At 45.6% G+C, this 288,358-nt stretch overlaps 1 protein-coding gene and 1 pseudogene across 1 annotated transcript; one reads left to right on the plus strand and one right to left on the minus strand.

Annotated features, from left to right (window-relative positions):
* The first annotated feature begins 88,802 nt into the window (after positions 1-88,802).
* On the plus strand, positions 88,803-232,235 carry LOC143766020 (alpha-N-acetylgalactosaminide alpha-2,6-sialyltransferase 2-like). The gene is made up of 9 exons (XM_077253350.1): positions 88,803-89,191; positions 133,150-133,540; positions 135,422-135,587; positions 135,869-136,034; positions 136,123-136,261; positions 148,172-148,275; positions 152,385-152,468; positions 220,608-220,707; positions 231,454-232,235. The coding sequence occupies exons 1-9, from the start codon at positions 89,046-89,048 to the stop codon at positions 231,622-231,624; spliced, it is 1,467 nt and encodes a 488-aa protein (XP_077109465.1). The 5' UTR covers positions 88,803-89,045; the 3' UTR covers positions 231,625-232,235.
* On the minus strand, positions 143,417-148,163 carry LOC143766022 (ATP-dependent (S)-NAD(P)H-hydrate dehydratase pseudogene; annotated as a pseudogene).
* Positions 232,236-288,358: the final 56,123 nt, after the last annotated feature.

The following is a 288,358-nucleotide window of genomic DNA, read 5'->3' on the forward strand; positions in this document are numbered from 1 at the left end:
CCTGGTCATCAGGGATGATTATGTATGATACTGTACATTGCACTTGTTACCTATGTAAGAGGTCACCTTGTACTTATCATTCCTTTATGATTTTCTGGATCTGTGGAGTAAGCAGGGGTAGACGTAGTAAATTCTGCCCCTGCTGGTGGGATTGAACTACCTCTATGACATACAGATGGTGTAACTATAGTGAGTGCAAAAGTATTTGTCCCACTTGGACTCCTGAGGTGTAATGTGGGCCACAGATGACTCTATACTGAAGAATACACCAGTGTTAAGAAGAAGCCATGGAACAGATTTTACCTTGGAGCCACAAATTACCTATTTCTGAAGTTTCAAAAATAATAAAATTTGACATGTCTCAGCCAGAAAAGGAGTAGGGTTTAGGTAAACTGTGCCCAAAAGTCTCTCGTCTAAGGGTGGGAATTATATGGCACCATTTTAGTATGTCCATGGTGAAACCGATCAGTATTAGTTCAAAATCCAATTTTCAATGTGGAAGCAATCTATGTCCGCAGTAGTTTGTGCTTCAGAGCTGCCATTCACAAATGTACACAAAGTGCTATCATCTATAGAAAGCTGTATTTCTCCAGTCACCTTCCACGACAGCATCATCGAAGATGTCTCCCCACCCTAATGGGGGACAGGAAACAGAAGAGGTTAAATACCATCCCCTTCCTGCAACCAGCAGTGTTTTTCCTGTGCCCCATGGGACATGAAGCGGTTTTCGATGGTGCTGCCATTGCTGACGATCTGGAGCACCCCACATTACCTTTCAATGCCGGGCAGCTGAGGGATCAGGGGCTCCGCTCTCCTCCTCCGGTGGCTGCTCCCATCTTCACGCATGTATGTGACTCAAGACCTTTCCCACCCCTCCTGCGCTCCCTCGGGGGGTAAAGTGGGGTGGTGATGTGTGGCCGGAGTCCTCCTGTAGGTCCCCTGCATCCTCCTCCTCCATGCTGCTGATTTCATGAAGCGCGTGCACCAGAAGTGAAGCTGGCCCAACTTCCAGTTTACTTCAGGTGCACTCCACGTTGAAACGCATGCACACTGGCAGACGTCGGGCCTTGGGAATCAGCAGCCTCGTGGGGCATACTCATTGCGCGCCCCCAATTGGACCTTGGGGGGAGGAGCACAGAACAACACTGAGGCCTTGGTTTTCTTTAAAATCCTGGTCGAGGATGCAGCCAGGTAATGCAGCGCCCCAGAGTACTGGTCGTTGCAGTAATGTCATTCTTCCACCAGGGGGAGTGATATTACGTCTGAAGGCAATAAAGGAGATCTCTTTACCAGGTATCACAAACCACAGGAACCCGGTAGCCAGAACACCGAGGGAGTAAGGATCTCTACGCTTTACTTCAGAGACTGGCAGGACAGTTAATTCCACGTTAGCTGCCCGACCGTATACCCAGGAGGCACGGTGGCAACTTGTGGGGGCTGGGGCGTGCTAGAGTCCCTGTAAAAAGCCTCAGGCCATCAGTCATATGGGTTTGTCCTATCCTATCCATCAGGGGGACAGAGAGAAAGAGACATAACATCTACAAAAGTTGTGAGGACATAACCGAGAAGCTCAGCAGGGAGCTACTACATCACCCAGGCGCTAGAGGAAGGCTACTGATTTCTATCTGGATAAGGGGACTCTGGATTTGCCTTCAGACCGGCCGGACTCTGCCTACTCTGTGGTCTGTACCCTGGACTGCAGACGCTGAAGCCTTCAGTAAAGGTAAAGAGACTGCAACCTTGTGTCCTCGTTCTTCACTGCGCCTCACACCATTCATCATCTACACTCTGGGAAGCCCTGGGGATACACTTCACCTGTGGGAAGGTATACCATCTAGCTGCCATCACATCACCCCAGTGGACCTCTAAGCAGCGTCGGTCACCCTGACCGAATACCACAGGTGGCGTCACAAACATTATCCCTTTAAAGACCTTTCCCCCATTTATAAATGGACGCCCTAGAGGGCCATGGACCGGGTCAGCCACCGCGACATCCCCACCGAGAACCGAAGGGCCCTACTGAGGGCGCTGCAACTTTGGCGTCACGAACAGGATCTACTTAAGCCTGAAAATCGGGTCATGTGCACCTAAGAACTGTGCCAGAAACTGTCATTTGCTGAAAGACTGTGTATTGCCATTTACCGCCAAAATTCCCGCCAAAACTGCCGCCATTAGCGCAGAAGAAGGGAGTGCCAATATGGGAGGAGACTACCAAAATGGTGCCAAAAGTGACGACCGCCCCCTCCGACTACTGCTACGAGATGATGACGTGCCCAGCACCCAGGGAGCTCGGCCCCTAGAAAATGGAGGAGCAGCGTGCATGTGCGGCCGCAGAGAACCAGTAGTCAAGATGGTAGAGGGAGGTGAGCAGACCCCGGAGCGTGGGATGGAGCATGAGGACTCTCCCGGCTTGCAAGAACTGCACCCTTCACCGACGATGAATCCGGACCTTCCGCGGCAAGAAGAGGAAGAACGCACCTGTCAGCTCGTACACCAGGAGCTGGAAGCTGTGGCTGGGTGGAAGAAGACCTTCATTGGGAGCCTCACCAGACGTCCGTCAGCAGCCTCGTCTGGTCTGGAGCAAGAAAGAAGTTCTGGCGCTCCGAAGCCAGAAGGCAAGGCCCCGCCGAAACGCGAGATGCTGCAAACAGAGATGACAACGCCGCAGCACAAGGCCCTGCAACCAGCGTTCCAGACCCTAGCGGAGATGGAGCAGACCGGCACTGGAGGGACCGCATCTGAAGCAGGTATGAGGAACAACCCTGTCCCGGTGACTGACCCCGCTCCCGCAACTGCTCCTGCCACAGCTGCTGACTCCGTCCCAGTGACTGATCTTGCAGTAGCCGCTACCTCTAGTACAGCAAATGCCCACACCCAAGCTACACAGACTCCCATCGCTGCTCATGACCTAACGATCCACGAAAGACAGACCAATGGTGTTTATCCAGCACTGGGTGTAACCCTGGACCCTACCCTTCCCAGGTCAAGAAGGGTTATGTGCCAGTTAAAGCCCGGGAAACCATTCAAGTAGTGTTGAGCATTCCGATACCGCAAGTATCGGGTATCGGCCGATACTTAGCGGTATCGGAATTCCGATACCGAGATCCGATACTTGCCGCGTATCGGATACCGGAATCGGAAGTTCCCAGGATTCAAACTGCACAAATTTGCACGAATTCAGCCAATGAGAATGATTCCAAGTGTGGGCACATCCTGTTCAGCATGGAGGGCATGAAACTACTGGCAAGGCTGTGATTGGCTGCTGAAATGATGTCATGCTGCAGTTTAAAAGTCGCTGGCGCCATTTTGCGCTCACTCTGCTGTGAATTCAGTTAGTGACAGGACGCTGTTTGCTGACTGAGGGCCAGTTTAGAGATAGCGATTCGCTTCATTGTTCTTTTCCAAGGCTAATTTAGCAACCGCTGTGTTCACCTACTAATCACCTTGCTTTTGCCTTGCAGCGCTGTTTTCACAGCGATCTGCAAGGTCTGTGTGTGTGTGTGTGAGTGCAGCCCACTCTCTAGTCTGTGTGCAGCCATAGGCCATAGCTGGTTGTATTCAGTTCAGGGAGGGTGGTTCATTGCCTCATACTGTTCTATTTTTTTTTTTTTTTTCAAGTAGTGTAGTCTGCTGCTCATTTTTTCTAATAATTCCTATTAGTGACTTTCCACCCGTATCCAGCTAACTTGTGGAAAAACACTACATAGGATAAAGTAGAGGAGGGTTTTTGGGCCTTGCAGCGCCGTTTACGGCTGTCTGCACGGTCTCCGTGTGACTGAAGCTCGCCCTGTAGTCTGTGAGCAGCCATAGCCTGGATGTATCCAGCTCAGGGTTCTTCACTGCGTCATACCGTCAAATCAATTTTCCTTTTGTTTTAAGTAGTGTAGTCTGCTGCTCATTTTTTCTAATAATTCCTAATAGTGACTTTCCACCCGTATCCAGCTAACTTGTGGAAAAACACTACATAGGATAACGTAGAGGAGGGTTTTTGGGCCTTGCAGCGCCGTTTACGGCTGTCTGCACGGTCTCCGTGTGACTGCAGCTTGCCCTGTAGTCTGTGAGCAGCCATAGACTGGTTGTATCCAGCTCAGGGTTCTTCACTGCGTCATACCGTCAAATCAATTTTCCTTTTGTTTTAAGTAGTGCAGGCTGCTGCACATTTTTTCAAAAAATTCCTATTAGTGTCTTTCCACCCGTATCCAGCTAACTTGTGGAAAAACACTACATAGGATAACGTAGAGGAGGGTTTTTGGGCCTTGCAGCGCCGTTTACGGCTGTCTCCGTGTGACTGCAGCTCTCTCTGTTGTCAGTTCAGCCCCCAAAAAATAAATAATAAAGTTCACCAAACACACCACTTTACATTTGTGTAGGCCACATTAGCTCATATTAAAGTCTAGTCCACACTTTAGAAAATTAGTGTTTCTTATACCTGTTAGGAGCTGTTCAGGAATAAGCACACAAAGCCGTTACCTGTTACTTTTCTGCTTATCTTTATCAGTCAACCAAGATGAAGAAGGCAGGGAGTAAGGCACGTGGGCGTGGGCGCGGAGCAGGGAGAGGACGTGGGGATTCTGTGCCTGCTGCGGGCACCGGTGACTCCTCAGCACCCAGTTTCACCAGGGAACAGTCCTTCATGCGCAGCTTTGTCGCAGAGCGCCGTACACCGCTGCTGCGTGAAGAACAAATTGAAGCCGTTGTCGGATGGATGGCAGCTAACGCATCGACTTCAATTAGTGCCACATCCTCTCAGACACAGAGCACTGGAGAGCAGCCATCTGTCTCTTCACCACCTGCCAAATTGCCCAGGCAGACAGAGAGCCCAGGACAGGAGCCGTCTCTACTTCTGTTCTCTGAATCTCTTGGCTTGGAAACAGGGGGCCAGCCAAGCAGAAATGGAAGAAGAGGCAGGGTGCAGTGATGCCCAACCGCTTTTTCTCTCTTCCTCTGAAGAGGCGGGTGGGCCAGTGCCTCCGGTCACCACATCGCAGGACGCATCCGCTGATGACACTCAGGTGCCACTTTCTGGTGCGTGCTCTGCTGCTGAGACTACTCAGGAGAAGCAGTTGGTGGCAGAGGGTAGTGTAGATGATGAGGTCCTTGACCCATCTTGGCGTGAGGGACAGGAAGGTGGTGGGAGCAGCTCTGAGGAAGAGATTCCCCGAACGGGCCAAAGAGGCAGAGGGAGGGGGAAGACTGCGGATCCTGCAGCCTCCGCTTTGGCACCCGTTCGGAGCATGTCTCTTCCAAAAGCCAAAAAGGGCGCTCCCAAGACTTGCAGTGCCTGGTCCCTTTTTGACACAGTTGCAGATGACATTTGCTATGTCAAATGCAAGGTGTGTCATCACAAAGTTAAAAGAGGTCGAAATGTCAGCAACCTCAATACCTCCAACATGTGGAAACATGTGCGCACCAGGCACGCGGCGGAGTTAGAAAAACACACTGAAGAGCTAGGCCAACCAACAGCGGCAGCTACCACCCCTTCAGCTCGTGTTGCCTCTTCCTCCAGCTCACACGCAGCTGGTTCGGCTTCCTCCCAGGATCGCCGTGGAAGAACCTCTGGCCCTGTTGTCTAGAGACCCACTGTAATTCCACCCGCAGCACCACGTTCCCAGTCATCCACACACTCCCAGCCCAGTCTACAGCCATCGGTAGTACAGGCATGGGAGAAAAGGCGGCCTTTCTCGGCAAACCACCCACGAGCACAGGCTCTGACTGCAGGCATTGCCAAACTTCTGTCACTGGAAATGCTGTCATTCAGGCTGGTGGAGACTGACAGCTTCTGTGACTTGATGTCATTGGCAGTCCCACAGTACAATGTGCCCAGCCGCTTTTACTTCAGCAGGAAAGCTGTCCCTGCCCTGCACAAGCATGTGGAGGGACACATAAAACACGCGCTACTGAACGCCGTCAGTAGCAAGGTCCACCTCACCACCGATGCGTGGACCAGTCAACATGGACAGGGGCGATACCTTTCCCTCACTGGCCATTGGGTTAATGTTGTTGAGCCGGGTACAGATCGTGCGAGTGGCGCAGGACGTGTCCTGCCCACTCCAAGGATTGCAGGAATCCATTCTGTACGCATTGACTCCTCCTCTTACACCAGTTCCTCAGAATCATCGCTGCAGGAGCCGTCACAGTCCACCTCCACATGGACCCGTGATGAACGTTTACCTGTTATGACCGACATGAGCACAGCCGTGGCCAAACATCAACAGGCCATCTTGAAATTAATTTCTTTGGGGAATCGAAGCCACACAGCGCAGGAGCTCTGGAATGCCATCAAGCAGGAGAGCGATGTGTGGTTTGTGGCAGCGAATCTCCAGCCAGGCATGGTAGTGTGTGATAATGGCCGAAATCTGGTGGCAGCTCTGGGCCTCGGCAACCTCACTCACATCCCATGTCTGGCACATGTGCTCAATTTGGTTGTGCAGAGTTTTTTGAGGGACTATCCGGATCTTGATGCACTGCTGCACAAGGTCCGCCTAGAGTGTGCTCACTTGCGGCGTTCCAGCATGGCAAAATCGCGCATTGCAGCTCTGCAGCGCCGACACCGCCTGCCGGAACATCGCATCATATGTGACCTACCTACCAGGTGGAGTTCCACGTTACATATGTTGGAGCGGTTGTGTGAGCAGCAGCAAGCTGTAATGGAGTACCAGCTGCATCAGGCGCAAAGAAGTCGCACTCCGCGCCGTTCAGACTTCACAACCACAGAGTGGGCCACTATGAAGGACATCTGCCAGGTTTTGCGTCCCTTCGATTATTCCACGCGGATGGCGAGTGCAGATGATGCACTAGTCAGCATGACTGTCCCCCTTATCTGCCTGCTTGAAAAATCACTGCAAGCGCTAAGGGATGATGTTGTGGAAGAGGTGGAGGATGAGGATTCACCATTTCCATCATCTTCTGGACAGTCAGCGCCACGTGGTTCCTCACAAACACGTAGGCATGGGACACTTTGTGAGGAGGATGAGGAGGAGTCAATGGAGGAGGAAGACATCCGTCCAGAGGAGGGAGTTACACAATTGTCCAGTACTCAGTGTGTACAGCGAGGTTGGGGTGATGACGAGCGGGCAGAGATCACGCCTCCAGCAGGGGACAGCGTTTCTTGGCCAGTTGGCAGTCTGCAGCACATGGTGGATTACATGCTGCAGTGCCTGAGAAACGACCGCCGCATTGCCCACATTCTCAACATGTCTGATTATTGGGTGTTCACCCTCCTCGATCCTCGCTACCGGGACAACGTAGAAAGCCTCATCACACTGTTGAACCGGGAGCGAAAAATGCGGGAGTACCAAGACACGCTGGTGAATTCCATCATCTTCTCCAGTCCAACTGAGAGAAGTGCTGCTAGTGCATTACAAAGCAGCTCAGTGCGTCCAGGCAGTGGAGGAGGCTCTGCACAAAGAGGGAGCAGAAGCAGTGCCTCTGCCCAAGGCAAGACCAGTATGGCCCAACTGTGGAACAGTTTTGTGTGCCCGCCACAAAAGTCTACACCATCACAGACGGCTCCAGTCAGCAGGAGGCAACGGTTCCGTCAGATGGTGACAGACTACATGTCTTGCCCTCTTGCTGTACTCCCAGACGGCTCTTCCCCTTTCAAGTTTTGGGTCTCAAAGCTGGATACATGGCCAGAGCTAAGCCAGTATGCATTGGAGGTGCTGGCTTGCCCTGCGGCTAGTGTATTATCGGAACGCGTCTTTAGTGCTGCAGGTGGTGTACTAACTGACCGTCGCATGCATTACTTTCCTGAAAATGAACAAGGCCTGGATCTCGCAGGAATTTGCCACTCCTCTTCCTGATTAAATAATTAGGTGACTGTCTACAGTATCCAGGTCTCCTGTTGTGTTCATCTTTCTACCACCTGAACTTAAAATCCTGGCCTCCAACACTGCCAGTTGAGGCTCAGAAGTGCCGTCTGCACAGTCAAAACATACGACCCAGTGTTATTGGGTTTCAGTAACGTCAGCTGATCCCCAGCTGTGTAGCCGGCAATGTGTCCTGCGACCGCCACGCTGACACAACAACTTGAATGTAAGGGAACCTTTTCCCCCCCCCCTCCCCAAGGCGTTTGTTACTGAAAGAGCCACCTTGTGCAGCAGTAATGCTGCACAAGGAAAAGGTAGCTATTTTTGTTTAGCTCCTTGCACACGCAGAACTTAACACTTATAAAATGTGTCCACTGATACCGTAAAACCGTCCCGGAGGTGGGACTTTCCTTCGTAATGTGACGCAGCACAGCCGTCATTCTTACCCCCCCGGCGACGTGCGCCGGCTCCTCAGCGTTGTTTGATTCTGTCTCGAAGCCTGCGCTGTTATGTTATCCCTTGGCCAGGCACACTTAGCGCTGCCCCTCTTCTGACATCATTTGGTGTCAGGCTGACTGCGCCTGTGCGGCCGCGCTGGCCGAGATCCCGCCTCGCAGTGTCTTCTGATTTAATCACACTGCGGGCCTGGGATCCATGGGCATGCGCATTGCATATCTTCACCTCCGCCTCTCACTCATCTCCCTTCGCCTTCTTCAGACTGTGCGCCGTCAGCTGACCCCTAATAGCATGCCACGGCTGTGACACCGCACAGTCTGAAGAAGCCGGAGGGAGGGGAGTGAGAGGCGAGGATATGCACTGCGCATGGCCATGGATCCCAGGCCCGCGGTGGGATTACATTAGATGACACTGCGAGGCGGGCTCTCGGCCAGCGCGTCCGCACAGGCGCAACCAGCCTGACACCAAATAATGTCAGAAGACGGGCAGCGCTAAGTGTGCATGTCCAAGGGCTAACATAACAGCGCAGGCTCCGGGACAGTAGAAGCGCAGGCACAGCGCGAAACGGCCGTCGTCTGCTGTCTCCCCTGCTCCCACGAGCTTCGGCTCCATCGACTCCGGCCATGAATTCGTGTGTTATATTTTAACAATAAAGGATTTGATCTAGTGAAGACCGGTGAGTGCCCTCTATTTTTCCTTACACACAGACATTACATATATATATATATTGTAGGGATTTCACTCACTCAGGTGCGACGGCTGACACTCAGGAGGCACGTTCCTTTAAAAGTTCACAGGGTTTATTACTTCATAAACCACATGGCAAAATAACAGCAAACAAATAGCCTTTAGTTCAGGAAAAGAAAAACAAAGTGTCCAGTCCACCAGGCTCAGTCCTGTAGCCTTAACACACTCAGGAGGGTTTCACCTCCACACATATCTACTGTGTTAAGCATTAGCCTGTCTTATATAGAGCTAACCACACCCAATAACCCATCACATGATTAGCCATGTGGTCTGACATCACCACAGGTCCTGAAACACATACATATACATGGTTATGTGCAACAAAGAAATACTCCGGGCTACATTACAGCAACAAGCCACCTATGCGACACATATCTCCCATCGACTACACACCCTTTAGCCATGCTACATACCTCCCCCCTCTGCCTAAAGCCGTGGGGCTTGGCACTTTCCCCCACTAAACAAGGGATTCTTGATAGGGCATCCGCATTACCGTGCAGCTTTCTGGAAACTGAAGTCCGGCAGGGCTAAGAACCAACGGGTGACCCTAGCATTTCTACCTTTTGTTTCCCTCATCCATCTAAGTGGGGCATGGTCAGATATTAGTCTGAATTTACGACCCAGCAGATAGTACCGTAACGTGTCCACCGCCCACTTTATGGCCAAACACTCTTTTTCTACGACTGAGTAGTTCTACTCAGATAGAGAACAGGATGCTCCTCCCCATGTAGCTCTTGGGAAAGGACTGCTCCTACCCCAACATCTGAGGCATCTGTCTGAAGAATAAATTCTTTCTTGAAGTCCGGGGCCATCAGAACAGGCTGCTTACATAGAGCCCCTTTCAACACTTGGAAGGCTGACTCTGTCTCTTCGGACCATTTAAACATCACCTATTTTGTCCCCTTTAGTAGATCAGTCAGAGGCGCAGCCACTGTGGCGAAGTTCTGGATGAACCTCCTGTAATATCCCACGATTCCCAGAAAGGTTTTAACTTGCTTTTTGGAGAGTGGTTTCGGCCATGTTTGGATTGCCTCCACTTTCCTGATTTAGGGCTTTATTTCTCCACGACCCACTATATAGCCTAGGTATTTAGCTTCTTCCTTACCCAAGGCACACTTCTTCGGGTTTATTGTAAACCCCGCCTCTCTTAGAGCATCAAACACTGCTTGGACTTTCTCCAGATGACTCTCCCAGTCCGGGCTAAAGATGATGATATCATCTAGGTACGCAGCAGCGTAGGCCTTATGGGGTGCAAGGACTCTATCCATAGCCCTCTGGAAGGTCGCCGGAGCTCCCTGTAGACCAAACGGCATCCGGACATACTGGAAGCATCCATCAGGTGTCGAAAAGGCCGTCTTCTCCTTGGCTTCCTGTGCCATGGGGATCTGCCAATACCCCTTTGTCAAGTCCAAGGTGGATATATATCTGGCGTGCCCAAGCCTTTCGATGAGCTCATCAACGCGGGGCATGGGATAAGCATCAAACTTGGAGACCTCATTCAACTTCCGATAGTCGTTGCAAAACCTCCACTCTCCATCAGGTTTTGGGACCAGGACAATTGGGCTCGACCAACCACTCTTGGATTCCTCAATGACTCCAAGCTTCAACATACGCTCCACTTCCTTGGAGATAACTTCTCGACGAGCCTCAGGAATATGATAGGGCTTCACGTTCACCCGCACATGTGGCTCTGTTAGAACCTCGTGCTCTATGACCTTCGTGTGTCCTGGCAACTCTGAAAACAGGTCCCTGTTTTTCTGGAGTAACTCCCAGCACTGCTGTTTCTGGGTCTTCGATAGCGTCTCCGCTATAGTAACCGCTTCAACCTCACCTTCTGGGTTGCTTAACAACGATGGAGTTACTGTCGGCTCTCTATCTTGCCACGGCTTGATGAGGTTGACATGGTAGACTTGGAATGGTTTCCATCTTCCTGGTTGGTGAATTTTATAATTTACTTCACCAAGTTTCTCGACAACCTCATATGGCCCTTGCCATTTGGCCAAGAACTTGCTTTCCACCGTCGGAACTAACACAAGAACTCGGTCTCCCGGATTGAACTGCCTCACTCTTGCAGACCGGTTGTAGACTCTGGCCTGAGCTTCTTGTGCCTGGAGGAGGTGTTCTTTCACGATAGGCATCACCTTTGCAATCCTCTGCTGCATCAGGGCCACATGCTCAATGACGCTTTTGTGGGGCGTGACTTCGGCTTCCCAGGTTTCCTTGGCTATATCCAGGAGTCCTCGCGGATGTCGGCCATATAGAAGCTCAAACGGTGAGAACTCTGTGGAGGCCTGTAGAACTTCATGAATGGAAAACATCAGATAGGGTAAGAGACAATCCCAGTCTCTACCGTCTTTCTCTATAGCTTTTCTCAGCATGCTCTTCAGTGTCTTGTTAAATCTCTCAACAAGGCCATCTGACTGGGGATGGTACATCGAGGTCCTCAACTGGGAGATTTTCAGGGCTTTGCATAACTCCCTCATCACCTTGCTCATGAAAGGTGTCCCCTGGTCAGTCAGGATCTCCTTCGGCAGACCTGTCCGGGAAAAGACATGGACCAACTCGCGGGCTATACTCTTCGAGGATGAATTTCTCAAGGGAATTGCCTCAGGATAGCGTGTGGCATAGTCCAGGATGACTAATATATACTGATGGCCCCGAGCTGATTTAACTAAGGGACCAACCAAGTCCATGGCAATTCTCTCGAACGGCACCTCAATAATGGGCACTGCTCGACCGTTCACCTTTACGGGACACGCTTGAGGTCCCTCGTTGGGCGGAGAGTTCACACTGCAGGCTGGATACGCATAGTATGAACAACGGCGTCCCATGCTGCAGTCCATCTGCTCAGTGGTCTGGGAACAACGGGCAGCTATATGTCCTGGCCCGTGGCACCTCCAACAAATAATATCACCCGTAGGGACCTTGGACACCACCTCCCCCGCGCTTTGTGACCTTGGATGCGCCACCCCTTTTTGGGAGTCCGCTCCCTTCTGGGACCCCCAGTACGGCATGGGTTGTCTCCCGGAGGAGCCTTCCAACCCTTGGTATCTCTCAACCAGTCCGATCAGTTCGTCGGCATTCTGGGGATTACCCTGGGCAACCCAAGTCTGTATGGACCTCGGGAGGGAATGCACAATACCTGTTGTATCTGCTGCATCAACAGCCTGTTGGTCTCTTGCTGCCGTTGCTCCTGCTGTGACTGCAACTGGACCAAGTGTTTCAGCAGGTCCTCCATTTTCCCCGGCAATGCTTGCTGGCTTACAACAGACTTGACCCAGGACATCCAATAATAGACTTACGTCTCCACTGGGAACACTGCCCGCACGTCTACCACCAATTGTAGGGATTTCACTCACTCAGGTGCGACGGCTGACACTCAGGAGGCACGTTCCTTTAAAAGTTCACAGGGTTTATTACTTCATAAACCACATGGCAAAATAACAGCAAACAAATAGCCTTTAGTTCAGGAAAAGAAAAACAAAGTGTCCAGTCCACCAGGCTCAGTCCTGTAGCCTTAACACACTCAGGAGGGTTTCACCTCCACACATATCTACTGTGTTAAGCATTAGCCTGTCTTATATAGAGCTAACCACACCCAGTAACCCATCACATGATTAGCCATGTGGTCTGACATCACCACAGGTCCTGAAACACATACATATACATGGTTATGTGCAACAAAGAAATACTCCGGGCTACATTACAGCAACAAGCCACCTATGCGACACATATCTCCCGTCGACTACACACCCTTTAGACATGCTACAATATATATATGTATATATATATATATATATATCTGTTAGCATTTGGTTCTGCTGATTCCAGCACAGTCAGATTTGCAGTCAGGTGATAACTAGTGTCCCCTATGTCAGTGAATAGAACACTGCATACATGGCTGACTGTCTAGTTGACATATGACAGCAAGTTTGTGGTTATGTGATAACTGTTGGAACTAGCGGAGCCCAACCATGTATATATCATATTACATTATTATTATTATGTCTGGTATCTGTATCATCTGGTATCTACTTTATTCATTGTCTATGGAACTGATAGAAATAGCCAAGCGAAGCGCTCAGCAGCTCTATAGATAATGAATAGAGAAGAGACCGAGCATGCCCAACTGTGCTCCATCCAGGATGAGACTGCAGACCCCTGTTCTCAGAATCTCTGGGGTGCCCAGTGGTCAAATCCCCGGTGATCAGCAAGTTATCCATGATCCGATGGATCACACATACATCGTACATATACCGTACATACATACACGGTACATACATACACCATACAAACATACCGTACACCTTACATACATACAGTATACACATGCAGCGCCCCAGAGTCCTGGTCGTTGCAGTACTGTCGCTCCACCGCTAAGGGGAGTGATGGTATGTCTGATGGCACTAAAGGAGTTCACCTGACCAGGTATCACAGACACACATTACACTTCACACTCCGGCCACCAGGGGGAGTGGTTCTATCTAGTAGGCCACTCCTCACACTTTGGTAAAACTGGGGGTTGGACAGGAAGTTGGGGAGAAAGTAGCTGGGAAGAGCTTGGGAGAGGACCTGTCAGGGGTGGGATCCTGGCAGAGTCCTAGAAAGAGACAAGATCGTTACGGAGTTGTGCCTGTGCCTTACAGCGGCAGACTCCTAAGAAAGGACAAGAAGCGAGGTTTAATGTGGAGAAGTGAGGAAAGGAATTACAGCCAAAAAGGAGACAATACCAGAAGGAGTCGTGCCCCAAGATCAGCAACAACCTTCTGAGGCGCGTAGCCGGTGGCCGGAACGCCGAGAAAGTAAGATACTCCACGCATTACTTTAACTACGGCCGGGCAGTTAACTATAGGTTGGCTGTCTCACCATTACACCTAACGAAGACATCGGAGGCAATCTGTGGGAGAGGGGCGTCCCTAGGGTCCCTATAAAATAGCTCCAGGCCTACCCCGTCATACGGGTGCGTCCTAGCCATCTCATCTGGGGGACGAAGAGAGAGAGAAAGAACAGAAACATACACGACAGTTGTGAGGACTATCCCGTGGTGCTCAGCAGGGAGGTACTACAACACACAGGCGCTAGGAGGTAGACACTGATTTCCACCTGCAAAAGGGAACTCTGATGTGCCTTCGGACCGGCCGGTCTCAGACAGCCCTGTTAACAGTGCTCTGGATTGAGTACCCTGAAGCTTTCAGTAAAGAGGTAAAGAGACTGCAACCCTGTGTCCTCGTTATTCACCGCGACCTGCACCACGCACCACCACTTACAACTTTCATTGGACGCCCCTTAGCAGGGTCACGGACCGGGTCTAGCCACCGTGACAATCCCAGAACTGAGACAGAGAGACTCGGTGCCGAGTACCCTGCGGCCCTGCGTCTGGGGGCGCTCCACACACATAAACCATACATACGCACAGGCACACATACATATACCGTACATACATTCAAATACACCGTACATACACACACACACACATATACCGTACATACATGCACACGCATTCCGTACATACATACATTATGTGAGATAGCACTACCTGAGTGTGTTGGGGGACACTCGCTTGGCACTCAAGCATGTTTTCTCACAAAAACAGTCTATCTGGTTTATTAAACATCATAAACCGCACCACGATCAGTTTATCATATTCATCAATGGAACATCATAAGCACTGACAGTCTGTTCCAATGGCAGAAACTTCTCTGCCCTTAACCCCCTTTATCTGGAGTTACCTTACAGGAGCTCCTGCTCCACACATTGACTCTTGTCAGTCCCTGTTCCCAGGGAAGCTGCCGACCTGGGATCACCGTCCTTGTGACCAGGGCACTTCAGATAGTCCAGACTCGCAGACGGAACTGTAGCTTCCCCAATACAGTAGCCATCACAGGCTCTGCAGATACGGCCTCTCTGTGCACTATTCAGGAAGTCCTGTCCCAGACACTTCCAGCACACAGGTCATCAGTCCATGGCCTCACCATGTGCTTCCAGGAATCCAATCCACTCCAGGACATTCCAACACACAGGCCATTCACAGGACCTCACACTCTGACCATTCAGGTCCATACACTCTGAACCATGTGACCAAACCTTGGTCACATTATGTAGCCACCCCCATAGGTGGAAGGTGTGTGTGGTTAGTCAGTCCCGCCCAGCTCTCCAAGTAACACTGCAAGCCTCCCTTTTAATTATACTAAAAATAAAAATACTTGTGGGACTACAGGTCCCAGAACAACAATACTACAGGCTTACAGCGCAGACTCCCTTTGCGACACATACCAGCCATTTACAATCATGCCGGACACTGTTTCATTATCACCATTACAGATACGCCTCCATGCGTATATAAATAGGTGACCACTGTATCAGTATGTTCTCTGTCCTTTATGGAATTATTAATACCAAAAATGTGCTTAATTTAGAGGAAATTGATGTTGAACTCAATGAATTACAGAAAGATCTGACCCCAAAAAGTCCTCTGAACAACTGGAAAAATTCTATCAAGATGTGGGTCAAGAGATCAAAGAGATATACAGGATTATGCCCAAAAGAAAATTTTCAGGTGGCAAAATAGAACTGAAGATAATAATATAAGAACTTCCGCTAGAAGTCCATCTGTTACATCCGCTTCATCTCTCTTAAAGGGAACCTGTCACCACGTTTTTGGAAGATGGGATAAAAATAGCGTTAAATAGGGGCAGAGGTGGGCGTTACATTAGTGTGTGTGTTATGCGTTTATTACCCACCTAAGTTGCCGAAATAACTTTGCAAAGTCTCCGTTTTCGCCTGTCAATCAGGCTGGTCAGGTCACATGGGCGTGGTGTCTTCACCCAGATTTGGCGTAGTTTTCCGTTGGTGGCGTAGTGGTGTGCGCATGCCCAAAGTCCGGAATCCTCTTCCAGGGGATTTAAAATAGCGCGGTGTTCGTTATTGCATTGGTGATCGGTGGGCGCGGCCATCTTCCTTTGGCCGCGCGTGCGCAGAAGCGGCGCTCTGCTGGCCGCGGCTTCAGGAAAATGGCCGCGGGATGCCGCGCGTGCGCAGATGGATATCGCGGCGGCCATTTTCCTGAAGCCGCGGTCAGCAGAGCGCCGCTTCTGCGCACGCGCGGCCAAAGGAAGATGGCCGCGCCCACCGATCACCAATGCAATAACGAACACCGCGCTATTTTAAATCCCCTGGAAGAGGATTCCGGACTTTGGGCATGCGCACACCACTACGCCACCAACGGAAAACTACGCCAAATCTGGGGGAAGACAACGCCCATGCGACCTGACCAGCCTGATTGACAGGCGAAAACGGAGACTTTGCAAAGTTATTTCGGCAACTTAGGTGGGTAATAAACGCATAACACACACACTAATGTAACGCCCACCTCTGCCCCTATTTAACGCTATTTTTATCCCATCTTCCAAAAACGTGGTGACAGGTTCCCTTTAAGCAATGCCCCTTCAGTATCTGAACAAGAATACCCCAATCCCAGACAAATAAGAACTAGGTTTGGATGAAGAGGCAAATATCAAGGGAGATATGGATCCAACCATGGGAACAAAAGAAATGACCATCCCAAGGTAATTAATTTGTCTTCCCATGTACTTTCTGTTGAGCAAACCAATATATTAGAAAAAGGTCTAACATTTTCTCCTTCCCAATCTTTAGATTCCTTCATTGTTAGGGCTGGCGGAATGCACTGAATAAATATAAAGATAGTGAAAGGTGCGTTCTCAGCCCGGGGTCAACCGTGCAGAGATGGAACCTGCTGCTAGGTAATGGCGGCAGTATATGTCGGTACCACGCCAGAATAAACACAGGTTCCGTCACCCGGTATGAACTGATGCGAACTCTGTTGTTTCACAGACTCACAGGGAAACAAAGGAAATGCTGTGCCCTGTTAGCAGTCACAGGGTGCAGCAGATGGGTGCTAGTGGGATCCCTGAAATTCACCCCCACTATGCTGGTGATTGATTTCGCTCTGACCCTCGGTGGCTTTTGAGCCCGCGCCTGAGGACGCCCTGAGTCAGATGCTGAGATCTAGCAGGAGTTCCCACCCTACACTGACTGGTTGTCAGGACTAATTAAAGATTACCGCACAGAGTGCGTACAGCGCCGCTCTGGCGGACGCCACTAACCACCCTAACTAGGTCTAGGAAAGCGCACTGATTGCGCATGGCGCAGCACTGGCGGTCGCTGCTAGTTTGACGCAGTAAGTATCGTGCTCTTGTATTTAGGATAGTACTATTAACGCTAGGCAGCTCCAACATTCGAGAGCATTCAACAACACTAGGAATGAGAATGATTAAGGAGCAATCACCAGAACAGGCATACATCCACACACAGGATAACAGGTTCATACTAGTGCTTGCGAACCTTTTATAGTGGAAGCTCTCCAGAACCTTCCTAGTGGTCCAATAGGAGCAGCTACAGGACCTGAGCATGTGACCCCTGACCTCCAATGGGAGGTCATCCCTTGGGCATGCTCAGAAGAAGAAAAGCAGGACTTAGGGTACCGTCACACAGTGCCATTTTCATCGCTACGACGGCACGATTCGTGATATAAGTATCGCTCCAGCGTCGTATACTGCGGTCACACGTTGCAATACACGGCGCTGGAGCGATAATTTCATGACGTATTTGCGATGTAGAAGCCGTTGGTTACTGTGCGCACATCGCATACAACCTGTGTCACACAATGCAATCATGCCGCCACAGCGGGACACTAGACGACGAAAGAAAGTTTCAAACGATCTGCTACGACGTACGATTCTCAGCGGGGATCCGGATCGCAGTAGCGTGTCAGACACAACGATATCGTAAATGCATCGCTGGAACGTCACGAATCGTGCCGTTGTAGCGATCAAAATTGCACTGTGTGACGGTACCCTTAGTCCCAGGAGCACCCGCTCCCTGCTGATCAGTACTGGTTACGATGGCTGAGTCTGGAAGGACAGCAGTAACCAGCCGCACAGTATCAGCTTGAGCCAGACGCTGGGACCGACGTCTCAGCTGAGCAGGCTCCACTGTGGCTGGAGGAGAATGGGAGACCGCAGCGGAGATGTTCTAGATTCCCCCTGTGCAGCGGTGGGAACTCGACACCTAACATTCATGGCCATAAAAGATGTTCACCTCTTTGCGAGGAAATTAATCCTCATAAGATTTCATGAAAAGTCCAATATGAGCCTAACACTTAATTCAGAGGAGAAAAAGAAGGCTCTTGCAATCCTTGAGTCCTTAGCAGAGGAAAATGACCCTATTGAATCGGTGAGTGCATTCCCAACCTTTTTATTCGATAAGTTAAAAAAAATCCCTAATAACACTTGTCCAGCCGTTGATGTTTTTGTAAAAATGTTGACTAAAGATATAGAAGAAATTAAAAACAATTACCAGTACCATCCTAATTCCAGCACCCTTAAAGAAAAAAAGATGATATTGGAGATGCACAGTTGGAAAGACATGGTCTTTAAATTGTGGACAAAGGGGGCAACTTAGTTACTTAGATGAATGAATTATATGAAAAATAAGCCTATATGTTGCTCATGGACCCGAAATATTATAAAAAATTGACTCATGTCCCCCTTGCTGGAGACCATAAGGAACTTGTAGGGATCCTTCTTGATGCATACGAAGGAGGAGTGATTCCAAAAAAATTATTGGAAGCAATTGAATCACTAAAACCTAAGTTACCGATGTTTTATCTTATCTCAAAAATTCAACCCGATTGATATCCCTGGCCAACCCATTGTGTCGGGAATGGGGGGCTAAGTGAAGTGATCTGCTAGATTATTAACCATTATCTTAAACCTTTGGTCGCCTCTTTACTCTCCCATACCCTGGATACTACTGTGGCCTTAAGGAGATTGGGTCAACTCCATTTGGAAGATCATATGATGCTAGTAACAGCCGCGGTAGAGGCGTTGTACACCTCTCTATACGGCGTTTCCAGGAGCTAAAAGCGGTTTCATGTTTTTTATGCAATAGCATAATAAATCCTTCACAGTTAACATGGCTTTGTTGGAATTTATTTTAACCCATAACTGTTTTACATTTAAAGATGAAGTATTTCTCCTATTACAAGGCACGGCAATGGGGGCAGCTTGCGCACCTTCGCATGCTAACTTTTGGTTTTTTGGGGGGAAATCTTCCAAAGCTCCTGCATTGCCGGTATTTATAATATCCAAAATTGGATCAGATACATCAACGATAATATGTTTATTTGGGAAGGCACAGTCGATTAATTAAACAACTCGATGACCACTTAAATAAAAACAATTTAAACATCAAACTCACGTACACATATGGCCGCAGGGTTGATTTTTTGGATATACACTCACTGGCCACTTTATTAGGTACACCTGTCCAACTTCTTGTTAACACTTAATTTCTAATCAGCCAATCACATGGCGGCAACTCAGTGCATTTAGGCATGTAGACATGGTCAAGACAATCTCCTGCAGTTCAAACCGAGCATCAGTATGGGGAAGAAAGGTGATTTGAGTGCCTTTGAACGTGGCATGGTTGTTGGTGCCAGAAGGGCTGGTCTGAGTATTTCAGAAACTGCTGATCTACTGGGATTTTCACGCACAACCATCTCTAGGGTTTACAGAGAATGGTTCGAAAAAGAAAAAAAATCCAGTGAGTTCTGTGGGCGGAAATGCCTTGTTGATGCCAGAGGTCAGAGGAGAATGGGCAGACTGGTTCCAGCTGATAGAAAGGCAACAGTGACTCAAATCGCCACCCGTTACAACCAAGGTAGGCCTAAGAGCATCTCTGAACGCACAGTGCGTCGAACTTTGAGGCAGATGGGCTACAGCAGCAGAAGACCACACCGGGTACCACTCCTTTCAGCTAAGAACAGGAAACTGAGGCTACAATTTGTACAAGCTCATCGAAATTGGACAGTAGAAGATTGGAAAAACATTGCTTGGTCTGATGAGTCTCGATTTCTGCTGCGACATTCGGATGGTAGGGTCAGAATTTGGCGTAAACAACATGAAAGCATGGATCCATCCTGCCTTGTATGGAGCATCTTTGGGATGTGCAGCCGACAAATCTGCGGCAACTGTGTGATGCCATCATGTCAATATGGACCAAAATCTCTGAGGAATGCTTCCAGCACCTTGTTGAATCTATGCCACGAAGAATTGAGGCAGTTCTGAAGGCAAAAGGGGGTCCAACCCGTTACTAGCATGGTGTACCTAATAAAGTGGCCGGTGAGTGTAGATATCATGGTAAACAATGATGACTCTATACTTACCAATATATTCAGAAAGCCCACAGCTACCAACTCGGTACTACACACTCAATCATCCCACCCTCAATCCACAATACGCTTGATCCCAGTGGGACAATATCTAAGCGCAAAAGGAATATGCTCCACTGAACAGGCTTTCCAAGAACAGGATGCAGATTTATATTCCTGATTTCGGTAGAGGGGATACGGTCATAGGCAGATTTGATATGCCTCCAAAAAAATTATAAAAGGTTACAAGGAACCAGCTCCTATGCAAAAACAATGAGGACAAATAAGACAATTGATACAAGCATTGTGAGATTCATTACCCCCTTTAATGACCACTGGAAACAACTTACAGACATTATCCATAAACATTGGAATGTCTTACTCATGGATGCCATTTTAGGTAAAATTCTTTCTAAAAGACCTTATATCACGGCTAAACAATCTAAGAATCTGTCTGATTTTCTGGTACGGAGTCATTTCTCCCATCAAAAAACTACTCAGAATAATTTTCTTAGTGACCTTCAAGTTTTTTTTTCCATGCAGACATTGCAAGGCATGTGCTAATACAATCAAAGGGAAAGTGGTCCATAACTCTGATCACACCCGCACATTCTCTGACAGAAAGTGCCTTACTTGTTCATCTAAGGGTGTGATCTATTAAGCACGCTGTCGTTGCAATAAGCTCTACATTGGTATGATTATAAGAGAATTACGTATAAGGATATGGGAACATGTCCGAGATATTGAAAAATCGAAGGATGCCCAGGAAAGTGATCAATTAAAAACTTGACCACGACACTTTAGAACATTCCATAACTCTGAAGCAAAAGGCCTACAAATCGTGGCAATTGACTATGTATCTTGATTCTTTGGGCATAAGGAGTGGGGATTTGTTTAAACAACTATCACAGATTGAAAGCCGTTGGATTTACAGGCTTAATACAATGGTTCCGGAAGGGCTTAATGAGAGTCATGGTTTTGGTTCCTTCTTATGAATTTATGGGTCTTTTAATAATTGTTTTTGGTCTTTGTATAGGTTTTCTTTTTTATTGTCTATACTTGTGCATGTCCTACCTGTTTTTAATCACTTTTTTATTTTAATCTTAATTTTAGAATAATTTCTACTTTCCCTATCGCGATGGTGATTATCCTGATGATGCCCTTCTCCTTCGGGTGCAGCTGGACATCTTATGCTCCTAACTTGTGGAGGGTGCCCATGATTAACAGCTCTGGGGAACTACCATGAAATAATATTAGGAATGTTTGGACCTGTTTCTTTGATCTACTGTAATATTGTGGTAAAATTTTACATTCCTATTGTGACCCCCTTCTATGTGTGATCCCTTGTTATCAACCTTTAATCTTCCCGCTGTATGTACTTTTCCATTATATATTATTTTGAGGAATTATTTTATTGTGCACAATAATATACTAATGACCATATGCTGCTACTACTACCTCATATGAGACTAATGTCCACTACTTTTTCCTTACACAGGCGCATTAGTTTACATTTTGTGCACTTGAATGGTTTCTTGCATTGGAATAGCTCATTTGGTCAAAATTAGCCTCTGATTCTTTTGACTGATGGTATATTTTATTATTCTTACTTTATTGAATCTCTATTTATTATTAGCGATGAGCAAATATACTCGTTACTCGAGGTTTCTCGAGCATGCTTGGGGTCCTCCGAGTATTTTTTAGTGCTCGGAGTTTTAGTTTTTCTTGCCGCAGCTAAATGATTTACGTCTGATAGCCAGCATAAGTACATGTGGGGGTTGCCTGGTTGCTAAGGAATCCCCACATGGAGGACCCCCGAGCATGCTCGAGAAATCTCGAGTAACGTGTATATTCGCTCATCACTATTTATTATACATATACAAGGTGGCTATTGTAACTCCTTGTTTCGTTACTACTGGCTAATAATAAGTTTACATTGGATTCCCCTATTCCTGCTTCGGCAGTGCTATTCTGTAAAGTATTTAATAAAACAATGAAACTATAGGAGAGAAGAAGCGCACATAGGGTCTTATCCAACAATTTCAGAATCTGTTTTTCAGAAAACTACTCACCCGGTGCCCCTTTGATAGGGCATATAAAGGTCAGCTGCCGCAGATCCACGGGTCAAGGATTGACCATATCCAGGAACCATACAAAGGATTTTTGTGGATATTGTCCGCACTGCTGAACAATTGTGAAGTTGAACGGAATTTATTGGTTATTTTAAAATTTTGTGGAAAATTAAAAACTGAAAAGTGGGGCGTACAATATTATTTGGCCCCTTTAACTTAATACTTTGTTACGCCACCTTTTGCTGTGATTACAGCTGCAAGTCGCTTGAGGTATGTCTCTATCAGTTTTGTAAATTGAGAGACTGAAATTCTTGCCCATTCTTCCTTGGCAACCAGCTAGAGCTCAGTGAGGTTTGATGGAGTTCGTTTGTGAACAGCAGCTTTCAGCTCTTTCCACAGATTCTTGATTGGATTGAGGTCTGGACTTTGACTTGGCCATTCTAACACCTGGATATGTTTATTTGTGAACCATTCCATTGTAGATTTTGCTTTATGTTTGGGATCATTGTCTTGTTGGAAGACAAATCTCCGTCCCAGTCTCAGGTCTTTTGCAGACTCCAACAGGTTTTCTTCAAGAATGGTTCTGTATTTGGCTCCATCCATCTTCCCATCAATTTTAACCATCTTCCCTGTCCCTGCTGAAGAAAAGCAAGCCCACACTATGATGTTGTCACCACCATGTTTGACAGTGGGGATGGTGTGTTCAGGGTGATGAGCTGTGTTGCCTTTACGTCCTTTTATATCTTGGGCGGTCTCATCACCCGCATGTCTCCTATCACTTCACTGATAACTATACTCACCCTTTGGCTGGTGCGCATGCGCCGGATCGGTATCTCCCCGACTTCCGGTTGGCGCTAACTACATGACCCGTGGTGCATTCCACTGCATGTCACAGGGTGCCGGATCAGAAGTCCCCTTAGCCTTGGGAGTTCCTATCTGACGTTAAGCACCATGACAACGTCAAGCACACATCCGGCCCATAGTACCTGCCCACAACCACATGACGCCTGCATCCAGGATATAAAAACCTACATTATTGCCTAGCTGTCATCTCGCCTGTTGTTTGAAGAATCTAATCAGTGAAATGGCGCTTGGGCACAGGGTTAGTCCACAGTCTCTCATTCCATCTGCATGCCATCACAGCATCTAACAGCATTAAACATCAAGTAATACTCCCCTGACTGTTTGAATTCTGTTTTGTTTTGACCATCCGCCATCTTGTTGTTTTCTGGCTGGTTGTCTTATTCCCCTGGTGCTGGGTTGTCTTGGTCAGGTGATTGTATCACCTTTTATTTCCCAGCACCTTGCTCCCATTCCTTGCTGGACATCAGTGTTAACCCGCTAGAGTTCTGGCTAGGTGCTTAGACAACTTTCTGTGTTTGATATTTTGCAGTTCTGGGATCTCTGGTTCTGCTATCTTTTGTTTCTGTTTTCAGTTTGTTTCTGCAGCCTTCTCTGTGTTTCCTATTATGACTAGTGTTGAGCGATACCGTCCGATACTTGAAAGTATCGGTATCGGAAAGTATCGGCCGATACCGGCAAAGTATCGGATCCAATCCGATACCGATACCCGATACCAATACAAGTCAATGGGACTCAAGTATCGGACGGTATTCCTGATGGTTCCCAGGTTCTGAAAGAGAGGAAACTCTCCTTCAGGCCCTGGGATCCATATAAATGTGTAAAAGAAAGAATTAAAATAAAAAATATCGCTATACTCACCTCTCCGACGCAGCCTGGACCTCAGCGAGGGAACCGGCAGCGTTGTTTGTTTAAAATTCGCGCTTTTACTTGGTTACGTGAAGTCCCGGCTTGTGATTGGTCAGGGCGGCCATGTTGCCGGGACGCGGACCAATCACAGCAAGCCGTGACGAAATTACGTCACGGCTTGCTGTGATTGGTCCGCGTCCCGGCAACATGGCCGCCATTAACCAATCACAAGCCGTGACGTCACGGGAGGCTGGACACGCGCGCTTTTTAAAATGGGCGCGTGTCCAGCCTCCAGTGACGTCCCGGCTTATGATTGGTCACGGCGCCATGTTGCCGGGACGCGGACCAATCACAGCAAGCCGTGACGAAGTTACGTCACGGCTTGCTGTGATTTGTCCGCGTCCCGGCAACATGGCCGCCATTAACCAATCACAAGCCGTGACGTCACGGGAGGCTGGACACGCGCGCTTTTTAAAATGGGCGCGTGTCCAGCCTCCCGTGATGTCCCGGCTTGTGATTGGTTGCGCCGCGGTCAACCAATCACAAGCCGGGAGGCTTGTATAATACATCAGCTGAGAGGTGATACATGGGAATGTGAGACACATCCTGCAAATTCGACCAAACTTATTATGCAACAATTGATGTTTTGACAACATTGGCAGTTTCCCCTTGTTTGGTTTAGTTCATCCTCACTCATTTTGTGCGCCGCGGTCAACCAATCACAAGCCGGGAGGCTGGACACGCGCGCATTTTAAAATTTTAAAATGGGCGCGTGTCCAGCCTCCCGTGACGTCCCGGCTTGTGATTGGTTGCGCCGCGGTCAACCAATCACAAGCCGGGAGGCTGGACACGCGCGCATTTTAAAATTTTAAAATGCGCGCGTGTCCAGCCTCCCGGCTTGTGATTGGTTGATCGCGGCGCAACCAATCACAAGCCGGGACGTCACGGGAGGCTGGACACGCGCCCATTTTAAAATGCGCGCGTGTCCAGCCTCCCGTGACGTCACGGCTTGTGATTGGTTGCGTCTCCCATGTGACTGCGACGCAACCAATCACAAAGCCGGGACGTAATTTTAAAATCCTTAAGGACCTGAAATTACGTCACGGCTTGCTGTGATTGGTTGCGTCGCCCATGTGACTGCGACGCAACCAATCACAACGCCGGAACGTAATTTTAAAATCCTGAAGGACCTGAAATTACGTCACGGCTTGCTGTGATTGGTTGCGTCCCGGTCACATGGGCGGCACGCAACCAATCACAAGCCGGGACTCACGTAAAGGAAAGAAAAGCGCGAATTTTAAACAAAGAACGCTGCCGCTTCCCTCGGTAAGGTGCAGGCTGCGTCGGAGAGGTGAGTATAGCAATATTTTTTATTTTAATTCTCTCTTTTACACATTTTTACATTAATGTTGTTTCGATACCGATACCCGATATCACAAAAATATCGGATCTCGGTATCGGAATTCCGATACAGCAAGTATCGGCCGATACCCGATACTTGCAGTATCGGAATGCTCAACACTAATTATGACGTGACCTGTTTTTTGTACCCAGTCCTTAGATCTTTTAGGGATCTCCTTTCCCTTATCTATAGGTCTTTGCTGAGTTTAGACTAGGATTGTCGGTGGGTCTATTTGCAAGGAATAGGTCGCCCACTCCATTGTAGGGTTTCAGCCTAGTCTTAGTGCAGGGTCAGTTTTCCCCCATCTCTCCTAGTTCTGTTCTGCAGTTTCGTAGCAGTTTGTCCAGCCACACATATATAAAAAGAAAATTCCCAGATTCTTTCAATATGTGCAGCATCCAGGAACTTGCTCAACGCTTGCAAGGGTTAACTTTGGAAGTAACCAACCTTCAACAGTACGTGAGTAATTGCTCTTGAGCACGCCATGAAGAACCTAAGGTAGGATTACCTGAGTTTTTTTATGGTAAACGGCAGGAATTTTTTACGTTTAAAAATGCATGTTTACTATATTTTCGGCTTAGACCCAGATCTTCAGGGAGTGAATTACAGAGTGTGGGGATTATTATGTCTTTATTGCAAGGTGAACTCCAAATCTGAGCATTTTCATTCCATCTTGAAGATCCTTGCTTGACATCAGTAGAAGCATTTTTTTCTGCTATGGGGTTATTATATGATGATCCTGATCGGGTCACATCAGCTGAGGCAGAGCTCAGATGGCTTAAACAGGGCTCTGTGGATGCTGAGAGGTATTGCACCCTGTTCAGATGATGGTCCGCATAGGTCAGGTGGAATGACCCAGCGCTCAAGAGTCAGTTTTTAGCAGGTTTGAGTGAAAGAGTTAAAGATTTGCTCATTGCATATCCTGCACCTGATACTTTGGAAACTGCTATGCAGTTAGCTTTTCATGCGGATAGAAGATTAAGAGACAGACGGAGTGAAGAGAAGACTCTTATAATGCTGGACCCAGTCTCTCAGGATAGCTCCGTTGACAGCGGGGAACCGATGCAACTTGGTGCGATGGCCTCTTGTTCCCAGGAGAGGGAGAAGAGGTTCACTGAAGGGCTATGCTTGTATTGTGGTAAGGCTGACCATTTTATTAAGCAATGTGAGGTTTGCTTAAGGAATGAAAAAAAAGGTCAGTAGGAGTAACACTCCAGTTCGTATTGTGTTTTTACGGTCAGCAGGAGTTTTTTTTCTGGTAATACCACATATCATGGTCATTCCATTGATTTTCAGGTAATGGTGGATTGTGGTTCTGCACTTAATTTGATTGATCAACAATTCCTAGACAAATATGTTTGATTCTAAACCAATGTCATCTCCTATTCCTGTTGTGACTATTGATAACACTCTTCTGGAACATGGGTGTATTTCTCGAAAGGTTTCCGGGTTCCCACTTATTGTGAATATGGAACATCAGGAGTGTATAGACTTGTTTGTTCTTGCTAGATTACCTTGCCCAGTCATCCTGGGTTTACCCTGGTTAAAAATGCACAATCCTTTGCTGGACTGGTCGTCTAGTACTATAAAGGTACCTTCACACGAAATGACTTTGTAACGATATCGCTAGCGATCCGTGACGTTGCAGCGTCCTGGCTAGCGATATCGTTTAGTTTGACACGCAGCAGCGATCAGGATCCTGCTGTGATGTCGCTGGTCGCTGAATAAAGTTCAGAACTTTATTTGGTCGTCCGATCGCCGTGTATCGTTGTGTTTGACAGCAAAAGCAACGATACCAGCGATATTTTACACTGGTAACCAGGGTAAACATCGGGTTACTAAGCGCAGGGCCGCGCTTAGTAACCCGATGTTTACCCTGGTTACCAGCGTAAAATGTAAAAAAAACAAACAGTACATACTTACATGCGTCCCCCGGCGTCCGCTTCCCACACTGACTGAGCGCCGCAAAGTGAAAGTGAAAGCACAGCACAGCGGTGACGTCACCGCTGTGCCCTGCTACTGCCGGCGCTCAGTCAGTGCAGGAAGCGGACACCGGGGGACGCATGTAAGTATGTACTGTTTGGTTTTTTTACATTTTACGCTGGTAACCAGGGTAAACATCGGGTTACTAAGCGCGGCCCTGCTCTTAGCAACCTGATGTTTACCCTGGTTACCCGGGGACCTCGGCATCGTTGGTCGCTGGAGAGCGGTCTGTGTGACAGCTCTCCAGCGACCAAACAGCGACGCTGCAGTGATCAGCATCGTTGTCGCTATCGCTGCAGCGTCGCTTCATGTGAAGGTACCTTAAGGTCCTGGGGTCAGGGGTATTATGGTAATTGTTGTAATGTTCACATTGCTGCCGTTGTTAAAAAGGAGCTACCTGAAGCCATTCAGGATTTCTGGAGGGTATTTTCGGAGGTCGAGTCGCTAGCTCTACCACCCCATAGAGATTACGACAGTGCTATTGAGTTTGTTCCAGGTGCCACACTTCCTAGAGCCATTTATTTAATCTGACGATTCCCGAAAGGGAGGCCTTAAAGGAATACCTACAGGCTAGTTGAGCTGCAGGTCACATAAGACCCTCTAAATCCCCTGTGGCTGTAGGATTCTTTTTTGTCAAAAAGAAGGATGGGGCCTTAGGCCGTGTCTGGATTTTCGAGAGATTAATAAGATCACTGTGCGCAATCCTTACCCGTTGCCGCTGATTCCGGATTTGTTTAACCAACCAACTGGAGCGAATAGGTTCTCTAAGACCTGCCTCCCATTCCTTGCTGGACAACAGTGTTAATCCACTAGAGTTCTGGCTAGGTGCTTAGACAGCTTTCTGTGTTTGATATTTTGCAGTTCTGGGATCTCTGGTTCTGCTATCTTTTGTTTCTGTTTGCAGTTTGTTTCTGCAGCCTTCTCTGTGTTTCCTATTAGGAAGTTACCTGTTTTTTGTACCGTCCTTAGATCTTTTAGGGACCTCCTTCCCCTTATCTATAGGTCTTCGCTGAGTTTAGACTAGGATCGTCCGTGGGTCTATTCGCGAGGAATGGGTCGCCCACTCCATCGTAGGGTTTCAGCCTAGTCTTAGTGCAGGGTCAGTTTTCCCCCATCTCCCCTAGTTCTGTTCTGCAGTTTCATAACACTGACACCCATTATCTTTACAGAAATTGTTCCATTTTCTTTCATTTATGTTGTTATTCTGCTGCACCCATGTGTGCTTTGGAAAAAGCCGCAGTAAGGATGTCAATATGATATAGTGATTCTTTTATTCCACTAAGCAGGCTACTATTTCTTTGAACACCTTCATTTTTTGCTGCAGATTTTGTTATTTCCTTCGATCTGACTGCACCATTCCCTGATATTGGAGATTATTTTCTGTTTTTCCCTGTCTTTTAAACCCCAGTTTTTAACTTTTGTATTCAATAAATATAATCTTTTTACCTCATTTTTTCTTTAGTCACTTTGTACACCTTGGTAGATTATGTGTTCATTGATAAATTGAAGTGCTTTTGCCCTATCTAAAATAGGATTATGGAATTAATGTATGGAGCACTATGTGGGGCCATTATACTGTAAGGAGAAATATATTGGGCCCAGTATACTGTATGCAGTAATATATGAAGCCCATTTTACGGTATGGAGCACTTTTTGGGCCCACTATACTGTATGTAGCACGACCTGGGGCCATTATACTGTATAGAGTAATATTTGTGCCTATTATACAGTATGGTGCTATATATGGGGTCCATTATACTATATGAAGAAAAATATGGGTCCCATTATACTGTATGGAGCAATATATGAGGCCCACTATACTGTTTGAAGCACTATGTGGGGCCAATATACTGTATAAAGAACTATGTGGCGGCCAAATCTAGCCATCTTCCAATATAAAGGTTTTGGATACGACTGTGAATTAATATTTACTGGACCATAAGGTTTGCTGTTTGCTTAAGGGCAGACTCTGCTTCTGTTTGTTTAGGTGTGGATTTCTATCACTGCCATTATCTCCAATCATAAGCATAACGGGTCATTTTTATGACTTTATGCACACATGTAACCATCTGGCTGGTTTATCATCCTGCTCTGTATTCTAAGCAGGAGACTTGAACATAAACATGACTCAAGCAATTGATTAATTGACCAATGTTCATTGATGTGTGCTAGGGAAAATGCCACATGGAAGCAGTGAATGCGGCTAATATAGGGCCTCAGTGGAGCAAGTGGCCTTCACTCAAGTTCACCCCATGACGTTTTTCCATGACTGATTGAAGAGTGGAACCAATGGGAGGTTCACATTGATGTAGAGGCCAACAAGAGTCTTTCACTTCAGTCTAAAGGATGGGGGGAGTAGCAGGAACCATCACCTTATGGTGGCCTTGTGGTGGCCTATGAAACCATTTATGTAAGTTCTTAAACTGATAAGCCACGTATAATTGAGTTTTGAACAGAGTAAAGGTACCTTCACACTAAGCGACTTTGCAAAGATAACGATAGCGATCCGTGACGTTGCAGCGTCCTGGATAGCGATATCGTTGTATTTGACACGCAGCAGCGATCTGGATCCTGCTGTGATATCGCTGGTCGTTGCTGAAAGTTCAGAACTTTATTTGGTCGTCAGATCGGCGTGTATCGTCGTGTTTGACACCAAAAGCAACGATGCCAGCGATGTTTTACAATGGTAACCAGGGTAAATATCGGGTTACTAAGCGCAGGGCCACGCTTAGTAACCCTATATTTTATTGGTTACCATTGTAAAAGTAAAAAAGTAAAAAAAACAAACAGTACATACTCACCTTCTGCTGTCTGTCACACGTCCCCCGCCTTCTGCTTCCCGCACTGACTGTGAGTGCCGGCCGTAAAGTAAAAGCAGAGCACAGCGGTGACGTCACCGCTGTGCTGTGCCTTAGGGCCGGCGCTCACGGTCAGTGCAGGAAGCAGACGCCGGGGGACGTTACGGACACCGGAATGTAAGTATGTACTGTTTTTTTTTTTTTTTACATTTACGCTGGTAACCAGGGTAAACATCGGGTTACTAAGCGCGGCCCTGCGCTTAGTAACCCGATGTTTACCCTGGTTACCCGGGGACTTCGGCATAGTTGGTCGCTGGAGAGCTGTCTGTGTGACAGCTCTCCAGCGACCACACAGCGACGCTGCAGCGTCGCTTAGTGTGAAGGTACCTTTAGTGTGAAGTACAAAGAACCCAGTAAATTAATTAATCTTTGAAGTGCATGTAAGAAGAGGGACCGGACTGGGTGTACCTTTCTTGCGCCGAGTCCGGAACTGTTGGGACTGTCACCTTTGTCGTTGAGGGGGATAGGTTAAAAACCCAGACCAACCTTTCACTCGACAGCAGGGGACATAGCTAGGCTAAAAAGGGCAGAGTGCGAGAAAAGAGACACAGGTCCCCGCTATCAAACCCCTGTGGCCACTTACAGAGACTGTGACCGGGGAACTGCCTATAACCTGTTGGCTCCCACCGCTCAGGACACTCAACACTGTGAGTCAGTAAATATCGCATGCGTGCCGCTAAAGACATATCGGGTGACTCACCGAAAACTGTTCCCTCTCTCACCGGCATACTACTGCCGAGCGTCACTAAGCTCCGACAGTATCGCAGGCTGCTCTCCCCTCTGCAACCTGAATCCTGGACCCAGGACCCCAAGAAAGTCATTGAGGATTCTTCGCCACCACCAGGAACCGGAATACCAACACCTGCAGGCCGAAACCGGATTCAACACGTGCTAACCGCGTTGGAACCACCGTTTGAACTTAAGACTCTGCAGTCAGGGAGCCATCAGACGGATAAGTTGATCTTAATGAACAGTTGTTATACTATTTGCTTTCGTTACCTCCCTCAGTATACCTTTTGGGCTCATACCACCTGCCATACCCCTGCCTCTCCTTCCCCCTCCCTGCGTGGAGTATTCCCTGTTCAAGTAAGAATTAACGTTAACACTTGTTCTACCTCCTGTCTGTTACTGCATCCCGCAACCTGCTCACATGCATGGAGCGCCGGCCAGGGCCTAGGGGGTTACTCGGTACCAGGTCCGGTAATCAGTAAAGGGGTGGTCACGGCGGCAGCAACCCGGTCCGAGGCCCTGGGCATCCAAGTAAAAGGGACGGTCTTTAAAGGGGTTTTGAATAAAGTTTGTAAAATAAGAAATGTTCATGACGCCGCCTGTGGTACTCGGTAAGGAGTGACAGAAGCTGCTAAAAAGGGTCCTCTGGGGATGATGGTATCACAGCAAAGATGGAATGGCTTCCCACAGGTGAAGCTGGGTCCCCAGGGCTCCCAAGGGATTTGGCAAGTATGGTGAGGTGCCAGAAATAAGCAGAGGACACAAAGATGCAGTCTCTTTACCTGCTTTACTGATGGTAGACAGCCACAGTCCAGGGTACCAGCAATAGGTGTTGGTGAGGTCCGGTCAGCCTGGAAGCAATGATGGATCCCTCTCTCAGGTGAGGTTCCTAAGCCTTCCTTCTCGCGCTTTGGGGTGAGTTCCTTGCTGCTTGTGGCTTCTGTCAAGGTCCTCTCTGTTCCTGTCCTAGGACAGGATGGTAGGCAACGCAAGCCTTTTTAAAGGGTCTCTATCATGACCCAGGCTCTATGTGCTGCTGTACCTTTGGGTGTAGATGTGGACAGACAACCTGCAGTCTTCTGCCCTCCGGTTCTGCTGTGGGACATAAAGTATTACACAGCCTCGGGCTCCTGATGCCCAGTTCCTGCGCTTCAGCTTGGGGGAGCCCAGTTACACCTCTCCTCTTCTCCTGTGCCTCCTCCCTGTGGCACTTGCTATCAATGCAACCTGTCTGCTTCTCTTCTCTGGCCTAGAGATGCAGCACCACACGTGGCTGCAAGGCCCCAGCTCTGCTCTCACTCCTCTCTCCTCCACTGTCATTCTCCAACTCCCTAACTCCTCCTCCAAGCCAGAATATTTATATCTGGAGAAAGCTCCCCTGACACCGGGTTCAGAGCTCACCCTTCTGGCCTGCAATCGGAACATGTTGCATGTGTGTGGACCACCTGTTAAAGGGATCTTCCTTGCTTCCAGGCATGGCATCACTATCACCGAAAAGAAAGCGCCACCACTGTAGCAGCCGGTTTCCTAGGGTGTTACATGCACAAATACTTTAACTCCTTTGGCCCAACTTACTAGTCAAACCTTGTCCATGAGTAACAGTCAAATGTGAACTTTTACCACTGTTATAAGATGAACCTAACTTGAAGATCCATCTAAGAAGTTGCTTAATACCACTAAAAGCTAAACTGCAGTAAGGATGATAATGGAGTAATGTTAGGCAAATTAGAACCCATTGATAGTTTATTTGGATTTTTTTTTATCTGTATGGAAGTCTACTCCACCCACATCACTGTGTGAGACCCTTCTGCTCAGGTTAGCCTGATTGAATCAAGGACTGTAGATGTGAAGCTAGTCCAGTCCTACAGAGGAAATTAAATGGCTTTAAAGATTAAGGCGGTATCTAGTCAGGCTTCAAATGATCTAAGGAAGAAGCAGGGGCTATCGAATAGTCAATAATGACCATGGGCACTTTAGTATTCATATCTCACTTAGGGTCTGTAAGCATATGACTTAAAGCATTTTGCTTTCTTTGAAGAATTGGGACTGCTTATCAAATAAGAAAAAAGTATGAATTGAACCCTACGCCTCCCCCCACCAAAAAAATATATAATACAAACAAAGTGAAAGAAGAGCATACAAATATAGGAAAGAGTGGAGGGGAGACTCCTTACTTTCAAGAACACAATGCATCCCAACTGGAACAAAAAACTACAGTGATGAATATGGAAGCCTACAGGGGCTTTTAGGGAATTGTGTAAGGACACAAAAACAAGTTAAATGGTAATATACAGTTGGTGATTTATTTATACAGCATATCAATTTGGGTTAGGAACATTTTAAGGGAATCTGTCAGTAGTATCAACCTTCCTATATGGGCATGTATTTCATTGGATGGCCACGGCGGGCCCTTTCCAGAACGAGTCCGGAACCATCGGTGCTGTCACCCGTGTTGCAGGGTGGAGAGTTTAGGTCCCCGGACAGACTTTTGAACTTAAGACCAGGGGGCGTGGAGGACATAAAAGGCTACAATACACGGGAACCAAGTCAGTTTGGGCGGAAAGTGATAGTGTGGGGGTACAGAGTGTGAGCCTTCCTGCACAGCAAGGTCAGGACGAAGTAGGCCTGAGCCAGAGGGGGCCTACGCCAGCTTACCGGAGGCCACAGGCGCAGATGCTTCTAGGAACGTCTGACTGTGCTGACTCCCGTAGCGTTACCGACCATGAGTGATTCCTCCCTGCAGCCAGACCGTAGAGGATGCACTCCCAGTTGGGACCACCAGGCCGCAGACAGAGTGTGGCTACCTGACATACCCACTCCCGCACACTCGTACTGTGTACTTAAGAGAAAGGACTGTTCCTCCTGCAGTGAATCTTCTCCTTGGACCCAGAACCTGTGACAGGACATTCCAGAACCACTGACAACACCAGACTTCAAGGCCCTTTCCATACCAGGATGACGCCGGTTTCTTCAAGCTTTCAGGCCAGAATGCCACCGCGACCATCAGAGACTACTCCTCATCAACGCCGGATTGATAAGTTTGATGCTCATCTTTATTCATAAAACTGTTGCCCCTAAGTTAACCATATACAGTTTTACTGCCATATTCTTCATTTACCCCCTCCCTGTGTGGAGTAATGCTGGTAGATTAAATTCCTCTGTTAACCCTTGCTCTGCCTCCGTCCGTTACTGCATCCTCTCACCTGCTTTCACTTGGCGTAGTCGGCAGGATGCATTCTTCAAGTTCAGAAGGGACAGACCAAGCGTCTGGTGCACTCCCTAGGTCCAACATCTCCCTGGGGACTATGTTAACTAACTTGCCAAAGTTTAATGGGAACAGTACCATGTTGTGGAGCTGGACTGAATGTAATAGGGGAATGATGAAAATGACAAATGACGAAAATGCACCCTATGGTGCCCGCACTGCAGGCAGAAATCGCCATAATAGTCCTAGAGGGAGTGACCAAAAATTCAGTGATGTTGAGGCCTCCCCAACAGCGTGACACGTTTTGGCAAGGTGCTACATATATACTGGAGGAGACACATGGGAACCCCACAGATAAGAGAGATGAGTTCATGTCTATTTAGTCAGATGCAAAGAGAGGGGGAGACAGTGAATCAGTACATGAATGTGTTACAGGAGATTCACACAGCTGTGACCAGGAAAGGTGGGGTGGGGATAGGCCGCATTGACGTGGTACTCTGGGATCAGTTGGTGACCAGGTTGAGAGACGCCCTGCTAAAACAGGCTCTATGAGAGCGCTTGAGAGTAAACCCAAACATGACATTTGCACAGCTGGGGGGTGAAACGCAGGCCCAAGAGCAAGAGCAGGGGGTGACAACGCCGGTGGCGAAGGTTCGGAGTGGAGAGATAGTCGTGGGCTCGGAGACTGAACCAGGTTGGGCCGAAGATCTGAGGAGAGAAATCTTAGCCATGAGATAGGATCTGTTGGAAACTAAGAGAAAAATGTCTTCTTTGAGTGCCCCAGGGAATAAAACCTATTCAAAGTCGAGAAGGGGAGGTAGGGCAGCTCGGCGGGAAGAACTCCCAACCTGCTTCCTATGTGCTGAGCTCGGACATATGGTTCGGGTCTGCCCACAACGGAGACGACCTCTGCTGTGCCGCCCATTAAACTAGGAGGCTCCGAGGCTCAGGGATGCCTCCCGGAACCAGAACAGTCAATAAGAAGGACCACAATTCCACCTGATTTAGTTTCAGTGTGTCCGTTAGTTTGGGCCAAAATTAATGGGTGGGATGTACACTGTCTGGTGGATACCGGCTCTCAAGTAACCACGATGCCCGAGGCGTACTATCAAAGACATTTTCCAGAGGCAATGAGACCTGAATGGGGACAGATGATAAAATTAATGGCCACCAATCAATTACCCATCCCAGTTGCAAGGGTGGCGTGGATGCAAATTAAGGTCTTCGGAAAAGATATAGGACGCAAAGGGGTAGTGCTGACCTTGGGGGACACGGAACATGGTTACATGGTCACTCTGGGGATGAATGTGTTGAAGGAGTTCGGAAGTGTGCTGGTGAACGAGTCCCCAGATGTATTCTTGAGACAGTGGAGCCCGCAGACTCCCCAGAGGAAGTTATTCCAGCAATTGATATGGTCAGCACAGGCCCAAGAAGCCTCCGGCGAAGGGAAAGTACTGGGAAAAGTAATCACCCCAGCTGCAGGCAGACTGGAAATACCCCCAGACAGACCATGCTCTCCTTGCCTGGTTGGGACTGCACACCCCTGGAAGGGGCAGAGATACAATTGGAGTCAACTGCTATGGAGAACTTGCTACTTACCAGGGGTACTAGTCGCAGGTACACTGGCTACCGTGTGCGAAGGAAAAGTACTGGTATGCTGTATAAATCTGAAAGAACCTCTGATCTTGTCTCCCAAGAGTGAGTTAGCCCAAATCGTTGGTATGCCAGAAGAATTGATGTTACCCCAGACCATCTAATTGACTGCAAAGAAAGAAGATCCTTGGATTGTGGCTATAGAAGCTTCCTCTGTGTCAGAGTCATTACAACAGAAAGAGGGAAGGAAAATTCTTGATCGAATGATGGCCGAGCTTTCGGGGCTTACATCCACTCAGATACAACAAGTGGAAGTCCTACTGGGATGCTATCAAGATGTGTTCACCCAGCATGAAGACGACTTTGGCTGCACCGTCACCATCACCCAGGAGATTCCAAAGAGGAAAGCGGCACCCATAAGAGAGCACTATCGGCAGATTCCTCCACAACTCTATCAGGAGATGAAAGGGATGCTCTCCCAGATGTTGCAGAACGGGTGATTCTGGAAAGCCCGATTGTCCTCGTCAGAAAAAAAGATGGACCCTCAGATTCTGCGTGGACTACCGAAAATTAAATGCCTGTACTGTTTGAGACTCATATCCGCTGCTCCGTGTAGAAGAGTCTCTCTCCGCCCTAAGGCACACAAAGTATTTCTCCACGCTGGATCTGGCAAGCGGCTACTGGCAGGCACCAATGTCAGAGTACGACCTAGCAAACACGGCCTTTATATTACCAATAGGGCTGTTTGAATTTAACCGAATGCCGTTTGGACTAGCAAATGCTCCAGGAACTTTTCAGCGACTCATAGAGAAGTGTCTGGGGGACTTGAGGCTGATCTACTTGGAAGACATAATCTTTTATGCTGGCACATTTGAGGAACACCTGCAGCGATTAGAACAAGTATTGAGACGACTCTAAGGACATGGCCTAAAGGTGAAACCTGGGGCATATGGTTTCAGCTGACGGAGTAATACCGTCCCCAGAGAATGTCGCAACAGTACAGGACTGGCCTATCCCGAAGACGGTAAAGGATGTAAGGACCTTCCTGGATCTAACTGGCTACTATCGACGGTTCATGAAGAATTTCACACACATCGTGAATCCGCTGCTGGAACTGTTGAGAGGTGTACCGTCCAGGGCAAGGGATTGTAAGAGACAGTGGGGAGAGCAGCAGGAACAGGCATTCCAAACTCTATTACCTGCCCTAACGGAAGCACCAATGCTGGCTTATACTGATTTCTCGCAGCTCCTCATTTTGCACACGGATGGTAGTGTACAAGGGCTAGGAGCGGTGCTGTCACAGGTCCAAGATGCAAAAGAATGGGTGATTGCATATGCAAGTCGCTCGCTCCATGACTCCGAACAAAATCCCGACAATTATAGCTCGTTCAAATTGGATATCTTGGCACTTGTGTGGGCTATGACGGAGAAATTTGCGGAATACTTAGCAGAATCCGAAGTGCTGGTACAAACCGACAATAACCCATTAGCTCATCTGGAAAATGTGAAATTAAGGGCTCTAGAACAACGCTGGGTAGCCCGAATGGCAAAATTTCAATATAAGATCGCTTACCGTCGAGGAGCCGAAAACACCCACGCAGACGCGTTGTCCAGAGTCACACGCGAGTAGCCTGGCCCAATCGGGATGAAGAACTTGAGGATGAGGAAATTCCTTTCTTCCGGGGTACTGTCAGGACATTGACAGCAACACTGGACCAAGTACAGGCAGATGTCTCAAAGAGTATATTGAGGCAGCCTCGTGATGAATGGGTAAGGATCCAACAAGAAGATGGAGAACTTGAACATATCAGGCTCTTGGTGGACAAACAGCAACTGCCCAGCAAGAATGAGAGAGAAGCCCTGACCACTGGAGCGCTGCAAATGCTCCGGCAGTGGGAAAGGTTATACCTGGAAGATGGGCTCCTGTACCGAAAAGTTCAGCCACAGAAAGCTTTGTCCGTTGTATGGCAAGTGGTGATCCCCGAGATACTTACACATGAAGTAGCCAAGGAGGACCATGAAAAAGGAGCAGATTTTGGTCCCAAAAAGACCCCACGATGGTTGCTGAAAACGTGGTAGAAGAGGTGTTCCGCAGTGTAGGAGCTGTGAGCTGTCCAAGCCTCCCAAGCAGAGGGCCCCTATCCAAACGGTGGTGACCTCAGCCACGATGGACATGTTGATGATCGACTATGTACAATTAGACCAGCCTGCCAAGGATACGAACATTGTTTGGTGATGGTGGATCATTTTACTAAATTTGCGGTAGTAACCCCAACTAGAGATCAAACTGCAGAATCTGCAGCCCATGCTATCTATAAGAATTTCATCCAAGTGTATGGTTGTCCAAAGAGGATCCAATTAGATCAGGTGGGCCTGCTTCCTTGGGAAAGTGATGGAGGAGCTGCATGGCTTATATTGGATTGAAAAGTCGTGGACAACCTCTTATCAACCTCAGGGCAACGGGGCCTGTCGATGTTTCAACCGCACTCTCATCCAAATGTTGAAGACTCTGGAGGAGGGTCGTAAGGCCCGTTGGCCAGAATTTGTGCCAGAGCTAGTATGGGTATATAACAACAGAGTCCATAACACTACGGGACACACACCTTACTCCCTACTTTTCGGCAGGACTAGCAATGAGATTACTGAGCTGGAACTGGACCCAGAGGAGGACTACCCAAGGATGGGGGTGTCCAACTGGGTGCGAGAACATCGGCATTGATTGCAGACCCTGCATCGCCTGGTACGAACTAGGTTTCAAGAGTTGAAACATGTTGCAGTGGCCCCACTGCGAGGGACAACTCTAGATCGGGTGCTGGTGAACAAGCGTCTGCGAGGCAAGCTCGGCTTTCAGTGGGAAGAAACACCACACCAGGTCATTTGTCGGGTCCGCCCTGGATGGCTGTTATGACCTGGTGGCCTAGGAGCAGCATGAGACGTACCCTGGAGAAGGTGGTACCTGTACTGACCGCAGACCCTGAACTTAACACCGCAACTAGAAGTAGCCGTGGAATGTACCTATCACTCCCTAGACATCTCGACACAGCCGGAGGACTAATTACCCCTAGAGATAGAAAAGGGAAAACTATCTTGCCTCAGAGAAAATCCCCAAAGGATAGACAGCCCCCCACAAATATTGACTGTGAGAGGAGAGGGAAAAAACATACACAGACTGAAATCAGAATTTAGCAAAGGAGGCCACTTCTAGCTAAATAGAAAGGATAGGACAGAGTACTATGCGGTCAGTATTAAAACACTAGAAAATATCCACCACAGAAAATACAAAATCTCCACATCTAACTAAAGATATGGAGGGTATATCTGAATCTCCAGAGATACCAGCTTGACTAAACAAATCCTTATACAGACCAAGCTGGACAAGACAAAAACATGGAAAAGAACTGAACAATAAGGCCCACAGCATGTGGACTGCAAAAATCAAGACCAGAACTTATCTTTGTTGAAATGAACAGCAAAGCAGGAGAGACCAGGCAGGGATGTGAATCCTCCAGGAACAATGGACAACTGGCACTGACTAAAGGATCAAGCAAGACTAAATAGCCCAGTCAGATTTGCAAAAAGTGGACACACCTGATGAATGCTGCGATCCAGAGACAGCAGCGCTACCACTTATAACCACCGGAGGGAGCCCAAGAGCAGAATTCACAACAGATGGCCAGTCTACGAGATTCGACCCCAAAAAAAAGAAGGTGCCCCTTCCTGAGTGGTACATCGAAACATGCTCCGGACATGTGTATCTCACGATCAGAATATAAAAGAAGAAGAAGAGGTTTCTCCTGACGGAAGCCCTCTATTAATTCAGGTTGAGGAAGAGGAAAATGAGGAACAATTGCCAGTAGGAGAGAAAGAAGAACAGACACCGGAGACACCTGAGACTCCTGAGCCTCCTGTAATTCCAGAAATGACTGTTCTACCTGAATCGGGCGTTTCCCCAACCCTGTCGGTCCAACCAATTCTAACCACTTCTTAGGACTCGACATAGACTACCAGGCAGCATGGAGGAGTATATGTGGGTCCCTATTCCCACATTATGACCAGCAGCCACGTGAGGCACAGAGACAAATAAGTAAGTATACTCATGTTTGTAAATTGTTCTTAATGTGAAACAGCAGTACCTAACTCCTTTGAAGTATTTATCCTCAAATTGATATTTATTTCATATATTAGTTTGTATAACACCATTAAGTCCATGGTGCTGTACATGAGAAACGGGTTAAATACTGGGTTCTTACAGATGTCCCTTACAGTGTTCAACAGAAAAAATACATACTGGTATAGAGGGTAGCGGACTTTGTCCTTGTGGCCTTACATTCTAATATGTTGTATTTTTCATCTTTAATATTAAACATATTAAACAAATGCAGCTTCCTAGGCTACACAAAAATCTGTGTATTCAATTACACCTAGTGTGACCACTGTGCATAATGGCGTAATAAATTATTTTACTCTATTTTGTTGCAGTGGATGATGTGATGACAAGATGGCGGAGCATCCGTGATCAATATAGGAGGGAGAGGCAGCAGCGTGACAGAAATGGGTCAGGCGCACCTCCTAAAAAAAAATACATATATTATGATCGCTTGACTTTCTTGAATCCCAGTATGGACCTCAGACCGTAAGTACAAACCTCACAACACATTTTCCACATATGTTTATAATGGTCAGACATTTACAGTATGTTTCTTTTTTTTCCTGCATACATTCATAACAGAACACAGTCTAACCTCACTGAGAGGGAGACGAGGTCGGATTCTGAGGTGGTCATAGACCCAGTTGGGGAAGGAGGAGAGGTGGCTGGTCCATCCTCAGATGCGTCATGCTCAGTCCCTCCAGGATCCTCGTCAACCACCCATCCAGCTCCAGCAGCACCTGGCCAAGATGATGCCCCACCAACAACATCAGCAGCAGCAGCACAAGCAAGCCAGGATGATCCTGCCAACAGCAGCAGCCCTACTGTTGCCCTAGAGCGCTCACCACAGGCTGCAGTGATGTTACAGCATGCTCGTTGCAGAAGAGAGCTCCTCCAAAGTAGGAGAAATGTTGATGCTGGGGTGTTGAACTACCTTGCAAGGGTTACTGAGGATGATGGTGAGGAGGGCTTTATGAAGAGCCTGGCCCGGTACTTACGTCCCATAGAGCGTGAGGTGAGGCTTCGTGTGAGAGGGTGCATTCAAATTCATATTGATGCATGCACCCCCCCAAATGACCCATATGAGCTTATGGAGTCTATTGAGAGTTGGAAGATGTCATCACGTAATCTCCTGCGGCTGCAAAGATGTCAACAGGTGCATGCTCAACAGGGCTTTGAAGCACCCACTCCACGTAAGCCTACACCTCAACCCCTACCCACACCAAACCCACCATGGCAACCTCAGTACCATATGCCAGACTACCATCAACCTTCACAATATGGCAACTTGACCAGACCCAGTGCTGGAGGCTGGTCTCAACCTGGGTTTGCACGACATGGCCATATTGGGGTTGGATATGATTCCAGGCCATATTTTCCACAACCTGAGGGATTTGGTCAGATTCCTTATGGCCATTACACAACTGGCCAACATGAGTCAAGGCCGAATTTTCCTCTGGCCCACACATCATCCACAGAGGGTGAAGGACAATTGGGCCAACAAAGGCCACCTGACCAGGACCCAGACCTACCCCCATTTCCACCACCTACTTACCAAAATCTGTGATTTGTTTCTGTTGTTTTTGTGTTTGGTGAACAAAACCATGTGTTCTTTGTTAGTGCTGTCATAGCACTTTGTTATGATGTTCAAGTTATCACAAAAAAATAAGCCAACTTGAATTGGCAGGAAAACAAAAAAAAAAGTTGGCAAAAAAAAATATACAAAAGGCTTTGGCGGTAATTAAAAAATATCATTTAAAGCCTAATTAGGTTTGTGGTCCAATCATTCTTACATCACACACACATGCTATGTTCAAAACCATATGTGAATTAAGTAAATGCAACACACAGAGTTTAGATTCAAATTCTTTTTTGGTTTGGTAAACTTAGAATATATTTTCAAAGTAAAATAATCATACATGCACAACTGCATAATCTTGCCAGGGAGTTGCACCATGAGGAGATACAAAATAATTTGTGAATACATCCATAACTTTAAGACCAGAAAGGGGACGGCGTGGAGGAGGGCCATGTGGTGTAGGCCTAATCACATTGCTCAACAGGTATTCACCAATATCAGCTGTGGAACAATCATGTATGCGGGTAAAATTGTGCAAAATAACACAGGCTTTTATGACTTCATTGACTGTAGCCTCACTGAGCTGAATGGCAGACTGGAGAACACGCCATTTTGCCACCAGAATCCCAAAGGCGCACTCCACCAGTCTCCGCGCCCTGGAAAGCCGCAAATTAAACACCCTCTGCCGGTGGTCCAGGTTGCGCCGAAGATAAGGCCTCATGACGTGCCTCGTCAGTTGGAATGCCTCATCCCCAACAAGAACAAAAGGCACTGCTTCCGCATTGGAGCCTGGGAGTTGTTGTGGTGGTGGGAGGTCTAACTGGTTGTCACGTAGCCGCCGACCCATAATGGACGAATTAAAGACCCTAGAGTCTCCAGTTCGCCTATAGGCCCCAATGTCTACAATTATAAACCTGTAGTTACTGTCAACTACCGCTAACAGAACTACAGAGAAAAACTGCTTATAATTGTAGAATTGGGAGCCAGAGTTTGGTGGCTTACGCACCCTGATATGTTTCCCATCCACAGCTCCAATGCAGTTAGGGAAGTCACAAGTGTCCTGGAAGCCACTGGCTATTTTGAGCCAATCCTCCTGTTTTGGCTCAGGCATAACAAGTTCCTGAAGTTTAGCCCATATTTGACTACAGGTTGACCGCACAATGCCCGAAATTGTTGACCGCCCAATCAGAAACTCCAGGTGTAGTCCCGCATACGACAAGCCAGTGGACAGGAAGCTGAAAGGGCAAAAAAAATAATATTAGGTATGTAACAAGAGTTAAAACAAAACATGAAGAAGCACAAGTAGATAGTATCATGAAAAACATGATTAACACTGTAAAATTGAACATTTACCTAGGGTACTTTACTATAACATTAAACACAGTTTGGTTGATCTGCTTGTGCCCTAATGTAAACATATACTTACACAAACCTACTAGAACACAACACATAAAAAAATATCATCAACATACAGTATGTGAGAATGTTGAAAACATACCGTAAGGTAAGGAGAAAACGCTCCTCTGCGGATATGGCTTTGCGCATCCTTGTGTCCTGATAGGTGATACCTGGACGTAAGATCTCCAACAAGATATCAAAGGTACTGATGGTCATGCGACAGTACAGATAGAAATTGTCAGAATGTGACCTCAAAGCCGTATAGAGCCTCTCAAAATGTCCTTTATTGAGGCGTTGGGTCAATAGAGGATGCACCCACAATCTTCGTCTCCTCCTTCGCGTATCAACAATCACAGGATATGGCTGGCCAAAGCGATGCGACAACACCCAGTGAAACGACACCTGCTGAGTTGTGCTTAAAGACAGATGGTCAGACATGTTTTGAAGGTAATACCAACACACCCAAAAGAAGCACACCAACTAAATGGCCAGATGGGAGGGTGCCACCTGTTGTACAGGGCTTAAATAGGGTTGGTGATGATGATTTAAATTATTTGCAGGCCAGAAAACCGTTAAATGTCCATTTTGTGATGTTGGGTGAAAAATATGCATTACGGATCACATACGGATTGCACACGCAACACTACATGCGCAAAATACGCGACCACACCTTGGCAACGGATTACCCACGGAACACTATTTCTGGGACTTTTCTGCGTATTAGGCCCGTATTACGGCCGTAAAAAATGGACCGTATTGTCTTACGCCTAGTGTGATGCCGGCCTTACTCTGGCACAGTAGTTTCTAAACCTCTCGTGAATGCTTTGTGTGCGTTCCAGATTGTGGATTGTGAAAGTATTGGGAACAGAATAGGCGTTAGTTTTGAACAATGAGCTAAGCCTGGATTTATGTAAGTTTTTTCATTCTGGAGGATATCCAGGGAGTAGTACGATAGGAATAAAAGGACCAGATATATCATGTACTAGTTAGATGTGGACAACATTTAATGATCCTAAAACATGACAAGGTGCCAGCTGTGTATACTGCCGACACCCGCATCTAACAGCATCTACTGAAGCCTACGCAAAACGCTGCTATTTTTCACTTACATAGAGGCATTTAAATGGCACAATTGCTTGGTGAAATTGTCCTGAGGTTCCTCACTCACTGTGACCATTACAACTATATCCCGGGTAGCCGACAGGTTGCCATTGCATATGAGAGCCTGCCAAATGCCTCCTATCTTCTTGATGTTCTTATGAACCCTAATCTATGGCTGGCCTTCATAGGGGATCAGCATTTTTACTATATATACCATAGTATTGTAGTATATAGAGCAAATGTTCAAGTCCTCTATGGCAAGTAAACATTAATAAAAAATATTTTAAAAAACACACACGTTTAAATTATCCTCCATTTCTCACCTCAAAAATAAAAAAAAATAAAAATAGGAAGAATAAACATATTTGATGTTACCATTTCTGATCTAATTCTAATCAATGACAATATAAAATGAAGTAGAAACCAAAAAGCAAGAAAAAATAGAAATGGTCCATGGACCTTCCCAAAAATATTCATTGAATGTGAGGTGGGATCTAAAAAAAAAAATACAGCGGGCAGAGCCTAAAACATAAGAGCATATGCGCTCTGAGGCCGGCGTCACACTAGCGAGTTTTACGGACGTATGAGCGCAGAAAATACTTCCAGAAAATACGCATTGCACACGGCCCAATGATTCTCTATGGGGCAGCTCCTATCTGCCGAATATTACGAATATACGGTATGTTACGGGCATAGAAAATCGCAGCATGCTGCGTTTGTCAGCATATTGCGCAAAAAATACGCCAATGAAAGTCTATGGGGCCGAGAAAATTACGGATTACACACGGACCATGCGTGTGACTTGTGAGAAATACGCAGCGGTGTTCTATAGAAAAGCCGGTAATTCAGTGCTGTGTACAGTAAAATCACACTGACAGAATATGATAGAATAGAATAGGTAGAATAAATGTGTACACATAGAATATATATATATATGTGTCAGTGAGACACATATATGTATATACTGTATATTTATATTTAATTCAGCGCTAGATAGCAGAAAAGCCGGTAATTCAATTACCGGCTTTTCCTATCTCCTTCACAAACCCGACAGGATATGAGACATGGTTTACATACAGTAAACCATCTCATATCCATACTTTTATTACATATTCCTCTTTACTAATGAAACAAGTGTCTTTGTGTCAAATTTGGGGTCTCTAGCTATTAAATGAAAGGGTTAAATCCCGGAAAAAAATGACGTGGGCTCCCGCGCAATTTTCTCCGCCAGAGTGGGAAAGCCAGTGACTGAAGGCAGATATTAATAGCCTAGAGAGGGACCATGGTTATTGCCCCCCCCGGCAAAAAAAACATCTGCCCCCAGCCACCCCAGAAAAGGCACATCTGTAAGATGCGCCTATTCTGGCACTTAGCCTCTTTCTTCCCACTCCCCTCTCCCCTGTAGTGGTGGGATATGGGGTAATGAAGGGTTAATGTCACCTTGCTATTGTAAGGTGACATTAAGCCAGGTTAATAATGGAGAGGCGTCAATTGTAACACCTATCCATTATTAATCCAATAGTACGAAATGGTTAAAAAAAACCACACACATTATTAAAAAGTATTTTAATGAAATAAAGACACATGGTGTTTTAATATTTTATTATACTCTTAATCCACCTGCAGACCCTTGTCACCTGAAATAAAGTTAAAAAAACAAACAACAATATTCCGTCGTTCAGTCTTGTCCCACGCTGTAAATCCATCTGAAAGGGTTAAATCATTTTACACCCAGGAGCTCTGCTAATGCAGCTGTGCTCCTGACTTTAAAACTTGGTGAATGAATGGAATGCAGGGGAATGTACTGTAGTTACCTCGAGTCGTGGTGATGTGCCCTCTGCTGGATGAACTCATATGAACTCGAGCCTGGGAACTTTTCAGAATATTTTCCCACGATCGATATGTATCTCACTGACATATCTCTACTATATAATTGTCTAAGGGTCACGTCCGTCTTTCTGTTTGTCTGTCTTTTTGTCTGTCTGTCTGTCACGGATATTCATTGGTCGCAGCCTCTGTCTGTCATGGAATCCAAGTCGCTGATTGGTCATGGCAAAACAGCCATGACCAATCAGCGACGGGCACAGTCCGGCAGAAAAATGGCCGCTCCTTCCTCCCCGCAGTCAGTGCCCGCTCCGTACTCCCCTCCAGTCTGCCCTCACACAGGGTTAATGGCAGCGGTAACGGACCGCGTTATGCCGTGGTGTAATGCACTCCGTTACCGCTGCTATTAACCCTATGTGACCAACTTTTTACTATTCATGCTGCCTATGCAGCATGAATAGTAAAACGATCTAATGTTAAAAATAAAAAAAATAAAAAATCGTTATATACTCACCGTCTGTCAGCCCCCGGATCGACAACAGACCTTTCCCGCTCGCGACGCTCCGGTAAACGGTCCATGCTGCGATCTCGGGAGATGATGACGTAGCGGTCTCGCGAGACCACTACTTCATAATCTCGCGAGACTGCAATGCACTCTTGAGACCAGAGCGCACGAGCAGCGTCAGTAACCGCTTCGCTTGCATCCGGGGGCTCCGGAAGGTGAGTATATAACTATTTTTTATTTTATTTCTTTTTTTTAACAGGGATATGATGCCCACATTGCTATATACTACGTGGGCTGGGCAATATACTACATGGTCTGGGCAATATACTACGTGGCTGGGCAATATGCTACATGGGCTGTGCTATATACTACGTGGCTGGGAAATATACTACATGGGCTGTGCTATATACTATGTGGTTGGGCAATATACTACATGGGCTGTGCTATATACTACGTGGCTGGGCAATATGCTACATGGGCTGGCAATATACTACATGGTATAGAATAAAGTTGTTACACACATATTACATGCATAGACACCCATAAGAGCCGCTAAATATTAACGCAATCCCTGTAGTGCCGCAATGCATGTACGCCCCCTGAGGAAGGAGCATTGCGCTCCGAAACGCGCGTCGGGGTTGACTCCTGACTCCCCGTTGTGACACTTTCAGGTATTAACATCTTGACGGCTTGGCTACATTGCTGTATAGTTATTATGATGGATTATTTGGGGATATTGATCTCTGTATGTATGTGGCCATAGGCCTCTAATACACTTTAATATATTTTACTATGTATATTGTTACAGTGATGTGGTCTTGAGTCCTTGAGCATTTGTACCGCCATATGGTGCTTAACCTGTTACCCTCTGTTGTTCATTCATCTTTTCTGTGTTTTATTCATGCTATTTTGAGTATTTAATAAATTTATACAATTTTATGGGAATATTTGACTGCAAGTCTGTGATGTCTTGTACAATATACTACATGGGCTGTGCTATATACTACGTGGCTGGGCAATATACTATGTGGCTGGGCAATATACTACGGGGGCTGGGCAATATACTACGTGGGCTGCGCAATATACAACGTGGGCTGCGCAATATACTATGTGGGCTGCGCAATGTACTGCGTGAGCTGCGCAATGTACTACGTGGGCTGCGCAATGTACTGCGTGGGCTGCGCAATGTACTGTGTGGGCTGCACAATGCACTGCGTGGGCTGCACAATGTACTGTGTTGGCTGCGCAATGTACTGCGTTGGCTGCGCAATGTACTGCGTTGGCTGCGCAATGTACTGCATGGGCTGCGCAATGTACTGCGTGGGCTGCGCAATGTACTGCGTGGCTGTGCAATATACTACGTGGGCTGTGCTATACACTATGCATACATATTCTAGAATACCCGATGCGTTAGAATCGGGCCACCATCTAGTATATATATATACTGTATATATATATATATATATATATATATATATATATATATATATATACAGACTGTATATATTTTTTTAAGAATAGTTGCGCCGATGGATCCATGATATGTCCATTTTGCAAGCCTGTGAGAAAAAATCGCTGTACGGAAGCCATACGGATGACACACGGATAAATTTGTGCGTAAAAATCGCATCCTCGCATTGAATGCGGAACAGTGTTTTGGGACAATTACTGCGTATTACGGCCGTAAAAAACAGACCGTATTTACTTACGCCTAGTGTGACGCCAGCCTTATAGTTTAGGCTCTGCCTGCAGTAGGACTGAGCAAAGTGCGCAGCTGAGAAATTTCACCCAGCTATGTGGATGACGCAGGAGGCAAGAAACCAAAGTTTCTTTGAATATATACTGTAAATGATGCAATACAGCTTTCTATTGATGATAGCTTTTGTGTACATTTGTGAATAGCAGCTCTGAAGCAGAAACTACGGCGGACGTAGTGCAGATTGCGTTAACTTTGAAAATTGGATTTTCAACTAATACTGATTGGTAGTGTTGAGCATTCCGATACCGCAAGTATCGGGTATCGGCCGATACTTGCGGGTATCGGAATTCCAATACCGACATCCGATACTTTTGTGGTATCGGGTATCGGTATCGAAACAACATTAATGTGTAAAATTAAGAATTAAAATAAAAAATATTGCTATACTCACCTCTCCGACGCAGCCTGGACCTCACCGAGGGAACCGGCAGCGTTCTTTGCTTAAAATGCGCGCTTTTACTTCCTTCCGTGACGTCACGGCTTGTGATTGGTCGCGTGCCGCCCATGTGGCCGCGACGCGACCAATCACAGCAAGCCGTGACAGGTCCTCAATGCCTAATTCTAGGCATTCAGGAATTTAAAATTACGTTCCGGCTTGTGATTGGTCGCGTCGCGGTCACATGGGCGACGCGACCCATCACAAGCCGTGACGTCACGGGAGGCAGGAGACGCGCGCATTTTTAAAATTACGTCACGGCTTGTGATTGGTTGCGTGCCGCCCATGTGACCGCGACGCGACCAATCACAGCAAGCCGTGATGTAATTTCAGGTCCTCAATGCAGAAATAGGCATCAGGACCTAAAATTACGTCACGGCTTCCGTGACGTCACGGAAGGAAGGAAAAGCGCGCATTTTAAGCAAAGAACGCTGCCGGTTCCCTCGGTGAGGTCCAGGCTGCGTCGGAGAGGTGAGTATAGCAATATTTTTTATTTTAATTCTTTATTTTACACATTAATATGGTTCCCAGGGCCTGAAGGAGAGTTTCCTCTCCTTCAGACCCTGGGAACCATCAGGAATACCGTCCGATACTTGAGTCCCATTGACTTGTATTGGTATCGGGTATCGGTATCGGATTAGATCCGATACTTTGCCGGTATCGGCCGATACTTTCCGATACCGATACTTTCAAGTATCGGACGGTATCGCTCAACACTACTGATTGGTTTCATCATGGACGTACTAAAATGGTGCCATATAATTCCCTCCCTTAGAAGGGAGGCTTTTTACCTAAACCTTCCTCCTTTTCTGGCTGAGACATATCAAATTCGATTGTTTTGGAAATTTCTGAAATGGGTAATTTGTGGCTCCAAGGTAAAATCTTTTCCATGGCTCCTTCCTAATACTGGTGTATTCTTCGGTACATTACACCTCAGGGGTCTAAGTGTGACAAATGCTTTTGCACCCACTATAGTTACACCGCCTGTATATTATAGAGGCAATTCAATCCCACCAGTAGAGGGCAGTATTTACTACACATTTGCTTCTTCTCACTCCATGGATCCAGAAAATCATAAAAGAACAATAGGTGCAAGGCGACCTCTTACATCGGTAACAAGTGCCATGTACAATATCGTAAGTGATCATCACTGACAATCAGGAGACTCATGGAATTAGGACAGCCCGGTAAAAAACTGATCCCCCATATACAAAGCCGAGGTGTGGGTGTAAGAAGAGGGACTGTGCCGCGGGTACCTTTTTTGTGCCGGGTCCGAAACTGTTGGGGCTGTCTCCTCTCTTGTCCGGGGAGGAAAAGCTTAATAAACCGGACCAATCATTGAAGGTGGAAACATGCGGTGTAGCTAAGTGCTTACAGACTCAGCGCATGCGGAAATGGGCAGATTTGGCGGGGAGAGACAGCATGCAGCAGGGGGACGTGAGTGCCTAGCCATCCAGCATCGATATAGCGCAGGTCCTCTCTCGAGCTTCCCTGCCACCGCTGACAGAGACTGTGAGGATGGACGTGCAATGTGCCCGTTGGTCACTACAAATTGTGGTGTTGAATGTTCCGGGCTAGTGAGTACTGCGCGCTTGCTACCAGAAAGAAACCGGGTGCAGGACTGTCATCTGTGCCCTGATTCACCAGTGTATGTCTGCCGGGTCCCGTCGGGCTCAGACAGTGCCTTGGCGCACACTCCTCCGGCCACATCAGTATATGAACTGGGGGCTCAGGGGAAGGTAGCGGAGACCAACCGCTGCTGCTAGAAGACGGATCATCATTACCTCCAGGACCATATTGGAGAAGCACAGCGTCAGTCGTTGTTGGCACCATCACCTGCTCCGGGACTACCATGTCTTGATAAACGTCTGACAGGCTATGTTAACCCCCAAGAACTGTTAATACCTTCTTTCCCACTGTTCCTTAACCCCTGTATATTATATATATTTTGAACTGCCTACCCAACCCCCTTGTTAACCTTTAACCTCCCTGCAAGGAGTATCTTAGTGTGAATTGCTAACCCTTGCTCTGTCTCCTGTCCGTCACTGCATCACGCAACCCGCTCACACTTGGCGAAGAAGGCAGGATGCACTCTACAGGCACAGAGGGAACAGACCAAGTGGTCATAGGTACCCCAAAGGATAGTATATCGCTGGGGGCAATGTTGAGCAACTTCCCAAAGTTTACTGGACTGAGCGGGTCAGGGGTATGTTGAGGATGCACCCCGTGACCCCCGCGATGGAGGCAGAGATTGCTATGATGGCTCTGGACGGAGAGGCAAGGAGCTCCATCATGTTTTGCCCCCCCCCCATAAGTGATATACCATCACCTCACCATCTCTTCTACAAATCTTAGAAGAAATGCATGGAGACCCCACGTGGGAGAGTTGCACATGTGCCTGTTTAGACGTGTCCAAAGGGAGGGGGAGTCCTTTACACAGTACATGAACGCGCTGCAGGAGATTCAGGCTGCGATTGCTAAGCAAGAAGACATAGGCGTAGGACCCCCTGACAAAGTTCTGAGAGATCAGCTGGTAGCAGGCTTTAGAGACGCGTTGCTTAAACAGGCCTTGCAGGAGTGCTTGTGGGTTAATCCACATATGTCCTTTTTGAAAGTAGAGGCTGAAGCGCGTGCATAAGAGCAGGAGCAGAGGGTGACAGCCCCGGCAGGGAAGGTCTGGAGCGGAGAGGTGTCTGTCCCGTTGGCAACCGAACCAAGTTAGGTGAAGGAACTTCAGAAGGAAATCCAAGACATGCAAGAGGAATGGTCTGACCTGAAGAAGAAACCTTTGGTGCCTTGAACCCTTCCAGAGGCAGAACTGGTCTCGATCCTCGCCAGGGACCGAGACCGCAATGCGTAGAAGGGCCGTCGGCCTGTTTCAACTGCGGGGACACTAGATATTATGCTAAAGGATGTGCATGTCCCTCTGTCTGTTAATCTAGCGGGCTCTGTGGCTGGGGGATGCTGCCCGGAGCCTGAGCAGCCAAGAAGGAGAGAAAGAAGTCCCACATGTTTAGTTTCTTTGAGTCCTCTTGTTTGGGCCGAAATGGATGGCTGGGCTGTCTGCTGTTTAGATGATACCAGCTCTCAAGTAACTACGATGCCCCAGACTTATTTCAGACTTAATTTCCCTGAGGCAATGCGACCTGAATGGGGTCCTTTGATCAAATTAACGGCAGCCAACCAGATGCCCATCCTGATTGCAGGGGTGCTTTGGATGTAAATCACTGTGTGCGGCAAAGAAGTGGACCAGAAGGAAGTCGTTTTAACTGCCTGAGATCCTGGTAGTGGCCCCACTGTGGCTTTAGGAATGAACACACTGAAGGAATTGGGAAAGATCCTGGTCAGTGAGTCAGCCGCTGTGTTTCGGAACCGATGGAGCCCTCGCACCACTCAGAGAAAAGTGTTCCAACAGTTGATATGAATGGCTCAAGCCCAGGAGACATCGAGTGAAGGTAGAGCATTAGGCAACATAATCGTTCTGGCCTCCACCAAACTCATCTTGCCACCAGGTCAGACTGTGCTCACGTTACCTATCTGAGCCTGCACCCCTCTTGAAGGAGTCAAAGTTCAGATAGAACCAGCTGTTTTGGATCAATTACCTCCAGGGCTCCTCATTGCATGGACGTTAACCATCGTTCATGACAGAAATGTACCAGTGCAATGTGTCAATCTCGGAGAGAGCGATCTCAAGCTTCAATACCAGAAGAGCTGATACCACCAGAGGCAGTGAAGCAGGGGGATCCCTAGACAGTCGACCTATCGGTGTCCTCCGAACCAGAATCTAGCCATCTAAGAGTACTGAATCCTGGGACAGATATGGGCTGAGCTAACGGAACTCTCACCCCAACAAGTACAAGTGGAAATGGTGCTGGAGTGATACCAGGATGTTTTCGCTCATCATGACGATGATTTTGGGTGTACCACATCTATCATGCATGAGATTCCAACAGGAAGTACCGCACCCATTAGAGAATGATACTGACAGATCAACAGATCCCACCACAAATGTACCAGGAGGTGAAGGATATGTTGATGCATATGTTCCAGAGTGGAGTCATCCAAGAGAGACAAAGCCCGTGGGCCACACTCATTGTCCTAGTAAGAAAGAAGGATGGGACCTTGCGCTTCTGTGTAGACTATAGGAAACTGAACGCTTGCACCGTGTGAGATTCGTACCTAGGGTTGAGCGAAACGGGTCGATCATTTTCAAAAGTCGCCGACTTTTGGCTAAGTCGGCGTCTCATGAAACCCGATCCGACCCCTGTGCTTGTCGGCCATGCGGTATGCGACTTTCGCGCCAAAGTCGCGTTTCAATGACGCGAAAAGCGCCATTTCTCAGCCAATGAAGGTGAACGCAGAGTGTGGGCAGCGTGATGACATAGATCCTGGTCCCCACCATCTTAGAGAAGGGCATTGCAGTGATTGGCTTGCTGTCTGCGGCGTCACAGGGGCTATAAAGGGGCGTTCCCGCCGACCGCCATCTTACTGCTGCTGATCTGAGCTTAGGGACAGGTTGCTGCCGCTTCGTCAGAAGCAGGGAGAGCGTTAGGCAGGGTCCACTAACCACCAAACCGCTTGTGCTGCAGCGATTTCCACTGTCCAACACCACCTTCGGTGTGCAGGGACTGTGGAAGCTATTTTTTTTTTTTTTTCCCCTCAGCGCTGTAGCTCATTGGGCTGCCCTAGAAGGCTCCGTGATAGCTGTATTGCTGTGTGTACGCCACTGTGGAAACCAACTGCTTTTTTCAAAGCACATATCCTCTTGTTCCTTCCTTTCTGCACAGCTATCTTTTTTGTTTGTCCACACTTTTTATTTAATTTGTGCATCAGTCCACTCCTATTGCTGCCTGCCATACCTGGCTTACATTACTGCAGGGAGATAGTAATTGTAGGACAGTCCCTGTTTTTTTTTTGTTTTTTTTGTGGGAGATTAAGATTGGCATTTCTGCTACAGTGCCATCCCTGTGTGTGCCATCTCTCACTGAGTGGGCCATAGAAAGCCTATTTATTTTTTCCGTGATTTGTGTTCTAAATTCTACCTCAACACAAAAACACTACATCAATCAGTGGGAGAAAAATATTGGCCTCAGTCAGGGCTTGTGTGCCACTGCTGTGTGTGCTATCTCTCATTCAGTGGGCTATAGCAAGCCTATTTTTTTTTTTTTTTTTTTTTTAATATTATTTGGTTTCTAAAGTCTCCCTGAAAAAAAAAAAAAAAACCTAAAAAAACAGTGGGAGAGTAATATTGCCCTTTCAGCTTGTGTGCCAGTCTTGACTCCTGGGTGTGCCACCTCTCTCCCTCTCATTCAGTGGGCCATAGAAAGCCTATTTATTTTTTTAAAAAAATATTATTGGGTTTCTAAAGTCTCCCTTAAAAAACAAAAAATACATAAAAAAACAGTGGGAGAGTAATATTGCCCTTTCAGCTTGTGTGCCAGTCTTGACTCCTGGGTGTGCCACCTCTCTCCCTCTCATTCAGTGGGCCATAGAAAGCCTATTTATTTTTTTAAAAAAATATTATTGGGTTTCTAAAGTCTCCCTTAAAAAACAAAAAATACATAAAAAAACAGTGGGAGAGTAATATTGCCCTTTCAGCTTGTGTGCCAGGCTTGACTCCTGGGTGTGCCACCTCTCTCCCTCTCATTCAGTGGGCCATAGAAAGCCTATTTATTTTTTTTTTTAAATATTATTGGGTTTCTAAAGTCTCCCTTAAAAAACAAAAAATACATAAAAAAACAGTGGGAGAGTAATATTGCCCTTTCAGCTTGTGTGCCAGTCTTGACTCCTGGGTGTGCCACCTCTCTCCCTCTCATTCAGTGGGCCATAGAAAGCCTATTAATTTTTTTTTTAAAATATTATTGGGTTTCTAAAGTCTCCCTTAAAAAACAAAAAATACATAAAAAAACAGTGGGAGAGTAATATTGCCCTTTCAGCTTGTGTGCCAGTCTTGACTCCTGGGTGTGCCACCTCTCTCTCATTCAGTGGGCCATAGAAAGCATTTTTTTTTTTTTCCTTGATTTGTGTTCTAAAATCTACCTCAACACAAAAACACTACATCAATCAGTGGGAGAAAAATATTGGCCTCAGTCAGGGCTTGTGTGCCACTGCTGTGTGTGCTATCTCTCATTCAGTGGGCTATAGAAAGCCTATTTATTTATTTATTTTTTTTCTTATTATTTGGTTTCTAAAGTCTCCCTGAAAAAAAAAAAAAATAAATTAGGTGGGAGATTAATATTGACATTAGTGCTTGAGTGACAGTCCTGCGTGTGTGTCATCTCTGTGATTTTGTGCCACAGAAAACAGAGTGTGTAACATTGTGCCTGATTTTCCTTGTGGTCTCACCAACCTGTTAAGGGATATTGAAATCATACTGAAGTTATAGCTCACCGTGTAAGTTGTTTGACAGCAACAAATAAAGTTACTTTGGTTAAGATTTTAAAACAATGAGGAAGTCTGGTGCAAGAGGTCGTCGTGGGCGTTCATTGTCAGCTGGTAATGATGGTAGTGGTAGTGGAGCATCAGGTGGTCGTGGGGATAAAAATATTCCACCTAAGTCTGGAGCTGTGGAGCCAGTTTCGTCGTCAGGCTACACAAGGCCTCGAACGCTCTCTTTTCTGGGAGTAGGAAAACCGCTTTTAAAGGCGGAGCAGCAACAGCAAGTTTTGGCTTACATTGCAGACTCAGCCTCTAGCTCTTTTGCCTCCTCTTCCGAAACTGGTAAATGTAAAAGCAGCGCGTCGCTTGTGGATGTTCACGGTCAGGGACAAGTCGCTTCCTTGTCCTCCTCAGCAAAAACTACAACAAGAGAGAAGGATGCAGCAGGCGACACAACGGGTCACTCCATGGAGCTCTTTACACATACCGTCCCTGGCTTAGAAAGTGAAACATTTAACAGGCCATGCCCATTACAAGTATATTCTGACATGGAGTGCACTGATGCACAGCCACAGCCAGAGTACTATGCTGCTCCTTTGACTCAGACCACCAGATTGCCCTCTCAGGGTACAGATCCACAATCAGACCCTGATGAGACTATGTTGCCCCGCCACGAACGCTATACCACCGACCGACACAGTGACACAGACGAAGTTGCACACGAGCTCGAAGAGGAGGTAATAGATGACCCAGTTATTGACCCCGATTGGCAGCCATTGGGGGAACAGGGTGCAGGCGGCAGTAGTTCAGAAGCGGAGGTGGAGGAGGGGCCGCAGCAGGCATCAATATCGCAACAGGTTCCATCTGCCGGGCCCGTATCTGGCCCAAAACGCGTGTCAAAGCCAAAACCTGTTGGAGCACAGCGTTGCCATCCGGTTAAAGCTCAGTCTGCAATCCCTGAAAAGGGATCCGAGTCTAGGAAGAGTGCAGTCTGGCATTTTTTTAAACAACATCCAACTGATCAGTGCAGCGCCCCAGAGTCCTGGTCGTTGCAGTACTGTGGCTCCGCCACTAAGGGGAGCCATGGTACGTTCGATGGCACCGAAGGAGTTCCTCCAATCAGGTATCACAGACACCAATATGTTTCACAGCTGGGCCTCCGGGGGGGAGCTAAGGGTGCTATTCATTAGGCCACTCCCCACCATAGTGGGTAAACTGGGGGTCAGGCAGGAAGTTAGAGAGAACGCTGACGGGATTGAACGGAGCAACACCCTGTGGCAGGGGGTGTTGTGAAGGGAGAGACTGTAGGGTCTCTGCCAGGGGTGGGATCCTGGCAGAGGCTTGGCATTGAAAGAACGTAACGAGTCCGCGCAGGCTCCTGGAAGCGGCGGGACTCAAGAAAGGACTAGAAGCGAGATAGATTGTGCTGAGTGAGAAACTAAATCAAGCAGAAGGAGAATACCAGCAGGGGTTTTGTTGAAAGAGGCAGCACCCTGCTGAGGCGCAATACCGGTGGCCGGAACGCCGAGGGAGTGGATTAGAATACAGCTTCAAGCCATACTCCAAACAGCGGCAGGACAGTCGGTCTCAGGCGGGCTGTCTACCACATATCACCTATGAAGTCTTGGGGGGCAATTGCGGGAGAGGGGCGACTCTAGGGTCCCGGAAGAACTCCAGGCCTACCTGACAAACGGGTGCCATCCCAACCTGAATACAGGGAAGGGGTGGATTACAGAGGAACATCAAATCGAGTTGTGAGGGAACTTAAGAAACAGACACAACCGTTGTGGGGTTACTTTCCGTGAGCACAGCAGGGAAGGACTACAACACATAGCGCTAGAAGGAAGGCACAGATTTCCACCTGAGAGGAGAACTCTGGAGGTGCCATTGGACCGGCCGGACTTGCGTAGCCTGGTGAACCGTGTTCCGGACTGAGGACTCAGAGATCTCCAGTAAAGAGGTAAAGAGACTGCAACCTGGTGTCCTCGTTATTTACCGCGACTTACACCCCACAACCGCTACATCGCTACCATTACTACCACCTATTTCACCGGACGTCCCCCACTGACGGACAGGGCCACGGACCAGGTCTAGCCACCGTGACGACCCCGAGACTGAGAACTAGAGGCCCGGCTCCGGGTACCCCTCGGCCCTGCGGCGGTGTGGGGGCGCGCCGCAGACTTGGCGTCACGAACAGGATCTACTTAAGCCTGAAGAATCAGGTCATGTGTGCCTAGAGACTGTGATTTGTTGTGCTTGGACTGTACTTTGTTGTAGGACTGTGCTGCGCCATTAGCCGCCAAAAGTTCCCGCCAAAAGGCGCCGCCATTGCTACACCCAAGGGGAAGGAGGGCGTGTTATGGGCGGAGACTCCCAGTGTGGCGCGAGAAATGGCTACCGCCCCCTGCACTTCTGGCTGCAGAGGAATGACCTGCCCCAAAGCAGAAGAGAAACACCCCTTGATATGCAACGGCGAGAGGCTGGTGACGGAGAAGCCCGACCTCAGAGAAATGGCGGAGTTAGGTGCATGCACTGCCAGCGACTATCAGGTGGCGATGATGAACGGCGAGTGCCTGAGCGAAGAAGAAGCGGTTCAGGCCTGCCTTTCTTCACCGGAGATGGACCGGAAGCCTGCGGATCCGACAGCGAAGCTACGTCCACCAATCCCGACCTCGGAGTTAGAGGAGGAGGAACCACAGCAAGCGGAGCGGAGTCCGAGCATCCCATTGGAGGAGCCCCGGTCCGGGCTGCAGCAGACTCCAGCGTCCTCGTTAACGGACCGGAGCGACACCGATGGAACCATATTAGGCGCAGGTATGGCCGACGTCCCTGCTCCCCTCCGCGAGCCCGCTTCCATGACCCACCTCTATCGCAGTAGGGAGCGACTTATCTCGGCAGGGCTAATGGTGCTATCCCCCGATGATCTGGGGAGGATGGTGCCACCGCTGTCGACCGGAGTGGGGAAGCCCGTGGATGTGAGCTTAGATGGAGTAGTTCTTCGGTGGGACACCCCCTGGTTTAGAGCAGATGGATCCCGGGAGAACGGGTCCACTCTTGCGGTGCTTACATGAGAACAATATAGACAGTGCTTGATTCTGCAGTGGAAAGGACGGAAAGGAGCTGAGTCGATGGGCCCATCGAAAGTACAACAACCCCCCCCCGGCATGGGATGACAGAGACGCGGTAAGGCGGGGCACTGTGTTGGCCTACCATGTAAAAAGGGGGTGGGGACTCATACACGAGCCGGGACTGGATACTGATGTTTTCGTTGCGCATTGTAACGTGAGGGCTCCCTGTTGTGGCCGAAGCGGAGAACCGTTACAGAAGGGGGATCCTGTGACCTACAGCCGCCACTTGAACCCACTCGGGTGGTATGCACGGAATGTTCGGCGGTGTATGTCTGGAGCCGCAGCACTTGCTACCCCAGACCTGGTCCCGGGAGCACCTGAACTTGTCACCATCGCAACGGTACGTCTAGTAGCAGCCCCAGAGTTGGCCAGTCGAGTCCATCTGCATGTTCGAACCGAGGACACTGGCGCTACAGTGGCCGGGGGCCCGGAGCCCCAGCCACCTGAAGAAGAATAAACCTCGAAAACCTGAAAATGTAAATAGTTACTGTTTGTTCTTTTGTTCCTGTTGCTGCTAAACCCGTCCAGGGTAAACTTTAAAAGGTGACCCCTTTGTTGACCCGGGGTCACTGTTGTTTTCCTGAAGTTTATACAAGTTTTAAAGTTACACAAACTGCAGAAATCATGGACTGTGCATGATTCGAACTTTCTTTTGTAAATAGTTTGCACCTTCTTAAAGGTGCTCCCTACTGGTTTTAGCCAAAGACACTTTGCGAAGATACCTTTCCTACCGGTTCTAGTTAAAGACACTTTGCGAAGATACCATACCGGAACCTTTGCATGGGCTGGTAGGCTGAGAAGACGAGCTACCTCAGAAAGACTTGGTCCCCTCTTAAAGGGGATGTGTGAAATTGAACTTGAGAAAGATACTGTTGCAGAACAGTAATGTGATAATGAAGCTTGAAAAAGAAATGTAACTGTTTTACATGCTAAGTTATATGTGTTGAATTTGTTGAAATGTGAAATCTAAATAATGTTTTGCAGAAAGAAAAGATGCAGAGAGCCCGTAGGGGTAGAGATAGAGATCTGCATAGCTGAAAGTAAGGAAGTAATGATGAAGGTGAGGATAGAAGGTCAACCCTGCGTCCCCATAGAAAGTTACTTTGTTACTAAGGACAGAAGGCGAACCCGTAGGGGTTAGAGAGTGAGTCCTTAAAGGAGCCGAGTAGAGCGGGCTCAGAGTTCTTTAAACGAAAGGAATGTTATGTCTATACTATGTATAGTAGAGAAAGGCAGTAGGCCCTGGCTGAACGGGGCGGTCCTGTAAAAGAAAGGAGAGGCAGTAGGTCTGGTGCCATAGGGACAGGCGGTCCTGCAGGTTCAAAGTAGGAGAATGTGAAGTTACCTTACCCTGTAATGTGATTATAGGAAGGCCTTTGGTAAACTAAGAGTGTATGTTTCTTAAAGGCAATGTTAATTTATTGTTCCAGAATTTGCACTAAGTAGAATACCCGGTTGGGTAACAGGAGTTATGCATAGCCTGTAGTTTATAATGTTGACTATGTTTGTAACGTTAAAAGTGTCCTCACCTCCCATAAAGGGAAGCCTGTTCAAGTATACTTATTGTTTTGCACTCAACAAAATTGTATGTCTGTTTACTAATCTGTATTGTTGTTTTTCTTCCCAGTCCCGGAGTACTGTGTTTAACCAGGGGGGAGTGCAGCGCCCCAGAGTCCTGGTCGTTGCAGTACTGTGGCTCCGCCACTAAGGGGAGCCATGGTACGTTCGATGGCACCGAAGGAGTTCCTCCAATCAGGTATCACAGACACCAATATGTTTCACAGCTGGGCCTCCGGGGGGAGCTAAGGGTGCTATTCATTAGGCCACTCCCCACCATAGTGGGTAAACTGGGGGTCAGGCAGGAAGTTAGAGAGAACGCTGACGGGATTGAACGGAGCAACACCCTGTGGCAGGGGGTGTTGTGAAGGGAGAGACTGTAGGGTCTCTGCCAGGGGTGGGATCCTGGCAGAGGCTTGGCATTGAAAGAACGTAACGAGTCCACGCAGGCTCCTGGAAGCGGCGGGACTCAAGAAAGGTCTAGAAGCGAGATAGATTGTGCTGAGTGAGAAACGAAATCAAGCAGAAGGAGAATACCAGCAGGGGTTTTGTTGAAAGAGGCAGCACCCTGCTGAGGCGCAATACCGGTGGCCGGAACGCCGAGGGAGTGGATTAGAATACAGCTTCAAGCCATACTCCAAACAGCGGCAGGACAGTCGGTCTCAGGCGGGCTGTCTACCACATATCACCTATGAAGTCTTGGGGGGCAATTGCGGGAGAGGGGCGACTCTAGGGTCCCGGAAGAACTCCAGGCCTACCTGACAAACGGGTGCCATCCCAACCTGAATACAGGGAAGGGGTGGATTACAGAGGAACATCAAATCGAGTTGTGAGGGAACTTAAGAAACAGACACAACCGTTGTGGGGTTACTTTCCGTGAGCACAGCAGGGAAGGACTACAACACATAGCGCTAGAAGGAAGGCACAGATTTCCACCTGAGAGGAGAACTCTGGAGGTGCCATTGGACCGGCCGGACTTGCGTAGCCTGGTGAACCGTGTTCCGGACTGAGGACTCAGAGATCTCCAGTAAAGAGGTAAAGAGACTGCAACCTGGTGTCCTCGTTATTTACCGCGACTTACACCCCACAACCGCTACATCGCTACCATTACTACCACCTATTTCACCGGACGTCCCCCACTGACGGACAGGGCCACGGACCGGGTCTAGCCACCGTGACGACCCCGAGACTGAGAACTAGAGGCCCGGCTCCGGGTACCCCTCGGCCCTGCGGCGGTGTGGGGGCGCGCCGCAATCAGCACAAAGTCATCTGTCAAAAATGTTCAACTAGCTTAAGCAGAGGTCAGAATCTGAAAAGTCTAAATACTAGTTGCATGCATAGACACTTAACCACCATGCATTTTCAAGCCTGGACTAACTACCAAACGTCCCTCAAGGTTGTAGCACCCTCGGCCAATGAAGCTAGTCAGCAACGCAACATCCCTTCCGTCACTGTAAGGCCACCATTTTCCGCACCACCGGCAGTATCTGTGCAGGTTTCTTTGCCAGCCAAAAGCAGTCAGGGTCAGGGAATCACCAGTTTTGTAGGAGGAAATATTGCATCTAGGGCACCGGCGGAAACAATACCGTCTCCAACCGTCTCTCAGTCTGCCATGTACACCGGCACACCCGAAAGTTCCACGATCTCCAGCTCTCCAGTCCAGCTCACCCTACATGAGACTCTGGTTAGAAAAAGGAAGTACTTATCCTCGCATCCGCGTACACAGTGTTTTAACGCCCACATAGCTAGACTAATCTCGTTAGAGATGATGCCCTACCGGTTAGTTGAAAGCGAAGCTTTCAAAGCCCTGATGGAGTACGCTGAACCACGATACGAGCTACCCAGTCGACACTTTTTTTCCAGAAAAGCCATCCCAGCCCTGCACCAGCATGTTAAACAGCGCATCGTCCATGCACTCAGGCAATCTGTGAGTACAAAGGTGCACCTGACTACAGATGCATGGACCAGTAGGCATGGCCAGGGACGTTATGTGTCCATCACGGCACACTGGGTGAATGTGGTGGATGCAGGGTCCACAGGCGACATCAATTTAGGGACAGTTGTGCCTAGCCCACGGTCTAGGAAACAGTTGGCTGTAGGCGTTCGCACCCCCTCCTCCTCCTCCTCCTCGTCCTCCTGCAGAAGCTACAGCTCTTCCACAGAACGCAGTCTGCCAACCACTCCATCGGCAGATGACACTGTTGCACACCAGTTGTCCCATTATGGGCCAGCTACTGCCAAGCGTCAGCAGGCTGTATTGGCTATGAAGTGCTTGGGCGACAACAGACACACCGCGGAAGTTCTGTCCGAGTTCTTGCAACAAGAAACACAGTCGTGGCTGGGCACAGTAGATCTTGAGGCAGGCAAGGTAGTGAGTGATAACGGAAGGAATTTCATGGCTGCCATCTCCCTTTCCCAACTGAAACACATTCCTTGCCTGGCTCACACCTTAAACCTGGTGGTGCAGTGCTTATTGAAAACTTATCCTGGGTTCTCCGACCTGCTCCTCAAAATGCGTGCACTTTGCTCACATATCCGACGTTCGCCTGTACACGCCAGCCGTATGCAGACCTATCAGCGGTCTTTGAACCTTCCCCAGCATCGCCTAATCATAGACGTTGCAACAAGGTGGAACTCAACACTGCACATGCTTCAGAGACTGTGCGAACAGAGGCGTGCTGTTATTTATTTGTGGGAGGATACACGGGCAGGCAGTAGGATGGCAGACATGGAGTTGTCAGGTGTGCAGTGGTCTAAGATACAAGACATGTGTCAAGTCCTTCAGTGTTTTGAGGAATGCACACGGCTGGTTAGTGCAGACAACGCCGTAATAAGCATGAGCATCCCCCTAATGCGTCTGCTGATGCAAAGTTTGACGCACATAAAGGAGCAGGCGTCTGCACCAGAGGAAGAGGAAAGCCTTGATGACAGTCAGCCATTGTCTGGTCAGGGCAGTGTACAGGACGAGGTAGCGGGCGAAGAGGAGGTGGAGGACGAGGAGGATGATGGGGATGAGTATATTTTTAATGCCGAACCTTTCCCGGGGGCACAGGAAATTGGTTGCGTGTCACGGCCGGGTTCTGGTTTTTTGAGGGACACAAGTGACGTAGATTTGCCTGCAACTGCCCCTCAACCAATCACAACCGGAGATTTGACAACTGGAACTTTGGCCCACATGGCGGATTATGCCTTACGTATCCTAAAAAGGGACACACGCATTACGAAAATGATGAACGATGACGATTACTGGTTGGCCTGCCTCCTTGATCCACGCTATAAAGGCAAATTGCAAAATATTATGCCACATGAGAACTTGGAACTAATATTAGCAACCAAACAATCAACTCTTGTTGACCGTTTGCTTCAGGCATTCCCAGCACACAGCGCACGTGATCGTTCTCACACGAGCTCCAGGGGGCAGCAGACTAGGAGTGTTAGGGGTGCACACATCAGAAGTGGCGTTGGACAGAGGGGTTTTCTGACCAGGTTGTGGAGTGATTTTGCTATGACCGCAGACAGGACAGGTACTGCTGCATCAATTGAAAGTGACAGGAGACAACATTTGTCCAGTATGGTTACTAACTATTTTTCATCCCTTATCGATGTTCTCCCTCAACCGTCATTCCCATTTGATTACTGGGCCTCCAAATTAGACACCTGGCCAGAATTGGCAGAATATGCATTGCAGGAGCTTGCTTGCCCGGCAGCAAGTGTCCTATCAGAAAGAGTATTCAGTGCTGCAGGTTCAATATTAACCGAAAAAAGGACTCGTCTGGCTACCCAAAATGTTGACGATCTAACATTCATTAAAATGAACCACAACTGGATTTCGAAATCTTTTGCCCCACCTTGCCCGGCCGACACCTAGCTTTCCTATGAAAGGCTCTTGCCTGTGAATTACTTTTCTAATGTCTAATTTGCTGCAGCTGATTGTACAGCATACGACATGTTTACACCTCCCTAAATGGCCAAACTCCCCACACGGGGCCGTGGTATCGCGACTTGGCGCAAGCACCCATGAGACTGCTGTTTGTCTGAAGAGGTGGGTGTGCTCGCTTTTGGTTGACGGCATTGCTACTGGGTCCCTCATAGTACAATGTAGTGTCTCTGGCGGTGGTGGTGCACACCCAACGTCAGACACACCGTTGTAACATGAGGGGCCCTGGGGCGGTCCCGCCGGCCTCTAGAGAGTTCCCCCCTACCCCAGCTCAAAATGTGCTCTACCACATGCAAAATTATGTCGCACAGCTCCACCAATCTTTAGTCTATTCGCTGACATCATTCAATGTCTGGCACTGACAATACAAATTTGTAGACATCTACGATGCAACTTAAAGTAGTCTGTGTCTGTGTCCTATATTGGCACCATTAAATAGTTACTGCCAAATTACTATGTCAGAAACTCAGCAGATGAGCCCACCCCTGTACCTAAGTATGCCACCTTTTTTTTTGTTTTGGTTGTTTTGCGAGACATTAACATCTATTTATATTTTGGGAGTACTGGGACAGACACTCCTTGCACTACTCCTCCACTCACCACCAAGCTGCCCGTGTATCCATGTAACCGCTGTAAAACTGCCATGAGCCTATTGTTTGTTATTTTAGGCCTTTGAAGCCTGTCTGCGGTCCCTCCTTCCACTAGTCCTCCACTGACCAGACCACTGCTGCCCGTGTACCCCTGGAACCAATTATAAAGTGCCTACAGCCAGCCCATTTTCTTATGTTAGGCCTTTGAAGCCTGTCTGCGGTCCCTACTTTAAATACTCCTCCACTGACCACCAAGCTGCCTGCCCGTGTATCCATGTAACCGCTGTAAAACTGCCATGAGCCTATTGTTTGTTATTTTAGGCCTTTGAAGCCTGTCTGCGGTCCCTCCTTCCACTAGTCCTCCACTGACCAGACCACTGCTGCCCGTGTACCCCTGGAACCAATTATAAAGTGCCTACAGCCAGCCCATTTTCTTATGTTAGGCCTTTGAAGCCTGTCTGCGGTCCCTACTTTAAATACTCCTCCACTGACCACCAAGCTGCCTGCCCGTGTATCCATGTAACCGCTGTAAAACTGCCATGAGCCTATTGTTTGTTATTTTAGGCCTTTGAAGCCTGTCTGCGGTCCCTCCTTCCACTAGTCCTCCACTGACCAGACCACTGCTGCCCGTGTACCCCTGGAACCAATTATAAAGTGCCTACAGCCAGCCCATTTTCTTATGTTAGGCCTTTGAAGCCTGTCTGCGGTCCCTACTTTAAATACTCCTCCACTGACCACCAAGCTGCCTGCCCGTGTATCCATGTAACCGCTGTAAAACTGCCATGAGCCTATTGTTTGTTATTTTAGGCCTTTGAAGCCTGTCTGCGGTCCCTCCTTCCACTAGTCCTCCACTGACCAGACCACTGCTGCCCGTGTACCCCTGGAACCAATTATAAAGTGCCTACAGCCAGCCCATTTTTTTATGTTAGGCCTTTGAAGCCTGTCTGCGGTCCCTCCTTCCACTAGTCCTCCACTGGCCAGACCACTGCTGCCCGTGTACCCCTGGAACCAATTATAAAGTGCCTACAGCCAGCCCATTTTCTTATGTTAGGCCTTTGAAGCCTGTCTGCGGTCCCTACTTTAAATACTCCTCCACTGACCACCAAGCTGCCTGCCCGTGTATCCATGTAACCGCTGTAAAACTGCCATGAGCCTATTGTTTGTTATTTTAGGCCTTTGAAGCCTGTCTGCGGTCCCTCCTTCCACTAGTCCTCCACTGACCAGACCACTGCTGCCCGTGTACCCCTGGAACCAATTATAAAGTGCCTACAGCCAGCCCATTTTTTTATGTTAGGCCTTTGAAGCCTGTCTGCGGTCCCTCCTTCCACTAGTCCTCCACTGACCAGACCACTGCTGCCCGTGTACCCCTGGAACCAATTATAAAGTGCCTACAGCCAGCCCATTTTCTTATGTTAGGCCTTTGAAGCCTGTCTGCGGTCCCTACTTTAAATACTCCTCCACTGACCACCAAGCTGCCTGCCCGTGTATCCATGTAACCGCTGTAAAACTGCCATGAGCCTATTGTTTGTTATTTTAGGCCTTTGAAGCCTGTCTGCGGTCCCTCCTTCCACTAGTCCTCCACTGGCCAGACCACTGCTGCCCGTGTACCCCTGGAACCAATTATAAAGTGCCTACAGCCAGCCCATTTTCTTATGTTAGGCCTTTGAAGCCTGTCTGCGGTCCCTCCTTCCACTAGTCCTCCACTGGCCAGACCACTGCTGCCCGTGTACCCCTGGAACCAATTATAAAGTGCCTACAGCCAGCCCATTTTCTTATGTTAGGCCTTTGAAGCCTGTCTGCGGTCCCTACTTTAAATACTCCTCCACTGACCACCAAGCTGCCTGCCCGTGTATCCATGTAACCGCTGTAAAACTGCCATGAGCCTATTGTTTGTTATGTTAGGCCTTTGATAGCCTGTCTGCGGTCCCTACTTTAAATACTCCTCCACTCACCACCAAGCTGCCTGCCCGTCTATCCATGTAACCGCTGTAAAACTGCAATGAGCCTATTGTTTGTTATTTTAGGCCTTTGATAGCCTGTCTGCGGCCCCTACTTGCAATACTCCTCCACTGACCACAATGCTGCCTGGAGTGCCTGCCTGTGTATCCATGTAACCGATGTAAAACTGCCATGACTGCCTACTGTTTGTTATTTTAGGCCTTTGATAGCCTGTCTGCAGCCCCTACTTGCAATACTCCTCCACTGACCACACCAATGCTGCCCGTGTACCCCTGGAACCTATTTAAAAGTTCATAGAGCCTAGTTATATATTTTATTTACTATTAATAAGGCCATGATGGACTACGCTGTACCACGCTACAAGCTAACCAGTCGACACTTCTTTTGCGAGAAAAGCCATCCCAACCCTCCACCAGCATGTAGAAGACCGCATTGTCCATGCACTCTGGCAATCTGTGAGTACAAAGGTGCACCTGACAACAGACACATGGACCTGTAGGCATGGCCACGGAAGATTACGTGTCCATTACGGCGCAATGGGTTAATGTGGTGGATGCATGGTCCACAGGGGACAGCCTACTAAGTCTGTCTGCAGTCCCTAATTCAAATTGTCCTCCACTGTCTAAATCGGAGCTTCCACCTTCTGGCTTTCGGCCTATAGTATCAGAAATTAAACTGCATTTGGCCTTCAACTTTGGTTAGGGCCTACTAACGGCTTCTGCCCCTCCCTGGTGTTGCCCTCAACTAAATAAAGCTGAGCTTCAACCTTCCGGCTCTCATTAAGTGGTTTTAAAAAAAAAAAATGGTGGTTAGGGCCTACTAACGGCTTCTGCCCCTCCCTGGTGTTGCCCTCAACTAAATAAAGCTGAGCTTCAACCTTCTGCTCCAAATTACCATTTTAAAAAATGCAATAGGCTTTTCCGGCCTACTAAAGGTGTCTGTCTGTGTGCCCCTGCCTGGTGTTGCCCTCAACTAAATAAAGCTGAGCTTCAACCTTCTGCTCCAAATTACCATTTTAAAAAATGCAATAGGCTTTTCCGGCCTACTAAAGGTGTCTGTCTGTGTGCCCCTGCCTGGTGTTGTCCTCAACTAAATAAAGCTGAGCTTCAACCTTCCGGCTCTCATTAAGTGGTTTTAAAAAAAAAAAATGGTGGTTAGGGCCTACTAACGGCTTCTGCCCCTCCCTGGTGTTGCCCTCAACTAAATAAAGCTGAGCTTCAACCTTCTGCTCCAAATTACCATTTTAAAAAATGCAATAGGCTTTTCCGGCCTACTAAAGGTGTCTGTCTGTGTGCCCCTGCCTGGTGTTGTCCTCAACTAAATAAAGCTGAGCTTCAACCTTCTGCTCCAAATTACCATTTTAAAAAATGCAATAGGCTTTTCCGGCCTACTAAAGGTGTCTGTCTGTGTGCCCCTGCCTGGTGTTGTCCTCAACTAAATAAAGCTGAGCTTCAACCTTCTGCTCCAAATTACCATTTTAAAAAATGCAATAGGCTTTTCCGGCCTACTAAAGGTGTCTGTCTGTGTGCCCCTGCCTGGTGTTGTCCTCAACTAAATAAAGCTGAGCTTCAACCTTCTGCTCCAAATTACCATTTTAAAAAATGCAATAGGCTTTTCCGGCCTACTAAAGGTGTCTGTCTGTGTGCCCCTGCCTGGTGTTGTCCTCAACTAAATAAAGCTGAGCTTCAACCTTCTGCTCCAAATTACCATTTTAAAAAATGCAATAGGCTTTTCCGGCCTACTAAAGGTGTCTGTCTGTGTGCCCCTGCCTGGTGTTGTCCTCAACTAAATAAAGCTGAGCTTCAACCTTCCGGCTCTCATTAAGTGGTTTTAAAAAAAAAAAATGGTGGTTAGGGCCTACTAACGGCTTCTGCCCCTCCCTGGTGTTGCCCTCAACTAAATAAAGCTGAGCTTCAACCTTCTGCTCCAAATTACCATTTTAAAAAATGCAATAGGCTTTTCCGGCCTACTAAAGGTGTCTGCCCCTCCCTGGTGTTGTCCTCAACTGAACAAAGCTGAGCTTCCACATTCTGGCTTTCGCCCTATACTATCAGATATTAAACTGCATTTGGCCTACTAGTGTGGTTAGGCCCTTGAAACAGTGTCTGCTGCTCTTGGGTTTGCTACTCCACTGAACAAAGCAATGCCGCCTGTTTAGTCCTGTTACCAATTTTGAACTGCATGTAGCCTACTTTATTCTTTGGCCCTATATCTGTTTCCTCCTCATCCTGCCCATTGCCCAGCCACTGCTAAATGAGTCTGCTGGTACATTGACCTAGACCACTACATTCCCCTTGTACTCTACACAGCCAGAATCTGACCCTGCTGAAAGTAAGGTTCCCCTTCCCGCATGTTATACCACCTTACACAGGGACAAAGAGGAAGGTGCAGATGAAAGTGCAGGTTCCTTCATCAGGTGGGGGGGCATACTCGTTGGCGACGTCACTGGCACAGGGCCCCTCAGAGTACGCAAAAGTGTCGCTGCTGGTGGGAGGCGCCCCCGCCATGCAAACACACCGCCGTACTTTGAGGGGCCCTGTGCCAGTGGCAATGCGAACGAGTGGGCCCCCCCCTGCTTGCTCAGGATCACAGCACTTGCAACTTTTAAATACTTACCTTTCCCTGCAACACCGCCGTGACGTAGTCCGCATTTCCTGGGCCCACGAAAAACTTGAGCCAGCCCTACTCCCCCCACAACTTTCCCCCAATTCCCTATGCCCAACTATTATTATACAGTTAATTAAGATTGGCAAGCTTCAGAAACAAGAATGGATGTTTTTGGCATTAAAATGGGCACTGTAGGTGTTTTCCTGGCCTCCACTCACTGCCGACTATGCTTCCCCATTGACTTGCATTGGGTTTCGTGTTTCGGTCGATCCCCGACTTTTAGCGATAATCGGCCGACTGCACTCGACTCGACTCTGGACAAAATCGGGTTTCCCAAAACCCTACTCGATCTTAAAAAAATGAAAGTCGCTCAACCCTATTCGTACCCATTACCGAGAATTGAAGAATCACTGTCCGCCTTGGGAAAAGCAAAGTACTTCTCATCGTTAGATCTGGCCAGCGGATATTGGCAAGTGCCATTTGCATGATCGGGCGAAGACAGCATTCATACTGCCTATAGGGTTGTTTGAGTTCAACCGGATGCCTTTCAGCCTTAAGGTACCTTCACACTGAGCGACTTAACAACGATAACGATAGCGATCCGTGACGTTGCAGCATCCTGGATAGCGATATCGTTGTGTTTGACACGGACCAGCGATCTGGATCCTGCTGTGACATCGTTGGTCGGAGCTAGAAGGCCAGAACCTTATTTCGTCGCTGGATCTCCCGCAGACATCGCTGAATCGGTGTGTGTGACAGCGATTCAGCGATGTCTTCACTGGTAACCAGGGTAAACATCAGGTTACTAAGTGCCGGGCCGCGCTTAATAACCCGATGTTTACCCTGGTTACCATTGTAAATGTAAAAAAAACCAAACAGTACATACTTACATTCCGGTGTCTGTCCCCTCGCCGTCAGCTTCCCGCACTGACTGTGAGCGCCGGCTGGCCGTAAAGCACAGCGGTGATGTCACCGCTCTGCTTAGGGCCGGCGCTGAGACAGTGCAGGGAAGCTGAGGCCGGGGGACAGACACCGGAATGTAAGTATGTACTGTTTGTTTTTTTTTACATTTACAATGGTAACCAGGGTAAACATCGGGTTACTAAGCACGGCCCTGCGCTTAGTAACCCGATGTTTACCCTGGTTACCAGGGGACTTCGGCATCGTTGGTTGCTGGAGAGCTGTCTGTGTGACAGCTCTCCAGCGACCACACAGCGATGAAACAGCGACGCTGCAGCGATCGGCATCGTCTATATCGCTGCAGCGTCGCTTAATGTGACGGTACCTTTACTTACGCACCTGGGACCTTTCAGTGATTTATGGAGAGGTGCTTGGGAGACTTGAACTTCGAGGCTATCCTCATTTACTTAGACGGCATCATTGTCTACACGGCCATCTTCGAGGAGCACTTACAACTGCTGGAGCAAGTATTGAGCCAACTACAGAGGTATGACTTGAAAGTAAGACCTCGGAAATGTCACCTCTTTCGCCAGCAGATTGAGTACTTGGGACATGTCGTCTCCGCTGAAGGGGTGAGACCATCACGTGAGAAGATAGCCACGATACAGGACTGGCCCACCCCGAAGACCGTGAAGGATGTCCAGGCCTTTCTGGGACTCACTGGGTATTATCGACAGTTTGTAAAAAACTTTACTCGCATTGTTAACCCCCTACTGGAGTTGTTGAAAGGAGTGCCATCCAGCGCAAAGAATCGGACCATTCAGTAGGGAGATAGGAAAAAGCCTTCTGAACCTTGAAGATGGCCTTGACTGAGGCACCCGTACTGGCCTATGCAGACTTCTCTCAATCATTCGTCCTTCACACTGATGGAAGTCTGCATGGACTGGGAGCTGTATTGTCCCAATTGCAAGATGGGAAGGAGCGAGTAATTGCGTATGCGAGTCAGTCTCTCCACGACTCCGAACGGAACCCAAATAACTACAGTTCTTTCAAACTGGAACTATTGGCGTTGGTGTGGACCATGACTGAGAAGCTTGCTGAGTACTTTCAGGGTCCGAAGTATTGGTACATACCGATAACAACCCTCTGGCTCATCTGGAAAATGTGAAATTAGGGGCCCTGGAGCAGAGATGGGTGGCCCGCATGGCTAAGTACTGATGCAAGAATGCCTATCGGAAAGGAGCAGAGAACACACATGCCAATGCTTTATCCAGAGTGACTCACGAATGACCTTGACCTAACCAGGACGAAGAACTGGAGGCCAATGTGATCCCTGAGTTTCATAAATCCACCAGGACGATGCCGGCAATGCAGGGACAGATCGGGGAGACGTCAGAGGACACACATTAGGGCGACCCTGTGATGACTGGGTACAGCTTCATCAGGAAGATAGGGAACTCGCTCAGATGAGGCGCTAGGTGGTTTTGAGACAACTCCCCAGCCAAAGACAGAGAGATGTCCTGTCACCAGGAGCTCTGCAGATCCTTTGGCAGTGGGAGAGGCGCCAGTTGGAAGACGGCCTGCTGTATAGGAAGTTGCAGTTGGCACAGGAGTTGGGCAGTAAGTGCTCCTGTAAAAGTTGCCTCGTGAGGTGGCCACAGAAGCTCATGAGAGAGGAGCTTACTTTGGCCCAGAAAAGACATTCCAGTGGCTACAGAAGTTGGTCTACCATCCTCGACTGAAAGCGGCAGTAGATTAAGCGTGTCAACAGTGCAGGAACTGTGAGTTAGCACAGCCTCCCGAACAGAGGGCCCCTACGCAAACTATCATGACTTCTGCTCCTCTAGAGGTGTCGACGATTGACTACTTGACTGCGGGCCCAGCCCACCTTGGATATGAACACTGTCTGGTAATGACTGATCACTTCATTAAATTCACTGTGGTAACTCCAACCAGGGATCAGACCGCTGAGTTGGCAGCACAGGCCATTTGCAGAGACTTCATCTGAGTCTAAGGTTGCCTGAAGCAGATACACTCTGACCAAGGACGGGTTATGCAAGAACTGCATCACCTGTATCAGATCGAGAAATCCAGGACGACGCCATAACACCCCCAAGGGAATGGGGCCTGTGAGCATTTTAATCGGACGCTGATTTGCAGCGCCCCAGAGTCCTGGTCGTTGCAGTACTGTGGCTCCGCCACTATGGGGAGCTACGGTGCGTCCGATGGCACTGAAGGAGTTCATCTGAGCAGGTATCACAGACACCAATACATTTCACAGCTGGGCCTCCGGGGGGAGCTAAGGGTGCTATTCATTAGGCCACTCCCCACCATAGTGGGTAAACTGGGGGTCAGGCAGGAAGTTAGATCAGAAAGCTGACTGGATTGGACGAAGCAACACCTGGTGGCAGAGGGTGTTGTGGAGGAAGAGACAGTAGGGTCTCTGTCAGGGGTGGGATCCTGACAGAGGCTTGGCATTGGAAAGAACGTAACGGGTTCGCGCCTGCTCCGGGAAGCGGCGGTGCCCAAGAAAGGACTAGAAGCGAGATAGATTGTGCTGAGTGAGAAACTAGATCAAGCAATAGGAGAATACCAGTAGGGGTCGTGCTGTAAGACCGGAGCAACACCCTACTGAGGCGCACTACCGGTGGCCGGAACGCCGAGGGAGTATCATAACATTCAGCTTCAAGCAATACTCTAAACAGCGGCAGGACAGTCAGTTTAAGGCGGGCTGTCTCACACAAATCACCTATGAAGTCTTGGGGGGCACCTTGTGGAGAGGGGCGACTCTAGGGTCCCGGAAGAGCTCCGAGCCTACCCGTCAAACGGGTGCCGTCCCAACCAGAACAACAGGGAGGGACGGAGGATTAGAAGAACATCATTTAATCGAGTTGTGAGGGAACTTAATAAACAGACACAACGGTTGTGGGGACTTTCCGTAAGCACAGCAGGGGAGGACCGCAACACATAGCGCTAGAAGGAAGGCACCGATTTCCACCTGTGAAGTGAGCTCTGGAGGTGCCATCGGACCGGCCGGACTTGCGCAGCCTGGTGAACCGTATTCTGGACTGAGGGCCCAGAGATCTTCAGTAAAGAGGTAAAGAGACTGCAACCTGGTGTCCTCGTTATTTACTGCACCGCACCACCACCACTGTCATTTATACGTATTATAGACTGTGCGCCCCACGGCAGGGTCACGGACCGGGCCTAGCCGCCGTGACAACCCCAGAAGCAGAGACTCAGAGGCCCGGTACCGGGTAACCCCTCGGCCCTGCGGCTGTGGGGGCGCTACAACTTGGCGTCACGAACAGGATCTACTTAAGCCTGAAGAATCAGGTCATGTGTGCCTTGGAACTGTAATTTGTTGTGCTTGGACTGTACTTTATTGCAAAGACTGTGCTGCGCCATTTACCGCCAAAAGTTCCCGCCAAAAACCGCCGCCATTGCTACGCCAGAGAAGCAGGAGGGCGTGCCATGGGAGGGGACTACCAAAGTGGCACCAGAAGCGGTGATCGCCCCCTGCGCCTCTTGTTGCAAAGCGATGACCTGCCTCAAAGCAGAGAACCGCCCCCCTGACTTGCGATGGCGGGAACGAGGTGAAGGAGGAGCTCGACCTTGGAGAAATGGCAGAGTCAGATACATGCCTTGCCCTCGAATGCCGGGCAGCGACGATGAACAGCGGGGGCCCGAACAACGGCGAGGTGAACCCGGCTTGTCCTCATCCATCAGAAGAGGACCCGCGTCCACCGCAGCGGGAGGACCTGAGTTCCTCGGAGCCGGTAGCGGAGCTGAGCCTACCTATCCCGATCTCGGAACTAGCCGAAGAAGAGCTATGGGGAGCGGAGCCGTATCCGGAGACTGCCGGGGAGGAGCCGCGGTCCGGGCTGCAGCCGACTCCAGCGTCCTCGTTAATGGAACGGACCGACATCGGTGGAATCACATCAGACGCAGGTATAGAAAGCGTCCCTGCTCCCCCGACCGATCCCGATCCTGCGATCGATCCCCGCCCCCACAATAACCGTTTCCTCTTGGCGGGGCTAGGGGTATTATCCCCCGGCGCAACGGGGAGGCTGATACCTCTGCCACCGACCCAGACGGGGGAGTTCGTAGATGTGAGCCCGGAGGGAGTTATCCTCCGGTGGGAGGCCCCCCAAATTGGGCTGGATGGAGTCCGGCGAGAAGGTCACACCATTGCCGTGCTGAATTGGGAACAATATAAGCGGTACTTGATCCTACAATGGAAAGACTGGAAAGAAAGGGAACAAGCTACCGCTGCATCAGCCGTGGACCAAGGGCTGAAGCCTGCACGGTCGGGAGGTGTCCACCATCAGCTGATGTTTGGCAACCTACCAAGAGAATAAACCTCGATACCATGAATCTGTAAATAGTTGCTGTTTTCCTGTGTTCTTCTAAACCCGTTCAGGGTAAACTTTTAAAGGGATCCCTTTGTTGACCCGGGATCCCTATTGTTTTTGGTTATTTTCTATTTTTCTACGTTATTTAAAAACTGCTGAAATCATGAACAGTGCATGATCCGAACTTCTTGTATATAGTTTGCACCTTATTAAAGGCGCTCCCTACTGGTTTTACTTAAAGAAGGACTCTTTGCGAAGATACCGCACTGGAACCTTTGCTGAGTATGGACTGGTAGCTTGAGAAGAAACGCTACCTCATAGAGACTTGGTCCCCTCTTAAAGGGGATGTTCATTTGTTATGCTTAAACTGTGATATTGCTTAAGATAGGAAGCAATAATGTCTTGACCAAAGAAAGAGATGATAATGCTTATATGAGAAAAGTTATATGTGTTTAATTAGTTAAATGTGAAGAAATACTGATGATGTGCTCTGAGAAGTAAAAGGTGAAAGATAGAAGAAGGATGCAGTGGACCCGTAGGGATAGACGTGGTGTCCAGCATGCAAGAAAGAAAGATAATGAGAAGGCTTAATGTTCAGAAGAAAATGCTTGATAATGTTGATAGATAGTTAGGATAGAAGGTAAACCCTGAGTCCTCATAGGAGTCATGTAGAGATGACTTAGTGCTCTTAAACTGAAAGTAATGTTATGTTCTATACTGTGTATAGTAGTTGAAAAGGCAGTAGGCCCTGGCTGAACGGGGCGGTCCTGTAACAGAAAGGAGAGGCAGTAGGTCTGGTGCCGATAGGACAGGCGGTCCTGCAGATTTAAAGAAGGAGAACGAAAAAGTTAAAATACCTTATAATGTGATTATAGGAAGGTCTTTAGTGGATTAAGAGTGTATGTCCTTAAAGGCAAAGTTAAATTATTGTTCAACAATTTTTGCACTTAGTAGAATACCCGGTTGGGTAAGAAAAGTTAATTATAGCATGTTGCTATGATATTTAACCATGTTTGTAACGTTCAAGTGTCCTCACCTCCCATAAAGGGAAGCCTGTTCAAGTATACTTATTGTTATTGCACTCAACAAAATTGTATGTCTTTTTGCTAACTTGTATTGTTGTTTTCTTCCCAGTCCCGGAGTACTGTGTTTAACCAGGGGGGAGTGCAGCGCCCCAGAGTCCTGGTCCTTGCAGTACTGTGGCTCCGCCACTATGGGGAGCTACGGTGCGTCCGATGGCACTGAAGGAGTTCATCTGAGCAGGTATCACAGACACCAATACATTTCACAGCTGGGCCTCCGGGGGGAGCTAAGGGTGCTATTCATTAGGCCACTCCCCACCATAGTGGGTAAACTGGGGGTCAGGCAGGAAGTTAGATCAGAAAGCTGACTGGATTGGACGAAGCAACACCTGGTGGCAGAGGGTGTTGTGGAGGAAGAGACAGTAGGGTCTCTGTCAGGGGTGGGATCCTGATAGAGGCTTGGCATTGGAAAGAACGTAACGGGTTCGCGCCTGCTCCGGGAAGCGGCGGTGCCCAAGAAAGGACTAGAAGCGAGATAGATTGTGCTGAGTGAGAAACGAGATCAAGCAATAGGAGAATACCAGTAGGGGTCGTGCTGTAAGACCGGAGCAACACCCTACTGAGGCGCACTACCGGTGGCCGGAACGCCGAGGGAGTATCATAACATTCAGCTTCAAGCAATACTCTAAACAGCGGCAGGACAGTCAGTTTAAGGCGGGCTGTCTCACACAAATCACCTATGAAGTCTTGGGGGGCACCTTGTGGAGAGGGGCGACTCTAGGGTCCCGGAAGAGCTCCGAGCCTACCCGTCAAACGGGTGCCGTCCCAACCAGAACAACAGGGAGGGACGGAGGATTAGAAGAACATCATTTAATCGAGTTGTGAGGGAACTTAAGAAACAGACACAACGGTTGTGGGGACTTTCCGTAAGCACAGCAGGGGAGGACCGCAACACATAGCGCTAGAAGGAAGGCACCGATTTCCACCTGTGAAGTGAGCTCTGGAGGTGCCATCGGACCGGCCGGACTTGCGCAGCCTGGTGAACCGTATTCTGGACTGAGGGCCCAGAGATCTTCAGTAAAGAGGTAAAGAGACTGCAACCTGGTGTCCTCGTTATTTACTGCACCGCACCACCACCACTGTCATTTATACGTATTATAGACTGTGCACCCCACGGCAGGGTCACGGACCGGGCCTAGCCGCCGTGACAACCCTAGAAGCAGAGACTCAGAGGCCCGGTACCGGGTAACCCCTCGGCCCTGCGGCGGTGGGGGCGCTACAGATTCAGATGCTGAGAACCCTGGAGGAAGTTCCCTGGCCTGAGTTTGTGGCTGAATTAGTCTGGCTGTACAACAATCAGTGTGCATCACAACTCGATATACAGCATACACCCTGCTGTTTGGCCTAAAAGGGCGATAAATCACTGAGATGGAATTGGATCCAGAGGAGGACTACCCATGGATGGGGGTGTCCACCTGGGTCTGTGAACATCGACACCGTTTGCAGACTCTACAATAACTTATGCAGACCAAGTTCTGGGAACTGGAACATCATGAAGTGGCCCCACTGCGAGGGACAGCTCTTAAGGCCAGGGACCATGTGTTGGTCCGAGACAAACGTCCTCTAGGCAAATTGGAGTATCGGTGGGAAAAGACCCTGTATCGGGTGAAATGCATAATCGGATCTGAAGGTCCCATCTATGAGGTCCAACCTGAAGGGAAAGAAGACCCTCCCACTCGAGTAATTCATCGGAACATGTTACATCCTTGCTTGTCCCGAGACCCTGACCAAATAGAGCGAACAGAAGTTGTTCCTGAAACAGCTTTCGACTATGACTAGGAAGACTTCTCCGATCCCTTGCCTATCGACCCAGAAGAGTAACAGGAACTTGAAGCTCCCGAATTGGCTGCTCCCTTGAACCTGGGCGCGTCCCCGTCCTCGCCCGCGCAACCTGACTCCACTACTCAACCTGTCTCCACTTCTCAACCTGGCTTACGCCGAACAGAATGGACAACAGCAGGAATACCACCCAACCGATATGAACAAGACCAATTTGTTTGTCAGCAAATCATCCAGGAGATGGAAGAATGTCAACGTTTACTACAAGAACTCATGGAAAGGAGAGCAAAAGGATAGGGGGAGTGGAAGAAGAGGGACTGTACCGCGGGTACCTTTTTTGTGCTGGGTCCGGAACTGTCGGGGCTGTCTCCTCTGTTGTCCAGGGTAAAGTTTAAGAGACTGGACAAATCATTGCAGGCAGAAAGAGGGGGTGTGGCTAAGCGCTTACAGACAGCGCACGTGGAAATGGACAGCGCGCAGGAGGGGGACGTGAGTGCTCTGGCCCTAAAGCATCGATATAGCACAGGCCTGTGCTCGAGGTTCCCCACCCTCACTGACAGAGACAGTGAGGAGGGATGTGCAGTATACCCGTTGGTCACCTTAAAGCGCGGTGTTGAATGTTCTGGGCTTGTGAGTACTGCGCGCGTACTGCCAGAGAGAGACCGGGTGCAGGACTGTCATTTGCGCCCTGATTCACCAGTTTATGTCTGCCAGGCCTCGTCGAGCTCAGACAGTGCTGTAGCCCACGCTCTTCCGGTCACATTAGTATATGGACTAGGGGCTCAGCGGAAGGTATCGGAGACCAACCACTGCCACCAGAAGACAGATCATCGGTACCTCCAGGACCATATTGGAGAAGTGCCGCGTCAGCTGTTGTTGGCACCATCACCTGCTCCAGGACTACCAAGTCTTGAAAAATGTCTGACAGGCTAAGTTAAACCCCAACTATTAATACTTTTTTTTCCACTGTTCCTTAACCCATGCATATTATCTATATTTTGACCTGCCTATGTGGCACCCCAGGAGTCTGGTCATGCCTGGATGCAAGGAGGGATTCCCTAATCAGGTAATACAATCATACAGCACCTTTCTAACTTCAGACCAGAAGGGGGAGCCCTAAGCCCTGTTTCAGGGTAGCTTCCCTATAAGTTCTGGTCTGGACGTGGGGTTAGTGAGTTGAGTGTTAGACACTGAAGGGAAAGGAAGCAAGAGAGGAGCCTGGGGTCTGGAGCTGCGATTGGGCTCACCCCAAGATAAAGCGCAAAGAGCCTGGACACTGGAGGCCGTGGTGGTGAGATGATTTCATACTCAGCCACCGAATCTGGAGGGCAGGAGACTCCAAGTCTCCTGGCCCCAACTGACATCTGGAGGCAACACAACAGGTCAGGAGACTGGGGCTGCCAGTGAGAAGGCAATGCCCAAGACAGGCTCAGGCTGTCAGCCATATGGATTGGAAGTACAGACACTGAGAGGACTTCTGCAGAACTTCAGGGAGCAAGGGTCAGAGTACAAAGTGGAGTGCCCGTTAGGACTATGATGTTCTCGTACTCGGCTGGATCTGTTCTTAAAGGGGTGGTCACAGTGGTAGTGACCCGGTCCGAGGCCCTGGGCATCCAGTAAAAAGGGGATTAACAGAACTGGGAGTAAATTCTAATGTAAAATGTTTGTGATGCCACCTGTGGTATTAGGCCCTGGGGTGGCCGATGCTGCTTAGAGGAGTCCTCTGGAGCTGATGGTTTGGCAGCTTAGATTGTATAGCTCCCAACAGGTAGAGCTTGGTCCCCAGGGCTCCCGGTGTAGCTGGTGAAAGGATGGTTGATGGTGGAGTGCAGGAATGAACTAGAGGACACAAGGTTGCAGTCACTTTACCTTTTACTGATGCAGTTTAGGTACAGGTTACAGGTGGTCTTTGGAATCTGGGCAGCCTCGAAGCGATTTGGAATCCCCCTAGCCAGGTGGGGTTGGAGGCCTTCCTTTCTGCGCTGTGTTCTAAGTCCCTTGCTGCCTGAGGCTCTGTACAAGGTTCTCTCTCTGTGTCATTTTAGGTGGACACTACCCACATGGCAGACAACTCAATCCTTTTTACAGGTGTCCCTTCTCGTGGCGACTCTGGTCTCTATCTGCTGCTGTGCCTTCGGGTGTAATGGTGGCCAGGAGACTTGGAATCTCCTGCCCGCTGATTTCTGCCGTGGGGCATACAGTTTCCCCCACAACCTTGGAATTCCGGCCTCCGGTTTCTGCACTTGATGCAGGAGTGAGCTCAATTGCAGCTCCACTCCAGTTTTTCGCTCCTTTTTTGCTGCTTCTCCCCTCACTGTCTTCTACAATCTGCCTGACTCTCCTGTCAGGAGCTGCAGAGCTGCATGTCTGCTCAGCTCCAGCTCTCCTCACAGACTCCCCACTAACTCCTCCTCCAGCCAGAATATATAGGAAAGCTACCCTCAAACCGGGTCTCAAGTTCCCCTTCTGGCCTGGAGTCAGAACAGTGTTGTATGTACATGTTACCTGTTAAGGGGATCTTCCTTGCTTCCAGGCACGTCATCACCCTCCCCATGAGGAAGGCAATACCACTGTAACAACAGAATTCCTGGGGTGTTACAAAAGCGCAGAAGGAAGGCTTCCGAACCCACCTAGATAGGTGGATCCCAAGCTGTTTCCAGGCTGCCCAGACCCCATCACCACCTGCTACCTGTACCCTGGACTGTACCTGCATTTCATCAGTAAAAGGTAAAGGAAACTGCTATCCCTGTGTCCTTCAATTATTTTCTGCACCCTCTGTCCTGCAACCCGCCGTCAATCATCCCTCTTACCAACTCTACCAGTTGCCCAGAGGATTATTCTCTACTTGTGGGGAGCTATACCAACTCTGCTGCGACTCCATCAGCTCTAGTGGACCCCTTTAAGCAGTGTCGGCCATCCCTGGCCAAATACCACAGGTGGCATCACGAATTATCCTTTCTAAACTTTATTCTCCACTTCCATTCATTCCCTTTAACTGGATGCCCAGGGCCATGGACCGGGTCACTGCTACTGTGACCACCCCCTTTAAGTACCGCCGTACCCGGCCCGAGTACCCCACGGCCCTAGCGGATGCCCCACCTACCCAACTTCCTAGTTAACTTTTAACCTCCCGGCGTGTAGTGTCTTAGTCTTTGTGACTCAGCGTCCTCTACATGGATCTTTCTCCGGAAGGTAACTATGACTAATCAGTCACTTCCCTGAGGATCTTGCTATCCTCTTCCTATGAATCAACCCACGGCAGCACTGCTTACATTACACTCTAAACTCTAACTCAGAAAGCGGTCAATTGACCTAACAGTAAGTCCCTTCCACTATGGGCTAGTCCCAAACATTAACTTTTATCTTACCCTAATGTCACTACCTAAACTACAAATGTAGAAAAAAGAAGCAGCATCCGTTCCAGGTGAAAAAAGTAACAAAAATATTTATTCTGCCATCACATCATACAACGTTTCGGCCAAACATGGCCTTTGTCAAGTATACAATAAGGTTCCAATGGCCACCTTAAATAGTGTGGAGCCAAATCAAGCACCAATCACCATCAAAGGGCGGCCTTTATTAAATATATTTAAAAACAACATAATATACGTGCAATGTATCACAACATTAAAATTCTAACAGTTTGACAAACAATACCCTGTATGGCATATAAATACTACAAATAATGTACAAAAAGAATATAATTTCCAAAATCGTGCCCCAATCATAACACGGCTGTCCGATTGTCATGATAACATTCCACCAATCCGCAATTCCTTATTTGTAAATAAACTTCTAATCCAATCCATGATGATCTTCGTATTGACGCTTCAAACCGCTCCAACCAATCACCCTATGTATCGCAACATACACCTAAATCGCAATATCCGCCGGCCAGAGAACATCCGCACATGCGCACAAGACACATTCAGTGCCCGCGGTCACATGACCGCAGCACTGATGTAGCCCACAGCGTACGCGCGAGCAGCACATAGCCGCACGTCATCCAGAGACACTGAGTCCACATCATGTCCATGTGAGTGCCAGGGAGGCACCAGAGTGAGGAACCACCCAGTCACACCCCCTGACAACCCCCAGGACGCATATGACTCGCGCTCATATGGAGGACCCAGACCTAGCCAACTCCATGGCAACCAATACGTACAGATATATAGAATAACAAAAAACACATTGTATATGGTGATTTGGCACACAAGGAGAAAAGAAAGGGAAGAAGGCACATATTAATAACTAATATACAAAGAAACGGGGGAAAAAAGAAAAATCAAAGCCTCCAAATATCCCTGGATGTCAAATCCCAGATACACTGTAAAAAAAGACAAAAAAGAAAAAGTATTAACACATAAAAATACATAAAAATACAGACTCAGATGCAACCTGTGAAGAAGTGGGGAATCACGACATACATATCTGGAGATTATATTCTATATTAAGCCCCTTCGGCTGTAGAGTCTCTAATATAGAGATCCACCTAAGTTCTTTTTGTTTTAGTGTCTGTATACTATTACCCCCTCTTCTCAACATAGGGACCCCATCTATAACTCTAAATCTTAACTGGTTCACCGAGTGCCTACACTCATCAAAATGTTTAGGGATCGGTAATTCTAGTAATTTAGCCCTGATGGTACTTTTATGCTTGCTGATATGTGCTCTAACCTCCATAGTAGTTTCACCTACACACATAAGTCCACATGGACAAACTATCAAATAGATAACAAAGCTAGAAGAGCACGTATAGCATTCTTTAATCAAAAAAATGTTTCCCGTTCGAGGGTGATTAAAACTGTCACACTTTAACATATTACCACAACAAGCACAATTCAGACAAGGAAAATTGCCCATCCGAGGTGGACACAAAGTCCTTTGGAGAGCAACCTTCCTTGTACCCACATCTGATTTCACCAATCTATCCTTCAAATTCCGTCCACATCTATAAGAAAGGATAGGACGTGAACCAAAATCCTGAACTAGAGGCATGCCTTTGTCTAAAAAACCCCAATGTTTATTCAAAATGGTATGTTGAAACAAATGGAACACGTTTCTTTTTAACCCTATTTCTTTGAGCTTGCAGCTCTTCATCCGTTAAATTGGTCACCCTATTTCTGTGACAGATCACTTTTTTCCTAGGGTAACCTCTATGAACAAATTTGTTGCACATTTCATCTAACCTAATGTCACATGTTTCCTCATCACAGACAATCCGTCGTACTCTTACCAACTGACTCCAGGGAAGTGAATCCATCATCCTCCTTGGATGGTAGCTGTCATAACATAAAAGACTATTTCTGTCAGTCACTTTTATAAACAAATCAGTACACAATATGTCACCTTGTTTGTACCCCATGGTATCCAAGAATTGTATCCTATCAGCAGAGTATGTTATAGTAAATTTCAGCTCCGGATGCACATTATTCAATTCAGACAAAAAATCAAAAAGGTCAACCTGGGTCCCTTCCCATATACAAAAAATATCATCGATGTAGTGCCACCAGGATTGGACATGGCGCCAGAAGTTGGAATTGTACACATATTGGTTCTCGAGTACCTCCATATAGATGTTAGCATAAGTGGGGGCCACATTGGACCCCATGACGGTACCCCATAACTGCAGGTAGTAATCATCCCCAAAGAGGACAAAATTCCTCCTGAGGATGAACTCCAGCAGTGTGAGGACCAATTGTGCACAATCTAGAGCCACGTCCGAGCCTGACAGCGCCACACCGACAGCATGCAGACCCCTCTCATGTTCAATCGAAGTATATAGGGAAATAACATCAAAAGATACCAAAATAGTAGAGGTACCAACTAATATTACTGAGCTTATCCAAAAAAATCATTGGTATCCCTAATGTAGGACCGCGCAGAGGTAGCAAAATGTCGTAAGATTTTATCAAGAAAAAGTGCCACTTTGTTACACATAGAACCCCTCCCTGACACAATAGGTCATCCAGGGGGATTGAATAAATTCTTATGTATCTTCGGGAGGGTATATAATACTGGAGTAATTGGTGTATCCACAAATAGAAATTCTGACAGCTTCTAATCAATGAATCCACTATTGAGGGAGTCTACGATCAGAAGCTGCAAATCCCTCTGAAACCAACAGTGGGGTCACCAGTCAATTTCATATATACAGCAGTATCAGCCAGTTGTCCAAAAATTTCCACCTCATATTTGACCTTGTCCATAATTACAACCGCACCGCCTTTGTCGGCCGGTTTAATCGTAATTTTAGTATTGTCAGATAATCGGCCAAGGGCCTGTCTCTCAGCACTGGAAAGATTATTATATCCAGTGTTACGGAATCTGTCCTTCAACAGTTTAATATCTCTCTCCACCAACTCAATGTATGACTGAACAAAATGATTTTTAACAGGGGGTTGAAAAGAACTTTTGTTAAATAAATCTGCCCCTCTCAGGGTAAAGCTGTCAGTATCCCCCTCATTTTTTCATCAACATTATGTTGTATCTCAGAGAAGTATGCAGTTAACCGTAATCGTCTGAAGAAGGCATATAAGTCACATTCTATCTGAAACCAATCAGGAGCATTTCTAGGACAGAATGAAAGACCTTTAGATAACACATCGTATTCAACTTTTGACAACTCTACTGATGATATATTTACCACTAACTCATTCAGTTCACTTTCCGTCGTTCGTCCATATCCCAGGTTCTCCGTTCTCGATTCATACCTCCACCGCCTGTGTTTTCTACCACCTCTGCGGTTCCTCCTTTTCTTACTGATATGTCCGATTTTTTGGTTCCTAAAAAACTAGAAGAAGAAGAAGCTCCCAAGTTAGAATCATCTGTAGAATCAGACTCCACTGTAGTGAAACCAAACCTCTGTGGATCTTTTTCCTGTGGTCTCTTTTTTCTCCTTGATTGTGGAAACCTAGATCTTCTATTATTAAAAGATGATTGTCCACCCGGGTGCCAAGAAAATACTCTACCTGACTTGGAGTCCTCCATATCCCGAAACCATTTAGATCTCTTAGTCTTCTCAATGTCGCTGCGAAATTTCAAAAGATTCTCATCCAATTGGATCTTATAAGAATCCAACTCCTGTGCTGTCATCAGGCTAGTCAGTTGTTGTTCCAAATCTGCCACAACAGTCTTAATTTGCTCCATTTCCATAAGAAGAAATTAAATATTAAGGAGCATCAAATCAAATTAAAATTTATTAGTAATGGATTCAAATTTGTTGCAAAACTGTAGATTCTCAGCTAGCAACGTTGGACGTAGATGTGGGCGTAACCCATGTGGTATCCTACGTACTTTATAGTATTCAGTGAGTGCTGTCACATGCAATTCAAAAGAAATAAACCTTTTCTCGCTCTTATATTTTTTACGGAGCATATCTGCAGTAGGCTTATTAAGAAAAGCATTGTTAATAGAGGTACCAGATGAAATATAGTGTCCTCATCTGTATAGTAGAAAGTTGTGGCAATGTCCAGTTCACCCACCTCTGGATTAGTGGAAGGCTCCATGGCCTCAATCCGGTGCACGCTGGTTAGAATCCAAACAGCATGTAAAAAAGGAAACAACCGACAGCACTCAGATGACTGTGATGCATGCACCAAAGTCCATGGATCCCACTGGACCAATACTCACAAATGTAGAAAAAAGAAGCAGCATCCATTCCAGGTGAAAAAAGTAACAAAAATCTTTATTCTGCCATCACATCATACAACGTTTCGGCCAAACATGGCCTTTGGCAAGTATACAATATGGTTCCAATGGCCACCTTAAATAGTGTGGAGCCAAATCAAGCACCAATCACCATCAAAGGGCGGCCTTTATTAAATATATTTAAAAGCAACATAATATACGTGCAATGTATCACAACATTAAAATTCTAACAGTTTGACAAACAATACCCTGTATGGCATATAAATACTACAAATAATGTACAAAATGAATATAGTTCCCAAAAACATACCCCAATCATAACACGGCTGTCCGATTGTCATGGTAACATTTGGATAAGCTCAGTAATATTAGAGTTGGTACCTCTACTGTTTTGGTATCTTTTGACGTTATTTCCCTATATACTTCAATTGAACATGAGAGGGGTCTGCATGTTGGTGTGGCGCTGTCAGGCTCGGATGTGGCTCCAAATTGTGCACAATTGGTCCTCACACTGCTGGAGTTCATCCTCAGGAGGAATTTTTTCCTCTTTGGGGATGATTACTACCTGCAGTTACGGGGTACCACCATGAGGTCCAAAGTGGCCCCCACTTATGCTAACATCTATATGGCGGTACTCGGGGACCAATATGTGTACAATTCCAACCTCTGGCGCCATGTCCGATCCTGGTGGCGCTACAACGATGATACTTTTTGTATAGGGGAAGGGACCCAGGTTGACCTTTTTGATTTTTTGTCTGAATTGAATAATGTGTATCCGGAGCTGAAAATTACTATAACATACTCTGCTGATAGGATACAATTCTTGGATACTATGGTGTACAAACAAGGTGACATATTGTGTACTGATTTGTTTACAAAAGTGACTGACAGAAATAGTCTTTTATGTTATGACTGCTACCATCCAAGGAGGATGATGGATTCACTTCCCTGGAGTCAGTTGGTAAGAGTACGACGGATTGTCTCTGATGAGGAAACATGTGACATTAGGTTAGATGAAATGTGCAACAAATTTGCTCATAGGTTACCCTAGGAAAAAAGTGATCTGTCACAGAAATAGGGTGACCAATTTAACGAATGAGGAGCTGCAAGCTCAAAGAAATAGGGTTAAACAGAAACATGTTCCATTTGTTTCAACATACTGCCCAGCTAGAAATGGCATTGCAAATATTTTGAATAAACATTGGGGTTTTTTAAACAAAGACATACACTTAGTTCAGGACTTTGGTTCATGTCCTATCCTTTCTTATAGACGTGGACGGAATTTTAAGGATAGATTGGTGAAATCAGTTGTGGGTACAAGGAAGGTTGCTCTCCAAGGGACTTTGTGTCCACCTCGGATGGGCAATTTTCCTTGTCTGAATTGTGCTTGTGGCAATATGTTAAAGTGTGACAGTTTTAATCACCCTCGAACGGGAAAAAAAATTTTGATTAAAGGACGCTATACGTGCTCTTCTAGCTTTGTTATCCATTTGATAGTTTGTCCTTGTGGACTTATGTATGTAGGTGAAACTACTATGGAGGTGTGCACGTATCAGCAAGCACAAAAATACCCTCAGGACTAAATTACTTGAATTACCTATCCCTAAACATTTTGATGAGTGTAGGCACTCGGTGAACCAGTTAAGATTTAGAGTTATAGATGGGGTCCCTATGTTGAGAAGAGGGGGTAATAGGATACAGAGACTAAAACAAAAAGAACTTAGGTGGATCTCTATATTAGAGACTCTACAGCCGAAGGGGCTTAATATAGAATATAATCTCCAGATATGTATGTCCTGATTCGCCACTTCTTCACAGGTTGCATCTGAGTCTGTATTTTTATGTATTTTTATGTGTTAATACTTTTTCTTTTTTTACAGTGTATCTGGGATTTGACATCCAGGGATATTTGGAGGCTTTGATTTTTCTTTTTTCCCCCGTTTCTTTGTATATTAGTTATTAATATGTGCCTTCTTCCCTTCCTTTTCTCCTTGTGTGCCAAATCGCCATATACAATGTGTTTTTTGTTATTCTATATATCTGCTGGTTGCCATGGAGTTGGCTGGGTCCGGGTTCTCCATATGAGCGCGAGTCATATGCGTCCTGGGGGTTGTCAGGGGGTGTGGCTGGGTGCTTCCTCACTCTGGCACCTCCCTGGCACTCACATGGACGCGATGTGGACTCTGTCTCTGGATGACGTGCGGCTATGTGCCGCTCGCGCGTGTGCTGTGGGCTACATCTGTGTTGTGGTAATGTGACCGCGGGCACTGGATGTGTCTTGTGCGCATGCACGGACGTTCTCTGGCCGGCGGATATTGCGATTCAGGTATATGTTGTGATACATAGGGTGATTGGTTGGAGCGGTTTGAAGCGCCAATACGAAGATCATCGTGGATTGGATTAGAAGTTTATTTACAAATAAGGAATTGCGGATTGGTGGAATGTTATCATGACAATCGGACAGCCGTGTTATGATTGGGGCACGTTTTTGGGAACTATATTCTTTTTGTACATTACTTGTAGTATTTATATGCCATACAGGGTATTGTTTGTCAAACTGTTAGAATTTTAATGTTGTGATACATTGCACGTATATTATGTTTTTAAATATATTTAATAAAGGCCGCCCTTTGATGGTGATTGGTGCTTGATTTGGCTCCAAACTATTAAAGGTGGCCATTGGAACCATATTGTATACTTGACAAAGGCCATGTTTGGCCGAAACGTTGTATGATGTGATGGCAGAATAAAGATTTCTGTTACTTTTTTCACCTGGAACGGATGCTGCTTCTTTTTTCTACATTTGTGAGTATTGGTCCAGTGGGATCCATGGACTTTGGAGCATGCATCACAGTCATCTGAGTGCTGTCGGTTGTTGCCTTTTTTACATACCTAAACTACAGTCAACTATCTATCACTATTAGTGTTGAGCGATACCTTCCGATATTGGAAGTATCGGTATCGGATTGGATCGGCCGATACCAGCAAAATATCGGATCTCGCCGATACCGATACCCGATAAAAATACAAGTCAATGGGACACAAATATCGGAAGGTATCCTGGATGGTTCCCAGGGTCTGAAGGAGAGGAAACTCTCCTTCAGGCCCTGGGATCCATATTCATGTAAAAAATATGGATATACTCGCCCTCGGACGGGCCCTGGACCTTAGCGATGTAACCGGTAGCCTCCGTTCCTAAGAATGCAGAGTGAAGGACCTTTGATGATTTCGCGGCTTGTGATTGGTCACGTGACCGCTCATGTGACCCCTCACGCGACCAATCACAAGCCGTGACATCATCGCAGGTCCTACACTCACTGCATTCTTAGGAACGGAGGCAGCCGGTTGCACGTCTGAGGTCCAGGCTCTGCCGGAGGGGTGAGTATATCCATATTTTTTTTTTTTTATTCTTTATTTTTTACATGAATATGGATCCCAGGGCCTGAAGGAGAGTCTCCTCTCCTCCAGACCCTGGGAACCATACACTGAGAACTTCCGATTCCGATATCACAAAAATATCGGAACTCGGTATCGGAATTCCGATACAGCAAATATCGGCCGATACCCGATACTTGCGGTATCGGAATGCTCAACTCTAATCACTATACTACCTATATTATACACTATACCTTTCTCTGTACATTACTAACATTGCCTATAGCACATTATAGTTTACTTATCACAACTCTATATATTACATCGGAACATATTACATTTCACATGGTACATTACATCATGATATTCACTAAGATGCAGGGCACAATTCACATGACATTACAACAATGAATTTGTTCCTTCAAGGGGGAAACTTTGGCAGCATGTCCATATACTTACATAACTTGTTCTTTTTGTTCTATTTAGATATTTTTGATTAAAAAAGTGAAAAACTCCTGTTTTTATTGCGAGGTTTGTCCAATAAAATGTTATTTATCCTTTAATGGTTGAAGATTTGAACATTATACTAACTCATATGCATCGACCATTTATGAAAATTACAGAAAAATTTGCATTTGTATAATAATTTGGAACGCGGTATATTATATATTATAGTATGTTATGTAAATGCAGAGGAGCCCAAATCTGTCAGTGTCTGTCCACCCCTGTTCAAAAGTTAAAAAGAATGCTGCAGGGTAGCAGTAATCTGATATTAGCCAATAGCTTACAGTCTATAAACAGCTTATTCTCCTTAAAAGTGTCAGACTTTCGCAGTAGCAGTGACTAATGAGTTAATCATTGCATATTTCAAAAGATATATTAGCCTGCCCTAAAACACAGTGCTGTAGTGACCCGCCTTCCGCATAAGTGTCTGAAACAGCTGCCTCTGTACTGTCCGGGAATGCTCTGCAGAGACTCACATCGTCAGATTACGCACATGCACACACTGTATGCACACGCATGTTAGGACCTGTCATACAACACTGAGTGCGGAGCTGAAGAAGGGCAACACTAGAGCACTACCAGGCCTGAGCTCACACCTGTGCCCTCACCTATGTACTAGGAATCCCACAGATAAGGCACTCACATGCTAAAAACTGAATCAACACTGGTAAAAGCTGGAAGTATAAAAAATAAAATCTCAAGATGATCCCCTGCGTGAACCTACGATCGAAGTCCTTAATGAAGATCCTGCTGGCACTATGTCTGGTCACTATGGTAGGACTACTTCTTTCCCGCAAGGAACAGATAGTTAATAATATATCGCCACGGTGGCCTGCCTATTACAAGAGGTAAGAATGATAGGTCGGTGGTGGTGACCCTATGGACTCTTATAGGACTTTTTTCCATTTTTGATGGATCGAACACTAGGGCAGTATTTGTGATGCTGGATATCAGATGGGTACTGGGTAAACTTGAAACTTGTGCTTCTAAGGGCTCAGAGATTGTTGACTTTAGTAAGTGAATGTGAAGAAACAGTAGCTGATGGGGCTTGTAGTTCCTCTCCGCTGTCACAAAGTAAACAGTCATCTGTGCATCTTTGTATTTCTGATGGCATATGAGATTTTTTCTTTATTTTTTGTGATTATCTGTACTTTTCTTTGTTCGTGAATGTATGTGTATGTTTTTTGTATGTGTGTGTGTGTTTGCTATCATTTATGTATGTGCATGTCAGTGATTTTTTTTTAGTATGTGTACCTGTGTATTTTCTTGTATGTGTCTTTATTTTGTATGTAGATATGTATACATTTGTGTATTTGTGTCTTTTTGTAACTGAATTGTATTTATGTACTAGTAGAATACCCGCGGCTTCGCGGAAAATATGTTAAATTGTTGGTTATGGTAGCTAAAGTTAAATTTTCAGTGTCACCCTGAAATTTACATTTTCAGAGTGCTACAGTAAAAAATTTTTCCACTTCAAATTTTTATTATTTTGGCAGTTTACTAATTTGCCGTAACATTGATATGAACAACAACTTTTTTTTTTTTTATTTCAACATTTTTATTGATTTTACATATTCAATACATATTATGTAGTATAAACTATTACAACAATTTTTTTAACAATTTTTTTTAATCAAAAATGAAAATTTATGCACCTTACACAAACATATAAAACATTTACACCCAAATAATAACATAGTGCAACCCTTCCCCCCTCCCTCCAGTGTAATCGGACAAAAGAGTAAAATTGGTTTACAGTTAAACAACTATCTATTGTAGTGCTTTTTGGTAAGCAATGTTTCTGGTTTTAAATTCAGGTGCATATATGAAAAGATTTTTTGGGGTTCCCCACTCTAGAGCAAGCAACATACAACTGTCCATGTAAAAAACACGGGCTCTCTAAATCAATGCCAGCTACTTTAAGTGATTGACCTTCTGCTTTGTTTATAGTCATAGCAAATGCAAGTCGGATTGGGAACTGCAAACGCTTAAAATTAAAGGGCATGTCACTTGGTAGCAAAGGAATAGGCGGAATGAAAACATTTGCTCCCTTACAGTTTCCCATAAGAATAGTGGCTTCAATAACATTGGGCATGAGATTCTTAATCAGGCCCGGATTAAGGGGGGCCCAAGGGGCCCGGGCCCTGGGCCACCCTCCAAGCGGGGTCCTCCCACCAATATAGGGATAAATATCTCAAAACATGTAAAATACAAGTCTCTTTGCTGTCATTTCTAATGATAAGGAACATTTAACAAAAGAGAAACTATTGAAAGTGTAGGGACCTGGCTACGGTCCTACATCTCAGTGGCTTCCACAGAGCGTCAGAGTCATGGCACCTGACATGCGTCAGCATCTACTGACCTGGCTAGACTATCCAGACTTCCTTAGTACCCTCCCTATACCTAATGCTTAGCTTATCTCATGCGGCAGCCTTCTCCGATCCCAACAGAAGCTTCTAGCCGCTTCTAGCCGCTACCTATTCAGCTGAATATGATCGCTCCCTCGGATTAGATCAGATGAGTGTTTGTTCAGCTACCTTCGAGGAAGGAGGCGGAGCCACGATGTCAGCACGAGAAGAGGATTCTCCACTGCGGAACGCGGCAGGACTTCACTCTGGATCTTCAGTCACTGAAGATCCAGAGGTGAAGTAGTTCAGTCTTCACAGTGTTGCGGTGGGTGAGTATGATCTCTGTCTGTTTGTGTGTGTGTCTGTCTGTGTTGAGACTACTGAGATAGCTCCAAGGATGTATCTAATTTTGATGGATTGGTAACAAACTGCAGTGGTGAGCGTTCCTTCTCAAAACTCAAGTTAGTTGAAAACCGATTAAGGACATCCATGAAGCAGGAACGACTTGTATATTTGGCTATCATGAGCATCGAGTCAGATATACTGCGTGAATTAAACTTTAGTAACATCATTAGTGATTTTGCAGCACGAAAATCAAGGAAAGTGCCTGGATTGTAAAAAATGAATGATTTTACCTGAATTACTCTACGTAAATGATTTTTGTAAATAAACTTGGGTTCGTTTCATTTTGTGTTTTTGCATTACATATTGCAACATCTTGAAAAATGGGCCTCCCTCCAAAATGGGCCCCGGGCCACCCACCTTTTAAATCTGGCCCTGCTCTTATTGCACAATCTTGTGCCTTTACACATTTTTGGTGGGTCAAGGTTCCGAAGCAAAATTATTGTGGCTCTTATTTTTAAAGTGAGCTTATGCAGTGGCATTCCAGGAGGCTCCAAAGAATTCAGGAACTCCAATGGATACATTATGGCTTGTTCACTCTCCATGACTGAATCAATGGACATGTATGTGGTCGCTAGACCAGGCAGCCTTCCCTGAGTTAGTAGATTTATGGAGCTGACACTATCATTTTTAGGCGCTAGGATTGCACGTTCTCAAAGCCACTGATGGTTGTTAAAATTGTTACAAATATCAGGGAAAACTTGGTCAATAAGTTCCATTACAGAAGATTTAATTTTACATAGTAGCTGGTGTGTAAATTTGTCCGCAGTTGTATTTTCCATCAAATGAACCCGCATATTAGTAGTAAGAGTTTGCTTCTGAACATGTATCCACAGATAAGAAGATTTTAGACAGGCATTCAGCTCATCCGCTGAAAAGAACAGGTAATGTCAGGCAGAAGTTACCTGCAAAAATTATAACAATTCCCCCTATTAAACGATTAGTTCCCTGCAGATCTTTCAAGGTGTGATCAAGGGCCTCGACTGCTTTCTTGTGCGCCATGGTACATTCATCCCAAACAATTACTTTGCAAGTTTGTAATACCTTAGCTTTCCCAGAGCCCTTAGTGATATTACAGACAGGAGTTTCTGATAGCGCTAGATTAAAGGGCAATCCTAGTGCTGAATGAGCCGTGCGCCCTCCATCTAAAAGAGTGGCCGCAATCCCAGATGATGCAACAGGCAAGGCAATGTCATTTTTTGAGCGAATATCTGCAAGCAGCAAATTAATTAAAAATGTTTTACCAGTACGTCCTGATGCATCTAGGAAAAATAGTCCCCCATTTACACTAGAAATCTGAGCCATAGTTGCCATATGGGCCAATCTTTTGTCATCAACCACAAAGAGGCTTATTTAATATGACAAATTCTTTACATTTTTCCAAATCATAGCTTTTTTCTTACAGAATATCTTTGTACATAATATCAAAGTCGGCTCTTTTTGTGCTGGTAAACCTAATTCTATTAGGCTATGTGCACATGTCAGGATTCTTTGCAGAAATTTCCTGAACAAAACCGGACTTTTTCTGCAGGAAATCCGCATGTGTTTTTTTCTCCTTTTTTTGCGTGTTTTTTGTGTTTTTTCTGTGTGGATTTTTCGCGTTTTTTTCCGGAGCTTCCCATTGCATTAAATAGCAGGACATCCGCAAAAAATCCGCAAAATTAATGAACATGCTGCGTTTTTTTTGCGGAAAAAAACGCAACATGTGCACAAAAATTGCGGTTTGCATTTTATTAATAGGATGCTTAATGGATTCGCGAAAAATCCGGAATGTGTGCACACAGCCTTAGGCCAGTCTCACACGTCCAGATAATTACGGTAACGGAAAAATCGGTACCGGAGTTATCCGCGTCCGTGTGTCCATGTGCTCACGTGGCACATCAGTGTGGCACCCGTGCGGCAGCCATGTGCCACCCGTGTGCCGACTGAGTACCACACGGACCGTGCAGGAGACAGCGTTACAGTAAGCGCTGTCTCCCCAGCGTGTGGTGCTGAAGCCACCATTCATTCCTTCTCTCCAGCAGTGTTCGCTGGAAAGAAGGAATGAAAAATCAATTTTTTTAATTATTTTTGTGTTTAAAATAAAGATCCTTGTCACCTGCCGCATCCCACCCCCTGTGCGCCTGCCCGCTGGCATTAAAATACTCACCCAGCTCCCTGGATGCTTGTTAAAGGGAACCTGTCACCACGTTTTTGGAAGATGGGATAAAAATAGCGTTAAATAGGGGCAGAGGTGGGCGTTACATTAGTGTGTGTGTTATGCGTTTATTACCCACCTAAGTTGCCGAAATAACTTTGCAAAGTCTCCGTTTTCGCCTGTCAATCAGGCTGGTCAGGTCGCATGGGCGTTGTCTTCCCCCAGATTTGGCGTAGTTTTCCGTTGGTGGCGTAGTGGTGTGCGCATGCCCAAAGTCCGGAATCCTCTTCCAGGGGATTTAAAATAGCGCGGTGTTCGTTATTGCATTGGTGATCGGTGGGCGCGGCCATCTTCCTTTGGCCGCGCGTGCGCAGAAGCGGCGCTCTGCTAGCCGCGGCTTCAGGAAAATGGCCGCCGCGATATCCATCTGCGCACGCGCGGCATCCCGCGGCCATTTTCCTGAAGCCGCGGCCAGCAGAGCGCCGCTTCTGCGCACGCGCGGCCAAAGGAAGATGGCCGCGCCCACCGATCACCAATGCAATAACGAACACCGCGCTATTTTAAATCCCCTGGAAGAGGATTCCGGACTTTGGGCATGCGCACACCACTACGCCACCAACGGAAAACTACGCCAAATCTGGGTGAAGACACCACGCCCATGTGACCTGACCAGCCTGATTGACAGGCGAAAACGGAGACTTTGCAAAGTTATTTCGGCAACTTAGGTGGGTAATAAACGCATAACACACACACTAATGTAACGCCCACCTCTGCCCCTATTTAACGCTATTTTTATCCCATCTTCCAAAAACGTGGTGACAGGTTCCCTTTAAATAGGCTTATTTTGCACATTTATTTAATCAAGACTATTCACCAGGTGCATTACTCTTAAAGAAAAATGTCATGATATTCTCATAAAAAAGGTAGTGGTTTATTGAATTGTCCACAGAAAAACTACATTGCAGCAAAACATAACATATTCATTCTCGTCTGGACTATTGTAACTCTCTACTAATTGGCCTACCTTTTACCAGACTCTCCCCGCTCCAATCTGTCCTGAATGCTGCTGCCAGGATCATATTCCTCGCCAACCGTTACACCGATGCCTCTACCTTGTGCCAGTCATTACACTGGCTACCCATCCAATCCAGAATCCAGTACAAAACTACTACCCTCATCCACAAAGCACTCCATGGCTCAGCACCACCCTACATCTCCTCTCTGGTCTCAGTCTACCAACCTACCCGTGCCCTCCGCTCTGCTAATGACCTCAGGTTAGCATCCTCAATAATCAGAACCTCCCACTCCCGTCTCCAAGACTTTACACGTGCGGCGCCGATTCTTTGGAATGCACTACCTAGGTTAATACGATTAATCCCCAATCCCCACAGTTTTAAGCGTGCACTAAAAACTCATTTGTTCAGATTGGCCTACCGCCTCAACGCATTAACCTAATTATCCCTGTGTGACCTATTAATAAAAAACAACAACATAATCACGTTCCTCCATCATGTTCTCATACACTTTATGCAGTTAATAGCCTCTGTGTCTGTACTGTTACATACTTAGGCAGTTAACTGGTTCATGCAGCTTTACATGAACACCCGAGCCTTACACTATGGCTGGTCCAAATAACTAAAGCAATTGTTACCATCCACCTCTTGTGTCTCCCCTTTTCCTCATAGATTGTAAGCTTGCGAGCAGCAGGGCCCTCATTCCTCCTGGTATCTGTTTTGAACTGTGATTTCTGTTATGCTGTAATGTCTGTTGTCTGTATAAGTCCCCTCTATAAGTTGTAAAGCGCTGCGGAATATGTTGGCGCTATATAAATAAAATTATTATTATTATTATTATTATTAAAATAGATGAAATAGTTACAAACAGATTGTCCATGTGTAGATATCAGCACTTGATACTCATCTTTCCCAAAGTTCTGAATGGTAAAAGCCGTCTGTCTGTGTGAAATCTGAAGGTCATCATGGCTACCAGCTGTTCCTTCCTTCTTCTGTCCATGGAGAATGATGATGAAGGCAGGAGGTGACAGCCCCCACGTGACAAAAGCCCCCACACCCTCCTAAGAGCTGTGTTTATATGTGTCCTACAGATCACATGTTCCCCTTTATATGGTGTTGACTTATACTCACACAGAAATAGCTTTTTGTAATGTCAGCAAGAAGCAATGTGCTTAGTACCCTTTTGAGGGTGACAGACATTGATTGGAACCCTCAAATAAAATATATTAATAAGATCTTTCTTCTTTTCTTCTTCTTTGGCGAAATAATTTAATGTTCATAATAATATAAATAATAATAATACTGTTATACGTACTCAATAATATAATGATATGTAAATTCATGTTATGGTAAGCCGTGACCAATATTCATATAAAATATATAATTATACTTCCATATATCTACTTGAAGCATCTCTGGTCTGATCATCCTCTGATGTCATCTGGTCTTCATCTTGATGTCTTCTTCTTGGTTCTTTTAAAACAATCTTTATTATAATTCTTTTGAAGTAGATGATATCATGTAGATATTGTAGAGACTGTGTGTCATGTGTCAAAGTCCATAAATTCAAATGTTGATAAGAAAACAAAGTCCATAGATGAAATGTAGCTTTAATATCTGTGCAGTGTCACCTTTAAAGACCTGGACTTACATTGGCTCGCGTTGGATCTGGAATCCTTCCATATCATCTGCATTGGTCTTGGAACAGGTGTGACGTCTTTGGTCAGCACAGCAAGGATTACATTGACTCTTCCTTACTAAACATAGCACCATAACCAGTCTTTAGTGCACAGGACACATGTCAGAGTTGCAGCGTCCTGACAATTACCTGATTGTTCACCAGCTTTCATGGAAGTCTTATAGGTGATAGGAAACCACTGGAACATGATAAAAACGTAATAACACAGATTCTCTCCGTGGTTGGCAATTTAGATACTGTACTCATAGTTGTCAGTGATGGATGCTGCAGTTGTGAGTGGTGACATGAATTGTATTTGACACAGTCTATTATTATTCAGAAATCATAGCATTGTTACCTTGTGGAACTTCTGGATAACGGCTTTTTCTTCTTGAAACTTTTAAGAATGAATTGAATTTAGAAATATGAAACGTCTTTATTAACGTAACTTCAGTATCTTGATTGAAGTCTTCATTCCCTATTCTATACCAAATCTGGTAATTTTCCTAACCTATAATATCATAGCTTACCATAGCAATCAATAATATCCATATAATTATTAAATTAATAGGGAATTCATATTTGGAAAAATAAAATAATAATAAATGATAATACATTATTAACCATATTCTTCATGTGATAGGACATTTTTATATCATAGGTGTAATTTCTTTTTGAACCCATAGATGTCAGTGTGTCTTATTATGTAACAAGTATTTTATTACTAAAACTTTATTAATAAACTATATTTATTAGACCAATAATATGTAAGAATGTGTAGCCATGAACCAAAATAAGAATATATATATGAATAAATGAATGAATGAATGATTGAGTGACAGAATTGTTGTATTCAACCCAGAATTGAAACATTTCTTATATAATGAAACCATATGATAATTATATTCAATAAAGCAATATTTTGTATTAGACATTACTTTATTAAGTATTGATTTTTTTTTCTTGAGATGAAAAATTAAAATTAAGAATAAAAATTGAAGAAAAAATGAAAAATAAAAATGAGAATAAAAATAAAAATTGAAGAAAAAATGAAAAATGAAAAATAAAAATTAGAATAAAAATAAAAATAAAAATAAGGCCTTATGTGTTGATGATAAATGCAGAGGTTATGTCTCAATAACACATTTCCTTAATATTTTCATCATTTAGATGTTGTCATAACCTTGGATTACCAAAATATTAAAATTATGCAACTTTGCATATAATATCCTTCATTAGAGAAAAAAATGACTTTTATAATACTTAATGTTATTATACCCAATAATACCTTATTAATATTTCTTCTTTATTAAAATGTGTGAAGAAGAGGTATTGATAAAATGCAATGATGTAATCTGGATCAAAAACACATTTCCCCCTTAATATCAAAAAAATATTATTTTATGAAACAAATTCATTTGTAAAAAACAAAATTAAAAATAATTAATTTTTTATAACTGTCATGTCAGCCTTATGCCATATCCTTGTTTGAAGATGTGTACCCATCTATGTAACTAAAAAAACACTGACTATCATAAAATTATAATTTGGAAAAATTATTCTAAATGTAGATTTTCTTGATAAACCATATTGATGTGTGATTGCACTTATTCACTATTAACTAAATCAAATAATAATAATTACTAAAGAAATATAGAAATATATGTTGAGTAAATAATATTTAAATATACAGTTAGGTCCAGAAATATTTGGACAGAGACAACATTTTTCTCATTTTGGTTATAGACATTACCACAATTTAATTTTAAACAAAACAATTCAGATGCAGTTGAAGTTCAGACTTTCAGCTTTCATTTGAGGGTATCCATATTAAAATTGGATGAAGAGTTTAGGAGTTTCAGCTCCTTAACCTGTGCCACCCTGTTTTTTCAAGGGACCAAAAGTAAATGGACAATTGACTCCAAGGCTATTTCATGGACAGGTGTGGGCAATCCCTTCATTATGTCATTCTCAACTAAGCAGATAAAAGGCCTGGAGTTGATTTGAGGTGTGGTGCTTGCATTTGGAAGGTTTTCCTATGAAGTAAACATGCGGTCAAAAGTGCTCTCCATGAAGGTGAAACAAGCCATTCTTAAGCTGTGAAAACAGAGAAAAAACCCATCCGATAAATTGCTACAATATTCGGAGTGGCAAAATGTACAGTTTGGTACATCCTTAGAAGGAAAGAAAGCACTGGTGATCTCATCAATGCAAAAACACCTGGGCGCCCACGTAAGACAACAGTGGTGGGTGATCGCAGAATAACCTCAATGGTGAAGAGAAACCCCTTCACAACAGCCAACCAAGTGAAGAACACTCTCCAGGAGGTAGGCGCATCAATATCCAAATCTACTATAAAGAGAAGACGGCATGAAAGTAAATACAGAGGGTTCACTGCACGGTGCAAGCCACTCATAAGTGTCAAGAATAAAAAGGCTAGACTGGACTTGGCTAAAAATCATCTAAAAAAGCCAGCACAGTTCAGGAAGAACATTCTTTGGACAGATGAAACCAAGATCAACCTCTACCAGAATGATGGAAAGAGAAAAGTATGGCGAAGGCTTGGTACAGCTCATGATCCAAAGCATACCACATCATCTGTAAAACACGGTGGAGGCAGTGTGATGGCTTGGCCATGCATGGCTGCCAGTGGCACTGGGTGACTAGTGTTTATTGATGATGTGACACAGGACAGAAGCAGCCAAATGAATTCTGAGGTATTCAGAGCCATACTGTGTGCTCAGATCCAGCCAAATGCAGCAAAACTGATTGGTCGTCGTTTCATACTACAGATGGACAATGACCAAAACATGAAGCCAAAGCAACCCAGGAGTCTATTAAAGCAAAGAAGTGGAATATTCTTGAATGGCCAAGTCAGTCACCTGATCTCAACCCAATTGAGCATGCATTTCACTTGTTAAAGACTAAACTTCAGACAGAAAGGCCCACAAACAAACAGCAACTGAAAACCACCGCAGTGAAGGCCTGGCAGAGCATCAAAAAGGAGGAAACACAGCGTCTGGTGATGTCCATGAGTTCAAGACTTCAGGCAGTCATTGCCAACAAAGGGTTTTCAACCAAGTACTAGAAATGAACATTTTATTTAAAATTATTGAATCTGTCCAATTACTTTTGGTCCCTTAAAAAAACAGGGTGGCACATGTTAAGGAGCTGAAACTCCTAAAACCTTCATCCAATTTTAATGTGGATACCCTCAAATGAAAGCTGAAAGTCTGAACTTCAACTGCATCTGAATTGTTTTGTTTAAAATTAAATTGTGGTAATGTCTATAACCAAGATGAGAAAAATGTTGTCTCTGTCCAAATATTTCTGGACCTAACTGTATATTAATATTCTAATAATTTAACTGAATCTTATTTTCTCAAATTCAAGGTTTTTTCTTTTTTTTTTTCTTTTCAACATACCAAGAATCATGAGGCCTCTTTCATACTGTACATTCCACATTCCACATTAGTCTCTCTTACGTTAACTTCACTCTTAGCAGCTGCTCATATGCTCATCTGTCATCTGTCACTCAGACTGTGACACACATAGAAGTTGAAACTACATATTTCACATGTGACACACATAGAAGTTGAAACTACATATTTCACATACAAAGAATAAGAATACATGTATATTAACCCAAATTATTGTATCCTAATTATCAATGCGCATTGTAAACTATAAAATTTAATATTGTAATATTTCTTTGAATATTCCCCAAATATTATCTAACACTATCTACAATTACGCTATGTTCTAACCTATGGATAGGACTCATCCATAAGAAATTTGAGCATTTGTTCACAGCTATATCTGGTACAGGCCTGCAACTGAATCCATTTTGACTTGTAAAGGCTGAGCTTTCTAAATTCTTCTTACACTAAAACAAGGGTATATAGTATCTTTATTTTTAACTCACACTTGTCACATGTCATGCACCATGCAGTGAAGGAAAAAAAACAAGTTTTAGATTATGTTACAGAACAAAAATTACAGTACACAAATTTTAGATTGTTAGTTATATATTATTATTTTAAGTGTTACATATATATATATATATATATATATATATATATATATATATATATATATATATATATATATATATACAGTTATATGAAAAAGTTTGGGCACCCCTATTAATCTTAAGCTTAATGTTTTATAAAAATTGTTTTTTTTGCAACAGCTATTTCAGTTTCATATATCTAATAACTGTTGGGCACAGTAATGTTTCTGCCTTGAAATTAGGTTTATTGTACTAACAGAAAATGTGCAATCTGCATTCAAACAAAATTTGACAGGTGCATAAGTATGGGCACCCTTATCATTTTCTTGTTTTAAATACTCCTACCTACTTTTTACTGACTTACTGAAGCACTTTTTTTGGCTTTGTAACCTCATTGAGCTTTGAACTTCATTGCCAGGTGTATGCAATCATGAGAAAAGCTACTTAAAGTGGCCACTTGCAAGTTGTTCTCCTGTTTGAATCTCCTCTGAAGAGTGACGTCAGGGGCTCCTCAAAATAACTGTCAAATGATCTGAAAACAAAGATTATTCAACATAGTTGTTCAGGGGAAGGATACAAAAAGCCGTCTCAGAGATTTAACCTGTCAATTTCCACTGTGAGGAACATAGTAAGGAAATGGAAGAACACAGGTACAGTTCTTGTTAAGGCCAAAAGTGGCAGGCCAAGAAAAACATCAGAAAGGCAGAGAAGAAGAATGGTGAGATCAGTCAAGGACAATCCTCAGACCACCTCCAGAGAGCTGCAGCATCAACTTGCTGCAGATGGTGTCACTGTGCATCGGTCAACTATACAATGCACTTTGCACAAGGAGAAGCTGTATGGGAGAGTGATGCGAAAGAAGCCGTTTCTGCAAGCACGCCACAAACAGAGTCGGCTGAGGTATGCAAAAGCACATTTGGAGAAGCCAATTTCTTTTTGGAAGAAGGTCCTGTGGACTGATGAAACCAAGATTGAGTTGTTTGGTCATACAAAAAGGCGTTATGCATGGTGGCAAAAAAGCACAGCATTCCAAGAAAAACACTTGCTACCCACAGTAAAATTTGGTGGAGGTTCCATCATACTTTGGGGCTGTGTGGCCAATGCCGGCACCGGAAATCTTATTAAAGTTGAGGGACGCATGGATTCCTCTCAGTATCAGCAGATTCTTGACAATAATGTTCATGATTCAGTGACAAAATTGAAGCTACGCAGGGGATGTGTTATGGTCTGGTGATTAAGGAGCGACATGCGACTAGCTCTGAGCAGGTGGTAACTATACCAACCGCAGTTCCTAATCTTAACACAGACACTAGCAGTAGCCGTGGGATGTTCCTGTCACTCCCTGGACACCTCGTCACAGCCGGAGAACTAGCTACCCCCAAAGGATAGGACAGCCCCCCACAAATAATGACTGTGAGAGGAGAAGGAAATGACATACGTAGTATGAAACAAGATTTAGCAAAGGAGGCCACTACTAGCTAGACAGAATTAGTACAGAACAGAAAACTGTGCGGTCAGTAATAAAAACTAGAAAAAGTCCACCGCAGAGAAATGCAAAAATCTCCACACCTGACTAAAGGTGTGGAGGGCAAACTCTGCTGCCCAGAGCTTCCAGCTTAGCTAAATAGATCCATACTGATAAGCTGGACAAATGAGCAAAACATAGAAAATGCCAAACAACAAAGTCCACAACAAGTGAACTGCAAAAAGACAAGCAAGGACTTAGCTTTGCTGAAATGGTCAGAGTGGCAGGGAAATCCTCAGAGGGCCATGACTCCAAGCTCAACAATTGACAACTGGCATTGAATTAGGGATAAGGCCAGACTAATATAGCCGAGCCAGAGAGACGATCAGTGAGAACAGCTGCTGATGCTAAATCCAAGAAGCAGCCATACCACTCAAAACCACAGGAGGGGGCCCAATGTAGAATTCACAAAAATGCTACTTATAACCACCGGAGGGAGCCCAAGAGCGGAATTCACAACTCCCCCTCAACCAACACCGGGGCAGGAGGATCAACAGATGGAACAACGGGTACCACATATCTCCGCAACAAAGATCTATGGAAAACATTGTGGATGGCAAAAGAGGCTGGAAGGGCCAAACGAAAAGACACTGGATTGATAATCTCAGAAATCTTATAAGGACCAATAAACCGAGGTTTGAACTTAGGGGAAGAAACCTTCATAGGAACTTGACGAGAGGATAACCAGACCAAATCCCCCACACGAAGCCGAGGACCAACACACCGACGGCGGTTAGCAAAACGCTGAGCCTTTTCCTGGGACAATGTCAAATTGTCTACCACATGAGTCCAAATCTGCTGCAACCTGTCCATCACAGAATCCACACCAGGACAATCAGAAGGCTCAACCTGCCCTGAAGAAAAACGAGGATGGAAACCAAAATTACAAAAGAAAGGCGAAACCAAAGTAGCCGAACTGGCCCGATTATTAAGGGCAAACTCGGCCAACGGCAAGAAAGCCACCCAATCATCCTGATCAGCAGACACAAAGCATCTCAAATAGGTTTCCAAGGTTTGATTAGTTCGCTCAGTTTGGCCATTTGTCGGAGGATGGAACGCCGAAGAAAAAGACAAATTAATGCCCATCTTAGCACAAAAGGCCCGCCAAAACCTGGAAACAAACTGGGAACCTCTGTCAGACACAATATTCTCTGGAATGCCATGCAAACGAACCACATGCTGAAAAAATAATGGAACCAAATCAGAGGAGGAAGGCAATTTAGGCAAAGGTACCAAATGGACCATTTTAGAGAACCGGTCACAAACCACCCAGATAACAGACATCCTCTGGGACACAGGAAGATCCGAAATAAAATCCATGGAAATATGCGTTCAAGGCCTCTCCGGGACAGGCAAAGGCAAAAGCAACCCACTAGCGCGGGAACAGCAAGGCTTAGCCCGGGCACAAGTCCCACAGGACTGCACAAAAGAACGCACATCCCGCGACAAGGAAGGCCACCAAAAGGACCTAGCAACCAAATCTCTGGTACCAAAAATCCCAGGATGACCGGCCAACACAGAACAATGGACCTCAGAAATTACCTTACTTGTCCATCTATCAGGAACAAACAGCTTCCCCACAGGACAGCGATCAGGTTTATCAGCCTGAAATTCCTGAAGCGCCCGCCGCAAATCAGGGGAGATGGCAGAGAGAATCACCCCTTCCCTAAGAATGCCAACCGGCTCAAGGACTCCAGGAGTATTAGGCAAAAAACTCCTAGAGAGGGCATCTGCCTTAACATTCTTAGATCCTGGAAGATATGAGACCACAAAATCAAAACGGGAGAAAAACAGGGACCACCGAGCCTGTCTAGGGTTCAGCCACTTGGCCGACTCGAGGTAAATCAGATTCTTATGATCGGTCAAGACCACAATGCGGTGCTTGGCTCCCTCAAGCCAATGTCGCCATTCCTCAAATGCCCACTTCATAGCCAACAACTCCCGATTGCCGACATCATAATTGCGTTCCGCAGGCAAAAACTTTCGGGAAAAGAAGGCACATGGCTTCATCAAGGAACCATCAGAATTCCTCTGTGAGAAAACGGCCCCTGCCCCAATCTCAGAAGCGTCAACCTCAACCTGAAAAGGAAGAGAAACATCCGGCTGACGCAAGACAGGGGCAGAAATAAATCGGCGTTTTTAAGCTCCTGAAAGGCCTCAACAGCCTCAGAGGACCAATTAGTCACATCAGCGCCTTTCTTCGTCAAATCGGTCAGGGGTTTAACCACACTAGAGAAGTTGGCAATGAAACGGCGATAAAAATTAGCAAAGCCCAAACATTTCTGAAGGCTCTTCACAGATGTGGGTTGAATCCAGTCATGAATGGCTTGGACCTTAACAGGATCCATTTCTATAGACGAAGGAGAAAAAATAAACCCCAAAAAAGAGACCTTCTGAACTCCAAATAGGCACTTAGACCCCTTCACAAATAGAGCATTATCACGAAGGATCTGGAATACCATCCTGACCTGCTTCACATCAGACTCCCAATCATTGGAAAAAATCAAAATATCATCCAAATACACAATCAAGAATTTGTCAAGATAATTGCGGAAAATATCATGCATAAAGGACTGAAATACAGAAGGAGCATTAGAAAGCCCGAAAGGCATCACCAGGTATTCAAAATGGCCTTCGGGCGTATTAAATGCAGTTTTCCATTCGTCACCCTGTTTAATACGAACAAGATTATATGCCCCTCGAAGGTCAATCTTGGTAAACCAACTAGCCCCCTTAATCCGAGCAAACAAATCAGAGCAACGGTAAAGGGTATTGGAATTTGACCGTGATCTTATTAAGAAGACGATAATCAATACAGGGTCTCAAGGAGCCATCCTTCTTGGCAACAAAAAAGAATCCCGCTCCCAATGGTGACGAAGACGGACGAATATGCCCCTTCTCTAAAGACTCCTTTACATAGCTCCGCATGGCTGCATGCTCTGGCACAGACAGATTGAAAAGTCGGCCCTTAGGGAACTTACAGCCAGGAATCAAGTCAATAGCACAATCACAGTCCCTATGTGGAGGAAGGGAACTGGACTTGGGCTCATCAAACACATCCTGGAAATCTAACAAAAATTCAGGAACATCAGAAGAGGGGGAAGAGGAAATTGACATTAAAGGAACGTCACTATGTACCCCCTGACAACCCCAACTAGTCACAGACATTGATTTCCAATCCAGCACTGGATTGTGTACTTGTAACCATGGAAAACCCAGTACAACAACATCATGTAAATTATGCAACACCAGAAAATGACAATCTTCCTGATGTGCTGGAGCCATGCACATAGTCAGCTGAGTCCAATACTGAGGTTTATTCTTGGCCAATGGTGTAGCATCAATACCCCTTAAGGGTATGGGACTCTGCAAAGGCTGCAAAGAAAAACCACAGCGCCTAGCGAATTCTAAGTCCATTAAGTTCAGAGCAGCGCCCGAATCCACAAATGCCATGACAGAAAAAGATGACAATGAGCAAATCAGGGTCACAGACAGGAGAAACTTAGGCTGCACAGTACTAATGGTAACGGATCTAGCGACCCTCTTAATAAAAAATGGCTCAGAACTCTTTTTCTTTTCCTTCTTTTGAGATGCATTCAGCTCATTTTTGGCCAGTTGTACTGTTATGGTCTGGTGATTAAGGAGCGACATGCGACTAGCTCTGAGCAGGTGGTAACTATACCGACCGCAGTTCCTAATCTTAACACAGACACTAGCAGTAGCCGTGGGATGTTCCTGTCACTCCCTGGACACCTCGTCACAGCCGGAGAACTAGCTACCCCTAAAGGTAGAAACAGGAAAGCTATCTTGCCTCAGAGAAAATCCCCAAAGGATAGGACAGCCCCCCACAAATAATGACTGTGAGAGGAGAAGGAAATGACATACGTAGTATGAAACAAGATTTAGCAAAGGAGGCCACTACTAGCTAGACAGAATTAGTACAGAACAGAAAACTGTGCGGTCAGTAATAAAAACTAGAAAAAGTCCACTGCAGAGAAATGCAAAAATCTCCACACCTGACTAAAGGTGTGTAGGGCAAACTCTGCTGCCCAGAGCTTCCAGCTTAGCTAAATAGATCCATACTGATAAGCTGGACAAATGAGCAAAACATAGAAAATGCCAAACAACAAAGTCCACAACAAGTGAACTGCAAAAAGACAAGCAAGGACTTAGCTTTGCTGAAATGGTCAGAGTGGCAGGGAAATCCTCAGAGAGCCATGACTCCAAGCTCAACAATTGACAACTGGCATTGAATTAGGGATAAGGCCAGACTAATATAGCCGAGCCAGAAAGACGATCAGTGAGAACAGCTGCTGATGCTAAATCCAAGAAGCAGCCATACCACTCAAAACCACAGGAGGGAGCCCAAGAGCAGAATTCACAAAAATGCTACTTATAACCACCGGAGGGAGCCCAAGAGCGGAATTCACAACAGGGATGGATCTTTCAGCAAGACAATGATCCAAAACACCGCTCCAAATCTACTCAGGCATTCATGCAGAGGAACAATTACACTGTTCTGGAATGGCCATCCTAGTCCCCAGACCTGAATATCATTGAACATCTGTGGGATCATTTGAAGACGGCTGTCCATGCTCGGCAACCATCAAACTTAACTGAATTGAAATTGTTTTGTAAAGAGGAGTGGTCAAAAATATCTTCATCCAGGATCCAGGAACTCATTAAAAGCTGCAGGAAGCGACTAGAGGCTGTTATTTTTGCAAAAGGAGGATCTACTAAATATTAATGTCACTTTTCTGGTGAGGTGCCCATACTTATGCACCTGTCAAATTTTGTTTGAATGCAGATTGCACATTTTCTGTTAGTACAATAAACCTCATTTCAAGGCAGAAACATTACTGTGTCCAACAGTTATTAGATATATGAAACTGAAATAGCTGCTGCAGAAAAAAACAATTTTTATAAAACATTAAGCTTAAGATTAATAGGGGTGCCCAAACTTTTTCATATATATATATATATATATATATATATATATATATATATATATATATATATATATATATATATATATAATCGTGCAATTATTATAACTTCCTGTGTAAATAAAAACATAAATTCATGTAAGAAGTTTTTTTTGTTCAATTCCTGCTTTGAAATGAAAGCTCTAAGGAAAAATAAAAGATAAGGTTAATTTCATATTTATTTAAAAACAATAATTTAAATATCTTATACATATGTATATATTTAATATATGTATTTAATGTAATTCTAAATATTATTACTGGATTAAATTCTAATTATTTCACTATACATATAAAAATACAGTTAATATAATCTCTACTTATACAAATATGCTACAGTATTTACTGTATACTATATTAATATATATATAAATATATATATATATAACTGCATAATTATATTGTATAAAATAATTACATATTAATAAATAATACATTGTATAACTCATTTACACATCATATAATATAATTACATTTTTAGCCAATTCCTAAACCAAATCTCAACTCCCTATCAATAATTTGTTGAAAAGCACTATTTAATAAGGTCATTTTTAGACTTATGAGCTGTGGTAATGAAGTGTTCAGTTGAGCAACCCCTATGCTGTTGCTCACCTGTTTCCGTCTATCAATTTCCGCCATCTTTACAGAGAGATCTGAACCTTCAGCTTTTAACCCTTTCAGAGCAGCTTCAGTGGAGAACTCCTCCTTCATCATTTTTCTATAGGGCTTATAACAAATATGTAATTTTCTTCGTACTTCATAGATTTGATTTTTTGTCAATTTTGGAGATTTTGATTTTGGCTTCTCATAAGATATAATTCTGCCTGTTTTAAAAAACTTAGTATGATTTGTTTTCCTTTCAAGATTCTCATGTTTTCTAGAAAAATCAAGGGATTGCGCACATTCAAATAAAGAATCTTTTTGTGACGCAATAGCACGAGATACAGGATTTAGGAATCGAAATTTGTTTACAAAACAATTTATCATTGATTGTTTATTACAATTTGTACTGACCATTTTGAACAATCTTTCAAATATGGACATGAATGTAAAAGTACATTCTTTCCGGCCAATCCTCAATTTTAGAAGAATATCAATATCTGGATAATTTTCTTAATCCACAGAATATCAAAATTTTTAATCTTTCTATATCAGTCATTTCTTAATGGAACTCATCACTCTGCATTTTTAATGAGAACCTTCTGGAAAAAGTTACTGGAAGCCACATTTTAAACAACTGATTTTTTTCCTCATTAGTCAAATCAAACTTATCAGCAAAACTCTCAAATATCTCTGAATTTCTGCACACATGGATTTTGTCATCATATGCAGGAATGATTTTGCATAATTTTAACAAGATTTTCCTAGATTTAGTTTGGAGTTGGGCCTCTGAGTCGTCTTCTATTTTTAGTGGCCCTTCTACATCTGTCTCTTGTACATCATCTTTTTCAGTTGTCATGTCTCCTACGTGTCCTCCATCTTGTTTTTCATCATGAGACACAAAGTCAAGGTCACTTTGAGTGGCCATTAATGACACGTGCGTCCCATCTTGCTTATTCTCCACATTACAGTCAATCTTGGGAACATCATTAATTTCTATTTCCTTAGAAATTCTTTCTACACAGTCTTTTTTGGACTTCTCTGTAACAAACTCGTTAAATACATAAACCATATGTAATATATTTTTCAATTGGTCTTTTTCTTTTTTCCTAGATATTAGCTTAGAACCTAACTTTAGATTTGCTATCTTGCATTCTGCAAATAAAGAAAGCCAAAATATTTCTAAGCTAGATTTGTACAAACTTACAAATTCTATCGACTTGATTTAGCATATGAATTAATTAAATCCATTTTTCTTACCTTGAAATATCTTAGCTTGTAGTTCCTTTGCTAGACAACGCTGGGCTCTGGTCTTCAGCACGTCTATTTTCAGCACTTCCAATGCTAGTGCTTGTCAATCCGTCTGACACCTGTTAAAGTCTCCGTTACTCGTAGGTTCTTGTGAGATCTTTGTGACTTGAAGTTTTGAAGTGGAATTCCTGAAAACTTGCACAATATCTAGCGAAGCTCCTCTCTCTTCCCCCATGTGCAAGATGAAGGAAATTCACGCAAAAATAGCACAAAAAAATCAAAACTGGCTGGCTTGGCCAATGTTAAATATGCTTATTTTGCACATTTATTTAATCAAGACTATTCACCAGGTGCATTACAATTAAAGAAAAATGTCATGATATTCTCATAAAAAAAGGTAGTGGTTTAATGAATTGTCCACAGAAAAACCACATTGCAGCAAAACATAAAATAGATGAAATAGTTACAAACAGATTGTCCATGTGTAGATATCAGCACTTGATACTCATCTTTCCCAAAGTTCTGAATGGTAAAAGCCGTCTGTCTGTGTGAAATCTGAAGGTCATCATGGCTACCAGCTACCAGCTGTTCCTTCCTTTTCTGATGTCCATGGAGAATGATGGTGAAGGCAGGAGGTGACAGCCCCCACGTGACAAAAGCCCCCACACCCTCCTAAGAGCTGTGTTTATATATGTGTCCTACAGATCACGTGTTCCCCTTTATATGGTGTTGACTTATACTCACACAGAAATAGCTTTTTGTAATGTCAGCAAGAAGCAATATGCTTAGAACAGGATTGAGAATATGAATAATTCAATTAATAATTTATAATAAGTTAATATTTAACAATGCTTCCTCTCAGCGCCGCAGCTTGTCCTGTATGAGCGGTCACGTGGTACCGCTCATTTCAGTGATGAATATGCGGCTCCACCCCTATGGGAGGTGAAGCCGCATATTCATCACTGTAATGAGCGGCACCACGTGAACGCTCATACAGGACAAGCTGCGGCGCTGAGAGGAAGCATCAAGGGAGCTGGGTGAGTATTTTAATGTTGGCGGGCAGGCGCACAGGGGGTGGGAGGCGGCAGGTGACAAGGATCTTTATTTTAAACACAAAAATAATAAAAAAACATTGATTTTTCATTCCTTCTCTCCAGCGAACACTGCTGGAGAGAAGAAATGAATGGCGGCTTCAGCACCATACACTGGGGGGACAGCGCTTACTGTAGCGCTGTCTCCTGCATGGTCCGTGTGGTACTCAGTCGGCACACAGGCGGCACACGGACAGCATCCGTGTGCGGTACGTGTTTACACGGACCCATTGACTTTAATGTGTCCGTGTGATCCGTGCGCTCCCACGAACACTGACATGTCTCCGTGTTTTTCAAACGGACACACGGTCCGTGAAAGCACGCTGACATGTGCAGAGACACATTTATTTTAATGTGTCTATGTGAGTCAGTGTCTCCGGTACATGAGAAAACTGTCACCACACGTACCGGAGCCACTGACGTGTGAAACAGGCCTTAGAGTTTTACTATTGATAGATATGCACCTTTCTTCTAACATCAAGAGGGCTTTGTTGAATATGTCACCAGTAAAATTTAAGTCTAAGTCTGGATTAACTCTCCTTTGCACTCTAAGAATATCTTCACTAAGATATTCTTTGTATTTGTCCCAAAGCGCACAGGGATTGAAAGGTGCGCAGCTTGTAATTATTAGAGCAAGCAGGTCTCTTAGTTGAGGTGGAAATCGAGTGCGAGATGCTTCCTGCAACGTCATGCCCCAGTGTTTATCGTCTTAGATGAGACCGTCCATGAGCTTGATCAGTTTTTGTTTAAAAACCCTTGCTGCTAAATCATGTCGATCAGAGGGGCCCTCACCATTCAGAAGCTCTTCCCTTATCTCTGGCCAAGTTGGATTACATATAGCTGTAATAATCAAATCAGGACGACCATATATCTGAACATATGTCATGACGTCCTGAGCATACTCATGCATAAGTCTGGGGCTTCCAGTAAATGTAGCCGGTAAAATAAACATACCCCCAATGTCAGCCACGTTGCCATCATTAGCAACAGCATCCCTTTAATGAATGTATTCCTCCACTCTAAGTATTTGTTGGTTCAATATGTACAAAAGATGCTCACTTTCCACCTTGGCATACATATCAACTATAAATTGATGATCGTAAAATGTGGTTAGATGACCCGTGTCTGATCATTATTTGGTAGGCATAAAAGTCCATAGCTGATTTTTTTATTGGTTAGCCTAGCAGTCTTGGGATCAGTCTGTGTTAGATTAAAGTGATAGCCATCTTGGCCATTCCAAAATATTATCGGATATTGCAGAGCATCATATGATCTATGTGTTTCTGCAATACGTTGAAGATTGTCGCTTCGTCGCTGAATAATTATATCTCGGCTTTGAAAGTCCTGTCCAACCATCACAATAGCTACCTCGTTAACAGTGGGAGAATTAAATGGCCTTTCATGCTCGCCAACCGGTGTCTTGTCTGCTCTTATTACAACTTGATATTCATCACTTGGCATTCTTTCTAAGGCTATTTTGAAAAGGTTTACTAACTGACTGTGCTGATGGAAAAATCTTTGCAAATTCAACACAATCTCTTTTTTTGTCTCAAGTATAGCTTCGCAAGTCTATCAGCTTGCATTTGTTCGTCTCCCAAAAAACACATTTGTAAAAACTTTGAATCTTCTTTTGCTACAGTAAGCATTGAACCGATTTTGTGATATATTTGGCCCTGGACTTTAAAAGTTGGCATAAATCTTGCTTCCTGGAGTAAAGATGTTGTACCAAAGGATGTAATCTGGAAAGATGAATTGTATCTCCTAATATTTTGCAGAAAATGTTTGGACTCGGGAGTTGTTCCTGACGTATGAAAGAAGTGGTTCAGGAGGTAGATCTAAAGGTGGCAAATTGACTTTGTCATTTGAGCAGCACACACCAGGCGATTCCAAGTTAAACTTCTTTGCTTGACAATGTTTGCATATTATGTCCATTTGGCCAATTATGACTTTCTGATGTGACCTATAGTCTTGAATTGGGTTGTAGTGAAATGCTTTCAAACTCAAATCAGCATGCCTACATCTTTGCACACGTTGCATATGTCATATGCGGTCATTTTCACAACGTTCATCCTTTTGTTCAGATGTTTCCATATTCCTTGCTTCAGCCTGCCTTATCCGATTCTTGTGAAGACGACATTCCCGTTGCTCTGATGTCTCAGCTGCCTTACATTTAGCCTGTCTCATCCGTTTCTTTTCCAGCCGCGAGTCACTTTGTTCCCTTGTCTAAGCTCTTTGACACAATTTTGCTTTCTTAGCTTTTGGATGAACTTGCCCAATAGATGGTCGTTTTTTTGGGTGACATTTTAAAAAACAGTCCTTAGTATTATGACACTTTTAGTATTCACTTGACACTGATAAGAGATGTAATAGGATGAATACTAAATAAAGAGCAGCCCTCACACAGTTTTACTATGACCTGAAGGAGCTCACATCTCAGTAATGAAAGCCGCCTCATAGGCAGACTTTTCTAGTTGCCCATAGCAACCAATCAGTGCTCAGCTTTCACTTTACCTCAGCAGCTTAAGTGATGAAAGCTCCATGTATAGTAAGCAATAATAACAATATTATGATGAGGCATTTTTCGCCTAATATTGCTGCTCAGTAATGTTCGTCCGTGTGCGTAGGGTGTATCCATCTGAGTATGTTTGCATGCATGTGTGGTCCTTGCGTGCGTGTGTGTGTGATGTGTATGTGATATTTATGGGGTGGTGTTGTGGTATTTGTGGGGTGGTGTTTGTGTTGTGTGTGTCTAGAGTGGTCTGGTGTTTGTGGCATTTGTGTGGTGTTGTGCTTGTGGATTGGTGTATGTGTGCTGTCCGTGTGTTGTTTGTACAGTGTTTGTGAAATGTTTGTGTGTTGTGTGTGGTGGTGCGGCCCCTTTAGCAGCAACTCTTTGGCGCCGTCGCTATAATCTGTCCCTGTTAGTCACACTGTTGTTTTCCCCTCAGCACTTTTACTTTCATCTTCACATATCTCCATTATATGTATAGGGCCTAACTTCGGGGGCCCCAATCTCATGACGGGGGGACACTAGCGAGATTTAACCTGTGCAGTATTCTGCTCCTGTGGGTGGAGAGAGGGCGTGCCAAATTTCACCCAAATCGGGTGACAACTGTGGATTTGTATGGAGCGGGCTACTACAGATTTTGAGTTTTATATATATATAGATGTGTGCATTTATGCTTCACATACTTGTGTTTTTTATGTGTTTTTGTGTGTGTTAGCATGTGTATATATGTGACATTGCATTCATCCATTTATGTGTGTATCTGTACTATTATCCATCTGTGTGCATATACAGTATGTGCATATGTGTGCTATTTTTATTTATGTGTTAGTATTTACAGTTTGTAAGTCTTTTTGATGTATCTTTTTATTACATTTATGTACCTGTGTCTTTGTGTATGTGAATCTATACGTTGATATTTATATATGTATGTGAATTACTTTGCGTTTTGCTCTGAGTATTTGTCTATGTACTTATGTGTGTATATGTGTATCAGTCCTTTCTATATCTGTGTGCAAATTGTCTCTTTAGAGAGGAAGAGAGCTAGAACTCTAGTGCCACCTATTGGAAGGTAACAATCCTACAAGTCAATGTTGACCGATTTTCCTGTCATGTGACAAGGCTCGTTAAAGGGTCAACATTAACTTGCAGGATTGCTACCTTCCAATAGGTGGCACTAGACTTCTAGCTCTCTTCCTCACTGAAGAGACAATTTGCATATTTAGCATATTACCTGTCATGATCTCTGCAGGCAGAGATCATAGCAAGCCTATAGAGGGACAAGCTCTCGGAAGATGGAACTATACTGACCATGAACTAAGCCTGCCGCGCAACTAGAAATAGCCAGGTAGCATTTCCTATTTATCGCTAGATGCCCAGCTCTGGCCTAAGACCTAAATAGCTAGCAGAGGGAAATATAAGACCTGGCTCACCTCTAGAGAAATATTCCAAAGAAGACAGTAGCCCCCCACATATAATGACGGTGAGTTCAGATGAAACAACAAACGCAGCAGGAAAATAGTCTTAGCAAATTTGAGGTCCGCTTACTAGATAGCAGAAGACAGATAGTATACTTTCATGGTCAGCAGAAAAACACTAACAAAACACCATCCAGAGATTACCTTAAACTCTGGCATTAACTCATAACGCCAGAGTAGCAATCCCTGATCAACGAGAGCTTTCCAGACACAGTAACAAAACTTCAGCTGTGAACTGGAACAAATAGGCAAAACAAAACATGGACAAAAGTCCAACTTATCTAGTAGTTGTCTAGAAGCAGGAACAAGCACTGAGAGGCATCAGATAACATTGTTGACCGGCAAGAAACCACCAGAGAAATGAGCTTAAATAGCGACACCCACTACTGATGGAACCAGGTGAAACAGGAAAGAGGATGACAAGTCCAATTCCACAAGCGGCCACCGGGGGAGCCCAGAATCCAAATTCACAACAGTACCCCCCCCTCAAGGAGGGGGCACCGAACCCTCACCAGATCCACCAGGGCGACCAGGATGAGCCCTATGGAAGGCACGAACAAGATCAGAAGCATGAACATCAGATGCATTGACCCACGAATTATCCTCCTGGCCGTAACCCTTCCAATTGACCAGATACTGGAGTCTCCGTCTGGAAACACGAGAGTCCAAAATTTTCTCCACAACGTACTCCAACTCACCCTCAACCAACACCGGAGCAGGAGGCTCAACTGAAGGTACCACAGGTACCTCATACCTGCGCAATAACGACCGATGAAAAACGTTATGAATGGAAAAGGACGCAGGGAGGTCCAAACGGAAAGAAACAGGATTAAGAATCTCCAATATTCTATAAGGGCCGATGAACCGAGGTTTAAACTTAGGAGAAGAGACCCTCATAGGGACAAAACGAGAAGACAACCACACCAAATCTCCAACACAAAGCCGAGAACCAACACGACGATGACGGTTGGCAAAACGCTGAGTCTTCTCCTGGGACAACTTCAAATTGTCCATAACCTGCCCCCAGATGTGATGCAATCTCTCCACCACCGCATCCACTCCAGGACAATCCGAGGATTCCACCTGACCGGAGGAAAATCGAGGGTGAAACCCCGAATTACAGAAAAACGGGGACACCAAGGTGGAAGAGCTGGCCCGATTATTGAGGGCGAACTCTGCCAATGGCAAAAAAGCAACCCAATCATCCTGGTCAGCAGAGACAAAACACCTCAGATATGTCTCCAGGGTCTGATTAGTCCGCTCGGTCTGGCCATTAGTCTGAGGGTGAAAAGCAGATGAAAAAGACAAATCTATGCCCATCCTAGCACAGAATGCCCGCCAAAATCTAGACACAAATTGGGTACCTCTGTCAGAAACAATATTCTCAGGAATACCGTGCAATCGGACAACATTCTGAAAAAACAGAGGAACCAACTCAGAAGAAGAAGGCAACTTGGGCAGAGGAACCAAATGGACCATTTTAGAGAAACGGTCACAGACCACCCAGATGACAGACATCTTCTGGGAAGCAGGCAGATCTGAAATAAAATCCATCGAGATGTGTGTCCAAGGCCTCTTAGGAATAGGCAAGGGCAACAGCAGTCCGCTAGCCCGAGAACTACAAGACTTGGCCCGAGCACAAACGTCACATGACTGCACAAAGACTCGCACATCTCGTGACAGGGAAGGCCACCAGAAGGATCTTGCCACCAAATCCCTGGTACCAAAAATTCCGGGATGACCTGCCAATGCAGAAGAATGTACCTCAGAGATGACTCTGCTGGTCCAATCATCCGGAACAAACAGTCTATCAGGCGGACAACGATCCGGTCTATCCGCCTGAAACTCTTGCAAGGACCGCCGCAGATCAGGAGAAACGGCCGACAAAATTACTCCCTCCCTAAGGATACCTGTGGGTTCAGAATTACCAGGAGAGTCCGGGTCAAAACTCCTAGAAAGGGCATCTGCCTTAACATTCTTAGAACCCGGTAGGTATGACACCACAAAATTAAAGCGAGAAAAAAATAAAGACCAGCGCGCCTGTCTAGGATTCAGGCGTCTGGCAGTCTCAAGATAAATCAAATTTTTGTGGTCAGTCAATACCACCACCTGATGCCTAGCCCCCTCGAGCCAATGGCGCCACTCCTCAAACGCCCACTTCATGGCCAAAAGCTCCCGATTCCCAACATCATAATTCCGCTCTGCAGGCGAAAATTTGCGAGAAAAGAAGGCACAAGGCCTAATGACGGAGCAGTCGGAACCTTTCTGCGACAACACTGCCCCAGCTCCGATCTCCGAAGCGTCAACCTCAACCTGAAAAGGCAGATTCACATCAGGCTGACGCAACACAGGGGCAGAGGCAAAACGGCGCTTAAGCTCCTGAAAGGCCTCTACAGCATGAGGGGACCAATTAGCAACATCAGCGCCTTGTCTGGTCAAATCAGTCAGTGGTTTAACGACATCCGAAAAACCAGCAATAAATCGGCGGTAAAAGTTGGCAAAGCCCAAAAATCTCTGAAGACCCTTAAGAGAGGAGGGCTGAGTCCAGTCACAAATAGCTTGCACCTTGACGGGATCCATCTCAATGGAAGAGGGAGAAAAAATATACCCCAAAAAGGAAATTTTCTGGACCCCAAAAACGCACTTAGACCCCTTCACACATAAAGAATTGGACCGCAGAACCTGAAAAACTCTCCTGACCTGCTGGACATGAGAGTCCCAGTCATCAGAAAAAATCAGAATATCATCCAGATATATTATCATAAATTTATCCAGAAAATCGCGGAAAATATCATGCATAAAAGACTGGAAAACTGAAGGGGCATTAGAAAGACCAAAAGGCATGACCAAATACTCAAAGTGGCCCTCGGGCGTATTAAATGCGGTCTTCCACTCATCCCCCTGCCTGATCCGCACCAAATTATACGCCCCACGAAGATCAATTTTAGAGAACCACTTAGCACCCTCTATACGAGCAAACAAATCAGTAAGCAATGGCAATGGGTATTGATACTTAACAGTGATCTTATTCAGAAGCCGATAATCAATACATGGTCTCAAAGAGCCGTCTTTTTTTGAGACAAAGAAAAACCCAGCTCCCAAGGGAGAAGAAGATGGACGAATATGTCCCTTTTCCAAAGACTCCTTTATATATTCCCGCATAGCAGCATGTTCCGGCACAGACAGATTAAACAAACGACCCTTGGGATATTTACAACCCGGTATCAAATCTATGGCACAATCGCACTCACGGTGCGGAGGTAACGACCCAAGCTTGGGTTCGTCAAAGACGTCTTGATAATCAGAGAGGAACTCAGGGACTTCAGAGGGAATGGACGACGAAATAGAAACCAAAGGTAAGTCCCCATGAATACCCTTACATCCCCAGCTCAACACAGACATTGCTCTCCAGTCCAAGACTGGGTTGTGAGACTGCAACCATGGCAATCCCAGTACCAAATCGTCATGTAAATTATACAGCACCAGGAAACGAATAATCTCCTGGTGATCCGGATTGATACGCATGGTTACTTGTGTCCAGTATTGTGGTTTATTATTAGCCAATGGGGTGGAGTCAATCCCCTTCAGAGGAATAAGAGTCTCCAAAGGCTCTAAATCAAAACCACAACGATTGGCAAAGGACCAATCCATAAGACTCAGAGCGGCGCCAGAGTCAACATAGGCGTCCGTGGCAATGGATGACAAAGAGCAAATCAGGGTTACAGACAAAATAAACTTAGACTGAATGGTGCCAATGGAAACAGACTTATCAAGCTTCTTTGTACGCCTAGAGCATGCTGATATAACATGAGTAGAATCCCCACAATAGAAACACAATCCATTCTTCCGTCTAAAATTCTGTCGCTCGCTCCTGGACAGAATTCTATCACACTGCATACTTTCTGGCGTCTTTTCCATAGACACCGCCAGATGGTGCACCGGTTTGCGCTCCCGCAGACGCCTATCAATCTGAATAGCCATTGTCATGGACTCATTCAGACCTGCAGGCACAGGGAACCCCACCATAACATCCTTAACGGCATCAGAGAGACCTTCTCTGAAAGTTGCCGCCAAGGCGCACTCATTCCACTGAGTAAGCACAGACCATTTACGGAATTTTTGGCAGAAAACTTCAGCTTCGTCTTGCCCCTGAGATAGTGCCATCAAAGTTTTTTCTGCCTGAAGTTCCAAATGAGGTTCCTCATAAAGCAAGCCCAAGGCCAGAAAAAACGCATCCACATCGCGTAACGCAGGATCCCCTGCTGGCAATGAGAAGGCCCAATCTTGAGGGTCACCCCTGAGCAAGGAAATCACAATCCTAACCTGCTGAGCAGGGTCTCCAGCTGAACGAGACTTCAGGGACAAATAAAGCTTACAATTATTTCGGAAATTCTGGAAGCTAGCTCTATTCCCTGTGAAGAACTCCGGCAAAGGAATTCTCGGCTCAGATACCGGAGCATGTACCACAAAATCTTGTAAATTTTGTACTTTCGTGATGAGATTATTCAAACCCGCAGTTACACTCTGGAGATCCATTATTGTCAGGTGCACACAGAGCCATACAGAGATTAGGAGGAGAGAGAGAAAAAAGACTGCAGCAAGGCAGACTGGAGGAAAAAAAAAAAAAAAATTCCAGCAGACTTCTTATAACTCTCCTTTCTCAACCTGGGTCTTTAACACTTTAATGGCCGGTCAAACTGTCATGATCTCTGCAGGCAGAGATCATAGCAAGCCTATAGAGGGACAAGCTCTCGGAAGATGGAACTATACTGACCATGAACTAAGCCTGCCGCGCAACTAGAAATAGCCAGGTAGCATTTCCTATTTATCGCTAGATGCCCAGCTCTGGCCTAAGACCTAAATAGCTAGCAGAGGGAAATATAAGACCTGGCTCACCTCTAGAGAAATATTCCAAAGAAGACAGTAGCCCCCCACATATAATGACGGTGAGTTCAGATGAAACAACAAACGCAGCAGGAAAATAGTCTTAGCAAATTTGAGGTCCGCTTACTAGATAGCAGAAGACAGATAGTATACTTTCATGGTCAGCAGAAAAACACTAACAAAACACCATCCAGAGATTACCTTAAACTCTGGCATTAACTCATAACGCCAGAGTAGCAATCCCTGATCAACGAGAGCTTTCCAGACACAGTAACAAAACTTCAGCTGTGAACTGGAACAAATAGGCAAAACAAAACATGGACAAAAGTCCAACTTATCTAGTAGTTGTCTAGAAGCAGGAACAAGCACTGAGAGGCATCAGATAACATTGTTGACCGGCAAGAAACCACCAGAGAAATGAGCTTAAATAGCGACACCCACTACTGATGGAACCAGGTGAAACAGGAAAGAGGATGACAAGTCCAATTCCACAAGCGGCCACCGGGGGAGCCCAGAATCCAAATTCACAACAATTACCCAGAGGAGCATTGCGGCATTAAGTCTTCTCATCTCGGCATGCTTAGCATGTCGATCTCCATAAGGAGAAACTATACTTCTTGGATAACGGTCTGACGCCTCTCACACAGCCAAACCAGATCTCTGCTTTGCACTGATGAGGGGCAGTACCCCGAAATACAGTGTCTGCAAATTGAGATTGTGGTTTGGCTGTTATCCTAAGTCATGTGACAAGGCTCGTTAAAGGATCAACATTGACTTGTAGGATTGCTACCTTCCAATAGGTGGTACTAGAGCCCTAGCTCTCTTCCTCTTTGAAAAGACAATTAGCATATTACCCAGAGGAGTATTGCAGCTTTAAGTCTCCTCATCTCGGCATGCTTAGCATGTCGATATCCGCAAGGAGAAATTATACTTTTTGTTTACATTTGTGTTAGTATTTATGTTTGTGTATAAGTGTATGTTTTATATGTATGTGAATTTTGTATGTATATACAGTATGTATCCATGTGTGTTTTTGCATGTGTGTTAGTATTTATAAACACTGATGACCAAAAGGGCAACAATGTTTTGAATTTTTCACTTTCAGGCTCCATTTCTCACCATCTACTACCGCTTTGAACGTGAGAATACCATCATTTTATAGACAATCATCTTGGCTATCTCATACATAAATTTGACTTGCAGCTATTTAGCATATGATTAATTATGGAGATTCTTGTCATGTCACTGCATTGTTACTGTTTTGCTCCTAAAAATCTAAATTTTATTTTTTATTATTTTGTAAATCCACCTTTGGCTTTTAACACTGACTGAATCCTTCTGGGCATGCTCTCGATTAGATTCAAGCATGTCTTGACCAAAATCTGATTCAAGGTCTTTTCTACAGGTTCCCAATATTGGTGCATACTGGTCAACTCACTTGGTTATGTGTATAATTTATTCTTCAATTCTACCCACAAGTCTATGATTGGGTTGAGGTCTAGGGACTGTGGGGGCCAATTCAGAACCTCTACTTCATTGTCATTGAACCACTTCTCCAAGTTTGACATATGCTTCAGGTTGTTGTCCTGCTGGAACACTATATCGTCCTTTTCATACCTATAGTACTCGAGTGCACGAAGTAACTCTTCTTACAGGATACTCATATACAGGTCCTTCTCAAAAAATTAGCATATAGTGTTAAATTTCATTATTTACCATAATGTAATGATTACAATTAAACTTTCATATATTATAGATTCATTATCCACCAACTGAAATTTGTCATGTCTTTTATTGTTTTAATACTGATGATTTTGGCATACAACTCCTGATAACCCAAAAAACCTGTCTCAATAAATTAGCATATTTCACCCGGCCAATCAAATAAAAGTGTTTTTTAATAACAAACAAAAAAAACATCAAATAATAATGTTCAGTTATGCACTCAATACTTGGTCGGGAATCCTTTGGCAGAAATGACTGCTTCAATGCGGTGTGGCATGGAGGCAATCAGCCTGTGACACTGCTGAGATGTTATGGAGGCCCAGGATGCTTCAATAGCGGCCTTAAGCTCATCCAGAGTGTTGGGTCTTGCGTCTCTCAACTTTCTCTTCACAATATTCCACAGATTCTCTATGGGGTTCAGGTCAGGAGAGTTGGCAGGCCAATTGAGCACAGTAATACCATGGTCAGTAAACCATTTACCAGTGGTTTTGGCACTGTGAGCAGGTGCCAGGTCGTGCTGAAAAATGAAATCTTCATCTCCATAAAGCATTTCAGCCGATGGAAGCATGAAGTGCTCCAAAATCTCCTGATAGCTAGCTGCATTGACCCTGCCCTTGATGAAACACAGTGGACCAACACCAGCAGCTGACATGGCACCCCACACCATCACTGACTGTGGGTACTTGACACTGGACTTCAGGCATTTTGGCATTTCCTTCTCCCCAGTCTTCCTCCAGACTCTGGCACCTTGATTTCCGAATGACATGCAAAATTTGCTTTCATCAGAAAAAAGTACAAGCTTCTGCCGCTGTTTATGGTTCAAAAGTGGCTTTACCTGGGGAATGCGGCACCTGTAGCCCATTTCCTGCACACGCCTGTGCACGGTGGCTCTGGATGTTTCCACACCAGACTCAGTCCACTGCTTCCTCAGGTTCCCCAAGGTCTGGAATCGGTCCTTCTCCACAATCTTCCTCAGGGTCCGGTCACCTCTTCTCGTTGTACAGCGTTTTCTGCCACATTGTTTCCTTCCAACAGACTTACCATTGAGGTGCCTTGATACAGCACTCTGGGAACAGCCTATTTGTTGAGAAATTTCTTTCTGGGTCTTACCCTCTTGCTTGAGGGTGTCAATGATGGCCTTCTTGACATCTGTCAGGTCGCTAGTCTTACCCATGATGGGGGTTTTGAGTATTGAACCAGGCAGGGAGTTTTTAAAAGCCTCAGGTATCTTTTGCATGTGTTTAGAGTTAATTAGTTGATTCAGAAGATTAGGGTAATAGGTCATTTAGAGAACCTTTTCTTGATATGCTAATTTATTGAGACAGGTTTTTTGGGTTATCAGGAGTTGTATGCCAAAATCATCAGTATTAAAACAATAAAAGACCTGACAAATTTCAGTTGGTGGATAATGAATCTATAATATATGAAAGTTTAATTGTAATCATTACATTATGGTAAATAATGAAATTTAACACTATATGCTAATTTTTTGAGAAGGACCTGTAGTGCAGCATGGAGACCACCATCGATCCTGGTCAACACATTTTCCTGTGAGACCTCATATCATCAGGCTTCCTCCAGCAAAACTTGATCGTTCCTCCAATTTCTTGATCCATTAGCCCCCATTTCCCTTGTTTCCTCCAGATGCATTAGCATCCATTAGAGCCTAGTCTATTGACTTTTGTCTCATCACTGCAAATCACCTGTTTCCAATATTCTACTGTACACGATTTGCGTCTTTTTGAAAACTCGTTCTGATGCTTCTTGTGACGATATTAAAGTTGAGGCTTCTTCACCTTTTTTTAGGCCACCATTCCAGACTTGTGTAATGTGTGCTGCATGGTGCTTGAGTCTGTCTGTGATCTCACTATTGTGAAGCATATGAGCCACCTTCACTACCGTGTTTGACGCAATAGAACTGATAGACCTTTGGATGAGCCGACAAGTTGAGTTTCATATTTTGCCTGGATGTCCACTGAGCGAGTGTACTCGTTGCTCAGGTTTTCTCGAGCACGCTCGGGTGGTCTCCGAGTATTTGTAAATGCTCAGAGATTTAGTTTTCATTGCCTCAGCTCCATGATTTACAGCTGATAGACAGCTTGAATACATGTGGGGATTCCCCAGCAACCAGGCAACCCCCACATGTACTAAGGCTGGCTAGCAGCCATAAATCAAGCAGCTGTGTCAACAAAAACTAAATCTCCGAGCAGTTACAAATACTCGGAGACCACCCGAGCATGCTCGGGAAAACCTGAGCAACAAGTACACTCGCTCATCACTAATGTCCACCTCTTGGCTTTTAATATTGCAGCTGATGGGTATGTATGGTGTAATAATGAAGCAGGGATACAGATCAACATGGGTAGGGTCGGTGAAACCTTTACCCATTAGCATCTAAGGAATGCAGTGTAATTCATTGTACTAAACCACATACTGGACCCTGAGCATTTGCACTTTTATCGAAGTAAACCTGCTGAGTAGATGTAATGAGGAAGAACAAGTGGGATTTCCAGAAATGGTTGAGGCTGCTGTCTACAACTGAAAACACATGTCAGTTTTCATATATCTAGCTATATGACCCCAGAGTCAACATAACATTGTCTGAATCATTCCATACACTTATCTGACTGATGAGTGACAGATTCATGAAGGTGAGCATGTTGTAACTAAGAGTCAATTATTTTCTGGCGGCAGGTTTTCATATCCCCTAAAGCACTCTTGCAGGGCATTTAAGATTCACATAATTCTGATTCAAAATTGATAGTTCTAATACACTTATTGACTTAAACACTAGCTCCTCTGGATTAAAGCTGGGCATGCACATGAGATAGTTGTTGGGCAAATCATTCCATATTCGTTTGGCAGACAGCTATCTTTCCCATCTACCTCATACAGATAAACTCTACGTTTCACTGAGTGTTCATGCGTTTTCAGTTGGAGAGAAGAGAAAGTCCAACTGCCCTATCCTTCCGCCGAAATTGGTGAGTTTGGCTGACAGTCATCTAATGTGTATGATACATTAAATGGCACTTTTTATAATGATCTAAAATCTACTTCTTGTAAAATCAGAAGCTCAGGCTTTTTCTCAGCCCTTCTTCCATGCTTTTTTTTCTTTTTACTGAAGATCTCCCTATTCAGATTGGCTGAGATGTAAAAACACAAACCCACCTTAAATTTAAGAGAAATGTAGACTACCCCATTCATGAACGTACTCACCGTGGGGCAGAGGGGGAAGCTGCTTCCCCTAGAGGCAGGGGCGCGCCATGCACCTATCATGATGAGGCCTGGCCACCTGTTTTTCCTGCTGCCGGCCCTTTAAATCTTCGGGCACGGCGGCTTTACAGGTGCGTGCATCATTGAGTCAGTGGCCCGAGTGCCCTGCACATAGGGGTTAAGAACGCCTGATGTCCAACGGCAGGATGTTCTTTGTGGGCGGAGAGAGAGCGCTCTGCTCTCCCCGTCTCCCGCCCCTGGCTGCAGCGCACTGCTGAACGTATCAGGACCAGTTCTTAGGCATCCGGAGGAGCTCCTAGTACTCGCTCGCTCCTGAGGCAATCACTACAGGTGCTGAGCTGGGGCCTTGGGCTGGGCTGATGTATATAGAGGGGCTGGCTGTGGCTGGGCTGATGTATATACAGGGGCTGGAGGCTGGCTGTGGCTGGGCTGATGTATATACAGGGGCTGGAGGCTGGCTGTGGCTGGGCTGATGTACAGTGGGGCAAAAAAGTATTTAGTCAGTCAGCAATAGTGCAAGTTCCACCACTTAAAAAGACGAGAGGTGTCTGTAATTTACATCATAGGTAGACCTCAACTATGGGAGACAAACTGAGAAAAAAAAATCCAGAAAATCACATTGTCTGTTTTTTTTATCATTTTATTTGCATATTATGGTGGAAAATAAGTATTTGGTCAGAAACAAACAATCAAGATTTCTGGCTCTCACAGACCTGTAACTTCTTCTTTAAGAGTCTCCTCTTTCCTCCACTCATTACCTGTAGTAATGGCACCTGTTTAAACTTGTTATCAGTATAAAAAGACACCTGTGCACACCCTCAAACAGTCTGACTCCAAACTCCACTATGGTGAAGACCAAAGAGCTGTCAAAGGACACCAGAAACAAAATTGTAGCCCTGCACCAGGCTGGGAAGACTGAATCTGCAATAGCCAACCAGCTTGGAGTGAAGAAATCAACAGTGGGAGCAATAATTAGAAAATGGAAGACATTCAAGACCACTGATAATCTCCCTCGATCTGGGGCTCCACGCAAAATCCCACCCCGTGGGGTCAGAATGATCACAAGAACGGTGAGCAAAAATCCCAGAACCACGCGGGGGGACCTAGTGGATGAACTGCAGAGAGCTGGGACCAATGTAACAAGGCCTACCATAAGTAACACACTACGCCACCATGGACTCAGATCCTGCAGTGCCAGACGTGTCCCACTGCTTAAGCCAGTACATGTCCGGGCCCGTCTGAAGTTTGGTAGAGAGCATTTGGATGATCCAGAGGAGTTTTGGGAGAATGTCCTATGGTCTGATGAAACCAAACTGGAACTGTTTGGTAGAAACACAACTTGTTGTGTTTGGAGGAAAAAGAATACTGAGTTGCATCCATCAAACACCATACCTACTGTAAAGCATGGTGGTGGAAACATCATGCTTTGGGGCTGTTTCTCTGCAAAGGGGCCAGGACGACTGATCCGGGTACATGAAAGAATGAATGGGGCCATGTATCGTGAGATTTTGAGTGCAAACCTCCTTCCATCAGCAAGGGCATTGAAGATGAAACGTGGCTGGGTCTTTCAACATGACAATGATCCAAAGCACACCGCCAGGGCAACGAAGGAGTGGCTTCGTAAGAAGCATTTCAAGGTCCTGGAGTGGCCTAGCCAGTCTCCAGATCTCAACCCTATAGAAAACCTTTGGAGGGAGTTGAAAGTCCGTGTTGCCAAGCGAAAAGCCAAAAACATCACTGCTCTAGAGGAGATCTGTATTGAGGAATGGGCCAACATACCAACAACAGTGTGTGGCAACCTTGTGAAGACTTACAGAAAACGTTTGACCTCTGTCATTGCCAACAAAGGATATATTACAAAGTATTGAGATGAAATTTTGTTTCTGACCAAATACTTATTTTCCACCATAATATGCAAATAAAATGATAAAAAAACAGACAATGTGATTTTCTGGATTTTTTTGTCTCAGTTTGTCTCCCATAGTTGAGGTCTACCTATGATGTAAATTACAGACGCCTCTCATCTTTTTAAGTGGTGGAACTTGCACTATTGCTGACTGACTAAATACTTTTTTGCCCCACTGTATATACAGGGGCTGGAGGCTGGCTGAGCTGATGTATATACAGGTCACGTGCTGGGGGCTGGCTGTGGCTGGGCTGAAGTATATACAGGGACTGGGGGATGGCTGGTCTGATGTATATACAGGTGCTGGGGCTTGGGCTGATGTATATACAGGCGCTGGGGGCTGGCTGTGGCTGGGCTGATGTATATACAGGTGGTGCTGGGCTCAGTGGGCTGGGGCTGGTGATGATACATGCAGGTGTTGCTGGGTTCAGTGGGCTGGGGCTAGTGATGACATATATACAGGTGCTGGTCTCAGTGGGCTGGGGCTGGCGATGAGGTATATAATGGTATGGGGCTCGCTCATTATACTGTATGGAGTATTATATTGGGAACATTATACTGCATGGAGCAATATATGGGAATCTTTTTTTTTGTATGGAGCAATATATGGGGCATGTTATTCTGTATGGAGCGCTATGTAGTGCCCATAATAATGTATGTAGCAATATACATGGCTTATTATTCTGTATGGAGCAAAATATGGTACCCAAAATACTGTGTGGAGCAATATATGGGGCTCATTATACTGTATGGAGCAATATATGGGGCATGTTATTCTGTATGGAGCGCTATACGGTGCCCACAATACTGTATGGCAGACGATGTGGTGCCCATAATACTGTATGGGGCAATATATGGGGCTCATTATACTGTATGGAGCAATATATGGGGATCATTTTCTGTATGGAGCAATATATGAGGCATATTATTCTGTATAAAGCTCTATGTGGTGCCCAGAATACTGTATGGAGAACTATACTGTCTGATTTATGACGTATTGTAGAATGTACAATAGTTATCACTCATGTAATGTATGGGGGGACTGTATAGGAGATCGGAGCAGTATTGGGGTGCTGTATATGTGTTTGTGGAGGGGGCGCCGTTTTGAAGTTCACCTCAGGCAGCGGTGTGGCTAGGTTCACCCCTGCCTATAAGCAATTAAAATATTATTATTCCTGCGCTTTATACTTACCTCGCAGCGCTCCCCCGGTGACTTCTGATCGCACACCTGGGCCGCAGCGAGCATGGGTCCTAGGACCCAGAAGCACCATGTGACCGGTGACGTCGCCCAGTCACATGGTGCTGTTTAAGGTTCTGTGCCAGGTCCTACAGTGCCGAGATAAGGAGCGATCACCGTGGGAACCTTCGTGAACTCTGTTTTTGGGCTCCCTCTTGTGGTCACAAGTGGTACTGTGTGAGTGCTATCTTTGGGCTCCCTCTGGTGGCTCTATTTGTCATTCTGCAGGTCTGTGGCTGGGATCAGCTGTCTCGTTATCTGCTAGTTGGTTTCCTATTTAGCTCACCTGGACTTTCAGTTGTTGCCTGCTGTCGATGTATTCAGTGCTATTTTGATCTCTCCTGACTACCTTCGTTATCAGTCTCTCCAAGAGAAGCTAAGTTTCTGTTTGTTCAGTTTTTGATCATCAGTGTTCAATATGTTTCTTGGTTTATTATCTGTCCTTGTCCAGCTTGCTAATATGTGATTTCCTTGCTTGCTGGTAGCTCTAGAGGGCTGAGTTTCTCCCCTCACACCGTTAGTTGGTGTGGGGGTTCTTGAATTCTCAGCGTGGATATTTTGTATAGGGTTTTCTACTGACCGCACAGTTTCCTATCTGTCTTCTGCTATCTAGTACTAGCGGGCCTCATTTGCTGAATCTGTTTTCATTTCTACGTTTGTATTTTCCCCTTACCTCACCGTTATTATTTGTTGGGGGCTTTCTATATCTTTGGGGTTATTTCTCTGAGGCAAGTGAGGTCTTACTATCTATCTCTAGGGGTAGCTAGTGTCTCAGGCTGCGTCGTGACGTCTAGGAATTCAGGCACGTTCACCGGCTACCTTTAGTGTGTTTGGTTAGGATCAGGATTGCGGTCAGTCCAGTTACCACCTCCCTAGAGCTCGTTCTATGTTCAGTTACTTAGCTCGTCAGTTCTGTGATCCTCAGCCACTAAGGATCATAACAGTACAGCAGGTCAAAGAGTGTTTAATGCATCGCAGAAGTGGGATAAGAGAAGTCCTGAGTGCAATTTTTTTTTTCTCCCTTTGCTGCAGTCTGTCCAGCTTCTCTCATCCCCTTAATCTCTGGGTGGCTTTGAGTTCAGCTGCAGACATGGATATTCAGAGTCTGACTTCTAGTGTGGATCATCTTGCTGCAAGGGTGCAAAGCATTCAGGATTTTGTTGTTCACAGTCCTATGTCAGAGCCAAAAATACCTATTCCTGAGTTGTTTTCTGGAGATAGATCTAGGTTTCTGAATTTTAAGAATAATTGTGAATTATTTCTTTCCTTGAGACCTCGTTCCTCTGGTGATTCCACTCAGCAAGTTAAAATTGTTATCTCCTTGTTACGTGGCGACCCTCAAGATTGGGCTTTCTCCCTGGCGCCAGGAGATCCTGCATTGCTGAATGTGGATGCGTTTCTTCTGGTGCTTGGACTGCTTTATGAGGAACCTAATCTTGAGAACCAGGCAGAAAAGGCTTTGCTGGCCCTATCTCAGGGATAGGATGAAGCAGAGGTGTATTGTCAAAAATTTAGGAAATGGTCAGTGCTTACTCAATGGAATGAGTGTGCCCTGGCTGCAAATTTCAGAGAAGGTCTTTCTGAAGCCATTAAGAATGTTATGGTGGGGTTCCCCACGCCTGCAAGTCTGAATGATTCAATGGCTTTGGCCATTCAGATTGATCGGAGTTTGCGGGAGCGCAAATCTGCGCACCATCTGGCGGTGTTTTCTGAACAGAGACCTGAGTCTATGCAATGTGACAGAATTCTGACCAGAATTGAGCGGCAAAGTCATAGACGTCAAAATGGGTTGTGCTTTTACTGTGGTGATTCTACTCATGTTATCTCAGCATGCTCTAAACGCTTAAAAAAAATCGCTAAATCTGTCACCGTTGGTACTATACAGCCTAAATTCATTTTGTCTGTTACTTTAATTTGTTCTTTGTCATCCTACTCGGTTATGGCTTTTGTGGATTCAGGTGCTGCCCTGAATCTGATGGATTTGTCGTTTGCCAGGCGCTGTGGTTTGGTCCTGGAGCCTTTAAAATTCCCTATTCCACTGAGGGGAATTGATGCTACACCATTGGCTGAGAATAAGCCTCAGTATTGGACTCAAGTGACCATGTGCATGACTCCTGTACATCAGGAGGTGATTCGCTTTCTTGTGCTGCATAATTTGCATGATGTTGTCGTTTTGGGTCTGCCATGGTTGCAGACCCATAATCCAGTTCTGGATTGGAAAGCTATGTCTGTGTCAAGTTGGGGTTGCCAGGGGATTCATGGCGATGCTCCTTTGGTGTCAATTGCTTCTTCCACTCCTTCTGAGGTCCCTGAGTTTTTGTCGGACTACCAGGATGTATTTGATGAGCCCAGATCCGGTGCCCTGCCTCCTCATAGGGATTGTGATTGTGCTATAAATTTGATTCCTGGTAGCAAGTTCCCTAAGGGACGACTTTTTAATTTGTCTGTACCAGAACATGCCGCTATGAGGAGTTATATAAAGGAGTCTTTGGAGAAGGGACATATTCGGCCGTCCTCATCTCCTCTTGGTGCAGGATTCTTTTTTGTGGCCAAGAAGGATGGTTCTCTGAGACCATGTATAGATTATCGTCTTCTAAATAAAATCACGGTCAAATTTCAGTATCCTTTGCCATTATTGTCTGATCTGTTTGCTCGGATTAAGGGGTCCACTTGGTTCACCAAGATAGATCTTCGTGGTGCGTATAACCTTGTGCGTATTAAGCAGGGGGATGAATGGAAAACAGCATTTAATACGCCCGAAGGCCATTTTGAGTACTTGGTGATGCCTTTTGGACTCTCTAATGCTCCTTCTGTGTTTCAGTCCTTCATGCATGACATCTTCCGAGAATATCTGGATAAATTTATGATTGTGTATCTGGATGACATTTTGGTCTTTTCTGAGGATTGGGAGTCCCATGTGAAGCAGGTCAGGATGGTATTTCAGGTCCTGCGTGCTAATGCCTTATTTGTGAAGGGCTCAAAATGTCTCTTCGGAGTACAGAAGGTTTCCTTTTTGGGTTTTATTTTTTCTCCTTCTACTATTGAGATGGACCCAGTCAAGGTCCAGGCTATTCATGACTGGACTCGGCCTACATCTGTTAAAAGTCTTCAGAAGTTCTTGGGTTTTGCTAATTTTTACCATCGCTTCATTGCTAATTTTTCTGGCGTGGTTAAACCCTTGACAGATTTGACCAAGAAGGGTTCTGATGTGACTAATTGGTCTTCTGCGGCCGTGGAAGCCTTTCAGGAGCTGAAGCGCCGGTTTTCTTCGGCTCCAGTTTTATGTCAGCCTGATATCTCTCTTCCTTTTCAGGTCGAGGTTGATGCTTCTGAGATTGGAGCAGGGGCTGTTTTGTCGCAGAGAAGCTCTGATTGCTCTGTGATGAAGCCTTGTGCTTTCTTTTCAAGAAAGTTTTCGCCTGCCGAACGGAATTATGATGTTGGTAATCGGGAGTTGTTGGCTATGAAGTGGGCATTTGAGGAGTGGCGACATTGGCTCGAGGGAGCTAAGCATCGTGTGGTGGTCTTGACTGATCAGAAAAATCTGATCTATCTCAAGTCTGCCAAGCGGCTAAATCCTAGACAGGCTCGATGGTCGTTGTTTTTCTCCCGTTTCGATTTCGTGGTCTCGTACCTGCCTGGTTCGAAGAACGTGAAGGCTGATGCTCTTTCTAGGAGTTTTGTGCCTGACTCTCCGGGAGTTTCAGAGCCGGCTGGTATCCTCAGAGAGGGAGTGATTTTGTCTGCCATTTCCCCAGATTTGCGACGAGTGCTGCAGGAATTTCAGGCGGATAGACCTGACCGTTGTCCACCAGAGAGACTGTTTGTCCCAGATAGATGGACCAGCAGAGTTATTTCCGAGGTTCATTCTTCGGTGTTGGCAGGTCATCCTGGGATTTTTGGTACCAGAGATTTGGTGGCTAGATCCTTCTGGTGGCCTTCCTTGTCGCGGGATGTGCGTTCCTTTGTGCAGTCCTGTGGGATTTGTGCTCGGGCTAAGCCTTGCTGTTCTCGTGCCAGCGGTTTGCTTTTGCCTTTGCCTGTCCCGAAGAGGCCTTGGACGCACATTTCCATGGATTTTATTTCGGATCTTCCAGTCTCTCAGAGAATGTCTGTCATCTGGGTGGTGTGTGATCATTTTTCTAAAATGGTCCATTTGGTGCCCTTGCCTAAGTTGCCTTCCTCCTCCGATTTGGTTCCTCTATTTTTTCAGAATGTGGTTCACTTGCACGGCATCCCTGAAAATATTGTTTCTGACAGAGGATCCCAGTTTGTGTCCAGATTTTGGCGGATCTTTTGTGCTAAGATGGGCATTGATTTGTCTTTTTCGTCTGCCTTCCATCCTCAGACGAATGGCCAAACCGAGCGAACTAATCAGACCTTGGAAACTTATTTAAGATGTTTTGTTTCTGCTGATCAGGATGATTGGGTTACTTTTTTGCCATTGGCCGAGTTTGCCCTTAATAATCGGGCTAGTTCTGCTACTTTGGTTTCGCCTTTTTTTTTTAATTCTGGCTTTCATCCTCGTTTTTCCTCGGGTCAGGTGGAGCCGTCTGACTGTCCTGGGGTGGATTCTGTGGTGGATAGGTTGCAGCAGATTTGGAACCATGTGGTGGACAATTTGAAGTTGTCACAGGAGAAGGCTCAGCGCTTTGCCAACCGCCGTCGCGGTGTGGGTCCCCGACTTCGTGTTGGGGATTTGGTATGGCTGTCTTCTCGGTATGTTCCTATGAAGGTCTCCTCTCCTAAGTTCAAGCCTCGCTTCATCGGTCCTTATAAGATTTTGGAAATCCTTAACCCTGTGTCATTTCGTTTGGACCTCCCAGCGTCGTTTGCCATTCATAATGTGTTCCATACGTCTTTGTTGCGGAGGTATGTGGTGCCTGTGGTTCCTTCTGTTGAGCCCCCTGCTCTGGTGCTGGTTGAGGGAGAATTGGAGTACGTAGTGGAGAAGATCTTGGATTCTCGTATTTCTAGACGGAGGCTTCAGTATTTGGTTAAGTGGAAGGGCTATGGTCAGGAGGATAATTCCTGGGTTGTCGCCTCTGATGTTCATGCGGCCGATTTGGTTCATGCCTTCCATGTTGCTCATCCTGATCACCCTGGGGGTTTTGATGAGGGTTCGGTGACCCCTCCTCAAGGGGGGGGTACTGTTGTGAACTCTGTTTTTGGGCTCCCTCTTGTGGTCACAAGTGGTACTGTGTGAGTGCTATCTTTGGGCTCCCTCTGGTGGCTCTTTTTGTCATTCTGCAGGTCTGTGGCTGAGATCAGCTGTCTCGTTATCTGCTAGTTGGTTTCCTATTTAGCTCACCTGGACTTTCAGTTGTTGCCTGCTGTCGATGTATTCAGTGCTATTTTGATCTCTCCTGACTACCTTCGTTATCAGTCTCTCCAAGAGAAGCTAAGTTTCTGTTTGTTCATTTTTTGATCATCAGTGTTCAATATGTTTCTTGGTTTATTACCTGTCCTTGTCCAGCTTGCTAATATGTGATTTCCTTGCTTGCTGGTAGCTCTAGAGGGCTGAGTTTCTCCCCTCACACCGTTAGTTGGTGTGGGGGTTCTTGAATTCTCAGCGTGGATATTTTGTATAGGGTTTTCTACTGACCGCACAGTTTCCTATCTGTCTTCTGCTATCTAGTACTAGCGGGCCTCATTTGCTGAATCTGTTTTCATTTCTACGTTTGTATTTTCCCCTTAACTCACCGTTATTATTTGTTGGGGGCTTTCTATATCTTTGGGGTTATTTCTCTGAGGCAAGTGAGGTCTTACTTTCTATCTCTAGGGGTAGCTAGTTTCTCAGGCTGCGTCGTGACGTCTAGGAATTCAGGCACGTTTACCGGCTACATTTAGTGTGTTTGGTTAGGATCAGGATTGCGGTCAGTCCAGTTACCACCTCCCTAGAGCTCGTTCTATGTTCAGTTACTTAGCTCGTCAGTTCTGTGATCCTCAGCCACTAAGGATCATAACAGGGAACCCAGCGAGTGAGGTGAGTAAAGAGCACAGAAAGAAAGTGCACTGCTATAATTACATATAATTTTCTTCGGGATCCAAGAATTATCTTTTTTCCTTGTGGAGAGTGACATGTTAAGCATGTTGAGGTGAGGAGACTTAAAGCCACAATGCTCCTCTGGGAAATATGCAAATTTTCTCTTCAGAGAGGAAGAAGACTAGAACTCTAGTGCCATCTATTGGAAGTAGCAATCCTAACAGTCAATGTCATGAGGAGCATTGCGGCTTTAAGTCTCCTCACCTCGACATGCTTAACATGTCACTCTCCACAAGGAGAAACGAACTTCTTGGATCCCGTTCAGATGCCTCTCAATCAGCCAAACCAGATCTCCACTTTGCACTGACGAGGGGCAGTACCCCGAAACACAATGTCTGCAAATTGAGATCTGGTTTGGCTCTTATCCTAAGTCATGTGACAAGGCTTGTTAAAGGGTTGACATTGACTGTTAGGATTGCTACTTCCAATGGGAGGCACTAGAGTTCTAGTCCTCTCTGAAGAGACAATTTGCATATAATTTTCATTTCATTCACCTTTTTAATTCTAAAGTTTTACAACCTGAATGACCATGGCTCCCCTCCCCCTAGTTTTGATCCTGGGTACGCCCATGGCCTCATTGTCTAGACTGTTCATGAAGGACTTTAACTTCTATTGCAATAGGCTAGAGGCTAGCCTCTTGGATCCACTATTAGAGAACTTAATCGCCCATTTTAGAATTTTGTAAGTATTTTGATTGATCTCAAGAAAGTATTCAACCTGCCTGACATCATTTGATCCTCTTTCACAGACAAATTGACCTGATAGAAAACTACATTGGTTCTAAAGAAATAGAAAAAAAAGAAAGACCAGAGATGACCATACAGCATCCTACAGAGTCTCTACAACCTGAGTGTACCAACACAACCTCCTCACCAAAACCTATTGAAAATTTAAGAGATTCATCTACAGTCACCAGGAAACATACAAAAACAACCTCAGAACCTCTAAATGAGTCCATCAAGCTACAAAATAAGTTGGCAAAATCACATGTGACCACCCAAAGACCAAATTTTAAGACCAAACCACAGAATGCAATAACTACAAAACCTATACCAGAGCCAACCAAAAAGAGTTCGCCCTCAACAGCCTTTAACTACTTGGGAAATAACTATGCGACTGATGAGACACACGTCCATTCTGTAAGTCTAAACTTTTGAAATGTGAATGCTACAAATTAATTTTTCCAATGTTTGATATCAGATTTTAGTTGGTTGTTGCTTGTCAGTGTTGGTGAAGCATCTGTTAAGCGTTGAAAACATTAGAGTTTTACTTGGTTAAGGATGCTCCAGGGGCATGTGGGAAATCATGATACATGGATGGGATGGAGGGGAGAGATTATGAGGATCACGGTGCTGCCTCTTCTTTGGAATGACATCTAAAGATGGTTTCCCCGTAAAAATTAAGACCTAAACCTTAGAGGAATTTATAAATTGTTTTGATTTCTCCTGATGAAAGCCTGCAAGGCTTTTCCTCCCTTCTGGAACGGAGAGTGCAGGTTCACAAACCCCCATAGTCAAATGGGTGATAACGTGAATGTCTCATCTTTTCCCATAGCATCTGTAGAACCTGTATCAATGACAACTGCTACACGGCCACCTAGATATTAAAGTGGCCAACATTTATTAATTTTGGTAATAAAGTAATCTAATGTAAAATGTGTTGTAAATCTAATTTCTTATTTATTTTGAAAACCATCATCAAGCTGTTGATCGATCAGGTTTTCTCTTAAAAATATCAGTAGGCTGTTGATGGATGTCTTTTCTTATTATTAATTAACACTTAACTTATTAACACCTCAGTACCTCTGAATCCATGCAAACTGCTGTTTATGGATCTTACTATGGCTCTGTGACTTTCAGCAGTAGCGGAACCTAGGAGCTCTGATAGATATGTTCTGTGTACGGGTTTCTACTGTAAACATGAATCACCTGGTGATATATACACGTCACCAGACACAGTGATATAGACAAAGAAGTACTGAGAGAACAAATAGTTTCCAATGATGTAACTGATTGAGTGATCGAGGAAGAAAAGTTGAAAATTCCCACATCCTGGAGCAGAACTGATGACTGTGTCACTGGTAAAGGCTTACATCATCGTTATTACTGGGGACAGGTGATGACAATAGGAAGGTAAATTTGGATGTCCACCAAGCTTTGGTTGAAGAACATGGGAATGTGGGCAAAGTTGTACCAGGGCATTTTAGGATGTCATGTTGGATTGACCCATACTGTACATATACTTAATTCAAACGACCACTTTTTATAGATGTCACAGACAAGATTGGCTTTTTGTTGAAATGGAGCCAAGTGTAGCATATTCTATCGATTCAAACACCATAGTATGCCAAATAGTGCCCCCTAAAAATGTTACTATCCATGCCAAAAGATTCACAAATAACACAACCCAATCAACAGTGACCACCCAAAGCCACCCTGGTTTACAAAGTGAGTTCCTGACAAAGTGAGCATCTGCTATTAGCCAGACTGGTAACAGCAGCTTTGTAGGAATTCCCATAGTATTACATGGTCACAATTTATGTTAATAAAGACCACAATCAATTTTTGGTAAAAGAGGCCCCGTGATGACTAGTTGATATCACCGACACCGATGGAAAGCAGTAAACAAATCTTTAAACTCTTCTAAGTGGACAAACAGAGACAACCACTTTGGATTATGTTTTATGTTGTCTGACAACATTGTCAACCCAATCTTTGCATGCACAAGTCAAGTATCTCCCAATCAGCCATGTTAAGTCACAGCCAAAAAAAAGGTTTCTTATACTAGGAGCCTCTATATGAGAAGTTCCTCCTTCTTTTGTCTCAGGTCAGTGAACAGCCTACTACTCAAAGAATAAAAAGTTCATTGTTTGGGCCAAGGACAAAATAAGGTCTTCAAGAAGCCATCAAAGGAATAGTTGGGAAATATATGGGTGTCAACAATGGTCCTTCAAAAATATAGAAACCTTTGGACAACCTCTATACATAATCAGTGAGTTCTTCACCTTCACATCTCCACAGAAATGTCCAAACCGCATTAGAGATAAGCTCCAGAGCAAGGAGTTCCAAAATATGTTTTTGGAAAAAATACCAGTTTTGCAGTGGAAGAAACATGCTCAAAAGTCAGAATACGAAAGACTTAAGAAATACAGTGGAGCTCAAGGATGGATGGGAGTCCCCTGGGAGAGTAAGTTTCTTACTTATTCCATAGACCGTATGTTCTCTGTCTACATCTAAAGCATCACAAAGAGCTGAAACTGTGACTAAGATGCTCCAAAATGGACGTATACACTAGTTTTCTTTATCAAAGACCTCACCAGATTCTTAAAACTCCAAAATCATACATTTTCATGTAATCCTTTACTTCCTTAAGCAATAATCTACCCATGTAACACAGACAATGTCATGATAGTCACCCTGATGGAAACTATTCACCTAACTAATATGTTCTTGTATATATTTCACCAGTTATTAATAAAACTCTGAATCTGCTGAACTCTACGGGTAATGCCTACATGTTCGACACCTGGCGAGGGCAGTCACCTTGTATTCGATGTGCCGTGGTGGGCAATGGTGGCATTTTAAAAGGATCCGGAATGGGACAAGAGATTGATTCCCATGACTATGTCTTCAGGTATGGTATAGCTTCATGTAAAAAAAATGCATCAAGGAGACCATAAATGATGCCTTTCTCATCTTCTATTTATTGGCTTATCTTGCAGGATGAATGGCGCCATTACAAAAGGTTTTGAGAAGGACGTTGGCAATCGAACTTCGTTTCTTTCTTTCTCTACAAACACATTGATGAACTCGTTAATTTTATATGGCAAAAGTGGATTCAAGGCAGTTCCTAGAACACCTGTAAGATATACACACTGGTTAGCATTGTTAGCTGTAGTTTGACAATAGGCATCTTAGCAACACACTAAAAGAGTCACCCTAAGACTATGTGCCCAAGATCTGGTTGTAGTAGCACTTTGAATGCAGCATATTTTTGCTTTGTCCAAAGCGCTGCCTTCTATTCAATGCAGGTAAATCCACATGTGTTCACTGAACCGTGTGGATTTTCAGCATTAAATACATTCTATTGTTTTAATTTCTGTTGCGGAGAGAAATTGACATGCCGCGGTCCTGAAAGACACCGCATGTCAGTGTCCGTGGGTGATCCGCAGGTTCACATTCACGCATAGTGGAAATGAAGAGGCCAACCCGACTACATCTGGATTGCATGGCGGAGCAGAGGCATGATTTGACGGCTTATCCGTGAATCCAAGAGAATCTGAGCGACCAGAGCTCGGCACCGTATCTGAGTTCTCAGGCTGAGCTCAGTGTCTCCTGGATTCACAGCTGAGAGGTTGCATCATGCCACTGCTCAATCATGCAATCCAGATGTAGTTGAGTTGAGTTGAGATTGTTGTTGGACAGGTGAGGAATATGGTGTTTTATAATTATGCTCATAGCAAGTGAGCATTTCCGCTACACATAGCAGGGCTGAAGCTCTGCTGTGTGTGTAACACAAGCGATCAGGAGATTGCAGCTTCTAGTCTCCCATGGAAACTATTGAAGCTAGTAGAAAGTAAACAATAATGTTTTTTAAAATATTTAAAAAATATATAAAAGTTTAAATCACCCCTCATTTGCCAAACTCAAAATAAAACAATTAAAAAAATATATAAAATACACGTATTTGGTATCGCCGGGGTCAGAATAATCCAATCTATCAATATATAAAATAGTCCTGGGGAGCCACTAATGGAGTAGTACTAGTAAAGAATTGTAAGCAGGGACGGAACTTTAGGTTATGCAGATGCAGCGCCCCAGAGTCCTGGGCGTGGCAGTACTGATGCTCCGCCGCTAAGGGGAGTGATGGTACGTCTGATGATCGAGGCAACATCCTACTGAGGCGCGTAGCCGGTGGCCGGAACACCGTGGAAGTATTGGGCTCCAAGCATTACTTCAAACCAACGGCAGGACAGTTAATTATAGGTTGGCTGTCTCACCTAAATCACCTAAGCAGACATAGGGGGCAACTGTGGGAGAGGGGCGTCACTAGGGTCCCGGAAGAACTTCAGGCCTACCCGTCATACGGGTGCGTCCTAGCCATATCATCTGGGGGACGGAGAAGAACATCAGAACAGACATAAGTTGTGGGAAAGAACATCAGAAACAGACACAACAGTTGTGAGGACTATCCCGTGGTGCTCAGCAGGGAAGTACTACAACACACAGGCACTAGAAGGAAGGCACAGATTTCCACCTGCAAAGGGAACTCTGGAGGTGCCATCGGACCGGCCGGTCTCAGACAGCCCTGTTAACCGTACTCTGGATTGAGGATCTTGAAGCCTTCAACGTAAAGAGACTGCAACCCTGTGTCCTCGTTATGCATCGCGACCTGCACCACGCACCACCACCTACACCTTTCATTGGAGGCCCCTTAGCAGGGTCACGGACCAGGTCTAGCCACCGTGACAACCCCAGAACTGAGACAGAGAGGCCTGGTACCGAGTACCCCGCGGCCCTGCGTCTGGGGGCGCTCCAAACTTGGCGTCACGAACAGGATCTACTTAAGCCTGCAGAGTCAGGTCATGTGTGCCTTGGAACTGTGATTTATTGTGCTTGGACTGTGACTTATTGCAAAGACTGTGGATTGCCACTTGCCGCCAGAAGCTCCTGCCAAAACCGCCGCCATTGCAGCGCTAAGAGGAGCGCAGGAGAAGAAGAAGGGCGTGGAAGTGGGCGTGAACAAGCTGAAGAGCGCGGAAAATTATTACTGCATCCTGAGGACGAGTCCGTCAGCGGCTGAGGTCCGCCTTCTCATCCTCTATGGAGGGTGGGGACAATGGAGACGGGACCGCCCCCGAAAGAGAGCGCGGGAAGGAGACACCGAGAAGGAGGCAAAGATGGCGACGTCGGAAGCACCGCATGGGGACGACCCAACCCAGCACGATGCTGCATCACCCATAACAGTCCCGGATTCGCCATCGCTGCAGGGACTGGCCCTCATGGAGTCACCGCTGGGAAGACTCAACTGGCAACTGTCTGAGGAGTGGGTGGCTGCAGCTGAGGCCCGGTGGTTAGCACGCTGCCGGGAGGCTGAAGAAGTGTGATCTCCCGGTTGGGCCAGCCTGTGGAGATCTGCCTGTCTCCAGTGTCCCCCGCTCTATCCATCCCGACCGCGGCAGAGCGTGAGCTGCAGACGCAGGGCCTGAGAATCCTGCCGGCGGCAGAACACCTGTGGCGCTTGATGACAGCGTGGAGGAATAGACCCCTGCGGCCCAGGTCGACCTGACAGGTGCTACAGAGGTCCCACCGTCGCACTGGGGTGTAGTGGTTTTCTTCAACTCCCGGGAAGGAAGGGGAGTTATCCAAGAGATTGGAGAGCCGCTGCAGGTCTGCGTTGACCGGGAGGAAGTGGAGCCTTGTGGTGGAAAGTATGATGAGGACCGTGACTTGGAACCTGGAGATGCTGTGACCTATACCCGGTGGCGGAGGGAGGCCGGCTGGATGGCCCGGGGCGTTCAGCGGTGTGCCACTCTCCAGGTTGCTGCTGGGACTCCGGAGGTCGAACCCACTGCGGAAAAGATAGCCGGATCCTCCGCTGCGGACCACCAGAATGTCCCGACCCACCGTGTGCCTGTGGGTCGGGCCTGTTCTCGGCCGAGACGGGTAGCCCAGGAGGGGGCGCCACTGTTGCCTGGTCGGGGATTGGGCTTTCCCAAACCACAGAGGGCCACTTGCCAGGTAAGGCCCAGAAGGAGACCGTCTCCTAATCAGTCAGCCTGAAGCCCTAAAGTTCTACAAACTGTAAATAGTTAACTGTTCGTCTTCTGTGTTTTTCTCCTGCTGCTAGTACCCGACCAGGGTTGTTCTTAAAGGGGTCCCTTTGTTTACCCGGGACCCCTATTACTTTTTATTTTTGCTTTTGTTTTCCTTTTGCTCCGTTACACCCCCTTAATTTTGAAAAGACTACCGAATCATGGACGGTGAATGGTTCATGGACGGTGAATGGTTCACAAACTGTGATGTAAATAGTTCGCACCCTATTAAGGGTGCCCTCTACTGGTTTTATAAGAAAAAGAACTCTTTGCGAAGAAACTGTTCCTGGAAACAGTACTGGAGTTCCTGCCCCACACGGACTTGCAACTTGAGCAGTTGCACTACCTCAAAGAGACTTGGTTCCCTCTTAAAGGGAATGTTCACCAGTTGCACTTAATATACAATGTTGCTTTAAGAGAAAGTGAATAATGTTTTACATAACAAGTTATATGTAGCCAGTTAGTTAGTTATAGAAAATGTTAGATAATGTTGCTAGAAATTGAGGACAGGAAGTGAACCCATAGGGGTTAGTGGGTGAGTCCTCCTAGGAGCCATAGAGAGATGGCTCAGAAGTCCTGTGCTAAGAAAAGAGGCAGTAGGCCTGGGCAGATAGACAGTGTTGTGAATTCCGCTCTTGGGCTCCCTCCGGTGGTTGTAAGTGGCATTTTTGTGAATTCTGTTCTTGGGCTCCCTCCTGTGGTTTCGAGTGGTATGGCTGCTTCTGGGATTTAGCTTCAGCACCTGTTTTCACTGATTGTCTTTCTGGCTCGGTTATATTAGTCTGCCTGTTCCCTCATTCAATGCCAGTTGTCAATTGTTCCAGCCTGGAGTCACGGCTCTTTGGATTTCCCTGACACTCTGACCAGTTCAGCAAAGCTAAGTCCTTGTTTGTCTTTTTGCAGTTCACTTGTTGTGGACTTTGTTGTTCAGCACTTTCTATGTTTTGCTCATTTGTCCAGCTTATCAGTATGAACCTATTCAGCTAAGCTGGAAGCTCTGGGCAGCAGAGTTTGCCCTCCACACCTTTAGTTGGGTGTGGAGATTTTTGCATTTCTCTGCGGTGGACTTTTTCTAGTTTTTATTACTGACCGCACAGTGTTCTGTCCTGTACTAATTCTATCTAGCTAGAAGTGGCCTCCTTTGCTAAATCTTGTTTCATACTACGTATATCATTTCCTTCTCCTCTCACAGTCATTATTTGTGGGGGGCTGTCCTATCCTTTGGGGATTTTCTCTGAGGCAAGATAGCTTTCCTGTTTCTACCTTTAGGGGTAGCTAGTTCTCCGGCTGTGACAAGGTGTCCAGGGAGTGACAGGAACATCCCACGGCTACTGCTAGTGTCTGTGTTAAGATCAGGAACTGCGGTCTGTATAGTTACCACCTGCTCAGAGCTAGTCGCATGTCACTCCTACATCACCAGACCATAACAGTACAACTGGCCAAAAATGAGCTGAATGCATCTCAAAAGAAGGAAAAGAAAAAGAGTTCTGAGCCATTTTTTTTCTTTAGTCTGTTTTGTCTTTTTCCTTCCTCTTAATCTCTGGGTGATTCAGGATTTGGATGCGAGCATGGATGTTCAGGGGTTGTTTTCTCGTGTGGATCAGCTTGCTGCAAGAGTACAGAGTATTCAAGATTATGTTGTTCAGACTCCGGCCTTAGAGCCTAGAATTCCTACTCCGGATTTGTTTTACGGGGATAGATCTAAGTTTTTGAACTTTAAAAATAACTGCAAATTGTTTTTTGCTCTGAAACCCCGTTCCTCTGGTGACCCCATTCAGCAAGTTAAAATAGTTATTTCTCTGCTGCGTGGTGACCCTCAGGACTGGGCATTCTCCCTTGAGTCAGGGGATCCGGCATTGCTTAATGTAGATGCATTTTTTCAATCGCTCGGATTATTGTATGACGAACCTAACTCTGTAGAGCATGCTGAGAAAACACTTTTGGCCCTGTGTCAGGGTCAGGAAGCGGCAGAATTATACTGCCAGAAATTTAGAAAATGGTCTGTGCTCGCTAAATGGAATGAGGATGCTTTGGCAGCAATTTTCAGAAAGGGTCTTTCTGAAGCCCTTAAGGATGTTACGCCTGTTGGTTTGAGCGAATCTATGTCTCTGGCCATTCAGATTGATCGGCGCCTGCGCGAACGCAAAGTGGTGCACCATATGTCAGCGTCCTCTGAGCAGAGACCTGAGCCTATGCAATGTGATAGGATTTTGACTAGAGCGGAACAGAGGGGATACAGACGTCAGAATGGGCTGTGTTTTTACTGTGGTGATTCTGCTCATGCTATTTCTGATTGCCCTAAGCGTATTAAGAGGGTTGCTAGATCTGTTACCATTAGTACTGTACAGCCTAAGTTTCTCCTGTCTGTGACCCTGATTTGCTCATTGTCATCTTTTTCTGTCATGGCATTTGTGGATTCAGGCGCTGCTCTGAATTTAATGGACTTAGAATTCGCCAGGCGCTGTGGCTTTTCTTTGCAGCCTTTGCAGAGTCCTATTCCCTTGAGGGGTATTGATGCTACACCGTTGGCCAAGAATAAACCTCAGTATTGGACTCAGCTGACTATGTGCATGGCTCCAGCACATCAGGAAGATTGCCGTTTTCTGGTGTTGCATAATTTACATGATGTTGTTGTACTGGGTTTTCCATGGTTACAGATGCACAATCCTGTGCTGGATTGGAAATCTATGTCTGTGACTAGTTGGGGTTGTTCAAGGGGTACATAGTGACGTTCCTTTGATGTCAATTTCCTCTTCCCCCTCTTCTGATGTTCCTGAATTTTTGTCAGATTTCCAGGATGTATTCGATGAGCCCAAGTCCAGTTCCCTTCCTCCACATAGGGACTGTGATTGTGCTATTGACTTGATTCCTGGCTGTAAGTTCCCTAAGGGCCGACTTTTCAATCTGTCTGTGCCAGAGCATGCCGCTATGCGGAGCTATGTCAAGGAGTCTTTAGAGTAGGGGCATATTCGGCCGTCTTCATCACCATTGGGAGCGGGATTCTTTTTTGTTGCCAAGAAGGATGGCTCCTTGAGACCCTGTATTGATTATCGCCTTCTTAATAAAATCACGGTCAAATTCCAATACCCTTTACCTTTGCTCTCTGATTTGTTTGCTAGGATTAAGGGGGCTAGTTGGTTTACCAAGATTGACCTTCGAGGGGCATATAATCTTTTTCGTATTAAACAGGGTGACGAATGGAAAACTGCATTTAATACGCCCGAAAGCCATTTTGAATACCTGGTGATGCCTTTCGAGCTTTCTAATGCTCCTTCTGTATTTCAGTCTTTTATGCATAATATTTTCAGCAATTATCTTGATAAATTCTTGATTGTGTATTTGGAAGATATTTTGATTATTTCCAATGATTGGGAGTCTCATGTGAAGCAGGTCAGGATGGTATTACAGATCCTTCGTGATAATGCTCTATTTGTGAAGGGGTCTAAGTGCCTATTTGGAGTTCAGAAGGTCTCTTTTTTGAGGTTTATTTTTTCTCCTTCATCTATAGAAATGGATCCTGTTAAGGTCCAAGCCATTTATGACTGGATTCAACCCACATCTGTGAAGAGACTTCAGAAATTTTTGGGCTTTGCCAATTTTTATCGCCGTTTCATTGCCAACTTCTCTAGTGTGGTTAAACCCCTGACTGATTTGACGAAGAAAGGCGCTGATGTGACTAATTGGTCCTCTGAGGCTGTTGAGGCCTTTCAGGAGCTTAAACGCCAATTTACTTCTGCCCCTGTCTTGCGTCAGCCGGATGTTTCTCTTCCTTTTCAGGTTGAGGTTGACGCTTCTGAGATTTGGGCAGGGGCCGTTTTGTCACAGAGGAATTCTGATGGTTCCTTGATGAAGCCATGTGCCTTCTTTTCCCGAAAGTTTTTGCCTGCGGAACGCAATTATGATGTCGGCAATCGGGAGTTGTTGGCTATGAAGTGGGCATTTGAGGAGTGGCGATATTGGCTTGAGGGAGCCAAGCACCGCATTGTGGTCTTGACCGATCATAAGAATCTGATTTACCTCGAGTCGGCCAAGTGGCTGAACCCTAGACAGGCTCGGTGGTCCCTGTTTTTCTCCCGTTTTGATTTTGTGGTCTCATATCTTCCAGGATCTAAGAATGTTAAGGCAGATGCCCTCTCTAGGAGTTTTTTGCCTAATACTCCTGGAGTCCTTGAGCCGGTTGGCATTCTTAGGGAAGGGGTGATTCTGTCTGCCATCTCCCCTGATTTGCGGCGGGCGCTTCAGGAATTTCAGGCTGATAAACCTGATCGCTGTCCTGTGGGGAAGCTGTTTGTTCCTGATAGATGGACAAGTAAGGTAATTTCTGAGGTCCATTGTTCTGTGTTGGCCGGTCATCCTGGGATTTTTGCTACCAGAGATTTGGTTGCTAGGTCCTTTTGGTGGCCTTCCTTGTCACGGGATGTGCGTTCTTTTGTGCAGTCCTGTGGGTTGCTTTTTCCTGATAGAGGCCTAGCGAAAAGGACAGAACGTTAAGGAACCGCGCCTGCACTACATCGGAAAGGACAAGAAGCGAGGTTTATTGTGGAGAGTGAGAAACGAGATCAAAGCAAAAAGGAGATAACACCAGTAGGAGTCGTGCTGTAAGATCGAGGCGACATCCTACTGAGGCGCGTAGCCGGTGGACAGAACGCTGAGGAAGTATTGGGCTCCAAGCATTACTTCAAACCAACGGCAGGACAGTTAATTATAGGTTGGCTGTCTCACCTAAATCACCTAAGCAGACATAGGGGGCAACTGTGGGAGAGGGGCGTCACTAGGGTCCCGGAAGAACTCCAGGCCTACCCGTCATACGGGTGCGTCCTAGCCATATCATCTGGGGGACGGAGAAGAACATCAGAACAGACATAAGTTGTGGGAAAGAACATCAGAAACAGACACAACAGTTGTGAGGACTATCCCGTGGTGCTCAGCAGGGAAGTACTACAACACACAGGCGCTAGAAGGAAGGCACAGATTTCCACCTGCAAAGGGAACTCTGGAGGTGCCATCGGACCGGCCGGTCTCAGACAGCCCTGTTAACCGTACTCTGGATTGAGGATCTTGAAGCCTTCAGTAAAGAGGTAAAGAGACTGCAACCCTGTGTCCTCGTTATTCATCGCGACCTGCACCACACACCACCACCTACACCTTTCATTGGATGCCCCTTAGCAGGGTCACGGACCGGGTCTAGCCACCGTGACAACCCCAGAACTGAGACAGAGAGGCCTGGTACCGAGTACCCCGCGGCCCTGCGTCTGGGGGCGCTCCATAGACGTTGCGGTAACAGCCAACCCAGCTGCCCAATCATGATCAGACACATTTGTGGGGACAATGCTTCAAGTTATACCTTTAAATGTGACTATGGGCCTCATTTGTGTGCATAACTAGAAGTGGTATAGCGTGTGTGACCAGAATATTCAAGACATATGTCTGAAAATTCCGATCACAGAATGAGAGCTTGTCATATGGACCAATTTGTCCACGCTCATCACTAATTTGGAGAGAGTGTCACTTCAGATCTTCCTGGAGCCACTTGGCAAATATTGTGGTTTACTTGTCATTCAATGTAAAATAATGTTTAGGGGTTTTTTGTTTTTTTTCCAAAAGTGACAGACTATCTATTTTACTTTCATTTTAAACAACTGTAACCTAGAACTTTAGGTCTTTTACATAAGTAAAAATCACCAAATTTAAAGACAACAGAGCTTTTCACAGGATATGTTATCTTACTCTCCTGTAAAGATTTTCTATAATTGCATACAAACTATATGTATTTAGAACAATGCATTAGAAGCTCTGACAACATTTCAAAATACTCATTACAAAGTGGAGACAAACGAAACCTAATTGCAGGCACTTATCACCATGGGCAAGTGGGAGTCTCTGGGCAGTGATCATTGACAATTAAAGATCTAGTCCGGAAACTCAACATTGATGGCCCGTCCCCAGGACAGGCCATCAACGTCTGATGGGTGGGGGTGCGAGACCTGGTACCAACACCGATCAGCTGTTCCCAATGACAGACGGAAGTGCTCAGTTGCGGACCTGTAGAACACAACTTCTTCAACTGCACAGTGGTGAGGACCAGGTACTGCACATCTGCCCACTATCCAGCTGAGGCCACTATATAGTTAACGGAGCTGTGCAGTTCTGATGCCCACCGACACAGATGTTGAGCCCAAACTGATCAGACACCAATACCCTACCCCAAGGACAGGCCACCAACGCCAACATCTCGGACAACCCCTCTACTGCCTTTCATTTCTTTCCATGAAATTCATTATCAGAGCACCCATATATAACTGTATATTCTAATAATGTTCAGAGGTGATTGGATTTTCTTCCTGACATTTTGTGACTGTTCATCTTCTGCCTCAAATTCAGTGCTCTCTTTTTGGTAAAGGGTTAAACAAAAATCCGGAGTCTTCAATAGGAGTTCCTACTTGCAGGAAAATACAGTGTTGCATAGTTTCCCTATGGCTACTGCATAGGAACAAGTGTCTTTTGTGCATTCCAGTGCCAGTCCTATGCATATAGCAGTCACTTGCTCAGAACAATCAGATCAGGTTTCAAAGAGCTTGTTAAAAGCTGTCCCAACTTCCGAAATCATGTCAGTCATGGGTGGTCATGGAACGGCCGTATTACTGAAACGCTAGATGATTGCACTGCCTTGTAAGAGAACAGGCTCCGAATGCTGCCAATCACAAAAGGATTCTGAACAATTATTTTTTCTGCTCCAGCAAGAAATGCCCAGTTCACCAAGACGCCAAGAGAACCAGCTAAGAGATCACCCTGTCCTCCGCAGGGCTGCTGCTACCTTCATGATTGCACACTAAAACTTTAACCCCGTCTGAGATTAGATCCCACTCTCCTTTCTGAACAATAGTAATATTGCCCATTGCTTGGCTGAGCTTGAGTACACTTCCATTCTGATCACTACTATCCACTGGCTCAGTGAGCACCGCTTCATACAGCCGACTGAACTCCATGAAGTTTGGGGTGAGGACAACCCTCTGTTAGCCTTGAATAACAGAAGGTTGATTTGCAATCAGCCAAAGTCCATCTGCATCTATAACCAGAGGAATACCTTTCGCCTTGGCTTTTTCAATAATACCCTTTGCGGTGTCCAGTATGGAATCATTTCTTCCCAACCCAGTCCTATTACTAAAGTGTGTAGTCTTGGAAGCCATCTTTCTATCTCATGCAATGCATTGGAATGATCAAGAACTGGATGTACAATCAGCTCTGGACTGTAGGACTTTATCACAGTCGCTGCATCTTTGGTACAAAATACCTGGGACAAATCTGCACCCACTTTAAGTGCTGAAATTGTTGCAAAGTACAGAGAACCGGTATATTCTTGACAGCCTCCAACGATGCCAATCTTTCCATCTTGACCTTTGTGCTTTCTAAATGCAAGTGGGGGTATGACATTTCTGACCAGCTGGAAGATATTCTCCATGTCCTTGGCTGGCCGTGTGGGACACAGAGAGAACGATCTCTCTGGAACTATTGGAGGAGAAAATGGTGAAGCAGTAGTAAAGTGCACTGAGTTCCCATACGTCCGCACATTGCCTCGCATGGGGCTGCTGACACGGCTGTGCCCGCCCATCTGAGCACTGGAGGAGATGCCACTCAGAAACTGTCCCAGCATCTGTAACATTTGGATTTCCCGATTGTGCTCAGATTCTCGCCACTTGTCTTCAATCTTCAGATGCTCAAAGTAAACAAAAGGAAATAGCGGGCACCACATAAAATATCAAATAAGGGATCAACCATATGCATATAGGTAAGTACTAAACAAAGGAAAGAGAAAAATATATGCAGACTAATGGGATCAACCTTCAATAAATTTTATTAGATACAATGATACAAAAAGGCAAAGCGAAACACACAATTAAAACCATTTAAGGGTACGTGTCCACGATCAGGATGGCCGGCGGTATCGCCGGAGTGGCAAAGCCGCTCGGCGCTAAGCCCCGCCCCCTTCTGGGACGCGATGATGCCGGATGTGTTCATTGTACACATCCGGGATCATCGCACCCCTCGCATAGGGCCCTGTGTTATTTCTTGCGGCAATGCAGCGTCGCCGCAAGGAACACGGACATGCTGCGATCTGAAAAGACGCGCAGCATGTCCGGAGTCGCAGGGCCGCCGCGTGCGTGTTTCCACGCATAGTGGACACGGGATTTCAAAAAATCCCCTCCACTATGCTGGAACAAAGGAGACCGAAACGCGCGTCGGGGCGCACGTGGCACCACGGGTATTGGTGATACCTCCACCGCACCTTCCATAGGTATTTACCGGGCAAATTGCAATATATTATGGGGCTCTCCAGCTTAGCTGGATATCGAGTGTGGGGTAAAATGTAATATATCCAGCGTTTATCCGGGGTGATAGTATTACTTCAGTAATGTGTAGTTATTTTGGTTGTTATCTGTATCCACCCCTGGACGTACCCTGGTAGTATACATATATATACTTTTCATTTGATTGCCATACAAATCCCGTGACTGTGCACCTGTATGGGTGATGGTATGTAGTGGGTATGTTTTTGCCCCTTTTTGTGCACCATGTCTATATGCTTGTCATTTTAGCTCTTAATAAACTTTGTGACTTTTAAAACGTAATATGGCCTTTTGATCATCGTTTCTTTGGGGTTCTATGTGATAACTGGTGATAGGCTTTGAGTCCTATTATTGGTAACATGGTATAGTGCTATATTATATATTTATTATTTAAACTTAGGTTGTTAATATTACCATGTTTTTTTTGTCATATTCATCTCTGTATTATATCTAGTCTAGGGCCACAGAGTCTCCTTTTGTGCTTTTCCACATGCTCCGCCCCAGAGGAACTTCTTAATGAATGCCTGTGTAGCTAAATTAGGTTGTAAGCTTAGTATGTATTTCATCCTGATCATTACCAGGTTTCTAATTATAAACCTTAACTTTCACAGGAAACACGCTATGTCGTTTTACCAGATCACGACAGAGACTATTTAATAGTGTTAGGAGCTCTCACCAACACCATCATCGATAAAGGAAGAGACAAAGGAAAAGAGTAAGTACAGTAATTTCAATTATGTATGACTGGATTTCCTGTTAAGTGGAGCAGACATTTTAAATGCTTCACATTACTTATCCTTAATTTCAGTCTGTGTTATACTCCAGAGCTGCATTCATTCACAACTGTGGAGACTGAAATCTTCCCAGGCATGTCACCCTATTCTAGTAACCATATAGGAAAATCTAACTTTTCAATGACAAAATTTTAGCTCAGAAAAGATGTTACATGTTGAGTTTTGGTTCAGTCTGGCGACAACCTTGATGACTGTTTCTAATAAAGAAGCTGAAAATGACACCAATATCAATGCCAAACCACAGACATAGAAGAAGTTGAGCCCAGATGCCCCAGTATAGTATTCCCTGCACTTTCTATAGAGCTCAATGTAGAAGTGGCCATGTTTGATACTTTTCTGTGGCTCATTGGTTAGCACTGTTACTCTGCCCTGGGTTCAAATCCCACCAAGGCATTTGCGTGGGTTTCTTCTGGGTTTTCTGGCGTTCTAACACACTAGGACATACTGAAAGTGAATTTAGATTGTGAGCCCCAATGGGGACAGTGCCGATGTCTGTGAAGTGCTGTGGAACTTCCTTTTGATTTTACCTCTCCATTTGACTATATAAAGAGTTTAACTTTCAGGAATTGGTAAAAGGGGGTCATCATTCTCCCGAGAGGTGAAATCCTGCAGGAGGAGCCTAATATCAAGTAAGATATTAAAAAAAATAGTAGTGACAGGGGGCTAAAGTGTAAACCAGGTAAATCTAATTAAACCTCACTAAAAGATGCTTTTTAATTACTGTAGTTATTTATTAAAAATGAAGAAATAACAGAAAAGATAAAAAAAGAAGAGGGACTTTCTCCCATCAGGCATTTATTACACTGTGTGCAGAATTATTAGGCAAGTTGTTTTTTGATCACATGATACTTTTTATACATGTTGTCCTACTCCAAGCTGTTCAGGCTTGAGAGCCAACTACCAATTAAGTAAATCAGGTGATGTGCATCTCTGTAATGGGGTGTTGTCTAATGACATCAACACCCTATATAAGGTGTGCTTAATTATTAGGCAACTTCCTTTCCTTTGGCAAAATGGGTCAGAAGAGAGATTTGACGAGCTCTGAAAAGTCCAAAATTGTGAGAAGCCTTGCAGAGGGATGCAGCAGTCTTGAAATTGCCAAACTTTTGAAGCATGATCAATGAACTATCAAGTGTTTTATGGCAAATAGCCAACAAGAAGCGTGTTGGGCAAAAAAGGCGCAAAATAACTGCCCATGAACTGAGGAAAATCAAGCGTGAAGCTGCCAAGATGCCATTTGCCACCAGTTTTGCCATATTTCAGAGCTGCAATGTTACTGGAGTAACAAAAAGCACAAGGTGTGCGATACTCAGGGACATGGCCAAGGTAAGGAAGGCTGAAAAACGACCACCTTTGAACAAGAAACATAAGATAAAACGTCAAGACTGGGCCAAGAAATATCTTAAGACTGACTTTTCTAAGGTTTTATGGACTGATGAAATGAGAGTGACTCTTGATGGGCCATATGGATGGAGGTGGATGTGTCAGTACATGTACATATCGCAAGCCGACTGCAACCAATAGTTTGTTGTAGTGGAAGAGCCATCACCCGGTCCCACTCAAGATGGGGATACCAAAAGGTCAATTCCTCCGTATTAGAAGGAAATGTAAAAAAAAACAGGCAGACGAACTCCATTATAGGTTTAGGGAGAGGGGTTACCCCAGCAGCGTTCTGCATAAACCGTTTGAGGAGGCACTCAGCCAAGACATATGCTCCCTCCTCAGGGAAAGGATTCGATCTGAGTATGTATCTAATGTGGTCAGGTTTATTGGTACCTTTGATAACCAGGCTGAGAGGGTACACCAGGTTATCAACAAACATTGGGGTATATTGCTGGCTGGCCCAAAGCCAACAAATCTGGTAGCACCAAGACCAAATATTACCTACAGAAGAGGAAGATCTGTGGGGGATAGACTAGTACATAGCCTGTATCAGAGACCACAGGGGATTGGAACTTGGTTGGATAGGAAACCTATTGGTTTCTTTAGGTGTGGCAATTGTACAAGGTGTGGGGTTATGCATCAATGCAAGGAGTTCTGCAGTGCCTCGAATGGAAAGAAATTTTATATTAGAGATTTTGGTAACTGTAGATCCTTGGGACTAGTATATAAAGCAACCTGTACGTGTCCCCTGGACTATATTGGAAAAATGATAAGGGAATTTAGAATGAGGGTTGGAGAACACCTTGGTGACATAAGAAACAAACGTGATACCCCCATTGCTCGTCACATTAATGGTGTACATCATGGACACCTGGAGGAAATTTCTTTTTCCATGATTGAGTTGGTTAAACCTGGTATTAGGGGGAGTAACTTTGATAAGACAATTCTGAAACGTGAGGCAGAATCTTTGTCTCCCGGGGGTCTAAATGAGTGCCTTTCTTATACTTGCCTTATTTAATCTACATATTCTAGTCGTTATATTAACATCCTTATGACTCTGAGCTGATATGTTTGTCTTGTTTGGTCCCACAGTTTCTTGGGGATTCTTTGGAATAGTTGCCTTGGCCTGTCTCTCTAATAAATTTGATTTGTTGGCTTCTCTATTAATGAGACTTTATCCTTGTAGTATGTGTGGCTCTATTACCTATTATTGTATACCTGTGGCTCTCTCCGCCCTAATTAAAGATTTTAAAGCTTCTAAAATGGTAATACTTATTATAACTGGACCAATAGGGTCCTTTATACTTACACCCTATAGTAATTCTAGTATTCTAGTATATAAGAAATGATAGAATATAATAAGAATACCCGTGTATTACTTTGCTTTCATCTGCGCATGACCGGGGATATACCCATGTGGTCCAGCTTGAAACGCACTGAATTGCGCATGACCGGAAAGATACTAAAGGTCAATGGATCTATTTCCTTGCATTCCATCATGGCTCGCAATACAACATGCTATCCCGCAAGTTCTGCGCATGATCAGAAATATATGAAAGGTCAATGGATCTACTTCCTTGCGCTCCACTGTGGAACGCAGTATGGCGTGGTATGCTGTAAGTTTCCGGTAAATCTGTTTTCATGCGCATGTTGGCCGCCATTGTGGCACACTGAGGGACGGGCGTATGGAGAGACCCAATTGATTCTTTTTACAGGTGGGTATTATGTCAGCAATTCCGATTTGCCCCCTGGTTCTATGGAGGGGTATGTAACCCCTTCCTATATGAAATCAGTCAGGTATGCTTCCTCTATCTGGACACCTCATTCCTGTGGCATAACATAGACCACACCAGGCCTCCTGATGAACCGAACAGACAGGGAAAGGTGTCGAGGCGAATCCTTCTGGATGGGATAAGTTCCCCTGATTATTTGCAGACCTCTCACAATGATTATGGACTTTGTCTACATTTAATGATGTGTGCCTAATGCACTTATATCTATGCATTGGCTATCTTTTCATATTGGACCATCAGTATGAAAGGTGTTGAGGGTTTGTAGGGGTATCATTCCCCCTTTTTTCAATAGAGAGATATACTATTTATGATAAGTGTTATTTTTTGTCGATATATCCCTTTACACCCTGAGTATCTACCCTATATTTGAATTTACTTTTTGTCTCCTAAGCTATAATTCATCTCTTTTAAAGCTTTGTGTTTTACCACCTTCATTTAGTTACAGGGCCTACTAAGGACAGATTGGGATAGACATCGCTGAGTGGGGGTGCCAAGCAATAGTTTCTTATAGGGTGCCAACCTCCACAGTTAGGTAGGGACATATAGGGTCATACCCAGGGGTATCTAGTTATTGTGTTTTCTGTCACACATGTGTTTTTACACAATTGATTGGTGTTTTTAAAAATTTATAATAGTTACCTACACAAACAGATATCCTCAGATAGCCAAATCTAAAAAAAAAACCACTCCAACTTCCAAAAATATTAAGCATTGATATTTATGAGTCTTTTGGGTTGATTGAGAACACAGTTGTTGATCAATAATAAAAATAATCCTCTAAAATACAACCTGCCTAATAATTCTACACACAGTGTATAGCCATAGTTTAACCACCGTCTTCTTTATGTCCATAGCCCTGCCAAATATTTTGGGAAGAACCTGACAACAGAACATTTTAAGATCCTGCACCCTGACTTTATGCGTTACTTAAGAAACAGGTGGGTTCCTTACCTTCACTGGCTATAAATACAGCTCTGGCAAAAATGAACAGACCACCACATTAAAACCCTGTCATGGGCAGCCCAATCTCCAGACCTGAACCCCATTGACAACCTCTGGAATGTAATCAAGAGGATGATGGATAGTCACAAGCCATCAAACAAAGAAGAACTGCTTAAATTGTTGCACCAGAACCAGTGTGAAAGACTGGTGGAAAGCATGCCAAGACACATGAAAGCTGTGATTAAAAATCATGGTTATTCCACAAAATGTTGATTTCTGAACTCTTCCTCAGTTAAAACATTAGTATTATTGTTTCTAAACGATTATGAACTTGTTTTCTTTGCATTATTTGAGGTCTGAAAGCACTGTTGTTTTAATTAATTTTGACCATTTTTCTTTTTCAGAAAAAAAAATACAAAATTTATTGCTTGGAAATTCGGAGACATGTTGTTAGAAGTTTATAGAATAAAAGAACAATTTAATTTTACTCTAAATATACCTTTAGGCTATGTGCACACGATCTGGATTTGCTGCAGATCCGCAGCGGATTTTTCCACGCAAAAACGCTGCAGATCCGCACTGTGATGTACAGTACAATGTAAATCAATGGGTAAAAAAAAAGTTGTGCAGATGGTGCGGAAAAATCAGTGCGGAATTGCTGCGGATTTAAAAGAAGTGCATGTCACTTCTTTTGTGCGGATCTGCAGCGTTTCTGCACCCCTCCATGATAGAAATCCGCAGTGGCAAAAACTGCAGAAAACCCGCACAGAATCCACGGCAAATCCGCACAAAATCCTCATAAAAACCATGGCAAATCCGCACCTGCGGATTCTGCCAGGAGATGCGGATTTTGTGCAGAAAATTCTGCACCACATTTCCTACGTGTGCACATAGCCATAAAGAGAAAAATAAGACAATCTGAACATTTTGCAGTGGTCTCTTAATTTTTGCCAGAGCCGTATATGCATAAATGTGAATATAAGTATAGGGGGGTGGAAGGTATTTGATACACTGCCGGTTTTGCAAGTTTTCCTACCTACAAAAAATGGAAAGGTCTGTAATTTTTATCGCAGGTACACTTCAACTGTGAGAGACAAAAACTTTTTAAAAAATCACATTGTATGATTTTTACATCATTAGTTTGCATTTTATTGCATTAAATAAGTATTTGATACAATAGGAAAACAGAACTTAATATTTGGTACAGAAATCTTTGTTTGCAATTACAGAGATCAGATATTTCCTGTAGTTCTTGACCAAGTTTGCACACACATCAGGACCTTGAAATGCTTATTACAGAGCCACTGCTTAGTTGCCCTGTGTGTTTCGGGTCATTGTCATGGCGGAAGACCCAGCCACGACCATCTTCAATGCGCTTACTGAGGGAAGGAGGTTGTTGGCCAAAATCTCACCATACATTACCCCATCCATCCTCCCTTCAATCTGGTGCCGTTGCCCTATCCCCTTTGCAGAAAAGCACCCCCCAAAGTATGCAGTTCCCCCCATGCTTCAAAGTTGAGACAGTGTTCTTGTGGTTGTACTCATCCTTCTTCTTCCTCCAAACAAGGTGAGTGGAGTTGATACCAAAAGGTTCTATTTTGGTCTCATCTGACCACATGACCTTGTCCCATGTCTCCTCTGGATCATCCAAATGGTCATTGGCGAACTTCAAATGGGCCTGGACATGTGCTGGAGTGAACATGGGGACCTTGTGTGCCATGCAGGATTTTAATCCATGAAAGCGTAGTGTGTTACTAATGGTAATGTTTGATACTGTAGTTTCAGCTCTCTTCAGGTCATTGACCAGGTACTCACATGTAGCTCTGGGCTGATTCCTGATCTTTCTCAGAATCATTCTTACCCCACGAGGCGAGATCTTGCATGGAGCACCAGACTAAGCAAGATTGACAATCATCTTGTGTTTCTTCCATTTTCTAATAAATGTGCCAACAGTTGTTGCCTTCTCACCAAGCTGCTTCTCTATTGTCCTGTAGCCCATCCCAGCCTTGTACAGGTCTACAATTTTGTCCCTGGTGTCCTTAGACAGCTTTTTGGTCTTGGCCATGGTAGAGAGGTTGGAGTGTGATTAGAGTGTGTGGACAGGTGTCTTTTATACAGATAACAAATTCAAAAAGTTGCAATTAATACAGGTAATGAGTGCAGAGTAGGAGGGCTTCTTAATGAAAAATTAACAGGTCTGTGAGAGCCAGATTTCTTGCTGGTTGGTAGATGATCAAATACTTAATTAAGTTGCATTTTGTTACATGACATATTTAGAAATCATACAATGTGATTTATATACATGCATACATACATACAGTGGGTATGGAAAGTATTCAGACCCCTTTAAATTTTTCACTCTTTGTTTCATTTCAGCCATTTGGTAAATTTCACATTAATGTACACTCTGCAACTTATCTTGACTGAAAAAAACAGAAATGTAGAAATTTTTGCAAATTTATTAAAGAAGAAAAACTAAAATATCACATGGTTATAAGTATTCAGACTTTTTGCTTAGACACTAATATTTAACCCCTTTCTGGCATTGGATGTACTATTTTGTCCATGTGACCTGGGACTTAATACCCATGGACGGAATAGTATGTCCAATGTGATCAGTAGCGCTCCCGGGGGTAAATTCAAAAAAGTTGACACCAGTTACTAAGTGCCAGGAGCAGGCACGGACTGCTCCCGGCAATTTGAACCCGGGAGCGAGTTTGATCGCAGTGTACCGCATGCTGTTGGGTTCCGATCGCTCCCATGGTAACCCGATGTCATCATGATGACATCTGGGTTACCAGAGCTGAGAGACTTCCTGTGATGCGCAGTGCATGTCAGGAAGTCTTTAAGGTCAGTGTGCAGTGATTGCAGCACTGACAGCTGCTATAGCATGCAGATCTGCATGCTATAGAAGCGATCAGCTTGCACATAATGAGTGTCCCATAGTGATCCACAGTGTGTGTCTCGAACCATGTCCACTGCAGTCTCCCATTCTCCTCCAGCCACAGTGGAACCTGCTCAGCAGAGACAGCGATCCCAGCATCTGGCTCAAGCTGATACAGTGCGCTTAGGCATTGCTACCTTTCCAGGCTCTGCCTTTGTAGCCAGCATTGTTCAGCAGCGAGCAGGCATTTCAGGGACTATGTCTTGCTTTTCCCACACTGAGCATGCCCAAGGGAAGACCTCCCATTGGAGGTTGGGGGTCACATGCTCGGGTCCTGTTGCAGCTCCTATTGGACCATCAGGAGGGTCCTGGAGCTCTACTGCTATAAAGGGTTCAATATTACAGTCATGAAGCACCAATATACTCTGTATATATGAGTGGTAAGTACCAACTCTCTCTAGGCACTCCTCGGGTGCCCTTCTGGGACTACTCCAAACCAATACATAGACAAGAAAACGGAGGAAAAAAGTCCACTTCAACATATTTAGAAAACAATATACAAAAGATTTATTAAGTAATCAATACAAATACAAATATGTAAAATACAAAAACATGGGTGTATTGTTAATACCGCCATATAGCAGAAGACACATAGGAGGAAATGCGGCAATGACCAAGTCAGGGGGGGAGTTCACATATACACCTTTTGGGTGGCAGCGTCAGCTCAGAAAGTAAAGAGAATGTATGACCAAATACAATCACTACGTCTAAATCACATGGCACAGGTAGCCCAAAGTACAAAGATCATATCTTCATAAGCACATATAGTTGCTGCTTACCCATTATGGATCAGGTGTGTTCTCCCCACCTCACTCGGGGGGACCGAGTGAGGTGGGGAGAACACACCTGATCCATAATGGGTAAGCAGCAACTATATGTGCTTATGAAGATATGATCTTTGTACTTTGGGCTACCTGTGCCATGTGATTTAGACGTAGTGATTGTATTTGGTCATACATTCTCTTTACTTTCTGAGCTGACGCTGCCACCCAAAAGGTGTATATGTGAACTCCCCCCCTGACTTGGTCATTGCCGCATTTCCTCCTATGTGTCTTCTGCTATATGGCGGTATTAACAATACACCCATGTTTTTGTATTTTACATATTTGTATTTGTATTGATTACTTAATAAATCTTTTGTATATTGTTTTCTAAATATGTTGAAGTGGACTTTTTTCCTCCGTTTTCTTGTCTATGCTATAAAGGGTTCGCATGGCCGCTTGGCCATGCGCTCGTGTAAACTTATTAACTTGTGTGTGGATGAATGCCTGTTGATGGATGAAAGCTCCGAATCATTCCCATCCCTAGTGTTGTTGCCTGCTTGCGAATGGTAGGGCTACCTAGCGCCCGACAGTGCTATCCTGCACAACTGCACAAGTTGCTGAATTCAGTTAGCAGCGACCGCCAGAGTGGCGGCGTGCGCAGATAGTGCGCTTTCCTGGCCCTGTTTAGGTTGGTTAGTGGTGTTCGCCAGAGCGGCGCTGCATGCACTCCTGTGTGGTAAATATTTAACTTTAGTTTCCCTGGCACCGCAGTAGCAGTGTTAAGCGCAAGAGATCTAGAGGGACTCGTAGGCTGCCGTCACACTAGCAGTATTTGGTCAGTATTTTACATCAGTTTTTGTAAGCCAAAACCAGGAGTGGAACAATTAGAGGAAAAGTATACTAGGAACATATGCACCACTTCTGCATTTATCACCCACTTCTGGTTTGGCTTACAAATACTGATGTAAAATACTGACCAAATACTGCTAGTGTGACGGCAGCCTTACCCTGAGTCTTGGGGCAGAGTTCTATGTCACCTTGCTTGCGCTCTCTATGCGATATCACGGCCCTGTGACGCAACAGAATTCGCTTCCTTCATACTGGGTGAAGCTAACCCGTGTGTGTACTCAGATTATATCACCATATAGTCCGTCATTACCAAGCAGCAGGTGTCTTAGCTGCACGGTGGACCCCGGACTGCGAACGCACCTTATATCATCTCCAATTATTATTTGGTGCTTTCCGTCAGTCCTAACACAGTGTAAAAGTAAGAATAGATTAAAAAGAATAAATAAATAATTATAAAGATATATTAAAAAAAAAAAATCAATACTTATTCTATCACTAAATACATTTTTGAATTTAAAAAAATCTAAACAATAAAAGTACACATATTTAGCATTGCCGCGTCCATAACGACCGACCTATAAAACTGTCCCACTAGTTAACCCTTTAGTGAACACCATTAAAAAAAAAGAAAAAGCCAAAAAACAATGCTCTATCATCATACCACCAAATCAAAAAGACGGATATAAATAAACATGGTACCGCTGAAAACGTAATCTTGTCCCGCAAAGGGCTCCTTCTCACTTGTGAGCAATTCGGATGAATCTCGCATGTTTAAAACCTGGCTCTGCACCTGGCACTCAGATCGGAGCGTGCGGCTGCATAGCAATACATGCAGCCGCATGCTCCGCTCCTCTGTGCCATGTGCAGTGCCGGGGTATTGCCATGCGAAACTCATCCGAGTCTCACGCAAGTGAGAAGGAGCCCAAAAAATAAGCCCCCATACAGCTCCATCACCAGAAATATAAAAAAGTTATAGCTCTCACAATAAAGCGATGCAAAAATAATTCTTTGTTATATAAAATAGTTTTTATTGTATAATAGCGCCAAAACATAAAAAAATATATAAATGAGGTATCATTGTCATCGTACTGACCCGAAGAATAAAACTGGTTTATCAATTTTACCACATGCTGAACGGTATAAACGCCCCCCACAAAAGAAATTCATGAATTGCTGTTTTTTGTTCATTCTGCCTCACAAAAATCGGAATAAAAAGCGATCAAAAAATGTCATGTGCCCAAAAATGGCACCAATAAAAACGATAACTCGTCTCGCAAAAAACAAGACCTCACATGACTCTGTGGGCCAAAATATGGAAAAATTATAGCTCTCAAAATGTGATGCAAAACTATTTTTTGCTATAAAAAGTGTCTTTTAGTGTGTGACAGCTGTCAAACATAAAAACCTGCTATAAAAACCCGCTATAAATTGTAAATCAAACCCCCCTTTATCACCCCCTTAGTTAGGGAAAAATAATAAAATTAAAAAAAGTATTGATTTGCATTTTCCCATTAGGGTTATGGTTAGGGTTTTGTCATGATCTCAATGGCAAGAGATCATAGCATCAGCATATATAGGAACTAGCTCTTGGAAGATGGAAACTGAGCTGACCATGAACTAAACCTAACGCACAACTAGCAGTGGCCGGGTAGCATGCCTACGTTGATTCTAGATGCCCAGCACCAGCCGGAGGACTAAATAAAGCTAGCAGAGGAAAATATTAGTCCTAGCTCACCTCTAGAGAAATACCCCGAAAGGAGACAGAGGCCCCCCACATGTATTGGCGGTGAATCAAGATGAAATAACAAACGTAGTATGAAAATAGGTTTAGCAAATTTGAGGTCCACTTACTACATAGCAGAAGACAGAAAGGACACTTTCATGGTCAGCTAAAAACCCTATCAAAACACCATCCAGAAATTACTTTAAAACTCTGGCATTAACTCATAACACCAGAGTGGCAATTCCTGTTCACAAGAGCTTTCCAGACACAGTAACGAAACTACAGCTGTGAACTGGAACAAAAATGCAAAAACAAACATGGACAAGAGTCCAACTTATCTAGTAGTTGTCTAGGAGCAGGAACAAGCACAGAGAGGCTTCTGATAACATTGTTGACCGGCAAGCAACTAACAGAGCAGCAAGGTTATATAGCGACTCCCACATCTTGATGGGAACAGGTGAACAGAGAAGATGAAGACACCAGTTCAATTCCACCAGTAGCCACCGGGGGAGCCCAGAATCCAAATTCACAACAGTACCCCCCCCTCAAGGAGGGGGCACCGAACCCTCACCAGAACCACCAGGGCGATCAGGATGGGCCCTATGAAAGGCACGAACCAGATCAGAGGCATGAACATCAGATGCATTCACCCAAGAATTATCCTCCTGGCCGTATCCCTTCCACTTGACCAGATACTGGAGTCTCCGTCTGGAAACACGAGAGTCTAAGATTTTCTCCACAACGTACTCCAACTCACCCTCAACCAACACCGGAGCAGGAGGCTCAACGGAAGGCACAACCGGTACCTCATACCTGCGCAATAATGACCGATGAAAAACGTTATGAATAGAAAAGGATGCAGGGAGGTCCAAACGGAAGGAAACAGGGTTAAGAATCTCCAATATCTTATACGGGCCGATGAACCGAGGCTTAAACTTAGGAGAAGAGACCCTCATAGGGACAAAACGAGAAGACAACCACACCAAGTCCCCAACACGAAGACGAGGACCAACACGACGACGGCGGTTAGCAAAAAGCTGAGTCTTCTCCTGGGACAACCTCAAATTGTCCACCACCTGCCCCCAGATCTGATGCAATCTCTCCACCACAGCATCCACTCCAGGACAATCCGAAGATTCCACCTGACCAGAGGAAAATCGAGGATGAAACCCCGAATTACAGAAAAACGGGGACACCAAAGTGGCAGAGCTGGCCCGATTATTGAGAGCGAACTCCGCCAATGGCAAAAAAGCAACCCAATCATCCTGGTCAGCAGACACAAAACACCTCAGATATGTCTCCAGGGTCTGATTAATCCGCTCAGTCTGGCCATTCGTCTGAGGATGGAAAGCGGACGAAAAAGATAAATCTATGCCCATCCTAGCACAGAATGCCCGCCAAAATCTAGACACGAATTGGGTCCCTCTGTCAGAAACGATATTCTCAGGAATACCATGCAAACGAACAACATTTTGAAAAAACAGAGGAACCAACTCGGAAGAAGAAGGCAACTTGGGCAGAGGAACCAAATGGACCATCTTAGAGAAACGGTCACACACCACCCAGATGACAGACATCTTCTGAGAAACAGGCAGATCTGAAATAAAATCCATCGAGATGTGCGTCCAAGGCCTCTTAGGAATAGGCAAGGGCAACAACAATCCACTAGCCCGAGAACAACAAGGCTTGGCCCGAGCACAAACGTCACAAGACTGCACAAAGCCTCGCACATCTCGTGACAGGGAAGGCCACCAGAAGGACCTTGCCACCAAATCCCTGGTACCAAAAATGCCAGGATGACCTGCCAACGCAGAAGAATGAACCTCAGAGATGACTCTACTGGTCCAATCATCAGGAACAAACAGTTTATCAGGTGGGCAACGATCAGGTCTATCCGCCTGAAACTCCTGCAAGGCCCGCCGCAGGTCTGGAGAAACGGCTGACAATACCACTCCATCCTTAAGGATACCTGTGGGCTCAGAGTTACCAGGCGAGTCAGGCTCAAAACTCCTAGAAAGGGCATCCGCCTTAACATTCTTAGAACCCGGTAGGTATGACACCACAAAATTAAACCGAGAGAAAAATAATGACCAGCGCGCCTGTCTAGGATTCAGGCGCTTGGCGGTCTCAAGATAAATCAAATTTTTGTGGTCAGTCAATACCACCACCTGATGTCTGGCCCCCTCAAGCCAATGGCGCCACTCCTCAAAAGCCCACTTCATGGCCAAAAGCTCCCGATTCCCAACATCATAATTCCGCTCAGCGGGCGAAAATTTACGGGAAAAGAAGGCACAAGGCCTCATCACGGAGCAGTCAGAACTTTTCTGCGACAACACTGCCCCAGCTCCGATCTCAGAAGCGTCGACCTCAACCTGAAAAGGTAGAGCAACATCAGGCTGACGCAACACAGGGGCAGAGGAAAAACGGCGCTTAAGCTCCCGAAAGGCCTCCACAGCATCAGGGGACCAATCAGCAACATCAGCACCCTTCTTAGTCAAATCGGTCAATGGCTTAGCAATATCCGAAAAACCAGCAATAAATCGACGATAAAAGTTAGCAAAGCCCAAAAATTTCTGAAGACTCTTAAGAGAAGAGGGCTGCGTCCAATCACAAATAGCTTGAACCTTGACAGGATCCATTTCAATGGAAGAGGGGGAAAAAATATATCCCAAAAAGGAAATCCTCTGTACCCCAAAAACACACTTAGAACCCTTCACACACAAAGAATTAGACCGCAAAACCTGAAAAACCCTCCTGACTTGCTGGACATGAGAGTCCCAGTCATCCGAAAAAATCAGAATATCATCCAGATACACAATCATAAATTTATCCAAATAATCGCGAAAAATATCATGCATAAAGGACTGGAAAACTGACGGAGCATTTGAAAGACCAAAAGGCATCACTAAATACTCAAAGTGGCCCTCGGGCGTATTAAATGCGGTTTTCCACTCATCCCCCTGCCTGATTCGCACCAAATTATACGCCCCACGAAGGTCAATCTTAGAGAACCACTTGGCCCCCATTATGCGAGCAAACAAATCAGTCAGCAACGGCAATGGGTATTGATATTTAACAGTGATTTTATTCAAAAGCCGATAATCAATACATGGTCTCAAAGAGCCGTCTTTTTTTGACACAAAGAAAAAACCGGCTCCTAAGGGAGATGACGATGGACGAATATGTCCCTTTTCCAAGGACTCCTTTATATATTCACGCATAGCAGCATGTTCAGGCACAGACAGATTAAATAAACGACCCTTTGGGTATTTACTACCCGGGATTAAATCTATGGCACAATCGCACTCTCGGTGCGGAGGTAACGAACCAAGCTTGGATTCTTCAAAGACGTCACGATAGTCAGACAGGAACTCAGGAATTTCAGAGGGAATAGATGATGAAATGGAAACCACAGGTACATCCCCATGAGCCCCCTTACATCCCCAGCTCAACACAGACATAGCTTTCCAGTCGAGGACTGGGTTGTGAGATTGCAGCCAAGGCAATCCTAGCACCAAATCATCATGTAGATTATACAGCACCAGAAAGCGAATAATCTCCTGGTGATCCGGATTAATACGCATAGTTACTTGTGTCCAGTATTGTGGTTTATTATTAGCCAATGGGGTGGAGTCAATCCCCTTCAGAGGAATAGGAGTCTCCAAAGGCTCTAAATCATACCCACAGCGTTTGGCAAAGGACCAATCCATAAGACTCAAAGCGGCGCCAGAGTCGACATAGGCGTCCGTGGTAATAGATGACAAAGAGCAAATCAGGGTCACAGATAGAATAAACTTAGACGGTAAGGTGCAAATGGAAACAGATTTACCAAGCTTTTTAGTGCGCTTAGAGCATGCTGATATAACATGAGTAGAATCACCACAATAGAAACACAACCCATTTTTCCGTCTAAAATTCTGCCGCTCGCTTCGGGACAGAATTCTATCACACTGCATACTCTCTGGCGATTTCTCAGTGGACACCGCCAGATGGTGCACTGGTTTGCGCTCCCGCAAACGCCTATCGATCTGAATAGCCATTGTCATGGACTCATTCAGACCCGCAGGCACAGGGAACCCCACCATAACATCCTTAATGGCATCAGAGAGACCCTCTCTGAAAGTCGCCGCCAGGGCGCACTCATTCCACTGAGTAAGCATAGACCATTTACAGAATCTTTGGCAGTAAATTTCCGCTTCATCTTGCCCCTGAGATAGGGACATCAAAGTTTTTTCTGCCTGAAGCTCCAAATGAGGTTCGTCATAAAGCAACCCCAAGGCCAGAAAAAACGCATCCACATTGAGCAACGCAGGATCCCCTGGTGTCAATGAAAAAGCCCAGTCTTGAGGGTCACCCCGGAGCAAGGAAATCACAATCCTGACCTGCTGTGCAGGATCTCCGGCAGAGCGAGATTTCAGGGACAAAAATAATTTGCAATTATTTCGAAAATTCTGAAACCCAGATCTATTCCCCGAGAAAAATTCCGGCAAAGGAATTCTCGGCTCAGATACAGGTGCATGACAAACAAAATCTTGCAAATTTTGTACCTTCGTGGCGAGATTATTCAAACCTGCAGTTACACTCTGAAGATCCATTGCAAACAGGTGAACACAGAGCCATTCAAAGGAGAGAAAAAAAAAAAAAAAAATTTCAGCAGACTACTTATTTCTCTCCTTTCTCAGCCAAGGATTTTAACCCTTTAGTGGGCCGGTCAAACTGTCATGATCTCAATGGCAAGAGATCATAGCATCAGCATATATAGGAACTAGCTCTTGGAAGATGGAAACTGAGCTGACCATGAACTAAACCTAACGCACAACTAGCAGTGGCCGGGTAGCATGCCTACGTTGATTCTAGATGCCCAGCACCAGCCGGAGGACTAAATAAAGCTAGCAGAGGAAAATATTAGTCCTAGCTCACCTCTAGAGAAATACCCCGAAAGGAGACAGAGGCCCCCCACATGTATTGGCGGTGAATCAAGATGAAATAACAAACGTAGTATGAAAATAGGTTTAGCAAATTTGAGGTCCACTTACTACATAGCAGAAGACAGAAAGGACACTTTCATGGTCAGCTAAAAACCCTATCAAAACACCATCCAGAAATTACTTTAAAACTCTGGCATTAACTCATAACACCAGAGTGGCAATTCCTGTTCACAAGAGCTTTCCAGACACAGTAACGAAACTACAGCTGTGAACTGGAACAAAAATGCAAAAACAAACATGGACAAGAGTCCAACTTATCTAGTAGTTGTCTAGGAGCAGGAACAAGCACAGAGAGGCTTCTGATAACATTGTTGACCGGCAAGCAACTAACAGAGCAGCAAGGTTATATAGCGACTCCCACATCTTGATGGGAACAGGTGAACAGAGAAGATGAAGACACCAGTTCAATTCCACCAGTAGCCACCGGGGGAGCCCAGAATCCAAATTCACAACAGGGTTTGGGGCTAATGATAGGGTTAGGGTGGGGGCTAAAGTTGGGGTTAGGGTTTTAATTACGTTTACGGTTGGGATTAGAGTTATGGTTGGGATTTGGGTTAGGGGTGTGTCAGGGTTAGGGGTGTGGTTAGGGTTGGGTTTAGGGTTAGGGGTGTTTTGGGGTCAATTTTTCCTGTTACCCTTGTGAAAATATTTTGTGGGGAAAAATTATTTTTTATTTTCACGGCTCTGCCTTATAGACATTCTCACAACACATCTAGATAAGTTCCTTGGGGGGTCTAGTTTCCAAAATGGGGTCATTTGTGGGGGGTTTCTACAGTTTAGGCACATCAGTGGCTCTGCAAAGGCAACATGATGCCTGCAGACCATTCTATCAAAGTCTGCATTCCAAAACATCACTACTTCCCTTCCAAGCACTGCCATGTGCCCAAACGGTGGTTTCCCTCACATATGGGGTATCAGCATACTCAGGACAAATTTCACAACATCTTTTGGGGTCCAATTTCTCACGTTACCCTTGGGAAAATAAAAAATTGGGGGCTAAATATTTTTGTGGAAACAAAAATTTTTTTTATTTTCACTGCTCTGCGTAATAAACTTTATTGAAACAATTGGGCGTTCAAAGTGCTCACAACACATCTAGCTCAAAAGCTCTACCCAATACTGAGCAAAGGGTCTGAATACTTATGACCATGTGATATTTCAGTTTTTCCTTTTAACGGCGGCCGCTAAGGGTACTTAAACCACAGCGCCGTTAATTAACGGCGCTGTGGAAAAAGTGAATAGCGCCCCCCATAATCACATTTTCTCTGGGGTCTCGGTTGCCGGGGGTAGCCGAGACCCCAGAGAACATGATTCGGGGGTTTTTTACCGACCCCCGAGTTGCGATCGCCGGTAATTAACCGTTTACCGGCGGTCACAAAAAAAACCAAAAAACGCGATTTGCCATTTAATTTATCTGTCCTCCGATGTGATCGCACATCGGAGGACAGAGAAATGTGGTCCCCGATAGCCCCAGATAGCCCCCCAATACTCACCTACCTCCCCCGGTGCTCCTCGTGGCTCCCGATGGGCGCCGCCATCTTTTTCCGGGGAAATAATGGCGGGCGCATGCGCAGTGCGCCTGCCGCCCGGCACCCGGATGTTCTTTGGGGTCTCGGCTGCCGGGGGTAGCCGAGACCCCAAAGAACATGATCGGGGTCGGTTTTTACCGACCCCTGTTTTGCGATCGCCGGTAATTAACTGTTTACCGGCGACCGCAAAAAAAAAAACAAAAAAAAAAAACAACGATGTCATTTCTCTGTCCTCTGATGTGATCGCACATCAGAGGACAGAGAAATAGGGGGATTCGGGGACCCTGTTATACTTACCGGTGTCCCTGGGTCCTCCTGTGTCTTCTCCTGGCCTGTGGCTTCTTGCTCCGGTAAGAAAATGGCGGGCGCATGCGCAGTGCGCCCGCCATGATCTGCCGGCCGGCAGAAGAAAATTCTTCCTCTTTTTTTATTTTGGTCACTGTGAGATCCTATCACAGTGATCAAAATAAAAAAAAATAGTAAATAACCCCCCCCTTTATCACCCCCTTAGTAAGAAAAAAATAATAAAATAAAAAAAATGTATGAATTTCAATTTTCCAAATAGGGTTAGGGTAAGGGGTAGGGTTAGGGGTAGGGTTAGGGGTAGGGTTAGGGTTAGGGCTAGGGTTAGGGGTAGGGTTAGGGGTAGGGTTAGGGTTAGGGGTAGGGGTAGGGTTAGGATATGTGCACACATAGAATGGTTCTCTGCGGATTTTTCCGCAGCGGATTTGATAAATCCGCAGGACCAAAACGCTGCGTTTTTCCTGTGGATTTATCGCGGATGTACCACGGTTTTTGTGCGGATTCCACTGCGGTTTTACACCTGCGGTTTTCTATTATGGAGCAGGTGTAAAACCGCTGCGGAATCAGCAGAAAGAATTGACATGCTGCGGAATGTAAACCGCTGCGTTTCCGTGTGGTTTTTCCCGCAGCATGGGCACAGCGTTTAATGTTTCCCATAGGTTTACATTGTACTGTAAACTCATGGGAAACTGCTGCGGACCCACAGCTGTGGAAACGCTGCGGATCCGCAGCAAAATCTGCAACATGTGCACATAGCCTTAGGGTTAGGGTTAGGGCTTGGGTTAGGGTTAGAGCTAGGATTAGGGTTAGAGCTAGGGTTAGGGCTAGGGTTGGGGCTAAAGTTAGGGTTAGGGTTGGGGCTAGGTTTAGGGCTAAAGTTAGGGTTTGGGCTAAAGTTAGGGTTAGGGCTAGGGTTGGGGCTAAAGTTAGGGTTAGAGTTGGGATTAGGATTTGGATTAGGGTTGGCATTAGGGTTACATTTGGGATTAGGGTTAGGTTTGGGATTAGGGTTAAGGCTAGGGTTGGGATTAAGGATATGGGTGTATTGGGATTAGGGTTAGGTTTTGAGGTTAGGGTTGAGATTAGGATTAGGGGGGTGTTGGGTTTAGGGTTTTGATTAGGGTTATGGTTAGCTTTGGGATTAGGGTTAGGGGTGTTTTGGGGGTTAGGGTTGTGATTAGGATTATGGATCGGGTTGGGATTAGGGTTAGGGGTGTGTTGGGGTTAGGGTTGGAGTTAGAATTGGGGGGTTTCCACTGTTTAGGTACATCAGGGGGTCTCTAAACGCCACAGCCAATTTTGTGCTCAAAAAGTAAAATGGTGCTCCCTACATTCTGAGCTCTGCCGTGCGCCCAAACAGTGGTTTACCCCCACATATGGGGCATCAGCATACTCGGGATAAATTGTACAACAACTTTTGGGGTCCAATTTCTCCTGATACCCTTGTGAAAATAAAAACTTGGGGGCTAAAAAATCTTTTTTTGTGGAAAAAAAAAATATTTTTTATTTTCACGACTCTGCATTATAAACTTCTGTGAAGCACTTGGGCATTCAAAGTTCTCACCACACATCTAGATAAGTTCCTTGGGGGGTCTAGTTTCCAAAATAGGGTCACTTCTGCAGGCTAAAAAATCATTTTTGAGTGAAAAAAAAGGATTTTTTATTTTCACGGCTCTACGTTATAAACTTCCGTGAAGCACCTGGGGGTTTAAAGTGCTCACCACACATCTAGATAAGTTCCTTAAGGGGTCTAGTTTCCAAAATGGTGTCATTTGTGGGGGGTTTCCACTGTTTAGGCACATCAGGGCCTCTCCAAACGCGACATGGCATCCGATCTCAATTCCAGCTAATTCTACATTGAAAAAGTAAAACGGCGCTCCTTCTCTTCCAAGCTCTGCTGTGAGCCCAAACAGTGGTTTACCCCCACATATGGGGTATCAACGTACTCAGGAGAAATTGCACAACAACTTTTGTGGTCTAATTTCTCCTGTTACCCTTGGGAAAATAAAAATTTTGGGGCAAAAAGATCATTTTTGTAGAAAAAATGTGATTTTTTTATTTTCACGGCTCTACGTTATAAACTTCCGTGAAGCACCTGGGGGATCAAAGTGCTCATCACACATCTAGTTAAGTTCCTTATGGGGTCTAGTTTCCAAAATGGTGTCACTTGTGGGGGGTTTCCACTGTTTAGGCACATAAGGGGCTCTCCAAACGCGACATGGCGTCCGATCTCAATTCCAGCCAATTCTACATTGAAAAAGTAAAACGGCACTCCTTCTCTTCCAAGCTCTGCGGTGCGCCCAAACAGTGGTTTACCCCCACATATGGGGTATCGACGTACTCAGGAGAAATTGCACAACAACTTTTGTGGTCTAATTTCTCCTGTTACCCTTGTGAAAATAAGAATTTGTGGGCGAAAATATCATTTTTGTGTAAACAAATGCGATTTTTTATTTTCACGGCTCTACGTTATAAACTTCTGTGAAGCACTTTGGGGCTCAAAGTGCTCACCACACATCTAGTTAAGTTCCTTAAGAGGTCTAGTTTCCAAAATGGTGTCATTTGTGGAGCGTTTCCACTGTTTAGGCACATCAGGGGCTCTCCAAACGTGACATGGCATCCGATCTCAATTCCAGCCAATTCTGCATTGAAAAAGTCAAACGGCGCTCCTTCTCTTCCAAGCTCTGCGGTGCGCCCAAACAGTGGTTTATCCCCACATATGGGGTATCAGCGTATTCAGGAGAAATTGCACAACAAAATTTATGGTTACATTTCTGTTTTTACACTTGTGAAAATAAAAAATATGGTTCTGAATTAAAGTGTTTGCAAAAAAAGTTAAATGTTCATTTTTTCCTTCCACATTGTTTGAGTTCCTGTGAAGCACGTAAAGGGTTAATAAACTTCTTGAATGTGGTTTTAAGTACCTTGAGGGGTGCAGTTTTTAGAATGGTGTCACACTTGGTTATTTTCTATCATATAGACCCCTCAAAATTACTTCAAATGTGATGTGGTCCCTAAAAAAAAATGGTGTTGTAAAAATCAGAAATTGCTGGTCAAATTTTAACCCTTATAACTCCCTAACAAAAAAAAATTTTGTTTCCAAAATTGTGCTGATGTAAAGTAGACATGTCGGAAATGTTATTTATTAACTATTTTGTGTGACATATCTCTCTGATTTAAGGGCATAAAAATACAAAATTTGAAAATTGCAAAATTTTAAAAATTTTCACCATATTTCCATTTTTTTCATAACTAATCGCAAGTAATATCGAAGAAATGTTACCACTAGCATGAAGTACAACATGTCACGAAAAAACAATCTCAGAATCAGCAGGATCCGTTAAAGCGTTCCAGAGTTATAACCTCATAAAGTGACAGTGGTCAGAATTGTAAAAATTGGCTCGGTCATTAGGTACCAAATTGGCTCTGTCACTAAAGGGTTAATAAATTTGCAAAAATTACTACATTTCTGTTTTTTTTTTCAGCCAAGATGGGGTGCAGCGTGTACATTAATGAGACAAAATGAACTTTTTTGAATTTACCAAATGGTTGCAATGAAACAAGGAGTGAAAAATTTAAAGGGGTATGAATACTTTCTGTACCCACTGTATATACGTACACACAAACATACATGCATATACAGTGCCCTGAGAAAGCATTCATACCCCGTGAACTTTTCTTTATTTTTTCACGTTGCACTCACAAAATCTAATGTATTTTATTTTGATTTTATGTGATATACCAACACAAAGTAGTAAGTATTTCTGAAGTTTTAAAAAATTCTACATGGTTGTCTATTAAAAAAAAAAATATATATATATATATATATATATATATATATATATATATATATATATATATATATATATATATATATATATGAAAATTTGGACATGCATTTGTATTCAGTCTTTTTTGGGTATGTCAGAACTTTTTTGGGATAAATGCAAAACATTATGTGTAAATATTTTTCCCAGCAATATGCACTCCAGCATATTCCCAGCAATAAGGCCCCGTCTCACTTAGCGAGATCGCTAGCGAGATCGCTGCTGAGTCACAAGTTTTGTGACGAAACAGCGACCTCAGTAGCGATCTCGCTATGTGTGACACGTAGCAGCGACCAGGCCCCTGCTGTGAGATCGCTGGTCGTGTCGGAATGGCCTGGGCCGATTTTTGGTCGTTGAGGTCACGCTGACATCACTGAATCGGTGTGTGTGACACCGATCCAGCGATGTCTTCACTGGTAACCAGGGTAAACATCGGGTTACTAAGCGCAGGGCCGCGCTTAGTAACCCGATGTTTACCCTGGTTACCAGCGTAAATGTAAAAAAAAAAAAACCGTACATACTCACCATCTGATGTCCGTCAGGTCCCTTGCCGTCTGCTTCCCGCTCTGAGTGCCGCCGTACAGTGAGAGCAGAGCACAGCAGTGACGTCACCGCTGCGCTCTGCTCTCACTGTATGGCGGCACTCAGAGCAGGAAGCAGACGGCAAGGGACCTGACGGACATCAGATGGTGAGTATGTACGGTTTGTTTTTTTTGGTAACCAGGGTAAACATCGGGTTACTAAGCGCGGCCCTGCGCTTAGTAACCCGATGTTTACCCTGGTTACCCGAGTGCTGCAGGGGGACTTCGGCATCGTTGAAGACAGTTTCAACGATGCCGAAGTCGTTCCCCTGATCGTTGGTCGCTGGAGAGAGCTGTCTGTGTGACAGCTCCCCAGCGACCACACAGCGACTTACCAACGATCACGGCCAGGTCGTATCGCTGGTCGTGATCATTGGTAAATCGCTATGTGTGACGGGGCCTTTAGTCTCTTGCAGTTTCTGCTGCTGCTGCAACTGCAGATTGGCCCTGACGTGACCAGTTGCTTAACAAGCTCCTCCATGCTTTCAAACTGTGTTCACAATGTTAATCAGATTCAATCTTTCCACTGCAATCACTTGTGTTATTTCATGCCTGCATTCTCCACCAATTGCAGGGATTCAGTTGGCATTAGGTAGTGTTCACACAGGCTCTAGAGTCATAACAATGTAACATTTATTTCTACTGGTTGTGATATCATTTTAGAGCAACATTTTCATAACTATTATGGGAATGGTACAGTTATGGGCAATGTGCCTGGTATTATGGTGGCACAAAAATTGGCACTATTATTGGAAAATTTCTCCTTGAAATCACTGACTATTGAGTGTGAGAAGGCGGTTGCTGTAAATATGAGCATTTTCAATGAGAGATGGATTTCTTTTCGGATCGGGTTTTCTGTCTCTGTGTGTGCAGTGGTGTGTCCTATTTATCAGCTCTGAAAGGTATCTACACAGCAGATTATTGACCTAAGTATTAGCCTGTAAGATAAAAGGACTGTTCCCATCTGCACCTGCTCTACAGAGATACCTCCAAAAGGAATTTGAGGTAAAGGGGGTCTCCATGGAATAAGGCTCTTAATATGAGGACTATTAGAAGAGACTTTGACTTGCTTGGAAATCAGAAAACATGTAGACAAAAATGGTGGCACAATGGTGGGTAGGCTGAGATCTCCTTCGCCTAGTTAGGTGATATCACCAGGCTCAAACACTAATGGAAAGGTAAAGCATGGAAAGTCCAGGTTCTCAGCAGTCATACCTATCTAAATATTAGACATTGCCATCAGGAAAAAATTTGCCAGGACTCAAATCTACCATGAAGACTCCGCTAGTATAGGAAGTAACGACCAAACCAACTATCTTCCATACTATTATCACAAGAATGATTACCCCAGCTCTGCCATAAAGGGTTATTATACTTTGGCTCTTCTGACAAGCATTATGAATAATGAGCACAAGATACTCAACAATATCAGCATATTCTTCACCACAAAAGAAATAAAGACAAATTAGATCCTTCTCAGAACTAATCAATTTGATTCTTGGAACATGTATTGTGTATTTTATAGAAATGAGACATTCATAATATATTATGATTTATATTTTGGTTGAGAGGAGGCAGTATTGCAGTAGCTATATTCTTCTATATAGGAGCAGTATTAGGCTACAGTCACACTATCAGTATTTGGTCAATATTTTTCCTCAGTATTTGCAAGCCAAAACCAGGTGAGAAACAGTCAGAGGATAAGTATATTAGAAGCAAGCGCACCAATTCTGCATTATTGACCCACTCCTTATTGTTTGTACATGTCCCCGCTTAATTGTAAAGTGCTGCAGAATATGTTGGCGCTATACAAATAAAAATTATTATTATTATTATTATTATTACTCCTGGTTTTGGCTTACAAATACTGAGGAAAAATGCTGACCAAATACTGATAGTGTATTTAAAGCCTTATAGTAGTTATATTCTTATGCAGAGGAGCAGTATTATAGGAAAGAAAATTGGATCAGCAAATAGAATTTCAAAAAATTCTTCTTTATTTCATCTTTTAAAAAAAATTAGTCCAGACAGCTGGTAAAATCAGGTAGCATTCTTACACTTTCTGGCCGTAGCCCTTAGTCGTAGAATATAGCTGTGCTACAACAACGGAAGTTATATAGAGAGAGAGGCACAGCCTCCTATGTCATCATGATAGAATTAACATAAACACAATACACCTGTTTTTATCTATAAGAATATCCTTGCAGCTATGCGATAGCTCAAAATGTAATATTCAAATCAAGCCAAGCTCCAGAGTGCGACTTCATGAATATATATATAATAAAATACAAAACATTATACTGTGTATAAACGGCAGTTCAATGAATTGTCCATAATGACGCCAAACCGTCTGTGTACAGATACTGCCATAATGAAGTCTTATTTCTATGAATAGCTAAAGTCCTTAAAAACCCAACAATACAAGAAATATTTGGTTAAAGGTTCACAAAATTATTTCACATATCCTTCCTCCCGTCATTGTTTTCCTGAAGCCCCTGGAGAGCAGTCGCATCAGCTGATGCTGCCGTTCTCCACGGGAGATCTTTGTGGGACACTCGTGGATTTCTGCGGACAGGGAGTATATTGGTTGTTTGTTATTTTAATCTTTTTACAGATGACACTGGCTTCAGGGAACAAAGTAACATAGTTATTAAGGTTGAAGGAAGACTTTAAGTCCATCTAGTTCAACCCATAGCCTAACCTAACATGCCCTAACATGTTGATCCAGAGGAAGGCAAAAAAAAACCCATGTGGCAAATAGTAAGCTCCACTTTGGGGACAAAAATTCCTTCCCGACTCCACATACGGCAATCAGACTAGTTCCCTGGATCAACGCCCTATCAAGGAATCTAGTATATATACCCTGTAACATTATACTTTTCCAGAAAGGCATCCAGTCCCCTCTTAAATTTAAGTAATGAATCACTCATTACAACATCATACGGCAGAGAGTTCCATAGTCTCACTGCTCTTACAGTAAAGAACCCGCGCCTGTTATTATGCTTAAACCTTCTTTCCTCCAGACGTAGAGGATGCCCCCTTGTCCCTGTCTCATGTCTATGATTAAAAAGAGTAACAAGTAATGGTGAGTATGAACCATGTTTAATGTACTGTATGTCTGTATGTATGTATTGTATGTAATGTATGAATGTATTGTATGTATGTAGTATGTATGTAATGTATGTAGTATGTATGTAGTATGTATGTATGTAGTATGTTGTATGTATGTAATGTATGTAGCATGTAGTATGTATGTAATGTATGTAGTATGTATGTAGTATGCATGTAATGTATGTAGTATGTATGTAATGCATGTAGTATGTATGTATGTAGTATGTTGTATGTAGTATGTATGTAGTATGTACTGTATGTAGTATGTTGTATGTAGTATGTATGTAACATGTATGTATGTTGTATGTATGTAGTATGCATGTAGTATGTTGTATGTATGTAGCATGTAGTATGTATGTAGTATGTAGCATATATGTAGTATGTATGTAGTATGTTGTATGTATGTTGTATGTATGTAGTATGTATGTAGTATGCTGTATGTATGTAGTATGTATGTAGTATGCTGTATGTATGTAGTATGTATGTAGTATGTATGTTGTTTTTTTTACATTCAACACATTAGCCGGATGATGAGACTACTACTGTCCCATCATTGGCTAAGGTATCAGTCACTGTCACTGTAGCAGGCATCGTCCGATGGGACTTGTAGTCCCATCGGACGATGCCTGCACACACGCACAGAGCCCCGGCAGCTCGCACAGAGCCCCGGCAGCCCGCACAGAGCCCTGGCAGCCCACACAGAGCCCCGGCAGCTCGCACAGAGCCCGGCAGCTCGCACAGAGCCCCAGCAGGCCCGCACAGAGCCCTGGCAGCCCACACAGAGCCCCGGTAGGCCTGCATAGACCCCCCGGCAGCCCACATAGACCCCCGAGATGAGAGGCCCGTACAGACCCCCGGGAGGCCTGCACAGACTCCGCCCGCACACACAGACACGCCCATTGTCTGCCCACGAACTGCCCACACTCTTCCCCCCTCCAGAACAGGATGTAGAAGGACAGAAAGGGCTTATTGACATTCCGATATTTTTGTCCCATTGACTTGCATTGGTATCGGGTATCGGTACCGGCGATATCCGATATTTTTTGGATATCGGCCGATCCAATCCGATACCGATACTTCTGGATATCGGAAGGTATCCTCAACACTAACATTCACACTACATAATGCGAAGTGGACAAATTTCCTCAGGTGTAAATAGATACCTATGAAATAAAGCATATTCACAATACAAAATTAGAAATGGACACATAACCTATAATCCAAATGAATATACACTGCTCAAAAAAATAAAGGGAACACTACTGCTACAAAGGCAAATAAAATAATGGGATGCATTAAAAGAGGCATAGATGCTCATGAGGAGAACATAATTTTACCTCTATACAAGTCACTAGTTCGACCACACTTAGAATACCGTGCACAGTTCTGGTCTCCGGTGTATAAGAAAGACATAGCTGAACTAGAGCGGATGCAGAGAAGAGCGACCAAGGTTATTAGAGGACTGGGGCGTCTGCAATACCAAGATAGATTATTACACTTGGGGCTATTTAGTTTGGAAAAACGAAGACTAAGGGGTGATCTTATTTTAATGTATAAATATATGAGGGGACAGTACAAAGACCTTTCTGATGATCTTTTTAATCATAGACCTGAGACAGGGACAAGGGGGCATCCTCTACGTCTGGAGGAAAGAAGGTTTAAGCATAATAACAGATGCGGATTCTTTACTGTAAGAGCAGTGAGACTATGGGACTCTCTGCCGTATGATGTTGTAATGAGTGATTTTTTTCTGGAAAAGTATAATGTTACAGGGTATATACACTAGATTCCTTGATAGCGCGTTGATCCAGGGAATTAGTCTGATTGCCGTATGTGGAGTCGGGAAGGAATTTTTTTCCCCAATGTGGAGCTTACGCTTTGCCACATGGTTTTTTTTTGCCTTCCTCTGGATCAACATGTTAGGGCATGTTAGGTTAGGCTATGGGTTGAACTAGATGGACTTAAAGTCTTCCTTCAACCTTAATAACTATGTAACTATGTAACTAAAATCCCACATCCTAGATACACTGAATGAAATATTCCAGTTGCAAATCTTTATTCATTATATAGTGGAATGCTTTGAGAACAATAAAATCTAAAAATAGTGAATGTAAATCACAACCAATATCCCATGGAGGTGTGGATTTGGAATGATGCTCAAAATCAAAGTGGAAAATCAAATTGCAGTCTGATCCAACATCAGTGGAAATGCCTCAAGACAAGGAAATGATGCTCAGTAGTGTGTGTGGCCTTCACGTGCCTGCATGACCTCCCTAGAATGCCTGGGCATTGTCCTGATGATGCGGTGGATGTTATCCTGAGGGATCTCCTCCCAGACCTGGATTAAGGCATCAGTCAACTTCCGGTCAGTCTCTGGTGCAATGTGGCGTTGGTGGATGGAACGAGACATGATGTCCCAGATGTGCTTGATTAGATTCAGTGCTGGGGAACGGGCAGGCCAGTCCACAGCATCAATGCCTTCATCATGCAGGAACTGCTGACAAACTTCAGCCACATGAGGCCTAACATTGTCATGCATCAGAAGGAACCCAGGGCCCACTGCACCTGCATATGGTCTCACAATGGGTCTGAGGATCTCATCCTGCTACTTACTCGCAGTCAGTGTACCTCAGGCTAGCACATGGAGGGCTGTGCGGCTCTCCAAAGAAAGGCCTCCCCACACCATACCAGACTCACTGCCAAACCAGTCAGACTGGAGGATGTTGCAGGCAGCAGAATGCTCTCCATGGCATCTCCAGACTCTGTCACATCTGTCACATGTACCTCAGTGTAAACCTCCTCTCATCTGTGAAGACCACAGGGCACCAGTGTCGAATCTGCCAATCTTGGTGTTCTGCGACAAATGACAATCGCCCTGCATGGTGTTGGGCTGTAAGCACAACACCCACTTGTGGACTTCAGGCCCTCATAGCACAGTTTGAGCAGACACATGGGTATTAGTGGCCTGCTGGAGGTCATTTTGCAGAGCTCTGGCACTGCTCCTCCTGTTCCTCCTTGCACAAAGGAGGAGGCAGCAGTCCTGCTGCTGGGTTGTTGCCCTCCTATGCCCCCTCCATGTCTCCTGGAGTACTTGCCTGTCTCCTGGTATCTGCTCCATGCTCTGGACATTGTGGTGACAGACACAGCTACCCTTCTTGCCACAACTCACATTGATGTGCCATCCTGGATGAGCTGCACTACCTGAGCAACTTCTGAGGGTTGTAGACTACACCTCATGTTTACTGTACAGGACCTCTAGGGGTGAGAGCAATGACAAAATGCAAAAGTGACAAAAACAGCCAAAAAAGGATGAGAACAGAGAAAGGGTCTGTGGTCATCCCCTGTAAAACCGCTCCTTTATAGGGGTTGTCTTGCTAATTGCCTATGATTTCTAACTGTTGTCTGTTACACTTGCACAACAGCAGGGGAAATTGATTCACAATCAGTGTTGCTTCATAACTCGATGGGTTGAGTTCACAGAAGTATGACTGACTTGTAGTTACATTGTGATGTTTAAGTGTTCCCTTTATTTTTTTGAGCAGTGTATATAAAGTAGAGCATGTTCACACTAAAAAGTGCAAGATGGACAAATTACTTATGAATTATGATGTAATTGGATACCTACAGAAATAAGGCATCATTTTTATGATGTCATTGGATACCTACAGAAATAAAGCATAATTTTATTACAAAATTAGTTTTAGATAAATTGTCCATAATGTGAATAGATACGTACAAAATGGAGCATGTTCACACTATAAAGTTAGAAAGCTATCAATGGCAGAGACATAATTTTGGTACTAAAAATATAGCAAGGTTTTTTTCCTTCATATTTAATAAATGAACATGGTGTCATTACGAAAATTAAGACCCTTGGGTTGTTTGGTGCCTAATTGTATGATGCAGAGCTTACCGAAGGAATAATTTTTTTTGGAGATCACTTCCTCTAATAGGAGAAAAGACTTCCTCCATCCCCAAAAAAACAGAAAACCATCTAAATTGCCACCATGCATTTCCACAATGTGTTTAGTAGCTCCTGAATAAGATGAATTTTTACAGTTATATTTTGAATGTGCTCTGAAATTCTCCTCTTCAATTTACGGCTAGTGCCACCCACATAATTAAGATCGCAAATGTCACAGTGAATGCAATAAACCACCTGTTGTGAATTACAATTAATGAAAGTTTGAGTAGGGAATTTGTTATCTATTAGGTGCATTTTCATTGCATATTTGCACATGTTGCATTTGCTTCCTGCACATTTGAAAAAGCCTTTTGAAGATAACCACGTGGTACCACTAGTTGGTCTGAAATAAATTGGGTGATTACTATTAGTGATCTCCCAGTGATTTTCCTTTCTTTGCAATACACCTATGTCCTTTTGACAGGATCTGCTTAAAGATATCATCTTGATGAAGGATGGGAATGTATTTATTAATAATGCGTTTAATGCAATTATACTGAAGACTAAAAGGAGTACTGAATGTGACTACATTATTTTTTTCATTGATCTCTTTTTTTTAGGAGTTAAGGCCCCGTCACACATAGCGATTTACCAACGATCACGACCAGCGATACGACCTGGCCGTGATCGTTGGTAAGTCGCTGTGTGGTCGCTGGGGAGCTGTCACACAGACAGCTCTCTCCAGCGACCAACGATCAGGGGAACAACTTCGGCATCGTTGAAACTGTCTTCAACGATGCCGAAGTCCCCCTGCAGCACCCGGGTAACCAGGGTAAACATCGGGTTACTAAGCGCAGGGCCGCGCTTAGTAACCCGATGTTTACCCTGGTTACCAAAAAAAACAAACAGTACATACTCACCATCTGATGTCCGTCAGGTCCCTTGCCGTCTGCTTCCCGCTCTGACTGAGTGCCGCCGTACAGTGAGAGCAGAGCGCAGCGGTGACTGTGCTGTACTTTCACTTTCACTTTGCGGCGCTCAGTCAGTGTGGGAAGCAGACGGCAAGGGACCTGACGGACATCAGATGGTGAGTATGTACTGTTTGTTTTTTTTTACATTTACGCTGGTAACCAGGGTAAACATCGGGTTACTAAGCGCGGCCCTGCGCTTAGTAACCCGATGTTTACCCTGGTTACCAGTGAAGACATCGCTGGATCGGTGTCACACACACCGATTCAGCGATGTCAGCGGGACCTCAACGACCAAACAACGGCCCAGGCCATTCCGACACGACCAGCGATCTCACAGCAGGGGCCTGATCGCTGGTACGTGTCACACATAGCGAGATCGCTACTGAGGTCGCTGTTGCGTCACAAAACTTGTGACTCAGCAGCGATCTCGCTAGCGATCTCGCTATGTGAGACGGGGCCTTTAATGTTTGCTGTCTTGTGATTTTAGCCACTTTAGCAAATGAACCATCAATAGACTTTCTGTTATAGCCCCTTGCATGAAGTCTCTTTGTAATATTGCAACTTTCACGTGTAAAGGAATCATCATCAGAGCATATCCTTCTGGCTCTGATGAATTTCCCATATGGAATTGATTTGGTGATGTGCATGGGATGGCAGCTGTCAGCACGTAACGTGGTGTTACCGCTGATCGGTTTTAGGTAGATAGTGCTATGGATGCAATTATCACTACTATCACCTGAAAGAGTGAGATCTAAAAAATCTACCTGAGCCCAAGAAAAAGAAAAAGTAAACCACAGATTAATGTCAATATCATTGAGATATTGTATAAAGAATGGCACGGTCGCCGTGTCACCCTTCCATATGAGTAACATGTCATCCACATAGCGACCATACCATTAAAAACAACCATAGAAAAGATTCGATTCAGAAAAAATATAAAGTTCCTCCCACCAAGCTTCAAACAGAATAGCAAGGGACAGTGAAAAGCGAGAGCCCATCGGTGCTCCTGTAATTTGATAGTAAAATTGTGAATTAAACATAAAGAAATTATATTTCAATGAATAAGAAATACCTCTGAGAATAAATTCTTTTAGTTGGTTATCATAGGAACTATAATGATCGAGATGATATGCAATCGCTATAAGTGCACATTTGTGAGGTATGCAAGAATACAGATTGACAATATCACAAGATACAAAACAGTTAGCGGTTGACCATTTGAAGGATTTGAGCTGATTAAGCACCGAAGTGCTATCCTTCAAAAAGCCTGGAGGTCAAGATATCAAGGGTTGCAAATGTCGATCAATCTATATGCTAAGATTTTCGTTCAATGAGTTGACCCCAGATATAATTGGGCGTATTGGTGGAGGAAAGATTAATTTGTGTGTCTTTGGGAGACCATAGAAAATCGGAATGGATGGAGCATCTTTTGACAGAAATTTTTTTGTTTTGCTATTTAGTATTCCCAAATCTTCTTCCTTTAAAAGTGACTCTAAAATATTTCTACATCAATTAGTAGGGTCACTTGAGATTGTTCTATATGTATTAGGATCATCAAGAATATTTAGTACAAGGTAATTGTACAAAGTTGCATCCATTATCACAATAATGCCACCACCTTTGTCAGATTTTTTAGTGACTATATTTTTATTTGCTTTAAGAGTGTGAAGGGCAACATACTCAGATTTAGAAAGGTTAAATGCTGACATGGGAGAAGAATGAGCAATAGCAGATAAATCTTTTAACACCTTCTCAACCAAACTTTGAAAATTGTCAAGTGCTGGTATTCTCCACTTAACGGGATAGTATGAGGGGTTAGGAATGTGTTTGTCAACTTGCGAAATATCAACTAAATCTGTATCTGTATTCTCATTAAATAAAGATTCAAGAGACAATAAGTAGTGATGAGCGAACGTGCTCGCCACTACTCGTTACTCGCCCGAGTATCGTTATACTCGGCGAGTATTTCCTATATTATTCAGCGGTAACTGCAGTCTCCACCCAGCAGTTTTGCCAGACTTTAGAGACCCAATCACGGTGCAGGGATTGTCTGCCAGGCCATGAAACGCCACAGCTATCTTTGTTGTGGTCGTGCAGTGATTGGCTGGGCCGTACAGTATCATCCCGAGTATAAAAGACCTGGCGCCGCCCTGCTCACCTCATTCTGTTCCTGTTTCAACGAGAGTAGAGAGCTCCTGCCGAGATAGGGTCAGAATCGTGGTTTTAGAGTTAGTGTAGGTCTGCAACTCTTACATCCACAACTCCTCAGAAACCAAAAGTCCTTTTTAGGGCTAATTCGTGGGTTCCGATATTGCAGCGCTAGGTAGGCAAGGCACAGCATATCTGTAGCGTGTTAGGAGTCAAGGAAGAGAGTGGACCCTCTGGACCACGGAAAAGACCTACCCCTGGGTGAGCTGACCTAATGGCGACCAACTCCTATACAGGGACCGTCAGGGGCAAGCCCAGAGGAGCCAAAACTACAGTGGCCGTACCAAGAGGGGCAGCTCAAAAGAGAAGAAAACTAGGACTGAGGGGAAAAGACAAAGGAGGGTGGAGAACAGAAAGGATAACCACGAAGGCAGGACCGATCCGCTGGACCAGGAAGACATAGTTACATAGTTACATAGTTATTAAGGTTGAAGGAAGACTTTAAGTCCATCTAGTTCAACCCATAGCCTAACCTAACATGCCCTAACATGTTGATCCAGAGGAAGGCAAAAAAAAACCATGTGGCAAAGAGTAAGCTCCACATTGGGGAAAAAAATTCCTTCCCGACTCCACATACGGCAGTCAGACTAGTTCCCTGGATCAACGCCCTATCAAGGAATCCAGTGTATATACCCTGTAACATTATACTTTTCAAGAAAGGCATCCAGTCCCCTCTTAAATTTTAGTAATGAATCACTCATTACAACATCATACGGCAGAGAGTTCCATAGTCTCACTGCTCTTACAGTAAAGAACCCGCATCTGTTGTTATGCTTAAACCTTCTTTCCTCCAGACGTAGAGGATGCCCCCTTGTCCCTGTCTCAGGTCTATGATTAAAAAGATCATCAGAAAGGTCTTTGTACTGTCCCCTCATATATTTATACATTAAAATAAGATCACCCCTTAGTCTTCGTTTTTCCAAACTAAACAGCCCCAAGTGTAATAACCTATCTTGGTATTGCAGACCCCCCAGTCCTCTAATAACCTTGGTCGCTCTTCTCTGCACCCGCTCTAGTTCAGCTATGTCTTTCTTATACACCGGAGACCAGAACTGTGCACAGTATTCTAAGTGTGGTCGAACTAGTGACTTGTATAGAGGTAAAATTATGTTCTCTTCATGAGCATCTATGCCTCTTTTAATACATTCCATTATTTTATTTGCCTTTGTAGCAGCTGCCTGACACTGGCCACTGAATATGAGTTTGTCATCCACCCATACACCCAGGTCTTTTTCATTGACGGTTTTGCCCAGAGTTTTAGAATTAAGCACATAGTTATTCATCTTATTACTTCTACCCAAGTGCATGACCTTACATTTATCCCCATTAAAGCTCATTTGCCATTTATCAGCCCAAGCTTCTAGTTTACATAAATCATCCTGCAATATAAAATTGTCCTCCCCTGTATTGATTACCCTGCAGAGTTTAGTGTCATCTGCAAATATTGAAATTCTACTCTGAATGCCCCCTACAAGGTCATTAATATGTTAAAAAGAAGAGGGCCCAATACTGACCCCTGTGGTACCCCACTGCTAACCGCGACCCAGTCCGAGTGTGCTCCATTAATAACCACCCTTTGTTTCCTATCCCTGAGCCAGCTCTCAACCCACTTACACATATTTTCCCCTATCCCCATTATTCTCATTTTATGTATCAATCTTTTGTGTGGCACCGTATCAAAAGCTTTTGAAAAGTCCATATACACTACATCTACTGGGTTCCCTTGGTCCAGTCCGGAACTTACCTCTTTATAGAAGCTGATCAAATTAGTCTGACATGAACGGTCCCTAGTAAACCCGTGCTGATACTGGGTCATGAGGTTATTCCTCTTCAGATACTCCAGTATAGCATCCCTTAGAATGCCCTCCAGGATTTTACCCACAGTAGAGGTTAAGCTTACTGGCCTATAATTTCCGAGTTCAGTTTTTGTCCCCTTTTTGAATATTGGCACCACATTTGCTATACGCCAGTCCTGTGGTACAGACCCTGTTATTATGGACTCTTTAAAGATTAAAAATAATGGTCTATCAATGACTGTACTTAATTCCTGCAGTACTCGGGGGTGTATCCCATCCGGGCCCGGAGATTTGTCAATTTTAGTGATTTTTAGATGCCGCCGTACTTCCTGCTGGGTTAAGCAGGTGACACTTAATGGGGAATTTTTGTTATCACTGATCATATTGTCTGCCATGGGATTTTCTTGAGTAAATACTGATGAAAAAAAAGTCATTTAGCATATTGGCTTTTTCCTCATCCTCATCCACCATTTCCCCCAGACTATTTTTAAGGGGGCCAACACTTTCATTTTTTAGTTTCTTACTATTTATGTAGTTAAAGAATATTTTGGGATTATTTTTACTCTCTCGGACGGATATCTGACCGGAATGGCAGGGGAGCCAAGACAGGAGAAGGCTGCAGGGAAAAAGTAAGAATTAAGGAAGGCTAAATAGGAACATCGAAGTAGCTGGAAAAACAAAACGAAAAAAGACAACACAGGGAAGAAGCAGGCAAGACGAAGGCAAAGGGCTAGGACTACGCAGTTCAGAAGTGCAAGACTGAGAGCACTGGTAGAGCGAACGGGCCAGATGCACAAGCAGAGGCTATATGACAATCAGGCACCGCAAAGCAGGAAGGACAGCCTCTTATAGGAGAAGTCTTACCCGGATTGGCTGTCACTGTAGAGTTCTGGGGAAGGAGGAATGGAAGAGGAACGCATGCGTCCTTTGAAGACCCCAGAGCGCCTGCGCAAACACAGGACACCCCTGACAGAGCGAGATACCGGAAGTGAAGAGAAGAACTGAGGACGAGCGAACTGTGGCCCGGAAGAGGAGCGGCGGGGACGCGCAGCGGCAGGAGGCGCAGACACCGCAACGGGAGAGAAGAAGCCGGCGTGCCGGGACCTGGACAAGGAGGAACAGCGGCGGGGGCACGCAGCGACAGGAACGGTAACAATATCCAAATCAATGCAAGGCCTGCAGGCACTGTATGTGCATCCATTGGTCCCACTGTATCCTTCCCAAAGCTCCATAACTGCCTGTTGCTGCTCCTGCAGCTTATTTACTGTCTATATACATATTTTTTTTCCCAAAAAATTCCACCCCCCAAAAAATAAAAATACAGTCTGTTGTGTCAGACTGAGGCCTGCTGAAAAGTTATAGTTTGTCAGGCATCCGTAGCATAATTGTGTGTGCTAACCTTGTGCCCCTTTTTTTTTTTTGGTGTTTTAAATTCACCGAAAAAGGCCTCATATCTGTGTGCTCCAAGTTTGGTCATTGGAGGCCGGTGTACTTATTTTTTGGCTGTGTGATACTCAAATTCTATACAGTACTATTTAGCCTTAAAAAAATTCCAAGGCCACATATTTGCCAGTGTGTTATTTCCATTACAGCCGTCATATATCTCTGTACTCCAAGTTTTGGCATTGGAGGCCGGTGTCCTTATTTTTTGGCTGTGTGATACTCAAATTCTATACAGCGCTATTTTGCATAAAAAAAATTGAAAGGCCACAGATTTGCCAGTGTGGTATTTCCGTTACAGTCGTCATATATCTCTGTGCTCCAAGTTTGGGCACTGGAGGCTGGTGTACTTATTTTTTGACTGTGTGATACTCAAATTCTATACAGTACTATTTAGCCTTAAAAAATTTCCAAGGCCACAGATTTGCCAGTGTGGTATTTCCGTTACAGCCGTCATATATCTCTGTACTCCAAGTTTTGGTATTGGAGGCCGGTGTCCTTATTTTTTGGCTGTGTGATACTCAAATTCTATACAGCACTATTTCGCATCCAAAAAATTCCAAGGCCACAGATTTGCCAGTGCGGTATTTCTGTGAGAGCTCTCATATATCTCTGCTCTAGGTTTGGGCATTGGAGGCCGGTGTACTTATTATTTTGCTGTGTGATACTCAAATTCTATACAGCATTATTTCGCATCAGAAGAAATTCAAAGGCCACAGATTTGCCAGTGTGGTATTTCCGTTACCCCCGTCATATATCTCTGTGCTCCAAGTTTGGGCATTGGAGAAAGGTGTACTTATTTTTTGGCTGTGTGATACTCAAATTCTATACAGCACTATTTCGCATAAATTAGCTTTTAAAAATAATTGAATACAGTCTGTTAGGTCAGGCTGAGGCCTGCCTGGTGTTTGTGTAGCGCCCCCACTGCCGCAGGGCCGAGGGGTACCCGGTACCGGGCCTCTGCTCTGGGGTTGTCACGGTGGCTAGACCCGGTCCGTGACCCTGCTGAGGGGCGCCCAATGAAAGGTGTGGATGGTGGTGGTAGTGCGGTGCAGTGCTGGTCACAGTAAATAACGAGGACACCAGGTTGCAGTCTCTTTACCTCTTTACTGAAGGCTTCAGGATCCTCAGTCCGGAATACGGTTAACCAGGCTGCGCAAGTCCGGCCGGTCCGATGGCACCTCCAGAGTTCCCTTTGCAGGTGGAAATCTGTGCCTACCTTCTAGCGCTTGTGTGTTGTGGTCCTCCCCTGCTGTGCTTACGGGATAGTCCCCACAACTGTTGTGTCTGTTTCTCGTGTTCCCTCACAACTCGATTCTGATGTTCTTCTTCGTCCCCCAGATGATATGGCTAGGACGCACCCGTATGATGGGTAGGCTCGGAGCTCTTCCTGGACCCTAGTGTCGCCCTTCTCCCGTTGTTGCCCCCTGTGTCTTCGTAGGTGATTTGTGTGAGACAGCCCGCCTATAGCTGACTGTCCTGCCGTAGGTTTGAAGTATTGCTTGGAGCCTAGTACTTCCTCGGCGTTCCGGCCACCGGCTACGCACCTAAGTAGGATGTTGCCTCCTCTTACAGCACGACTCCTACTGGTATTTCTCCTTGTTGCGTTGATTTCGTTTCTCACTCAGCACAATAAACCTCGCTTCTTGTCCTTTCTTTACGCACCGCCGCTATCTCGTGCAGGCGCGGTCCCGTAACGTTCTCTCTGTTCGCTAGGTCTCTGTCAGGATCCCACCCGTGACAGGGACCCCCCTGAGTCTCTCCCCGCAACACCCTCTGCCACAGGGTGTTGCCTGTTCGATTCCCAGTCAGCTTCTCTCTAACTTCCTATCCAACCCCCAGTTTTACCAGATTGTGAGGCGTGGCCTAATACATAGCACCCTTAGCTCCCCCTGGAGGCCAGACTGTGAAGTGTATTGGTGTCTGTGATACCTGGTCAGGTGAACTCCTTCAGTGCCATCAGACGTACCATAGCCCCCCTTAGCGGCGGAGCATCAGTACTGCAACGACCAGGACTCTGGGGCGCTGCACTCCCCCCCGGTTAAATCCAGTACTCCTGGACTTGGATGAAAACAACAATACATGTCAGCAAAAAGACATACAATTTTGAAATGCAATAACAATAAGTAAATTTGAACAGAGCTTCCCTTTATGGGAGGTGAGGACACTTGAACGTTACAAACCTGGTTAAATACTTTAAATAACATACTATAAATAACTTTTCTTACCCAACCAGGTATTCTACTTAGTGCAAATTTCTGAACAATAATTTAACATTGCCTTTAAGGACGTACACGCTGAATCCACTAAAGACCTTCTTATAAAATATTATAAGGCTAATCAACTTTTTCTTCATTTTCCATTTTTACAGCTGCAGGACCGCCTGTCTATCTGCCCCAGGCCTACTGCCTCTCGTTCTGTTGCAGGACTGCCCCTTTCCGCCCGGGCCTACTGCCTTTCTGCTACTATACACATTATAGAACGTATCATCCATCTCTCAGTTCAGGATCACCGAGCCATCTCTGTATGGCTCCTAGGAGGACTCACCGATTAACCCCGTATGGGTTCACTTCCTGTCCTCATTCTTCTACAGGTCCTTCTCAAAAAATTAGCATATAGTGTTAAATTTCATTATTTACCATAATGTAATGATTACAATTAAACTTTCATATATTATAGATTCATTATCCACCAACTGAAATTTGTCAGGTCTTTTATTGTTTTAATACTGATGATTTTGGCCTACAACTTCTGATAACCCAAAAAACCTGTCTCAATAAATTAGCATATTTCACCCGACCAATCAAATAAAAGTGTTTTTTAATACCAAACAAAAAAACCATCAAATAATAATGTTCAGTTATGCACTCAATACTTGGTCGGGAATCCTTTGGCAGAAATGACTGCTTCAATGCGGCGTGGCATGGAGGCAATCAGCCTGTGACACTGCTGAGATGTTATGGAGGCCCAGGATGCTTCAATAGCGGCCTTAAGCTCATCCAGAGTGTTGGGTCTTGCGTCTCTCAACTTTCTCTTCACAATATCCCACAGATTCTCTATGGGGTTCAGGTCAGGAGAGTTGGCAGGCCAATTGAGCACAGTAATACCATGGTCAGTAAACCATTTACCAGTGGTTTTGGCACTGTGAGCAGGTGCCAGGTCGTGCTGAAAAATGAAATCTTCATCTCCATAAAGCATTTCAGCCGAGGGAAGCATGAAGTGCTCCAAAATATCCTGATAGCTAGCTGCATTGACCCTGCCCTTGATGAAACACAGTGGACCAACACCATCACTGACTGTGGGTACTTGACACTGGACTTCAGGCATTTTGGCATTTCCTTCTCCCCAGTCTTCCTCCAGACTCTGGCACCTTGATTTCCGAATGACATGCAAAATTTGCTTTCATCAGAAAAAAGTACTTGGGACCACTTAGCAACAGTCCAGTGCTGCTTCTCTGTAGCCCAGGTCAGGCGCTTCTGCCGCTGTTTATGGTTCAAAAGTGGCTTTACCTGGGGAATGCGGCACCTGTAGCCCATTTCCTGCACACGCCTGTGCACGGTGGCTCTGGATGTTTCCACACCAGACTCAGTCCACTGCTTCCTCAGGTTCCCCAAGGTCTGGAATCGGTCCTTCTCCACAATCTTCCTCAGGGTCCGGTCACCTCTTCTCGTTGTACAGCATTTTCTGCCACATTGTTTCCTTCCAACAGACTTACCATTGAGGTGCCTTGATACAGCACTCTGGGAACAGCCTATTTGTTGAGAAATTTCTTTCTGGGTCTTACCCTCTTGCTTGAGGGTGTCAATGATGGCCTTCTTGACATCTGTCAGGTTGCTAGTCTTACCCATGATAGGGGTTTTGAGTAATGAACCAGGCAGGGAGTTTTTAAAAGCCTCAGGTATCTTTTGCATGTGTTTAGAGTTAATTAGTTGATTCAGAAGATTAGGGTAATAGGTCATTTAGAGAACCTTTTCTTGATATGCTAATTTATTGAGACAGGTTTTTTGTGTTATCAGGAGTTGTATGCCAAAATCATCAGTATTAAAACAATAAAAGACCTGACAAATTTCAGTTGGTGGATAATGAATCTATAATATATGAAAGTTTAATTGTAATCATTACATTATGGTAAATAATGAAATTTAACACTATATGCTAATTTTTTGAGAAGGACCTGTAGCAACATCATTAAACATTTCTCACAATTAACTAGCTCACTACATATAACTTTTTATACGTAAGCATTATTAGTACTTTCTTTTAAAGCATCATCATTCTTTAAGTGCTATCGATGAACGTTCCCTTTAAGAAGGAACCAAGTCTCTATGAGGTAGTGCAACTTCTCAAGCTGCAAGTCCGTAAGCAGCAAGGACTCCGGTACTACTTCCAGGAACAGTTTATTCGCAAAGAGTCCTTTCTTTTATAAAACCAGTAGAGGGCACCTTTAAGAAGGTGCAAACTATTTACAAGGAGTTTGTAATCATGCAGTGTTCATGATCCAGCAGTTCTTTCAACAATGATAAAACAGGAAACAAAAACAAAAAGCAGAAGAAGGGATCCCGGGTAAACAAAGGGATCCCTTTAAGAGTTTCCCTAATCGGGTCATAGCAGCAAGAGGACAAACAGTTAACTATTTACATGTTCGGAAGATTAGAACATTTACTTGAACCACTCAGGAGGCAGCACTGGCGGAGGCAACCCCTTTGGATATTGCCCGCTGCCTGGTACTGCGTAAGGGGGCGCGCTGTCCCATCTGGGGGTCTGCGTGCCCACCGTCTTCCGTTCTGGGGCAGCCGGTGCACTGACCACCTGAGAAGATGCCCCCTTGGCCACGACAGTGGTTGAGGTGACAATGTTACAGGTCGTGGTTTTGATGATGGTGTACGTCGGAGTGACCTCGGTGGTTTTGGTGATGATCATGGGCTGACCACAAGAGGGCACCTTTGCTACGGGGGTCAGCTTCACTGGCACCTTAGTCGGGGGTGTCACGAGGTTTTGCTTCTTATGGATATTCAGGGCGAACCACCCCTTTTCCCCAAAGTGCCTGGTATAAGTAACTTCGTCCCCTGGGTAGAGATCCCGGTCTGGGTGGCCCTCTCTGAGATGAGACTCCACATCCCGCCGGTTGACAAAGACTTCGGCGTACAGGCCCGGCTCTTTTATAAAGCCCCAGCCTCTGCGGAGCTTGAAGGCAACAACGGTGCCCTGCCTGCGCGGGGCCTGGTGAGCGATGGGGTCCTTGCGGGCCCGGTCCTTGACCGCCAAGTCCTTTTGGTGGTAGGCCTCTAGCCCGGCCTGGTACGCCCTTTCCTTCTCCTCCCACTGCTGTTCCAGCTGGACCTGGTATTCCTCCCAGCTCAGGGCCTGCACCATCTCCCCTTCCCGTGTCTTCACCCCGGGGAACCCCATGAGGTTGGGTCCTAGGTTCACCCAGTGGCACACTGTACGCTCCGCATGGACCTCACTCAGCGGGGCAATTGGTGGAATCGGGGCTTTCAAGAGGTGTTCCATACCCGTTGTCTCCTCCCACGGTAACAAGCGCTGGAGTCTATGGGTCCAGGGAGAGGGGGTGCCGCGACGGGGCCTATCAACAGACCCTCAGCCAGCGGGACAGGGTCGGCGGACTCACCAGTCGGTGCGTGCCCCTCCTTCTCGGTCGGCTCCGCTGGCGGTATGGTCAATGGGAGCGTCGGCTGGGGTCCCGGCAGCAACGCAGGGTCCGACGTTAGAAGGTTCTCCGCTGGCGCCTCCGTCTGCAGCTGGAGGAGTTGTTCGATCAGGCCCTCCATCTCCATTTGCAGGAGGCCGGCCCCAATCGTGGAGGGCTGGCCGCTGGGCTCATCCGGGTGGCTAAGGGAGTCTTCGGCCTCAACCCCGCATTCCTGGTCTGAGCGACTCATCATGGCGTCCTCCGCATGGGTCGCTTCCTGGTCTTTTTCCCGCTCTCTCCTTCGTGGGCGGTTTCGTTTTCTCTGTCTCCGCCCACCATTGAGAATCAGGAGGCGGATCTCGGCTGCTGACGGACACATCCTCACGGTGCAGAAATACTGAGACTGGGCGGCCATTGTCTTTCGCGCTCTTCAGCTGGTCCACGCCTACTCCACGCCCCTCTTCTTCTCCTGCGCTCTCCTCAGCGCTGTAATGGCAGCGGTTTTTGGCGGCAAGTGGCACTACACAGTCCTTGCAATAACTCACAGTCCAAGCACAACAAATCACAGTTCCAAGGCACACATGACCTGATTCTTCAGGCTTAAGTAGATCCTGTTCGTGACGCCAAGTTGTAGCGCCCCCACTGCCGCAGGGCCGAGGGGTACCCGGTACCGGGCCTCTGGGTCTCTGCTCTGGGGTCGTCACGGTGGCTAGACCCGGTCCGTGACCCTGCTGAGGGGCGCCCAATGAAAGGTGTGGATGGTGGTGGTAGTGCGGCGCAGTGCTGGTCACAGTAAATAACGAGGACACAAGGTTGCAGTCTCTTTACCTCTTTACTGAAGGCTTCAGGATCCTCAGTCCGGAATACGGTTAACCAGGTTGCGCAAGTCCGGCCGGTCCGATGGCACCTCCAGAGTTCCCTTTGCAGGTGGAAATCTGTGCCTACCTTCTAGCGCTTGTGTGTTGTGGTCCTCCCCTGCTGTGCTTACGGGATAGTCCCAACTGTTGTGTCTGTTTCTCGTGTTCCCTCACAACTCGATTCTGATGTTCTTCTTCGTCCCCCAGATGATATGGCTAGGACGCACCCATATGACGGGTAGGCTCGGAGCTCTTCCTGGACCCTAGTGTCGCCCTTCTCCTGTTGTTGCCCCCTGTGTCTTCGTAGGTGATTTGTGTGAGACAGCCTGCCTATAGCTGACTGTCCTGCCGTAGGTTTGAAGTATTGCTTGGAGCCTAGTACTTCCTCGGCGTTCCGGCCACCGGCTACGCGCCTCAGTAGGATGTTGCCTCGTCTTACAGCACGACTCCTACTGGTATTTCTCCTTGTTGCGTTGATTTCGTTTCTCACTCAGCACAATAAACCTCGCTTCTTGTCCTTTCTTAGGGCACCGCCGCTATCTCGTGCAGGCGCGGTCCCGTAACGTTCTCTCTGTTCGCTAGGTCTCTGTCAGGATTCCACCCCTGACAGGGACCCCCCTGAGTCTCTCCCCGCAACACCCTCTGCCACAGGGTGTTGCCTGTTCGATTCCCAGTCAGCTTCTCTCTAACTTCCTATCCAACCCCCAGTTTTACCAGATTGTGAGGAGTGGCCTAATACATAGCACCCTTAGCTCCCCCTGGAGGCCAGACTGTGAAGTGTATTGGTGTCTGTGATACCTGGTCAGGTGAACTCCTTCAGTGCCATCAGACATACCATAGCCCCCCTTAGCGGCGGAGCATCAGTACTGCAACGACCAGGACTCTGGGGCGCTGCATTTGGGTTTGAAAAATCGTAGATTTGCAGGCATACTGATCACATATTATTTCGCTACTAATAAAGACATTTGTGTTGAGCATTTGAAATAGTGCAGTAGTCCATTTGAAATGGTTAAGGCAAGGGACAGGGAAGTGGACATGATGCTGATGGTGCATCCAGAGGACGAGGCTGTGGGCAAGGTGAAAGTGGGCAACAACAAAGATCCACATCTTCTCGCTCGACCTTCCTGTCCCAGTTTCTAGGGGACCACAGCACACCATTATTGAAGCCAGAGCAGTGTGAAATGGTTGTTGGTTGGATAGAGGATAATGATTCCAGTCACTTAGCCACCACCACCACCTTGTCTTCCACACGGTCAAGTCTGAGTAGCCGTGAGTGTGGACAGGATATTACTCACCCTGATCCTCCTTCCTCCCACCATGCCGAGTGCCCTGAGACAACTGATCCCACACTTGGACACTCTGAAGAGCTGTTCAGTTTTCCATTTCAAGATTCAGAAATCTCTGCCGGTCAACTTGAAGTGGGGAAAGATGAGATCACATGTAGAGCTGCCCAACGCTTTGACCAGACTCGGTCACACGAAGACGATGGTGAGAAAGTGTCACAAGAGGTGGACGATGATGAGAAAGTGTCACAAGAGGTGGACGATGATGAGACACAATTGCCAGAAAGTCAGGAGGAGGAGCAGGGTGCGGATGTGGAAGACGAGGTGGTGGATGACATAGTGACTGACCCAACCTGGCAGGAGGATATGCATAGCGAGGACAGCAGCACAAATGGGGAAGGATGCATATCCCCCAACAGGCAGGAAGAAGCAGTGTGGTGGCCACAAACAGAAGGCGTGCATCCGTTCCCCGTAACACCAACATGAGTGAAGTGGCCATTCCACCTGTGAGATCTTCCCGAGTCTGGTTATTTTTTAAAGACTCTGCCATAACCCCAAACAGGCCATTTGCAGCACCTGCAATGCCCGCATCAGCAGGGGTAGCAAAACAACCAGCCTGACCACCACCAGCATGATCAGGCACATGCAAGCAAAGCACCTCGACTTTGTGGGCCGAACCCCAGGCTCCAGGACCACTGCCTGCTGGTCACACCACTGCTTCTTCCCCTGTTTTTCGTAAAAGCCAATTCCCAGTACAACATGCATGTGAAGATGCCTCTAGCCCTGCACCTGTTGTGGCCCACAGTCAAGCAGCACCATCAGCAAGTCCATCCACGTCCTTGTCCCAGCACAGCGTTCAGTTGTCTATAACCCAGTCTTTGGAACACAAGCGGAAATATCCAGCCAATGCCACACAGGCCACAGTCCTCAATTCTAATATTTCTCTTCTGCTTGCGCTAGAAATGCTACCTTTTAGGCTTGTTGAGACAGAAGCTTTCTGCAACCTGATGGCGGCGGCCGTCCCAAGGTACTTGATCCCCAGTCGCCACTATTTCTCCCGGTGTGCCGTACCGGCATTACACAAGCATGTGTCCCACAACTATTACCCGTGCCCTCAACAATGCAATAACCGGGAAAGTCCACCTAACCATGGACACGTGGACAAGTGCTTGTGGGCAGGGAAGGTACATCTCAATGACGGCACACTAAGTTAACATAGTGGAAGCCGGGACCACATCCTCCCCATGCCGAGGATTGCTGGCCCTATGCCAATCAGGGTTGCCCCCACAGTCTACAGCTCCTGCACCTCCTCCTAATCCTCTTCATCCTCCATGTCTGAAATCAACACATCAGTCAGAAGCTGGAAGCACTGCAGCACTGCCTCAGCCAAGCAGCAACAGGCTGTTCCGGAGCTAATCTGCATAGGTGACAAACCGCACAATGCAGAAGAGTTGTGGACAGCGCTGAAAGAGTAGTCAGATGTTTGGATGACACCACTGAACCTACAGCCAGGCATGGTCGTGTGTGACAATGGCCGTAACCTGGTGGCAGCTCTGAGGCAAGGTGAGCTCAAACACATACCTTGCTTGGACCATGTGCTTAACCTCGTGGTTCGTTTTCTGAAAAGATACCCGGAGCTGCCGGATCTGCTAGTGGAAGTACGCTGTCTGTCTGCCCACTGTAGAAAGTCAGCTACAGCTTCAGCCGCCCTTTGATGTGCTTCAGCAGCGTTTTCAGTTTCTAGCTCACCGACTGTTGTGTTAAGTTCCCATGCGCTGGAACTCTACGCTTCATATGTTGCAAAGGATTTTTGAGCAGAAGAGAGCTATTGTTGACTACCAACATCAACAAGGCCGTCAAATTTCAGGTCAGACTCCACACATAAGACCTCAGGAGTGGACATGGATGTCAGACATATGTAACATCCTCCAAAACTTTAAGGACTGCACCAAGATGGTGAGCGGCGATGACGCCATAATTAGCATCACCATCCCGCTTCTCAGCATTCTGAAAAACTATCTGCTCACAATGAAAGAGGATGCATTGCAGGCGGAGCATGAGGACATGGAGCAAGGAAACGTACACGGGGATTTCACTCAGCCCAGCCTCATGTCTTCTCAATGTGGATTGGTAGGCAATGAGGAGGAGGAGGAGGAAGAACAGGAGCTACTTTCATGAGCTATAGACGGTACTACAATCACATCTGTATTAGCTTCTGTTCAGCGGGGATGGCCTGAGGACAGGGAGGAGGAGGATGAGGAGGACAGAAACGTAAGTCATCCTGTTGGTGAGGACACGGAAGTCTTGCCTGTTAGCAGTCTGGCATGCATGGCTGACTTTATGTTGCGTTGCATTTCACGTGACCCTTGGATTATCAAAATTTTGGGTGACACTCATTCCTGGTTGGTGACACTTCTAGACCGACGCTACAAGGAGAACTTTCAATCTCTTCTGCCTGAGGCAGAGAGGTGTACTAAAATGTTGCAGTACCACAGGGCCCTTGTAGCGGAATTACTTAGAAAATTCCCATGTGAGAACACTGGCAGCAGACGTCAGAGTTTGTTGTACAACCAAGGACTCCAAGCGAGAGAGACAGAAGTACAATCCAGCTAAGGCAGGGGAACAATGGCCAAGTTCTGGGACAGTTTTCTCAGACCCTCCCATCGTGCCGGCACAGAGGCAAGGGGTGCTGTCACAAGAAGTGCAATGTTTGGGAAGATGGTGAGGGAGTACCTTGCAGATCGTACAAACGTCCTCCATGATTCCTCTGTGCCTTTTAATTATTGGGTATCCAATATATATATACATGTGGCATGAACTGACCCTCTACGCCATGGAGGTCCTGGCCTGCCCTGCTGCTAGCGTTCTGTCAGATGGTTTTTAGTGCCGCTGGTGGAATTATAACAGATAAGAGCATCCGCCTGTCAACTGAAAATGCTGACAGGCTGACTCTTATAAAAATGAACAAGGCCTGGATTGGGAAAGACTTCTGCACACCACCAAGTGAAAACAGCGAAACATAATCTCAAATACATTCTTTTTTTTGGGGAGGTGTATTCTCATGCACCTCTTCACAACCAAACATGGGTATACGCTTCCAGATTTCTGTTTGTTCTTATCCTCCTACTTATCCCCATCCTCCTCATCCAGAACCACTATATCACCAGGGTGAACGTGGTCTGTACGGTGCATTTTGGCCAAGGGTGCTGTGATGGCACTCTTATTTTTTAAAAAAAGGACAACACATTGGGGAATTGGGCATGACATTACATTGGGCCTACTTCTTAACTCTGTCTCCTGCAATCTATCCTTTACCTGCCAGTAGATCACCAGAGTGAATGTGCTCTGTACGGTGCATGTTGGCCAAGGGAGCTGTGAAGGCACTCTTATTTTTTTTAAAAAAGGACAACACATTGGGGAATTGGGCATGACATTACATCGGGCCTACTTCGTAACTCGGTCTCCTGCAATCTGTCCTGCACCTGTCAGTAGATCACCAGGGTGAACGTGCTCTGTACGGTGCATTTTGGCCAAGGGGGCTGTGATGGCACTCTTTTTTAAAAAAAGGATCCCACATTGGGGAATTGGGCATGACATTCCATTGGGCCGACTTCTTACCTTAAATGTACTTGCCACTAGGGTGAACATGCTCAGTACTGTTATAGGCCATTGAAGTTTGGGCTAGGGGCATGCGATGGCACTAGTGTATTTTTAAAAAAGTTACCCCCATTGGGGAATTGTTTGGCAGATCATGCACTGCATTACAAGTCTCAGAGACCCACACCAAGACATTGGCCCTAATTCTTAACTCTGTCTCTTGCAATGTCTCTTCCTTATCTCCGACGACATGACCTGGGTGAACATGCTTTGTACTGTTATAGGCCCGTGAAGTTTGGGCAAGGGGGGTTGTGATGGCAATAGTATATTTTTTTTTAAAAGTACCCCCCCATTGGTGAAACCACATCTTTGATGGCAAACACTTCACATTTGTGTACCTTAAAGAGCTCACTTGAAAAGCTCCTTTTTGTGTTGCCTGGTTGCTCAAATTGGACACAATACACTTCATATACATTTGATAAAGCAATGCTGTTAGTTTGGCTCACTAGTTCATTAAAAATATAGCTTTGTCCACTATATTAGTTTCTCTCCTTGAGAGCCATAACTTTGGCTGCCTCAAATGTACAAATGGCGAATATACAAATGGCGATTTGTAAACAAGATTGAAATACTGTACACCGAATGAATTCAGACAATCACATAGCTGCATGTCTTGTAAAACATTTACAGATGTGACAGACAATGCTCATAGTGACACAATTTTGATAAATGTTTGCTTACTCACTTCACAAACAGTTTGAAGCCTCTATATGTTTGCTGTTTGTCATTGTAAAGCATTAAGGTTAACTGAAACTCTGCCTGTGGTGGTTTGATCTAAATCCTTGTGGCTTCTATTTTCTAGGGGTTTATGGCCCCTCATCTGATAAGTCCATGATATCTCAGTATCATCCAACCTTGAAAAGTGGCCACTTGAAGGTCTGGGTGAAACTAGAGTTACTACATATTGTAAATCACTATATAAGACCAGAGAAACATGACTAAGACAGATGCCAAAACTGGGGTACCTGTACATGTAGAGTGTGCGGATACCTGCATAATTGGGGACACCCATGCAGTGTAGGTAATCTCCCAGGGGTTCTCTGTCTTGGTGTTGCTTCTCGGATATTCCAGACGGATGATATTTAAATGCCTCTTGGTGATGATCTAAGTAGACTGTATGAAGTTAATCTTCATATATACGTAATCAGTATATTTATGTAATCCTTATATGTACTTATCTTAACCTTATATTAAATTATATTATATTAACCTTTGTATGTAATTAACAGATACAAAAATGTACGCATTCACACTATTCAATCTTAATATTCCTTGAATTTTGTAGTTTGCAATGAAATTGCTTTGTATTGCAAGGATTAGCCTTATCTGAACCTTAGTGTTAAAAACATGGCAAACACAATTGCCAAATTCTCCTGTAAATAATTCTGCAAAGAGGGAACCATCATACCATTAAAAAATACAAATGGATTTTCATGGGCCCATCCAGTATGTGGGTTCCAAGGCGTAATGGGGTGCATATGACTAACTACAAAGCAGGGCTCGCCTTGCTGGTAATGTAAACACCAAAAGAATAGCACTAGGCTGAAAATCAATAAAATATATAGTTTTATTTATAAATAAAGTAAATTAGTTACAACAACCAAATAAAAGGCACATAATTACCTAGATGCAGACCACCAGCCAGGGACCCACGACACCCGACGCGCGTTTCGCTACGGAAAGCTTCGTCCAGGGGTGCTGGTAATGTGTAAAACCAAGTACTACGGGAGCACAAAATGCATATTGTGAAGTTGATTTTCTTGGGCCCATCCAGTATGTGGGTTCCAAGGCCCAATGGGGTGCATATGACTATGCAGCAGGGCTCACCTTCCTGCCCATATGTAAAACCAAGGAGTACGGGAGTACAAAATGCATATTGTGAAGTGGATTTTCATGGGCCCATCCACTATGTCGGTTCCAAGGCCTAATGGGGTGCATATGACTATGCAGCAGGGCTCGCCTTCCTGCCAATGTGTACAACAAAGGAGTACGGGAGTACAAAATGCATATTGTGAAGTGCATTTTCATGGGCCCATCCACTATGTGGGTTCCAAGGCCTAATGGGGTGTGTTGTGAACTCTATTTTTGGGCTCCCTCTAGTGGTCACAAGCGGTACTGTGTAGTGTTGTCTTTCTGCAGGTTGGCAGCATCAGCTGGTTCGTTATCCTTGGTTGGTTTCCTATTTAGCTCACCTGGATACTCAGTTCCTTGCCTGCTCTCAATGTATTCAGTGCTCTTCAGATTCCTTGTGACTACCTTGCTCCCAGTCTCTCCAAGACAAGCTAAGTTTTTGTTTGTTTATTTTTTGATTATCAGCATTCATCATGTTTCTTGTCCAGCTTGCTAAAATGTGATTTCCTCGCTTGCTGGTTGCTCTAGGGGACTGAGTTTCTCCCCCCACACCGTTAGTTGGTGCGGGGGTTCTTGAAATCTCAGTGTGGATATTTTGTAAGGGTTTTTTACTGACCGCACAGACCCCTTTTCTATTTTCTGCTATCTAGTATTAGTGGGCCTCATTTGCTGAATCTGCTTTCACCCCTGTGTATGTGCCTTCCTCTTACCTCACCGTTATTATTTGTTGGGGGCTTCTATATCTTTGGGGATTATTTCTCTGGAGGCAAGTGAGGTCTTTCTTTCTCTCTAGGGGTAGTTAGTTCCTCAGGCTGGCTCGAGACGTCTAGGATTTTAGACACGTTCACCGGCTACCTTTAGTGTGTTGGATAGGTTCAGATTTGCGGTCAGTCCAGTTCGCCACCTCTCTAGAGCTTGTCCTATGTTTTGTTACTTAGCTGGAGTATTTTGTGATCCTCAACCACTAAGGATCATAACAGTAGAGCAGGCCCCAAAGTGTTTAATGCAACGCTGAAGTGGGATAAAAAGAAGACCTGAGTACATTTTTTTTTTTTTTTCTCCCGCTTTTCCTTTGCTGCAGTCTGTTTAGCTTCTTTCATCCCCTTGAACTCTGGGTGGTTTTGAGCTCAGCTGCAGACATGAATGTTCAGACTCTGGCTTCTAGTGTGGATCATCTTGCTGCACGGGTGCAAAGTATTCAGGATTTTGTTATTCATAGCCCTATGTCTGAACCAAAAATACCCATCCCTGAGTTGTTTTCTGGAGATAGATCTAGGTTTCTCAATTTTAAGAATAATTGTAAGTTATTTCTATCTCTGAGACCTCGTTCCTCTGGTGATTCCGCTCAGCAAGTTAAAATTGTTATCTCCTTGTTACGTTGCGACCCTCAAGATTGGGCTTTCTCTCTGGCGCCAGGAGATCCTGCATTGCTTAATGTAGATGCATTTTTTCTGGCTCTTGGACTGCTTTATGAGGAGCCTAATCTTGAGAATCAGGCAGAAAAAGCGTTGCTGGCTATCTCTCAAGGTCAGGATGAAGCAGAGGTGTATTGTCAAAAATTTTGGAAATGGTCGGTGCTTACTCAATGGAATGAGTGTGCCCTGGCTGCAAATTTCAGAGAAGGTCTTTCTGAGGCCGTTAAGAATGTTATGGTGGGGTTTCCCACCCCTACAAGTCTGAGTGATTCTATGGCTTTAGCCATTCAGGTTGATCGGCGTTTGCGGGAGCGCAAATCTGCTCATCCTTTGGCGGTATTTTTTGAACAGAGACCTGAGTCTATGCAATGTGACCGAACTCTGACCAGAATTGAGCGACAAAGTCATAGACGTCAAAATGGGTTGTGCTTTTACTGTGGTGATTCTACTCATGTTATCTCAGCATGCTCTAAACGCTTAAAAAAAAATCGCTAAACCTGTCACCATTGGTACTATGCAGCCTAAATTTATTTTGTCTGTTACTTTGATTTGTTCTTTGTCGTTCTACCCGGTTATGGCTTTTGTGGATTCGGGTGCTGCCCTGAATCTGATGGATTTGTCGTTTGCCAGGCGCTGTGGTTTTCTCCTGGAGCCTTTGGAATTTCCCATTCCTCTGAGGGGAATTGATGCTACGCCATTGGCTGAGAATAAGCCTCAGTATTGGACGCAAATGACCATGTGCATGACTCCCGTACATCAGGAGGTGATTCGCTTTCTTGTTCTGCATAATTTGCATGATGTTGTCGTTTTGGGTCTGCCATGGCTGCAGGCTCATAATCCAGTTTTAGATTGGAAAGCTATGTCTGTGTCAAGTTGGGGTTGTCAGGGAATTCATGGCGATGCTCCGTTGGTGTCTATTGCTTCTTCCACTCCTTCTGAGGTCCCTGAGTTTTTGTCTGACTACCTGGATGTATTTGATGAGCCCAGGTCCAGTGCCCTGCCCCCTCATAGGGATTGTGACTGTGCTATAAATTGAATTCCTGGTAGTAAATTCCCTAAGGGACGACTTTTTAATCTGTCTATACCAGAGCATGCCGCGATGTGGAGTTATATAAAGGAGTCTTTGGAGAAGGGACATATTCGCCCATCTTCTTCCCCTCTTGGTGCAGGATTTTTTTTTGTGGCCAAGAAGGACGGTTCTTTGAGACCTTGTATAGATTATCGTCTTCTGAATAAAATCACAGTCAAATTTCAGTATCCTTTACCACTATTGTCTGATTTGTTTGCTCGGATTAAGGGTGCCAGTTGGTTCACCAAGATAGATCTCCGTGGTGCGTATAACCTTGTGCGCATTAAGCAGGGAGATGAATGGAAAACACCATTTAATATGCCTGAAGGCCATTTTGAGTACTTGGTGATGCCTTTTGGACTCTCTAATGCTCCTTCTGTGTTTCAGTCCTTCATGCATGACATCTTCCGAGAATATCTGGATAAATTTATGATTGTTTATCTGGATGACATTTTGGTCTTTTCTGATGATTGGGAGTCCCATGTGAAGCAGGTCAGGATGGTGTTTCAGGTGCTGCGTGCTAATGCTTTATTTGTGAAGGGCTCAAAATGCCTCTTCAGAGTACAGAAGGTCTCCTTTTTGGGTTTTATTTTTTCTCCTTCTACTGTGGAGATGGACCCAGTCAAGGTCCAGGCTATTCATGACTGGACTCAGCCCACGTCTGTTAAGAGTCTTCAGAAGTTCTTGAGTTTTGCTAATTTTTACCGTCGTTTCATCGCTAATTTTTCTAGCGTGGTTAAACCTTTGACGGATTTGACCAAGAAGGGTTCTGATGTTACTAATTGGTCTCCTGCGGCCGTGGAGGCCTTTCGGGAGCTGAAGCACCGGTTTTCTTCAGCTCCAGTCTTATGTCAGCCAGATGTCTCTCTCCCCTTCCAGGTCGAGGTTGATGCTTCTGAGATTGGAGCAGGGGCTGTTTTGTCGCAGAGAAGCTCTGATGGCTCTGTGATGAAGCCATGTGCTTTCTTTTCTAGAAAGTTTTCGCCTGCCGAGCGGAATTATGATGTTGGTAATCGGGAGTTGTTGGCTATGAAGTGGGCATTTGAGGAGTGGCGACATTGGCTCGAAGGAGCTAAACATCGCGTGGTGGTCTTGACTGATCACAAAAATCTGATTTACCTTGAATCTGCCAAGCGCCTGAGTCCTAGACAGGCTCGTTGGTCATTGTTTTTCTCCCGTTTCAACTTCGTGGTCTCAGACCTGCCTGGTTCGAAGAACGTGAAAGCTGATGCACTTTCTAGGAGTTTTGTGCCTGACTCTCCGGGAGTTTCTGAGCCGGCTGGTATTCTCAGAGAGGGAGTGATTTTGTCTGCCATTTCCCCAGATTTGCGACGAGTGCTGCAGAAATTTCAGGCGGATAGACCTGACCGTTGTCCACCAGAGAGACTGTTTGTCCCGGAGAGATGGACCAGCAGAGTTATTTCCGAGGTTCATTCTTCGGTGTTGGCGGGTCATCCTGGGATTTTTGGTACCAGAGATTTGGTGGCTAGGTCCTTCTGGTGGCCTTCCTTGTCGCGGGATGTGCGTTCCTTTGTGCAGTCTTGTGGGATTTGTGCTTGGGCTAAGCCTTGCTGTTCTCGTGCCAGCGGTTTGCTTTTGCCTTTGCCTATTCCGAAAAGGCCTTGGACGCACATTTCCATGGATTTTATTTCGGATCTTCCAGTATCTCAGAAAATGTCTGTCATCTGGGTGGTGTGTAATCATTTTTCCAAGATGGTCCATTTGGTGCCCTTGCCTAAGTTGCCTTCTTCCTCCGATTTGGTTCCTCTATTTTTTCAGAATGTGGTTCGCTTGCACGGCATTCCTGAAAATATTGTGTCTGATAGAGGATCCCAGTTTGTGTCCAGGTTTTGGCGGACTTTTTGTGCTAAGATGGGCATTGATTTGTCTTTTTCGTCGGCCTTCCATCCTCAGACTAATGGCCAAACCGAGCGAACTAATCAGACGTTGGAAACTTATTTGAGATGTTTTGTTTCTGCTGATCAGGATGATTGGGTGACTTTTTTGCCATTGGCCGAGTTTGCCCTTAATAATCGGGCTAGTTCTGCTACTTTGGTTTCGCCTTTTTTCTGCAATTCTGGTTTCCATCCTCGTTTTTCCTCGGGTCAGGTTGAGCCTTCTGACTGTCCTGGGGTGGATTCTGTGGTGGATAGGTTGCAGCAGATTTGGAACCATGTGGTGGACAATTTGAGGTTGTCACAGGAGAAGGCTCAGCGCTTTGCCAACCGCCGGCATGGTGTGGGTCCCCGACTTCGTGTTGGGGATTTGGTGTGGCTGTCTTCTCGGTATGTTCCTATGAAGGTCTCCTCTCCTAAATTCAAGCCTCGCTTCATCGGTCCTTATAAGATCTTGGAAATCCTTAACCCGGTGTCTTTTCGTTTGGATCTCCCAGCATCGTTTGCCATTCATAATGTGTTCCATAGGTCTTTGTTGCGGAGATATGTGGTACCTGTGGTTCCTTCTGTTGAGCCTCCTGCTCCGGTGCTGGTCGAGGGCGAATTGGAGTACGTGGTGGAGAAGATTTTGGATTCTCGTATATCTAGACGGAGGCTTCAGTATTTGGTTAAGTGGAAGGGCTATGGTCAGGAGGATAATTCCTGGGTTGTCGCCTCTGATGTTCATGCGGCCGATTTGGTTCATGCCTTCCACGCGGCTCATCCTGATCGCCCTGGGGGTCTTGATGAGGGTTCGGTGACCCCTCCTCAAGGGGGGGTACTGTTGTGAACTCTATTTTTGGGCTCCCTCTAGTGGTCACAAGCGGTACTGTGTAGTGTTGTCTTTCTGCAGGTTGGCAGCATCAGCTGGTTCGTTATCCTTGGTTGGTTTCCTATTTAGCTCACCTGGATACTCAGTTCCTTGCCTGCTCTCAATGTATTCAGTGCTCTTCAGATTCCTTGTGACTACCTTGCTCCCAGTCTCTCCAAGACAAGCTAAGTTTTTGTTTGTTTATTTTTTGATTTTCAGCATTCATCATGTTTCTTGTCCAGCTTGCTAAAATGTGATTTCCTCGCTTGCTGGTTGCTCTAGGGGACTGAGTTTCTCCCCCCACACCGTTAGTTGGTGCGGGGGTTCTTGAAATCTCAGTGTGGATATTTTGTAAGGGTTTTTTACTGACCGCACAGACCCCTTTTCTATTTTCTGCTATCTAGTATTAGTGGGCCTCATTTGCTGAATCTGCTTTCACCCCTGTGTATGTGCCTTCCTCTTACCTCACCGTTATTATTTGTTGGGGGCTTCTATATCTTTGGGGATTATTTCTCTGGAGGCAAGTGAGGTCTTTCTTTCTCTCTAGGGGTAGTTAGTTCCTCAGGCTGGCTCGAGACGTCTAGGATTTTAGACACGTTCACCGGCTACCTTTAGTGTGTTGGATAGGTTCAGATTTGCGGTCAGTCCAGTTTGCCACCTCTCTAGAGCTTGTCCTATGTTTTGTTACTTAGCTGGAGTATTTTGTGATCCTCAACCACTAAGGATCATAACAGGGGTGCATATGACTGACTATGCAGCAGGGTTCACCTTCCTGCCAATGTGTAAAAGAAAGGAGTACGGGAGTACAAAATGCATATTGTGAAGTGGATTTTCATGGGCCCATCCACTATGTGGGTTCCAAGGCCTAATGGGGTGCATATGACTATGCAGCAGGGCTGGCCTTGCTGGCAATGTGTAAAACCAAGGAGTACGGGAGTGCAAAATGCATATTGTAAAGTGGATTTTCATGGGGACATCCATTATGTGGGTTCCAAGGCCTAACGGGGTGCATATGACTATGCAGCAGGGCTGGCCTTGCCGCCAATGTGTAAAACCAAGGAGTACGGGAGTACAAAATGCATATTGTGAAGTGGATTTTCCTGGGCACATCCACTAAGTGGGTTCCAAGGCCTAATGGGGTGCATATGACTGACTATGCAGCAGGGCTCGCCTTGCTGGCAATGTGTAAAACAAAGAAGTACGGGAGTACAAAATGCATATTGTTAATTGGATTTTCATGGGCCCATCCACTATGTGGGTTCCAAGGCCTAATGGGGTGCATATGACTATGCAGCAGGGCTGGCCTTGCCGACAATGTGTAAAACAAAGGAGTACGGAGTACAAAATGCATATTGTGAAGTGGATTTTCATGGGACCATCCACTATGTGGGTTCAAAGACTTATTGGGGTGCATATGAATTGGTAGCAGGGCAGGCCTTGAATTCAATGCAACACTTTTTCAGGAGTCCGCCTGGACATCTTTTGATAGGAGTATTGTGGTGTGTCGTAATTCCTGGCAGCCCATCCACTCACAGCATAGGCTACAACAGCTTAGGAGACCCACTGTTTCATAATGGCCCTTTAAGAAGATTAATTCCGCCTGATGCAACAGTAAAAATAGGCTCTGTGACTTTAAGACTCTTTCGTACATGAAACAAGATAGGTCTGCTTATGTGTCACACACCACATGGCCAGCTAGGGGTGGTAAATGTTACAATGATATTTCCCAGTGAATGCATTTGTAGTGGTTGAAAGCAATGTTAAAGTTGAAAAACAATTCAAAAACGCTGTGTCTGAACTAAGCCTAAGTGGGAGAGGAAATTTTCCGTCTGGGGTTAAATATTTGGCCTTACAGGCAAGTCATTAACCTGCAAAGGATGTGCCTTGACATATTTCCAAGCAAAACCTGTTTTGGTTTCGTTTTAATGTGTCTTTTGTGGCATCGGAGAAAAATGGCATGAATCTTGGAAAAAAATGATTAAAGCTGTGAACTAGGAGTCAGGAATGCTTCCAGGGGCGATCCCCATGATGTCCCTGTGTCATTTGAGCAGTGCTTCCATCATTTTCAGATGTTTTTAGACCTTAAACGGACCCCCAGGGGGGATCGCGGTAAAAATACTCGGGTTTCCCATAGACTTACATTGGGCTCATTGTTCTGGCCAAGTACCCGAGTATTCCAATTTGCTCGACCCGAGCAATGAGCACCCGAGCATTTTAGTGCTCGCCCATCACTAACAATAAAGCATTTTGTTCTGTAAATGAGGTACTATCACAAAAAAGAAAATCTTCTGGACCACGGTGAGTCATTGGACGTGGTATATCTCGATTTTTCCAAAGCATTTGATACCGTGCCGCACAAGAGGTTGGTACACAAAATGAGAATGCTTGGTCTGGGGGAAAATGTGTGTAAAGGGTTAGTAACTGGCTTAGTGATAGAAAGCAGAGGGTGGTTATCAGGGCCGGACTGGCCATCGGGCACTTCTGGCAAATGCCAGAAGGGCCGGTGCCAGTAGTGGGCCGCTCGATCCGCCTCCCCCCCCCGCCCCCGCCGTTGCATTCAACTATACCGGCGTATAGACGCCGGTACAGTTGAACGCAATGATGGAGTAGAGAGCGTCCGCTGTCGCTCCCTCTCTCATCATTCCCCGCTCTGCCTCTGACACTGCGGGTGCGCGATGACATCATATCATCGCGCACCTGCTGTGTCCCGGGCAGACTGCAGCTGCTGAGACACGAGCAGGAACCAGGAAGCAACGCGGGGCACGAGGAGAGGTGAGGAGAGTTGTTTTTTTTTTTTACTGGACTGTGCGGGGCCATTCTCGGGGGGGGGGTGGAGGAAGAGAAGAGATGCGGGCTGTGCTCTGTGCTGTATACTACTGTGTGGGCTGTGCTATATATAGTACTCTGTGGGCTCTGCTGTATTTAGTGCTCTGTGGGCTGTGCTGTATATATTGCTCTGTGGGCTGTGCTGTATATAGTTCTCTGTGGGCTGTGCTGTATATATTACTCTGTGGGCTGTGCTGTATATAGTACTCTGTGGGCTGTGCTGTATATAGTACTCTGTGGGCTGTGTGTCATGATTCCCAATGGCAGGTACATGGGCAAAAACAGGACTAGCTCTAGGAAGATGGAATCTAAGCTGACCGCGATGCTGAACCTAACGCACAACTACCAGTGGCCGGGGAACGTACCTGCGTTTTATCCCTAGACGTCTCGCACCAGCCGGAGATCTAGCTACCCCTAATAGAGGAAACACAGACCTGGCTTGCCTCCAGAGAAAACCCCAAAGTAATAGTAGCCCCCAACATATAATGACGGTTAGTTAAGAAGAGAACACATACGCAGTATGAATACAGGTTCAGCAAAGAGAGGCCCACTAACTAGATAGCAGAAAATACAAAAGTGGACTTCGCGGTCAACTCAAGACCCTACAAAATACCATCCTGAAATGACTTTAAACTCCGGTATCAACTCATGACACCGGAGTGGTCATTTCAGTTCACTAGAGCTTCCAGCAGCAAGATTAATATAAATGCACGCTGGACAAAAGGTACAAATGATCAAACTTATCTGACTCAGCAGACTTGGAGCAGGTAGCAAGTAACAGAGGAGCTCTGGTAACATTGGTAGCCGGCAAGTAAATGAGTGAGAAGCCAGACTATATAGGAAACTCCCATTTCCTGATGGGAACAGGTGCACTGGAGATAGAAGACAAAAGTCAACCAGTACCACCAGTAGCCACCAGAGGGAGCCCACAAACAGAATTCACAACAGTACCCCCCCCTTGAGGAGGGGGCACCGAACCCTCATGAGAACCACCAGGGCGATCTGGACGAGCCCTATGAAAGGCGCGAACCAAATCAGAGGCATGAACATCAGAGGCAGTCACCCAAGAATTATCCTCCTGACCGTATCCCTTCCATTTGACCAAATATTGAAGTCTCCGTCTGGAAATGCGAGAGTCCAAAATCTTCTCCACAACATACTCCAATTCACCCTGCACCAGCACAGGAGCAGGAGGCTCAACAGAAGGAACAACCGGTATCTCGTACCTCCGCAACAAAGACCGATGGAAGACATTATGAATAGTGAAAGATGCTGGTAGGTCCAAACGAAACGATACAGGATTAAGAATCTCCAAAATCTTATAAGGACCTATGAACCGAGGTTTAAACTTAGGAGAAGAGACCTTCATAGGGACAAAACGAGAAGATAACCACACCAAGTCCCCAATGCGAAGACGATTACCAGCACGACGATGACGATTAGCAAACTGCTGAGTCTTCTCCTGGGACAACTTCAAGTTGTCCACCACATGACTCCAAATCCGGTGCAATCTATCCACCATAGTGTCCACTCCAGGACAATCCGAAGATTCCACCTGACCAGATGAAAAACGAGGGTGAAACCCCGAATTGCAGAAGAAAGGAGAAACCAGAGTGGCAGAACTAGCCCGATTATTAAGGGCAAACTCCGCCAACGGCAAAAAGGCGACCCAGTCATCCTGATCAGCAGACACAAAACACCTCAAATAAGTCTCCAAGGTCTGATTAGTTCGCTCTGTCTGGCCATTCGTCTGAGGATGGAAAGCAGACGAAAAAGACAAATCAATGCCCATCCTGGCACAGAACGCCCGCCAAAATCTAGACACAAATTGGGATCCCCTGTCAGAAACGATGTTTTCCGGGATACCATGTAGACGAACCACATTCTGAAAAAATAGAGGAACCAACTCCGATGAAGAAGGCAACTTGGGCAAGGGTACCAAATGAACCATTTTAGAAAAACGGTCACACACCACCCAGATGACGGTCATTTTCTGAGAAACCGGGAGATCTGAAATAAAGTCCATAGAGATGTGCGTCCAAGGCCTCTTCGGAATAGGCAAGGGCAACAACAATCCACTAGCCCGAGAACAACAAGGCTTGGCCCGAGCACAAACATCACAAGACTGTACAAAAGTACGCACATCCCGAGACAAGGAAGGCCACCAGAAGGACCTGGCCACCAAATCTCTGGTACCAAAGATTCCAGGGTGGCCTGCCAACACAGAAGAATGAACTTCCAAGATGACTCTACTGGTCCACTCATCTGGAACAAACAGTCTCCCAGGCGTACAACGATCAGGCCTATCCACTTGAAACTCCTGCAAAGCACGTCGCAAGTCTGGAGAGACAGCAGACAATATCACCCCATCCTTAAGGATACCCGTAGGCTCAGAATCACCAGGGGAGTCAGGCTCAAAACTCCTAGAAAGGGCATCTGCCTTCACATTTTTTGAACCTGGTAGATATGAGACCACAAAATTAAACCGGGAGAAAAACAACGACCAGCGCGCCTGTCTAGGATTCAGACACCTGGCTGACTCAAGGTAAATCAGATTCTTGTGATCAGTCAAGACCACCACCTGATGCCTAGCACCCTCAAGCCAATGACGCCATCCCTCAAAGGCCCACTTCATAGCCAAGAGTTCCCGATTACCAACATCATAATTTCGCTCGGCGGGCGAAAATTTTCGAGAAAAGAACGCACATGGTCTCATCACCGAGCAATCGGAACTTCTCTGCGACAAAACCGCCCCCGCTCCGATCTCTGAAGCATCAACCTCGACCTGAAAAGGAAGTGAAACATCAGGTTGGCGCAACACAGGAGCAGAAGAAAAGCGGCGCTTAAGCTCCCGAAAGGCCTCCACAGCCGCCGAGGACCAATTGGAAACATCAGCACCCTTCTTAGTCAAATCCGTTAGAGGCTTAACGACACTTGAAAAACCAGTTATAAATCGACGATAGAAATTAGCAAAGCCCAAGAATTTCTGAAGGCTCTTAAGGGAAGTCGGTTGCGTCCAATCACAAATAGCCCGAACCTTGACAGGATCCATCTCAATAGAAGAAGGGGAAAAAATATACCCCAAAAAAGAGATCTTCTGAACCCCAAAAATACACTTTGAACCCTTTACAAACAAAAAATTGGCCCGCAAAACCTGAAAAACCTTCCTGACCTGTTGAACATGCGACTCCCAGTCATCGGAAAAAATCAAAATATCATCCAGATACACAATCATAAATTTATCCAGATATTCACGGAAAATATTGTGCATAAAGGACTGAAAGACTGAAGGGGCATTAGAAAGACCAAAAGGCATTACCAGATACTCAAAATGGCCCTCGGGCGTATTAAATGCAGTTTTCCACTCATCTCCCTGCTTAATCCGCACCAAATTATACGCATCCCGAAGGTCAATCTTAGAGAACCACCTTGCCCCCTTAATACGAGCAAACAAATCAGTCAACAGTGGCAAAGGATACTGATATTTGACTGTAATCTTATTCAACAGCCGATAATCAATACAAGGCCTCAGGCAACCATCTTTTTTACCCACGAAAAAAAAACCTACTCCTAAAGGGGATGAGGATGGACGAATATGTCCCTTTTCCAAGGACTCCTTAATATACTCTCGCATAGCAGCATGCTCTGGCACAGACAGATTGAACAAACGACCTTTAGGAAATTTGCTGCCAGGAATCAAATCTATAGCACAATCGCAATCCCTGTGAGGAGGGAGCGAACTAAGTTTAGGCTCCTCAAAAACATCACAATAGTCAGACAAAAATGCTGGAACCTCAGAGGGAGTAGATGAAGCAATGGAAACCAAAGGTACTCCCCCATGAACCCCCTGACATCCCCAGCTTAATACGGACATTGTTTTCCAGTCAAGAACTGGGTTCTGAGTTTGTAACCATGGCAATCCAAGCACTAAGACATCATGCAAATTATGCAACACAAGGAATCGAATCACCTCCTGATGGTCTGGAGTCATACACATAGTCACTTGTGTCCAGTATTGACGTTTATTCCTAGCCAATGGTGTGGAGTCGATACCCTTCAAAGGAATAGGGGCTTCCAGAGACTCTAGACTAAACCCACAGCGCCTGGCAAAGGACCAATCCATAAGACTCAGGGCGGCGCCAGAGTCCACATAGGCATTCACATTAATAGATGATAACGAACAAATCAAAGTTACAGACAAAAGAAACTTCGACTGCAAGTTGCTAACTGCAAAAGACTTATCAACCCTTTTAGTGCGTTTAGAGCATGCTGATATAACATGAGCAGAATCGCCACAATAGAAACACAACCCATTTTTACGCCTATAATTCTGCCGTTCACTTCTGGACAGAATTCTATCACATTGCATATTCTCCGGTGCCTGCTCAGAAGACACCGCCAAATGGTGCACAGGTTTGCGCTCCCGCAAACGCCGGTCAATCTGAATAGCCATTGTCATGGACTCATTCAGACCTGTGGGCGTAGGAAACCCCACCATGACATCTTTAACGGCGTCAGAGAGACCCTCTCTGAAATTCGCCGCCAGGGCGCACTCATTCCACTGAGTAAGCACAGACCATTTACGAAACTTTTGACAATATATTTCAGCTTCATCATGCCCTTGAGAGAGGGCTATCAAGGCCTTTTCAGCTTGAATCTCCAAATTCGGTTCCTCATAGAGCAACCCCAGCGCCAGAAAAAACGCATCCACATTGAGCAGCGCAGGATCCCCTGGCGCCAATGCAAATGCCCAATTCTGGGGGTCACCCCGCAGCAAGGAAATAACAATCTTAACCTGCTGAGCAGGGTTTCCAGCGGAATAAGGTCTCAGAGAAAGATACAATTTACAATTGTGCTTAAAATTCAAAAAACGAGATCTATCTCCAGAAAAAAACTCTGGTATAGGAATTTTAGGTTCAGACATAGGAGCATGTATGACGAAATCTTGTATATTTTGAACCTTAGAAGCAAGATTATTCAGATTTGAAGCTAAACTCTGGATATCCATTTCTCAGCAGCTGAGATCTGAGCCATTCAGGGATTAAGAGGAGGGGAAAGAAGCAGACTGCAATTATGGCTAAACAGACTTCAGAGTAAAAAAAAAAAAAAAAAAATTTGTCAGAGACTTCTTTTCTCTCCTTCTTCAGCCAATACTTAACACATTGGCCGGCTATACTGTCATGATTCCCAATGGCAGGGACATGGGCAAAAACAGGACTAGCTCTAGGAAGATGGAATCTAAGCTGACCGCGATGCTGAACCTAACGCACAACTACCAGTGGCCGGGGAACGTACCTGCGTTTTATCCCTAGACGTCTCGCACCAGCCGGAGATCTAGCTACCCCTAATAGAGGAAACACAGACCTGGCTTGCCTCCAGAGAAAACCCCAAAGTAATAGTAGCCCCCAACATATAATGATGGTTAGTTAAGAAGAAAACACATACGCAGTATGAATACAGGTTCAGCAAAGAGAGGCCCACTAACTAGATAGCAGAAAATACAAAAGTGGACTTCGCGGTCAACTCAAAACCCTACAAAATACCATCCTGAAATGACTTTAAACTCCGGTATCAACTCATGACACCGGAGTGGTCATTTCAGTTCACTAGAGCTTCCAGCAGCAAGATTAATATAAATGCACGCTGGACAAAAGGTACAAATGATCAAACTTATCTGACTCAGCAGACTTGGAGCAGGTAGCAAGTAACAGAGGAGCTCTGGTAACATTGGTAGCCGGCAAGTAAATGAGTGAGAAGCCAGACTATATAGGAAACTCCCATTTCCTGATGGGAACAGGTGCACTGGAGATAGAAGACAAAAGTCAACCAGTACCACCAGTAGCCACCAGAGGGAGCCCACAAACAGAATTCACAACAGCTGTGCTGTATATAGTACTCTGTGGGCTGTGCTGTATATAGTACTCTGTGGGCTGTGCTGTATATATTACTCTGTGGGCTGTGCTGTATATATAGTACTCTGTGGGCTGTGCTGTATATATTACTCTGTGGGCTCTGCTGTATTTAGTGCTCTGTGGGCTGTGCTGTATATAGTACTCTGTGGGCTGTGCTGTATATATTGCTCTGTGGGCTGTGCTATATATAGTACTCTGTGGGCTGTGCTGTATATAGTACTCTGTGGGCTGTGCTGTATATAATACTCTGTGGGCTGTGCTGTATATATTGCTCTGTGGGCTGTGCTGTATATATTGCTCTGTGGGCTGTGCTGTATATAGTACTCTGGGCTGTGCTGTATATATTACTCTGGGCTGTGCTGTATATAGTACTCTGTGGGCTGTGCTGTATATATTGCTCTGTGGGCTGTGCTGTATATATTACTCTGTGGGCTGTGCTATATATAGTACTCTGTGGGCTGTGCTGTATATATTGCTCTGTGGGCTGTGATGTATATAGTACTCAGTGGGCTGTGCTGTATATAGTACTCTGTGGGCTGTGCTGTATATATTGCTCTGTGGGCTGTGCTGTATATATTACTCTGTGGGCTGTGCTGTATATATTACTCTGTGGGCTGTGCTATATATAGTACTCTGTGGGCTGTGCTATATATAGTACTCTGTGGGCTGTGCTGTATATAGTACTCTGGGCTGTGCTGTATACTACTGTTTGGTCTCTGCTGTATACTATTGTGTGGGCTGTGCTGTATATATTACTCTGGGCTGTGCTGTATATAGTGCTCTGTGGGCTGTGCTGTATATAGTGCTCTGTGGGCTGTGCTGTATATAGTACTCTGGGCTGTGCTGTATACTACTGTTTGGTCTGTGCTGTATACTACTGCGTGGGCTGTGTTATCTACTACACGCGCTGTGCTATATTATGCAGGCTGTGCTATATACTATACGGTTTGTGCTATATACTATGCGGGCTTTGCTATATACTATGGGGAGTATATTATATTCTATGGGGGAGGCCATGTTATGTACTATGTGGCTGTGTTATATACTATTATGAGGGAGGCTGTGTTATATACTATGGGGGAGGATGTGTTATATACTATGGGGGGCTGCATTATATTCTATGGGGGGCTACATTATATATTATGGGGAGGTGGGCTGTATTATATTCTATGGGGGGTTACATTATACTCTGTGGGGTGGCTGCATTATACTATATGTGGGCTGCATTATACTGTATCGAGGACTATGGGGAATACGTTATACTATATGAAGAACTATGGGGTGCATTATACTATGGGAAGTGAGTTGTAGTACATGGATGACTATGGCGGTGCATTATACTATATGGAGCACTGTGAGGAGTGTATTATACTATGTGGAGGACTGAGCAGTGTATTTTAATATGAAGGACTATAGGGAGTGTATTATACTATATGGAGGACTGTGGGGCACATTATAATATATGGAGGACTATGGGGTGTATTTTACTAAACAAGTAAAATGCTGCATATTCAGATTGTTCTTGCTGGAACAAAAATCATTGTTCTCAGCAGCACATCGCCAGCGTAAACTGTAGATGTGCTGCTGATAACATGATACTGTATGGTGATCTGTTAGTGATCTATTAGTGATCATTCTGTCCCATCATTATTCCTCATTTGGTGGAAAGAGGCCGGGAAACAAGCGTTGAACAACTTCCGTATTGTCGATCAAACTCATTTAGCGGCCTGAACTCAGCGCACGTAAATACAACCGAAATGTTTTTGTGTGATGTGCAATATGTTAGCATTTGGGGCCCCATTTTAAACTTTACCTAGGGCCCCACTTTGCCTAAAACCGGCCCTGCCTACAAGTGTACAAAGATATTATACAATCACCATGTGACAAGTGGGCCTGTGTAACTTCAAATGCCAGGGCTGAATTTTAGTCCCAGTCCGGCCCTGGTGGTTATAAATGGTATAGTCTCTAACTGGGTCGCTGTGACCAGTGGGGTACTGCAGGGGTCGGTATTGGGACCTGTTCTCTTCAACATATTCATTAATGATCTGGTAGAAGGTTTACACAGTAAAATATTGATATTTGCAGATGATACAAAACTATGTAAAGCAGTTAATACAAGAGAAGATAGTATTCTGCTACAGATAGATCTGGATAAGTTGGAAACTTGGGCTGAAAGGTGGCAGATGAGGTTTAACAATGATAAATGTAAGGTTATACACATGGGAAGAAGGAATCAATATCACCATTACACACTGAACGGGAAACCACTGGGTAAATCTGACAGGGAGAAGGACTTGGGGATCCTAGTTAATGAAAAACTTACCTGGAGCAGCCAGTGCCAGGCAGCAGCTGCCAAGGCAAACAGGTTCATGGGGTGCATTAAAAGAGGTCTGGATACACATGATGAGAGCATTATACTGCCTCTGTACAAATCCCTAGTTAGACCGCACATGGAGTACTGTGTCCAGTTTTGGGCACAGGTGCTCAGGAAGGATATAATGGAACTAGAGAGAGTACAAAGTAGGGCAACAAAATTAATGAAGGGGATGGGAGAACTACAATACCCAGATAGATTAGCGAAATTAGGATTATTTAGTCTAGAAAAAAGACGACTGAGGGGCGATCTAATAACCATGTATAAGTATATAAGGGGACAATACAAATATCTCGCTGAGGATCTGTTTATACCAAGGAAGGTGACGGGCACAAGGGGGCATTCTTTGCGTCTGGAGGAGAGAAGGTTTTTCCACCAACATAGAAGAGGATTCTTTACTGTTAGGGCAGTGAGAATCTGGAATTGCTTGCCTGAGGAGGTGGTGATGGCGAACTCAGTCGAGGGGTTCAAGAGAGGCCTGGATGTCTTCCTGGAGCAGAACAATATTGTATCAAACAATTATTAGGTTCTGTAGAAGGAAGTAGATCTGGGGATTTATTATGATGGAATATAGGCTGAACTGGATGGACAAATGTCTTTTTTTGGCCTTACTAACTATGTTACTATGTTACTATGTTCTGTTGGATCACCCCTTGTGGTATAGGAGCAACATCTTCAATTTTTTCAAAAAAGTGTCTTTTCACTGTGAGTGCTCTTGCAAATCAATTGACATCCAGCAACATTTGAAAAAGATCAAATTTCTGATTAGGTACAAAATTGAGTCCTTTGGAGAGTAAACGGTATTCATCTTTTGTAAGAATTAGCGGGCTTAGGACTACCATACTATCCATATATGTATCTACATCCGGAAGCGATTTCTCCTTTTTCATGTGGAAAATCTCTAAGGTGTTGGTGACTTTTTTTCCTCCTCCATCTGTAGCGTTTTTTGAAACCGAGCTGTGGTTGGAATGATCATTTGCAGTGGCATGGTCGGAATTATCAGGTGTATCTAAATCTGAGGAAGAAAAGCTCACATTCTTGAATGATGAAAAATCTCTCCCATATCTATCATTGTTGAGAGTAGATCTTGGGGTATAATTAGCAGAGGCACTTTTCCAAGTATAAACCTGGCCAAGTGTTATGGACTGGTAATTTAGGAGCGACATTCGACTAGCTCTGAGCAGGTGGTAACTATACAGACCGCAGTTCCTGATCTTTACACAACACTAGCAGTAGCCGTGGGATGTTCCTGTCACTCCCTGGACACCTCGTCACAGCCGGAGAACTAGCTACCCCTAAAGGTAGAAACAGGAAAGCTATCTTGCCTCAGAGAAAATCCCCAAAGGATAGGACAGCCCCCCACAAATAATGACTGTGAGAGGAGAAGGAAATGACATACGTAGTATGAAACAAGATTTAGCAAAGGAGGCCACTTCTAGCTAGATAGATAGTACAGGAAAGAACACTGTGCGGTCAGTAATAAAAACTAGAAAAAGTCCACCGCAGAGATATGCAAAAATCTCCACACCTGACTAAAGGTGTGGAGGGCAAAATCTGCAGCCCAGAGCTTCCAGCTTAGCTGAATAGATCCATACTGATAAGCTGGACAAATGAGCAAAACATAGAATGTGCTGAACAATAAAGTCCACAACAAGTGGACTGCAAAAGGACAAGCAAGGACTTATCTTTGCTGAACTGGACAGAGTGTCAAGGAAATCCAAAAGAGCAGTGACTCCAAGCAGGAACAATTGACAACTGGCATTGATTGAGGGATAAGGCCAGACTAAAATAGCGGAATAAGGCCAGACTAAAATAGCGGAGCCAGAAAGACGATCAGTGGAAGCAGCTGCTGATGCTAAATCCAAGAAGCAGCAATACCACTCAAAACCACAGGAGGGAGCCCAAGAGCAGAATTCACAAAATTGCTACTTACAACCACCGGAGGGAGCCCAAGAGCGGAATTCACAACAGCCAAGTTTATAATCCATGCTGTCTCTTGCAAATTTCTTCTTTTTTATTGCCATGATATTACCGTATCTTCAATTTTGGCAATTTTTTAAATCTTTATTTAATGTATCAAAATTGTGAGCAGTAGACAATTCAGAAATAGAATTGTTAAGATCATCCATTTCTTTTTTTAGATTTTGCAATCTAATTTCTTCCTCTTTGATAGTTAGTCTCATAAGGTCTAAGGAACATTTAGATAAAATATTGTTCCATTCAGTGAGAAATTGTTGTGAGAAAATGTACTTAGGTATTTTCTTAATTCGATGACCTCTTGGGATCATTTGTTTTTCAACATCGGTATTAAGGGTAGTTCTATCCCACCATGTGCGAAGTTCCTGCTTACTGATTTTCTCCAGCCATGCCATTAATTCACTCAGTTCCAGAGGTGTAGTTGGATCATGATTCGTATCACCAAACACCTCTGGGAATTTAGATTGTCTTATTTCCATTTTGTAACTAATATAATTAGATGTACAAGGAAATGATGTATCACATTAAAAATGATGGAATTTCCAAAATTTCAGATTGTGTTGTTAATAGTTCATGATGTCCATAAGAAAAATTTATGAAATCTATTTTATCCTTTGAGGCTAATTAACATGTTGATATAGTCCAAAAAATATGAAACAACAGCTGAATAAATATAGTCACGGGGCATTCCCAAGTCAAAGCATTCAAATAAGAATAAGCAAACAAAAGAAAGGGAATGATGCCTCACCGTGTATTATATGGTAGATAGCCTCTGATACTGCAGTTAGGATCCAGATTCCGTTTAACCATCGGATAAGACAGGAAAGAAAATTGGATCAGCAAACTGAATTTCAATAAAAAATTCTTCTTTATTTCATTATTTTTAAAAAATTAGTCCAGACAGATGGTAAAACCATGTAGCATTCTTATCTGTTTCTGGCCGTAGCCCTTAGTGGTAGAATATAGCTGTGCTACAACAACGGAAGTTGTACATAGAGAGACAGGACAGTCTCCTATGACATCATGATAGAATTAACATAAACACAATACACCTGTTTTTATCTATAAGAATATCCCTGCAGCTATGCGATAGCTCAAAATGTAATATTCAAATCAAGCAAAGCTCCGGAGTGCGACTTCATGAATATATATATAAAAAATACAACACATTATACTGTTTATAAACGGCAGTTCGATGAATTGTCCATAATGACGCCAAACCGTCTGTGTAGAGACACTGCCATAATGAAGTCTTATTTCTATGAATGGATAAAGTCCTGAAAACCAAACAATAAATACTTGGTTATAGGTTTACAAAATTATTTCACACTAATTACCTTTCCTAACTTATCTGATGGTCAAATGGAATCTGGATCCTAACTGCAGTATCAGAGGCTATCTACCATATAATACACGGTGAGGCACCATTCCCTTTCCTCTGCTTGCTTTTTCTCATTTGAGCAGTATTATAGTAGCAATATTCTTATACATAGGGGTTAGTATTATAGTAGTTACAGTATATTCTTGTACATAGAGGGTGGTATTATAGGAGTTATAATCTTGTACATAGGGGGCGGTATTATAGTAGTTATATACTTGTACATAGGGGCAGTATTATAGTAGTTATATTCTTGTACATAGGGGGGCAGTATTATAGTAGTTATATTCTTGTACATAGGGGCAGTATTATTGTAGTTATATTCTTATACATAGGGGCAGCATTATAGTAGTTATATTCTTGTACATAGTGGCAGTATTATAGTAGTTATATTCTTGTACATAGGGACAGTATTATAGTAGTTATATTCTTGTACATAGGGGCAGTATTATAGTAGATATATTCTTGTACATAGGAGCAGCATTATAGTAGTTATATTCTTGTATATGGGGGCAGTATTTTAGTAGTTATATTCTTGTACATATTGGCAGTATTATAGTAGTTATATTCTTGTACATAGGGGCAGTATTATAGTAGTTATATTCTTGTACATAGGGGCAGTATTATAGTAGTTATATTCTTGTACATAGGGGCAGTATTATAGTAGTTATATTCTTGTACATAGGGGCAGTATTATAGTAGTTATATTCTTGTACATAGGGGCAGTATTATAGTAGTTATATTCTTGTACATAGGGGCAGTATTATAGTAGTTATATTATTGTATATAGGAGTGCAGTATTATAGTAGTTATATTCTTGTACATAGGGGCAGTATTATAGGAGTTATAATCTTGTACATAGAGGCAGTATCATAGTAGTTATATTCTTGCACATAGAGGCAGTATTATAGTAGTTATATTCTTGCACATAGAAGCAGTATTATAGTAGTTATATTCTTGTACATAGGAGCAGGGCCGGACTGGGACGGAAAATCAGCCCTGGCACACAAACCAAAGAAGCCCACATGCAAATCAATTAAATAAGGGGTATCTGTTCTATGCAGCCTTTTCTGTACAGTTTGTGGGTAAGAACACTAAGGGAGTTAAATAGGTGAAAAATGATAATATACGCCCCTCCTTGTCTTTAAAAGTTGGGAGATGTGACATTGTGTGACTGCGCAAATGCCCCATGCCGCACTGACATTTTTGGTTTTGAAAAGAAAAAAATATTACAACATGCTGTGAGTGGCTCCAAAATTCGGACTACGCGCACCTGTACAAGTCTGTGGGTGCGTATGACACATCGGACCACAGCGAGCACCGAGAATGGAGAAGATGGAGTAATTAAGTTCTTCTTCTACTCCGCACCTGTGATACCATTATCTCATGCCAGAGAATCAGATCACTGTAAACTGACACTGATGAAACTCAGATCAGAGTGTGATCAATGTCATTACCATAATCGATCCAATTCTCTTGCAATCATCAATCGTGTGAACGAGCCCTTAATGTTATAACCACATAGAAAAAATTAAAGGGGTTGTCTCTCCACTAAGAAAAGCCAGACCTCCTGCCAGATTTGCACCAGGAGTTTATTTCTTATTCCTGCACACAATATAATGGCATGTTGCGTTCTGCGGGCATGTCAAAACGACGCGCGGGGAAGCATCCCCATACAACGCATGTCCCTGCGTACACAATGTTAAATATAGGTACGCAAGACGCATGCGGATCTATGCGGATCTTAAGGAAACAAGAATGAAGGCCTACACTGCGCACAGAAATGCTAATGTGACACGGCCTAAGGGAATGAGTTACATACATTTCTTTTAAATGACCATTAATACCACATACAAGGGACAAATACTGTCACACCATGACCAGACCACATATTACCACCACAGTGACCAAATAATACCACATACAAGGAACAAATACCGCCACACTATGATCAGATCACATATTACCATTACATAGTGACCAAATAATACCACAAACAAGGAACAAATACTGCCACACCATGACCAGATCACATATTACCACCACATACTAACTGAATACTACAATACTAATCATTAATTTAAAAGAAAAAAACAACAAAAAAACAATACTAAGTGCCATTATACACAGGAACTCTGTATTTACTGTCAGTGTACTATAATATATTTATAATTATATTAATATAATAAAAGAAGCCGAGGGTGAGTATATTCCTATTAGGTCTATACTCACCCTCGGACGCGCCCTGCTTCTTTCCGGCAGCCTTCCTTCTTAAGAATGAGCGCGTTCAGGGCCTTAGATGACGTCACGGCTTGTGATTGGTCGCGGCTGCCCATGTGACCGCCACGCGACCAGTCACAAGCTGTGACGTAATTCTCAGGTCCTAAATTCCTAGAATTAGGAATTTAGGACCTGAGAATTACGTCACGGCTTGTGATTGGTCGCGTGGCGGTCACATGGGCAGCCGCGACCAATCAGAAGCCGTGACGTCATGGAAGGCCCTGAACGTGCTCATTTTAAGCAAAGAAGGCTGCCGGTTACAAGCGGTGATGTCCAGGGGCCTCCGGAGAGGTGAGTATATCAATATTTTTTATTTTAATTCTTTATTTTACACTTAAATGTGGATTCCGATACCGATTTTCGATATCGCAAACATATCAGAACTCGGTATCGGAATTCCGATACCAGATTCAGAAGATCGCCGACCTCATGGCCGACCCCACACAGGGGTCGGGTCGGGTTTCATGAAACCCGACTTTGCCAAAAGTCGGCGACTTCTGAAAATGGCCGACCTGTTTCGCTCAACCCTAATAATAAGTTTCAAAAATGGAGCGAAAGATTACAATAACAGATAGTAATATAATACTACTTACTGGATAAGTAAAGGGAGGTCAAACGATCCTAGGTCAGGTCCAGGAAATGGCGCAGTACAACAGGGTGTAGTCAGACTAAATCCAATTCACTAGCCAGGGTCAGGAAAACCAGAAAGGCAAATATAGTTTGCAGGGAGCAGGCAAAAGAGAAGTCAGGTCACAAGCAAAGAGTCAAGTCCATGAAGGGAATAAGGTCAGGCTGGGTCAGGCGCAGAGCACAGAGGGATCAGACTTACACAGGCAGCAGCAAGTGTACGATTGACAAAGAGTGAAGGAGCTAGCATGCTTAAGTAGAAGACTAATCAAGGAAAATGAACACAGATGATGCAGCACAAACCCAGCACAAAGTAACATATCAGACAGTAAGAGAGTGCAGATCGTGACAACAATTATATTATAGTAGTTATATTCTTGTACATAGGGGATAGTATTATAATAGTTTTATTCTTGTACATAGAAACAGTATTACAGTAGTTATATTCTTGAACATAGGGGCAGTATTATAGTAGTTATATTCTTGTACATAGGGGCAGTATTATAGTAGGTGAAGCAGAAGTCCAGTGTGGGTGATATCCATAAAAAATAACTTTTATTCAATTTTCATTAAAAGCACATTTTCCAAAAATCCATCTTTATATCCAGAGACACAAAAACGGGTAATTCATACCAGTGACAGTCACAGGCTTAAAGTGCATTTAAAATCATATGCATTTCAATGGTCAATGGTTGAAATGCATATGATTTTAAATGCACTTTAAGCCTGTGACTGTCACTGGTATGAATTACCCTTTTTTGTGTCTCTGGATATAAAGATGGATTTTTGGACTTGTGAGCTTTTAATGAAAATTGAAAAAAAATTATTTTTTGTGGATATCACTCACGCTGGACTTCTGCTTCACCTTCATACTACTTGCAGCTCTGCATGATTCACGCAGTGGGACTGAGAGGAGGTGAGCTGATCTTTGTTGCTTTTCTTTTCGGTATTATAGTAGTTATAGTCTCGTACATAGGGGACAGTATTATAGTAGTTATATTCTTGTGCGTAGGAGCAGTATTATAGTAGTTATATTCTTGTACATAGAGGCAGTATTATAGTACTCATATTCTTGTACATAGGGGGTAGTATTATAGTAGTTATATTCTTGTACATAGGGGCAGTATTATAGTAATTATATTCTTGTAGATAGGGGCAGTATTATAGTAGTTATTCGATGACTATGCTCACATGGTGCTAATTTGTGCTCACTTAGGACCATAATCTGGCTTTGACTAGAAGTGGTGTTATAGGCCTCAAATCGTCAGATTAATTTTTATTGTTTTACTTTTACAGGTTCCTCTATCACTCGATTTTAAAATCAAAAATTCGCAACATTTATCGCCCATCCACCGGAGCCTCACTGCTGTTGGCTGCCATACACACTTGTGACCAGGTGAGTGAGCACATTTTTGATAGGCATCAGTTCAGGACCTTCCTGGATTAATCAAATCGTCTTAAGGTACCGTCACACATTGAAATTTTCATCGCTGCGACGGCACGATTCGTGACGTCGCAGCGTCGTATAATCATCGCTCCAGCGTCGTAGACTGCGGTCACACGTTGCAATCACGGCGCTGGAGCGATGCCGAAGTTCCCGGGTAACCAGGGTAAACATCGGGTAACTAAGTGCAGGGCCGCGCTTAGTAACCCGATGTTTACCCTGGTTACCAGCGTAAACGTAAAAAAACAAACCGTACATACTCACCCGTCGGTGTCCTTCAGGTCCCTTGCCGTCTGCTTCCTGCTCTGAGTGCAGCCGTACAGTGAGAGCAGAGCGCAGCACCGCTGTGATCTGCTCTCACTTTCCGGCCGGCACTCAGAGCAGGAAGCAGACGGCAAGGGACCTGAAGGACACCGACGGGTGAGTATGTACGGTTTGTTTTTTTACGTTTACGCTTGTAACCAGGGTAAACATCGGGTTACTAAGCGCGGCCCTGCGCTTAGTTACCCGATGTTTACCCTGGTTACAAGCGAAGACATCGCTGGATCGCTGTCACACACAACGATCCAGCGATGTCAGCGGGTGATCAAGCGACGAAAGAAAGTTCCAAACGATCTGCTACGACGTACGATTCTCAGCAGGGTGTCTGATCGCAGTAGCGTGTCAGACACAGCGATATCGTAACGATATCGCTAGAACGTCACGAATCGTAACGTCCTAGCGATGGAAATTTCAATGTGTGACGGTACCCTTACAAAATAGAACTGTCACCCTGGAGGAGCAGGACCATCCATGTATGGCAGGCTATGGTGGCCACCAATTCTCTAATTTCTTTGTTTGGTAAAATTGAAAAATTGATACCAGTAGGCTGATGCTGATACTACATTTTCACTGGGGATGCTTCACTGCCATAAACCATCGTAGATGCTCATATTACCCCATAGGATGCTGACATTAACCCCATTTGCCCTAACTGACCCAAGTAGCTGCTATTAATCCCATCTATCATAGCCCATCACGGTTGCTGGCATTAAATCTAAATTCCATAGACCACGGGAGGGTCTTAGCATTACCTCCTTCTATCTTGTACCCCCAGTGATACTAATGTTAACCCTATTTACTGTAGACCATAATAGGTGCCAACAAAAAGACCATATGCTTTAGACCTCCAGGATTGCTAGCATTAAATCCAACTTCCCTAAACCATCAGGGAGGCTGGCATTAACCCCATCTGCCCTAGACCACCAGTATTGCTGGCATTAAATCCAACCTTCCTAAAGCACCAGGGATGCTGACATTAGCTTCATTTGCCCTAGACCACCAGGGTTGCTGGATTTAAACCCAACCTCCCTAGACCACCAGCAAGACTGGCATTTAACCTCATCTGCCCTAGACCACCAGATATTTTGGCAGTAACCTCATCTGTCATAGACCACCAGGGTAGCTGGCATTAAATCCTACTTCCCTTGACCACAAGTGTTACTGAGGTTAACCTGCACCATCAAGGATACTGATATTAACTGCTTCACAACATTAACCACCAAACATGTTGGCAGCTTCATTACATCCTGAAAGTCCAGAAACCAGCAGGGAAGCTAGCATGAACTGGCATAGATCCCCTGCATCTTAGCTAAAAAAAGAATAACAATTATAAAAAGGATTTTCCTTTTGCAAAACCATGCTCTTGAAAATACAAGACCTTTTCATCCTGTCAGTATTTTGGAAGGTGGCAACTTTTATTACTCAGTTGATCATCATTAAAATAATAGTGGATGCGGTTACAGCCTTCAAGACAAACATTAATGTGTGAGAAGTCTAGAAGGAATCAGTGTTTGTCTAAGGAAGTGCAGAGAAAGAAGGAAGAAGCCACAAGTCAACAATGTGAAGTACTTGTGCTAAGGAACAATATGGCGACCCTACGTAAACAGTTGTGACATGATCGACACTTACAGGTTGGAAATGGAACTGAAAGATGCCAAGACTGATAATGGAAAAAAAAACAGGTGGTATCTAAAATCTCGAGAGGACCACCACCACTTTTATGGTCTTACTAGACGGTGGCCCGATTCTAACGCATCGGGTATTCTACAATCTGTATGTAGTTTATTTATGAAGATTTAAGAATAATGCAATGAATACACAGGATTCGGCCGGGGGGCCGGGCGCGACCAAGCAGCCTGTCGCTGATCGATTGAGCCACGTAGTACATTGCACAGCCCACGTAGTATATAACACAGCCCAAGTAGTATATAGCACAGCTACATAGTATATAACACAGCCACGTAGTATATAACATAGCCATGTAGCATATAGCACAGCCATGTAGTATATAGCACATCACACGTAGCATATAGCACAGCCACGTAGCATATAACACAGCCCACGTAGTATGTAACACAGCCCACGCAGTATATAGCACAGCCCACGTAGCATATAACAGCCCACGTAGCATATAACACAGCCCACATAGTATATAGCACAGCCACGTAGTATATAACACAGCCGACATAGCATATAACACAGCCCACGTAGTATATTGCACAGCCACGTAGTATATTGCACAGCCAAGTAGTATATAACACAGCTACATAGTATATAACACAGCCACGTAGTATATAACACAGTCACGTAGTATATAGCACAGCCATGTAGTGTATAACACAGTTCACATTGTATATAGCACAGTCCACGCAGTATATAACACAGCCCACATAGTACATAGCACAGCCCACGTAGTATATAACACAGCCCACGTAGTATATAACACAGCCCATGTAGTATATAGCACAGCCATGTAGTAAATAGCACAGCCCAAGTAGTATATAGCACAGCCCACGCAGTATATAGCACAGCCACGTAGTATATTGCACAGCCATGTAGTAAATAGCAAAGCCCACGTAGCATATAACACAGCCCACATAGTACATGGCACAGCCACATAGTATATAACAGCCCACATTGTATATAACACAGCCCACAAAGTACATAGCACAGCCCATGTAGTATAAAACACAGCCCACGTAGTATATAGCACAGCCAGGTAGTATATAGCACAGCCCATGCAGTATATAGCATAGCCACGTAGTATACAGCACAGCCAAAGTAGTATATAGCACAGCCTATGTAGTATATAGCACAGCCCACATAGTATATAGCACAGCCAAGTAGTATATAGCACAGCCCACGTAGTATATAACACAGCCCACATAGTACATAGCACAGCTTACGTAGTATATAGCACAGCCCATGTAGTATATAACACAACCCACGTAGTATATAACACAGCCACATAGTATATAACACAGCCACGTAGGATATTGCACAGCCACGTAGTATATAACACAGCCACGTAGTATATAACACAGCCATGTAGTATATAACACAGTCACGTAGTATATAGCACAGCCATGTAATATATAACACAGCCCACATTGTATATAGCACAGACCATGCAGTATATAACACAGCCACGTAGTATATTGCACAGCCATGTAGTAAATAGCAAAGCCCACGTAGTATATAACAGCCCACATAGTACATGGCACAGCCACGTAGTATATAACACAGCCCACATTGAATATAACACTGCCCACAAAGTACATAGCACAGACCATGTAGTATAAAACACAGCCCACGTAGTATATAGCACAGCCAGGTAGTATATAGCACAGCCCATGCAGTATATAGCATAGCCACGTAGTATATAGCATAGCCAAAGTAGTATATAGCACAGCCTATGTAGTATATAGCACAGCCCACATAGTATATAGCACAGCCAAGTAGTATATAGCACAGCCCACGTAGTATATAACACAGCCCACATAGTACATAGCACAGCTTACGTAGTATATAACACAGCCACGTAGTATATAACACAGCCACGTAGCATATTGCACAGCCACGTAGTATATAACACAGCCATGTAGTATATAACACAGCCACGTAGTATATAAAACAGTCACGTAGTATATAGCACAGCCATGTAGTATATAACACAGCCCACATTGTATATAGCACAGCCCACGCAGTATATAACACAGCCCACATAGTATATAACACAGCCCACATAGTACATAGCACAGCCAACGTTGTATATAACACAGCCCACGTAGTATATAACACAGCCCACGTAGTATATAGCACAGCCATGTAGTAAATAGCACAGCCGCCCAAGTAGTATATAGCACAGCCCACGCAGTATATAGCACAGCCACGTAGTATATTGCACAGCCATGTAGTAAATAGCAAAGCTCATGTAGTATATAACACAGCCCACATAGTACATAGCACACCACGTAGTATATAACGCAGCCCACATTATATATAACACAGCCCACAAAGTACATAGAACAGCCCATGTAGTATAAAACACAGCCCACGTAGTATATAGCACAGCCAGGTAGTATATAGCACAGCCCACGTAGTATATAGCACAGCCCATGCATTATATAGCATAGCCACGTAGTATATAGCACAGCCAAAGTAGTATATAGCACAGCCTATGTAGTATATAGCACAGCCCACGTAGTATATAGCACAGCCAAGTAGTATATAGCACAGCCCACGTAGTATATAACACAGCCCACATAGTACATAGCACAGCCCACGTAGTATATAGCACAGCCCATGTAGTATATAACACAACCCACGTAGTATACAGCACAGCCCACGTAGTATATAGCACAGCCCACGCAGTATATAACACAGCCCACGCAGTATATAACACAGCCCACGTAGTATATAGCAGTGGGGGCACCATATCCCTGTTAAAAAAAATAATTAAAATAAAAAATAGTTATACTACTCACCTTCCTGCGGCCCCCGGATTCAGCCCAGGCCTTTAGCGATGCTCCTGCCAGGTCCGTTCCCAGTGACGCTTTGCGGCAATAACCCCTGATGATGTAGCGGTCTCGCGAGACCGCTACGTCATCTGTGGTCATTACTGCAAAACATTACTTGAACCGGAGCATCGCAAGGAGCGGGAAAAGCTGCCGGGGACGCTGGAAGGTGAGAATATCACGATTTTTTTTAAATTATTATTTTTAACATTATATGTTTTTACTATTGATGGTTCATAAGCAGCATCAATAGTAAAAAGTTAGTCACACTTGTCAAAAGTGGTGACGGACCTGGAAATGCTGCAGGCAGCATTTCCGGGTCCATCACAGAATGACGGCACATCGCTAGCGCATGCCCAGTATGGCATGCGTTGGCGATGCGCCCGGTACCAGAGTTAATGGCAGCATTGACGGACTGCGTTGCACCGTGCTATGCTGCGGTGTAATGCAGTCCCCTTAACGGACTGCTAAAACGCTATGTGGGCGCTAACTGGAAGGGAGTATGGAGGGGGCACTGACTGGAGGGGAGTAGGGAGGGGCAAATTCGCGGCCGGCTGGGCGCGACCAATCAGCGACCCGGGATTCCCGTTACGGAAGTTACAGACAAACAGACGGAAGTAACCCTTAGACAATTATATATATAGATAGATGATGCCTAAACAGAGCCTGGGCTCTACAGATTGTAATTTTCACCTTACACTGCAATACTGAAGTGTTTCAGTATATACTACAAATGATCAAATAATATCAGGATGAAAAAGGACTAAAGAAAAAAGGAATAAAAGTTTTAAAAGATATAAAAATATCAAATGTAAAGCCCTGCTTTTTGCAATATAATAATAAATTAAAACAATAAAAAATTAGACATACAGAGGCTTGCGAAAGTATCCCCCCCAGTCATTTTTAATGTTTTGCTAACTGAGAACCTGAAATTTCACTGTTTTTTGGAGGGTTTGCATCAGTTCATGTTAAGAACATGCCTACAACTGTGAACTGTGAACATTTGTTTTTCTTTATTTTTGTGAAGCAAACACCAAATAGGACAAAATAACTGAAAACTTCAGTGTGCATAACTATTCACCCCCCTAAAGTCAGGACTCTGTAGAGCCTCCTTTTGCAGCAATTACAGCTATAAATTGCTTTGGATAAGTTTCTATGAGATTTCCACATCTTGTCACTGGAATTTTTGCCCATTCCCAAGGCAAAACTGCTCCAGCTCCTTAATGTTAGATTGTTTCCTCTGGTGAGCAGCAATCTTCAAGTCTGACCACAGATTCTCAATTGGATGAAGGTCTGGACTTTGACCATGCCACTCCCAAACATTTACATGTTTCCCCTTAAACCACTCGAGTGTTGCTTTAGCAGTATGCTTTGGCTCATTGTCTTGTTGGAAGGTGAACCTCAGTATCCTCAATATCCCAGTATCAAATCAGTGACAGACAGACAGGTTTGGCTGAAGAATATCCCTGTATCTTCCCCTCATCTTGGACCATTTTCCCTGACCCTGCTGCTGAAAAACTTCCCCACAGCATGATGCTGCCATCACCATGTTTCACTGTGGTGTTCTTGGGGTGATGAGTAGAGATAGGTGCACACCTGGATGTTCGGGTCCGGCAAGTTCCGCCGTACATGCATGAATATGCGCTCGATGCCTATGGGAGTGAAGACGCGTGCATATTCATTACCTTAATGAGCAGTACCAGAAAAAAGAACTACCCCTATCACAATACTCTTTATTAATTTATCAAACACGAATAATACCAAAAAAATTGCAAAAAATTATTAAAACATCCCAAATAAGGAAAATATCAGCCCGAGAATCAGGGCAGCGGCCCATGAAGGGAAAAGAAGAAACAAAAATATGCCTTTCTTGTCCCTAGTAGGCCCTAGGATCTGATAGCCTTCCTGTCAGCGGAGGTTGGCACCCTAAATTGCGATGTGGTGCCCCCACACCACGGCGGCTGTCCCTTCAATCCCTAGGCAGTCCCTTAATCTATGAATAAGACAAACAAAGATCAATTGAATACAGATCAAAATTTATCTATATCTCTTGTTAGCACTTACAGATACTGCACCCAGCAAAAAGACACTAGTATGTGTCGGTCTATGATCTATAATAACTAGACCTTCATGCTCCAAATAACCAGTAATATGCCCAGTAGTGTATTATTGCTACCAAATGGGTCTAAACTCTAAATAGGACAAAGATGTGAAGAGTTACATAAATATGCTCAGCTGACCACTTAATATTAGTTTATCACAAAAATTGAGAAATTGAAAAATTCCTGGATGAAAAAAAATCACACTATCATATTACATAAGAGCTAAATAATTGCCTGGTCAGCAAAACAGTATTGAAAAAAACATTTTTCTCAGATTGCAGTCATGCAAATAATATATGCAGCTCAGATTTACTAACAAGGCAGCAACACATCCAGCAATGTATTATTGATACTGTGCCTAGATAGTCTTATTAGCACCAGAATCAAAAGAGCTTCCCGAGTGTCTATTCTAACCACTTGTTGTTCATATGTCACATATAATATTTGAAGGGTTTCTGAGGGATGTTATTCTGGATTATCTCAATGAGAATAACTGTTTAACTACATATCAGCATGGGTTTATGGGGAATAGCTCCTGTCAAACCAATCTAATCAGTTTTTATGAAGAGGCAAGCTATTGACTGGACCAAGGTGAGTCATTGGACGTGGTCTATCTTGATTTTTCCAAAGTGTTTGACACCTTGCCACACAAGAGGTTGGTACACAATGAGAATGCTGGGTCGTCTGGGGGGAAAAATGTGTGTAAATGGGTAAGTAACTGGCTTAGTCATAGAAAGCAGAGGGTGCTTATAAATGGTACTAGATGGTGGCCCGATTCTAACGCATCGGGTATCCTAGAAAATGTATGCAGTTTATTTATGAAAATTTCAGAATAATGCAATGATTACACAGGATTCGGCCGGCCGGGCATAACTAATTAGCGAAGTGTGGTTCAAATCCGGGCCAATTCGCGGCCGGACTGCGCCTGTCACTGATTGTTAGTGGCCGGCCACATAGTATATAGCACAGCCCACGTAGCATATAGCACAACCCACGCAGTATATAACACAGGCCACGTAGTATATAACACAGCCACGTATTATATTGCACAGCCACGTAGTGTATTGCACAGCCACGTAGTATATATCACAGCCCACATAGTATATAGCACAGCGAGGTAGTATATAACACAGCCCACGTAATATATAACACAGCCCACGTAGTATATAGCAATGTGGACACCATATCCCTGTTAAAAAAAGAATTAAAATAAATATTAGTTATATACTCACCTTCTGGCGGTCCCCAGATCCAGCCAAGGCCTTTAACGATGCTCCTCGGTACGCTTCGTTCCCAGTAATGCCTTGCGGCAATAACCCGTGATGATGTAGCGGTCTCGCGAGACCGCTACGTCATCTGAGGTCATTGCCATAATGCATTCTTGGGACCGGAGCGTCGCGAGGAGCGAGAAAGGCTGGTGCGGACGCCGGAACGTGAGAATATGTTTTTTGTTTTTTTTAATTATTTTTAACATTATATGTTTTTACTATTGATGCTGCATAGGCAGCATCAATAGTAAAACGTTGAACACACTTTCAGGGTTAATGGCACCATTATCGGACTGCGTTACACTGCATTATGCTGCGGTGTAACGCAGTCCGTTTCACGGACTGCTGAAACGCTATGTGGGCGCTGACTGGAGGCAGTATGGAGGGGGCACTGACTGGAGGGGAGTAGGGAGGGGCCAATTCATGGCCGGACTGTGCCTGTCGCTAATTGGTCGCGCCCAGCCAGCTGCAACCAATTAGCAACACGAGATTTCCGTGACAGACAAACAGATAGACGGAAGTGGACCTTACAATTATATATAAGACATTCTCTAACTGGGTCGCTGTGACTAGTGGGGTACCGCAGGGGTCGGTGTTGGGACCTATTCTCTTTAAGATATTTATTAACGATCTGGTAGAAGGTTTACACAGTAAAATATAGAGATTTTCAGATGATACAAAACTACGTAAACCAATCATACAAGAGAATATAGTATTCTGCTACAGGAGGATCTGGATAAGTTGGAAACTTGGGCCTAAAGGTCCAACACCTTGCATTATGGTGGTCACCAGGCACACATTGCACATCTCTCCCTCTCTGGTCTCTGCTGTTGGCGGGCGACAGCGGACGCTTACTTGAGCAACGCTGGTGCTCCCAGGATGGAGCACTTCTCTCTCTGGCTTCTAGAGCACACCTGGCCATTCTCTCTGCTCTGTGTGCATGGCTCTGCTCTGTGTGCACAGCTCTGCTCTGCCCTATCATTGTGCACAGCTCTGCAGGTGACAAGGCCCTCTATATGCGGCCTGTCGCAACGCTGGTACTCTCTGGTGGGAGCAGGAGAAGCAGAGCGCCTCTCACCGGTTTGCGTGCTGCACTCAGTTGGAGTCAAACTCCTCTGCAGCATGCACTTTCGGCTTTTATCCCCCCCGCTGCTGTGCGCGCTTTGCTCCTGTCTGTCCCCACCTTCCTGGGTCTGCAGAAAGGTCCATCCCTAGAGCTTCCTCCAGGCAATAGGGGAAGGTCCGGCTCACTCAGGCTTCCCTGCGGGAACAGGGGATGCAGCCGCAACAGTTCCAACCCCGGCAAGCAAGTACCCGCGGTGCAGTCACCCCCTTACAGGGGAACTACAATACTCGATTAGCAAAATTAGGATTATTTTAGTCTAGAAAAAAGACCACTGAGGGGCGATCTTATAACCATATAAGGGGACAATACAAATATCTCTCCGAGGATCTGTTTATACCAAGGAAGGTGAAGGTCAAAAGGGGACATTCTCTGCATCTGGAGGAGAGAAGGTTTTTCCACCAACATAGAAGAGGATTCTTTACTGTTAGGGCAGTGAGAATCTGGAATTCCTTGCCTGAGGAGGTGGTGATGGCCAACTCAGTCGAGGGGTTCAGGAGAGTCCTGGATGTCTTCCTGGAGCGTAACAATATTGTATCTTACAGTTATTAGGTTCTTTAGAAGGACGTAGATCTGGGGATTTATTCTGAGGGAATATAGGCTGAACTGGATGGACTAATGTCTTTTTTCGGCCTTGCTAACTATGTTACTATGTATGGAGAGATATTCCAGTATGATTGGGAACTATACAGCTCCTTCAGTGCTTCAGTGTTTCCTTTGCTCTCTGTGCTGCCTCTCTGATTACTGCCCTTCTTGCTGGGGCTGAGGGTTTTGGTGGGTGGCCCTATTTGGCAGGTTTGTTGTGGTACCACATTCTTTCCATTTGATGATAATGGATTTGATGGTGCTCCGGGGAATCATCAGATTGTTTTTTTTTTAATTTTTTTTTATAACCCAACCCTGACTTGTACTTTTCACCAACTTTATCCCTGACTTGTCTGGAGATCTGGTGTTGCAGCCCGTGTGGCTTTTCAGGAAAAGTATGTATATACTGACAGATCATGATACACTTAGATTGAACACAGGTGGACTTCCTTTGATTAAACATGTGACTTATGAAGAAATAAAAGCGCCAAAAAATTGGCTGTGGTGTGCCACAGTTCTCCTGGTAGTTACCCTAAACAGAGGTGTAGACATTGAGGTTGCAGGGGCCGTCATCAAGGCATGGCACTATGCCCTATCATTATGCTGTTTCTTTTTTTCAATTCACCATTTAGTTTGTATTCGTAGATCCTACAAATAGTTCCTCAATAGCGCATTAAGATTAATTTGTATTTTGATGTAACCCCTTCTAATGTACAGCACCATGGAATTAATGGTGCTATATAAATAAATAATAATAACCCCGCCTCTTTTTTTCCCGCCAGGTCAGCGCTTATGGATTCATGACGCCAAGCTACCAGAAATATTCAGACCACTACTTTGACACCACCTACCACAAGGTTGTTTTCTATGCCAACCACAGTTACCTGAAGGAGATGATGCTCTGGCAGAAGCTGCACAAGGCCGGGGTGATAAAGCTGTATATGAGGGGCTAAGGTGTGAGGCATCACACCCAGTCACGTGAATCAAAATGGCCACCTCAGGAAAAGGGCAAGGAGGCTACAGCTCTCCTTTTTGCACTGGTGGGATAGGACATTGGTGGTTTCAACCGAGTGATTTGCTCTCATTGGAACCGGCCTTTAAAGGTTAGGCTGGACCTTCAGCTAGGACCAACATGCCGTTCCCAGCAAACTAAATGAAGGTTCCTTTGGGTTTTTTTATTTCCTAATTTTAAAAGATGAAAAGCTTTCTCCATAAATTAGAATAAATTATTGGTAAATAAGTCCCTGTAACCACTGCTTCACAGACCCCAGAACATCATCTCTGTCCAATTATCAGCACAAATCATTTAATCGAGAAAGGATCTTATAATCATCTGGACTAATATTCCACAGAGGTTGACAATCGAGTTTCCAATAATCCAGAACGGTTTATAATCTTGGTCAAAACTATAATATTGTGTGAACCAGGAGTAGAAGATCTGAGCAGAGAGAAGCGACGAGGTCATTCTGGATTAGAATTCAGTTGATCGCCAAAGGGAATGTATCGCCATTTTATGTTAATAATTATTGATTATGCAATTAATTATTTTTCTAACAAAACTGAATGTCATGTTTTAATATTTATTTCTTGGTACATTTTTTCTGCAGCCGCTGGAGGGCTGCCATTTTTTTATTTGCTGATGTCTGAACACAACACTTAAAGACCTCAAATACGGCAGCTTCAGGATATAGGATGTTAGTTGTCCGACCACATTTTATACTGTGGCTGCCTGTTGTGAATTCTGCTCTTGGGCTCCCTCCGGTGGTTATAAGTGGTAGCGCTGCTGTCTCTGGATTGCAGCATTCATCAGGTGTGTCCACTTTTTGCAATTCTGACTGGGCTATTTAGTCTTGCTTGACCCTTTAGTCAGTGCCAGTTGTCCATTGTTCCTGGAGGATTCACATCCCTGCCTGGTCTCTCCTGCTTTGCTGTTCATTTCAACAAAGATAAGTTCTGGCCTTGATTTTTGCAGTCCACATGCTGTGGGCCTTATTGTTCAGTTCTTTTCCATGTTTTTGTCTTGTCCAGCTTGGTCTGTATAAGGATTTGTTTAGCCAAGCTGGTATCTCTGGAGATGCAGATATACCCTCCATATCTTTAGTTAGATGTGGAGATTTTGTATTTTCTATGGTGGATATTTTCTAGTGTTTTAATACTGACCGCATAGTACTCTGTCCTATCCTTTCTATTTAGCTAGAGTGGCCTCCTTTGCTAAATCCTGATTTCAGTCTGCGTATGTTATTTCCCTCTCCTCTCACAGTCAATATTTGTGGGGTGCTGTCTATCCTTTGGGGATTTTCTATGAGGCAAGATAGTTTTCCCTTTTCTATCTCTAGGGGTATTTAGTCCTCCGGCTGTGTCGAGATGTCTAGGGAGTGTTAGGTACATTCCACGGCTACTTCTAGTTGTGGTGTTAAGTTCAGGGTCTGCGGTCAGTACAGGTGCCACCTTCTCTAGAGTACGTCTCATGCTGCTCCTAGGCCACCAGATCATAACAACTGCCTAAGCTGAAAACTGTCGCCCCATGTGCTGTCCAGTCCACAGCTGCTAGCGGAGCCTGGTGACATTTTGCTGTAGTGCAGAGCGGTTCCCTGAGCTACAATTTCCCACTGTCACCGATCACAGTGTTCTGCAGTGAGCGGTGACAGAAGGTACAGGGCAGTGGTGGTGAGCACAGGTCGGCAGACTGGTGTTGTACTACTAATCCCAGGCTACCGAGCTGTTCTCAATGCATCATGTGTCATACAGTCTATTGAGCCATGTATCTAATCCCATCATGTGTGATACACTCTGTTTACCTAATCTAATCCTGAGTTTTATACAATGTATCTAATCCAATCCTGTATAATACAGTTCGCTGAGCTCTACATCTAATCCTGTCATGTGTCAGTCCACTGAGCTCTGCATCTAATCCCTTCCTGTTGTACACTTCATGTATCTAATTGTGAGTTTTACACAATGTATCTAATCCAATCCTGTGTGATACAGTCCTCTGAACTCTACATTTAATCCTGTCATGCATCATAGTCCACTGAGCTCTGCATCTAATTCCATATTGTGAAACAGTCTGCTGAGCCATACATCTAATCCTTTCCTGTTGTACACTTTGTGTATGTATCACCTAGAGCGGGGTACTCAGGTCGTCGGGCAGCGTTGGATTCAGGGTCACGGGGACGGCAGCCATGCCCGATGCCTGTGCTCTGGTGACAGTGAAATAGGGATTAAAACTAAAAAGATAAAAAGGAAAACAAAATTTAAAAAGAAGAGTTTGCGACGCCAGTTGGAGTATTCGGCTGTAAGATGGCTGGCATTGCAGATGATCCCTGGAGGGTAGGTGATAATGGCAGTGCAGGTGTTTAACCCTCTCTGACTAGGGCTGGCCCCCAGGGATAGTGATGGAAGTAGATGGTGCAGAGTAAGAAGGCAGGAGACAGGGAAAGTCACATTACCATTTACTGAAGTCCAGATGCAGTTTCAGAGGATGGAATACAACTCTCACCAGGTATACAGTCTGCTCTGCATGGTGGGAATTATCTCTCTGCTGTAATTCAGTATGAACTCTCTGCTGCTCTAATCCCTTCTGGGACAAAGGTTTCCTGGAGTCTGAAACTTCCAGTACAGCCACGTACTCACTATGTTTTCTCCCCCTGCTGCCCGCAGCATGAATCCTATGTGAAGGATGTGTTTGTTCTTGCACAATCCCTCCCTGATTCTCTGTTGCTATGGTGCTCCTGGGAAAAACACTTCACTGCTGGTTATGAAAACCACACAGCATCTCAGCTTACCACCCAACTCTGGAAGCCTGGATGGCATAGGTGCTGATGCCCTGATCCTTCTCAGCACTGTCTGTTCTGTCTTCATACACGTTGATACGGTGTGTGATCCAACATACAGCATAAACCACTTCTGTCTTCCAAATAAGCAGACTGTTCTCTGTAGTCTAACTTGTTTATTGGTAACAGGTATTGAAAATGCGGTAAAACTAAAGGAATACAAATCTATATATATAATTGTCTAAGGTTTTTCTGTCTGTCCTGGAAATCCCGCGTCTCTGATTGGTCGAGGCCGCCTGGGCCTCGACCAATCAGCGATGGGCACAGTATCGACGTAGATGTCATAATGGAAATCCCGCGTCTCTGATTGGTCGAGGCCGCCAGGCCTCGACCATTCAGCGACGGGCACAGTATCAACGTAGATGTCATAATGGTTGCCATGGCGACGATGATGTCATAAAGGTTGCCTCGACCAATCAGCGACTGGCACAGTCTGCCGCGAATTCTGGAATCATCATTGTCCATATACTACGAGGACATGCATATTCTAGAATACCCGATGCGTTAGAATCGGGCCACAATCTAGTAACATATATAAGTATTGGGCTAAACAATCACACAGCTGATACTTTACAACTGACAAAGAAAGTATACAGTATGATACAACCTATGTACATAACTACATACAGTAAGTCCCTGGTAATCACATTTTCTGTGTACTGGCTGCTATACAGTTAATCACACTCTGTACAACACTACATTGCAAGAACAGGGATAATGATCTTACCGGATAAACTTTACCAGGATGGCAACTAAGTAAGGTATTTCCAGCACAGCAGAAGAACAAGTGTGTCCAGGAAGAACACAGAGGGAAAATGGAGGTTCCTCATCCCAAAATGCATTGGTGCAACCCACAATGCAATACTCTAATTATTACTAAAAAAAACAGGTTATAAATTTAACCACCACTGGGTGGTGCTATCACACAGCAAACCAAAACACTAATAGTAGTGAACCTTTTAAGCATGAAACGAAAACCCTGTCCTTGATTAGAATGGACAGAACACTCCCCGCTTGGCATCAACCGATGCCACACACAGCTCTTTTGGTGAAAACAGTAAGACAAGTTCCGCAACTGGTCTGAGGAATTAAACGAACGAGGGCACAAACAAGCAAATTCCAAGTTGAGAACCTGGTGAAATGGTGGGATTTGAGGTGATTGTCTTTAGTCACTGTAAGTAGAACGGATACCTGAGGGCGGATTTCCTCATCTGCCTCTGGATCTACCAGTTCAAAGGTGTTTGACTCGTCAATGTATGGCGTCGAACGGCATAAGAATGTAGGGCCAGTAAACTAGGTTGTGTCCTTAAGATGTCTTGCTTCAACGGATCTGGTTGCGTGGTCCGCAGGATTGTGGTGTGTGGACACATAATGCCACTGTTTAGGGTCGGTGGATCTCCTGATCCTTAGCACCCGATTGCTGACATAGACATAGACAGTTTCATTGCAAATGTACCCCAGCACTACCTTGCTGTCAGTGTAGAACTCGACTTCTTTGATTTCCAGGTCCATTTCTGTCGAGATAAGCTCAGCTAACTCCACTGCTAGCACAGCTGCACAGAGTTCCAGTCTGGGTACTGTGTGTTCGCGGAGTGGGGCCAGTTTCGTCCGGCCCATAACAAGCCTTACGTGGCACTGTTCGCTGATGTCAGTAGTTTTCAAATACGCCACTGCTGCAATTGCTTTGGTTGAGGCATCGCAGAAGATACAAAGCCTTTGCATCTTGATTTCTGTTGATGGCACAGAAGCATATGGTCGTGCCACGTAGAGACTTGACAGGGCTTCTAAAGAGTTCTTCCATCTTACCCACAAGTCTCTTTTCTCGCTGGGGAGCGGATCATCCCAATCGGACATCTCTTGGGTGAAGTCTCTCAACATAATTTTACCTTGGATAGTTACAGGGGTTACAAATCCCAGAGGATCGTACAAGCTGTTTACAACAGACAGGACGCCTCTACGCGTGAAGGGTTTCTCTTCTTCATTGATCTGGAAGGTGAATGCATCCTTTTTCAAATCCCAGAGTAAACCCAGGCTCCGCTGCATGGGAAGGGAGTCCGTGCTTAAATCCAAGTCTTTTAAATCGGTTGAGTAATCTTGAGAGGGAAAGGCTGCCATTAGTTTTTGGCTGTTGGAAGCAATTTTGTGCAACCTCAAATTGGATGAAGCGAGCGTTTCTTGTGTCGTTTCAGGAGACTGACTGCCGACTCATTTGTGGGTGTGGATTTCAGGCAGTCATCTACGTAGAAATCCTTTTCCACAAACGATCTTACATCCGATCCATACTTTGCTTCACCCTCTCTGGCTGAATGTCTGAGGCCATAGATAGCGACAGCAGGGGAGGGGCTGTTCCAGAATATGTGTACCTTCATACGATATTCCACGATGTCCTTGTAGGGGTCATTATCGCGGTACCAGAAAAACCTCAAGTAGTTTCTATGTTCTTCTTTAACAAGGAAGCAGTGAAACATCTGTTGTATGTCGGCCATAAATGCTACTGAATCTTTGCGGAAACGAAGAAGTACTCTCAGAAGTCTGTTGTTGAGGTCTGGACAAGACAGGAAAACGTCGTTTAAAGAAACACCTTCGTATCTGGCACTTGAGTCAAATACCACTCTTATCTGACCTGGTTTCTTTGGATGATACACGCCGAAAATAGGTAAGTACCAACATTCCTCGGAATCTTGAAGTACAGGTGCAATTTCCGCGTGGTCACTCTGGAATATTCTCTCCATGAAGGTAAAGAAGTGTTCTCTTGTTTCTGGTGCCTTCTGCAGTTTGCGTGTAAGGGAGACAAATCGACTGTAGACAAGTTCTCTGTTGTTGGGTAAGCGTTGCCTCTGTGGTTTGAATGGTAAAGGTGCGACCCAACTCTTTGATTCATCTCTTACCATCGCTCGCTCCATGATGTCCAAGAACAGTCTGTCCTCTATGGACGTTGCTACCTGGTTGTCTTCTCTTGTCCTGTGGAAAACTGTGCACCCTATATGATCTTGCTCACCGTCACATGCATGGTCTTCACAGGAAGGATCAGCTAACGGACAAGGTGGAGGGGTGTGGTGTGGCAATTCTTTAATCAGGAAACTGCTCTCGCATGGCTGGAAGAGAGATGGATTTCCGTTCTCGAGGGTACTGGTGAGCATGCTGTTGACTGATGTCGGCCTGTGTGCTCCACCCAAACAGACGTCTCCCACAATGACCCATCCTAGGTCAAGTCTCTGAGCATATGGGGTGTTTTGTGGGCCGTTAATTTGTCCTCTAGCCTTGTGAACCCATAGTATGTCTCTTCCGAGGAGTAAGACGATAGGAGCTCCTTGGTCAAGCTCCGGTATCAGGTGAGCTATACGTTTTAATTGGGTATGATGAGCTGCTACCTCTGGTGTAGGTATCTCCGACCTGTTGTCGGGAATTTGGTTGCACTCCAGTATTGATGGCAAGGATAAGCAGGTTTGACCATCCATAGACTCTACTTTGAATCCGGTCGCTTTTCTCCCCGCCGTCTCGACAGTACCTGCACATGTCTTCAAGGAGTACGGAGAGCCGGGACCAGCAATGTTAAAGGTGTCGAAGAAAAAGGACTTAGCTAGAGACCTATTGCTCTGATCGTCCAAGATTACATATACCTTGATTGCCTTTTGCCGTTGGCTCGCTGGGAATACTCTGACAAGACAGATCTTCGAGAAGGATCTTCCTGCTACAAGTTCCTTGCAGATCTCTGTACACTGAGAAGTGACCACTGGGGTGTCAATGTCAGTGTCCATCTGTTTTTCGGCAGACTCTCCTACTCGCGATGATACCCCTGAGGGTGGTCCAGGGTGTAAGGCCATGTTGTGCTCCACACTACTACATTCTGTGCATTTCACACTGGTTTCACAGTTCTTGGCGAAGTGTGAGGTCGTCGCGCAGCATCTGAAGCATATCTTGTTTTCCTTTAGGAAACTCTTACGGTCTTCCAGAGACTTCTCCCTGAAGGCTCTACATTTTAGTAGAGGGTGAGGTTTCTTGTGTAGGGGGCAGTGTTTGCTGAGATCCTGAGGATTGTTCTCTTCTGGAGAGGACTTACTTGCCCTGTAAGAAAACCCTGTGGAGGTAACATTAGTTTTGTGTACTGCCACTGGTGTTTTACTGGGTTTTACACCAGAGGCAGTGGTACATGACATAGTGAAATCGAAACTGGGGTTATTTCTAACTTTAGCCTGCTGAGCAACAAAGTCTACAAACACCCTGAAAGGAGGAAATGGTACCTTATGAGCCTCTTTGTAACGGGACCCGTGACTGACCCACTTTCTTGTAAGTTGTAAGGGAGCTTTTGGACAATCGGGTTGACACCTCTGGCAGTGTCCAGGAATGCCAACCCTGGCAGGTCACCTTCTGCCTGAGCAGCATGTACCTCCATTAACAAGTCGCTCAGTTCCCTGAGCTTTTGATAACCCTTATTTGCTATCTTGGGGAAATCATCAATTCTTTTATACAAAGCGTTTTCTATAGCTTCTGTTGACCCATAACATTCTTCGAGTCTCTCCCACACCATACGAAGTCCTGTGTGTGGGTACTTTATGTTAATGTTCCTGATTCTTTTGGCGTGTTCAGCTGACTCATTCCCAAGTCACTTAACCAGTAGATCTAATTCTTCACTACTGGAAAGATCCAAGTCTCTGATGGCGTTCTGGAAGGAGGCTCGCCATGCTCTGTAGCTTTCAGCTCGATCAGTGAGCTTTACAAGTCCCTTGGTCACTAGCTCCTGGCGGGTAAAAAACCTTGCAAAGTTCATAGTGGCTGAGTCAGTGCCAACATGAACTGGTGTGCTGTTGTCATGCGGTGTGTGGTGCATCCTCATACCTGGTAGGAGCTTCTGGCTTAGGAAAGTCTGTATAAAACCGTTCCGAACCGAAGGGTGTCCCTGTCTGTCTGGGAGGAGGCCGTACCTTCTGTTCTGTAAGACGGTAGTGGTGGTCGACGTCGTTTCGCAGTATGCCTTCCTGCTTCCAGTACGGTGTTTGGAGGAAGGATCTCTGGTAATCTGTATAGGCTGGTTGGTGTAACGGATTAGAGTTATCGTCTATTTTAGGATGTTGATGGACATATTCTGAGACGCGTTGGGCTGGGTCCTGTCGATCAAGGTCTGGTCCACGTACGTCGCTGTCTCGCTCAGATTCAGGAAACTCCACGGCTTCTAAGAACTCAGCTTTGGCTATTGCGGCTGCTGCTTCTTTTTCAGCGGAGAGCCTTTCCAAAGTTGCTCGCAGGCGTGCTGTATCTGCGTCTCTATCGGCTTGCAGGCGGGCTCTTTCTGCTTCTTGCTCTGCTTGCAGGCGGGCTCTTTCTGCTTCTTGGCGGGCTCTTTCTGCTTCTCTATCTGCTTGCAGGCAGGCTCTTTCTGCTTCTTGCTCTGCTTGTCTTAACTTTAACTGCATCACTTGTGCAGCGAAGGAGGATCTTACTTTCGCCGCCTCAGCTTCTGCATGGGCGAGGGTGACAGACCTTTTGGAGGAAGACTTGCTAGAGCGGCTTGTTTGGGACCTCGTCCCGAGTGAAGATGCTCGACTTGCAGACATTTTGTGTCCGTTTGCAGGCTGTAGGACGTCTCAGAGCGGGTAGGAATGACTTCAGCGTGGACTGAGACGTGTCGTGCTTGGTGGGCTGCACTCTCGTACTTGTGACTGTATGGTGGCCACTGCAGTATTTTCAGGCAGTGTGGTGTGGTACAAGCGGCTGCGTAGGTGGTATTTGCTATCGCTGGCGTCTAGCCTCCTTTTACTGTCATCGCCGGCGTCTAGCATCCGTTTTACTGTTCTGTCTTCATACACGTTGATACGGTGTGTGATCCAACATTCAGCATAAAAGCAAAAAGAAAGGGGAGAAGCCAGCACTGCTTATGGTCAGAACGCAATAAAAAAGGTGCACATGCACATACTGAATTCTAACTGTATTTCAAATATGAGACATTTAGCAAATAATTGATCAATTCTTTGAGCTACCCCGCCACTTCATGGCAATCTCATAATGGGGCAGTCCTACTCTACGTATTTTATTAACATTGTGCCATTACGGCCTTCTGAATGTATAAAGAGTATAAAAAGAAAGACACCATTACATTACTATAACATGCAAACTGTACCTGGAGCATTTTCAGAATCACTCCCTTGGTGCCAGGAAGGGCAAGCGCAGGTAAAGGCCGATCAGGTCCTGTGTGGACATTTCAGATCTGGCTTCCACACTGCCAAACCAGCACCAAAGTTAAAGGGTGAGACAGGCTGAGACACAGGTGCAAAATTGACTAGAGCCTGAGGCAGGGCAGGGCTGCTGCGTGTGTGCACAGCAGCCTATCAATCACAGAGAACACAGAAAGAATGGCGTACGTAACCCAGCGTGCGCGGCAACAGAGGTGGTCACCACTTACCAATGTAAAAGCAAAAAGAAAGGGGAGAAGCCAGCACTGCTTTTAGTCAGAACGCAATACAAAAGGTGCACATGCACATACAGCATAAACCACTTCTGTCTTCCAAATAAGCAGACTGTTCTCTGTAGTCTAACTTGTTTATTGGTAACAGGTATTGAAAATGCGGTAAAACTAAAGGAATACAAATAAATAACATATATAAGTATTGGGCTAAACAATCACACAGCTGATACTTTACAACTGACAAAGAAAGTATACAGTATGATACAACCTATGTACATAACTACATACAGTAAGTCCCTGGTAATCACATTTCCTGTGTACTGGCTTCTATACAGTTAATCACACTCTGTGCAACACTACATTGCAAGAACAGGGATAATGATCTTATTGGATAAAGTTTACCAGGATGGCAACTAAGTAAGGTATTTCCAGCACAGCAGAAGAACACGTGTGTCCAGGAAGAACACAGAGGGAAAATGGAGGTTCCTCATCCCAAAATGCCTTGGTGCAACCCACAATGCAACACTCTAATCATTACTAAAAAACACAGGTTATAAATGTAACCACCACTGGGTGGTGCTATAACACAGCAAATCAAAACACTAATAGTAGTGAACCTTTTAAGCATGAAACGAAAACCCTGTCCTTGATTAGAATGGACAGAACACTGTCCCTGGAGAGAGCACATGTCTCTCCCCCATGAACATTCTCCATTTTCTTTTCACACACTGTTTCCTCACAGACTAACTATGCTCCTCCCCTCCCAGTTAGGGTATCTCTGCAAAGCTCTAAGCTTCAGACAGAGTATAGGAGCAGGATAAATTGTGTGTGCAGTTGTCCCCAGCAGAGAAAGCATAACTCCCATCATTTACAATACACATATAAAATAGTACATATTTGACCATTTTGTGGTGCCACAGACACAGGGCGCTACATGTATCCAATCTAATTCTGAGTTTTACACAATGTATCTAATCCAATCCTGTGTGATACAGTCTGCTGAGCCATACATCTAACCCCATCCTGTGTGATACACTCCGTTTATCTAATATCATGTGTTTTACACTCTGTGTATCTAATCCAGTGTAGATGCATGGCATGTAAACCCTCATGTTTCTTCTGCAGTGGCCACTACTATCACAAGTTGCCTGTGTTTTTTTGCTGACTGAGCACACACGGGACTTCCTCGTTACCAGATCCCCATTTCACCCTTAAGGTATGTGTCCACGTTCAGGATTGCATCAGGATTTGGTCAGGATTTTTCATCAGTATTTGTAAGCCAAAACCAGGAGTGGGTGATAAATACAGAAGTGGTGCATATGTTTCTATTATACTTTTCCTCTAATTGTTCCACTCCTGGTTTTGGCTTACAAATACTGATGAAAAATTCTGACCAAATCCTGATGCAATCCTGAACGTGGACACATACCCTTAGGGTATGTGTCCACGTTCAGGATTGCATCAGGATTTTTCATCAGTATTTGTAGCCAAAACCAGGAGTGGGTGATAAATGCAAAAGTGGAGCATATGTTTCTGTTATACTTTTCCTCTAATTGTTCCACTCCTGGTTTTGACTACAAATACTGATGAAAAATCCTGATGCAATCCTGAACGTGGACACATGCCCTAAGAATAGTACATAAAACTCACTCATATGACTTTACAATAATCCAGACACCACGATGATGACGGTCCAGGAATTTACTGTGATTTGGAAGCCCGTGGAGAAGTTCTGGTTAATAGCAGCCATGTTAGTTGTCTCTGGCACTTACCCCCTAAAAAGTAACTAAGATTGGATTGAGTGAAATTAGTAAAAATAGCGGGCGAGTGCGACTCATAGACTTGAGTGTATTTTTTTCATTTTAGGTAAAGTGCACAAGTATTATTATTATCACATCTGGTGAAATATTGAATAAATTATTAATAAATATTTTTTCTTGGGATAATTGTGAGAATAATGAGATTGTATTTTGTAAGATTTACATCATACATTTTTGTATTTTTGTAAAAAATGAATCTGTGTCATTGGTTTCCATCCACAAGGCAGCTTTCAAAAATTGTCTCCTCCGTTTTAGAAAAGACATTGGTCGTCTCGTCTCCTTTTAGCCTTTAGCAGAAAGTTGCACGAATCTCCAGAAATTTGAGTTAGGGCTAGTGTTGAGCATTCCGATACCGCAAGTATCGGGTATCGGCCGATACTTGCGGTATCGGAATTCCGATACCGGGATTCCGATACTTGCCGCGTATCGGATACCGGAATCGGAAGTTCACCGATTCAAACTGCACAAATTCATCCAATGAGAATGATTCCAAGTGTGGGCACATCCTGTTCAGCATGGAGGGCATGAAACTACTGGCATGGCTGTGATTGGCTGCTGAAATGATGTCATGATGCAGTTTAAAAGTCGCTGGCGCCATTTTGCGCTCACTCTGCTGTGAATTCAGTTAGTGACAAGACGCTGTTTGCTGACTGAGGGCCAGTTTAGAGATAGCGATTTGCTTCTTTGTGCTTTCCAAAGGCTAATTTAGCAACCGCTGTGTTCACCTACTATTCACCTTGCTTTTGCCTTGTAGCGCTGTTTTCACAGCGATCTGCAAGGTCTGTGTGTGTGTGTGTGTGTGTGTGTGAGTGCAGCCCACTCTCTAGTCTGAGTGCAGCCACATAGGCCATCCATAGCTGGTTGTATTCAGTTCAGGGAGGGTGGTTCATTGCCTCATACTGTCCTTTTTTTTTTTTTTTCCAAGTAGTGTAGTCTGCTGCTAATTTTTTCAAAAAAATCCTATTAGTGTCTTTCCACCCGTCTCCAGCTAATTTGTGGAAAAACACTACATAGGATAACGTAGAGGAGGGTTTTTGGGCCTTGCAGCGCCGTTTACGGCTGTCTGCACGGTCTCCGTGTGACTGCAGCTCGCCCTGTAGTCTGTGAGCAGCCATAGCCTGGTTGTCTCCAGCTCAGGGTTCTCCACTGCGTCATACCGCAAAATCAATTTTCCTTTTATTTTAAGTAGTGCAGGCTGCTGCACATTTTTTCAAAAAATTCCTATTAGTGTCTTTCCACCCGTCTCCAGCTAATTTGTGGAAAAACACTACATAGGATATCGTAGAGGAGGGTTTTTGGGCCTTGCAGCGCCGTTTACGGCTGTCTGCACGGTCTCTGTGTGACTGCAGCTCGCCCTGTAGTCTGTGAGCAGCCATAGCCTGGTTGTCTCCAGCTCAGGGTTCTCCACTGCGTCATACCGCAAAATCAATTTTCATTTTATTTTAAGTAGTGCAGGCTGCTGCACATTTTTTCAAAAAATTCCTATTAGTGTCTTTCCACCCGTCTCCAGCTAACTTGTGGAAAAATACTACATAGGATAACGTAGAGGAGGGTTTTTGGGCCTTGCAGCGCCGTTTACGGCTGTCTGCACGGTCTCCGTGTGACTGCAGCTCTATCTGTTGTCAGTTCAGCCCCCAAAAAATAAATAAATAATAAAGTTCACCAAACACACCAGTGACACCACTTTACATTTGTGTAGGCCACATTAGCTCATATTAAAGTCTAGTCCACACTTTAGAAAATTAGTGTTTCTTATACCTGTTAGGAGGAGTTGTTCAGGAATAAGCACACAAAGCCGTTAGTACTTTTCTGCTTATCTTTATCAGTCAACCAAGATGAAGAAGGCAGTGAGTAAGGCACGTGGGCGTGGGCGCGGAGCAGGGAGGGGACGCGGGGATTCTGTGCCTGCTGCGGGCACCGGTGACTCATCAGCACCCACTTTCACCAGGGAACAGTCATTCATGCGCAGCTTTGTCGCAGAGCGCCGTACACCGCTGCTGCGTGAAGAACAAATTGAAGCCGTTGTCGGATGGATGGCAGCTAATGCATCAACTTCAATTAGTGCCACATCCTCTCAGACACAGAGCACTGGAGAGCAGCCATCTGTCTCTTCACCACCTGCCAAATTGCCCAGGCAGACAGAGAGCCCAGGACAGGAGCCGTCTCTACTTCTGTTCTCTGAATCTCTTGGCTTGGAAACAGGGGGCCAGCCAAGCAGCATTGGAGAAATGGAAGAAGAGGCAGGGTGCAGTGATGCCCAACAGCTTTTTCTCTCTGAGTCTGAAGAGGCGGGTGGGCCAGTGGCTCCGGTCACCACATCGCAGGCCGCATCAGCTGATGATGACACTCAGGTGCCACTTACTGGTGCGTGCTCTGCTGCTGAGACTACCCAGGAGGAGCAGTTGGGGGCAGAGGGTAGTGTAGATGATGAGGTCCTTGACCCATCTTGGCGTGAGGGACAGGAAGGTGGTGGGAGCAGCTCTGAGGAAGAGATTCCCCGTATGGCCCAAAGAGGGAGAGGGAGGGGGAAGACTGCGGATCCTGCAGCCTCCGCTTTGGCACCCGTTAGGAGCATGTCTCTTCCAAAAGCCAAAAAGGGCGCTCCCAAGACTTGCAGTGCCTGGTCCTTTTTTGACACAGTTGCAGATGACATTTGCTATGTCAAATGCAAGGTGTGTCATTACAAAGTGAAAAGAGGGAAAAGTGTCAGCAACCTCAATGCCACAAATATGTGGAAACATGTGCGCACCAGGCACGCGGCGGAGTTACAGAAACGCACTGAAGAGCTAGGCCAACCAACAGCGGCAGCTACCACCCCTTCAGCTCGTGTTGCCTCTTCCTCCAGCTCACACGCAGCTGGTTCGGCTTCCTCCCAGGATCGCCGTGGAGGAACCTCTGGCCCTGTTGTCCAGAGACCCGCTGTAATTCTACCCGCAGCACCACTTTCCCAGTCATCCACACACTCCCAGCCCAGTCTACAGCCATCGGTAGTACAGGCATGGGAGAAAAGGTGGCCTTTCTCGTCAAACCACCCACGAGCACAGGCTCTGACTGCAGGCATTGCCAAACTTCTGTCACTGGAAATGCTGTCATTCAGGCTGGTGGAGACTGACAGCTTCCGTGACTTGATGTCATTGTCAGTCCCACAGTACAATGTGCCCAGCCACTTTTACTTCAGCAGGCAAGCCGTCCCTGCCCTGCACAAGCATGTGGAGGGACACATAAAACACGCGCTACTGAACGCCGTCAGTAGCAAGGTCCACCTCACCACCGATGCGTGGACCAGTCAACATGGACAGGGGCGATACCTTTCCCTCACTGCCCATTGGGTTAATGTCATTGAGCCGGGTACAGATCGTGCGAGTGGCGCAGGATGTGTCCTGCCCACTCCAAGGATTGCAGGAATCCATTCTGTACGCATTGACTCCTCCTCTTACACCAGTTCCTCAGAATCATCGCTGCAGGAGCCGTCACAGTCCACCTCCACATGGACCCGTGATGAACGTTTACCTGTTACGACCGACATGAGCACAGCCGTGGCCAAACGTCAACAGGCCGTCTTGAAATTAATTTATTTGGGGAATCGAAGCCACACAGCGCAGGAGCTCTGGAATGCCATCAAGCAGGAGAGCGATGTGTGGTTTGTGCCAGCGAATCTCCAGCCAGGCATGGTAGTGTGTGATAATGGCCGAAATCTGGTGGCAGCTCTGGGCCTCGGCAACCTCACTCACATCCCATGTCTGGCACATGTGCTCAATTTGGTCGTGCAGAGTTTTTTGAGGGACTATCCGGATCTTAATGCACTGCTGCACAAGGTCCGCCTAGAGTGTGCTCACTTGCGGCGTTCCAGCACGGCAAAAGCGCGCATTGCGGCTCTGCAGCGCCGACACCGCCTGCCGGAACATCGCATCATATGTGACCTACCTACCAGGTGGAATTCCACGTTACATATGTTGGAGCGGTTGTGTGAGCAGCAGCAAGCTGTAATGGAGTACCAGCTGCATCAGGCGCAAAGAAGTCGCACTCCGCGCCGTACAGACTTCACAACCACAGAGTGGGCCACTATGAATGACGTCTGCCAGGTTTTGCGTCCCTTTGATTATTCCACGCGGATGGCGAGTGCAGATGATGCACTAGTCAGCATGACTGTCCCCCTTATCTGCCTGCTTGAAAAATCACTGCAAGCGCTAAGGGATGATGTTGTGGAAGAGGTGGAGGATGAGGATTCAGCATTTCCATAATCTTCTGGACAGTCAGCGCCATGTGGTTCCTCACAAACGCGTAGGCAGGGGACAGTTTGTGAGGAGGATGAGGAGGAGTCAATGGAGGAGGAAGACATCCGTCCAGAGGAGGGAGTTACACAATTGTCCAGTACTCAGTGTGTACAGCGAGGGTGGGGTGATGACGAGCAGGCAGAGATCACGCCTCCAGCAGGGGACAGCGTTTCTTGGGCAGTTGGCAGTCTGCAGCACATGGTGGATTACATGCTGCAGTGCCTGAGAAACGACCGCCGCATTGCCCACATTCTCTACATGTCTGATTATTGGGTGTTCACCCTCCTCGATCCTCGCTACCGGGACAACGTAGAAAGCCTCATCACACCGTTGAACCGGGAGCGAAAAATGCGGGAGTACCAAGACACACTGGTGAATTCCATCATCTTCTCCATTCCAACTGAGAGAAGTGCTGCTAGTGCATTCCAAAGCAGCTCAGTGCGTCCAGGCAGTGGTGGAGGCTCTGCACAAAGAGGGAGCAGAAGCAGTGCCTCTGCCCAAGGCAAGACCAGTATGGCCCAACTGTGGCACAGTTTTCTGTGCCCACCACAAAAGTCTACACCATCACAGACGGCTCCAGTCAGCAGGAGGCAACGGTTCCGTCAGATGGTGACAGACTACATGTCTTGCCCTCTTGCTGTACTCCCAGACGGCTCTTCACCTTTCAAGTTTTGGGTCTCAAAGCTGGATACATGGCCAGAGCTAAGCCAGTATGCATTGGAGGTGCTGGCTTGCCCTGCGGCCAGTGTATTATCGGAACGTGTCTTTAGTGCTGCAGGTGGTGTACTAACTGACCGTCGCATGCGACTATCCTCCGATAACGTTGACCGGCTTACTTTCCTGAAAATGAACAAGGCCTGGATCTCACAGGAATTTGCCACTCCTCTTCCTGATTAAATAATTAGGTGACTGTCTACAGTATCTAGGTCTCCTGTTGTGTTCATCTTTCTACCACCTGAACTTTAATTCCTGGGCTCCAACACCGCCAGTTGAGGCTCAGAAGTGCCGTCTGCACAGTCAAAACATACGACCCAGTGTTATTGGGTTTCAGTAACGTCAGCTGATCCCCAGCTGTGTAGCCGGCAATGTGTCCTGCGACCGCCACGCTGACACAACAACTGAAATGTAAGGGAACCTGTCCCCCCCCCCAAGGCGTTTGTTACTGAAAGAGCCACCTTGTGCAGCAGTAATGCTGCACAAGGAAAAGGTAGCTATTTTTGTTTAGCTCCTTGCACACGCAGAACTTAACACTTATAAAATGTGTCCACTGATACCGTAAAACCGTCCCGGAGGTGGGACTTTCCTTCGTAATATGACGCAGCACAGCCGTCATTCCTACCCCCTTGGCGCCGTGCCCCGGCTCCTCAGCATTGTTTGATTCCGTCCCGGAGCCTGCGCTGTTATGTTATCCCTTGGCCAGGCACACTTAGCGCTGCCCGTCTTCTGACATCATTTGGTGTCAGGATGGCTGCGCCTGTGCGGCCGCGCTGGCCGAGAGCCCGCCTCGCAGTGTCTTCTGATTTAATCCCACTGGGGGCCTGAGATCCATGGACATGCGCAGTGCATATCTGAACCTCCACCTCTCACTCATCTCCCTACGGCTTCTTCAGACTGTGCGGTGTCAGCTGGTCCCTAATAGCATGCCACGGCCGTGACACCGCACAGTCTGAAGAAGCCGTAGGGAGGGGAGTGAGAGGCGAGGATATGCACTGCGCATGGCCATGGATCCCAGGCCCGCGGTGGGATTACATTAGACGACACTGGGAGGCGGGCTCTCGGACAGCGCGTCCGCACAGGCGCAGCCAGCCTGACACCAAATGATGTCAGAAGATGGGCAGCGCTAAGTGTGCCTGGCCAAGGGATAACATAACAGCGCAGGCTCCGGGACGGAATCAAACAACGCTGAGGAGCCGGGGCACGGCGCCGGGGGGGTAAGAATGACGGCTGTGCTGCGTCATATTACGAAGGAAAGTCCCACCTCCGGGACGGTCTCACGGTTTCAGGGGACGCATTTTATAAGTGTTTAGTTCTGTGTTTGCAAGGAGCATAATGAAAAGAGCCACCTTTTCCTTTTGCATCTTTTGTGCTGCACAAGCTGGCTCTTTCAGCTACAAACACCTTGGGGGGGGGTTAAAGGTTCCCTTTCGACTTTCTCCAATCAGGCTTCGGCCTACATTGTGTTCCTCTGCTTTTCCTGCTGTCCCTGGGCTCCAACACCGCTAGTTGCCGTCCAGAAGTGCTGTCCGCACAGTCCCAACAGTCGCTCCTCTGTTATTGGGGTTCAGTAACGTCAGCTGTTCCCCAGCTGTGTGTGTGGCAATCCCTCCTATCTCCTCCACCTCCTCCTCCTCCACCTGTCCCTGGGCTCCAACACCGCTAGTTGCCGTCCAGAAGTGCTGTACGCACAGTCCCAACAGTCCCTCCTCTGTTATTGGGGTTCAGTAACGTCAGCTGTTCCCCTGCTGTGTGTGTGGCAATCCCTCCTATCTCCTCCACCTCCACCTCCCCCTCCTGTCCCTGGGCTCCAACACCGCTAGTTGTGGCCTGGTAGTGCTGTACGCACAGTCCCAACAGTCCCTCCTCTGTTATTGGGGTTCAGTAACGTCAGCTGTTCCCCTGCTGTGTGTGTGGCAATCCCTCCTATCTCCTCCACCTCCTCCTCCTCCACCTGTCCCTGGGCTCCAACACCGCTAGTTGCCGTCCAGAAGTGCTGTACGCACAGTCCCAACAGTCCCTCCTCTGTTATTGGGGTTCAGTAACGTCAGCTGTTCCCCAGCTGTGTGTGTGGCAATCCCTCCTATCTCCTCCACCTCCTCCTCCTCCACCTGTCCCTGGGCTCCAACACCGCTAGTTGCCGTCCAGAAGTGCTGTCCGCACAGTCCCAACAGTCGCTCCTCTGTTATTGGGGTTCAGTAACGTCAGCTGTTCCCCAGCTGTGTGTGTGGCAATCCCTCCTATCTCCTCCACCTCCTCCTCCTCCACCTGTCCCTGGGCTCCAACACCGCTAGTTGCCGTCTAGAAGTGCTGTACGCACAGTCCCAACAGTCCCTCCTCTGTTATTGGGGTTCAGTAACGTCAGCTGTTCCCCAGCTGTGTGTGTGGCAATCCCTCCTATCTCCTCCACCTCCTCCTCCTCCACCTGTCCCTGGGCTCCAACACCGCTAGTTGCCGTCCAGAAGTGCTGTACGCACAGTCTCTCCTCTGTTATTGGGGTTCAGTAACGTCAGCTGTTCCCCAGCTGTGTGTGTGGCAATCCCTCCTATCTCCTCCACCTCCTCCTCCACCTGTCCCTGGGCTCCAACACCGCTAGTTGCCGTCCAGAAGTGCTGTACGCACAGTCCCTCCTCTGTTATTGGGGTTCAGTAACGTCAGCTGTTCCCCTGCTGTGTGTGTGGCAATCCCTCCTATCTCCTCCACCTCCTCCTCCTCCACCTGTCCCTGGGCTCCAACACCGCTAGTTGCCGTCCAGAAGTGCTGTACGCACAGTCCCAACAGTCCCTCCTCTGTTATTGGGGTTCAGTAACGTCAGCTGTTCCCCAGCTGTGTGTGTGGCAATCCCTCCTATCTCCTCCAACTCCTCCTCCTCCTCCTGTCCCTGGGCTCCAACACCGCTAGTTGCCGTCCAGAAGTGCTGTACGCACAGTCCCAACAGTCCCTCCTCTGTTATTGGGGTTCAGTAACGTCAGCTGTTCCCCAGCTGTGTGTGTTGCAATCCCTCCTATCACCTCCTCCTCCTCCTCCTGTCCCTGGGCTCCAACACCGCTAGTTGTTGTCCAGAAGTGCTGTCCGCACAGAGCCAAACACCTCGCCAATGTGTTAGTGGGGTTCAGCACCGCCAGCTGTTCCCCTGCTGTGTATACGGCAACGTGTACTGCGACCGACACGCAGGCCCAACAAGTTAAATTTAAGGGAACCTGTCCCCCCCCCCAGGCGTTTGTTACTGAAGGAGCCACCTTGTGCAGCAGTAATGATGCAAAGGGAAAAAGTGCCTCTTTTCGTGGTGCTCCTTGCACATGCTGAACCTAACACTTATGAAAAGTGTCCCCTCCTATCGTGATACCGTCCGGTTGGTGGAACTTTCCTTTGTGATGTGACGCAGCACAGCCGTCATTCTTACCCCCTTGGCGCCGTGCGCCGCCTCCTCAGCGTTGTTTGAATCAGTCCCGGAGCCTGCGCTGTTAGGTTAGCCCTTGGCCATGCACACATTTTGCACTGCCCGTCTTCTGACATCATTTGGTGTCAGGATGGCTGCGCCTGTGCGGCCGCGCTGGACGAGATCCCGCCTCGTACTGTCTTCTGATTTAATCCCACTGGGGGCCTGAGATCCATGGACATGCGCAGTGCATATCTGAACCTCCACCTCTCACTCATCTCCCTACGGCTTTTTCAGACTATGCGGTGTCAGCTGGTCCCTAATAGCATGCCACGGCCGTGACACCGCACAGTCTGAAGAAGCCGTAGGGAGGGGAGTGAGAGATGAGGATATGCACTGCGCATGGCCACGGATCCCAGGCCCGCGGTGGGATTACATTAGACGACACTGCGAGGCGGGCTCTCGGCCAGCGCAGCCGCACAGGCGCAGCCAGTCTGACACCAAGTGATGTCAGAAGACGGGCAGCGCAAAATGTGTGCATGGCCAAGGGCTAACCTAACAGCGCAGGCTCCGGGACTGATTCAAACGCTGAGGAGGCGGCGCACGGCGCCAAGGGGGTAAGAATGACGGCTGTGCTGCATCACATCACAAAGGAAAGTTCCACCAACCGGACGGTATCACGGTAGGAGGGGACACTTTTCATAAGTGTTAGGTTCAGCATGTGCAAGGACCATAATTAAAAGAGCTAAGTTTACCTTTTCCAGCATTAGTGCTGTACACGATGGCTCTTTCAGCTACAAACGCTTGGGGGGGGTTAAAGTTTCCCTTTCAACTTGCTCCAGTGCAGGCTTCGGCCTACACTCTAATCCCTCTCCTCCTCCTCCTGACCCTGGGCTCTAACATCGCCAGTTGGGGCCCAGATGTGCTGGCTGCACAGAGCCAAACACCAGCCAATGTGTCAGTGGGGTTCAGCACCGCCAGCTGTTCCCCTGCTGTGTAGCCGGCAACGTGTCCTGCAACAGCCTCGCAGGCACAAGAACTGAAATTGAAGGAAACCTGTCCCCCCTCCCCCAGGCGTTTCTACGTTTTACAGCCACCTTGTACGACAGTAATGCTGCATGTGCGCAAGGTGGCTCAGAAACTTATTCTCCTTGCCCAGGTTGAACTGAACACGTCTAAAATGAGTCCTCTGCGACCATTAAAACGTCCCTCAGGTGTGATTTTCCTTTGTATTGACACGCAACAAGCTCCTTGGTAGCGCTGCCCGTCTTCTGGCATCATTGTTTGGCTGCCTGCGCCTCTGCGGCCGCCTTGCCCCACACAACGCCCCTCGGTGTCTTATTTATTTTGACTGCGAGGGTGTGATTGATGGGCATGAGCAGTGCATATGTTCGCCTGTCACTCGTCTCCTTCCGCCTTCTTCAGAGTGTGCGGCTTCATGGCCGTGGCATGCGATAAGGGATCAGCTGACGCCGCATAGTCTGAAGCGGGTGTAAGAACCCAAGCGAGAGGCGAACATATGTACTGCGCCAGGCCATGAATCCCATCCCCGCTGTGTTTTAACAATGTTAAGACACTGCGGGGCTTGGATTCATGGTCATCGCAAACCGCAACGGCCGACATTACATGATGTCAGAGGATGGGCAGCGCTAACAGCGCAATGCCAAGGGATAACACAAAAGCGCAGACTCCTGTGCAACAAATAACGATGCTCAGGAGGCCGCGCAAAGCACCAAGGTGGCATTTTTGCCAGCTGTACTGCGTCTCTTTACGAAGGGAACTCACGCCTCAAAATCAGTTTGACTGTGTAAGGGCCCAAATGTTATACGTGTTCCTTTCAGCGTGTGCAAGGAGCAAAATTAAAAGAGCAACCTTTGACTTGTGCAGCACTACTGCTGCTTAAGCTGTGGCTCTTCTAGTTTGTAACCCCTGAGGGGGGGTTAAAGGTTACCTTTAAAATTGGTTCAATTAGGCTTCGGCCTACACTCTGCTCCCCCTGCAGAGCCTGGGCTCTAACACCGCCAGTTGGGGCCCGGGACTGCTAGCTGCACAGAGAAAAACACCAGCCAATGTGTCAGTGGGGTTCAGCACCGCCAGCTGTTCCCCTGCTGTGCAGCCGGCAACGTGTCCTGCAACAGCCACGCAGGCACAACAGACCCAAAGCTGCCGCCAGTGCAGGCTTCGGCCTACACTCTGCTCCCTCTCCTCCTCCTGCTGACTCTGGGCTCTAACACCGCCAGTTGGGGCCCGGTACTGCTAGCTGCACAGAGCCAAACACCAGCCAATGTGTCAGTGGGGTTCAGCACCGCCAGCTGTTCCCCTGCTGTGTAGCCGGCAACGTGTCCTGCAAAAGCCACGCAGACACAAGAACTGAAATTGAAGGGAACCTGTCCCCCCTCCCCCAGGCGTTTGTATGTTTTACAGCCACCTTGTACAGCGGTAATGCTGCATGTGTGCAAGGTGGCTCATAAACTTATTCTCCTCGCACATGTGGAACTGAAAACACGTCTAAAATGTGTCCTCTGTGTGACCATTAAAATGTCCCCGAGGTGTGACTTTCCTTTGTAATGACACGCAGCAACCCCCTTGGTAGCACTGCCCGTCTTCTGACATCATTGTTTGGCTGGCTGCGCCTCTGCGGCAGCCCTGCCCGACACAACGCTCCTCGGTGTCTTATTTATTTTGAGTGCGAATGTGTGATTGATGGGCATGAGCAGTGCATATGTTCGCCTATCCCTCATCTCCTTCCGCCTTCCTCAGACTGTGCGGCTTCATGGCCGCGGCATGCAATAAGGGATCAGCTGACGCCGCACAGTCTGAAGCGGGTGTAAGGACCCGAGTGTGAGAGGCCAACATATGTACTGCGCCAGGCCATGAATCCCAGCCCCGCAGTGTTTTAACAATGTTAAGACACTGCGGGGCTGGGATTCATGGTCATCGCGAACCGCACCGGCTGACATTAAATGATGCCAGAAGATGGGCAGCGCTAACAGCGCAAGGCCAAGGGATAACACGACAGCGCAGACTCCTGTACAGCAAATAACAACGCTCAGGAGGCTGCACCCAGCACCAAGGTGGGATTCTTGACATCTGTGCTGCATCTCATTACGAAGGGAACTCGCGCCTCCAACACAGTTTGACTGTATAAAGGGCTAAATGTTATACGTGTTTCATTCAGCGTGTGCAAGGAGAAAAATTAAAAGAGCAACCTTTGACTTGTGCAGCACTACTGCTGCATAAGCTGTGGCTCTTCTACTTTGTAACACCTGAGGGGGGGTTAAAGGTTACCTTTGAAATTGGTTCAATTAGGCTTCGGCCTACACTCTGCTCCCCCTGCAGAGCCTGGGCTCTAACACTGCCAGTTGGGGCCCGGGACTGCTAGCTGCACAGAGAAAAACACCAGCCAATGTGTCAGTGGGGTTCAGCACCGCCAGCTGTTCCCCTGCTGTGTAGCCGGCAACGTGTCCTGCAACAGCCACGCAGGCACAACAGACCCAAAGCTGCCGCCAGTGCAGGCTTCGGCCTACACTCTGCTCCGTCTCCTCCTCCTGCTGACTCTGGGCTCTAACACCGCCAGTTGGGGCCCGGTACTGCTAGCTGCACAGAGCCAAACACCAGCCAATGTGTCAGTGGGGTTCAGCACCGCCAGCTGTTCCCCTGCTGTGTAGCCGGCAACGTGTCCTGCAAAAGCCACGCAGACACAAGAACTGAAATTGAAGGGAACCTGTCCCCCCTCCCCCAGGCGTTTGTATGTTTTACAGCCACCTTGTACAGCGGTAATGCTGCATGTGTGCAAGGTGGCTCATAAACGTATTCTCCTCGCACATGTGGAACTGAAAACACGTCTAAAATGTGTCCTCTGTGTGACCATTAAAACGTCCCCGAGGTGTGACTTTCCTTTGTAATGACACGCAGCAACCCCCTTGGTAGCACTGCCCGTCTTCTGACATCATTGTTTGGCTGGCTGCGCCTCTGCGGCAGCCCTGCCCGACACAACGCCCCTCGGTGTCTTATTTATTTTGACTGCGAGGGTGTGATTGATGGGCATGAGCAGTGCATATGTTCGCCTGTCCCTCATCTCCTTCCGCCTTCCTCAGACTGTGCGGCTTCATGGCCGCGGCATGCAATAAGGGATCAGCTGACGCCGCACAGTCTGAAGCGGGTGTAAGGACCCGAGTGTGAGAGGCCAACATATGTACTGCGCCAGGCCATGAATCCCAGCCCCGCAGTGTTTTAACAATGTTAAGACACTGCGGGGCTGGGATTCATGGTCATCGCGAACCGCACCGGCCGACATTAAATGATGCCAGAAGATGGGCAGCGCTAACAGCGCAAGGCCAAGGGATAACACGACAGCGCAGACTCCTGTACAGCAAATAACAACGCTCAGGAGGCTGCACCCAGCACCAAGGTGGGATTCTTGACATCTGTGCTGCGTCTCATTACGAAGGGAACTCGCGCCTCCAACACAGTTTGACTGTATAAAGGGCTAAATGTTATACGTGTTTCATTCAGCGTGTGCAAGGAGAAAAATTAAAAGAGCAACCTTTGACTTGTGCAGCACTACTGCTGCATAAGCTGTGGCTCTTCTACTTTGTAACACCTGAGGGGGGGTTAAAGGTTACCTTTGAAATTGGTTCAATTAGGCTTCGGCCTACACTCTGCTCCCCCTGCAGAGCCTGGGCTCTAACACCACCAGTTGGGGCCCGGGACTGCTAGGTGCACAGAGAAAAACACCAGCCAATGTGTCAGTGGGGTTCAGCACCGCCAGCTGTTCCCCTGCTGTGTAACCGGCAACGTGTCCTGCAACAGCCACGCAGGCACAACAGACCCAAAGCTGCCGCCAGTGCAGGCTTCGGCCTACACTCTGCTCCCTCTCCTCCTCCTGCTGACTCTGGGCTCTAACACCGCCAGTTGGGGCCCGGTACTGCTAGCTGCACAGAGCCAAACACCAGCCAATGTGTCAGTGGGGTTCAGCACCGCCAGCTGTTCCCCTGCTGTGTAGCCGGCAACGTGTCCTGCAAAAGCCACGCAGACACAAGAACTGAAATTGAAGGGAACCTGTCCCCCCTCCCCCAGGCGTTTGTATGTTTTACAGCCACCTTGTACAGCGGTAATGCTGCATGTGTGCAAGGTGGCTCATAAACTTATTCTCCTCGCACATGTGGAATTGAAAACACGTCTAAAATGTGTCCTCTGTGTGACCATTAAAACGTCCCCGAGGTGTGACTTTCCTTTGTAATGACACGCAGCAACCCCCTTGGTAGCACTGCCCGTCTTCTGACATCATTGTTTGGCTGACTGCGCCTCTGCGGCAGCCCTGCCCGACACAACGCCCCTCGGTGTCTTATTTATTTTGACTGCGAATGTGTGATTGATGGGCATGAGCAGTGCATATGTTCGCCTGTCCCTCATCTCCTTCCGCCTTCCTCAGACTGTGCGGCTTTATGGCCGCGGCATGCGATAAGGGATCAGCTGACGCCGCACAGTCTGAAGTGGGTGTAAGGACCCGAGTGTGAGAGGCGAACATATGTGCTGCGCCAGGCCATGAATCCCAGACCCGCAGTGTTTTAACAATGTTAAGACACTGCGGGGCTGGGATTCATGGTCATCGCGAACCGCACCGGCCGACATTAAATGATGCCAGAAGATGGGCAGCGCTAACAGCGCAAGGCCAAGGGATAACACGACAGCGCAGACTCCTGTACAGCAAATAACAACGCTCAGGAGGCTGCACCCAGCACCAAGGTGGGATTCTTGACATCTGTGCTGCGTCTCATTACGAAGGGAACTCGCGCCTCCAACACAGTTTGACTGTATAAAGGGCTAAATGTTATACGTGTTTCATTCAGCGTGTGCAAGGAGAAAAATTAAAAGAGCAACCTTTGACTTGTGCAGCACTACTGCTGCATAAGCTGTGGCTCTTCTACTTTGTAACACCTGAGGGGGGGTTAAAGGTTACCTTTGAAATTGGTTCAATTAGGCTTCGGCCTACACTCTGCTCCCCCTGCAGAGCCTGGGCTCTAACACCACCAGTTGGGGCCCGGGACTGCTAGGTGCACAGAGAAAAACACCAGCCAATGTGTCAGTGGGGTTCAGCACCGCCAGCTGTTCCCCTGCTGTGTAACCGGCAACGTGTCCTGCAACAGCCACGCAGGCACAACAGACCCAAAGCTGCCGCCAGTGCAGGCTTCGGCCTACACTCTGCTCCCTCTCCTCCTCCTGCTGACTCTGGGCTCTAACACCGCCAGTTGGGGCCCGGTACTGCTAGCTGCACAGAGCCAAACACCAGCCAATGTGTCAGTGGGGTTCAGCACCGCCAGCTGTTCCCCTGCTGTGTAGCCGGCAACGTGTCCTGCAAAAGCCACGCAGACACAAGAACTGAAATTGAAGGGAACCTGTCCCCCCTCCCCCAGGCGTTTGTATGTTTTACAGCCACCTTGTACAGCGGTAATGCTGCATGTGTGCAAGGTGGCTCATAAACTTATTCTCCTCGCACATGTGGAATTGAAAACACGTCTAAAATGTGTCCTCTGTGTGACCATTAAAACGTCCCCGAGGTGTGACTTTCCTTTGTAATGACACGCAGCAACCCCCTTGGTAGCACTGCCCGTCTTCTGACATCATTGTTTGGCTGACTGCGCCTCTGCGGCAGCCCTGCCCGACACAACGCCCCTCGGTGTCTTATTTATTTTGACTGCGAATGTGTGATTGATGGGCATGAGCAGTGCATATGTTCGCCTGTCCCTCATCTCCTTCCGCCTTCCTCAGACTGTGCGGCTTCATGGCCGCGGCATGCAATAAGGGATCAGCTGACACTGCACAGTCTGAAGCGGGTGTAAGGACCCGAGTGTGAGAGGTCAACATATGTACTGCGCCAGGCCATGAATCCCAGCCCCGCAGTGTTTTAACAATGTTAAGACACTGCGGGGCTGGGATTCATGGTCATCGCGAACCGCACCGGCCGACATTAAATGATGCCAGAAGATGGGCAGCGCTAACAGCGCAAGGCCAAGGGATAACACGACAGCGCAGACTCCTGTACAGCAAATAACAACGCTCAGGAGGCTGCACCCAGCACCAAGGTGGGATTCTTGACATCTGTGCTGCGTCTCATTACGAAGGGAACTCGCGCCTCCAACACAGTTTGACTGTATAAAGGGCTAAATGTTATACGTGTTTCATTCAGCGTGTGCAAGGAGAAAAATTAAAAGAGCAACCTTTGACTTGTGCAGCACTACTGCTGCATAAGCTGTGGCTCTTCTACTTTGTAACACCTGAGGGGGGGTTAAAGGTTACCTTTGAAATTGGTTCAATTAGGCTTCGGCCTACACTCTGCTCCCCCTGCAGAGCCTGGGCTCTAACACCGCCAGTTGGGGCCCGGGACTGCTAGCTTCACAAAGAAAAACACCAGCCAATGTGTCAGTGGGGTTCAGCACCGCCAGCTGTTCCCCTGCTGTGTAGCCAGCAACGTGTCCTGCAACAGCCACGCAGGCACAACAGACCCAAAGCTGCCGCCAGTGCAGGCTTCGGCCTACACTCTGCTCCCTCTCCTCCTCCTGCTGACCCTTTGCTCCAACACTGCTAGTTGGGGCTCTAGGAAGACAAGCTTGAATAGGTCCCCATCCTGGTTCCAGCACCGTCAGCTGGTTCCGGGCAGAGCCTTTGGCTTAGGTGCCTCCTTCTGGGTATCCGAGTTCTACCAACGTCAGGTGGTCCTTGGTAGTGCTTTCAGCACGGGTACCTCCTGCTTAGTAACCGGGTTCCAGTAACGTCAGCTGGTCCTCGGTAGTTCCATTGGCTCTTGGACCTTCGGCTACCCATCCGGGTTCCAGTACCGTCAGCTGGTTCTCGGCAGTGTCTTTTGCTCTTGTACCTTCTCCTCCCCATCCTGGTTCCAGTACCGTCAGCTGGTTCCGGGCAGAGCCTTTGGCTTAGGTGCCTCCCTCTGGGTATCCGAGTTCCACCAACGTCAGGTGGTCCTTGGTAGTGCTTTCAGGCACGGGTCCCTCCTGCTTAGTAACCGGGTTCCAGTAACGTCAGCTGGTCCTCGGTAGTTCCATTGGCTCTTGGACCTTCGGCTACCCATCCGGGTTCCAGTACCGTCAGCTGGTTCTCGGCAGTGTCTTTTGCTCTTGTACCTTCTGCTCCCCATCCTGGTTCCAGTACCGTCAGCTGGTTCCGGGCAGAGCCTTTGGCTTAGGTGCCTCCCTCTGGGTATCCGAGTTCCACCAACGTCAGGTGGTCCTTGGTAGTGCTTTCAGGCACGGGTACCTCCTGCTTAGTAACCGGGTTCCAGTAATGTCAGCTGGTCCTCGGTAGTTCCATTGGCTCTTGGACCTTCGGGTAGTCATCCGAGTTCCAGTTCCATCAGCTGTTTCTCGGCATTTTCTCAGCCTTCTTGTACCTTCTGCTACATCTCCAAGTTCAAGACCCTAAAGACGACGACCCGGAAGACCACCCCTAAGATGACGACGACACCAGAGACGACGACCACTGAGATGACGACGACCCTGGAGACGATGACCCTGAAGACCACCCCGATGACGACGACCCCGGAGACAACGACCCTGGAGACGACGACCCTGGAGACGACGACGACATGGGAGACCGAGAAGCAGAAGAACAAGAGGCTGCAGAACAAAGAGCAGAAGAACATTAAGCATAAGACTAAATATCAGAGCAAAAGATATTATCTAAATTATAAGCAGAAGAAGACTAAGCAGTGTATGGGGGTGAGTCCGTTCCTCCTCGTGGTGCCCCTGGATAAAGCCTGATGCTGCAGGCCAAACTGAACGCGGACAAATGTAACTCTTTTGTGACAGGCAGAACGGAAGGTGTAATCTTCAAACTTTTATAGATAACAACTACGGGAATGCCTGTCACAAATAAGAATATGATGAAGAAGTTGAATATGAAAAAGATAATAGTTAAATAAAAAGAATATGAACAATGTAAAAAAAAAATATATAGGTAGAAGAAGAAGAAGATGAATAAGGTGAAGATAGTTGATGTCAAAGAAGCTGATGATGAGGATAATGAAGAAGAAAGTGGGAGAAGTAAAAAAGAAGGTGAAGGACGTGGAAGTAGTGAAACATCAATATCTGAAAAAAAAAAAAAAACATAGTCAAAATCTTTCTAACGCCGAACGTCATAAAAAAACCCAAAAAAAACTGCTATTCTATTTGTTTGGGCTAAACCTCTGTGCCTTTAATGTCTCCGCCACCTCCCCCAATACATCCTACATTATTCTTAGTTGTTTTCCTTCATGTAGAATTAACCTACAAGGAAAGAAAGGGTTTATTTTAATTCCGATATTTTCGTCCTATTGACTTGCATTGGGATCGGGTATCGGTATCGGATTAGATCCGATACTTTGACGGTATCGGCCGATACTTTCCGATACCGATACTTTCCGATATCGGAAGGTATCGCTCAACACTAGTTAGGGCTCATACTCACTTGCGTGAAATACGACCGAGTCTCGCAGGTTAAAACCTGGCTCTGCCGCCGGCACTCCAGGGCAGAGTGTGTGGCCGCACAGCAATACATGGAGCTGCACGCTCCGCTCCGAAGTGCCGGCGGCAGAGCTGGGTGTTACCATGGGAGATTCGGCCGTATTTCACGCAAGTGAGTATGAGCCCTTGGGAACATGAGCTCAATTCAGAGTGGGGGAGTAGGGGGAATTTGAAGCCAATTAAATCTGTCAGTAATTGGTTAAAAAAAAAACTCTTAAAGGGAACCTGTCGGCCCCAAACGCTGTGAATCTGCAGTTATGGAGCTAATATGCTGGTAAGGCTTCTTTCACACTAGCGTCGGGCTCGGTCCGTCGCGGTGCGTCGGGCCGAGGTCACCGACGCTAGCGTTGTCTCCGCCGCACCACAGGGGCAGCGGATACATTTTTCCAGCGCATCCGCTGCCCCATTGTGAGGTGCGGGGAAATGCGTGGAGGTGGGGGCGGAGTTCCGGCCGCGCATGCGCGGTCGGAAAAAGCGGACTGTCGGGAGCAAAAAACGTTACATGTAACATTTTTTGCTCCCGACGGTCCGCCACAACACGGTGCAACCGTCGTACGACGGTTGCGACGTGTGTCAATGCGTCGCAAATGTGTCGCTAATGTTAGTCAATGCAGAAAAACCGCATCCTGCAAGCACTTTTGCAGGATGCGTTTTTTCGGCAAAACGACGCATTTGCGACGTATTGCAGTTAACGCTAGTGTGAAAGTAGCCTTATAGTGTACTAAGCCGTGCCGCAAATGCATTGGAAGTCCGAAGGAAATAAACTCTATTCCTCCCTCTAACCTCCAGGTTTCAGTCATGGAGACGCCACCAGCGTAGCTTCAGCACATAGTGAGTGGCGGCTGAAACTGCGCATGGCTCTGACAGCCGGCTGTGTACTGATGCACTGCTGAGAAGAAGAGGTTAACCCCTTCATGACCAGCGCTTTTTTTGGTTTTCGTTTTTCGCTCCCCTCCTTCCCAGAGCCAACACTTTTTTATTTTTCCTTCAATATGGCCATGTGAGGGCTTATTTTTTGCAGGACGAGTTGTACTTTTGAAGAACACCATTGGTTTCACCAAGTCGTGTACTAGAAAACAGGAAAAAATTCCAAGTGCGGTGAAATTGCAAAAAATGTGCAATCCCACACTTGTTTTGTGTTTGGCTTTTTTGCTAGGTTCACTAAATGCTAAAACTGACCTACTATTATGATTCTCCCGGTCATTTTAACCCCTTCACCCCAAAAGCTTTTTCCGTTTTTTTCTTTTTCGCTCCCCTCCTTCCCAGAGACATAACTTTTTTATTTTTCCGTCAATATGGCCATGTGAGGGCTTGTTTTTTGTGGGACGAGATGTACTTTTGAACAATACCATTGGTTTTACCATGCCGTGTAACAGAAAACGGGAAAAAAATTCCAAGTGTGATGAAATTGCAAAAAAAGTGCAATCTCACACTTGTTTTTTGTTTGGCTTTTTTGCTAGGTTCACCAAATGCTAAAACTAACCTGCCATTATGATTCTCCAGGTCATTATGAGTTCATAGACACCTAACATGTCTAGGTTATTTTTTATCTAAGTGGTGGAAAAAAATTCCAAAGTTTGCAAAAAAAAACAAAAAATTGCGCGATTTTCCGATACCCGTAGCGTCTCCAATTTTCGTGATCTGGGGTCAGGTGAGGGCTTATTTTTTGCGTACCAAGCTGGCGTTTTTAATGATACAATTTTGGTGTAGATACGTTCTTTTGATCGCCCGTTATTGCATTTTAATGCAATGTCGCGGCGACCAAAAAAATGTAATTTTGGCGTTTTGATTTTTTTTCTCGCTACACCATTTAGCGATCAGGTTAATCCTTTGTTTTTATTGATAGATCAGGCGATTCTGAAAGCGGCGATACCAAATATGTGTGTTTGATTTTTTTTTAATTGTTTTATTTTGATTGGGGCGAAAGGGGGGTGATTTAAACTTTTATATATTTTTTATTTTTTTATATTTTTAAACACTTTTTATTTTTTATTTTGGCATGCTTCAATAGCCTCCATAGGAGGCTAGAAGCATGCACAACTCGATCGGCTCTGCTACATAGAGGTGAAGTACAGATCACCTCTATGTAGCAGAAATCCAGGTGTACTTTGAACGCCGACCACAGGGTGGCGCTCAAAGCAATCAGCCATCAACAACCATAGAGGTCTCAAGGAGACCTCTGGTTGTTATGGCAATGCACCGCTGACCCCCGATCATGTGACAGGGGTCAGCTTTGCGAGCACTTCCGGACGCGCGGCCGGGAGCGCTAGTTAAATGCCGCTGTCAGCGCTTGACGGCGGCATTTAACTAGTTAATGGGCGCGGGTGGATCGCGATTCCGCTCGCGCTCATTGCGCGCACATGTCAGCTGCACAAAACTGCTGACATGTCGCGGCTTTGAGGTGGGCTCACCGCCGGAGCCCACCTCAAAGCGGGGGATCTGCCAGCTGACGTACTATTCCATCAGCTGGCAGAAAGGGGTTAAGTTCTTAGACACCAAACATGTCTAGGTTCCTTTTTATCTAAGTGGTGAAAACAAATTCCAAATTTTGCTTTAAAAAAAAAAAAATTGTGCCATTTTCCGATACCCGTAGCGTCTTTATTTTTTGTGATCTCGGGTTGGGTGAAAGCTTATTTTTTGCATGCCGAGCTGACGTTTTTTATGATACCATTTTGGTTCATATATGTTCTTTTGATCGCCCATTATTGCATTTTAATGCAATATCGTGGCGAACAAAAAAAGTAATTCTGGCGTTTTTACTTTTTTCATTGCAACGCTGTTTAGCAATCAGTTTAATACTTCTCTTTTATTGATAGATCGGGCCACTCTGAACTTGGTGGCACCAAATATATGTAGGTTTGATTTTTTTTACTGTTTTATTTTGAATGGGGCAACAGGGGGGTGATTTGAACTTTTATTTTTTTTATATTTTTAAACACATTTTTTTTTTACTTTTGCCATGCTTCAATAGTCTTCATAGGAGGCTAAAAGCTGGCACAACTCGATCGGCTCTGCTACATAGAGGCGATGGTCAGATCGCCTCTATGTAGTAGAATTGCTGATTTGCTATGATTGCTGACCACTGGGTGGCGCTCACAGCAATCTGGCACTGACAACCATAGAGGTCTCAAGGAGACCTCTGGTTGTCATGCCGACGAACTGATGACCCCTGATCACGTGACAGTGGTCACCGGTGCGCATATTTCCAGCCCAATGGCAGGAAGCAAGATATATATGCCGCTGTCAGAGTTTGACAGCGGCATTTAACTAGTTAATAGCCGCGTGTAGATCGCGATTCCACCCAAGGATATTGCGGGCACATGTCAGCTATTCAAAACCATGGACACCCCAGGAGACACAGTGGCTGCAGGTATAGTCATCTAAGGACACAGAGACTACGGTATGGACTCCACAGGAAATGCTGGGGCTGCGGCATAGTCATCCCAGGAGATGCTAGAGCTGCCATCCTTATGCTGGCATTGGCCAGTGTCCTGATGCAATCTTTCATTGATGCTCACAGAGCAAGAAGAAATTAAAGAGTCATTACCTGAGCACTGCGGTCTCCGAGAACCTGCCGGTGAGCCATAGGCCTCAGGCTCCCCACCCCTACTATAGAGTTTCAAAAGTGGCAACAAATAGATTTGAGCAGGTATATACAACAGTGAACTGGCACTTGCAACATTTTACTGACTTATACAATAGTCTGCAATCTCTTGTGCAAATCTTCTGGAGCACTGTGTCTGTGTCAGTTTTAGGCATTTAATCCCACAGTCTCATTTTGCATTGCACGGCCTCTTTCTCCTCTTGGCAGCAATGTCCTGCTGTAGTTTTTCTGGAAAGCTTGCTCAATTCTGTAGCCTACTCCTCCCAATCCCCCATACACAGGCACTGCTCATGGTTTGGCATTCCAATTAATATTCAGGCATCAGTTTGCAGACTGTTCTGATGTTGTTACTCCTCGCCCTCCTTCAAGGGCAATCTAATCGCCTATTAAGGGGAATGTACTGGACTATTGTAACTCTTTACTAATCAGTCTCCCTCTTACCAAACTCTACCCTCTCCAATCTGCCTTGAATGCTGCAGCCAGGATTCTACTCCTCACCAACCGTTACACCGATGCCTCTACTTTGTGCCAGTCATTGCACTGGTTACCCATCCACTCCAGAGTTCAATATAAACTTATCACTCTCACCCACAAAGTGCTCCATGGTCCAGCACCACCCTACATCTCCTCCCTTGTCTCAGTCTACCACCCTACCAATGCCCTCTGTTCTGCTAAAGACATAAGGTTAACATCCTCAATAATCAGAACCTCCCACTCCCGTCTCCAAGTCTTCTTGCATGCTGCACCAATTCTTTGGAATTCACTACCCAGGATAATTTGATTAATCTTCAATACCCTCAGTTTTAAGCGTGCCCTAAAAATGCATTTCTTCAGACTGGCCTACTGCCTCAACACATTTATTTAACTATCCTGGTGTTGCCCATTCAAAATTTCCTTCATAACCAGGACCCTTGTATCATCTGTCCTCACACCCTTCATGCAGTTAATAGCCCTCTGTGTTTGTACTGTTAGAAATTCTGGTTGGCATCCGGCTAATGCAGCATTACATGAACACCTGACTTCTTACATTATGGCTGGTTAGAACAATGAAAGCCATTGTTACCACCTTTCGTGTCTCCCCTATTTCCTCATTGATTGTAAGCTTGCGAGCAGGGCCCTCATTCCTCTTGGTATCAGTTGATTATGTGATTATTGTTATTCTGTAATGTCTTTTATTGTCTGTACAAGTCCCCTCTAAAATGTAAAGTGCTGCAGAATATGATGCTGCTATAGAAATTAAATTAATATTATTATTATGTACTCTTGACAGAAATTAACAAGAATCTTTGTTTCTCTCTGTTATGACAATCCTTGCCTCCCTATTGGCGGCACGCTCATGTAGGTACCTTGCAGCTAATTCTGAAATATTTTAGTTGCTTTTCCTTAAATTTCTGAGGTAGTGTTACTCATTCCCACTTGCTAGCTAGCTGTGGCACAATGATTTGGCCTTGCAGCACATCTTTTTCTCTTCTGCCTGTCTCCACCTTGTGTGTGTTTGGCAGAATAATTGTACTCTTCCCTATCAGAATGCTAAATAAAACTACTAGGCCACCCAAGGCACTGACCTGTTGCTTACTTATGACCCAACCATGTCACCAGAAACTCAATGAACAATAACTTCTGAAAGGGAACCTCTTACCTGATTTATGCTGACCAAACCGGTTTACAGTGCTTTTTTTCTGATGGGATATTTAAATTTTTTGATAATTTTATTCTAATATTATTACTTTTTTTTATATAACTGTAAAGCGCTACGGAATATGTTGGCGCTATATAAATAAAGATTATTATTATTATTATTTGTATTGATTTGTCATTAAGTATGACATACGAGAAACAATAAAAAGCAATCCAAAAGCATTTAGGTTAAAGGAGTAACAGTGTATACTTTTTTCTATTAACCAAAAGAATTATCCTCTATAAGAAATAAACTCAACGTACTTTATCTTAACTTATTTCAGTACAGTGACACAATACATTGACACATGAGGGGGAAGATGAAAAAAAAAACAAGTTTACTTGACTTATCTGACTTCTGTCACCTTTTGCAAGTACATTCCTTAGGGGTCTCTTTGAACCCAGTATGTGTCCCAAAGAGTCCATGTTAGGCCAGTTTCACACGTCAGTGCCTCCGGTACATGTAATGACAGTTTTCTCACATACCGGAGACACTGACACATGTAGACCCATTCAAATGAATGGGTCTATGCAGATGTCAGCGTGTTTTCACGGACCGTGTGTCTGTGTGCAAAACACACTGACATGTCCGTTTTTATCCAGACACACGGTCCTCCAAACGTCCTGCACACGTGCATACGGAGAACAGTGTACACTGTCCTCCGTGCACACGGATGGCCGCAGGGGAAGCAGCACTACTGTAAGCCGCTGTTCCCTTGCATGTGGTGCTGAACCTGGCTTTCACCCATTGTCCCCTGCTGTGTCGGCGAGCAGGGGACAATGAATGAAAGAAAAAACTGTTGTGGGGTCCCCCCTAGTTTATTATTCAACCAGACAAAACTTACAGGTGCGGGCTACAATTCTCAGGCTGGTAAGGAGCCATGGATATGGCCCCCCCAGCCTAAAAAAGATCAGCCCGTAGCTGCCCAGAAAAGGCACATCTATTAGATGCGCCAATTCTGGAGCTTAGCCCGGTTCTTCCTACTGCCCTGTTGCATTGGGATATGGGGTAATGACGATTTAATGTTACCTTCCTATTGTAAGGTGACATTAAGCCGGCATAGTAATGGAGAGTATGCAGAAAATAGAAAAAACGGATAGCACTCACCGATCTGTCATGATTCTCAATGGCGAGAGAACATAGCCCAGCATATATGAGAACTAGCTCTTGGAAGATGGAAACTATACTGACCATGAACTAAACCTGCCGCACAACTAGAAGTGGCCGGGTAGCATGCCTACGTTTTTTTATCCCTAGATGCCCAGCGCCAGCCGGAGAACTACCTAATCCTAGCAGAGGAAAAGACAGTCCTGGCTCACCTCTAGAGACAAAACACACTGACATGTCCGTTTTTATCCAGACACACGGTCCTCCAAACGTCCTGCACACGTGCATACGGAGAACAGTGTACACTGTCCTCCGTGCACACGGATGGCCGCAGGGGAAGCAGCACTACTGTAAGCCGCTGTTCCCTTGCATGTGGTGCTGAACCTGGCTTTCACCCATTGTCCCCTGCTGTGTCGGCGAGCAGGGGACAATGAATGAAAGAAAAAACTGTTGTGGGGTCCCCCCTAGTTTATTATTCAACCAGACAAAACTTACAGGTGCGGGCTACAATTCTCAGGCTGGTAAGGGGCCATGGATATGGCCCCCCCAGCCTAAAAAAGATCAGCCCGTAGCTGCCCAGAAAAGGCACATCTATTAGATGCGCCAATTCTGGAGCTTAGCCCGGTTCTTCCTACTGCCCTGTTGCATTGGGATATGGGGTAATGACGATTTAATGTTACCTTCCTATTGTAAGGTGACATTAAGCCGGCATAGTAATGGAGAGTATGCAGAAAATAGAAAAAACGGATAGCACTCACCGATCTGTCATGATTCTCAATGGCGAGAGAACATAGCCCAGCATATATGAGAACTAGCTCTTGGAAGATGGAAACTATACTGACCATGAACTAAACCTGCCGCACAACTAGAAGTGGCCGGGTAGCATGCCTACGTTTTTTTATCCCTAGATGCCCAGCGCCAGCCGGAGAACTACCTAATCCTAGCAGAGGAAAAGACAGTCCTGGCTCACCTCTAGAGAAATTTTCCCAAAAGGCAGACAGAGGCCCCCACATATATTGGCGGTGATTTTAGATGAAATGACAAACATAGTATGAAAATAGGTTTAGCAAAATTGAGGTCCGCTTACTAGATAGCAGGAAGACAGAAAGGGCACTTTCATGGTCAGCAGAAAACCCTATTAAAACACCATCCAGAAATTACTTTAAGACTCTAGCATTAACTCATAACACCAGAGTGGCAATTTCCGATCACTAGAGCTTTCCAGACACAGTAACGAAACAGCAGCTGTGAACAGGAACAAAATGCAAAAACACACAAGGACAAAAGTCCAACTTAGCTGGGAGTTGTCTAGTAGCAGGAACATGCACAGAAAGGCTTCTGATTACATTGTTGACCGGCAAGAAACTGACAGAGGAGCAAGGTTATATAGCGACTCCCACATCCTGATAGGAGCAGGTGAACAGAGGGGATGATGCACACAAGTTCAATTCCACAAGTGGCCACCGGGGGAGCCCAGAATCCAATTTCACAACACCGATCCTTAAAAAATCTTGCTTTATTTCAACATTTAAAACATCATGGCTAGGAGAACAGATGAAGGAGTGTGTGTGCCAGTGTTGACGACGGCCGTTTCGCGCTTAACAGTGCTTCTATGGTTCAAGTTTGACCTGTAGAAGCACTGTTGAGCGCGAAACGGCCGTCGTCAGCACTGGCTCACACACTCCTTCATCTGTTCTCCTGGCCATGATGTTTTAAACATTGAAATAAAGTACGATTTTTAAGGATCGGTGAGTGCTATCCGATTTTTCTATTTTCTGCATACTCTTTATGATGTTTTTTCTTGGATAAGCAGCCGGTATCCTATGGTACAGTTGACGCATGTGTGCCACTTATATGATTATCAGACTTTGCTGCAAAGTGGTGCTGTCACCTTTTTTTCTCTCCTTTTTTATTGTTAGTAATGGAGAGGCGTCAATAAGACACCTATCCATTACTAATCCTAGAGTATTTAAAGGGTTAATAAAACACACAGTAAGAAAAAAGTATTTTACTGAAATAAAACAATACACACAGTTTTTCCATCTTTATTCTTCTGCCATTCCAAGCGAAGCCCTCGATCTCCTGGAAAAAATGAACTCTTCAGCGTGGGAAAATCAGCTGGCATATTCCCAGGCAGAAGGGTTCATCTTAGTTCATGCCGCCAAGGGACGCAGCTTCGGTGACATCACCGCTAGTCATCGAAGCTCCGCTCCCTGCATTTCATTCATTGCCTAGTCGTTAACAGCCAGGAGCGGCCGCATTAGCAGTGCTCCCGGTTGTAAAATGTAAATGCCCCCAGATATCGATTACGGCGTGAGACTTGACTGTATGGCGGACATGTATGGTATATTGTTGTTTTTTTATTTTGACTTTTTTTACAGGAGATAGAGGGCTTTGCTTGGAATGGCAGAAGAATAAAGATGGAAAAACTGCGTGTATTGTTTTATTTCATTAAAATACTTTTTTCTTACTGTGTGTGGTGTTTTATTAACCCTTTAATTACTCTAGGATTAGTAATGGATAGGTGTCTTATTGACGCCTCTCCATTACTAAGCCGGCTTAATATCACCTTACAATAGGAAGGTGACATTAACCGCTCATTACCCCATATGCCAACGCAACAGGGCAGTGGGAAGAACCGGGCAAAGCTCCAGAATTGGCGCATCTAATAGATGCGCCTTTTCTGGGCAGCTGCGGGCTACATTTTTAGGCTGGGGGGCCATATCCATGGCCCCTTACCAGCCTGAGAATAGCAGCCCGCACCTGTGAGTTTTGACGGATTGGTTGTAAAATATAGGGGGGACCCCACGTCGGTTTTCCTTTCATTCATTCTCCCCAGCTCACAGTGCTCGCTGGCCGAGCAGGGGAGAACGGATGACAGACAGCTTCAGCAACACAAGCAGGGGACAGCGCTTACTGTAGTGCTGCTTCCCGGCACGTGTGCCACACGGATGTGCCACATGAGCACACGGACAAAAGGACACGGATAACTCCGGTACTGTGTTCCCGGTACCGGAATAATCTGGACGTGTGAAACCACCCTTACTTTAAAAAAGCTCAATTGTATTATTTAATAAGACTGTAAGGTATTCCATACATCTTACATCTGGGGTTGCGTCGACTTAAAGTCTAATGTTATTATTTTATTCCAACTGCAAATCATGTGCAATTCCACAATTGTTTGGGGGGCTTTGTATTTACCATGTTCACTATACTGTTATACTGACCTGGCAATATGATTCTCCTGGTTAGTATGATTACGCAGATACCAAACATGTATTGTTTTTTTTTATTTAGGTGGTGAAAATAAATTTGGAAATATGTAACAAAAAAAGAGAAAATTTTGCTTGTGTCGTCATTTTCTGTCTCTAATTTAACTTTTTGAGTGCATTGTAAGGAAGGGTTAAATATATCACGCATGCCTTAGTTGTGTTACATTCCTGTATGATCTAATATAACCTAAGCATTATGTATATTTTCTGCATCATCTATTCAATAAATGTTGTAATACTTCAGGATTGTCTGCTAGATACATCCTGTTTTGTACCCTTATGATTGCATCATGAATGTTATTGTTCTTTTATATGTTCTAATATAGTTATTGACGCTACATATTCCCCTTTACTTTTCTTCCATACAGCTCCTTTATTCTTATTTCTTCCTGCCCCACTTCTATTCTTAACTTTGCCCCACTTTTGTCTTTCTATTATTTTACAAATTTGTTGACTCTGTTTTGTCCTTCAAACCACACATCTTATCCCTAATCACTTCCTGACGCCTCCAACAGTGATGAATGAGCGTGCTCGAATATTGTGTTATCTCAACATGCTCGGGTGATGTCTGAGTATCTTGGGCCTGCTCAAGTAATATTGTCCTGCTGCTGTAAGGCAACTGCAACACTTGCGGGAATTGCCTGCTTGTTAGGCAATCCTCGCATGTGTTGCTGCTGTTTAACAGCCACGAAACATGCAGCTGCGGGGACTTTAACATATTACTTGAGCATGTCCGAGATACTCTGTTAACACTCGAGCATGCTCAGGTAACACGATATCCAAGCACACTCGCTCATAACTAGCCTCCAACTCAAAACATTTCTCTAATCTATACCTCAACTCCGAGTCAACAAAAATGCCAGGGCATGACCTCATCATCTCTCACCTAGATTACTTCAGCATCCTTCTCTGTAACCTCCCATCAAGCACTCTTGTGCCCAGGACTGAGATGAGGGTTAGTCAGGGTAGGCACCTGCCTAGGGCACTACCTACTGCCTCCATGAAGGGGGGCGCACTTTGGGGGCTAAAGAAAAAAAAACAACTACCGTACGTTGCTGTGGCTGTGGGGAAGGGAGTGGCGGCAGAGGAGCAGGGTCACAGGAGGCAGGAGCCAGCTGCTGTTGCGGTTAACACTTGTGCCCGCTATTAAAGAGAATGAATATTCACTGCTGCCCACACCCATAATCCCGCCCATCTCTATACACTGAAGCTGGTGCTGAGGGATGGGCGCAACTATGGGCTCTGTTAACAGTGCAAAGCTCCGACATCATTCTGATTGACAGGTGGATTCCTGCTGCCTAACTGTCCTGCCCTGAGGAGCAGAGCTGAAAAGTCCTCCGCTCTGTCGACATGACAACAGCAGACGCAGCTGAATCTCCGGCAGGAGTGGTCTTCAACCACTCTGTTGTCGGGGAAGAAAGGCACCAGGCCCAACAGGCAGGTAAGTAGCAACTACCTGCCTGTTAGTGCTTAGGCACATTTTTTGTTTTTCAGAAAGTCCCGGATATACCCTTTAGGCCATGTTTACACGTTCAGTATGTGGTCAGTATTTTACATCAGTATTTGTAAGCCAAAACCAGGAGTGGAACAATCAGAACAAAAGTATAATAGAAACACGTCACCACTTCTGAATTTTTGACCAAAATACCTTGTTCTGGCCCTGCTTGTGCCCATTCAATCCATCCTCAACTCTTCTGGCAGATTAATGCACATCATTAATCTTATTACTGTTCTGCCATTTCCCTCTGCCAAATCCTTTAGCGGCTCTTCATACCAAGAAAATTCAGTTCTAAGGCCATGTGCACACGTTCAGTATTTTTCGCGTTTTTTCACGTTTTTTCACTATAAAAACGTGATAAAAACGTGAAAAAAACGCTAACATATGCCTCCCATTATTTTCAGGGTATTCCGCATTTTTTGTGCAAATGTTGCATTTTTTTCCGCGAATTGCACGGGTTCCGCACACCTAGGAATGCATTGATCTGCTTACTTGCCACACGGGGCTGTGCACACCATGCGGGAAGTAAGCAGATTATGTGCGGTTGGTACCCAGGGTGGAGGAGAGGAGACTCTCCTCCACGGACTGGGCACCATATAATTGGTCAAAAAAAAAGAATTAAAATAAAAAATAGTGATATACTCACCTTCAATGGCCTCCGGAGTCTTCCCGCCTCTCCGGTGCATGCTGCCGCTTCGGTTCCTATAGATGGTGTGCGGTCATGTGACCGCTCACGTGACCGCGACGTCATGGAAGGTCCTGCACACACACACCATCTATAGGAACGGACGCCGCTGAGGAGATCAGGTGTCTGCAGGTGAGTATAAGCATTTTTTCTATTTTTTTTATTATTTTTAAACATTCTATCTTTTACTATTGATGCTGCATAGCATTTTGCAGTGAGAAAAAAGTATTTGATCCCCTACCAACCATTAAGAGTTCTGGCTCCTACAGACCAGTTAGACTCTCCTAATCAACTCATTAACTTCTTAAAGACAGCTGTCTTATAGTCACCTTTAAGGAAGACTCCTGTCCAAAAACAGTCAGACAGTAACCTCTACAACATGGGCAAGACCAAAGAGCTTTCTATGGATATCAGGGACAAAATCATAGACCTGCACAAAGCTGGAATGTGCTACAAAGCCATAAGTAAGTAAAACCATAAGTAAGACGCTGGGTGAGAAGTAGACAACTGTTGGTGCAATAATAAGAAAATGGAAGAAATGCAAAATGACTGTCAATCGACATCGATCAGGGGCGCCATGCAAAATCTCACCTCATGGGGTATTCTTGATCATGAGTAAGGTCAGAAATCATCCTAAAACTACAAGGAGGAACTTGTTAATAGTCTCAAGGCAGCTGGGACCACAGTCACCAAGAAAACCATTGTCAACACATTACGCCATAAAGGTTTAAAATCCTGCCGTGCCTGCAAAGTCCGCTTGATCAAGAAGGCACATATGCAGGCGCGTCTGAAGTTTGCCAATGAACACCTGGATGATTCTGTGAGTAATTGGGAGAAGGTGCTGTGGTTAGATGAGACAAAATTTGAGGTCTTTGGCATTATCTCAACTCGCTGTTTGGAGGAAGAAAAATGTTGCCTATGACCCAAAGAACACCGTCCCCACTGTCAAGCATGGAGGTGGAAACATTATGTTTTGGGGGTGTTTCTCTGCTAAAGGCACAGGACTACTTCACCACATCGATGGGAGAATGGATGGAGCCATGTACCGTAAAATCCTGAGTGATAACCTCCTTCCCTCCTCCAGGACATTAAAAATGGGTCATGACTGGGTGTTCCAGCAAGACAATGGCCCAAAACATACAGCCAAGGCAACAAAGGAGTGGCTCAAAAAGAAGTGCAGCGCCCCAGAGTCCTGGTCGTTGCAGTACTGTGGCTCCGCCGCTAAGGGGGGCCATGGTACGTCTGATGGCACTGAAGGAGTTCATCTGACCAGGTATCACATACACCAATACATTTCACAGTCGGGCCTCCAGGGGGAGCTAAGGGTGCTATTTATTAGGCCACTCCTCACCGTGTGGGTAACTGGGGGTCAGGCAGGAAGTTAGTCAGAAAGCTGACTGGGTTGGAACCAGGCAACACCTTGTGGCAGGGGGTGTTGTGGGGAAGATTCGGTAGGGTCCCTGTCAGGTTTGGGACCCTGACAGAGGCCTGGCAACAGGAAAGAACGTCACGGGACCGTGCCTGCTCAGCATAGCGGCGGTGCCCTAAGAAAGGATGAGAAGCGAGATATATTGTGCTGAGTGAGAAACGAGATCAAAGCAAGAAGGAGAATACCAGTAGGAGTCGTGCTGTAAGACCGAGGCAACATCCTACTGAGGCGCACAACCAGCGGCCGGAACGCCGAGGAAGTATTCATATATCTAGCTCCAAGCAATACTTCAAACCAACGGCAGGACAGTCAGTCACAGGCGGGCTGTCTCACCTAAATCACCTATGCAGACTTGGGGGGCAACCTGTGGAGAGGGGCGACTCTAGGGTCCCGGAAGAGCTCCGAGCCTACCCGTCATACGGGTGCATCCCAACCATAACAGGGAGGGACGGAGGATTAGCAGAACATCATCTAATCGAGTTGTTGTGAGGGAACACGAGAAACAGACACAACAGTTGTGGGGACTATCCCGTAAGCACAGCAGGGGAGGACCACAACACATAGCGCTAGCAGGAAGGCACAGATTTCCACCTGCAAGGAGAACTCTGGAGGTGCCATCCGACCGGCCGGACTTGCGCAGCCTGGTGAACCGTATTCCGGACTGAGGACCCAGAGACCTTCAGTAAAGAGGTAAAGAGACTGCAACCTGGTGTCCTCGTTATTTACTGCACCGCACCACCACCACTATCTACATCTATCACTGTACGCCCCTCAGCAGGGTCACGGACCAGGTCTAGCCACCGTGACAACCCCAGAGCAGAGACTCAGAGGCCCGGTACCGGGTACCCCTCGGCCATGCGGCAGTGGGGGCGCTACAACTTGGCGTCACGAACAGGATCTACTTAAGCCTGAGGAATCGGGTCATGTGTGCCTTGGAACTGTGATTTATTGTGCTTGGACTGTACTTTATTGCAAAGACTGTGCTGTGCCACTTGCCGCCAAAATCCGCCGCCATTACAGCGCTGAGGAGAGCGCAGGAGAAGAAGAGGGGCGTGGACTGGGCGTAGACAAGCTGGAGAGCGCGAACGACAATGGCCGCCCAGTCTAAATATTTCTGCACCGTGAGGACGTGTCCGTCAGCAGCAGAAATCCGCCTCCTAATCCTCAATGGGGGGCAGAGACAGAGAAAATGAAACCGCCCACGAAGGAGAGAGCGGGAAAAGAACCAGGAAGCGACTCACGTGGAGGACGCCATGGCCAGCAGCTCAGAACCCGAATGTGGGATGGAAGCAGAAGTCTCCCCCAACTACCCGGATGAGTACTGCAGCCACTACTCCACAGACAACGCTGATCTTTTGCAGGCTGAGATGGGAGACCTGATTCACCAGCTCCTTCAGCTGAACACGGGGGCCCAGGCTCCGCACCAGGTAGCGCCGGAAGGAAGTCCTCTGACAACGGATCCTGTACCGCTACCGGAGTTGTTGCTGAGGCCCTCGTCGACACCGTTAGCGGAACCCGCCGCGGAGGAGAAGCCTGCATCGGCTGGTGAGTCAGTCGACCCTGTCCCGCCGGCGGAAGACTTGTTAATAGGCCCTGTTGCGGCACCCCCTCTCCCTGGGACCCATAGACTCCAACGCCTGTTACCCTGGGAGGAGGCCACGGGCATGGAACACCGCCTGAAGGCCCCGATCGCGCCAACCACCCTGTCATGTGAGACCCGTGCGGAGCGCACGGTATGCCGCTGGGTGAACCCAGGATACGACCTCATGGGGTTCCCCGGGGTGAAGACACGGGAAGGGGAGATGGTGCAGGCCCTGAGCTGGGACGAATACCAGGCCCAGCCGGAACAGCAGTGGAAGGGGGAGAAAAAGGCGTACCAGGCCGGGCTGGAGGCCTACCATCAGAAAGACCTGGCGGTCAAGGACCGGGCCCGCAAGGACCCCACCACTCACCTGGCCCCGCGCAGGCAGGGCATCATCACCACCTTCCAGCTCCGTGGAGGATGGGGCTTCATTAAAGAGCCGGGCCTGTATGTGGAGGTGTTTGTAAACCGAAGGGATGTTGAGTCACATCTCAGAGAGGGCCACCCAGACCGAGATCTCTACCCGGGGAATGAAGTCTCGTACACCAGGCACTTTGGGGAAAAAGGGTGGTTTGCCCTGAATGTCCGCAAAAGGCCGGGCCTTGTGATATCCCCGGTTAAGGTGCCAGTGAAGCTAACTCCTGTAGCAAAGGTGTCCCCTTGTGGTCAGCCCATGGTCATTGCCAGGATCACCGAGGACACCCCCACGTGCACTATGGTCAAAACCACGACATGCAGCATTGTCACCTCCACCACCCTCGTCGCCAAGGAGGCACCTCTACCGGTGGGTGATGCCCGTGCTGCTCCAGAGCTGAAGACTGTGGGTACACAGACCCCCAGATGGGACAACAGACCCCCTTATGCAGTACTGGGCGGCTCGCAATACCCAAGGGGGTTGCCTCCGCCGGTGCTGCCTCCTGAGTGGTTCGAGTAAGCAAGAATTCTTTAATGATTGTAAATAGTTCTTCAAACTGTTTGTTTTTGCTGCTACATTGCTGCTAAAACCCGTCCAGGGTTAACTCTTAAAGGGATCCCTTTGTTGACCCGGGATCCCTACTGTTTCTGCTTTGTGGTTTGTTTTCTACCTTTTGTTCCGTTACTAAGAAACTGCTGAATCATGAACAATGCATGATACAAACTCCTTGTACATAGTTGCACCTTCTTAAAGGTGCTCTCTACTGGTTTTATATAAAAGACGGACTCTTTGCGAAGGTACGGTTATTGGAACTTGTACTGGAGTCCTTGCTGCATACGGACTTGCAGCTTGAAAAGTTGCACCACCTCATAGAGACTTGGTCCCCTCTTAAAGGGGATGTTCATCGATAGCACTTAAGGAATGATGATGCTTTGAAAGAAGAAGTAATAATGTTGATATGTGAAAGTTAAATGTAACCAATTAGTTAATTGTAAGAAATGTTCAATAATGTTAATAGAAGGATGAGGACAGGAAGTGAACCCGTAGGGGTTAGTGGTGAGTCCTCTTAGGAGCCATATAGGGATTGCTCAGTAATCTCCAACTGAAGGAAAAACATGTTCTATACTGTGTATAGTAGTGGAAGGACAGAAGGCTCGGGCTGAAAGGAGCGGTCCTGTAATAGAAAGGAGAGGCAGTAGGTCTGGAGCCGTTAGGACAGGCGGTCCTGCAGACATAAAGTAGGAGAAAATAGCACAGTTGCTTAAGCCTTATAATGTGTTATAAGAAGGTCTTTAGTGGATTCAGAGTGTACATCCTTAAAGGCAATGTTGAATTAATGTTTAAAAATTTTGCACTTAGTAGAATACCCGGTTGGGTAAGAAAAGTTATTTGAAAGTATTTAACCATGTTTGTAACGTTTAAGTGTCCTCACCTCCCATAAAGGGAAGCTCTGTTAAAATATGCTTATTGTTATTGCACTCACAAAAATTGTATGTCTTTTTGCTGACATGTATTGTTGTTTTCTTCCCAGTCCCGGAGTACTGGATTTAACCGGGGGGGAGTGCAGTGCCCCAGAGTCCTGGTCGTTGCAGTACTGTGGCTCCGCCGCTAAGGGGGGCCATGGTACGTCTGATGGCACTGAAGGAGTTCATCTGACCAGGTATCACATACACCAATACATTTCACAGTCGGGCCTCCAGGGGGAGCTAAGGGTGCTATTTATTAGGCCACTCCTCACCGTGTGGGTAACTGGGGGTCAGGCAGGAAGTTAGTCAGAAAGCTGACTGGGTTGGAACCAGGCAACACCTTGTGGCAGGGGGTGTTGTGGGGAAGATTCGGTAGGGTCCCTGTCAGGTTTGGGACCCTGACAGAGGCCTGGAAACAGGAAAGAACGTCACGGGACCGTGCCTGCTCAGCATAGCGGCGGTGCCCTAAGAAAGGATGAGAAGCGAGATATATTGTGCTGAGTGAGAAACGAGATCAAAGCAAGAAGGAGAATACCAGTAGGAGTCGTGCTGTAAGACCGAGGCAACATCCTACTGAGGCGCACAACCGGCGGCCGGAACGCCGAGGAAGTATTCATATTCTAGCTCCAAGCAATACTTCAAACCAACGGCAGGACAGTCAGTCACAGGCGGGCTGTCTCACCTAAATCACCTATGCAGACTTGGGGGGCAACCTGTGGAGAGGGGCGACTCTAGGGTCCCGGAAGAGCTCCGAGCCTACCCGTCATACGGGTGCGTCCCAACCATAACACCGGGAGGGATGGAGGATTAGCAGAACATCATCTAATCGAGTTGTTGTGAGGGAACACGAGAAACAGACACAACAGTTGTGGGGACTATCCCGTAAGCACAGCAGGGGAGGACCACAACACATAGCGCTAGCAGGAAGGCACAGATTTCCACCTGCAAGGAGAACTCTGGAGGTGCCATCGGACCGGCCGGACTTGCGCAGCCTGGTGAACCGTATTCCGGACTGAGGACCCAGAGACCTTCAGTAAAGAGGTAAAGAGACTGCAACCTGGTGTCCTCGTTATTTACTGCACCGCACCACCACCACTATCTACATCTATCACTGTACGCCCCTCAGCAGGGTCACGGACCGGGTCTAGCCACCGTGACAACCCCAGAGCAGAGACTCAGAGGCCCGGTACCGGGTACCCCTCGGCCCTGCGGCAGTGGGGGCGCTACAGAAGCACATTAAGGTCATGGAGTGGCCTAGACATTATTCTCATAGAAATCTAAAGGAACGAATTGAAGCTCCGAGTTGCCAAGTGACAGCCTAAAAATCTTAAAGATTTAGAGATGATCTGCAAAGAGGAGTGGACCAAAATTACTCCTGACATGTGCGCAAACCTCATCATCAACTACAAAAAATGTCTGACTGCTGTGCTTGCCAACAAGGGTTTTTCCAACAAGTATTAAGTCTTGTTTACCAGAAGAATCAAATACTTATTTCTCACTGCAAACTGCAAATAAATGTATATACTGTAATTTATACATTTCTATCTCGCAATGTTAAAATAGACTGTTCATGCCTTTGTCAGTTTGCAAGCTTACAAAATCAGCAAGGGATCATATAATTATTTCCTTCACTGTATTCTATAGTTCTTAACCTTAATTCACACATTTCCAACCTAATTTCCAGATTCCTCCTCCTCACACAATCTCCAGTCTACAGAAGACCTTCCTTTTATCCTTTTTCTGTTCCTTACACAATGCTCTCCAAGATGTCTCCCTAACATCTCCCCCCATACTCTGGAACTTAATACCTCAACACATTAAATTGTGTTTTATGACAGAAGCCTCCATGGTCAACTCTGTCAGCTCATCTCTTCAGAAATGCCTACAACCTGAATTAACCCCGTTTCAACCTCATTACCTCCTGCACTACTTCCAACCTCCTGACCTATTGTCTCATCCCCAATAACATATAGAGTATAAGCCCAAGAAGACAGGGTCCTCTCTTCCTCTCTACTAGTCTATCATTGTTAGTTCAAGTGTATTGTACTTGCTCTGTAATTTATGTGATAAACTGAATATTATATTGTGTCTCGAGGCATTACTTTGTTTCTTAATTCCTATAGATATAAACCTTCTACGTGATATCCTGGTATATGTGGATGAGGAGTGTTATACCCTCAGGGCCGGACTGGGACTAAAATGCAGCCCTGGCATTTGAAGTTACACAGGCCCACTTGTCACAAGGTGACTGTATAATATCTTTGTACACTTGTAGGCAGGACCGGTTTTAGGGGCCCTAGGCAAAGTTTATAATGGTTATAAATGCTAACATATTGCACATCACACAAAAGCAGTTGTATTTACATGCGCTGAGTTCAGGCCGCTAAATGAGTTTGATCGACAATACTGAAGTTGTTCAACGCTTGTTTCCCGGCCTCTTTCCACCAGCTGAGGAATAATGATGGGACAGAACGATCACTAATAGATCACTAACAGATCCCCATACAGTATCATGTTATCAGCAGCACATCTACAGTTTACACCAGGGATGTGCTCCTGAGAACAATGATTTTTGTTCCGGCAAAAACAATCTGAATATGCAGCATTTTACTTGTTTAGTAACATACACCCCATAGTCCTCCATATATTATAATGTAAACCACAGTTCTCCATGTAGTATAATACACTCCCTATAGTCCTCCATATATTAAAATACACTGCTCAGTCCTCCACATAGTATAATACACTCCTCATAGTCCTCCATATAGCATAATACACTCCTCATAGTGCTCCATATAGTATAATGCACCGCCATAGTCATCCATGTAGTACAATTACCTTCCCATAGTATAATGCACCCCATAGTTCTTCATATAGTATAATGTATTCCCCATAGTCCTCAATACAGTATAATTCAGCTCACATATAGTATAATAGCAGCCACCACCCTACAGAGTATAATGCAGCCACCCCACAGAGTATAATGTAACCCCCCATAGAATATTGCAGCCCCCCTCATAGTTTAATGCAGCCCCATCATAGAGTATGATGCAATCACCCCTCATAGAATATAAATATAATACAGCCCCCCATAGAATATAATGTAGCCCCGAATAGAATATAATACAGCCCACCTCCCCATAGAATATAATGCAGCCCCATCAAAGCGTACGATGCAATCATCCCTCATAAAATCTAATACAGCCCGCCATAGAATATAATACAGCCCACCTCCCCATAATATATAATGTAGCCCCCCATAGAATATAATGCAACCCCCATAGTATATAACAGCCTCCTACATAGAATACAATATACCCCCCATAGTGTATAACATGGCCTCCCCCATAGAATATAATATAACCCCCATAGTATATAGCAAAGCCCACATAGTATATAGCACAACCCACATAGTATATAGCACAACCCACATAGTATATAGCACAGCCTGCATAATATAGCACAGCCCATGTAGTAGATAACACAGCCCAGGTAGTAGATAACACAGCCCACGTAGTATCAGTACAGTCCACAGAGTAGTATACAGCACAGCCAACAGAGTAGTATACAGCACAGCCAACAGAGTAGTATACAGCACAGCCCACACAGTAGTATACAGCACAGCCCACACAGTAGTATACAGTACAGCCCACACAGTAGTATACAGCACAGCCCACATAGTAGTATACAGCACAGCCCCCCCCCCCCCGAGAATGGCCCCACAGTCCAGTTACAAAAAAAACACTCCTCACCTCTCCTCGTGCCCGGTCTCAGTGGCTGCCGCTGCACTGCCTGGCACACAGTAAGTGCGCGATGACGTCATCACGCACCCGCAATGTCAGAGGCAGAGTGGTATAGTTGAATGCGGCGGCGCTGGCAGAGGGGCGAGTCGGCGCTGGCGCCGATGACGGCACAGCGTGCAGCAGCCCACTACTGACACAGGCCCTTCTGGCATTTGCCAGAACTGCCCGATGGCCAGTACGGCCCTGTATACGCTATTGTGGCACATTGGGTCCCTGGGGTGCTTTTGGTCTATGACTGTATCTCTGACTATTGTTGTCGGCTCTGCTACATGTTTTTTTGTATTAACCATTAATTACTTATTGCCTGTATTCATATAGGAATTAACAAGGATATCAGGGCGAGTCTACGTCGAGCAAGGTGACCTATTTGCATTGTAGGGTGCCAACCTCCGCAGTTAGGTAGGGTTGATAGTAGTCTCATAATAGGGCATTTCTCTCCCTTTATAATATTTGGCAGCAGGATAGCCTCTTCCGTGTCTTATCCTCTATCATTTTGCAGGATGATACTGTCCAAATTGTTACAAGAAGCATTTCTTATTATACTGGATATTAAAATAAAATTCTACAAAATAGCCAACCGCAAGAAAATGCGGAAGTAGGTGGAGTGTAGGCGGAGCTTAAGGGAGGATGTACGCAGACCTACGCAGACCAGCCAAACGCAAGTGTGAAACCAGCCTTAATGTTATATGGTTTAAATGAATCCAAAACTCACTAATCTCAAATATTCCTCAGGCATGTGTTTCAGTGTGTTATTAAGTGTACTTTTCCTTTGGTGTGTTCCAGCATCATCTGATAGTAAAATGCATAATCTATATTATTCTGACAAGGAACGATCTCACACAGAATAGAGCATATATCCTATTGGTCAGTGAGCCTGTCACCAAGATTCAATAGGAGGAGCTACCTCCAGACTCTGTCTAGACAAGTCAGGGCTCTGAAAAGTTCCCTAGGGAGTCTGATACAAGATGTGACCCAGAGCAGACCTCAGTTGAGGGGTCTCCTCACCCCTCCAGGCATCATGCCTGGAGGTTCATCCTTCCTTTTATGTTATTCAGCTAAAGAGTTACAGCCAGGCCTAATGCCTAGGATTTTTCCCTTGGCTTCTACAGCCAAGATGGCTAAAGACTTAAAAAATTTTCTTTTAACCCTGAGTCTTGTGCTGTCCAGGTTTACTCGTGCTTCTCCAGCATTAAGTGGCACTGAAGTGCACAGAAGAACCTATTGACCCACGTGTTGAGAAAATTAAGGGTCTCCCTCCTCACCACAAATTATTATTTACTTCAATTTCTGCACGAACAGCGATAAGCTGTGAAATGGATAAAGGACACCCGGTCTGTAAATACCCTGACTATATATCTCCTTTTCTACTTATATGCCCCCAAAGACTTTGAACTATCTTATAATTAACTGCAAGTACTGCTTCTAACTAATACAGGTTCTTAAAGTTCCAGAACCTCAATTCTGTGTCAGAATCCAATCCTGAACTGTATTGGCTGTGGATTACCCATTTGAACTGTAAAGAGTGTTGAGCGATAACGTCCGATACTTGAAAGTATCGGTATCGGATAGTATCGGCCGATACCCGAAAAGTATCGGATATCGCCGATACCGATACCCGATACCAATACAAGTCAATGGGACACCAAGTATCGGAAGGTATCCTGATGGTTCCCAGGGTCTGAAGGAGAGGAAACTCTCCTTCAGGCCCTGGGATCCATATTAATGTGTGAAATAAAGAATTAAAATAAAAAATATTGATATACTCACCTCTCCGGAGGCCCCGGAGAATTAGGAATTTAGGACCTGAGAATGACGTCGCGGCTTGTGATTGGTCGCGTGGCGGTCACATGAGCGGCACGCGACCAATCAGAAGCCGTGACGTCATGGAAGGCCCTAAACGCGCTCATTTTAAGCAAAGAAGGCTGCCGGTTAACAGCGGTAAGGTGCAGAGGCCTCCAGAGAGGTGAGTATATCAATATTTTTTATTTTAATTCTTTATTTTACACATTAATACGGATTCGATACCGATTCCCGATACCACAAAAGTATCGGAACTCGGTATCGGAATTCCGATACCGCAAGTATCGGCCGATACCTGCGGTATCGGAATGCTCAACACTAACTGTAAACCATTACTACATGTTATATCTCCCTGTTCTACTGAAGTAAAGCAGCTGTTATCCCCGAGACCTGTTGTCTGTGGTTATTCAATCGGCTGTGGACACTGCATGGGGGTGGATAACAGGGAACGGAATGTAATGACACCTAAGGTTTCACAGGAGCTGCCCAGGGGGCGCAATCAGGGAGCATGTGAATGAGCGAAGGGAGTGCAGGCAGACGGAACGCAGTACACAAGGACCTTAGACTAGTGTAATGAGCACAGGACCTGACACTGAGTGATCACATGACCCAGGAGGGGGCAAAGCCACCGCACGTGAGTGCAGGGAAGGACACTGAGCATGCAGGGCAGAAGGCAAAGACAGTAAACATGGTCAAGGAGAGCTGAGAGTCAGAAGCCAGACGACCGCGCAGTACCTAGGGACAAGACAAAGAGTAAACGAGGACATGGGGGTCAGATAACCAGGAGATAAAGAGCAGTACAGAAGCAGGATACAGAGGCAGAAGTCAGGGCACAAACCAAATCATACACAGCAAGGCACACAAGCACAGTGGCACACGTTTAAAGACGAGTCACCTGGGTCAGCAACCACTAACCGAGTATACGTATCGCCGACACTAAATGCAGGTACTGCCAACATTAAATAGCCACCCCAAAACCAAAGAGAGGCGGACTGAATTAACCCTGACCTGACCAGGATGGAGCCGGAAACATCCTATCCAGAGTCATGACACAGAATAGCTCCATACCAAGGCTATTGCACATATGTATGGAGGAACTGAGCCTGTTCCATCCTTGACGTTTTTAGCTTTTTTGTACAACATGCCTCTAACAGCAGTGATTGGAGCCAGCTCAGATCTCTACTTTTTAAGCATTTAGTTGCCACTGTCATTCTCTGACAACAGCATTTAAGTGGTCTCTAACTGGTGATGCACCTGTCAGCCACCCTGAGGTTCTAAAGTATAACCTTAGCAGCTAGACTTCTTCTGAAACCCATCCAGTATGCCTTAGCCCCATATCCCCTGCTCCAGTGACTGATGGCTGTTTTGATGCATGCGGAGAAGAGAGTTTAGCCCTGCTACTCTTTCCCTGCATGTCACGTGCCATTACCCAACTGCTGGCTCTTAACATAGCTCTGCACCTGCAACAGTTACATTTTCAATTCCTCTATCAGTCTCTGCACCAATGTCCCACACACATCCCTGTACCAACCTAATTTTCTCCTGGGTACCAGAGGTAGTAGCTCTGCATGTGCAGATGACCCCCTCCCCAATGAAACCCCAGCAGCATATCAGCATATTGGTTACTCCAGCAGCTGCTTAAGCACAGCTCTGCTAAGGTGAACAGAGATTATTTAACCCCTGCACTTCCATGCACTAATGCTGGTTGCCCCTACAGTTCCTTATGTTCCCCTGGTTACAGCTCTAGTGGCAGTTTCACCTATAGACCTTTCCAACAGAGATGAATGTGGCAGGCATAAATGTCGTGCGTCCAGCTACTCCTCTTCCAGTTCATCACACCACCATTCTTCAGGTCGGCGCAGCAAGCACTCCACGCATTTGCATCAGAGGTCCAGTTCCTACAGGAGGTGTCACAGATCCCTATCCTCTAGATGGCACTATCCATCCTCTTCAGAGCTTTCCAGTGCATCTGTACGTTAAGTTTCAATCGCTGACCTCGTACTCATGGTGACAGACGTGACCTGAGGGTATGATCCAGAGCTTCTAGCCTGGTTAAGCAAAAGGCTTTTTTGATACAATCTTTGGTAATCAGTGGGGTGCAGGTATGTGGCCCGATTTGCACATGGACCAAGGATTTAGCGAAAACCTTACATTGCTTGAACTTTTTCCTATTGTTGTAGCTGTTGAAATACAGGGTAGCCATTTTGTGAAAAAAAGTTTGTTTTTGGAATTACACTTTTAGTGTGGTTCATTGCATAAATCTTTTGTCTTCATCCTCTCTCCTGTTACTTAGTATTTTTCGTCACCTAGCACTGTTGTGTTTGCATCAAAATATCTGGTTTAGTTCACTGCATGTCCCAGGAATTTATATTTGTATTGCTGATGTATTATTAAATTTTAATTGGCAGATTTTCAGAGAGCTCCTCCCCAATTGCCTTGCCAGCCTTCAACATGGGATCCATTGTTGAACAGCTGATGCCTTTAATTCAATCTTCCATCGCCCATTCAACATGGCTATCTAATGGTGGGTCTTGAGGAAGGGGGTGCCTCTTGATTAAGGGTAGATCAGTCCAAAATTGCTGCCAGTCCTAAATTGGAGTAGCAATCGAGATTATTTTGCAACTCCATAAGAAGGTGGGTTCGTGGTTGGTTTGGCTTTTTATTTTCAATTATTAGGATGGCCGGACATCACTAAGGCTTCTTTCATTAAATAGGCTTTAAAAGGGTGGAAGAGGCTCAATTCAGCACAAAATATAGATGCCCGATTTCTCTCTCTTTGCTGGGTCATATAATTTCACTTACACCTTTGGTTTGTTGTTTGTACACTGAGTCATCTTTTTTCTCAGATGCATTTGCAATTTCAATTTTTGGCACCTTGCCCATTAGTGAATTAGTTCCAACTTCAAAAACAAGTCAGTGGTTGGTTTATTATTTGAACAAAGTAACTGTTGGGGCTAACACAATACGTTTCCGTGTTCGCCGTTCAAAAACAGACCCAGTGGGCAGGGGCACTTGGGTTCTCTTTCACTCAGTTTCTGGTTTGGTTGGACCAGTTAAATTAGTTTACAATTATTTTACGCTGTAGATGTGTAGGTAATTTTTTTTGTCACATATGGATGGCTCTCCTTTAACAGAATTTCAAATTCAGGCATTTTTTTCGTAGGTGTTTAGAGGCTGCGGTAGTTTAGCCAGGTAATTACAATATACATTCTTTTAAATTGGGCAGCACGGTGACTCAGTGGTTAGCACTGCAGCTTTGCAGCACTGGGGTCCTGGGTTCAAATCCCACAAAGAGCTACATCTGCATAGAGTTTGTATGTTCTCACCGTGTCTGCGTGGGCTTCCTCCGGGCTCTCCGGTATCCTCACACATTCCAAAGACATACTGATAGGGATTCTAGATTGTGAGCCCCAATGGAGACAGTGCCAATCATGTTTGTAAAGCGCTGTGGAATTAATGGCGCTATATAAATGAGTAAAATAAATAAATTGGGTCGCTATTGAGGCCGCCATGGCATTTGTCCAAGCAGAGGTTCAAAGCATTAGGAGGTGATGTTCAGTTTGTTTTATAAGATATATCAGACCTGATTTATCAACTTAATTTTTCTTTTATTTTGGATTTTTAGAGTCTGCAAGGCAGTTTGAGTAGCTGTTAGGGCATTCTTACATATTCTGGACAGCACAGCAGGTTCAAAGTTGCACAAAACCTGGGCTTTTGGGGGCATTGATGTGAATTAGAGAGTCAGAGGTTTGCAATGGCTCAAGTCTTGCATGTGGTCATCGATACTGGAAGCTATATTGCTGGTCCAGTGATATTAGCTTTACATGTGGGTGGCAACATCTGTTGTCCCTACAAAGTGACCAAAGTGATAATGATGGTGAGATCGAACCTGGATCATTTCCCCATTTTCTTCCCTGAACTCCTCCTGGTTTGGCCCGAGATAGTTCACCGAGCTGTATGGCAGGGAGCTCAGGATGGTATAACAGAGGAGCGGACCCGACAAACTATAAATGCTCGTATGTCCAAGTTTGTGATAAATTTGGTGTCGTGGTAAGACATCAACAGCTTTAAGGTGAAAATTCATCTTGGTATTCAAGACGATATTCAGCAAGCATTTCTAATGTTGGTATGCTGTAACATGTTTCTAATGGGTGGTTGTGTATGTGTTTTTAACTTATGTTATTTTATTTTAGAAATTCAGAACACAGTGGCTGTTTAATTATAGAAAGGAAGCATTGGAATGTTTTGACCACGTGGGCTTTCTTGACTGTTGAAGTGCTACAGGGCATTAGGCTACTAGTCCAGTTCTTTGAAAGTTTTAAGTGCCTTCTGTGTTATTATTCTACTAAAGAAAATATTACTACATAAAGATATGATCAACCTTCACCCACAATTTTGTGTGTGATACAGTTAAAGTTGTGAAATTCCCCCTACCTAAATTTGTGACTGTCCCACTGGATTTGATTTTTTCTTTCATATGTGTGAGAACAAAGTAGATCTGATCTATATTTGCCTGCCAGGGTGAATCTGCTCATTCATATTTATATGGAAATAAGGAACTTAGGGTGCAGTTATCTTTTAAATGAATCATGGCAGCTAATTATTCATAATCGGCACAATAACAACAACAGATGCCAAATCTTAGTTAGGCTACACCCTTCTCCAGAAGCTTTCCTCTGCTCCCGCACCTAGGTTATGTATATGGGGAATCTGTTTTTTTTCCTGAGCTGTCCTTTTTCCATGAGTCTTTCAGGCACTTTGTGAGAGTGCGTAGAAAAGCCTATTTAGACATTAATATAGGAAAAGGTTTTTTTTACAGTTAGAGCAGCCAAACTATGAAATACCCGCCCACAGGAGGTAGTAATGACAGAGACTGTGCCAGGCATTTAATGTATTAATAAATCTGGCAAGCAATCTATGATGGATAGAGAAAGTTAAACTTAATTAAAATATTATTATTATTTATTTATGGGGCACAATTGATTCCATGGTGCTGTGCATGAGAAGGAGTTACATACAAAATAGAAATATCACACTTACAGTTGACATACTGAAAATGATAGACTGGTACAGAGGGAAGAGGACCCTGCTCTTGTGGGCTTACATTCTACAGTATGGTGGGGAAAGAGACAGTAGGTTGGGGGTTGCAGCAGCTCCGGTGGTGTTGAGGTGGCCTCGTTGTCATTGCAGGTTTTAAGCCTTCCTGAAAAGATGGGTTTTCAGGTTCTGCCTGCAGCATCCAAATGTGGATGGGGGAGATTCTGGAGAAGTCTTGGAGGAGATCAGGTGAGGCATGAATAAGTGTGAAGGAGAGAATGAGGTCTTGAGAAGACCGGAGATCATATGAGGGAAGATAACGGGAGACTAGTGTAAGAAGATGGACCGGACCGGGGGTACCTTTCTGGCGCCA

The sequence above is a fragment of the Ranitomeya variabilis genome, chromosome 4 (assembly GCF_051348905.1).
Source record: "Ranitomeya variabilis isolate aRanVar5 chromosome 4, aRanVar5.hap1, whole genome shotgun sequence".
Classification (NCBI taxonomy): Eukaryota; Metazoa; Chordata; class Amphibia; order Anura; family Dendrobatidae; genus Ranitomeya; species Ranitomeya variabilis.

Bases quoted from the DNA above. Each gene is read 5' to 3' on its own strand.
- LOC143766020 (XM_077253350.1), top strand. From the start codon at position 89,046: ATGATCCCCTGCGTGAACCTACGATCGAAGTCCTTAATGAAGATCCTG. The intron at 133,541-135,421 runs GTAAGTCTAAAC...ACATCTCCACAG, and splicing joins ATGAGACACACGTCCATTCT to AAATGTCCAAACCGCATTAG. The intron at 136,035-136,122 runs GTATGGTATAGC...CTTATCTTGCAG, and splicing joins TCCCATGACTATGTCTTCAG to GATGAATGGCGCCATTACAA.